The following is a 283,211-nucleotide window of genomic DNA, read 5'->3' as shown; positions in this document are numbered from 1 at the left end:
TTCCATCCACGTAACTAAAGCGTGTCCTGAAGAGGGAAGAAGAAGAAGAAATCTAGAACTCAAAAACACAACAAAAGAATAAGAACCAAAATGGGAGCATCGCTCAACCCAATTGATATTCCATCAATTATATAAGTTTATCAAAATCCCCTCTAAAAATAGTTTTTAACCCTTTAGTTAAAAGACAACAAGAGAAAATTCATTCAAGCTCCTCCACAAGCTAACTTAGGGACTTACATATTATTAATTGCTTTAGAACTCACAAAATTTGACCAGCTTGGGAGCCCACAGACACAGTCCACTAAAACTGCCATAACTTTCTAACCACTTCTCCAATTTTCAAACACAAATACTTGTTGGAAACATCTCAAAAAGATACACAAATTCCTCATTTATCACTTTCCAAATTCTACCATTTAGAAGCCCAAAATTCAGGTTCAAAATAGGCAGCAACATTATAGCGGGAAGGGTTTCTGGTGTGAGTTAGGGTTTTGAAAAGGACATTTTCTCCTTTTATTTTCCAACGATCTTTCAGAGAGATTCTAGAGAGTTTGGAGCCTCCCTAAGTCCATTAATTGTGTATTACAATGTGGGACCCCTTAAACGACATACTGTCTTTTCCCCAGTTAGGCATTAAAGAGAGTTTCGTACCTCTATGATATTTTGTGTATTGATTTTGGACAATTTCATGGCCATTCGAATGTGTAATTGATGCCATGGATTGAGTCCGAGTCCCGAAGAAATTGCATTTTAGAGGTAAATAATATTGTATCACTTTATGTTTTATTATTCATTTGATCATTATTCCTTGATACTCCCATGAATGTATGGCCATAGATTGAAATCTGATTCATGTGAAACATGCGCTTGGCCTATCATGTGCCTTGAATTGAGTTAGTATATCTTGGATATTGTCTTTACTGTGATTCCACAATTCTTTGGGTTACTTTGTATCATTTATATGACATTGGACCCTTGTTTGATCACGAACTCTCGTTTGTGAAAACTTTCATATCTGAATATTGCCAATTTCATTGTGAACATATCTATCATGTTATCCATTGTGTATTGCGGGCCTTTTAAATGGAGGGTTAGAGTTTTATGTGAACCCTGCCAATGGGGTCTAATATATTGTCCTCGTCCACAAGAAATTGTGAAGTTATTGACCCCCAACTAATAATGCAGTGTGTCTATGTGAACCTCAGAGTTCTGTAGGACTCTGTGGCCTGATGTGAATGTGAACCAAGCCTATGACCTCCTAATGATATTTGACATGTGACTTGTGTCCAATTCCTATCAGATTGTAACAATGTGAACTTTGGTATTTGACACGTGACTTGTGTCTGATCCTTTAAATCCTATCAAATTGTTTTTTTTTTTGAAATGGCATATATTATAAAAGAATCAGAAGGGACACCAGAAAGGGAAATCCCAAAGTTACAGAACACAAAAATAAAAACTAATTACACAATGAATAGGACATCAAATAGGAAATTGATCAGACCAATTCATCAAGTTGCATACCACCCCTCTTCTAGCCAACGCATCCGCCTTCTCATTAGCAAACCTTCTAACATGGATCAACTCAATATCTAATTCCGCCAATATATCTTCCATTTCGTCAAAAAGATCCAAAAACCTCCAAGGCGGAGCCACCCCACCCCTCAGCCACCGGATAACATTAAACGAGTCCCCTTCAACAATTACACTCTTCAGACGGTCCCTACTCACATTTTTTATGCCATTGAAAGCTGCTTGGACTTCCGCCTCCGTAGCGTCAGTCACACCTAAAGGGCCCCAAAAAGCCCAAAGAACCTTGCCGGCATCATCACGACATAAACCTCCCACCCCGGCTGGACCAGGATTCCCAAAGCAAGCACCATCAAAGTTTATTTTTAACACTCTTTGAGGCCGTGGTTCCCATTTATGCACAACTTTATTAGCCCACTCACTACTCAAACAGACCACACCCCATCCTTCGCAAAAATCAAAAGAGGAGACAAACTGGAAAGATGGATGGCATCTCGTCCAATTTATAACCAATGCAATTATTTGCATATAAAGATAATGAGGAACATTGGACATTCCCTCAAAAACCCGTGCATTTCTCTCCTTCCAAACCACCCACCAAGTGGCAAGCAAGCATACTTCCCACAAAATTTTCCCTTTCTTCTTCCAAGGCACGAAGCTCCATTGTTGCAACAACAACTCAATAGATCTATGAAAAATCCAGCTAATCCCAAATCTCAGAAATATGCGACCCCATATAGACCGGGTGAACGAAAAATACATAAATAGATGATTTGTAGATTCCCCATCAGCAAGACATAGGGGGCAATGATTAACAAGTCACATACCACGGTTTCTCAGAAAGTTAATGGTTTGTATCCTGTCACGACATGCAGCCCAACCAAAGATACTTACACGCGACGGACAATGAAATTTCCACACCTTTGCCGAAAAAGAGGGAGTCGGGCAGGGCATCAGGCTCGTATAGAAAGATCTGACAGAAAAAAACCCAGAAGAATCTGTAGTCCATATTCTCTTATCCAACACATTTCTTTTAATGTAGCCATTATCCAAAAGCCTTCTAAGTCTAGCCACAGAATCTAACTCCCAAGCAAAGAACATTCTTCTATAAGCAGGGCACAATTCCCAAACACCATCCCTACTAACCATACACTCACTCACCATAGCTTCTTTCTTCACTGCAACCCAAAAAATTTCCAAGAACAACAACCTGAGCGGGCTATCACCAAACCATAAATCACTCCAAAACTTAACTCTATCCCCTCCATAAACCCTAAATCTAATCTTCAGGTTGAACATGGAGGACATTTTAAAAATATATCTCCACACCGTTAGACCCTTTTTCTTAAAATTATCAAAAGACTCCCACCCTCCGAGTTGACAACCATACTTACTATACATAACCCTAACCCACAAATGAGATCTTTCTTCGCCAAATCTCCATAACCACTTTCCTAACAAAGAGTGGTTAAACTCCCGAAATCTTCTAATACCCAAACCACCCATCATGATGGGCACACAAACATCCTTCCAACTCACCAGAGAGATTCCTTTTTTGTCCTCATTACCTCCCCACAAAAATCTACGTTGGATCATTTCAATCCTCAACGGGACACTGACAGGACACTTGAAAAGAGACATAAAATATACAGGAATAGTTGCTAAGACTGCCTTGATTAAAACCAATCTTCCACCTCTAGATACTAAATTTCTCTTCCAAGTATCCAACCTACGCCCAATCCTTTCTAAAATCAGCTCCCATAATACCTTATTTGGTCTTCCAACCCCCAAGGGCAGACCCAAATACGAGGCCAAGAGATTATCCATCTCGCAACCCAATAACCTCACCAACTCCAAAGCCTCATCCAAGGGGACATTCCGCGCAAACATTCTAGACTTATGGAAATTAGATCTTTGTTCCGTTATCATTTCATAACATCTCAAAGCGGACTTCAAATTTAACACTTGGGATCTCTCCGGAACGCAGAACAAGAACGTATCATCCGCGAACTGGAGGTGAGAGACCTCCACACAATCTCTCCCAATATTGAAGCCTTTAAACAACCCTACATCGCATCCTTTAGCTAACAATCTACTCAGAGTTTCCGCCACGAAGACAAACAAGAAGGGAGATAAAGGATCCCCCTGTCGAAGCCCACGGGAAGACTTAAAAAAGCCTTTAGGAGACCCATTTAACAACGCTGAAAACCACGCCGAGGACACACAGGACATAATCCATTTGCACCATCTACTCCCAAAACCCATTTTAGCAAACAGGAAATCTAAACAGTCTCACTCCACTCTATCGTAAGCATTTTCCATATCCAGTTTGCAAAGAATTCCTCTCAACTTGAGCCTACGATAATAATCAAAGGCCTCATTGGCAATAAGGGAGCAATCCAATATTTGTCTCTTCGCTACAAAAGCACTTTTGTAATCAGAGATAACCACCGGTAGTACTTTCTTCAAGCGCTCCGCTAGAACCTTAGCCAAAAGTTTATATAAACTACCCACCAGACTAATAGGACGGAAATCCGCAATTTTTGTTGCCCCCGCTACTTTAGGTATAAGAGTGATGAAGGTAGCCCCCGTGCCCTTGTCCAGCTCCATACCATTAAAAAACTCTATGAAAAATCTAATATGTCCTTTCTCACATATTCCCAACATGATTGGAAAAAGGCAAGACAAAAACCGTCCGGCCCGAGAGCTCTATCTTTGCTCAGAGCAAAAACCCCTCTCTCAATCTCCTCTTCAAAAAGTTTTTCCAACTCCGCACACAGAGATAGATCCAAACTGCTAAAGTCAAGATGCTCCGGAGTTGGTCTGGGACCCCCATCCGACGTATATAAAGAATTGTAAAATTGCAAAACAACTTTGGAAATCTCATCTTTACCCATTACTGCCACTCCCATATCTACTAAAGATTCGATCCTATTTCTCCTCCTCTTTCCACTGGCCACGGCATGAAAGTATGCCATATTTTTATCCCCCTTCTTTATCCACCTATCTCTGGATTTTTGTCTCCATGAAATTTCCTCATGTAACAACATCCCTTTGTGCTCTTCTTTTATCCTACCAAGCTCCTCCCTCAAATCAAAAGACTCTAGCCCATTTTCCTCGAGGTCCTTAATTTCCCCGATTCTACTTTCCAACCACACTTTCCGGATTAGATCAATACTCATTTGCTCCTTCACCCACTCCCTTAATTTGTCCTTCACAAATCTTAGCTTCCTACCGATTCTAACATCAGATGGACCCTCAGATTCATAGGATGCCCACCAGCTACCTAGCTTTTCTACCATGCTAGGGACCAATAACCATGCAATCTCGAATCTGAAAGGAGGGGGACCCCAAGATTCCATTCTCGGGTCCAAAATGATAGGGCAGTGATCTGAGTCTAAATGAACAATGGATCTTTGAAAAACCTCAGGGACTAACTTCAACCATCCATGACAAAAGAGAAATCGATCAATCCTACTTTGAGACTCACCCCGACACCACGTAAACCGAGATCCAGCCAATGGAAAATCCTATCAGATTGTGACCATGTGAACTTTGATATTTGACAAATGACTTGTGTCTTATCCTTTGAATCATATTAGATTGTGACCATGTGAACTATGATATTTGACATGTCTTATGTCTGATCCTTTGAATCCTATCAGATTGTGACCATGTTAGCTTTGATATTGGACATGTGACTCGTGTTTGACTCTTTTGAATCCTATCGGATTATGACCAGGTGCACTTTGAGATTCATGCGACTCGTGTTGGACTCTTTTGAATTCCTATCAGATGGTGACTATGTGACACTTTGATCATTTGAGTTGTGTCAAGTGCTTAATCCCTTTTTTCGTTGTACCTTTGTGTGAGTTCCCTCAAGATAGAGAGAATGCAGTTTGAACATGTGACTGTGTACTGAACCTTGTGACATCGATTCTTATTATCCCTTGCCTAGATTCGTTCTATTAGCCTGTTTTACTCATAACTATAGTGATGATTTATTACTTTACTAGGCATTTGCTCACCTGTGGTTTATACTTTTCAGATATTAAGACTTGACTCTTGCAAAGATTTAGAGCAGGGGCATAGTCTCGATTTATTTGGGGAAAAGCACTTGATGCACTCTTTCTTTTTCTGGCTCTCTTTATCTATCTCTTTTTTAATCTGTTTTTATCTTTCAAGTTCTTAATCTCTTATTTTGTTCTTTGATTTAATTGAATCTTTTTAAAGAGAACAAAAGTTTTTAAAAACCCAATTCACCCCCCTCTTGGGTTGTCACTATGGCCAACAATTGGTATCAGAGATTTGGTCTCTTTTATTGGGTAAACCACTTCTAAGAGTAAAATGGCAACCACTTCTAGCTTTGTCGAGGGCTATTCTACTGCTAGACCTCCATTTTTTAATGGGCCTAACTATAGACATTTGAAGGATGGAATGAGAATCTATCTTCAATCGTTGGATATTGAAATTTGGGAGATTATTAAAAATGGGTACATGACACAGAGTGGCGGCGGAAGGGTCTACGATTTCTTCGGATTGGGTCTCAAATGCGTAGGATTGGTAGATTTGACAAAGAGCGGCGGCGGAAGGGTTTACAAGTTCTTCGGATTGGATCTCAAATGCACAGAATTTCTATGGAAAAGTGGACTGATTTTTGCAAAAATTTAGGGATGGTTTTCAAATTACATCTGGAATTTTGTTTTTCAAAATCTACAAAGGGAAAACGAGATCTATGCACAAAAAATAAAGAGTCAAACAGAAATTCGTATGATCTAAGAACAATAAAGAAGGATAATGCACAGAAAATTAGATAAACTTCCCAAGATGGGAAAAGGAAATTACATAATCTATCTGATCTTGCACTCAACAAGATTTTCACACGGTGAAAGTGTCAGATCTTGCACTTGACAAGATGAACCAACTATCCGAAACGGAAATGCATAGCAATCAATGACAGTGTAAATCTCTAATGGATGAAACCTCCGTCTCCTTTCTTGGAACACCTTCAAGCTCCCTACAAACTCCAAAATCTCAAAAAATTACATTTCAAAACTGCCTAATATCTACCCCAGCCCCCCTATTTATAGGCATTTCAGTCCCTTTATATGACCCACACATTAGTGATCCACATACTTACACTTTTGACTCACACACTTACACTTGTAGATACACAGTTACACACATCCACCACTACCAAACCACATTGTAGCTTCCATGCTCAAGCCAAATCATAGGTTCTTCATCTCTAAGCGATGTCTTGCCTCGTCTTCAAGTGTAAACCGATTAGATGGAGTTCGTGCCCAACATCAAATTCCCCTGTTAGAAAAGTGCTTGTCCTCAAGCTCGGACCTTCCTCTACAAAAATGAGTGAATTCAATTGTCATATTTTCCTCTTCACGGATCTTATTTCTGTATTTGTTATCCCAACACCCTCTCTTTACCAACAAGTTGTTTCAAGGACAGAGCAGCACCACAACACCAAGAAGAGTGTCTTGATATAAAATCCCACTCCTATGTTGGGCCCTAGAGCAACCTCTGACTAGTTCCTTGAGCCTCCAATTCAAAGCAGCATTAAATGGTTCCATTGTTGCAGGATGTATTTATTGGAAGGGCACCCCAAAAGATTGCCCAAAACCAAGCCAGTTACCTGTGTCTCTGCTGATTTTTGTTTTGTTTTTGAATTCCTTCACCTAAGTATCCTTGGCATATCTAATCTCCAATACTTCACATCTTTTGTGAGAACTTCGGCAGCCAGGACACGTCCATTTGATGGTTGAGTAGCCATGGTGTTTTGGGCTTGTTTGTGGCAATAGTCAAGATCTTCCCACTTTTACAATGCCAAAGTCTATGACAGAAACAATCATTATTTTCTATTTTCTGCAAAAACTGCAGAGTTGAGAAGAGAATGCATTCAAATTCCTCTAGGTGACCCTTCTCCCTCTCATCAGTCTGAGCACACCCTTAGGAGTAGAGCCTATGACATTACACCATGATTCTCAAACAATTCATCAATTTGTTCCTGCCTCTATTTCATCTTTGCACTAAAGTTTCATACACTCATATGACACTACACAGATGAAGCAATAATTTTTTTGTGTGGAACTCAGCATTCTACTAGGTACTTCTCCTTCCTCTGCTTCTTTGACAGAGTGGAGAACCCAAATCATAAACTTTACCAAATTCTTTGTACATTTCGCTGACAGTAAACATGTGTAAGGCGTTGATACCACAAGATACACCATACTGGAGAAGCACCAGGAAAAGGAATACCATACGGTTATGTAATAAAAGAACGATGACATCTTGGGGTTCTCATCCAACTCCATCCACCGTTTGGACCAATGGTGCATCAAGCGGGTAGCGCCGTCTTGTGCTGCACACATACAATCCTTTGTTACTATAATGCATGCGGATTGTTGCCACAGAATTGCTTCAAAATTATCTGCTTGAACTTGGTGTTGAGAGAATTGATCTCCAGAATTTGAATAAGAACTTCCAAGCATAGAGATTATTTGTGGTGCTTGCTAAAGCACGCCGCTCATTAGTTTGCTAGGTCCTTGTACACTGATATTCCGAGAGGCATTGTTACCAGTTAATATTATGAACGGAGCTGCGAATAGGTTCAATCTAGGTCACTGTATGTTGGCAAGAATGACAGGGGTATCATTGTCCTCTCCCTGTTGTATTGACAGTTTCACTTAGGTACTGACCTTTCGACCAAACTTCCAAGTTTTAATATGATTTTTACATCCCATTAGCAACAGAAACTAGATTGAACAAGCATCTTACAGTCCAAGCTTCCACAGTTCAAATTACCACCTTAAGGTTCTGCGAATGTTGTGAAAGATAGAACTGATGATGCACGATCTTCCCAATACTATGAAGATCAAGTTATCAATTTCCAAGACTCATATACTAGGCCCTGTTCGGTTGAGATTATGAAAACCGATTGTGAGACCCAAACCTTTTATTAGGCTCAAAATTACATTGAAATTTGAGTCCAATAATAGGTTTAGGGCTAACAATCGGTTGTCATAATCTGAAATGAACAGGGCCTAATGAGATGTGTTTTAAGTGATCTTAGCCTTATAGGAGATATTGATCTGATGGTAGAGTGTGGAATAACTTGCGAAGGGAACCATCAAGGAATGAGCATTTAAGATTTACAGAAAGGTAGCAAACAGGCACATGCTAAACTTTTACAACAGATGGGCACTGATCCAATGGGGGTGATTTGTGATGTCTGCTCTCAGTGGTAATAGCATGGTTTTAAATTTCGGTTTCGGATTCCATTTCGGCCTTAACCGAAACCAAAATTTCAGCCGAAATCTGGTAATAATAAAAAAAAATTATTTAATTATTTACCAAATTTCGGCCAAAATTTCAGAATATTTCTATATTTTAAAAAAAAATCAATTTCTTGAAATTTCGTCCGAAATTTGGTAAAACCCGGTATTTCAAATTTCGCCAAATTTCGGTTTCAGTCTCAACTAAAATTCGAAATTTCGTATTTCGGACGAAATTTAAAACCAAAGGTAATAGTGGGATGCTTAGTCAACATGCATTATTGACTGGTCATTAAGAGCAACATAGGCTCTCTCGATGGGCATGTTATCACAAACAGAAATGACACAGGGACTGTAGGGGAGTTTCACTTGCTCAGAATTCAGATTCCAGCATATCTCTGTGGACCCCGATCCGAGAAAGGCGGGGGACGAGCCCCCAGAAAATCTCTAGATCATCCACGTGAATGAGAGCTCCACCAAGGAACTCTCAAAAGAGTGTCCCTCACAGCATGAGTGGCGATGTAAAGTGAGATACCTCTCGATTCGGGGACTAGCCCGGATTCGAGGCGTACCTTTAAACAAAGAAAGAGTCGACATCCAAGGAAGTAGGCCCTGGATCCCATGTTGTGCTCTGTCGCAATAGATAACCAGAGATACAAAAGGTCCGTACCTGATGACGAATGGGGAAGGGGTTAGGCGCCCCCAATTCGCCCAAGTGCAAGCACCTGGTCTCTTATGCCATTTATTATTAACTTTGAAGAGTTTTGGGCGAAAATCATGCGAAATGGGAACAAATATCCCCGAGATAACGTCTAGCTAAAAATGCATGTCTCGGAAATGAATAATAAGCACACACAAAAGAAATGAAAGACATGGCACCTAAGAATAACTAGGTTATGAGTGTCATGCCTAATTGGTGTCTAAGTTCTGATGGGCAAACACATGCATGCTAAAGCTGAAGTCATAGGGTATGTACATGAAAGTAAGAAAACACACAACACAACACGACTTCACACACGACTCGACGCGACAAACCCTAGACTCTAATGCGATACTTGACTCGGACCAAAATGGCCATCCATCCTGGCTGCACTACGTATCCCGGCCTCGAGAAGAATCAGAGTCAACGTAGTTCGGCGGCCTATGCTAAACTACAATGCCTAACCCTCTAGGACTGCTATCCTAGACTCGATCAACTAGACTTGACTAGTTTTTAAAGCTTCTTGCGTCATTACTTAAGTTCAAGTGAATGGTAATTTTTAAGACTCCCTATATGCCCTAGCTAATTCAAGTGGACCCTACACCCTATGTGTGACTAGGCTGTGCGTCCTAAGGAAAACCATGGGCTATCTAAGCGCATTCTAGTCTAGCCATCGGCTCGACCAAGTGTCTAACCGACCACGACTCGAGGCCTCCTAACTCTGAGGACACTCACACGACAAGACTCAGCATATCAACACAATCAGGACAGACTCCTAATTCTAAGACACCCCAAACGCCTAGGACAGACTCCTAACTCTATGAGAAGATCTTTTGAAAATGGCTTGCAAGGTTATTTTGAAGAATTTTTGTAGTTTTGGAAGGTTTGAAAGGTTTTGAAGCTTATAGAAGTTTTTGAAGTTGTGACTGAACTCAGGATGCCAGCTGCAAGCCTGAACTACCTACGTACCCCTCAGCTAGGGATCAAGCCATCCGTAGTTTGGACTAGATTTTCCTAACTACTCCTAATGACTCGAGATTTTTGAGATTTTTTGGTTTCTCAGATGTTTTTAATATTTTTGACTTAAGAGGATAGAATCCTATCATCATAAGGGTAGGATAGACTCCAGATATCCCGTAAAGGTTGGACAGCATCCTATACTTAGCGGGGGAAATGAACAGAATCACGACTCTGCAAGGGTTGGACAGCATCCTATACCTTGCAGGAGCGGATAAAAATCACATGACTTGATGAGAGGTTCGACAGAATCCTAACCCCTATGATGATAGGACAGACTCCTGAAAGACTGAAGCACTGACTCCTATGACACTATAGAGGTAGGACAGAATCCTAAACTCTATGAAAGGCAGGACAGACTCCCAACTCTCTACGACAGCAGGACGGACTCCTAACTCTATGAGGGTAGGACAGACTCCTAAATTCTAAAAGGGTAGGACAGACTCCTAAACTCTATAAGGGTAGGACAGACTCCTAAACCCTAGGATGGTAGGACAGACTCCTAAACTCTTTATGACAGACTCTAAAGAGGAAGAAATCCCTTAACCTGCGAAAACTTTAAGGCAAGAAGGGAAGGGGTTGGCTCAAGATATATTCCGTCATAGCCTTGACCCGACGAGGAATGTTCTCAAAAGCCGATGAAGAGACCCAACACTGATGTTAGCCTAAAACTAAAATGAAGGTCCAGAATATATAAAGAAGTGCGAGAACACAAAATCGAAACATGATCATTGACATAAAATCTGCAGGGAGACTGAAAAGAAGAGACGATATGGTTACATAGATCCATCATCAACGAAAATAGACCAAATGAAATCCAAATCAATTATACTGACATTCATGGACTGACCTTAAGACTTTAAAAGTTCATAAAACGAAATAACATCCGATTAGGCTGAATAGAGAACATCCTCAACCATATCTAGCTAGCTACTCGAAAATATAAAAAAATCATCTAGAGTTTATATTGCAATTTCTTAACATAATGAGGTAATTAGACCTGCTGCTTTAAGAACCAATTAGGATTGTAACCATTGGATGAAATAAAACTCCGGGCAGAGCAAATTAAATGAGAGATGAGTATAGGATTTGATACCTGCTCGAATGAAATCGATAAAGCTCAGTTTCTTCTTCTTCTTCTCCCTTCTGACCCTTTTGATTACACCCGGCGAGAGTGAAAGAAACAACACCCGGCAAGGCGAATTTCTCGGAGATAAATGGCTGCAACGGATGCTCGATTTTGATCTACAGACAATGCAAAAGGATGGTCGGAGTTTGCAGAGCTCAGAGATGGAGGATGAAGCTGGTGCTGGTTGAGGTTTTTTTTTTGAAATGGGTTGTGTTGGTAGCGGCAAGAAATGGGAAGGCTAACGGTGGTAGTAATGGCCGATGGGGAGTTGGATTCTTAGTTAGGGTTGAACGTGTGGTGAAAATGGGGAAAACGAAATTAAATGGGTTTTGATAGAGGATGGTTGAGATGGAGAGGAGGGGAATAAATGGGTGAATAGAGGTGGAGAAATGGGGTTTTGTTGGAGGGTTTGGGGGTAATAATGGAGAAAATGGTGGAAAGGGTATGGCCGGCGGCGAGGTGGTGGAGGTTGGAGATGTGGTTGGCCGGAAGTTGGAGGCGACGATGAGGAGATGGTCGGTAGATTTTTGAAAATGGGTTTGGGGAAATGGCAGAGGATGGCCGGTGAAGGAGGTGGGTGGAAGAGAGGGATGAGAATGGGGATTGTGGCTGATGTTGAAATGGGGAAAATGGGTTTAATGGGGGGTACGGTGGCTGTGATGGTGGGGATAAAAAAAATGAAATGGGTTTTGTGAAGATGGTGGTGTGGATGGGGGAGGAGATGGTGGTTTTGATGTGGGTTTTGCAGAAAACAAGGGATAGGTTCGGATTCCGGTGGGATTTGCCGGAGGATGTGAAGAAGAGGGTGGTTGGTGGTTGGTGGCGGTGGAGAGATGGAGATGAAGGTGGAGGATGGTAGATGGAGGTGGGATAGGCTTGCCGGATTCCGATAAGCTTGCCAGAGAAGATGGAGATGAGGGAGGAGATGGTAGATGGAGGTGGGATAGGCTTGCCGGATTCCTGCAAGCTTGCCAGAGAAGATGGAGATGGGGTAGGCTTTCTCTCTTCTCTACTTCTCTCTCTCTGTTTTATTTTCTCCAACGAAAATGAGACCTCCCTCTTCTCCTCTTTGTCTTTCGCTCTTTTATAACTAGGGTTAGGGACCTAGTTCTAATATTAACCCTCCATCTCCTTTGATAGCCTAGATCACTTCTCCTTGTGCTAAAATCTGGAACCCTAAACATGTGCTTTCCATCATGGCCCTACACTTGTCTCCATTTTGATCTTAGGGTCCTTGCTCATTGCTTATAGAGGAAGCAATACAAGTCTTCCAAGAATGCCCTTTTGGAGACGGGGATTTTACTCTTTTACCCATATCCTAATTGTTGGCCATTTGATGGGAAATGATAAAGTCACCCCCCCCATTCATTCCTTGGACAACCCATTTTATAGAAAAGCAACATATTTACCACCCCGCTCTTATCTGGACAGCCCCATCTAGTGCAATTTATGACTAGTCTGCTCTTTACAAGGCCGCGGCTCGGGTAGGAAATGGGGGCGGAATAAATTCCCTTCTTCTTTGATTTGCCTATGGTAAACTAGTACTAGCACACCCATGCCTTGCTAATTCGCCTCTCTTTTCGCATTTCTTTACATTATGCTCGACTTAAGCCCAAGACATGGGCTGGGATGCGACTTGGGTCGATTTATGAAGCTCGGGTTGAGATTTTCAACTTAAAATCGGGCTAGGTTGGGATCGATTCCATTCATTTTCCGCGAAACCTTGGCCTGACCAGATCTAATCTATAGACTTAAGCGCAAAATATCAACACCAACAATTCAGGGTTCAAATAAAGGGGTGCCAATATCAGAGGTGGAGGTTAGTTCGGGAATTTTACCAATCCTGGGGACATGAAAGTGGGGATCAGGGCTTCAAATTAAAGGGGGTTTCTCGGGTTACGAACATCGATCAAAGGGCTAGGCAACAATAGTATTTTTCATATTCTTCGGGTTTATTTCGCACTTCGAGACCTTATTCAACCTCGGAATTTTATTCGAATACGCGGGTTTAGGGCCTTGTCAAAATGGGGTGTCTACATATGCCCCTCTTTGGCAGAGGGCGCTCGTCGCACGAATGCCAAAGCCGAACAGACAACACATTTTGACTGGCCCAAGGTTTCAAACAGAAGGGATGTAAGAGGATAACAAGGTTGACTGACATGACAGATTCTCATCGGATCAATCAAGAAAGACATGATAAGATGAATTGACGAGACGGATTCTCGTGAAGAAAACTGAGATGCTGAAATATTGAGACAGACTCTCAACGGATGGTTAGACAAAATCTCAATGAAATGATGAGACAGACTCTCAAGGGAATAATGAGACAGACTCTCAATATGGTAAGTGAGATAGACTCTCAACAAGAGGACGAGACAGACTCTCAATGGGATAGTGAGACAGACTCTCAACTGAATAGCCAGACGACCTCTAATTAAGCTACTCAGAGATTTGGAGGATTACAGAGCGGAATGACTAGACAATCACCATGATCATTCCCAAATCAGGATCTGAGAAGATGGCTTCTTAACAGATCGATAAAGCGGAATGACTAGACAATCATCATGATCATTCCCAAATCAGGATCTGAGAAGACGGCTTCTTAACAGATCGATAAAGCAGAATGACTAGACAATCATCATGATCATTCCCAAATCAGGATCTGAGAAGACGGCTTCTTAACAAGTCAACAAAGCGGAATGATTAGACGATCATCATGATCATTCCCAATCCAGGATCTGAGAAGACAGATTCTTAACAGATCAACAAAGCGGAATGATTAGACAATCATCATGATCATTCTCAAATCAGGATCTGAGAAGACGGCTTCTTAACAGGTCAACAAAGCGAAATGATTAGACCATCATCATGATCAAACCACTTTAGGATCTGAGAAGACGACCTCTTGACAGATCAACAAAGCAGAATGATTAGACAATTATCATGATCAAACCACTCTAGGATCTGAGAAGACGGCCTCTTGACAGATCAACAAAGCGGGATGATTAGACAATTATCATGATCATTCCCAAATTAGGATCTGAGAAGATGGCATCTTGACAGATCAACAAAGCGGAATGATTAGACAATCATCATGATCAAACCACTTTAGGATCTGAGAAGACGACCTCTTGACAGATCAACAAAGCAGAATGATTAGACAATTATCATGATCAAACCACTCTAGGATCTGAGAAGACGGCCTCTTGACAGATCAACAAAGCGGAATGATTAGACAATCATCATGATCAAACCACTCTAGGATCTGAGAAGACGGCCTCTAAACAGATGAATACAGTAGAATGATTAGACAATTATCATGATCATTCCCAAATTAGGATCTGAGAAGACGGCATCTTGACAGATCAATAAAGCAGAATGATTAGATAATCATCATGATCATTTCCAAATTAGGATCTGAGAAGATGGCATCTTAACAGATCAACACAGCGGAATGATTAGACAATTATCATGATCATTTCCAAATTAGGATCTGAGAAGACGGCATCTTGACAGATCAACAAAGCGGAATGATTAGACAATCATCATGATCATTCCCAAATTAGGATCTGAGAAGGCGGCATCTTGACAGATCAACACAGCGGAATGATTAGACAATTATCATGATCATTCCCAAATTAGGATCTGAGAAGACGGCATCTTGACAGATCAACAAAGCGGAATGATTAGACAATCATCATGATCATTCCCAAATTAGGATCTGAGAATACGGCATCTTGACAGATCAACCACGCAGAATGATTAGACAATTATCATGATCATTTCCAAATTAGGATCTGAGAAGACGGCATCTTGACAGATCAATAAAGCGGAATGATTAGACAATCATCATGATCATTTCCAAATTAGGATCTGAGAATACGGCATCTTGACAGATCAACCACGCAGAATGATTAGACAATTATCATGATCATTCCCAAATTAGGATCTGAGAAGACGGCATCTTGACAGATCAACCACGCAGAATGATTAGACAATTATCAGGATCATTCCCAATTTAGGATCTGAGAAGACGGCATCCTGACAGATCAACAAAGCGAAATGATTAGACAATCATCATGATCAAACCACTTCCAGGATCTGAGAAAATGGCCTCTTAACAGATCAACAAAGCGGAATGATTAGACAATTACCATGATCATTCCCAAATTAGGATCTGAGAAGACGGCATCTTGACAAATCAACCATGTAGAATGATTAGACAATTATCAAGATCATTCCCAATTTGAAAATTTGATTTGAAAAACGTGTTCAAGTTTCTCAAATCCTGATTTGTTAAGACTGCTATCTCAACTATCATTGCATGCTAGGTATCTTTTATAGCCCGACTTTCATCAGGACATAGAAGTTGCCCCTAGTATAATTTCGCATCCAATACAGGAGTCTTAACAAAACTCGAAGAGATTCAAGTTTTCTTTCATGAAATTTGGGTTACAATGATTTTTTGAAAGTTTTTTCTTTTTTCTTTTCAACAGCCTTGAAATATTATTTTTTTTAAGTTTTTCTTTTTCTTTTCAACAGCTTTGAAAGATTTTTTTCTTTGAAAGTTTTTCTTTTTCTTTTCAACAGCTTTGAAAGATTTGCTTTTTTCATTTGGCTTTTTGGATTTGAAGCTCAGATCGACCAAGGACGGCCTCCTGGTGTTCTAGGCATAATACTTTTTAAGTTGATCAAGGTTTTGCTAGTTTTTTTTACCATACCATAAATTGCAATGATAAGACAGTTGCTCATCACACAACCACTCAAGTTTGTGAGACAGTCTCTCACCAAGCACACACTAAAATTGTGAGACAGTCTCTCACTAAACTAATCAAGAACACGAAACTCAAGAAGGAATAATTTTGATTCAAGAAACCGAGATTTTGATCGATTCCATTACAGGATTGATTGTCTCTTGCAAAGAACTTTAGGAGTGCGCGATCTCTATTGAGAACCAGACACTAGCAACTTGCTGAGGTTTTGAGTATTGACTATTTTTTCTAAGAGAACTGAATTCTGCTGGAGATTGAAGGCTGTGGGAGCAAATTCTAGATTCCGCTGAGGAAACTGATTTTCTTGGAGAATTGACTCTTCTGAAGAGTGGACTCAACTGAGGAGTTTAGAGGTTTGGCTTGAGATGTGCTCGTACCCCTCTTATCTTAACTTGCTGGAGACATTATTACTGATTGTCTTTGTGTGCTTATCATCTTTTATGACGCAAGTCATAAAAGATGCCCCTAGTATATTGTGTTTCCATGACAAGAGTTTTAAGGAGGTGGAACAATGATGGTTGAAGAAAAGATGCTTCGTTTCATGAAGGCTTGAGGTTGCACAGTTTTTTTTTGTATGGAGAGAGTATGACAATCACCATGATGGCTGAATCTGAGAATCCCTTATTTCGCTTTGCTCACTTTTGGAGGCTTAAGGTCTCTGGTAGGTTTGAACAAGATGTCTCTCGCCCCTTCTGATACCTAAACCAGGATTTACTCTGAATTTTTTTCGCATTTTAGAGGACATACTCCCATTCTTCCAGCACCCGACAGTTTGGACTTTGCAAGAAAAGGGAACACGAATATGGAGGAACAGATTTCCAAGGATTCAATCAAAGAAGATTCTTATCGTTCAAAGGACTCGACTCGCTTTCGACTCACTCTTGGATCTGATGTGTTATTTTTCAAGAGTATGGCTTAGCCACTCTTAGAGTATTTCGAAGACCGTGTCAAGAGGCACTACTCTCCTCTTTCAGTGTTTATGTCATGGTTATTATCCCTTTCGGATTGCTCGGTTTCAATGCCCCTAGTTTAGAGGAATGTTAAAGTAAGCTTGCTGGCATTACTTGGACTCCGAGATTTTACTCTGGTTGAAGACTGTTTCTCCATCTCAATGATTCATTTTTTGTTGGAAGTCATTGCCATTGACCAGATTGCCTTTTCAGGTTTTCAATCTTACGAACCGCTTGCCCTAACTTTTGCCTGGTTCGCCCTTTCGGGTTTTCAATCCAGCGGGCTTGATACCCTAATTTTTGCCTAAGCCGACTTTTCAGTTGTCAACTTAGCTGGTGAATGACCCTAAATTTTGCCTAGACCGCCCTCTCGGGTTTTCAGCCTAGCGGATCTTCAGACTCCATCGTTTTTTCTTCTTGACTTTGAACCTCTGCTTGTTCAACAGAAGGACTTTCTAGGCGGGCTTGGGTTCAAAAGGGTTGGATATTTCTTTTGAATTTCAAAGTTTCAACCGAACCTGGATTGGTCAGGTTGCCTAAGTACTCCAAAAATGGAGGATCAGGTCTGCGTAGTTCGCTGGGGTTTGGAACAGAATGATTTGGCTTTTAAGCTCAAAGGTTGAAAGGGAATAATTTGACTTTTATTCCAAAGGTTGACCGAACCTGAATTGATCAGATTGCCTACGTACCCTGTAGAAAGGGATCAGGTCAGACGTAGTTCGGAAGCTTGACATCTTTTATGACGCAAGTCATAAAAGATGCCCCTGGTTTGTAGGTGTTTGAAAAGAATGTTTGATTTTGTTGAGGTTTGAAGGTGTTTGTAAAAGAATTTCAAACTTGGGATTTTTTGCGTTTAAGGCTCAGGCATCCAAGGATGGCCTTCTGATGTTTTGGCATACAAGCTTCTTGAATGGCTAAGGTTCAATGGCTTTGAACTTTTTCTCTTTCTCTTTTTTTTTTTTGAGAAGTCTGGCGGCATTTCCTGGCAAGATTTCATCTGCACTGTGCAAGCTAGACTGATTGAATTCCCACTTTTTCTTTGGGATCTCGCACTGATATTCGGGATTCTACGACTCTGGGTCTTCTCTGAATGCTGAAGATGATTTTGAAATTTTCAATCTATTTATCGACTATTCTTCCTGCGATTCTGACGTTCTTGAGGAGTTGACGTGGGGCATGCTCCCTTCTCCTTTCTTCTCTGGATTCTATCTTTTTTTCTTTGTTCATTCTTCTTCTTTTTCACTTGAAATGCGGGAATGCCCCTACTCTTTGATTACTTTAACTTAAAATTCCATCGGAATGTATAGCCCAAGTATTCTTTTTGGGGTTCATGTTCTATGCTTATGACTTTGTTGTCCGAAAGTCTTCTCTTAATTTTTCATTAACTTCATTTGATGTCTGGTATTCTTCATTTGAAATTTTACTTTTTCGACCTGATGTCTGAAGCTGAGGGTGACTTACGTTGAACAGTGCCAAGGCACGCTTCCGGTTTATCCTCATAGGACCAAGCAACCCTTCTTTGAACCCTCTAAATAGGTTTATCGATTTTTTGCGCTCTTCGGGAGATAAAATTTTGCCAATCCTTATTTCCCGAGTTTCGGATTTCGATACCACTATCCACGGTATCGATTTCATCTTCAAGTGGCTTTGCTCGACACTCTTCCTCTCGTTTGATCATCTTTCAAATCTCGAGGAGAATTTCATCGGCATCCTCGTCCAAGGACGGTGTCTTAATTTGTTTATTAACATTAGATCCAAGAGTGAACATATACAAGAATATTGACGACACTGGAATCAAATGTTCATTGCATTGAATGTTTGAAGTACATACAATGATTTTTGACGCCCCACGATAAGCTCTCCATCAAATTTAACAAAAGATTGGACATTGGCTCACAATGAGGGAGACCAATAAACACAACATACTTAGAATTGATATTGACATGGTTAGACTTACCAACTTTGACAGGAGAGTTGGTATACACACTTCAAAACAAATTTCAAAGATGAGACACTTCATCGGAGGCAACGGATTAGCGCTGAAAGTTCAAGGGCAACGTGCCTTCCTTAATGATGATAATGATTGGAGAGATCGACCCTGGAGTTAGAATCTCAGAAGGGGCAATCCTATAATGTCTTATCAACTTGGGTCAAACTGATCCATTGGCATTGGTGGGATTTTCTCTTGCATGGTGATATCTCCTGAATTTCAAGCTCTGACATCTTTCATTTTCCCTATGCAATCAATCTACTTCCTAGCCCCAGGGTGGTACAGGTAAAGGTGGTAAGATATATGAAGGGTTGAATGGGTGAAATGGTTCCCATGGTGGGAGTAGGAGGTGCAACACGGTTAGGTGTAGGGTTCTTGGAAGCACTTGAGTTCAAGAATAATGAGGGGATCCCTGTCTATCAGGTCATGGATATCATCATCATCATCTCTCTCATTTCTATCAAGACGAGACTTTCAGTATACTCAGCCATCTGGGCAATGTGAGAGGAAAAAGGTACAGCAGACTGGCTAGACCAAGCGAGTTTAGAAATGGAAGCTCTTTTGGAGTTGATGGCAGACGAGTGACTAAGACTCCTGTCATGGACACCATAAACACTAGGCTCAATGAGAATTAATCACATGGTAATGTAATGTGCAAGTTGAAACAAAAGGTAGACAAACACATTCATCCCTTGGATAAAATCCGACAGTATAACAACTGTACATGAAGATGTGGTACGGTAAGTACATGGTTTGTCAACAAGCATAAAAGGATGATGACCACACTCAAGGTATTTGGAGAAAATTCGGTAGCATAACGGCTATACTAGGAGATGTGGTGAGGTAAGCACATGGTTTGTCAACGAACCCAAAAGGATAATGATTACGCTCAAGGGTTCTGGAAAAAATCGGCAGCATGACGGCTATACGAGGAAGGTCTCAGCAACTAAACATGAAGAGTATGTCGTCATAGTCAAGATAAAGCAGGGCTCTCGGCAAGAACACACACTCCGGTAATGATAATGGCAAGATAGACTCATAATCGACATGCGGAGTACATCTGGTCAGGATCAGTCAAAGGATCAAGCTCATGGAAGATAGATCATGGCTAAAAGAGCCAAGCATCTGATGATAATCCACATAATGGATAGAGAGGAATAATTGATTAGATTATGAAGGAAAACTTAACTAGGAAGTAAACCCTAATCTAATAACATATAAGTATATATATATATACCCATATATACATATATCCTAACCAGGGGCACCAGCCCTAACCTGATCTAGCGAAGCCAAGAAAGTCTCGACTCAAGCTTGTTTGTGAGTGTACTAGACAGCGCGGTGGGTAATCACGGCGTGACCTTACCCTTCTACACTACATGGGTAGGCTGACTTCTATCCTAGGCTCAAATATGCTGGTCGTACATGTTCGTCATATATGAGTACATAGATATAGTGTCCTAGCAAGGGTTCCCTAATTTTGGTTCTAAAGGGACAACTAATATATACATACTTAATATAATGAAATGGAAGTAGGGCACAGGCATATCTACAGGGTACTATGCATATGACCATACTCTTGATGTATAATGCCAGCACACCCAGCATTATACAGAGTATGTTCATCGCCCATCGGCTGCTGTAGAATACCAGCACATCCAGTGTCTATGGCTGCAGCTCCGGCGCATAACTTGGAAATAGATACAACGGTTCACTCAATGTCATAATTTCCCATCTAGTACGCGTCATATCTATTCCCTGAGGCCAATAATGAAAATAATAAAAGAAATAAAGAATACGACAATGTATGATGTGCAGTGTGTGAATCCCTCGTTTTATTTACGCACCTACTTGGTGCCCCTGGATTTCTAACGATAAATTTCCCATTTTACTTGGTTTTGACTCAAATTTCTTCAAAATTAATTAAAATGGCATTTTTACAGAGTTAGGCAATGTTTCAAAAAATCCCCAGCAGAGTCGTCAGCCTGTGGACCCCGATCCGAGAGAGGCGGGGGGACGAGCCCCCAGAAAATCTCTAGATCATCCACGTGAATGAGAGCTCCACCAAGGAACTCTCGAAAGAGTGCCCCTCACAGCATGAGTGGCGATGTAAAATGAGATACCTCTCGATTTGGGGACTAGCCTGGATTTGAGGCGTACCTTTAAACAAAGAAAGAGTCGTCATCCAAGGAAGTAGGCCTGGATCCCATGTTGTGCTCTGTCGCAACAGATAACCAGAGATACAAAAGGTCTGTGCCTGATGACGAATGGGGAAGGGGTTAGACGCCCCCAATTCGCCCAAGTGCAAGCACCTGGTCTCTTATGCCATTTATTATTAACTTTGAAAAGTTTTGGGCAAAAATCATGTGAAATGGGAACGAATATCCCCGAGATAACGTCTAGTTAATCATGCATGTCTCGGAGATGAATAAGAAGCACACACAAAAGAAATGAAAGACATGGCACCTAAGAATAGCTAGGTTATGAGTGTCATGCCTAATTGGTGTCTAAGTTCTGATGACACATGCATGCTAAAGCTGAAGGCATAGGGTATGTACATGAAAGTAAGAAAACACAGCAAAACACACAACACAACACGACTCGACGCGACAAACCCTAGACTCTAATGCGATACTTGACTCGGACCAAAATGGCCATCCATCCTGGCTGCACTACGTATCCCGGCCTCAGGAAGAATCAGAGTCAACGTAGTTCGGCGGCCTATGCTAAACTACAATGCCTAACCCTCTAGGACTGATATCCTAGACTCGATCAACTAGACCTCACTAGTTTTTAAAGCTTCTTGCTCCATTACTTAAGTTCAAGTGAATGGTAATTTTTAAGACTCCCTATATGCCCTAACTAATGCAAGTGGACCCTACACCCTATGTGTGACTAGGCAGTGCGTCCTAAGGAAAACCATGGGCTATCTAAGCGCATTCTAGTCTAACCATCGGCTCGACTAAGTGTCTAACCGACCACGACTCGAGGCCTCCTAAGTCTGAGGACACTCACACGACAAGACTCAGCATATCAACACAATCAGGACAGACTCCTAATTCTAAGACACCCCAAACGCCTAGGACAGACTCCTAACTCTATGGGAAGATCTTTTGAAAATGGCTTGCAAGGTTATTTTGAAGAATTTTTGTAGTTTTGGAAGGTTTGAAAGGTTTTGAAGCTTATAGAAGTTTTTGAAGTTGTGACTGAACTCAGGATGCCAGCTGCAAGCCTGAGCTGCCTACGTACCCCTCAATTAGGGATCAAGCCATCCGTAGTTCGGACTAGATTTTCCTAACTACTCCTAATGACTCGAGATTTTTGAGATTTTTTGGTTTTTCAGATGTTTTTAATGTTTTTGACTTAAGAGGATAGAATCCTATCATCATAAGGGTAGGATAGACTCCAGATATCCCGCAAAGGTTGGACAGCATCCTATACTTTGCGGGGAAAATGAATAGAATCACAACTCTGCAAGGGTTGGACAGCATCCTATACCTTGCAGGAGCGGATAAAAATTACATGACTTGATGAGAGGTTCGACAGAATCCTAACCCCTATGATGATAGGACAAACTCCTGAAAGACTGAAAGACTGACTCCTATGACACTATAGAGGTAGGACAGAATCCTAAACTCTATGAAAGGTAGGACAGACTCCTAACTCTATATGACGGTAGGACAGACTCCCAACGCTCTACGACAGCAGGACGGACTCCTAACTCTATGAGGGTAGGACAGACTCCTAAATTCTAAAAGGGTAGGACAGACTCCTAAACTCTACAAGGGTAGGACAGACTCCTAAACCCTAGGATGGTAGGACAGACTCCTAAACTCTCTATGACAGACTCTAAAGAGGAAGAAATCCCTTAACCTGCGAAAACTCTAAGGCAGGAAGGGAAGGGGTTGGCTCAAGATATATTCCGTCATAGCCTTGACCCGACGATAAATGTTCTCAAAAGCCGATGAAGAGACCCAACACTGATGTTAGCCTAAAACTCAAATGAAGGTCCTGAATATATAAAGAAGTGCCAGAACACAAAATCGAAACATGATCATTGACATAAAATCTGCAGGGAGACTGAAAAGAAGAGATGATATGGTTACATAGATCCATCATCAATGAAAATAGACCAAATGAAATCCAAATCAATTATACTGACATTCATGGACTGACCTTAAGACTTTAAAAGTTCATAAAACGAAATAACATTCGATTAGGCTGAATAGAGAACATCCTCAACCATATCTAGCTAGCTACTCGGAAATTTAAAAAAATCATCTAGAGTTTATATTGCAATTTCTTAACATAATGAGGTAATTAGACCTACTGCTATAAGAACCAATTAGGATTGTAACCATTGGATGAAATAAAACTCCGGGCAGAGCAAGTTAAATGAGAGATGACTATAGGATTTGATATCTGCTCGAATGAAATCGATAAAGCTCAGTTTCTTCTCCTTCTTCTCCCTTCTGACCCTTTTGATTACGCCCGGCAAGAGTGAAAGAAACAACACCCGGCAAGGCGAATTTCCCGGAGATAAATGGCTGCAGCGGTTGCTCGATTTTGATCCACGGACAATGCAAAAGGATGGTCGGAGTTTGCAGAGCTCAGAGATGGAGGATGAAGCTGGTGCTAGTTGTGGTTTTTTTGTTTGAAATGGGTTGTGTTGGTAGCGGCAAGAAATGGGAAGGCTAACGGTGGTAGTAATGGCCGATGGGGAGTCGGATTCTTAGTTAGGGTTGAACGTGTGGTGAAAATGGGGAAAAACGAAATGAAATGGGTTTTGATAGAGGATGGTTGAGATGGAGAGAAGGGGAATAAATGGGTGAATAGAGGTGGAGAAATGGGATTTTGATGGAGGGTTCGGGGGTAATAATGGAGAAAATGGTGGAAAGGGTATGGCCGGCGACGAGGTGGTGGAGGTTGGAGATGTGGTTGGCCGGAAGTTGGAGGCGACGATGAGGAGATGGTCGGTAGATTTTTGAAAATGGGTTTGGGGAAATGGCAGAGGATGGCAGGTGAAGGAGGAGGGTGGAAGAGAGGGATGAGAATGGGGATTGTGGCTGATGTTGAAATGAGGAAAATGGGTTTAATGGGGGGTACGGTGGCTGTGATGGTGGGGATAAAAAGGCCGCGGCTCGGGTAGGAAATGGGGGCGGAATAAATTCCCTTCTTCTTTGATTTGCCTACGGTAAACTAGTACTGGCACACCCATGCCTTGCTAATTCGCCTCTCTTTTCGCGTTTCTTTACATTATGCTCGACTTAAGCCCAAGACATGGGCTGGGATGCGACTTGGGTCGATTTATGAAGCTTGGGTTGAGATTTTCAACTTGAAATCGGGCTAGGTTGGGATCGATTCCATTCATTTTCCGCGAAACCTTGGCCTGACCAGATCCAATCTATAGAGTTAAGTGCAAAATATCAACTCCAACAATTCAGGGTTCAAATAAAGGGGTGCCAATATTATAGGTGGAGGTTACTTCGGGAATTTTACCAATCCCAGGGACATGAAAGTGGAGATCAGGGCTTCAAATTAAAGGGGGTTTCTCGGGTTACGAACATCGATCAAAGGGCTAGGCAACAATAGTATTTTTCATATTCTTCGGGTTTATTTCGCACTTCGAGACCTTATTCAACCTCGGGATTTTGTTCGAATACGCGGGTTTAGAGCCTTGTCAAAATGGGGTGTCTACAATCTCAAACAAAGAGATTTAAGCTAGCTGAACCTACTACTTTGGTCAATCTCTTAATTCAAATTGGGGGTTACTGTTCGTTCTCAAGAGTGCTAAAATTTGGCACAGGAAATGTCATTTTTTTTTTCCAAGTACTAATTTCCTTCTTTAAGGGAAATACCAAAGTATTCAGAGAGATTATCCTTTACTGTAAGGAAAATGATATGAGGTCAACTGACTTCATGTTATCTCTGCCATGCATGAGAAGGCTCTTTACTGTGGGCATCATGACTGTAGGGACAGAATTCTAGAATTCAATTAAAATTTTCCATGGTGCCTTGTCACACAACCTTGTACTCAGTAATTCATGCATCTTCAGCTATTGTCACAACCAAAGTTTGAAATAGCAATGCTACAACAGCAACATAAAGGAGCTAAAAGAACAGAACCTTAACTTAGAAGATGCACATGTTCGGTTCCATGTGAACTTTTACCATAACATAACCATTCTCAGCTGAGGACATTCACTCTTAATAGCTCTCAAAGGTGTTGTCGATGATAAATTCGCTAAGAAAAAGATACCGTTGAAATGAACCAGCTTCTAGCATTTGTCATTAATGTTAGGCATAAAAAGAAAGCAGAAATTTGCTTCAATTGGCAGAAGTTTATTTCTTTCAACTGAGCATAACGAATTATTTGGTTTAATTCAACAATCTCCAGATGCAATATTGGAAAATTTATGCTTCCCGAAACCGCTAAACTTCAGACTCTCCCAAATACCTTTTATCAAATATTACACATGCATTCTTGTAAGTAGATAGACAGAAAATGGCAAAGGTGTATTTCCGTCAATACATTTGAATTGGACTGTTCACTTGCAAACCGAGAGCACCAAGTCTATTCCTCTTGTAGCTCAACTCCAATGAATGAATGAGATTATTGTTGTGCTTTAAAACTTTAATGTCATAAAATTCAAATCCAAGAGGCTCTTAGGAACCAATAGCTAATAGAGTAGGGAATCCAATGGGCAGTTACTAAAGGTTTTCCCATTAGAACATGTGTAACTATAGAGCCAATCGGTCCCACATAATTACCAAGACACAATCTAGTTGTACTGATTCTGAGATGTGCATTGTAGTTTCCAATAGTGTGAAGGTGGATGATAACCATTTGGATAGTGGAGGACATGAGAATCAGGGAGCCTAGCATGGGCAGTTACCAAAAAGTTCACTCCAAGAGAACATAAGGTAATAAGGAACGATTACCCAAGTAAAGCTATATAAGGAGGTGTCTGTCTCAAAAAAGAGCTCCCAGAATCAAATCCAAACATGTTTTAGCTTTTTATATTTACTATTCAATATTGTACTTTTACTATTCATAGCTGCAGCTTTTCTCTAGATTAAAGAAGCAATGATTCGTCTTCCTAGGTGAGTCTTTCTCTTTATCGACTGACCCTCACATTGGCATTTCGTTTGTATCATTTTGTCATTTAGCTTGAATCGGACAGTCTGCTGGCCCTCATTTGCGTTCTGCGCGCATCGACCAATCGCGAGTCGTTCATGTTTTGCGAATGTCAACATGACATTCACATTGTGCATGTGTCGACGTCCCTACTTTTAGCATCGTGTTTGTACATAAAAAGTCCTTTCCATCTGTGTAAAGGCAGAGGAGCTCGAGGAATAAGTATTCTTCCCCTCTTCTCAATCGCCTGAAATCCAATCTCCTCAGCGCCCCCCCCCCCGGCGCAGCACACACACATGGCTGCACCGACCGACCGTGCCGGAGCAGCTTTTAGACCGAACACCATAAAAGTCACAAATTTCAGCAACCTTTGCACCATGGGTAGATCCTCTATTCGCAGGCTCTTTTTTGTAGATTCTTTAACAATTTGAGCTTTAACTCTTGTACGGTGATGCATGATTAGAGACTTGATTAAGAACCTTGCAATCCACAAGGCAATTTGATCAAACAAAGATCGAAAATCTTGAGGAAAAAAGCTTTGAAACCTCCTTTGCTTGAATGAATCTCCAAGAGGAGCCTTCTATCAAGAAGATTTTCCCTCCGAATGAGCTCTAGATCTAGATCTAAGAGCCAAAATTCAAATTCCAAATTCCAAATTTCAATTTCAAAGCTTACAACTCTAAAGTTCTCAAAATGAAAAATGAGAGAGAAGTTGTTTTTATAGCCAATTACAATGTAAAATGACCTATATGCCCTTACTTATGGTAAATGACCAAAAACCAAGAATAAGTGGTCAAAATAACCAAACTACCCCTAATAAGCAAAAGGACATAAAAGGACATGGAAAAGAGTAAATAGGACTAAGCTACCCTACCGAAGACAAAATTAAACATAGCCTAAGGATCCAACATAGCCGGTGTAGAGATTCCCAAGGGATGCTCCTACATCACTATGTTTCCATGCTCCTTTGAGTTACCCTGTATGACTCTGGCATCGAACTCTCCATTAGACTATGAAATTCCATCTGTGACAACTTTAGTATGTGACTCTTGCCGATTACACTGTGTACATACCTTTTATGACATCGACTGTGTATTGTGGACACTTCATGTGGTGGCTTAGACTTTTATTGTTAATTCCGCCAATGGTGTTTAATGCGTTGGCCTTGTCGGCAACAAATTGTGAAGCCGCTGATGTGAACCTTAGAGTCCTGCTGTGACTCCGTGGTCAGATGTGAATGTGAATTAAGCCTATGTCCCCCTAGTGTATTATCGATATGTGACTTCTGTGTGACTCCTTTGAAATTTGTTAGATTGTGATTATGTGAAATTATGAATGTCTGTCCAGTGTTCAGAAGTTAACCCTTTTGTATTGCACTCTGCGTGTGTGAATTCCATTAAAATAGAGGTTACCTTCAGAACTTATGTGTCTGTGTATCATATCTTGTGCCATTAGCTCTTATCTTTCATTGTTTACTCTTCATTTATCTAGCCAGCTTAGACATTGCTATAGTGATACTTTATTACTTAACTGAACGTTCGCTCGCCCATGGTTATATTTTCAGATCCTGAATTAATTCTTGCGAAGGCATTCAGCAGGAGAGAAGACTTTTATTGTTTGGAGGAGTAGATTTATTTTGATTTTTATTGTCTCCATATTGGTATAAAGATAATATATTTATGCCTGCCTTCATTCTTATTAATGATGAATTGAATGTGATATCGAATGCCTTGTATGCCCTTGAGGTTAGCCTTACAGGCGTGTGGCACTGTCACGTGCGGGGGGCCGTGGTCTCGGTTTGGAGCGTGATAGTACGATTGGTGCTATCTTACCGTTACTCTAAAAATCCAATGGATCTATGTGATGGACCCCATCTCGAGTTCCTGCCATTTCACGTGGCGGGACCCGCTTCTTCGACCAATACCATAACAAAAGATAAGCTTCCTTGTAGCTCTAACTTCAATAATCTTATTGGCCTTCTCCAACTTGGGAAATTTAACAGAAACTCGACACAATTATCTTCATCTATTCAATAACTGATTCTATGTCTCTGTCTTCTCCCACAAGAGTACATTATTGAACAATTAAATAACATAAACAAAGATAGTGTGTAACGGATAGATCTGATATTAAGGCATATTGTCTTGGACTTCAATGAAGGGACCCAATTCCAGCAAGAAATCCCTCAAAGATGCAGTAGGCATCTTAACGATTTTCCTTCGATCAGCAGCTGAAACGCTTGGTTTATCTCAGAGAAAGGCAGCTCGTGGGTTATAAACTCATCTAAATGCATCCCCTGCAACAAAGTAAAGTACAAATAATAATATTAGTACTCTGTAATAAAACCAAATGAATTTAATTACTCAAAGCCATTATAATGGAGAATCAAGTTAGAGCTACTTAGGAGTCAGGACTAACCTCATTCAAGCATTTATCTACAAAATGTGGCAACTGGGTCTTCCCTTTGAAGTCTCCAAAAGTGCATCCCACTAGTCTTCTTCCATCAAAAAACTCCATTGGATGGAAAGGCATCATTTGAGGGGAGGAGTGAATTCCTAAAATTACGGTCAGACCCCATCCCTGTTGCATAGAATGTGAAACAACCAATTACTCGAAAAGCTTAAGCGACCAGAGTTGGAGTTATTTAATCATTAATACTTCCAACACTCCCCCTCACGTGTGGCCGCTCTTTTTTGGGTACACGTGGATTTTTAATATTAAGGAATTGTTGGGTTTTGAACATAGACAAACCGCGAGGCAATAGCTCTGATACATGGGGTGACAATTTCCATGACATTAAACTGTTAGAGTTGGTGTCATTTAATCATACATACTTCCAATAGAAAAGTTTGTAACATTTTAAGAAACCTTCCACAAAAGTCTTAATGAGGAAGACACCTTGGTAGGCACCAGGACTGGGACAACCACTCTTTGAGTGTCACGTGTAGTAAGCTGTCTAATCTCATTTTGACAGCAGTTAGGAAGAAATGTTTTGATACAAGACGCTATGTTTATTGTCTTTTATATTTAAAGAGCTGTAAAAGGATTTTTACTGTCCCCAAAAAGCACTTACCAGACAGTAAATGCAAAAAGACAAGAAACATGAGCGTCTTGTATCAAAACATGTTTGTGCTGAAATCATTTCCCTTTATTAATTGTTGTCCTAATTTTGTTCTTAAAATTTTTATTTTATTGATTTGAAATAATAATTTCTCTAGATTTTTTCTTAATATGAAATTTAAAACAATAAATAAATAAATAATAGATTGTGGTGCACCTACAGACATAAATAAGCAATATGCTTATAGCACAACTAACTTGGGCCAACCAACCATTTGTTTTATTACCTTTTTAATTAAAAATCAAGGGACAGATCATCCTAAAGGAGTGAAAGGCCAACCAAAATGGATATAACTCACGAACTCTATTTATGTAGAGCCTATGATGTTGATGGTTCGAGGTAGGGTACCCAAAGGGCTAGGACCACTACCATTTCAATTTTACAACCCTAGATTGTTTGTACACTAGGGAAAAATTAATGGCGGAATAATACATACTGGAGGCTGTCTCTATCAATTTTCCATTGTGGGAAATTGTGTTAAGGACCATAAGGTTATCTCAAACAACTCTCTTAATCTTAATTACAATCTTAAATACCCTAGCCCTTATCTCCCCCAGAGAAGCATATGAGTCTTAATGGTAAACTAAACTGCCCCAGAGTGTAGGAACCTAAAATATCTTTTATAGAGGGCTACCAAGGGTTTCCTTGACAAGGACATCTTCCTTGGAAGTTTTCTTCTATTTATTGTATGTTAACATCTGAGGCCGAACCATTACAGCTTGCTTGGTCCCACTTTTGAATACGACCTGAACCGTCCATTTTATAAGCCATTGAGATTTGGATCACCAATAGCCCAAAAATACATAACTAATAATGTTTTTTTTTTTTTGGTAGAATGTTAGAGTGGGTGATTGGCTAGGTAATTTTTCATCAAATGAGATACATACCAAGGCCTGTCAAATAGACGGTTCAGATTATTCAAAAATAGACCCACTAAGCCGTAGTGGGTGCACCACATTATATTACACAGGTTGCCCCCTACTGAATCATTCCTCATAGATTTAGGATGCGTTTGGAATGCTGGATTTAGAGGCTGGAATAAGATATGATTCCAATTCCACCTAATTTCATTGATTGGTTCAAAAAATAGAACAAAATCAAGGGGATGGAATTGACAACGGGGCAGAATTAGTGGGGGAAATGTCAGAATCTGTTTCCCGCCCCAAGAGGTGGTATTCTGATTCTGCCTAGGTCGGAATGGATTATTTATTAGTATATTTTAATTAAAATTTTATTCTTATTTTTCCATTTAAAGGGGAATCAAAATATCATTTCAAATTCGATTCCTGATTCCAACAATCCAAATGCAGCCAGTATAGAAAAAACTTGAGAAATGATAAATACACCCCTTTTCATCACATGGGACACCCAACTGCAGTGTACGTGGCAATCAAGTACATCAGCCCCTCTGCAGTCATTGATACACTAATGCTGGGTGTCCCTAGTGATGAAAATGGACGCATTTATCATTTCCCAAAAACTTGCGCAGTGATAAATCAACCTTCTCCCTCTCTCTCTCTCTCTCTCTCTCTCTCTCTCTCTCTCTACTATATGGGGGTTGATTTAAGATATATGGGCGTCGATTTATCACTGCCTGGAAAACTTATGTAGAAGACTTTTGACAGTCTTTTAATATTTCTGTCATTAGTTACCACTAACTACACGATTAGTATAGCAAAATGTATTCAATACATACGTCATGAGTAGACAAGAAAGCCTCGCGAAGCACATCCCTGTTCCCTACGCATTCAAAACTATAGTCAACTCCCCCTCTTGTCATCTCCCTTATTTCCTGAAAATGACAATCACAGTAAAATAGATTATAAATTTTCTAAATCTCTTATTATATAGGTAATGTTGATTAATTAACTTAAGCAATTAAAGAAATACTATTGCAATACCTCATGTAGGGGTTTTTGGCACTCCTTGGGGTTAATGAAATCGGTCACTCCCATAAGTTTTGCTGTGTATGGAAATAGAAAATGATAGTCAGAGAAGAGCCCATAAATTTAGGATAACCTCAACCATGTCTTTTGTCTTATATGAATTACATTGCTTTTACTTTTATTAGGGCTATTATGTCATCCCCCAACTTGGAATTGCCTTTATTGAATCATATAGAAAAGTCTTCTATTTTGCACCTTTGATGAATTTCTCAGGATTGATATCAACCCCAATAATTCGAGAAGCTCCTCTTAGTCGTGCACCTTCGGCAACCTATTTGATAAAAATAATATACACGTCAAAAGAAAAAGAAATGAAAGTAAATTACAAAAACTTTTCACCCCCTTTTCGTCATTAGCCCACACCCCTTCTAACTTAAATAGAGTAGTCCTAAATACACTGGAAGGGGTGTGGCCCGAGCACGAAAAGGGGGTGAAAATATCATTTCTCAAACTTAAAAGGGTTCCAAACTTACTGATAGTCCCACTGCACCCAAACCAAAGATTGCCAAACTGGACCCAGATTGCACATTTGCCGTGTTCCATGCAGCTCCCACTCCTTGACCCAAAAAAAAAAAAAAAAAAAAAAAAACTATTATCTTTTATAAATTACAAGAGGAATTCTAAACTCAGGAGCACCCTTGCAAAAACTTAGGGGTGCAACTCGGGTTGATTTTTCGGAACTCGGGTTGAGCTTTAACCTTGAAATCGGGTCGGGTTTAGGTTGATTCTTATTCATAATATTTTAGCAAAAGCTCAACCCAACCCGACCCAAGTTCCACGCCTATGCAAAATTAGGCTGAAAGGGCGCGCTCATTGGCTACACGTCACCATCTTATATTTATAAGAGTATTAAATGCTTGGTGACTTGTAGCCAATGAGGGAACCCTTTCACCCCATTTTGGCAAGGCCGTCCTTGAGTTTAACATACCTCAAATTGCAATTACCCATCTTATATAATATTAACATGGCATAAATGAGATTAATTACCTGTTGAAATCCCACAACTTAGCAAGCTCATCTTCTTTAATGGAGCCTCTGGTTTGATCTTAACAACACAGGCCGAATCAAGGACCGTGAACTCGCTGAAGGTGGAAGTGTTGAGGAAATGGTAGATGGGTTTTCCATCGGAGGTGGAAAACCTCACTTTTCCATCGCTCCTCATGACGCTCTTGAACGGATCTACGCGGAACTTGTCACAAAGGTTTGTTTTGTGTGACTTACAATTGTTACATTCAAGGCATTCTCCATTAAAGATCGGAATCACATGATCTCCTTCTTTCATATCCACCACTCCTTCTCCTACGCTCTCTACAATCCTATAAAACAAAATTCAAATATGATATGCAAAGGTTTTTTAAAGAGTTGTGTTGAAGTATAAATGATTAAATAACACCAACTCTAAGAGCTTAAGCTTCTGGAGTAATCGGTTGTTTCACATGGTATCAGAGCGAGGTCCTAAGTTCAAAACCCAACAACTCCTTAATATTAAAAATCTAATTAGTATACCCAAAAGAAGGGCCACCCTTACCCTGCAGCTTCATGGCCTAGAATTCTAGGGTACGCTCGGTGGGCTTCGACCTTTATTCGAAACAGAAAGGTTTAAAGAATCAGAAATGGAAAATACGTAAATTTTTATTCAAGAGGTATGCTTTTTTTTTCTTGGTTTTATTTGGTGGGGTGAATTTCTTACCTCGCCAATCCAAGCGGATAGATCGGTGTGGCAGATGGAAGTGTAAACGATCTTAATTCGAACTTCCATTTTTTGGGGAGGATGGACCTGCACCACTTCTATCACGAGAGGCTGTTTAGGACCCCATACCACAGCAGCTTGACAAGAGAAAAGGAATATTTCAGTAAAAAGAAGAGAAGGGCAAGGAGATTAAAGTGTGAAAATTGAGACATTCAAACAAAAACAAATGAGAACAATTGAAGGATTTACCTTTGCAAGTTATGATTTTGCCTGTTGTATCACTCCCATGGAAGCCATTTTCAGATCCCATCTCTCTCTCTCTCTCTCTCTCTCTCTCTCTCTCTCTCTCTCTCTCTCTCTCTCAGGTGGTTTGAGCAACACCCATTATAGGCTGGTGCATTTATATGATTTCAGCTGGTCTCTGTATATGAACAAAGGACAACTAATGATGTGGGCCCACACATCACATTGTTTGAATAGTATGGTCTATGATGTTCAAGATAAAGAAGCCGACTACACGGTCAATCAATTTTGGGGGGCTTCCTTTCTGATTAAAAGCATACTTTCCAGTTTCCACTGTTTTGACTTCAGCTTTGATTCCTGACTGCCATTTAGCTCCTTGGAAATTCCTACACGTTACGGGTAAGGTCATTGTTGCTACAAACAATGACAATGGGACCCACTTTTGTCTGAATCTGATTGGTGGTTCCCATAGGTTTACCACGAGAAGGGTGCGTCAAGGATTTTTCCTGAATTTTCCTGAATTAAAGATTGTTTGTCATTTTTCCCCCAATCCATAAATATTTTGTTGGGGAAAGGGATGTGAAGAGTGTAGACTATTATTCTAAGAAGTACAAAAAAATAAAAAAAAGGGTTCTCATGTTCTATAAGCCAAAAAGTTAGCATCTTATTAAATAATTTCCAACGTAGGGACCAACGCATAAGGCATTTCGCAAGCAACTGTTGCATGAGAGAGCACCCACCTCACATGAATTGGATGAATAAGACAAAATCTGTTGAAAAGTGAGCATAGGTGGCTGTTCTCTCATGCAGCAGCCAGCCAGCCCGAGAAATGCCTTCTGTGATGGTCCCAATTTCCAATGTTTAATAACAAAAACACGAGATCTCTTCTCCAAACTTCCTTTCTAATTATTGCTCTGTTTGGTTACTTATTTTTGACAAAAATATGGGGAAATGATCTTCTCCTAATTTGCTTGTTTGGTCGCCATTTAATTTTGGGGCCTTTGACCACCAGGGTTGTCGGGAGCCGGTCGGGTGATGTGGTGCCCTCTAAATTCGCTCTCCAAATTTTACCAAAAGGTAGAAATTTGAGGAGAAAATCTTGGGGAGATAGAGTTGAGAAGACATCTGGGAGATCTCCCACAAATCTTAAGCAACCAAACAACCTTCCCTACATCCTTTCCTACTCGTAAATTCAAGATCCCAAGGGCAATTAAATGATGCTTAACAAGTGCCCTTAGGGCACTCGTTAGCAAAACCCTTTAAAAATTAGGGTTTTGCAAGCGTGCCCTAGGAGCACCTGTTAAGGTGCATTGGAGAAGAGATTTTCCAATCAATTTACACATACTTCTATACTTTTCACCTGTTTTAAGATTTTTTTTTATAAAAATATGTGTAAAATCTCTTTCCCAATGCACCTTAACGGGTGCAAAACCCTAAAAATTATTCTCAGAAAATATTAACCTAATAGGTAATTGTTAAGATTTGTCATATCAGACCGTTGGATTATCTTGGTGTAGATTAGGCAAGTGGGTTGAATGAGATTGGCAAGTGGGTTAAATGGGAAAGGTAGCTAGATTAGGTAGCTAAATTAAATTAGCAATTAGGCCAATCTTAGTAGGTAGGATTTTTATATTTATCTCTTACCTTGGTTATGTTTATCTCTTTCTATGTTTAACCCTTCGAGTGTTCTATATAATAACTCATTGGGCTCTTTGTAAAATAATCAAAGTTTGGTGAAATTCCTAGAAAATTAACAGCAATGGATAATTTTTAGTGGCTCATTGAATAATGTTTTACTATGGTGTGTTTAGGCTATTCGGTAAAACCAATTTAGTAGCCCTTTTACAATAGAAAAACCCTTTTAGCTATTCTGAATTTTAAGTTTTTCATTTATAATCGTCAAATCATTCAATAAGAGACTCTTCGCTTCATAAAAAAGAGCTTCATATTGGTTTTGGGAACAGAGTAAACGCTCTAATTTGACTGAGGAAAACACTTCCAAAACGGAACCTCGTCCATAAAATAAAGTCGAGAGTGAAAATCAAAATAAAGTCTAAAGTGAAAATGACGAAGACTTGGTTACTTTCCCAGTGCATTTGGTGTTTCATGGGGATTCGAGCTATCTTTCTTGTCTTTTTATACACGCTACGGAACCGAATTTTATTTTGCTAGCAGTGTTCTTTTACTAATTGAGCACTAATCATAAAAGGGAAATGATATCAACAACTATGTTTTGATCATTGTACTGACCCGTCATGTCTTTTATTATGGGTTTTTGCTAACGAGTGCCCTAACGATTTGTGGAGGCAAAAATGAATGTGTAAAAACCTTCACAAATTTGTCCATTTTTGCCTCCACAGTTTGAAGGGTTGGGATGATCCTATGGAGCTGATTTTTGGCGGACACCCTATCTATGTGAGGGCCAATCAAATGAATGGTTTGGATCACCAAAACAATGTGGGCCCATTGTATTTTAAGCCGGCGGTGTAGCTAAGTTAGCTACACCGGCGGTGTAGCTTCACTTTCCTCATATGTGCACTCGTTAAGGAGCATTTAAAGCACCTATTTTCATGTACCCACGCTTTTATCCTCAAAACACATTTATTATTAGAGAACAGTTTCCCACAATTTCATTTACCCAGGGAAACATTAAATTTGTTGTTTATATGCTGGAAATACAATTTCAACATAAGAGGTATGTGCATTGGGGGAGGGTCTAGTTTTTACAAAAATACCCCCATTACGAGAAAATAACAAGAATACCCATATCTCACAAAAGATAATAGCCAAAGTACCTTAACCCATTTTCCATGAGATTGAAATATTTTATTATTTTATATGAGATAAGTTTATTTTTGTCATTTTTATGAGATAGTGTATTTTGTTCATAGAATCGATGATCCTAACCTTCCAATCTATGCATTTTTTTTATATTGTGGTGTCCATTTTAAACTTCCTCAAATCAAAGGGTTAAGATCATTCTATGGAGAAGATTTTATGGGTCCACACTATCTACATCAGGGCCCAACAAAATGAATGGTTGGATCACCAAAAAAATGCGGCCACCAGTATTTTTTCGGGTTGCATGTACATGCAGAGCCGTCCACCATATAAATTCTCTTGCATTAGATAGGGTCTTTTTTATTATTTTCTATGAGATATAAGTATATTGATATTTTTTTATGAGTGAGTGGTACTTTGATCATTTTCTATGAGACAGGGTTTTTTTATTTTCCATGATATATGAGTATTTTTTTATATTCGAAGAGATAGGTGTATTTAACACTTTCTACGAGATATAAGTATTTTTTTCACTTTTCATGAGATATAAGTATGGGTATTTTCGTTGTCTTTTATGAGATAGGGGTATTCTTGTTATTTTGTCATGGTGGGGGTATTTTTGTAAAAACCAAACCCTCGCCCACTGAAGCCTCTTTTGTTGAAGTTGTAATTGTCAAATAAAGTGTCGATTACAATCGTTGCTCCAGTAGTAAATGTGTTTGAGGATATAAACGTGGGGGTGCATGAAAATAGGTGCATTGAAAATGTAAATCTACAAATTGTTTGAGATAAAAAGACTCAAAAGCCATGTAAATTTATTGTAAATTTTCATTTCCAATACATCATTTATTGTAAATTTACATTTTCAATGCACCATAACGAGTGCCTCCGTTAACAAAACCCCTTATTTAAAGACCAGACAAGGGTCATTAAAGGTTATTACAGTTACCAAAAAATCTCTTACAAACCAGTCAAAAAGAAAAGGACAAGTTGCATTCGTGTAATTAGTAAAACATGGTTGTGCTGCTGATATCACTTTCCTAATAAAATATCCCAGGAAAAAAAAAAGAGTTAAAGAAAGTCCTTCGCGTAAATTGCTTTGAATGGGTAAATCAATCATTTGTCCTTGGGGATCCGACATTAATCCTCTCATATATGCCCTCATCAGTTGGGTCCATCTCAAGGTACTAGACTTGACTAAGTCTATTTAGCGAAGCCTCCTAGGCAATTTCTCTAAGAGTCGTAACAGGTTTTGTCCCATTTTTTACCAGATTTTTTACAGTCTCTAATGGCTTTTTTGAGATGTACAGTATGTCAACCAACTTGCTCTAGACCCTACGCACATAGACATTTTACATCCTAACTGAGGATAAGATATTTTTCATCTCCTCTAGATATTCTTTACTAAGACTTGGTTCCATTCTAAGATTATGATATTTTTTATAGGAAAATGATAGGCAATTTCTGTAAGAGTCGTAACAGGTTTTGTCCCATTTTTTACCAGATTTTTTACAGTCTCTAATGGCTTTTTTGAGATGTACAGTATGTCAACCAACTTGCTCTAGACCCTACTGTTAGACCGAAAATTGGTAACAGGTACGGCAGTAACGTAAGGGCTGAGCTGGATGACCAGAAGAAACGAAGTGAAGGAGTTGAGTTCGGCGGGATTGAAATGAAGTGGCTGTGTTCTGCACATAAGCAAACGAGGTAAGAAGACCAACCCGGGTGTTACTCCGGACAGGCCCTTCGACACTCAAGTCAGTATATGAGCAGGAGTGCAGAGCTAGTTTTAGACTTTTTTGGAGGAGAGGAAGGTTACTACCCCATGATTTGAACTTTGAACCCCCTTTTATAGAGGGAAACTCGATGACGTGGGATGACCCACGCCAGGACAGGTGCAGGCCTGCTATAGGTTTGAGTTCACCTACTCCAGGACAGGTGTCGGCCTGTGATAGGCTTGAGTTCACCTACTCCAGGACAGGTGTCGGCCCGTGATAGGCTTGAGTTCACCTACTCCAGGACAGGTGTCGGCCCGTGATAGGCTTGAGTTCACCTACTCCGGGACAGGTGTCGGCCTGCTACAGGCTGCTGTTTTTACACCCCATCAGTTGCCCCCCAGCTCTCCAAGTTATTGTAGTGACTTGGGGAAGTGTGGTGAGTTACATTCCTGAATGGGCGGAATCTGTCCGGAAATTTGCTGGCCTGGAAATGAGTCCGGAAATTTGCTGGAAATGAGTCTGGAAATTTGTCAGTCCGGCCTGGGAATCAGTCCGGAAATTTGTCAGTCCGGCATGTGAGTCAGTCCGGCCCGATTTTTGTCGTGTAGCGAGACGCGTCATATCCAATCCGGCTTGGGCCGGACTGATTTTTGTCGTGTAGCAAGACGCGTCATATCCAGTCCGGCTTGGAAAATCAGTGCGGCCAAGCCCTCAGTGCGGCCTGGAAAATTAGTTCGGCCTGAAAAAGCAGTGCAGCCAAGCCGTCAGTTCGACCTGAATTTTGTCCTGTAGCGCTTTGCGCTATATCCAGTTCGGCTTGAGATGAACTGAATATACGCAATCTGCTAAAAGACGAAATTAAATTTTGTCCTGTAGCGCTTTGTGCTATATCCAGTTCGGCTTGAGATGAACTGAATTTTGTCCTGTAGCGCTTTGCGCTATATCCAGTTCGGCTTGAGATGAACTGAATTTTGTCCTGTAGCGCTTTGTGCTATATCCAGTTTGGCTTGAGATGAACTGAATTTTGTCCTGTAGCGCTTTGCGCTATATCCAGTTCGGCTTCAGATGAACTGAATATAGCGCAATCTGCTAAAAGACGAAATTGAATTTTGACCTGTAGCGAATCACACCGAGTCCTAGTCGGCTTTAGATGACCAGAGTTTTGATGAACTTGGGTTTTCGCAAGTGTTTGGTTTTCTGCCCGGGCTCGTTCCTAACTAGGAGTGCGCTCCCGGTCTTAGTGGAGACGAGCTGTGGCAAACCAAGCACCGAGTACCCAAGTTTTAGCGAACTGGGCTTCCAAATAATGAGTACCCGAGTTTTAGTGAACTGGGTTTCCAGAGTACCCGAGTTTTAGTGAACTGGACTTCCAAGCGGCGTTGGTTTTTGCATCCAGGTTGGTTCCGGACCAGGAGTGGCTCCTGATCTTTGCGGAGACGAGCCGTGGCGAACTAAGCAGCGAGTACCCGAGTTTTAGCGAACTGGGTTTCCAAATAATGAGTACCCGAGTTTTAGTAAACTGGGTTTCCAAGCGGCATTGGTTTTTGCATCCGGGCTGGTTCCGGACCAGGAGTGGGCTCCCGATCTTTGCGGAGACGAGCCGTGGCGAACCAAGCAGCGAGTACCCGAGTTTTAGCGAACTGGGTTTCCATATAATGAGTACCCAAGTTTTAGCGAACTGGGTTTCCAGATAATAAGTACCCGAGTTTTAGCGAACTGGGTTTCCAAATAATGAGTACCCGGGTTTTAGTGAATTGGGCTTCCAAGCGGCGTTGGTTTTTGCATCCAGGCTGGTTCCGGACCAGGACTGGCTCCCGATCTTTGCGGAGACGAGCCGTGGCGAACCAAGCAGCGAGTACCCGAGTTTTAGCGAACTGGGTTTCCAAATAATGAATACCCGAGTTTTAATGAACTGGGTTTCCAAGCGGCGTTGGTTTTTGCATCCGGGCTGGTTCCGAACCAGGAGTGGGCTCCCGATCTTTGCGGAGACGAGCCGTGGCGAACCAAGCAGCGAGTACCCGAGTTTTAGCGAACTGGGTTTCCATATAATGAGTACTCAAGTTTTAGCGAACTGGGTTTCCAGATAATAAGTACCCGAGTTTTAGCGAACTGGGTTTCCAGGTGGCTTTGGTTTCTGCTGTCCGGGCTGTTTCCGGACCAGGAGTGGGCTCCCTATCTTTGCGGAGAAGAGCCGTGGCGAACCAAGCAGCGAGTACCCGAGTTTTAGCGAACTGGGTTTCCAAATAATGAGTACCCGAGTTTTAGTGAACTGGGTTTCCAGAGTACCCGAGTTTTAGCGAACTGGGTTTCCGAGTTGCACGAAGAGATTTACAAAAGAGCTTTTGTCATTCACATTCAGCAGATATTTACAAAGTCGCTTTCACGCCGGGTGGTCTACTACTGATAGTATTTTCTGAGGTCTTCGGCGGGTTCAGTCGCCTGTGCTTCGTCTCTCAGATCAAGTAGTTCAATCGGAAAGGATTCCGATGCATCTTTGCCTTTTGAGTGCCATGGCATAGCACTCCCTGGACTGCGGTTGATCTTCTCTGACCTCACCCACGCCGTTTGGCGTTATGAGCTTCATTTTCTGGTGATACGCTGAGGCGACTGCGCGGATTAAGTTCTGCCCAGGTCGTCCCAAGATAGCGTTATAGACTGAAGTGGCCCTCACTACTTGAAAGTTGATCATCGCGGAGGCTTGATAGGGCGGCTCTCCGACGAGGACTGGGAGTTCAATCTGTCCTTCCATTCACGACTTCCCCCGAGAAACCGAACAGATCGGAGTTTGCCGGCCTCAAACGGTCGTCTCCTATCATCATTTTTTGGAAAGCATGATAGTACATGATATCTGCCGAACTCCCGCTGTCGACGAGGATCTTCTTCACTTCCCAGTTCGCAACTAGCATGGTTATGACCAGGGTGTCGTCGTGAGGCAGTATCAGGTTGTCGAGATCCGCATCTGAGAAAGAGATCTCATTCTCTGTCTTCATCTTCTTGCTGCATGTGTGCACGGTGTTGACTCAGCGTGCGTACGCTTTTCGAGCAGCAGACGATGTGACCCCAGCGGCTGGTCCGCCCATAATTGTGCCAATGACTCCCCTTGGCTGGGATCGGTGTGCCTCTGGTTGCGGACTAGATGGCAGAGGGGATTGTCCCCGAGCAGGGGGCGGCTGCGACCGTCGAGGGCTCCAGCCCTGGGGACTCTTCTCTCTGCGCTCTTTTGAGTGGCCGTCACCTCGGAGATATTTTTTCAAATAACCTCGGCCAATCAACAGCTCGATTTCTTCTTTGAGCTGCCAGCACTCGTCTGTGTCACGACCGTGGTCCCTGTGGAACCGACAGTACTTCGACTTGTCTCTCTTATTTTCCTTGGAGATCATTCTGGTTGGCCATCTTACGAATTCTTCTCCCTCGATTGCGGCCAGTATGCTTTTCCGGGAGGTGTTGAGAGGGGTGAAATTCTCTTCCCTCCTTTGCGGGGACTTTTCTTTCCTGGGGGCCCTGTCATCACTACGCTGACTGGTAGGGTTTTTATCCTCAGAGGTTCTCCTCCGATTTGAGTCCAGGGCCGCCAGTGTCTCTTCAACTGCTATGTACTCCTCAGCCCCGGCCATCAGATCCGCCAATGAGTGCGGATTTTGGCGAGCCACTAAGCGGCGAAAATCGTTAGATCTAGCACCCGCGAGGAGCGCGTTCATGGCGGCGGAAGGATCCAGATTCGGCACTTGAAGTGCCTCCCTGTTGAAGCGGCTAACGAACGCCTTCAGAGGTTCATTATCCTCCTGCCGCAAGGCCATCAGGGATGCTGTTGTTTTCCTTGGCCTACGGCTGCTCATGAAGTGGCGGACCAGATCTTTCCCGAAGTCATCGAAGTTGCTGATGGAGTTCGGTTTGATCCTTGAGTACTAGTCCCGTGCCGCACCAATCAGTGTGGTCGGGAAGGCTCTGCAGAGGAAACCATCGGAAGCGTTGTGGAGGAGCATCATCGTTCTGAACGTCTCCAGATGGTCCACAGGGTCAGAGGTCCCGTCATATTGCGGGATAGTTGGCATTTTAAATCCTCGCGGCGCTGGGGCGCTCATGACATCGCTGGTAAAAGGTGTCCTGCTTGAGAACGCTCGCGAAGCAGGCCGGCTGTGATTTTTTGCCAGCTCTTCTATGCGGTGGTCCATTTCTTCCATCCTCCGTAGCATCGGATCAGCTCTACGGTCTGGTGACCTGTTTCTCTCCACTGATTGGCTCGCCGCGGAGCTGGACTGACTTTCCGGACTCCTACGATGAGGCCGGAGTTTTTCCTGCAGCGCGCGGTCCTCTTGGGCTCGATGCTTTCGTGCAGAGCGGGACCGCGATCTCCGGCGGTTGTGAGGTTCTGTGTGAGCGTGCCGAGCTCTGGAGTTATGGACTGGCCTTGAGGAGTGGTGAGTTTGGTCCTCACCGTGGCACGATGACTCTCCCCTGTGTATATTCGACCTTTCCTGGACAGGTCGTGGAGTCTCTGGAGGATGTTGGGGAGGTGCTTGGAGTAGCTGCTGATATTGACCGACCAGAGACGTCATCTGCTGGAAAAGAGCTTGAACTTGATCTGGAGTGGGCATAGGGTTGAGGTGTTCCGAACGAGCCGGGCTCTGTTCAGCTGTAGCAGAGGCTGCCACCATCAGTGAGGCGATTAGCTCACTCCAGGTCCTGCGAGGTAGCACAGTTTGGGTAGTCTGTGCGGTTGGTACTCAAGCACTCTTGCGCCCTGCCATTTTGTTTATGGGGGATCTGAACAGCTTTTAGTTCGGGGTCCCACGGATGGCGCCAATCTGTTAGACCGAAAATTGGTAACAGGTACGGCAGTGACGTAAGGGCTGAGCTGGATGACCAGAGGAAACGAAGTGAAGGAGTCGAGTTCGGCGGGATTGAAATGAAGTGGTTGTGTTCTGCACAGAAGCAAACGAGGTCAGAAGACAACCCGGGTGTTACTCCAGACAGGCCCTTCTACACTCAAGTCAGTATATGAGCAAGAGTGCAGAGCTAGTTTTAGAGTTTTTTGGAGGAGAGAAAGGTTATTACCCCTTGATTTGAACTTTGAACCCCCTTTTATAGAGGGAAACTCGATGACGTGGGATGACCCACGCCAGGACAGGTGCAGGCCTGCTATAGGTTTGAGTTCACCTACTCCAGGACAAGTGTCGGCCCGTGATAGGCTTGAGTTCACCTACTCCAGGACAGGTGTCGGCCCGTGATAGGCTTGAGTTCACCTACTCCAGGACAGGTGTCGGCCCGTGATAGGCTTGAGTTCACCTACTCCAGGACAGGTGTCGGCCTGCTACAAGCTGCTGTTTTTACACCCCATCACCTACGCACATAGACATTTTACATTCTAACTGAGGATAAGATATTTTTCATCTCCTCTAGATATTCTTTACTTAGACTTGGGTCCATCCTAAGATTATGATATTTTTTATAGGAAAATGATAGGCAATTTCTGTAAGAGTCGTAACAGGTTTTGTCCCATTTTTTACCAGATTTTTTACAGTCTCTAATGGCTTTTTTGAGATGTACAGTATGTCAAGCAACTTGGTCTAGACCGTACGCACATAGACATTTTACATCCTAACTGAGGATAAGATATTTTTCATCTCCTCTAGATATTCTTTACTTAGACTTGGTTCCATCCTAAGATTATGATATTTTTTATAGGAAAATGATAGGCAATTTCTCTAAGAGTCGTAACAGGTTTTGTCCCATTTTTTACCAGATTTTTTACAGTCTCTAATGGCTTTTTTGCGGGATTGCCTAGGTAATCTCTTTTTTTATCATTTAAATAAATGATTTGGCTAGCAATCACGGCATTATCTATACAATATTCATGTCAATAGCTAAAAATATTAAGGCATCTAATAGCTACAAAGAAATTTAAGGTATGTAATAGGTAAAAAAGATCTTTACACTGATAAGGTTTTGGGTGGAGATGGTGGGCGGAGATTGTGGGCCGCACACCATGAAAACATGGTATGAAATGATGGGCCTCATCCAAGCTATGCATAAGGGGGAAAAATATTCTACAATAGGAAAAATTCCAAAACTGAGGCCAATAATCTGTTAAGTGTCAAATCAAATTTCAAAATTTGTTGGGTATGGTACCAAGACTATTTGGGCCATTGGAGGATATTTTTACAAGATCATTGGTCTTAATTTCATATACATATTTTTCCTCTTTAAACCCCGGAATTCTTTTGCAAGAAAGTTAAAGGAAATTTGTCTTTATCCTCCTAACTCTACCGCACAAACCCTTCCCCTGTGCTCCTTAAAAGTTTGAAATTTGACTTTTGCTTTTTTTTGGCAAAAAAACAGGGTGGCAATCCTATCCAAAGCCCTGAGGCATTAAGGAGTGATTTTGTATTAGAAAAGACCAACTCAAGGGGGGCAGCACATGTGGCTCCGCCCCTGGCTCGGCCTCTCTACATATTTTATTTATGTAGGTATTAAAGATTTTGTGTTGATTGGTGACTAGATTTATATAGTAAAGATATTTGAAAGTTTAGATGGATAAGAAAGGGAAATGTTATCAGCACTACCATTTTTTAATTTCTATTATCGCACTCCTCACTTTATTAAAATGTAAGGTATGACCCACACCATAGGATGATCCAAACCATCCATTAGATGGGCCACAGTCTAAATAGGTTTTGTACCCCAAAACTCATTTTCATAGGCCGTTGATCCTAACTCTCTTATCTATAGAGGGTTAGGATCAACCCTCTAAGATTCAGTCCCTCTATAGATTGGAGGGTTAGGATCAGCCTATGGAAATGATTTTTGGGCACAACCTAGTTAGGCTGTGGCCCATCTAATGGTCGGTTTGAATCATCCTATAGTGCGGACCATACCTTACATTTTAATAAAATGAGGAGTACATGCAATCATCAAAATATGGTAGTACGTGCTGATAACATTTCCCATAAGAAATTGAGACTAGTTTAATTCTTGAGGCAAGGGTGGCGTAAGAAAGAGTGTATATGCAAATTTGTTCAAAGTTCCTTTTGGCAACCAATTTATTCTTGGAAAGAGAAGAGCTACCTCATACATATAGTTGAATTGGTCTTATTCATTTACTTCATATCATGTGACCCTTTTATTTTTTTACAGGTTCATCATGTGACCCTTTCCTAATAGAAAAGAGAGGTTGCAAAATTACTTGTACGACTTCCACATATGGTCATAGATGGTTACATATTCTAAAGAAAGGTGGAAAAGTAGCGTGGCTCCTAAGGATGTCATGGTCAGGCCTTACTTTATGTAAATGCAAATATCTTTAGATGTAAATATGGGGGATTTTCATTTATATAAGATTTTAAATAACCTCGGGTGCTGGACTGGTCAACCAACTCAGACCTCATTTATTGATGACCTGTCGTCTTAAATATTACCTGATATTCCCACTACTTATCCGAGTTCCTAGATCCATCGAACACCAACATAAATTAAGAACTGAAATTGTACAAAAGTGGACCCAGGCATATAAACGGAATCCATCTTAGCTTCTTATGTCCGGTTGATAGGCGTCAACTTAATTAGGACCTGCTTGGTTGCTCGGGGGTGGCTTGGAGTGTAGTGGAATAAGAAGTCAAAAGGGAGTAGACAGGCAAGGAAGACGTCTAGAATTTTCACTCGGAAAATAGTGGAAGAGTCGTAAGTAATGTTTGGTTGCGCAGAAATCCTCACGGAGAGAGCATGGGTACCATTATCAATATAGAGTCCGGTAGAGAGAAAAAGAGAATAAGACATTTTCTACTCTTTCTACTCAAAAAACACCATTTTAGTAAAATTTGGTTGGAAGATGAGAGGGAACATTAGTGCCACGTGGGCGCTAAGTAGGAAAAAATACAATGATGATGTCCCAAACATATCTAGGAGTTAAGTGGAGTTTCAATGAAATATTGGCAACCAAACATGAAATTGGCATTCATTAGCATTTAAAATTCTTTAACAAAACCATTTTAGACCTTTCAAATAAGGGGAATGCTAGATTCGCAGGCGCCCTTTCAAAAATGGGAGCAAAGAGAGCCCCCATTGATCAGATCCCATTTAAGACAGTTCTGAGCGTAATTTTATGTGCATATTAAATGGAATCAGACCAATGGAATCTGTGAGTCTAGCATTCCTCTTCAAATAATTAAATTCCAAGTCTTCTCTCTCGTATAGAACATTCTTAAACTTTTTCAAAAGTTCGATTTATATATGCATAACTTAAGTAAGTCCTAATTAAGCCACTCTAAGTAAGATCTCAAGAAACGCCGAATAGGTGTCGGCTAGTGAGGGATTGGATCGTGACCTAGACTCACTCGTTGGTTGCTGTAGGCACCTTGTACAGAAGCTACTTCGTGTAAATAATTTCTATAACAGCATCATATACGGTGAAGAAGAAAAAATGAAGTGGGGATAATGAGGAGAGACGAACAGCAGTAGAGTAGAGAAGAAGAGAGAGAGAGAAAGAGAGCGACAAAGAGTAGCGCACATACCATTTGCGCAAACCATAGCATTTAGTTTAGTGAGCGGAGATTTTGATTTTATACGGTGTAAGCCCATATAGTCTAATATTTTTCAAAAAAAATTGTACGGCATAAACCATAGGATGATCCAAACCGTCCATTTGATGGGCCAAAACATAAATAGGTTGTGCCCCAAAAATAATTTACATAGGATGATCCCAACCCTCCGATCTATAAAGGTTTCCATAATGTCCTATGGAAATGATTATTTGGTCAACAAAAATTTATGTTGTGGTCCATCATATGAATGGGTATCTTTCTATGGTGTAAGCATCTTCCTATGGTGTAAACCATATAGTACGGGTTTACACCATATAAAACCGAAGAGGAAGAGAGAGAAAAAGAATCGACTACCAAAGAAACGGCTATAGCTCTATATGCACGGAGTAAAATTAGTAGGCCCCACCCTATGAATGGGTTTGGGGGGAGAGGGTGGAGCTCATCCATCAGAACATGAGATGTAAAATGGTGGTTCCCACCTTATGAATGGCTTTGGGTGGAAATGGTGGGCCACAACTATTAGTGTAAAATGGTGGCCCATTGCACCCATCAAAACATAAAGTTTTAAACGGTGAGCCCTATGCATGCATGCATGCATGGGTTTGGGTGGAGATGATTGGGCCAATGCACCCATCAATACATGAAGTGTTAAAGGGTGAGCCCCATGCATGCATGGATTTGGGTGGAGATGATGGAGCCCACCCCATCAAAACGTGAGGTGTATACCGTGGGTCCCATCCAACTTCTGTTTAGCCTATTGTCCCGCACATTCACCACCCCCCCCCCCCCCCCCTCTTTTGTTTCTCATATAAAAAATTAGGGGCGTCAACGGATCCACTTCGGATCGGATCCACCTATGTCTCAGTCATGATCCATTCAAGTCCCTTATCAGTCTGGGAAAGTTCTTCGGATCCTCGATCATACTTCCCATGTCTCCAACTAGGCAAGGCTATCGTTGACAGAAATCAAATTATGGAAACAGTTTCTTTGCTGCAAGTTAGAAATTAAACGATGGAAACAGGGTGGCCATGAGGGACGACAAGTAAAAGACAGGGAAACCACGTCATTTCCCCTTCTTGTTTTGAAGGCAAAAGAGGATATGATCAAAGCATTCCACCTCTTTTCCACAGCAAATGGATCAACTGAACTGAACTGCTGAAGAAACTTACAAGTTGGAAAAAGGAAAGACAGTTTGTGACATGGCTAGAGCTCTCTATGCCCATTTTTATCTTTGTTTTGCTTCTCCTATTTCTGCATCTTCCTTACCACCTCTTCACCCCTTTCAATAACAATACATTCCACCTCTTTCCCTTACATTCCCCACTTTAATGTAACACAATTCAACGACGGACACCTGAAAGGGTTCAATCATATCTCTCTGACGTTGCTTATTTAGTGGAGATTCATACTATAAGCTGGTCTCATTTGCTCAGTTATTATTATTATGGATTTGCTAGGTACCCTCGCAGAAGGCATTACTGTTGCACGAGAGAGCAGCCACAAACATAGGCTTACTTTCAACAGATTTTGTCTTATTCATTTAATTCACCTGAGGTGGCTGTGCTCTCATGCAACAGCCGTGAAATGCCTTCGACGGTGATCCCTAGCAAATCCCTTATTATTATTATTAGTTTATCTTATTTTGAAATGATGCAAAATATATTAAGGCGGAGGATAAACCTCCAAGACTGAGGATGCCATACTTTTGTTATATTCCTTCTAGGTTTACGGGGGTAGGGGGCTTTCACCTCCCTGCCCGACCACTTCCGTCCACTTCTCCGGCCAAAGACCACGTCCTACATCCCCTCTGCCGCCCATCTCTTCAACCCATCTGCAATCTCTCTAAGAAGGAGAGGGATTTAGACCTGGTTTTGAGAGGGATTTTTCACTTTTCTGTTCTTTTGGAGAAGCAAAAGGCCTGCAAATAGCTTGAAAGGGGTTCATAGGGCAAAAGGCAAAAGGTAGGACATGAGGGTTTGTGAATGGGGTTTTGCAAAAGAGGAGGAAGGATCGTTGGGGTCTGTGAAGAAGATGCAAATCCACTTAGGGTTTCATACATAGCAGAAGAAGAAGAGAGACTTGAGGGATCTTCTCACTTGTTGGGGGTTTTCTGAAGGAGAAGAGACAAGTGGCAACCATTGCCATCGTCGCCCCTTTTCCGGGGACCACCATCATCCCTAGCGATGCCCTAATTCTCATCAATCCTTGGATTGCCGGAGAAGGAGAGTAAAATCGGTAAACTAATCGGGCGAAAGAATATCTCAGGAGAGGCTGCCTTCTATGGAAAAAGAGGTGACAGCCCCAAGGACCTGGCCGTCGGAGTCCGTCATTAGGCCTTTTTAGGCCGGATCTGGAAGGTCGTGGACGGCAATGGAGAGAAGCGACGCTATGGAGGCCGGATCTAGAGGTTGTGGAAGGTCCATGGGTTACCGGATCTAGAGGTCATGGAGGCCGTCGGGAGGCCATTGAGGCCAAACTTAATGGGGGTATGACGGGGCTTGGTGGTGGTGCGAGATGAAGTCCGCCGGAGATCGGGTGGTAAAGATGGATTATTGATCTAAAAATGGTGGAATGGGATGAAGAAAATGGGATGTAGTAGAGGTAGTTTAGGTCTTGAAGAAGATGGTGGTGGTGACTAACTTAAGAGGTGGAGATGGATGGCTTTTGTGGAAAAGATGTAGGATGGACTAGAGGTGATGACCATAGAGAAGGAGGTGGTGGCCAGCGGTTATAGTTTACCAGAGAAGACTACCGGCTCTCTCTTTTCCTCTCTCTGAAAATGTAGCCGAAGAAGATGTCCTGGCATACGTTAGAAGAAATGGCTAACGTGCACGGTTAGGAGCGCACAATAGCTCTTGGTTTTCGAGGCGGGGCTTTTGAAAATCAAAATCGCCAACTAGGACGAGGTGGAGAAGTTTGTGTGTCATGGCGGACACGTATTATGACTTGGTGGGGACCACAATTAAGGCACTTTTGTTGGATCTTATACAATTTAGGCTACTGGGTAATGTAATGGGGAATGGGGATGGATACATAAAATAGATATGTAAGCTAATCCTACTATATGTAGGGGGCGGTACTGTTGTAGACCGTTAGGGGACAACATGTCCCTTATTTGGCACTTTTTTGGAATAATAATAAAAAATAAAAATAAAAATAAAAAATAAAAAAACCTCCAAGACTGAGAAGGTCGGAAATACAAGAGGAAAGAGCTATAAAAGGATGATATACATAAAATGATCAAGGAAGAAGGTGATCAAAAATCTACAGACTCGCCCTGTTGCTCAGGCTCCATTTCTTTCTATGTAAAAATGGACGTAAAATTTGTTTTATGTTCATTTTTACAACAGAAAGCAAATTTTACGTTGAAAGAACAACATAGAACAAATTTTACCTCCATTTTTACGTCGAAAGAAACAAAGCCTCAGAAATTATTAATATTGATCAACACTAGGAATCACTTGCAGTGAGAAGGATAACAAGATCCACTTCAATTAGATGAAATTGTTAATTAGACAATTCGTTATATGAAATTGTTAATTAGATGAAATTTTTAATATTATATGAAATTGTTAATTTTCAAAAAAACAAAACAAGATCCACTTCAATTAGACAATTCGTTAACCAAGGGTACTTTTATCATGAGTGCACAATAAAACAATTCCACCAAAGATTGTATCAGTCACTGTATGTAATTTAGACTCGAGTCATTGAAAAATCCAAACATTTTTTTTACCATCTCCAACAGTTCATTATAATATCACTGATAGATAAACATTATAGCCTCAAATTTCCAACCACCTCTACATGCTAAAAAAATCCATCACCCCCTAGATATGAAGATTCGCTAAAGATCAAGGAAACCTAGATGAAATAGATAGACCAGAAGGGTACCTTAAATATCTTTGTATATGTATATGTAGTAGTAACATTAGCCGCCTCATAGGACCTGCAAGATTCAATGCATGGATGGGCGAGGAGCACGGGGTCGAACCGGTGTCTTTGATGGACTTACCCTGAATACATTTTAGTGAAAAGGAACAGAAGGCAATTTAAAAATAAGCTCCTACATAGGCAAAGGAACCCATTATCTAGAAAGGTGGGAATGCCATCATATACAAACCTTATTGGCAAGGAACCAAGTACCGAGCCACTACAGTTAAGAGCAGTAATTGCACTGTCAGCCTGCGAGAGGAAAATCCACATCACAAAGTGTTTCAATGCATTTTAGATATCAGGATGGTCACAATTCACACATTGAATTAAAAAAAAAGAGTAGCGGATTAATCAATTTGGTTTGTAGACAGATCCTTCACTCATTTTGATCGGGTCAAAATGAGCATCTAAAGATTAGCAAAGCCTTGAAGGCAAAAGGAAAACTTTGATGGCCCACAGGGCATGCAAAGTCATTAGCATTCAATAAAATCCTTCAATGGGCAACGATGTGAACATGAACCCCGCCTTTTTGCATCTAGGAAGTGCATAGGAGTACCAATGATGGGTGACAATAATTAAGGCAAAAAAAACAAAGCTCGAAAAGTAGTACTCAAGCATGTCTTCAAGTGGGCCCATGGGGTCCGCCACCACCATATTGAAGCCAAGCAATGAAGGATAAAAGTAGTATTTTGACAAATTTGACCACGGTCAAAATTTCAAAAAGGAGTGTTTCCTCTGTGGTTTTTCGTAGCTCAAAAGGGGGCCCACGGGATTTAGTCGAATGGGTTGGTTGTTATGTTTTTGGTTTTGTTTAATGGTTAAGACTTAAAGAGTCCATGTTGAGAATGAAACCCAAAAGGATAGTTTACTATTTGATTAGCCTAGGTCTAGAGAGTCCAAGTCCACCTAGGATAGTTATTTATTTTAATTAGAATAACTTCTATTCATTTCTCCATTTAGGATTGTTGTCTTTTTTTATGACATATGATATCCCCACACCAATTTTTAGGGTGGGACTATTCCCTACGGATGCGCGCAATCACCTGTAAACCACGTGCATCGGACAAGCCCGGGGGGATTCGAACTCTCATCCCTGGGGAGCATACCCATGACTTTAAGCCAAAGAGCCACACCCGTGCGGGTTAATTTAGGATTGTTGCTATTAGGAACTTTGTTTTAATTAGGACTGTTAGTTGGACTGTTTTAGTTGGGTTAGGAGTCTTTTTAAGTCATAAAGTAGTAGAATCTTTTCAACCCAAATAGCTTGAGTCACTTAAGTCTATGAGTGTTTTTAAATATGCCCCACACATATATTACAAAAAATTTAAGTAGGGACCAATTCTTTAGCCATTAGAGAGTATTTTAGTCCCCAAGTGTTAGTTTTTGTTTAGGGTTTCAGAACTTTTAAGATTATTTTCTGTTCTAATATATGTAACCTCAAGGCACTTCTCTTTTATGCTATGAATGAATAAAAATACAGTTTCTTTGATCTCTTTGGAAACCGCAGATGTGATCCATGCTCTCCAAGGTACGCTTCATTGATCTCCTTCGGTTTGATGCCCTAGGATAGGAACCCCTTGGTGTGATGCTTTGGGTCTTGTTGGTGTGATTCCAACACAATTATCTTGACTTCCTACGTGATACCCTAGGAGACCTTGGAGTTCCTCCAAACCTGTTCTTACTTTTTCTCTTGCTTTTCCTCTTCTCTACTTCCTTACCCTTCCATCATTTTCTCTCTTCTAAACCTCCACATCTAGATAATTTTCTCTCTCATAAACCTCCACATCTAGACCTTAATCTCATCGACCAACCTTAACTCTCCACCATTTACCATTACAACCCTATATCTCTCCATCGACCAACATCCCAACCCTAAACCTTAACATTTTACCCAAAACCATTAAAACACGACAGTCTGAACATATCTTTCCTCTAGCCAATCAATTACGCCCAGAACCAGTTACAATCTTGAATACTAACCTGTAACGTATAAAATCATATTGATCAGTCCCTATAATTGTCTGTTACAGACCCTGTACACCCTGTAATTGCTTTAAGAACCTGCAACAGTCCCTTAAAATCAGTCATGAACCTTCACCCGTCAATTGTAACACACAACCCAGAACTTTACCCTTTAACCTTTAGATCTCTATAAGATCCAGATTTTAACCTACCTTTCAATCAATCCAGATCCATAGGTCTTTAAACCTGCCCCAACAGGCCACCTTTACCCATTACTTAACCTATCCATAATTCCTGCATAACCTATTTCCTCCGTCCATTACCTTATTCCTCATCCCAGTCGAAAAAACTGAACCTAATAACGGATAGATATGCCCCTTGTTTGACTGTCTTACATCGACTAATCACAACCATCTACTGTTTTGAGATATTTCTAGACCTTGCTCCATTTTTAATTTAGAAACTTGCACCCACCACAACATAAATAAAGTAACTTGCTCAATAAGAAATCTCACTTTACTAATACAGCACCTACTAAAACTCCAAACTAGAGTACTTCGAAAATCTAGAAAAGACAGATGTAGTAATGTGGACTCTGTCAGTGAGCTTTGAGAGATCTGGTGAAAGTGTTAAGCTCAACAATTATATAAATAAAAAGGGGGTAAAAGTAAAATACCTTGGCAAAAAGAAAACTGGTTGCACATTATGTCTAAGTTAAAAATTATTGGTTCAAAAAATTATGTCCAAGTTAAAAATAAGTATCCTAAATTCAGGGAAAAATAGGAACAAAGAAAGCAAATTAGAAATGCTTTAGTAAAGGTGAAATCATGACTAAACTTGAGAAAGAAATTCTTAAATTTAGGAAAAAAAAAATTTAAAAAGAAACTTCTGTGAGGGAAAGGAAATGAGTTGCCCTCATTTCAAAAAACAAGTTGTGTAACTCCTTATGAAAGTGAAAGTTGTGAACATAGTACCAAAATAAGGGATGTGGTGGCCGTTGCCAACAATCCAAAGATAAAAATTCTTTAAGTAGGAAGGAGATCCTTAAGGGAAGGGAGCATCAGATCTTTTGGAGAAACAGAAACATTAGGGAAAAGAAGAGAAGAAGACAGAACGAGAGAAGAGTGAGAAAGATCTTAACTAATTGCTTTCCTTTTGCTTTTGCAGATTTCCACCGAGAAGAAACTAAATCCTTTAATCATTCAAAAAAAAAAAAAACAGAAATTGAATCCTTTTGAGTTTCTCCTAGGAGACTCAAGAGGAAAGTTTCCCTCACAAAGAAAAATATGATTTCTAAGATGAAGATTTATCTCATCGTGAAGAAGACCTCTTCCTTTCGGGAGGCCTGTGAAAGAGTCTTCCTTAGAAGATCCCATAAAGAATTAACATCTTTGACTCAAGGGAGTTTCTCTTCTAGAAGGGCCCCTTACACAAACATAGTCAAAATATTTTCCGATTCAGGGGAGTTTCCCTTCTGGGATGACTCCTTCCAAAAAAAGAGTCAAAGTTGTCAAAATCTATACTCCGTACAGAAGATTTATCTCCCCTGGGAGATACACAAGATGATTCAAGGGAGTTTGTCTTACGAGAGGACCCCTCAGAAAAACAGAGTAAAATCTTTTCTGACTCAAGGGAGTCCCTTTTCCGGAAGGACCCCTTACAAAACAAGAGTCAAACTGTCAATCTATACTCAAAGAAGATTTCTCTCCTTCAGGAGATCCACAAGAAGACTCAGAGAGTTCCTCTTACAGGAGGACCCCTGACATAAATAGAGTCAAAATGTCAAAATCTATACTCCAAGAAGAAGATTTCTCTCTTCGGGTGATCCACAAGATGTCTCATGGGAGTTCGTCTTCGAGGAGGACCCCTTACAAACAAAAGGTCAAAAATCTTTTCCCCGACTCCAGGGAGTTCCTCTTCCGGGAGGACCCCCTTATAACAGAAGACTAGAAACTGTCAAAATCTATCCTCCATGAAGAAAAATTCTCTCCTCTGAGAGATCCAGAAGATGACTCCGGGAGTTCCTCTTCCGAGAGGACCCCTTTAAAAGGGAATAATTGAAATCTTTATTTCGATAGAGACCATCTTTATGAATAATCAAAGGTTTTTTCTTTATTCGATAAATGTAATTTTCGGCCATTAGGGCCGAAAGTATACGTCCCCTCCAATTTAATAAAAACCTCTTCAAAAGAGGAAAATTTTATCTCAATGTGTAATTTCCATTACATGCATGTGAAATTTGTCGTGAAGAAGAATGAATTGGAGTCAGTAAACCTACTTTGGGCCTCCTTTTTCTCTTCCTAATGTTGTAAATTTTGAGAGAAGCATAGTTTAGTCATCAAAAGACCCTACATCGTTGTCCAAAGGCGCCATAAATGTTCCCTTATTAGCATAGTAGTGTTGTGGACCGCCAAAGGATGCCAAGATAATGTAGGATGCTCCACATGCTCTGCATTATCTTGTGATGGATAAAAATATGGTTACTTGATTGTTCCTTTTTACACATTATAGCTACTCTAAAGTTTCCTTAATTTTGTCTCATGATTTACATCTTTTCCAACACCGCCGTGGTGACGTTCAACAAAACGCTTGTTTTTCTTCTTCATTTTGTTTTGTGTTCTCATGATCCGATCTTTCCTAACACCGACTTGGTGTCATTCGACAAAATGGTTTGACTATAGGAGGAGTTGGAATCTTCCATACACGGGCAACTGGGGAATCACGAAACGTCTTGTCAAATATACTTCCCTACCTAAGAGTAACCGCTCAAGTAAGTGAAAGATCTAACTCTACACTAATGTTTCTATTCTACTACCTTATAGCACCCCCGCCCAACCCAACGTGACAACATGGGGCTCTATAGGGCCAATCCTCTAACAAAGGAATCTAAGGAAGACTTAACCATAAACTACCAATTAACTTCCAAGCCCAAGTTTTACTATTCTCAGAAGCAATAGAAATGTAGGAATCATATAACATTGGCAATAACTATAACAGACTCAAACTTGTTGCCCTTGAGATCTCCCCTAAGAAACCAATTGCAAACATTATGTTAAGGCACTTTCCATCTTCATTCCCCTTCTCACAAAATTCCCTTTGAAGCTTCTCAATGTTACCAGCCACCAAACTTAGAATCTTAAACATTAACATAAATTACATTGGAGGATTTCAAGAGAAGATTGATAGGAGTTATTTCTATCTACCTACAAACGATAAGTAGCTCCACAACTCTTTCAAAGACCAAGTTTGCTTCCCACCCTCCCAATAATTGAGTCCGAAAGCAAATTTTATGGGACTACCAACTATAGTAGCAAAACAAGATAGAAAACAGTTAAATGGACAACTTTAGATCCCAATAACTATGTTAAATACAATACTCAATCGATTAGAGTGTCACTAGAGAAGTATGGTGCCAGGTTTGGTCGTTGGAACTCTATTGACTACTTCAAGGCTAAGGGTATCACTAGAGGATAAGTACAGTGCCAGTTTTGGTGGTTAGAATACCATAGACTATTTCAGAGCTAAGGGTGCCATTAGAGAAGTATGGTTCCAATTTTGGTGGTTAGAACACTATTGATTATTTCAGGGTTATGAGTGCAACAATTTGAAGAGACATCAGGAATCCCTTGACCCTGTTTCAAAGGGTAACCATGTTCAGAGTAGATAGGGGGATCGAATTTAGTTCTGGGGTAACTCTTAATGCGAAGAGTTGCCTCTCAAAGACGTTTTCACAGAAATATTCATTGAAGATTCAGATTGACGGATTAGTTTTGAAGATTCCTTACGAAGGATTGAGGGCAAAGTGGCTTTGAAGGTTCAATTTCGGAGACAATTCTTTGACAGGGAGATTAAGAGTGATTGTGTTCATGACCAAGTCGGATTCTATTTTATCAAACGGGGAGTACATACAAAAGGATCAATATTTGGGGGTCTAACGGGAAGTTCTCTGTTCATTCTCTCTACCACTGTCAGGTGCCACACCTCCTTCGCCGGCCAAAAGAATTTGGAAGCTGCCCGCTCCTAATCTGATGTGTGCTTTAAGTTGGACAGTTGCCTGACTAATATCTTAATCATTGGCCATCTGCGGAGTCAAAATCAAATCATCGTGAACCATTGTGCCTCATGTCTTGCAGCAGAGGAATAATCGAACCATATATTAATTCATTGTAGTGTTGGAATTAGCAGACCACATATTTATTCAGTGTAGCATCTCCAGAGATGTTCGGACGTTCGTTCTTTAACTTGTTTAGGACTTGCTAGGTTTTTCCAGCTCATATTGCGGATTTGGTTGAAGGTTGAGTCGTTGCCCCATGGTCCTAGAGGCGGATCATGTGGAGTTGCACCCTTTTGGCTTTGTTGTGGATTCTTTGGTAAGAGAGGAATAATCGAGTATTCAAAGGTAATTCCAAGCACATCTACTCCATTCAACAGCATATTTTTTCTTCCATCATGCATTGGGCGGCCGTCTTTTTTTACTAATGTTTCAAGGGTATTATGGAATCTTTCATCTGTAGGTCATGGGCAAAAGTTTGTGCCGATAGGATTTTCACAGACAAGCCGCCTCTTAAGTGGTCTCCTCCCACTGGGTTTGTTAAGCTTAATTTCGTAAGGTCCAATTAGTTAAATTCGATAGGCATATTCTGGCCCGATTGGTGAGAAGGATGATAATAAAGAAGAGGTGCGGACTTTGCTGGCCAGCATTCGGCTTATTCACTACATTAAGATCAATCGTCTTGTTGTAGGAGATCAATTAATGTAAGCGTCTGACGGGAAGTTCTCTGTTCACTCTCTCTATCAGTGCCAGATCCCACGTTTCTTCTTCCCCAGCTAAAAGAATTTGGAAGATTCCAGCTCATCCAATCTGTGCGTTCAGTTGGACGGCTTGCCTGAATAAGATTTTAAACGTTGACCATCTGTGGAGTCGAAATCAGATCATCATGAATCATTGTGCCTTATGTCTAACAATGGAGGAATCAGCAGACCATATTGTAGGTTTGCCAGAGATGTTTGGTCGTTTGTAACTTGTTTGGGACTTGCTAGGTTTTTCCGGCTCATATTGTGGATTTGGTTTGTTGAGAAAATCCATTGGGCAATCCAATCCGATCATACACAAATAAACATAAACGTAAAAAGATAAACACAAGCCACAGCAATCCAATCCGATCATACACAAATAAACATAAACGTAAAAAGATAAACACAAGCCACAAGATGAACACAGGGATTTTACATGGTTAGGCAAAGATGCCTAAATCCACGAGCGAGAACACGATCTTCCACTATGAGAAAAAACAATATACAAGGATTACAATGGATTAACACAAACCCGCAACCCTTTCCTTGCTTCTCAAGCAAGACCATACCCAAGAGAACTCCGAGAAGAAAACCACTTCTCTCTCCCTTGCCTCCTCTTAGCAGCTGTCACACAAAGAGCCTAAGAAAACCATCTCTTGCCTTTTTATACCTTAGGTTTGACTAATACCTAAAAAAAACCTGTTTCTATTTTTGCTTCCCACCACAAGGAAATCGAAACGTGGGAAACAAGGCAACTTTCCCAACATGGTTGAAGGTAGAGTCTTTGTCCCTTGATCATGGAGGGATCGAATCATGTGGAGTGTGGCCCTTTGGCTTCATTGTGGATTCTTTGGTAAGAGAGGAATAACCCGGTATTCAATGGCAATTTCAAGCCCATCTACTCCATTCAACAGCTTATTTTTTTCTTACATTGTACATTGGGTGGTCGTTCTCTCTGAGTTCAAGGGTATTACAGAATCTTCTATCCGTAGGTTACGGGCGAAAGTTTGGGCGAGTGGGATTGTCATAGACAAGTCGCCTCTTAGGTGCTCTCCTCCCACTAGGTTTGTTAAGCTGAATTTCGTAAGGTCCAATTAGTGAAAATCGATAGGCATATTCTGGCCCGATTGGTGAGAAGGATGAAAATAAAGCAGAGGTGGGGGCTTTGTTAGCCGCCATTCGGCTTATTGACCACATTGAGATCGATCATCTAGTTGTAGAAGGAGACTTGATTAATGCGACGTCTGACGGGAAGTTCTCTATTCATTCTCTCTACCAGTGCCGAATGCCACGCTTCTCCTTCCCCAGCTAAAAGAATTTTGAAGATTCCCGCACCTCATCTGATTTGTGGTTTCACCATAATAACATCTTAAGCGCGGCCCATTTGTGGAGTTGAAATCAGATCATCATGAACCATTGTACCTTGTGTCTTACAACAGACAACAGACTATATTGTTGTTCACTATAGGTTTGCTAGAGATGTTTGGTCGTTCGTTCCTAACTTGTTTGGGCTTGCTGGTTTCTCCAGCTCATTTTGTGGATTCGTTGAAGGTTGAGTCTTTGTCCCTTTGTCTTGGAGGGATCGAACCATGTGGAGTTTGGCCGTTTTGGCTTCATTGTGGATTCTTTGGTAAGAGGGGAATAACCGAGTATTCAACAGCAATTTCAATCCAATGTGGAGTTTGGCTCTTTTGGCTACATTGTGGATTCTTTGGTCAGAGAGGAATAACCGAGTATTCAGCAGCAATTTCAATCCGATCTACTCCATTCAACAGCTTATTTTTGTTTTTCCATTGAGCATTGGAAGGTCGATCTCTTTGAGTTCAAGGGTATTACAGAAACTTCTATCTGTAGCTTGCAGGCGAAAGTTTGTGTGGGTGGGATTGTCACAGACAAGACGCATCTTAGGTGGTCTCCTCCCACTGGGTTTGTTAAGCAGAATTTCATAAGGTCTAGTTAGTGAAAATCAATACACCTAATCCAGCCTGATTGGTGACAAGGATGCTAATAAAGCAGAGGAGTAGGCTTTACTAGCCTGCATTAGGATTAATGACCACCTTGAGATCAATTATGTGGTTGTGGAAGGATACTCGATTCATGTGATTCGGCGGATGGATGCAGGGGCGAGCTACCTGTGGAGTTTTGCTGAGGTGATCGAGGAGATTATGGACAACATTGAGGGGCACTCTGCATTGTTTCGACGCATTTGGCATTCTACAAACAGCGGGGCTGATCGTTTGGCCCACCTAGAGACGGATAGGCTAAGGTTCGAGACCTTTATTTTTTGCTTCTTGATGTTTTTGCTGTTATTTTAATTTTTTGGTTTGGTTTGCCTTTGATAATCTCAATCTTCGTACCTTGCCCTTTGCTTTTTAATAAATTCATTGTCATTTAAAAAGAAGTAACTAACTTTATGTTTTTTTAGGATGAAGACTTTATTATTTATTATTGTAATTCTTGTGAATTTTTTATTTATGAATAAGATTTTTTTCTAAAAAAGGCTTCGATGATATGTCCATACGAAAAGAAGAAATAAATTAGAGCAAGAAAAGCTAAATGCTCTAGTCTATATTATGTGCAACGTGAAGCTGCGAGAAAGTATGAAGAGGCAGTAGAACAGTGATATGATCATGGTGAGTAATAATGATTCTGACAATGAGTGGAACTCTAAAAAGACCCTCTTCATCATGTTGCCATAGCTGGCTGAATGAATGTGACATGGTGTTTAATGTCACTGCTATTCAGTCCATTCACATTGGTTCAGTTGATTTGCCACTTCGACCACCATCACGATATGTTGGTATTAGTTATGGATTTGCCTTTTAGCTTAAGAGGAGAAAGAATACACCTCAAAGTGAGTACACCTTCTAGTTTTATAGGTACACCTTCTAGTTTTATAGAATATATACTATAGTTAAGCATTTAGCTTTTAAGTTCTACTTTTAATTTATAATAAGTATTTTGCAATTAAAGGAGGTAAGAGTAAAGGTAAGAGTGTAGCGCACCGCATCATATTGAGGAAGAGGAATATGATGTTGGGAGAAATGATAAGGGTGGATATGATGAGAACGTCCATTGCACAAAAGAAGAGGATGTAGAGGATGTGATTAAGGACGAAACCTAGATTATTGACTAGTTATTGTGACGAAAAAATGTAATGTAAACTTGTTAAGCTCTCAACTTTATATTATTTGCTAGGTAAGTTGGTGAGTATTTGCAAATTCATGGAGATTGAGCCCTTAACTGATTGTCGGCATGGGGACAGGGCTTCCCCTAAATAAAACAGTTCTTACCGTCGACTTCCGGTCCACATACCTCCTCCACTATAAAACACTGGCCCGGTTACCTTGATGCAGGGATTCCTAGCATCTTTCCTTCTTGTTCATGATGGTGAGCCAGCCTAGAGGCAATCTAAGGGCTGAGAAGAAATTTACTTTGAAAATAACCAAGGTCATTTGTCTAATGAACCATTAGTTAGCACATGCACATCTAGGCTAAATTGTATTTCGTTTAGTTTAGTGGTCTCATTTCACTTAAATTTCATTTGTAAAGGGAGCTATATATAGCTTTCCCAACAATTAGATTTTAGTTTTTCATTAGTTTTAAATTGAATTTGGGAGAAGGATTTTGCAAGGAAAGTTATTTTTGGCTGGAAAGAAATTCCTAACTGTTGAAACCCTCCAAAATGAAGAGAGGTTTTGAGCTTAATTTTTAACCCAAAAGTGATGCAGGGGCTCGCAGGAGAGTGGTAGAAGAAAGAAGACACACAAGCCTTGACCAATTAGAGAATTTGTGGAGACAACCTAGGCTCAGACATTACCAATATGGCCTTAATTCCACATCACTATGTCTATATGACTGTCGGTTATTGAAGTAACTCCTTAAAAAGAATATGTGACTAAATCGAGTCTCCACTGAAACTGGAATATGGAATTAAGCCAACTGAAATCCTCTCGGACTTTAGCAGTGTTAACTTACCAACTTCTCCTAAAGCTTAAGCTGTTGGAGAAAGGTGTTACTTTTCTTTTATAATTTAACACTCTCCCACACGTGTGGCCTACTTGGCAAACACGTGGCACATGTGGTCCCACTTTGGGGCATGTGGATTTTTGCTATCCGGGAGGTTTGAACTCGAGACCTTTGGCTCTGATACCATGTTAACTTACCAACTTCTCCAAAAGCTTAAGCTGTTGGAGAAAGGTGTTATTTTTCTTTTATACTTTAACAAGCTGGTTTAGAGTCTCGGACATCCATCAAAATAGACAGCCACCGATTGGAAGCAAAATGATCTCAATGGGCAATGTTCGGTCTTATAAATGCAACAATTCGATTACTTTGATTTTGCTAGTAATTTGAAAAAACAAGGGACGGTTAATCATGCAACCAATGAGCTTGGTCACATTAATTGGCAACCTCATAAAACACAGGTTTGAGATCCTGCTAGACTATAAAATCCAATACCACTAACCACTTTTTTTTTTTCTTTCTAATCAGTGTAATATTGAAGCTGTCCTTGAATTTATGACTCCTCTTGAACTTCAAGGCTTTCGTCAGGTCTGAGCTTGATTGAAAAGCATTCGATTAACAAGGAAGAGAAGATGAATATGAAGGAGAAAGAGAGCTTCAAATCCAAGCTCAAAGAACTTTCCCTCCAAGATGAAAGTTGCTAAATCCCCACGGTTAATCATGCAACCAATGAGCTTGGTCACATTAATTGGAAACCTCATAAAACTCAGGTTTGAGATCCCTGCTAGACTATAAAATCCAATCCAACACCACTAACCACATTTTTTTTTCTTTCTAATCAATGTAATATTGAAGCTGTCCTTGAATTTACGACTCCTCTTGAATTTTGTTGGATATCTATGTGCGTTTCTATGTATGTATGCCATAAGGGCATAGTAGTCTTTTCCTCTTTCCCATCTTATATATACTTGAGTGAAGGGGAGAGACCCTAACTCATTCCATGCTCTCATTTTGGTTCTTCTCCAACATGGTATCAGAGCCTTAGGGTTTTTGTGCCCTAGGGACCAAATTGGAGATTCTTCTCCTTCTTCTTCTTCTTCTTCTCCACTCTCTCCACCCAACCCCATGACCTAAACCCATTTCCGACTCTTCTCCTTCTTCCCTCGTCTCCTCTTCTTCTCCTCTTCTTCTTCTTCTTCTTCTTCTTCTTCTCGCCCCCCTGCACCCGCACCCCACTGCTGCCCCTTCTTCTTCCTCTAGCCCCCCTGCCCCCCCCCCCCCCCCCCCCCCCCGGTTGCCCACCCTCTCTATTTCTTCTTCTTCTTCCTCCTCCACTCCCCCCCCAACACACACCTGCTGTCCCTCTTTCTCCACTCCCTCCTTTCTCTATTTCCCTCTTCTTCTCCCTCCTAAAACCCCAAAATCTTCACTCCTAATTTCCCCTTCTTCTTAAAGCCCTAAATCATCTACCTCATAAAACCCTAAATCCCTCACTCACTCCCTATTTAATGGCCTAAATCTCCTCTTTCTATTATTCCTCTTCTTCGCGGCTTCGATTTCCTCTCGGCATTGGCCCGAATCGTTCTCTCTATGCTCCTTCATGTGCATTGTCTCTCTATGCCTCTCCTCATTCTCTTGTGTCGTCAGAGCCGCGCTCGTCTAATGGGGTCGCCCTAGTGACTTCTCTTTGTCTCTTCTATTTCATCTCCTTTCGGGCCCTCATGAGTTTTTTTTTCTCTTCCGATGGATCCATCGAATACTCATTTCATCTCTTCCGATGGATGCATTGTCTCTCATTGTCTCATTTTGGTTCTTCTCCAAACAAACTTCAAGGCTTTCGTCACGTCTGAGCTTTTGATTGAAAAGCATTCGATTAACAAGGAAGAGAAGATGATTATGAAGGAGAAAGAAAGCTTCAAATCCAAGCTTAAAGAACATTCCCTCCAAGATGAAAGTTGCTAAATCCAATCTAGCTACAAATTCAAATTCTCATTCAAATTTCAAAATCAAGATCTAAGTACAAATGGAGGGAAATGGGCTATTTATAGAGCCCTTATATGGGAAAAGACTCAAATACCCCTACTTACTCAAAATGACAAAAGAAGACATGAAAGATAGCAACAATGACTAAGCTATCCCTATTTGGTGACAAATGACTAAAAAGCATGAAAATATCACAAAATTACCAAACTACCATTACAAGTTTTTCACCTAATCTCAAAGGCAAAAAAGTTACTCAACACATGCTCATGGCAGACAAGCATGGAACGCCATAAATGGCAGCCAGCAAAAGCATATTATATCACATTGCAAAGAAAAACCTATAAGCATCAGTAGTTTTGTCACAAATCATATGGTAAGCATCATGCAATAGTTTAAATGAATATTGTCCAAAAAAATTCACGAGTACTAACTTTTACATATAAAATTTCTGACTTAAAAACTTTAAACGATCTCATAAACATCTATCTCTAGCTTCCATTGAGGCTTCACTTTGTACACAACTAGCAATTTCCATGACAAAAACGTAAACAGGTAGAAAAACTTCTGCATGAATAAAAAAAACTTCTACATATATAAACAAAAAAACAAGAAATGCATAAAATAACATAAAAGGTAGTAAAACTTCTGTATGAATAAAAAATATATACATGAATAAACAAAACCAAGAAATACTTACATTCACAAACTCAACAAAAGCAATGCGAGTGGAATGTTGATAGTCTCCAAGCAATCTCAAGCGATAAACCTACAACATAGAAGAGGGGCCTCATCAGTCTTTCCTTTCTGAAGGCAACATAAACAGATCATGAGAAACCAAATTTGAAGTTCAGTAAAATAGCAGCCACCAACCTCTCCACATATTGTTTCAAAGAAGAGTTTAACATCTGTTTGAGAAATCTACACCAAATGAACAAATAAATTAGAAACAAGTTAGGCATCCACTTCCAAGACCAATTCAAAGCATAACATAAAATTCTAAATCTACCTTTTTGTCAATATTTGTACAATAAATAGTTCTCGCGCACATCTCACGTTCATCTTCAGACTATAGACAACAATGACACTTAGCCACAAACTTTTAAGAAATAAACCATGGAATATCAGGACTGAGGTGTAGATTAGTGAGTTATATTACATCGAAATGAATTAAATAACATTTTGTACAAAGAGATTTGCAATCATCAATCAGGAGAAATCCTCACCCTTGGCAAAAATGTTGGGTTAACCGGTGCAATAGCTGTTTTTGAGGGAAGCACTCTAACTGGGTAGAATCCAAGCATTGTTCCTGCTAGGCTCAATGCGGCCCTTGCACCTTCTGTAGTTGCACAATCTCATGAATACACATTAAAAAGGTTTCAAGATTTATTTATTTAAAAAAAAAAAAAGAGGATTCATCAAAATGCAAATCAAAAGCTCGCATAAGTAGTGGAAATTACCCTCATCAGTAAACTCTATAAAAGCAAAGCGAAGAACAGAATTCGGATCACCGCATACACGACAGTCAACAACCTTTAGCCCAGAAAACCAGAATTTATCAGAACACAAGGTTTCAAAGACAAACTTAAAACAGCATAGACGAGCGAAAAGAAATATGAATTGCCTGTCCACAATGGATGAAGAGGGCCGCCAGCTGCTCTTCAGTTACCTAAGCATCCAAAGATAAAATATGCTGAATGTAAGGATTTCTAGTCTTAAGCAAAAGTAACAGTTTAACCAACAACCCAGAGAAAGATGCATAGTAACTGAAGAAAGGCATAAAAACTAATCAACAATATGCAGCAACTCGAATAGAAGAATCACAATATCCTAATCAATATTTGAGGATGATGTGAACGTGGCGAAATCCTCAGTAGTTATCTGATTCTATTTATCACTAATCTTATTATTAGCTATTATTTAACTAGGAGATGGATATTGGTTAGGACTATTAGCATATGGCTAGGACTCTTATATATTATGTAGTTAGGAAGTAGATTTAGATATGACTCTTATTCATTAGGAAAGTGGCGTAGGAGATCCATCTCTTACGATTAAATAAGATTGTGATTTACTATTTTGGAAAGCAAGAAAAACCATCGGTTTCTCTCCTTATTCTTCTATTTTTCTTGAGTTTAAACCCTAGATGTGGGATTATTTGAGCCTCTCTTCCAGGCATTGTATTATTTGGTATTTGAGCCAACGACCTATGGCTTGCGTATCATTAATAATAGCATACGGAACCCGACTTAAACAGATCGAAGCGGAATCGCAACTTCATTCTACTATGATTTCTAAAATGCAAAAGACCGCCTCTCATTACTCAGAAGAGCTACCATTCAAAAGACAAAATTACTCGAAAGAGCTCATGAAGTTGGATGAATCTCCTGAGACTCCAAAGGATGTTGTTGCTCGAGTAGAGGGTTCGACTACAACCCAATTTACAAATATTCTATGATGCTTGGAAACGACAATCATTCGGAGCGTACCTACCGCTTCGGAAACTGGAGGCAATATTGTCGATCAGTGAGGTCTTTTCTCACAAATCTCAACTCCTCGGAAGGGTTGGGTTTACCATTGTGACAATCTCCTTCTTCTTTTGTGTGTGTGTGTGTGTGTGTGTGTGTGTGTGTGGGGGGGGGGGGGGGGGGGGGGGGGTGGGGGGGGTTGTTATATGGGTCGCTAATGGAATTGATACGGAGCAAAGGGTGTCCCTAGCTTCAATTCACATAGAAGGAAAAGTTGTACAAGGGTTCTAATGGTTTGAGGCTTTGAGAACACCCACGAAATCATTACTTGAATGAGACAGACCGGGACGGTTGAAGCGTATCGGAATGTTTTGAAATTTTATCCAGTAAAATTCAAGGTAAAATTGAAGGTCTGCCTGATCAATTTTTGTAAGTGTGTTAGGGGATATTATAAGGCATCGAATCAATGGGACAATTGTAGCGTATAGGGAACAGTTTAAAATTTTATCCAGTTAAACTGAGGGTCGTCCTGATCAATTTTTTGTAAATGCGTTCTTTGCGAGACTCAAAAATGAGATTCGACCGGATGTACAACTACTCAACCCTACAACTCTGGATCAGAGTCATCAGACCATCGAGTTTGTCATGTTACAAGAGGAACTAATTGATACTATTATCTGTCGCCTCGACCCCCTCCTAAACATGCTCTGTTGCCATCACCGCCAGTCCAAAAACCTCAATTCATTGGTAACAACCGCGACGAGCAATTTGTAAAGAGACACCGCTGTAAGCGACGACAATTGTTCCTCTTGCACGGTTGTGATGAGGATGAGATTGAAGCATCATTAGAGGATATTGATCCTTCCTCTGAAGAAGCTCCCCCGAGGGATTTATAGATATGTGTGCATGCACTCACTCGTTCACCGTCATTTCGAGCTATGTGTATTAGGTGATTTGTTAAAAAAATGTTGATTATGATCCTCGTGGATTTCGAAAGTACACATAACTTCCTAGACACAGGTGGTTAAATGGGTTGGTTGTGTCTTGAAGAAAATAAATCCCTTACCAATGGTTCTTGCAGATCGTACGTGACTTCTCCTTCATAATTTTCAGTGGATAATGCGTGGAAATAATTTGCGTGCTGAGGTGTGCATTTATTACCATTAGGCGGATGTGACATGGTTCTTAGGATTTAGTGTTTGTCAACGTTGGGCTCAGTAACGTGGGATTTTGCAAATTTGCGTATGTTCATTCATGACAGCTAGAAATTTGTTTTACAGGGTTTCACACCAAGATATCATCAAGTTGCATGGAATGGTTTGGTTTAACTGAATGCTCGCGCCAGTGTACCCTTTCACTCCTTGAAATTAACTTAAATTAAAGGAGCAGCACGCAAAGAGTACGAAGCGAGCGATGCAAACAAACATTCTACATTCCTATAGTGGCTTATCGTAGCTAACAGATGATCTTCACCAAATTTGGTGAGCATGTAGACAGATTTATAAGCAATTATACTAACTAACTACGCGGAAACGGGCCAGAAGGGGATAAATATAGGCCAAAGAATATTGGCCCTACACCGATAAGCTATTTGTGACGGACCATCTCAATCAAGTTCCTTTGGGGTTGTGCTCAAAAACGATCATCCAATCCCTCATTACTAATGCGTATTTTGTGCATGCCTTTTTTCTTTTCACTTTTTTTCTTTCACTTGGCTGATATTCACAAGACAATCTTCTGAGCTCACAAGGGCCATTACAAGTTCTTGGTCATGCCTTTTGGGCTGACTATTACCCCTCTACATTCCAATACTTGATGAATGAGGTATTTTGCCCCAACTTGAGAAAGTTTATATTAGTTTCTTTTTATAGCATCTTGGCGTATAGTCATGGTTGGGACGAGAATTTACAATATTTGCATAGTACTATGGAGCAATTACATCACAGCCTACCTACATGTAAAAATATCAAAGTGTTTGATTGGCCACCGCGAAGTGGAAAATTTAGGACATATCATCTCACATCAGGGGGTAGCTGCAAATCCCACCAAGATCGACATAATGACTTCATGGCCCAAACCCAAATCCTTGAAATGGGTTTCTGGGGTACAGTGCAATTAGCACCCCTCTGACAAATATGTTGAAACAGGATGCCTTCCATTGGACCATAGAATTTGAGGTTGCTTCTGACCAATTAAAGTGTGATAGGGTGACGAATCCAGTATTAGGCTTCTCGAACTTCTCAAAGTTGTCCATTCTGAAGTACTCGAGAGAGAGGGATGCCCAATTGCGTTTGGAAGCAAGAAGTTGTCACCCAAACACCAAGGGCTTTCTACTTACGAACATGAGTTATTGGCGGTCGTTTTCTCAGTTAATAAATACCATCCCTATTTGTTAGGCAGACATTTACACAAACATTTACACATCCGCACAATCATAGTCTCACGTTTTTGCTTAAACGAGTCACCACGTCGACACAACAAAAATGGTTGACCAAACTTATGGGGTAATGTGGTTCTAACAAGAAAGCGGCAGCTACTTTGTCATGACGAGAAGAGGAGATTCAAGGGATGTTGTGTGCAAATCCCGCAATAGTGCCCAATGGGTGAATGATGTTAGACAATCTTGGGCCGATGATCACGGTCTCAAGAGGACAATTTCGGACTTATAGCACAATCTCACAAGTCACCCGTCTTATACATGAAACCAGGACTGTCTTCTACATAAGGGGCAACTATTGGCGAGTCAATCTAAGGACGTACGAAGAAAATATTAATAGAACTTCATGGCAGCCTGGTTGATGGTCATTCGGGGGTCCACAATACCACAAAGCACATCAGGCATTCACTCTATTGGAAAGGTATCTGGAATGATGCCTGAAGGTTTGAGGCCAAGAATGATGTTCTAAAAAGAAATAAATTGGGAGAATGTCACATCCACCAGCTTATTACAGCCGTTACCTATTCTAGAGTGAGTGTGGATAGAAATTTCAATGGATTTTATCGAAGGCCTTTTGGAGCCATTAGGGAAGTAAGCTATACTTGTAGTAGTAGATCACCTCGGTAAGTACGGTCATTTCCAGGCTCTTTCTCATCCCTACACTGCTTGCAATGTCACTCAAGTATTTATGGATAACATTTTTCATCTGCATGGGATGCCATAGACAATTGTGAGTGATCATGATTCAGTTTTCACAAGCACCTTTTGAAAGGAATTCTTCAAGTTGCAGGTTACTAAGCTATGCCTCAGTTCTACATATCACCATCAGACGGACGGCCAAACCAAGGTCATGAAGCGCACTTTAGAAACTTAGCTGTGTTGCATGACAAGTGATCGACTGCAACAATGGATCCAATGGTTACCGCTTTGCAGAATGATGGTACAGCGTCAAATTTCACTCGACTACTAACGTTACTCCTTACGAGTCAATATGGGGCCAACCCCCTCGTAGATGTGTTTCTTATGTCTCGGGTGATGCAGTGACCGTCGCCGTTGACACATCACTTTGTGATCGTGATGCCCTCATATGCCTACTGCAGCACAATCTGCAATCAGCTCAAAAATCGTGTGAAGAAATTAGCAGATGCACATAGAACGCATAGAACTGAACGCGAATTTGAAGTTGGCGACTGGCTGTACTTATGTCTTCAACCATTTCTCCAAACAACAGTCACAATACGACAAAATATGAAGCTGGTTAATCGCTGGTATGGCCCTTTCAAGGTCTTGCAACGAATTGGTAAGCTGACTTACAGGTTGGAGATGGTGAAAGGATCGCGCATTCATACGGCCTTTCACGTCTCTCTTGAAAAGAAGTCAGGGAGTCATAATGTGGCTCAAGTTGATCTTCTACATGCGAACGTTGTAGGTAGGGTATGGTGAGAGCCATTTGCTATCTTAGATCGGAAGATGGTCGAGCGGGGAAATCGAGCAACGACTCAAGTCCTTGTCCAGTGGTCGAACACTTATCCAGAAGATTCCACATGGGAATACCAGCATGACATGTAGCAACAATTTCTGATTTTAGACCACGAGGATAAGGTCATTTTTAAGAAGGGAAATGATGAAAATGTGGCAGCATCCTCTGTAGTTATATGATTCTATTTACCAGTTATCTTATTATTAGCTATTAGTTAGTTAGGAGATGCAAATTAGCCTATGATTTGGCCGACACTTTGAATTTATTGCCGACACACGTGTCGTGTCGGAGACACGACACTCTTGTCCGCATATGTCAAAACTCCTTTAGACAAATTTAAATGTACTGCTAGAAGTGTCAGTAACTTTACATGTATGCATGTGTATGAGTGTGTTGCTATTTATATATTTTTAGGGGTTGCCATGTTAGATACACTGTATCCGTGTCAAAACTCGGCACACGAATTTGTATCCACAAATCATGATTATATGTACTTCCTATTTTAGCCGTGTCCCCGTTTCTAAATTTTAGGAGTTTGCTGTGTCCGACACTCCGTGTTCGTGTCGACATGCGACACCCGTGTCCGTGTCCACAAATCATAGATATTAGCTAGGACTCTTAGCATATGGCTATGACTTATCTATGATGTAGTTAGGAAATAGATTTAGCTACAACTCTTACTCAATAGGAAAGTGGCGTAGGAGATTGTAATTTTCTATTTTGGAAGGCAATGAAATACAATCTCTTCCCCTCCTTAAGGGGCTATCCCTATGGACGTGGGATTATTTGAGTCTCTCTTTCAAACACCGTATTAGAAGAATAGAGATAAAATCGAACAAAAGAACGCATTGACCATCAAATACTTAAATACACCATGCTATAGTTTCATTTCTGCTACAATAAACTCACTTTAATCAAAATTTAATCAGATAAACCTATAAAACCAAAAACAGAACACAAATGTTAGGACAAAATAAATTAAATATCAAGACCTGATGATCGATGTCAGAAACATAAACAGTCCTCCGAATGATCTCCTCTCGCTGTGCATTACTCGTTCGGCTGTTCATTCTCCGCTTTCCTTGAATATAGTTATTCTTTTTCTGAACACAAAGGCCATAGATGCAAACCAAAACACCAATAACAAAATAAGAGCAAAACCCATTTGTAAGAAAAATAAAAAAACACAAGCAAAATACAATCCTCATACCCTTCTATTGCTGAATCCATTGCCGTTGCCGTTGCCACTGATATTATGCATCAGAAAACCATTCGAATAGAACCCACCTCCAAATCCATGATTAGCTAAAGACGGCGGAACAAACTCTTCCGCCATAGGATTCAACTTCGAAAGTAATTCCTCCAAATCCCTCATATCCTGTTTAAATCCCTCACCTACATTTCCATTCCTCTCCAAATCAATCCCATTCAACAGCCTATACCCACTCGGACCATGCTGGGTCAAAATCGGACCCTGCATCCCATTGTTCGGACCCTGATCAAGCTCATGTTGAATCAGTAAATTGCGATGTTGTTGCAATTGTTGGACCTTCATGTGGAAGGTCTCCTCTTCGGACCGTCCGATTGGGTTATGTTGGATATTATGATCCAAAATCCGAACCCGATTCTGTTTCTGTTGATCCATTTCATGAGATTCAGAACTCACCCCCTCAAAATTCCCACTATTCACCCCCAAATCCAAACCAGCCTTCTCTAATACAGCCATGATCCAATTATTTCTTCTTCTTTTTTTCCTTTCTGTAATCAAAAAAAAAAAAATTTGATATAATAATATTCCTCACTTTTTTATTTTTTTTCCCCTTTTCACTCCAAATCAATCAAGAAAATCCTACCAAAAGAAGAAGAAAAAATAGAAAAACTGAAATTTCATCTGTAATGAAACATACCTGTTTGCTAAATCATCTCCATTCTATAGCAGAAAAAACCCTAGATATATCCGAGACGATAACAATGAAAAAAAAAAAGGGGGCGGCGAGGGAGAAAAGGGGGTTGTTTTTTTAATTACTAAATTTTATTTCTGCAGAGGAAGGAGTTCTTCGGATCGCCCGTTATATGTCCTCAGCCTTTTTTAGACCTATTCATCCAAAGTCATCTCCACCCATGTAATGAAATGCATGCATACGTGGCAAACATTGATTGGGTTTCATGTATGGGATGGGTCCGACATGGTGGTATTCCATTTTAAGGGCGATTCTTATTTTCCGCGTGTAAGAAAAAGGCCTGAGGTATTGACACGTGTACGAGTCTTATTTGGAACTCTCAACTTTCTAATGTTGTCTCTATCCATGGCAAAGATAAAGTGTGGAAGATTTTCTCGAGTAGGGTATCATTTTTCAAAATTTTATGGAGTGTCTTTAACAAAATGAGGGTATGACATAATTTGATTTGGGTCTTTCTTTTTTTTTGTTGTGGAGATAATGCTACCGCTATTTTAGGAAAATATACCGTGGGTGTGATCTCGACCGTTGATCTGGTTAACACTCACATGGACTGCCCCAGGGCCCCCAATTTCAGGGATTCTGTAATCTCAGTATGATTTTGTTCTATCTAGTGTGATTTTGTACATTGAATGTTGATTGTTTCACTTCCCTCGTTCTTCAAGTTCTATTTATCCATGTATTGAAAGATAATGATCGAACGGCTAGGATTGTCGGATGCTTGTTAGATTGGAGATCTAAGGTTGCAGATGTGCTTGTGTTGGTGTGTGCTTTGTAGGGCTTGGAATTCAATCACTTTTTTTTTCTAATAAAAGGTAGTGAGAGGAGTTATAGATGCAAGGGCGCTCTCTCGTAGAGAGATGAGAGAGCGCCCTTGATTGGATCCATGTCATTTTCTGTAACCTTCTAAGATCAGTTGAGAAAGTAAATCCGGTTGCACTTAATGACGCGGAACCAATCAAGACCCTTTTTCCGGCTCTTTATGCAAAAGCGCTCTTGCATCTATCATTTCTCCTCATATAAATACCGAATTTTTAAGATCTGATGTCATTTTTGTTTTGGATAAGACTGATGATAAAAATAAAAGAAGAAGAGAGCTGATATATTCGCCCCTCTTCATTACTAGTGACACCTGATTTCCATCTTGAGGACTTTTAATCAGGGTTACAACTCGGGTCGGGTTTTACCCGACCTGACCCGAAAACAACCCGGGTTGGGTTTAGAAATCATGGGTCGGGTTGGGTAGGGTTTGAGGTTGAAAAAACCGACTCAATCTTGGGTCGGGTAGGGTTTAAAGAAACAAAACTCAAAACCCAACCCGACTTTTATAGGTGGACTAACTTTCTTAAATGTCTCTTGAGTACATAGCAAATTATTATCTAATATATTGATATAATTGTTTTCAATCGGCTGATCATGTTGATGATGTGAAAAAAAATAGTTTCTTTCTTAAATTTATGCACTTAATGTTATAAATCTAGAGATTTTTAGCTTGAAAATTTGTCGCTTTCTACAATCTTTGAAATTAGTCATTATCATACGCTAAATAATAAAAACCCGACCCGACCTCAACCAACCCGAGAAACTATCTTGCGTAGGATCGGGTTTATGAATCCAGCGTTTTTTTCAAAGAAAACTAAACCCGACCCGAGATAATTTCTCGGGTAGGGTAGGGTTATAGAAAACCTAACCCGCCCGCCCTGAGTTGCAAAATTACAAGAGTCTCCTCTCTCTCTCTCTCTCTCTCTCTCTCTCTCTCTCTCTCTCTCTCTCTCTCTCTCTCTCTCTCTCTCTCTCTCTCTCATTTTTTCTCGCTTCCTTATATCTCGGCCCAAAATTTATCTCCATTGTAAGCAGAGGTCGTTCTCTCTCCCTGTCTCTCGGATTTTGACGATCTCTGGCAATCGCATTCTTGTTAGATTTTTAGGCATTGCCGGATTTCCAACCCTCTCTTTCGTCTTTCTTATAGCAGCATTGTCACGCCCCCAGCCTGGGAACCCTCGAAGCACATGATACGCGTTGCACGCTCGCTGGGTGAATCTGGCAAGCGTGCAAGGCCTCTGAATATATAAAAATCTAGACAAATATGGTAGAAACATAATATCCACAAATAGCTAAAAGACGAGAAAATAAAAGAAACTTTTTTTATTATTTATATACAAGCCTCTCAACGTTCCTTTATCTAAATAAAAAGAAAACAAAAATAGGTACATCGCCGCACTCACTTTGGTATGGCTACTCTCTCGAACTCAACCTCGATATGCAGGCCTCGGAACGCATCGATCGAAAATGGGGAATGCCTTAGAGTCTGAAATGTGCAACATCGAGCACGTTAGCACAAGACTAGTAAGCAATACCTTAATCTAGCAATGTATCACTAATTGCCACTGATCAAAATATTATATAATATCATATAACATTTGCATGTTCAAGTCAAGGCATAACTAAGTATAACAAATTTATCTGACAAGAAATATATCAAGTCATGCTCAAGTTCAGATTCTGATTCAAATTCGAGTCTAGATTCAGATTAACAAAGAATATGATGTCCATATACACCACTGGCGTCTGGCGGGTCCATGTTCAGATACACCATTGGCCGGTCCATGATATATTGTCCATTTACACCATTGTCGGGTCCATATCTAGATACACCACTGGCGGATCCATAATGCAAGTACAGATTCTCACTAACGTAGGAAGGATTATGATTAATGCGCCCCTTTTCATCACTTGGGACACCTGGCAGCGGTGTATAAATGACTGCAGAGTGGCCGATGTACTTCACGTCATAAGGATTCAATGGATTTGATTGCCACGTACACTGCAGTTGGGTGTCCCTTATGATGAAAAGGGGTTCATTTATCATTTTTTCTATCATAAAATGTTTATGCAAACTGTATAATAAGCGTAAGTAGGAATAACCAAACAGACAGAAATCAATCGAATCATAGGAATGGATCAGAGGAATGGGCGGACAGACAGAAATCAATAAAACCATAACATATATAATGATGCAACCCAAATCCTATAGGCTGATTTGTTTCTATTTTCTTGCATATCATTTAGGCTAGATTTATTTCCATTTTCTTTCATGCCAATTAGGATAGATTTATTTCTATTTCCATGCATTACCAAATAAGAAATTTGTCCATTCCATGCATAGCTAAATAAGGTCATTTAGGATTGAGTTTACTTTTTATATTTAAGTTGCCTTTAATACGAATGTGGCCAATTTTAGATGTTTCTTTTTGCTTGTATGAGATTCCATATTTAGAATTCCTCCTAATCAATAGAAGGAGGTGGATGTGACATGTAATGGGACTTTGATTATTGGATGAAATTTGCCTTTAGGCTTTTGAGAACTTTTAGTTGCTTGGATTAGCACCTGCGGAGTATTTTCTAGTTTCGCTATGAGAAACTCGACTTCGAAGAGATCAAAGTAAATCACATCCCCTTCGACAGCGATCGAAGTATCTTATTCCCTACGACGGTGTTCGAAGGGCCCCTTTTTCATATATTTTATCAATCTTGCATCCGCTGCTGCGCCACGGAGAGCGTCTAGATTTTTTGACTGCATTATATATATATATATATATATATATATATATATATATATATATATATATGAGAAAACGGTTCCTACACATATGTGTAGAGAGTTCTCTACACACTAGCTTAAAATACAGTGGGGGCCCACATTGTTTGGGTGATCCAAGCCATCCATTTTAAAGGCCCTCACATAGATAGGATGTCTACAAAAAATCAGATCCATAGGATCATCCCAACCCTACGATTTGTGGGGGTAAAATGGATGTCTTTAAACCTTCACAAATTAGTCCATTTTTTGCCTCCGCAGTTCGAATGGTTAGGATGATCCTATGGATCTGATTTTTTATGGACACCCTATCTATGTGAGGGCTTAAAAATGAATGGTTTGGATCACCCAAATAATGTGGCCCCCACTGTATTTTAAGCTAGTGTGTAGATAACTTATCTACACATATGTGTAGGAACCGTTTTCTCTCTCTCTCTCTCTCTCTCTATATATATATATATATATATATATATATATATATGAGCAATGATAGATACAGGGGATCCCTTGCATAAAGAGCCGCATAAGGGCTCTTCATTGGATCCACGTCATTTTCAGTTACATTTTAGAATAGGTTGAAAAAGTAAAATCAACTACATTTGATGATCCGGATCCAATCAACAGCCCTTTTTGGCTCTTTATGCAAGGGCTCCCTTGTATCTATCATTCCTCTATATATATTATATGTACATATATACCTAAGCATGTACACCTAAACATACATATACACATTACAAACTCTTCCTAATCACATCATCATGTCTCTTACTTGCTTAGTTTGCATAACAAGTAATGCATAATGACAGATACTAAATCACTTACCATGAAATCACTTTATCCTTGCCTTCTCTCTCTCTCTCTCTCTCTCTCTCTCTTCTTGAAACCCTAAAATATTAGAGTTTTCCAAATCAATGCCTTTCTCAGGTCCTAAACATAAACTACAAGTTATATAAGGTGGTGAAACCATGATTCAAAACCTATAAAACACAAGTGTAAATTACACATACACTGGGTGGCGGTATACCGGCCTTGCCGGCTTACCGGCCCCACAACTGCACCAGATAAATTTCAGAGGGGTCGCGGTATACTGATAACGGCGGTATACCGCCCTGAAGCAGAAATCCATATTACTGGGATTTTGCACCATCTAAAACACAAATCAAATTCATGAATTATCAAAACTTGTAAACATAAAACTTATAGATTATAAACCAAATAACATTTGTTTAGTTGACAACTCCTGTCAAATCTCATCGGAGATGGCAAAAAAAAGTTCAAAGTTCAAAAAGCACAAAATCTGCCATTTTCTTTAAAATTGAAATCTTGCAACAATCATAATTCTAAAAACATCAAAGTTGTTAGTTAAAATATTTCCAACAACTTTCTTGCTGACACCTCTGGCCAAATATTGTCGGAGGTGGCTGGAAAACATGAAAACACCATTTATTGTCTTTAAAACTCCTATAACTTTCTCAAATAAAAACCAAATAAAAAAAAACTTTATATGTAATTACACTAACTCAACAATATCTACAACTTTGTAGTTGATAAAAGTTGCTAAAAATGAGTGGAAATCACACGGGAATAAAAAGACAAGAAAGATAAGATTAAACTTACAAATTTTCAAAAATTTCTTGCCCTTTTTCACTTGTCTGCAATCAAACTTTGCTCTTAAGCACTTCCAAATCACAAATCAGATAGCATGTATTTTCTCTTGATTTTTTTCCCAATTTTCTCTTGATTTTATAATAATTAAAATGAATTAAAATTGATTTTCTTAGATTTCCAAGTGTTACTCTCCTCTTAAGATTCTCTAATATTTTTAAATGGAAATGTTATCAGCACTACTGTATTTTGATGAGGGCACTACTCACTTTATTCAAAGTATGGTATGGCCCGTGCCATAGGATGATCTAGCCACATCCTAAATAGGTTGTGCCACAAAAATCATTTCCGTAGTTTGATCCTAACCCTATGATCTGTAGAGGGTTAGGATCAACTCTCTCTCTCTCTCTCTCTCTCTCTGGGTACTTTACATGAAGACTACTGTGATGCTACTAAGTGATTAAACCAACCATGACATCCAAACACGCTATGGGTTCAACGCTGCTCTACTAGAAGACTACTACCTTATTATTCCTTGCCTCAACCAGTTTCATTTTCTTCAGTGGTTCCTTTACCCAAAGGGCATCCCTACTCCCTAGTAGGTGCCGTCAAATTTCCTGAAGGTCCTGTCCGCCGGCCATGCTGATATCTTATACCCAGAATGCCCTTGACTATTAGCCTTGGCCTTCTATCTGACCTTCAGAGGGTTAGGATCAACCCTATATATTCAGTCCCTCTATAGATTGGAGGTTTAGGATCAACCTATGGAACTGATTTTTTGGGCACAACTTATTTAGGCCGTGGCCCATCTAATAGATGGTTTGGATCATCCTATGGTGGGGCCACACCATACTTCTTATTTAAAGTGAGGAGTGCGATCATCAAAATAGAATAGTGCCAATAACATTTCCCTTTTAAAAAATAGAATAATGTTATGCTAACCGATTTTGGGCCGAACAAGTAGCTTCTAAGTTCTATCTAGATTAGAAATCTTTCCCTTGATTTTTGGCGTTTTCTCCAATAAAATGACAAAACTACCCCTCCCATGCCATGTGGCATATAGAGATTTGTTATGGGATTTATACTCTCGGTCCCACTCTCGGTCTCAGTAGCTCAACTCTTTTAAATATTAGGGTTAGCATCTCAAAACCAAATTAATTAGTGTTTATCCGAGGTAGTCTATATATTCTCGTATGATTTCCTCTTTCTAACGCGTGATTTTATATAGAAAGAGAGAGGGAAAGTTGAAAAGGAGGAGAAAAGATAGCAGTTGAAATAAATCGAAATTCTCCTTCTCCAATTCTGCCTTATTCGATTAAAACTCGTCTTTGTCACCTAAAATCTAGGGTTTATTTTCTTTATCTCGAACGTTTTGGAGATTCTGAAAGAGTTTTAAATAGTTTTTCTGGATTGAGAATGAGGATTTCAGATTCAGGTTTCTTCAATGAGGATAGTTGTCTGCCATGCACTCCCGAGGAAGAAAGACGTGTAATTACGGAATTATCGGACGCTGCTAATTCTGATTTGAAGGAAGGGAATTTATATTATCTTCTTTCTATTAGGTATTATTGATTACCTCACTTTGCTTAGTTAGTTTTGATTATTCTTTTACATATGATGTTTTATTTTTTTCTGTTTTACACTTTATTTGGAGTTTTGGATTTTTTCTTTTTTTATTGTTGTGGAAGACTCTTGTTAACTTAGCAATGTAGAAAGAAATTTAAAACTAGTTTTGTCTGGCTGACTTAATAATGCAGAGAGAAATTCAAAACAAGGGTTTTTTTTATGTGATTTATAACCTTAGTTTGGGTTTAGTTCTTGCTGCCCTAATCTATTGATTTATTATGGGTCATATTTGAGTCTGCTGATGATAGACCTGTTCGTTTAAGATTATGACACCCGATTGTGAGTGCCAAACTGATTATTGGACTCAAAATTACGTTTAAATTCGAGTCCAATAATCGGTTTGGCAGTCACAATTGGTTGTCATAATCTTAAACGAACTGGGCCTTAGTTGGATATTATCCATCCATCCTTCATTTTCCCTTTTGCAGTTGGGGGTTTTGTTCTAGCACTAGTAAGAACCCCGTGCATTATTAGGTAATTAGAGAGGTCTTTATGTATAGAGAGAAGTTCGTAGACCAGGCTTTGTTTTTTATTACTTTTTAATTTAGGTAAAAAGGAGACCAGAGAAAAAAAAAAAACTATTTTTTTGAATGGTTCAACTCAACTCAACTCAACAAAGCCTTTGACCCAAACTAGTTGGGGTCGGCTAAATGAATCCTTTAGAAAAATTTCATGAAGAAGGTGAAAGGAATCTACCCGGCTCTAATCATGGCTCTAGTTGGGTTCTTCTATGTGGATCATTTTCTTCCATTCTATCATATCCAAGGTCATGTTCTCTATTATCTTACTAGCTATGAAGTCTTTCCTCAATGTTTCTACCCAAGTTGTTTTCGGTCTGCCCTTCCCTCTTTTTAATCCCTCAATTTGGCACGAGTCGCCTCTTCTCACCGGAGCATCCAAAGGCCTACCTTGGATATGTCCAAACCATCTTAACCATTCAAAATATATTTTTTTGAATGGTTATAGAAAAAATAACTATTTTTGGCCTTGAACATGAATAAATCCAAAATATTTTCTAGGAGCCACTCAAAACAACAAAATGATTTATTAGGATGGAAAGTATTTTTGATTGCAGAGTTTACAACCAAGGCCTTGGAAATCAGTAGGAGTTAATATAACATAGCATGCACAAACAAAAATAGCATAACAATTTCCACAAAATATAGATATAATGCTATTTATTCAGAATAACTAAAGTGCCTACTTATGAAGCAGCACTATGAATTCTATGAAATCAACAGGTTCGTTAAGTAAACAAAGCAGTCAGGTCACCTCATCCCAAAAAATACCCTCATTGGCGAGGATTTCATCAACCACCATTGTAACCTTATTTTAGAATGCACACGAATTCGAAAATGATGTCAAAAGGAGTCATCCTAATCTCCAAGTTAATGTGCCATCTATGGTTATCCTTAGCATATTCTACGAGTGACCAGTTGGGCATGCAAATTCATATTGGACTTCGATGGGAACTTCTCTTCGGGCAATGACACATTGAGGGATAAACATTGATATATGAACCCTCGCCTTTCATGTCACAGTCATTGAAGTTCTTTGTGTTATGAGGGTTTTAAATAGGGATCTCATAAGTATTATGAAAATTTTAAGTGGAGAATCTTGTAGTCATTAGAGGGTATTTTAATCCAAGTGTGTTAGTTTTTTGTTTAGTGTTTTAGAACTTTCTAGTTCTCTGTTTTTTTTCTCATATATTGTAAGCCTGAAGGAACTATTCTTTAATGATCATGATGCTATGCTATGATGGAATGAATAAAGATGTGAAGTTTTATTCTCTTGTGTGGATGCGATGTCTACTACTTGCCAATTGTGCGATTCCTTAGTCTTCCCTAAGGTGTGATGCCTTAAGATTGCTAGTAGGATTCTAGCATATTCTTCTTCTTCTCTGCTGAGATGCCAAGTAAAACTCCTTGGGGGATACTCCGAGATAAGTGTCTTATTTTTTCAGTATTTTAAATCTAGATTTCTCCTATTTTATCTCTTCTTTTTTTGGTTTCTCATACAAAAACAATATGTCGGGGAACCAAAAACATTCATTCCTCTTTCCTAAAACGTCAAAACCATTATATTTTTTTTAGGACATAGGGTATCCCCACGCCATTTTAGGGCGGGACTAATCCCTATGGATGCACACAAGCTTTACCTATCCCATCTCAACCTAAACCCTGCGTCCCTTAATATTGCCCCAACCCCTTGCATGTAGCTTCCCTGCGTACATCTGCAGCTTCCCCACATATGGCTGCGGCATTCCAGTATATGTCTGCACCTTCCCGGCATTCGTTTGTAACCCTTCCAAACCAACCCTAAACCTAGTAGAAATATTTTTCCACAAAACCCTAATTTTTGTCACAAATTATAGGATTGAAAACCCTAATTTTTTTGCTTCCTTTTCACCCTTATTCCCAAACATATTTCCCCATGTTGCTAAATCATCTAGATTTTTCAGTTTCTTTAAAACTCAAATGTTTTCAAGAACTTGCACTAAACTCCTCAATCTGTGATTAAAATATGCAGACATACTACCGTCTTTTGATTTGTCTTCATTTTGGTATCAAATTATTATTCCTTGGTGATTCGTCCTGCATCATATTTGGTATCAGAGCTCGGGTTGGAAACATGTCGTCCAGGTGAAGTGCCAATCGAATAGTTGAGTTATTGGAAGGCTTAAACGCCAAATTTGAAGGGTTTTTGTCCCACTCGGCTTGTGTGCACGGTACTCATCAAGATTTCCATGCACCTCTTCTAGCCCTGGAGACTCCACATGTTGCAGAGTCAGGTGTTCGTGCCGAAACAATTATTGTCGATACCTTTTATCAACTGTCCGAAATTAGAGCAACAGACGAAAGCTACTACATCATACAAAGTTGGTTTTGACGATGCTACTTGTTATAGCAACGGAATTATTGTTGATCCCTTTAAATCCGCCTAACGAAAGTCATGCAATTCTTGTACTAGTACTAAATTATACGCCTCAAAATTCTTCCACTTTATCATACTGAAGCTTCTCGTTTTTTAATTGAAAATTCTAATGTTTTTTTCTTTTCCAAATGGATCTCAATATTGCCCCCAAAATTCAAGGCCCATTCGTCTAGTAGCTCCTCAATTGATATCCGAATAACGCAATGAATAATAACACAAAGAATTCCCTTTCAATGTAATTGTAAAATGCAACCAATCCTAAGCAAAGGAATAATGGATAAGTTGATGGTCCCTGTTTCCTTTGTGGATGCATCGATTTAGGGTTCGTCACCTCTGATGATTAAGATGGTCCATCCTGGGGCACATACCAGGTCCTGTGGTCCAATAAAAAATCAATGACTTTAGGGTGAAATGAGATAGGACAAAACCTAAAAATGGATGTACACTACTTATAAAACCCTATCAATGACTTGAAAAAGAGTTGAATGAGAACACACTATTGGGACACCATTTCCAAATCCTAAATTCTGCCCTGGCACACGAAAATAAATACCCTCCAATAGCAATAACAAGCTTTCTAAGGTCTCAATCTTAGACTATTTTAAGTGACACCTAAAGGTAGGTTTTTGAACAGTCTTATTTATTAGTCCATACTTGATAAGCTTTTGGTTTTAGGCTATACTCATCTCTCTCATTAATTAGATTCTGCCCTACATTTTTTAGTGAACTATAATCATGACTTGAGAAAATAAATTAATAACCTGACCATATATTTCAATTTTCTTCTCAATTTGGTAGTAGCTACTTGGTACTAGTCCTAAACCTTCTTGCACTTTATTGGCAATGCTACTGTCTTTCCTGGTGCAAGTTTGATAGTGTATTTATTATTTTATTTCTTTTATTTTTATTAAAGAAAATGTATTATTAAATCCTTGGATTGGTGTTATAACTATTATTAACAGCCTTATAGGACTGGACATCCCTCCATATGGTTGTAAACTAGGTCATCGCTGTTGTTTGGCAGGTGGTGGAAGGAGTGGGAGGAGTATACATGGAAGGACGAGAACAACTGTCCAATTGAACAGTGTAGTACTAGTTCTCAGAACTCGAATGGGGCCCTTTATATGATCCCTCAGAGACCTGGACAGATTGATAATTCTGATTTAGTGTTGAATGGAATGGATTGTGAAGGTGATGAATTGGATATTCGAGGAATGCTAAAGGAAGGATATGATTATGTTTTGGTTCCTCAAGAAGCATGGAAGAATCTCCTTGACTGGTAGTTTATTATTATTTTTTTTGAAGATTCCTTGAATGATAGCTTCATTTTTCATTCTTGCAAAGCATTTGTTTAAGGGCCACTTTCCAAATTTCTGTGATTTTATAACCTGGGTTTTCTTTTTCTCATTAACAATGACAGTTCAGTTTACTTATTTGGAAATTCCAGTTTTATTTTCTTCTAAATGCCAGCAACTTGTGATATTTAATTTTGTATAAATATCATAATGCCGTCAAGGGCAACTCTTGCTAGCTTCACTTCCAAATGTTGTACTTTTGGCAATATATCCACACTTATTATTATGGACAAAATCAATTCGATTTATTTACTTTTGAATGCGACGACCGAATTTGATATATTTGCTTTTATACTTTTGAATGCTATGAACAAAATTTGATAGATTTTCTTTGCCCAATTCTCAGTGATTAATATATATATATATATATATATATATATATATATATATATATATATATATATATATGTATGGTACTAATTATAATCAATTCGATTTGTATACTTTTGAATTATATGAACAAAATTTGATAAATTCATTCTGTCCCATTCCCAGTGATTAATTAAAATATAAATGGGAAATTCTGACATCATGACTGTGTGCCAAGCTTTGATAGCTGGTATGTTACATACTAATTTCACCCTGTTATATCTGTATCCATGATTGAAATACTTCGGGTGTGTTTGGCAACGTTTCAAATAAACCTTTTTGGTGTTTTTCTTTCTTTTGGAATCAGAAAATCACCTTTGGCATGTAAAATCTGACGAATTAAGATTCATTTTTTTTGTTTTTTGTTTTACTTCTGAAATGGTTAAAATGGAACATAAAAAAGTCGTTTCTAAGAGGAAACAAGTCGTTTTCTCGAGAGCATCCATATCTCTAAATACGACTTCATCCCTATCCCCATCTCTTTCTTCTCCAGAAAGCTGCCATTTCCGACGGCTGACTCTTGACCATAAACCCCCGACCCCGCAGACTGTAACTGGCCAGGCAAACTCTCGTATTTCTCCTCCCTCCCTCCCTGCAACTAGAAGTAGAACCCTAGAGATTTAATAGTTTCGGTTTTCCCACGGCTCTGTGTCCATCACAACCTCTGTGACAAAACACGTAATCATGGCGTCCCGAAACCCTTATTCTTCCCTGAGGGAGCTCAATTTCTTGGAATAAACGAGGTTTTTCATTTTTTCTTGTTCTTCTCGTCCTTCTCTGCTCCGTTAAAGATTCCTTATGCGACTCTGTGAGTTCTTCTGATTCCTTTGCTGTGTTGGAATAGATACAAGAAAATCATGAGAAATAATAGCCACAGATAACATTGGCCCTATGTTAGTGTCTGAGCTATAGGTTTGAGGCAACTTGTTTCTGCACTGGGGCTCATTCTGGAATCGAGGCATTAATGCCAACCTGGCCTGCTTCAATCTCATTCTGTAATTTCTTCCATACAGCACAAGACTTGCACCACTTTCAATGCCACTCTGGATTAATCTGCAAATGTGGTCCTTTGCCTGTTTGCTAATAACTGGACTGAGATCTTCAGCAGGCTCAATTCTTGCATTTTCTTTTTAGTGTTTTGTCCCTCCTTTGGTCCAACACTTTTGCAAGAAAATGGAATGTTTCAGTGAGTAACAGAGCAATGGTGACACCATTTTCATTGATTTTAAGTACTTCTACCTTTTTATCTTTGGATAGATTAGGCAAAAGAGAGAAGCAATTACTTTTACCCTTTTATCTTTGGACAAGCAACAGAGAAATGGTCATACCATTTTCATTAATTTTACTTTCACTCTTTTATCTTTGGATAGATTAGGCAGCAGAGAGAAGCAATAGCTCTTGCTTTTTAGTAAGTAACGGAGCATTGGTCATACCATTTTGTTTTAAGTTGGGTTCTACAGTAGGATAAGTCAATACTATAGTTTCATATATATGGACATTTTTTATCTAGAGTATACAAGTAACTGTTAAACTAATAATTATCAATGAAAGCATATTGTGGAAATAGATGAGAAGAGACATTTTTGGGAGATGATATTTTCACCCCCACTGCATTACGTGCACACCCCCCTTATAACCTGATTTGACGTGAAAAGTGGGCAACTTGATGTCATATCACGTTATAAGGGGTGTGTGCAAGTACTGCAGGGGGGTGAAAATATTATCCCCCATGTGTCTAAAGATATATCATTGCAAACAATCGAAACCATTCAAAAAAAAATAAAAAAAAATCGAAGTAGAACAATGATCTGAGCAAAATCTAGAACCTTTGCAGCCCAATCACAAACAAATAATCCAAAGCTGTGCTCAAGAAATTAGAAAATGGAATCAAGAAATAAACAAACAATCAGTTACCAAACATGATTCTAATTCCTTAGACTCAACTCAACTCAACTCAACTCAACTCAACTAAGCCTTTGTCCCAAACTAGTTGGGGTCGGCTAATGAATCCTTTAGAAAATTTTCATGAAGAAGGTGAAAGGATCTACCCGGCTCAAATTGACTAAGTCTAATCCTGACACTAGTTGGGTTCGTCTACATGGATCATTATCTTCCATTCTATCCTATCCAAGGTCATGTTCTCTGTTATGTTCGTAGCCCTCAAGTCTTTCCTCACTGTTTCTACCCAAGTTGTTTTCGGTTTGCCCCTACCTCTTTTTACTCCATCAACTTGGCACGATTCACTTCTTCTCACTGGAGCATCCTAAGGCCTACGTTGGATATGCCCAAACCATCTTAAGCGGCGCTCTCTCATCTTCTTCTCAATTGGTGCCGCCCCCACTTACGGATGTCTTCATTTTTAATTCGATCTAACCATGTGTGGCCGCACATCCATCTAAGCATTCGCATCTCCGCTACACTCATCTTATGCACATGCTGTTTCTTGGTGGCCCAACATTCTGAGCCGTACATCATGGCTGGAATTCCTTAGAATCAGAAACAGAATAAAAAATGGAACCAAGAAATATAATGAAACTTGAGAAACAGAATCAGAATTGTTGCCGAACGCACCCTTCTATTTAACTCACATTTCACGGAAGTGTTTGTGATCAATGTGTAATTTTCTTGTCCATGTTTTGACATGCATAGAATTACATCCTTGAGTGTTATATAGTCCTGATTTCTTTTAATACCCTTTCTTTGCGTCATTTATGATTTATGCATCCTCAGATCCTCTTATGCATTCATTTGCGAGGTCCTAGGAATTACCATACTTGGCAAGGGTCAATTAATTATTCAATGATTTATTCCTCAGTTTTGTAACATTTTATCCTTACCGATGATGGTATTATTGTAGTTTCTCACAAAGTGATGCGAGTTAGCAAGAAATCCAACAAAAGCAGAAAACTTGCTAGAGACTCGAGCAATCACACAGATGATCCAATAGATCTTCATTAACAATGATTATGGAGGGATATAATTGTTAAAATGAAAAATCGATAGATATGGTATGGTTTATATGTTATTAATAGTGGTTAAGTAATAGTAATTAGTTGTAATTCTTACAAAAAAAAAAAAAAAACAAATAGATATACATGGGGTATATGTCATTGATGGTATTTTAGTAATTAGTTATTTTCTGCCTTCATGGGTTCGAGTCACGGAAACAACCTCTCTGCAAAGCAGGGGTAAGGCTGCGGACATCTAGCCCTCCCTAGACCCCTCAATGGCGGGAGCCTCGTGCACTGGGCCGCCCTTTTATATAAGTCATTGTATTAGGGCTTTGTCTTCTATCTAAGTACAATCAATCTTTGTAGGTTGCTTGTCTCACGTCATCCACTTGTCTTCTCTATCCCTCAATCTACATTAGATTCAAGCAGTTTTAACATGGTATTAGAGGTCAGGTGATCGATAACCAAAGGAGATCTCCATTTGATCCTGATGTAAAGTAGCATCCATGGTTTTAAATTTCGGTTTTGGTTTAGGTTTCAGTCGCCACGGAAACAGAAATGGAAATCTTTTAAAATCATGAAAATGTATGGAAATATGTGCAAATGAGAGAATCTGATGATAAAACTTCATGAAATGCTAGTATAAACAAAAATACACGCTTATAAACCATCATAGAAGCAAGACAACCATCCATAATGGTTTAATAACATCGAACACCTATTGTCACACATTGTTAAACGTCTGATAATTCAGTACATACCATATTCCACAAGTAATTCATATAAATATTTATACATAATACACACATCACATTTCACATTCAATTCATATAAATATAATTATGTAACACTTACTGATATAGTATACCACTAATGCACTTACGATTTTGCTTTCAGTATCGTTTCAATGGGGATGGAAATGATAACATTTCATTCGTTTGGTGTCGGTTTTGATAGAAATTTAAAACCATGCTAGCATTAAACAATAAAAAAAATACAGTAAACAATCGATCCAAGAAGAAGATCAAGTAGAAGAGGAGGCGAAATAAGGTAAAACCTAATTGTCTTAATTTAAAAGAAAACATTAGTAAAGAAAAATCCCCTTTTCTGTCTCTCTCTTTCTCTCTCTCTCTTATATATATAAAATCATAGGTTTATTGTCCTCTCCATGTCAATTTTCGTCCCAATTAATAGACTAAAATTACTAAACTTTCCCCATAAGTTATTTAAGATAAATGACAAATCTGTCCTTCTTTGCAGTAATTAACAACACACTCTTCTTCTAGATACTAAAACCATAGAAAAAATGATCTGTTTCACACCAAATTTGAACTATAGGTAGTTGACTTGATGATAATCGTCCACACCATGTTTCAACTCATATGCTCTAATGTGGGGCTCATAGTACTTATCTGAAGTTAGGCTGGATTTTAGGACTCCATACGCAAATCATCCCTTGTTTCATGTTGCCTTGATTTTATTCTTCTTATTTGATTTCTTTGCACATGATATTATATTTTCAATATTTCCTCCTCATTGGGTTGTTCTTGTCCTTGAGTTCAAGACTTCAAATACCCCCAACTTCTTTGGTGCTATTTCATGTAACTCTTCCATCGAAACCCATGCCTCTACTATATTTGTGTCAGCCCATGCCACCACCATTTAAAAACTCCCCAATTCAACTTCATTTAAACATGGTGAGTTCTCGTGTCTGAGTTTTGACATACCAAGTTTATAAAAAACTCCTTTGACTCAGTCCAAGTTAATGAAAAGTTGATCACATCAACCATGCATTTGTCAAGGATACCTCTAGTAATTTCTTGGCCTATGATGTCTTAAAAGGGAAATGGGTCTTTTACATTAAAGGTGTTGTCTATGCCCAAGTGCCAAGGTAGCTCGATCTTACGAGTATTTTCATTGATTCGCCTAAGCACCTCACATGGTCTCATATGATGATCCACCAACTTAGGGGTGGGTGATTTTTAACCTTCACCATAAGAATGCCGCTCTCTTCAAATACTTGTAGATGACGATGAATATTCACTTTGGCCTTATATGTTGAGTCCATGTTTTCAATCTTTTCACAGATTTAAAAAAAAATAAAAAAATACGGACTTCCTTTTGGGAAAAAAATATCATGAAAAAAGAAATTTGGAAAAAATTTCTGTGAAAATTGAATTTACCAAACTCTAAGAAATTGGAAAAAATTCCAGGGAAAATGAATATGCCAAACTCTAAGAAATTTATTTTCAATGGAAAAATTCTGAAAAGCTTTTCCCCTTTCCAAAGAGCCCCTTAGTGTATTAACATTTAGTAGATAAGTAGATCTGTCCTTTCTTTTTGTTTTCCCTCCTTTCATATTTTTGTTGTTCCTTTTTAGCTAAATTGCTTATTTGCTTCTTTCTGATTTATCACTTTTGTAGTTTAAGTAGATATTGTGCTCTGACTTGGGTACTTAAGTAGTTAATTACATGTTTTAATTATAATTTCTCTGGCATTTGCTTATTTATTGCTTGTCTCCCTCTTTAAAACATCTACACAGGTATAAGGGAGGACCATCATTACCTAGAAAGCTGATTTCCCAGGGTTTTCATCACAAGGGTTTTAGTGTAGAAGTTTACCCCCTATGTCTTCAACTAATTGATGCTAAAGACAATACCCAGTCAATTATCCGTATCAGTAAAAGGGTACTTTCTATCTTCTTTTGTGCATTTCAACCATTGCCTAGTTAGACGTAAGAAATTGGCGAGGAAACATGGTATCCTGGACCTTAGAACCGAGCGGGGATTTCTTGTGCAAACTTTTTCTACTATGTAAATTTGCATTAAAAGTTAAGAATATATTGGTTAACTTCGTGGCTTTGCAATGCTAATAGAGTGTCTACGCATTATTTCACAATGTAGTGTTCCCATAGCAGTGATTTTCCTTTGGTTCAATTGTTTTGTTTATTGCTCTTTCCTTTTTATTTTGAACTTGCGACTTTACATTTCTTTGTTATTTAGTGTAAATAGGAGCCCAAAGTTCCTCAATAAAGATGTGTCTGCATATGCTCTTGAGTTGATGACCATTATAAAATATAACTCAATGTGACAAGCTGCAATGAGGAATTTGGTTTTAAATACAGTTTATTTAGTACAAAATTCCCACCTATCTACATTTACTTCAGGATATGTTTTTTCTTTGTTGGTCCATTTACTCTCGAGTGTCTACATTTTTCTTCAATTTTGTCTAGCGGTGCCATTTAAGATTTTGTTTTTTCATATTGTAGTTTTCTCACTCAAAAGCTTACAAAAGTCAATTGAATCAATCAACTACTTCAAAGCTTGAGCCTCGAGCCTCAAAGCCTCACACCTTCAAATCAAAGTCTTTTGAGTTTCTAGACATTTCTTCTCACCAAAAAGGTTCAGAAACTCTAGGTTCCCATGTCTTATTGTTCTACCAGTCTTCTACTTAGCGTGCTTCTCTCGCTTCAGAATATTGTAATCTCCATATGCTTCTTGTTGTAGACTGCCTTATTTTTTGCCTGTTGCTGCCTTTCTTGCTCTTGCACTACTCATGCTTCCTGCTGCTTTTGTTAATCATAAGAAAACTATTGGCAATATTTTCTAAACATCATGATTTTTGTGATATTTGGTAAAATGAAAAAGAACCCAAATTGCTAAAAAATACAGTTTGGGGCTTTAATAATTAATGCTCCATAATTTTACAATCTTTTATATCTTATTGCTTAGACCAGGAACCAACATTGTTCCTTTGTTGGTAATTTATACTCTTATTTCTAATACTTAATACGAAAATCCAATGATATAACATATAAGAGAGTACGATACCTTCTTAGGATACAAAAATCCAATGATATAACATATAAGAGAGTACGGTACTTTCTTAGGAAACATTGTATAGAGTACATACAAGTGAACAATAATGTTGCATAGGAAATGTTCTTTAGTCTCTTCATGGGAAATCGTTGTTGTGGTCGCAACCATAGTTATCAAACTCTTACGAATCGTATGAGTCAACTCCCTAGTCGAGTCAAGTCGTAGGGAGGCGTCACATGGGTGACTCGCAGATTGTCAAACTCTTACGAGTTGTATGAGTCAACTCTCGAGTCGAGTCACTGGCTTTCGAGGTGAGTCGCATGGGTGACTCGCATCTGTTGAAGACTCGTCCGAGTTGTCTGGTGACTCAAACGACTCGCTGGGAGTTGACTCAAAAAAATAAGACTCTTACGAGTCGACTCGAGTTGGTGGGCCTGGGCTTTCTTGTTTTGATGGTTGAAAACCTGGAAGTTGAAACCTAGGAGTTAAATATTTTTGATCATGCAAGTTACAAGCATATAGTTATTTATGTTTTTGGCTTAGTGCTTTATCTATGTGCTATTGGGTTATATTTTTTACATGCTTCATCTTTTGATATGTAATTATATTTTTTTTTCAACTAAATTTCTTTTCTTGTTAAAAACTCTTACCAGTCACGAGTTGAGTTGAGTCACGAGTCATAAAATTAAGAAATCGAGTCACGAGTTGACAACTACGGTCGCGATAACCATGGACTCTACCGTGGCAGTGGCAGTGACACTAGACTCTTGTCTTGCCTAGCTTGCCAGATAGACATGTATAAAACTTGGTGCCCCGGAAAGGTGGGTAGGGCAAGGACAAAGAGTTGGAAGAGGGAAGTGCCAAGTGGCTTGGGGGATGGGGGGATGGACAATAATTATCTGATGAGTAATAATCTCTAATACCTTGTATAAAATGCAGCCACCAGCAATATTAATTATTAGAGCCCTGACTGCACTTTTTAAATTGTTTTAATTTTTGGCATTCACTTAGTTTTTCAATTAGAAAATAAAAGGCAGTAATATCTCCTCCACCTCCCCCAACCCCAACCACATTTGTGATGCTTATGGTTTTGCTTTAAATTCATAATGTACTAATAATTTTAGGGCATTTCCAGCCCTATGCACTCTTTCCTTTCCCTCTATTTCTCCTTCTACACTTTGAATTCGTTATAGTTTTGTCCACTTTGTGTTTTAATCCATTTTTCTTTTTTCCCTCTTCTCTTCATCTACAATGAACTCTTTCTCTCCACTTCCCACTATTTTCTATGTTCTCCTAACTTGTACTATCAAAATTTCCCATGAAAATTTTATATTTTGGAAAGGTAAAATCCTCTCTATTTTATGTGCCGAAGGGATCCTTGATCGACTCGAGGGTGTACCTATACCACCAGATGAACTGATAAATATAGAAAAGGCAGACAAGAACATTGAGGGAGAATCCTGTGATATTTGATTTGAGAGAACTAGCACATCTTGTTGCTAACGTAATCCCGAATGTGGTTCTTGGTATCCCAAGAATCAGCTTATCATCACATGGATTAAATCGACCCTTCTCCTCTGGTTCTGACTCAAGTACTTGATGTAACTTCAACTTGAGACTTGTGGAGAGCTTTACATGATTTCTACTTGGAACAGTCAAAATCCGGCGTTATGCTGTTGCAAATTCAACTTCTGGTGTACACTTGGTTCACTTACATGATGCATCCACATTAAATGATGCTTGAGCTAGTTAATACTTCCTATTCACCCCATTGATCACAAAATATACAAAAATATAGTTCCTCTTTAGTTCCCGATCTTGTTATTTTGCCAACCTCCATGCAAAGTTCAGCTAAATTGCACCTCAAGAAGTAGAAAACACTCCAAAAATAAAAAATGGGAGGTAAAAACAGTTTGAATGGAGGTAGTTGGTTCAAGTCAAATTTGTGGTTCCTCTTTGTGGCAACTACAAGGTTGTGGGTACTAGACCTCTATGTGGAAAGGAGAAAAACCTACAAAATTAGGGATTTCTACAAAACGTTCAAAGGTGTGCTCAATCGCAACCAACACCACCAATAGCTTTGTTTCAATGATAGAAATCTACTGAAAGTGGCAGCTCTTAATTCCTTTAAACGGTTGGAAGGAAAGGAAGAAAACAAAAACTTGAGAAAAACTTTGAAAGGGGTAAATTTTTTCAAAATCACCTTCCCACCCACTTGACTTAAACATTAAAAGAGATTTAAGTTAAAAAACAAAGAAAAAACATAAAAAATTCATTTTTCAGACTTTTCTTACCTTAAGTTACTGTCATCCCAAAAGGTATAAGCCTTTTAGTATCATACACAAGGTTTTATCCTTTCAGGTTTCAGTTTTGGGATGTATTTCGGCCGTGATGAAAATAGAAACCTGTTGGTTTTGGATGAAATTTTTTGTGTAAATCCTACAAAATCACGAAGACGTATTAAAAAAAAACATATTCAAATGATGGGCATTTAATATGAAACTTAAATTTCATGAACTGCAGCACACATCAAAAGTAAAAACTCATCTTCTAAGCAAAAAACCACCCATAATGGTTTAAAAACATCGAATTTCCAAAGCCCCGGAGAAGAAATATGGGTGCGGGATTGGTTCTGCTTATCTTGTGCTTACTGTAACTTTAAATGGCGGAGTTGTTGTCGATGATGTAAGCAGAAAAAACGGGATCACCTATCTGGAGTTACCCCATCTCCAAAGGAGGGTTCGTGGAAAGCAAGAAACAAGGCGAAATCAATCAGAAGGCCTAGAGACTGGGGTTGCTCATCTTGCGACTATCTTAATTTCAGATCGCGGGGCAGATGTCGAAGGTGCCATTTGGATAGAAAGAAAGGCACTTCAACCCTTGACGCCAAACACACCACTTCGGAAGCCCCCTTGGTAAGTAAGGAAGATGACTGCTAGCCAGACTCTGGGACGATCTCCTCATCGGTCGAGGGTGGCTCTCCGCTCTTATCTATTTTGGGTAAGGAGGTGGAAATAAGGTTCGATACCCTAAAAGCCTGCTTGATAGTAAGGAGGAAAGAGACTTCCGGGACCCTTAATGATCTTTGGCTGTGGGCTAAAGGAGTTTGGGATACCCCCTCCCTTCCTTGTCCGCGTATTCGATCAAAGGACGAAGTTTTGTTTATGTTTGATTCAGAAGAGGAGGCTGTAGAGACCCTGGCTAAAGGTATCGAGGTATGGGGTAGTCAACTGCACTCTTTATCCACTTGGAGCTGTGAATATGTTCAAGGCACGAAAGCTTTCTGGGTTAACTTCTATGGCATCCCTCTTCACGTCTGGGCCACCTCAACGGTTGAAGCCCTAGGAAATATATTTGGCCGAGTTCTGGAGGTAAAAATGGAAGAGAGCCATAACCAATGCATGAGCTTTGTGTCTGCTAAAATTCTTACTCCATGGTGGAAGTTACCCCCTTCCCTTATCCAAATTCAGATGTCGAGCCAGTATTTCACAGTCAGAATTGAAGTCTAGAAATCACAGCTGGGCTCCGATTCTGCTCCTTCTGAGCAAGGCCATTGTTCGGGGCTACCACCGTCCCCGGGGAAGGAAATTCCAATTTTGGAAAGGCAGCCATCGGCTATGGTGATGGGGCCTTCCCTGCAATCTTTGGATAATCAGGGAAGGAGAGTAGTTGATCCCCTCGGGGTCCGCTCCTTTGAATTCAAATTTCAAATTTCACTACTCAGCTGTAGTGTCAGGAAATATGCAGGAAGAATTTCATCCCCTCGTTCTGGTCCCTCCTGTGACTGATGGAGATGCCTTGGGATCATCAAACACTCAACTTGTACAAGATCGCCCTTCACCCACTGTACCGGATCCCACTAAGGAAGGTTTCAGGTTGAAGGGTCCTAATCATTCACCCAGGCGTGCTAGGAGTGCTAGCTTTGCACGCCTGTTGACTCGGAAGGACAGGCTTGCGAAATCAAGGAAAGGTTTGGGAGTTTCTAAATCTGGGATTTTTGGGCTATCTTCTTCTAGGATATCTTTTGGGTCAGAGGCCAGACCTAGAAAGCTGAAATCTAGCTTTGTATGGAAGCAAAGATCTAAAGCGGAAGGGCCCGACCATCATAGGGGGTACCCCCGAGGAAAACTATCTATGAAATTTATAGATGCTTCCAATAAAGTTCCTTTCGAAGGGCTGAAGAATAAAAAGAAAAATAATGCTGCGACCCTTGTGAATTTTGGATAGGTTTTTCAACTCCTGAAGGTATGTGTTGCTTGTGGATGAAGACTATTTGGGATCCCCCCAGCCCCTGGATGACGGTGCTTGGGATCGGGGAAGGCTTCGAGGAAGATACATCTACTATTTACTGACCCTGCCATTGGCAATGTCGAGATGTTTTTTTATGAAGGAATGATCATTTTTATTTAAAGAAAGGAAGGACAAGGATTCCCATTTTGGGATAAGCATTTAAGGCAATTTTAAATTTTAAATTCAAGTATTCATCTCTTGAAAGTTTTCTACATCATGGGAAGTCGAAAAGGCTTCCTCCAGTTGGGATGGATGTTCATGAGTAATTCAGCACATTAATGCCCATTTATGGCAGGAAGAGTTTCTTGTACGCCAAAAAGATTGTGCGTATGGACACTTGGCCCTTGGTCAGAGGTCCCTTGGTGGCGGTGATATACAAAAGAAGGAATTTTCGTCTCTTTGATTTCCTTGTAATCAGTAAGAGTAGAGGAAAAGAAAACACTCGAGAAAACCAGATGGAAAACTTGAACGATACCTCCTTATTCCGGTCCTCTTCCTCGAGCACTATGATGGCGGGTCGGAAGAGGAAGCGTACTATGGAGTTAATTGAGATAGAGGAAACATTGAGCAGGGTAAAGGCGATGGTTTACAATGAAGAGTTGGCTTCTAAATCAGTGCCAACGCCGAGAGAAGTCATTAGAGACTTCTTGAAGAGACAGTGGAAGCTCTTCAAAGAGGCGGCCAATAGGAGGCCGGAAATATTTTTTAGTGTAATTGGGTCGCATAATGTTAAAGAAACCCACTCACCGATGCATAAGCACCCCTTCTTTACCAAGGTCTTAGAGGATGAAAAGACCTTGAGGCGTTCATGATGGGAAGAAGATAGGGAGCAGGGAATTAAGAAACTGGAGGCTATGATTAAATAGAAAAGAGCAGCTGAAATAATTGACCCAAATGTTGAGGAAGCCCCTGCTATTAATCTCAACGAGGAAGTTTTTGCATTTGAGATGGAAAGACTTTTGTCGGATTTACAAAAATGCTCATCTTAAGGAGAGCATCATGAAGTTCGATAGTAGGATGTACAGGCTTAGGTAAGTACTCATCAGGATGCTGGAAGGTTTGTCTTTAGAAGCCTTGGATTGGAGGTATTTTTTTTTTTTTTTTTGGATGATGATAGGTTTAGAATGAGCTTACCCTCATGGAGGAATGTTGCTGAAGTGGCCTGAGGAGTTTTTTGGATTAGGGCAGATTGGTGATCCACTGGATCCCAAAAATTGTAAATCACAAAGGGACTCCTGGTCCCTAACTTCTGTAATTCCCTTATCAGTTATAATATATATGTCATTTTTCAAAAAAAAAAAAACAAACATCGAACACCTGGTGACATGCGTTTGTCGTATATGTATGATAATTCAACATATGCCACATTTCACAAGTAAGGGCGGCCCAGTGCACGAGGCTCCCGCCATTGCTCGGTCTGGGGAGGTCTAGATGTACGCAGCCTTACCCCTTGCTTTGCAGAGAGCCCTGCTTTCCCGTGACTCGAACCCCTGACCACCAGGTCACAATGGACCAACCTTGCCACATTTCACAAGTAGTTCATTAAAATATTTATACATAATACATACATCACATTTCACTTGCAATTCAAATAATTATAATTTTGCAATGCATATTGGTGTAGTATACCACCAATACACTCATGACTTTTGTTTCAGTATGTGTTTTGGTTTCACTATGCATTTCAGTAGGGATAAAAGGGAAAATATTTCGTTCATTTCGTGTGGTTTTCACTCATCCAAGAATGCAACTTAAGGTGTTTTGAGTGCGCCTCGCCTCGACTCCTCAAACGCCTCTAAAAACACTGATCAAGGGTATGCTGTTCATTTTTGCCAAACTATATATATATATATATATATATATATATATATATATATATATATATATATATATGGAGAGAGAGAGAGAGAGAAGGGTTCCTGCAAACGTGTGCAGGTAAGTTACCTGCACACGTGGAATCAAAACCATTCATTTGGAAGGCCCTTCCATGGATAGGGTGTGGCACAAAAATCAGCCCCATTGGATCATCCTAACCCAATCAAAGGTCGGGGGGAAAATGGACAGACACTGTGTGTCCATGTTTCTGCCCATTTTTCCCCTCCACAAATGGCAGGGTTAGGAAGATCCAATGGGGCTGATTTTTGGGCCACACCCTATCCATGGAAGGGCTTTCCAAGTGAATGCTTTGGACCTCAAAAAAATGTAAGCCCCCACCCTTTTTTCTGCACTCATGTGCAGGTAAGGTTATCTGCATACGTGTGCAGGAACCCTTTCCTCACACACACACACACACACACACACACTAGTAATAAACCCTGTGCGATGCACAGGACAACGAAGAAAAAAGTCAATGATTAATTAAAAGATGTATTAAAACTATTGAGAATAGAGAAATTAAATAATTGATAACATTGCATATTGATTAAGATATTATGAAGTAGAGAAATAAACAAATATTTGACGAACCATTTTTGTTTTAGCATGTTAGTTTTGATAAACTAAAGAGAAAATGGCATGAAGCACAATTAAGTGCGTTGAGCAATAATTTTTGGTTAACCTGGTCTGAAATCATTAGCACCAAAAATTATGAATGCACATTGTGCTCATGACCAAACAAAGAGTACAGATAAAATGACTATTTTTAAAGTTGTATGTTCGATGGGAATGGTTTATTTTGAGTCAGTCGTCACAAAATAAAATTAACATTAAACCAAACAGATCAATGCTAAGAACTATAAATTTAAAAAGGAAAAGAATTATTAGAATTGTAACTCCTTTTCAAGAATCACCAAAAACTAATAGATCATGTAATTCGAAACAAAATGGTGCACGTCAAGCTCCATAATAGAGGCATGAGATGAAGATTATATGAAGAACAACATCATAAATAATGTAGTTTGGAATGTAATTCCAACAAGCTGATTGATTCAGTAACAGAAAACTATTTAAAATAAAGAATAATATAAAAAAGATAGATATGCATGTATTAGAATACCCAAATCAATACAATACATGTAGATTGTTTTTCTTTATATACACATTCATTAGAACAACTGATGTGCTTCTGATGTTTCTCTTTCTCTATTGTCTTTCTTGTCTCTTCGACTCGTTCCACTTTTCTAAGTCTTTCAACTATTTTTTGCTTTGAACTCAAATCAGCTCTCAAAATCCAAAACAAATAGTATCTTCTGAGCAAATAAAATTTGGGATTTAGACTTTGTATTCTTGTACTCTAGAATACCCAGTAAACATCGGGCAACATAAACAACCTTCCCACATATGAATCAAAAGTGCTATGTACGAACTCATGAGACCGGAACCCTGATTTTATGATATAGGAATAAATCTGGTGGCCTTCTTTCAGTGCTTGAAAATAGCCTTTCAACTATCTTTTCTTTGGTCTCTTGATCGTTTCTCAAAATCCAGAAACAAATAGTGTCTTCTGAGCAAATAAAAGTTGGGGTGTAGCCTTTGCATTCTTGTATTCTAGAATACCCGGCAAACATCGAATTGCAGGTGATAACATCCCTATTGAGCATTTCGTTGAACACACCCAATGGGCTATACAAACAGCCTTCCCACATATGAATCAAATGTGCTATGGACAAACTCATGAGTCTGGAACCCGGATTTTAAGATATGGGCATGAATCCGGTGGCCTTCTTTCAATGATTGAAATCTGTAACAGGACTTCAAATCAAGGGTAAGTATATATGTAGGGGTCGACCGAATCCTCTAGTATTTGCTTGAAAACTAAGATGGGTTCCAAGGGCCATTTCATCTAACACCCGACAGTCAACATCAACCGCCTTTCTGCAACTGGTATGAAAAGAATAGAATGGCAAACCCCGAGTAAAACAAGAAAATGTTGAGATGGGAAATCAACATTGCATTCTTTATTTGGTTGACTGCTTGGCAGGAAATGAGTTGATTCAAACCAAGGTTGCCAGAGCGGGAATCGAAAGCGGGAATCGAAGGCTCCCAGGGAAGAATCCTGCTCAAGGTTGCCAGAGCGGGAATCGAAAGCGGGAATCGAAGGCTCCCATGGAAGAATCCTGCTTCCTTGATTCAAACGATACAAACATAGAGAAGAGATGCAAATATCAATGGTGCTGGACTCGGGAACAGAAAATGCTATTATATGGCTTCAAAAGGAACATGCTCATCCCAAAGAAACACTCAGCAAGATTTTATTAGCGCAGAATAGTTAGGAATTTGATGTTGCTTTGGGACTGTAATTTCAATCCATCTTTCAAACACATCAATAACATAAAAAAAACACCCACCATTAGAAATCAAGGGAACAACCTCCACTAACCACCCACGAAAAACCTAAACTAACAATTATAAGAAATAATACTTACAGAACAATCAACAAACAAAAACAGCAATCCAGAAGAAGCTATATCTAAAACACTGTTGGAACAAAATTTAACCAACTAACAAAAGAGCAACTTGACAATCTTTCATCCCCTATAACACCGGGATAACTAACACTTGCCTAAGTCATGACCCATCTGAATAACATTTTCACACACCACTGCAACCAGTCAACCGGATTAGGTTAAAAATCCTATTCCAATGAAAAAAAGACTGCACTTATGACCTATGACCTCCTTTAGACAAAAGGTAACCTTAAAAACTTCACATCTAAGGCACATAAAATTATCGTGGTGTTTATAGTATTTGAGAAATATTCAAAATTGAAGGGCTAGGAATTTTCAGTTCGTCAAACGGTTGGTGAGGAAAGGGATTTGTTGCTTCTTTTCATGTTGGACAAAAGCACGGGAAGAAAAAGTAGAGGAAAATAACAGGAGATTGCATAACACATCCAACCTCCAAAAGACGAACATTACAATCCCAATCCACCTAAAAGCTGGAAATTATTCTAAACTCTATAAATGGCTATAATCCAATTAATCAACCCTAAAAATACAACTCCCGAAGGAAATCAAATCCCTAAATAACGGAAATGGAAAAGGATGAAGCATGCAGATATAGCTGAAATGAAAGCAGTAGCATAAGGCATTTGTCGCTGAGAAGAAGAAAGGACCTAACCCACTCTCCTGAGTCTGTAATCAAATACCGACATAAAAAATTAATGTACTTACCCAAAAAAAGAGAGAGAACAAAAATCTAAAAATTATGGGATACGAAGTTTTCAAGATCAAAATTCTACAACTCAAGATCCAAAAATCAAGACATACATCGAAAAATTGAAGCAAGAAGAAAAAGAAATAGAAGAACTCCCTTGAATTTAATGGCTCTCTGCGAAGGAACTTTCGAAGGCAGGAGGAGAGGGTTGCAGAGGAAGGAGGGTAGTGTTGAAAAACTCTGAATCAAAACATTTCACAGTGGTACATTAGAATGTATACTTCTTTTGGGCATTTCATCTAACAATAGCCACACGTTCTCCAACAGTCCAAATTTCATATGGTTTCAAGAAGCAAATAATATACTTGTTGGATTAAAAGTCATACGGTTTCAAGAAAGCATGGACATTTATCCAAGAGGAACAGAAAGACTCAAAGACAACCAGAAACATAATGATTCAACAACCCATGAAATCACAACCCAATATTCAAAATCAGACCATTCTACAATTAAACGTAGAATCCAATAAAACCCATGTATTTTTTTCTGAACGGAGAGAACAATATTTCCCATCTCCCATTCAGCAAAGAAAAAAGTGTAGCTTTAGCTTCCCCCCCTATCTCCCTTTACTTGTGTAATACCCTTGAATGGAAACCCTCAGACCCTCACTTGTCTCCATCACTATCTTCACATTTCCACTATATTTCATGGACCAGAGGAGTACAGATTTCCACATTTCATGTCCTCTACTTTCATATAGCCATAAAATATGTGTGTGTGTGTGTGTGTGTGTGTGTGTGTGAGAGAGAGAGAGAGAGAGAGAGAGAGAGAGAGAGAGAGAGAGAGAGAGAGAGAGAGAGAGAGAGCATAAGTGAAAATCCTTGATTCACCTTCCATATAAATCTAAAATGTAACTGACAAAAAATGGAAAGAAACCAAAAGGAATTTACCAATTTTTTAGCTCCTCTCCAAGAAATGCTCGAAACTCTCCTGCAATTTCTAGTGATTTGCATGCCAACCTGACCTCTGCATGACAGATGCAATTGTATAACAAAATTCTGAAATAAAACCAAGTTGAAGCCGAAAAAATCCAAAATTTTTTAGAGAAAAAATTACAAATACATGGAAAGTAAAGATGGATTGCTGAAATAAAACCAATGCAAAAATCCAAAAGTTCCGAGAGAAAAAAATACAACTACATGGAAAAAAAAAGAAGGTAACAGATCACGAAACCCTAAATCTGGGAACCACAAATCAAATTGCTTCAAATAAGAAACTGAAACCCTAACAGAACCGATCTACAATCTACATTACAAGTTGTCTTTTTACTTACCCAAGAAAAACAGAAACCCTAACTTTGAAACGAAATCGAATGTAAAAGGCAGACAATGATAGAAGCAGGGGAAGGGTTGGGTGGTCTTCTTAGACTGTCGTGGTGGACTTTTAGGGCTCTCTGGGCATTGAAGAGAGAAGAAGAGTTAAGAGAGTTACTTTTAGAGAGAGAAAGAGGGCGGTTCCGTAGAGAGGGGGGTACGATTGAAATTATGTAGTCTAAAAGGGTGTATTTGATGACGTGCTTTTTTTGACATGGGTAAAGTTAATGTGTTAAATTCACATAATTTACAAAGAAATGAAAAAAATCATTCATTTTCTCTTCTGCTATATATAAAGCAACTAAAGTTGACGTGTTAAATTCACATAATTTACAAAGAAATGAAAAAAAAATCATTCCTTTTCTCTTCTGCTATATATATATATATATATATATATATATAGAGAGAGAGAGAGAGAGAGAGAGAGAGGAAAGGGTTCCTGCACACGAGTGCAGAAACAGGGTGGGGGCCCACATTTTTTGGGGGTCCAAAGCATTCACTTAGAAGGCCCTTCCCCCTTCCATGGATAGGGTGTGGCCCAAAAAGGGTTCCTGCACACTCGTGTGCAGGTAACTTACATGCACATGTTTGCAGGAACCCTTTTCTCATATATATAACTTGTAACTTGTTTTTCACCATTAAAAAAAAAAAACTTGAAACTTGTTTTTCTTGATAATGACTAGTTTTGACTCCCATTTGTGTCTCCATTATCATCTATTTCTTTGAGTTCATTACATTCAATATAGTTTTTACTATAGTAGCCGGAAAATCTTTGGGTGTGTGGGAAACTCGTTTCCCCTAAAACACATTTCGGAAACGTTTATGAAACGTGATAAAAAAAATTGGGGAAACATTTCTGAAACTCATGGGAAACATATGGAATGCACATGAGAAACATATGGGAAACTTATGTGAAACATGTGTGAAACATGTGTGAAACATGTGAGAGGCATATGAGAAATGCGCGGAAAAATTATGCAAAACATGTGTGAAACACGTGAGAGGCGTATGGGAAATGCGCGGAAAACTTATGTGAAACATGTGTGAAACACATGAGTGACATATGGGAAATGAGTGGAAAACTTATGTGAAACATGGGTGAAACTGACGAAAATTGTTTTGCAAAATACATACTAAAAAATTGTGGAATAGGTATTAAAAAGGAAATCAATAGCATATAATGTAATGAAAATACATATAAGTAGAAAAATATGCTAAAAATAAAATAAATAAAGATCATACATAAATCATCTATGTATGCCTCTAACTTAAACAAAAATTATGGAAAAAATTCTAAATGTATTTATTTATGTTTAAAATCCCGTAGAAACTTGCAATTAACAAAATTTAAATCTACAAAAACATATATTTCATGTTTCCCTTGTGTTTCCTCGTTTCTCATTTACCCTCCATTTTTCCTCCATGTCGCCCGTTTCCGTTTCACGTTCCACTTCTTGAATTTGTTTCACAACCTGGTAAATATATTTTTTTTACACATCGCTTAAGTGATAGTGGGTACCATTTGTGTTTCCATACTACGTTTAAACCATTGTTTTTCAATGCTTGTAAGGCGAGGCATTTTTTCTCTTATGCAAGAGGGAAAATAAAAAATAAAAAATAAAAAATTAAGAAAATACCTAAAAAACTGAAAAAATATATGCTTCTTTTCTAACTTGATATTATCATCCAACCATCAGTACACTAACAGAATAAAGCATCACTATGAAGTCCATTATCCAACTATCATTACTAACTTACCAACAAAATAATACATAGTAGGGAGCTTACCAACAAGTTTACATTAAATTCCCAATATTCCACATACAAAAACACAAATAATCAAATTCATTGTCACAATTTGCCACAGCTCTCTTTGTAGATATCCCTGCAAAATCTTTCTTGTCGCCAATATCTTACACCTTAAGAGACCAAAAGTACTCCAATAAACCCAAATATTTGTGAAAAATGCCTTTTGAATGGAGGTAGAGAGGAAAGAACCCATTACATTAGGAATTTCTACTCACTATTTGCAGTAGTCCTCAATCACAAACATATCCACCACAAATAGCTTCACTTTGATGATAGAAATCCACAGAAAGCGACAAATTTTAATTTTGTTTAACAGTTCCAGAGAAAATCACGAAAACAATATCTAGGAAATCCCTTGAATCTCAAAATTCTCTAAAATCATCGAATCTATGATTTTTTATCACTCCTGTGAACTAAACATAAATATTAGAAAGAATTTAAGGGGAAAAAAAAAGGTAGTTCCAGGTCGTAAAAGTGATGCACTGTTGATATCCACCTGTGAGGCTTATGCCTTTCATTGGAGGCGTACACCTTGAGTGAAAGGCAGATGCCTTGGTGCATGATTTTACGTTTTTCCCTCTTTCCTGTGCGTCTTTACAGTGTTACGTTTTTCCCTGTGTGCCTTGCAACGTTTTTGGTGTGCCTCGACTTGAGGCGCGCCTGAAGACTTATTTATTGGACGTCTTTGAAATTACTGGTTTAAATATATAATATGGGGACTAGTTTTTTTTTTTTTCAATTTCTTCTTTTTAGTCTATAAGTCAGTTCAGGCTGAACTAAATCACTTCCGTGCATTTCCAATTGTGTGAACCAACTTAGCTACTTGGACAGACACCTCTTGTTTAATTGAGCACTCTGTCGATGCATATTTTTTGCCGTGTAACATAAGAACTTGGCAACTTGGACACTAACACACAAATTTAGTTGCAGAAGTACAATAATCCTCACTAGAGGGGTGCTCCTTGCCTCTCAGTGACATGGGCTTATAAATGTGTTGAAAATAAATAAAAAATCATTTTTTCTCACAAGTGGGTAATAGAAATACATTTTTCTATGTATAGCTTTTGTAGGATTGTCTCCAAAACATTGACCAACCTTCCAAAAAATTTGGGGTCCTTGCATAAAGTTTCTACCAGTATGCATGTTACCTAGTCACAACCATGGTTTTAAATTTCGGCCGAAATCCGAAATTTCTTGCCGAAATTTCAGATTTTGGCTGGGACCGAAACCGAAATTTATACCGAAGAAGACGAAACCGAAACCGCTGAAACCGAAACCGAAATTTCAACCCTCGTCCAATTGAAGTATCCAAGCAGCATAGGAAGGAGCATCATGGATGCCACTGGAGGTTTGTTACTCCATAAGAAATTGTTGATATATTGTGTCCTGATCTAAATGTGTCCTGCAACTAAATCTAAATGTATTGATGAGTGTTGCATCAGGAGTTATTGACCTATCTGTGCATGCCCATTTCTGAAAAGAAATATTGAACCGGCTTGATGCTATGCACTTGACGAGAGGTTTCATTATGCAGTTATGTGACAATTAATTCAAGTCTGAGATTAAATCTCTGAACCCGATTAGTCAAGACTTGTTTATTTATATTTAAGTATACTCTTTGGAAACTTTCGTTTTTATTTCTCGAGTTTCGTAATGTTTTCTCCATAGATTTTTTTAGTTAAACTGGGGAAGAACTCATTTGAATGGACACATTTCCCAATGTTCCATTAGAATTTACTGTGCTTACTCTCTATTTTTAACTGTACACATGTTCTGGTTTATGCTGAGCAAGATTGAGAACTTTTTTATTCACATTCAACTCACTAGTCTCTACTTGGCTCAAGTAAAAGCTGAGACACCGTCTTGATTCCTGGCCAAACCTTGGTCGTGAGTTACAAGTTGGCTGAGATTTGGTTTATCTTCTTTTTCCCCTTTTTTATTTTATTTTGTGACCGTTAGTTGATTCTACGTACTCGCTCAATAAGCCTACTTTCAAAATCAAATTGGTAAACAAAATTGTGTACTGCCCTACTAGGGCAAGATAGTGCTCGAATAAATTTGCTAACTGGACTTCAAAGAGAGCTTCAATCCTTTGATTTTTGGCTGACACTCCAAGATGGTATAAGACTTCTTTATATATGTTATTTCATAATAGATGTCACAATTTTGGGCCCCGTGTTTCTTTTATTTGTTTAAATGAGAATTTTGGCATGTTTCAGGTGACATTAAGATGTTAGCTTTTACATGAATTTTCTCTAAATGCCCAAATGACTCAAACATAAGGAAGGATGTTATTGTAAATGATGCAAGTCCTATAAAATAGTGATGCTTATATTACTAAACCTAATTTACCTTTCAGGCTTCTGTACGCGAGCTTTATGATAAAGTGTGCAAGCTTTTCAATCTAGAGGAGGAGGTATGTCCTATGATTTTTAGGCCATTATATTCTTCCTTCAGGGCATTGCTCCATATGATAAGTTTCATTTGTTTATTTATTGACAGGTTCATATTTGGGACTATGTCAATAAGAGGAAACATAAGTTATTGGATAATTTTGACCAGACACTAGAGGATGCTAATTTGATGAATGATCAGCATGTGAGTATTCTGCATAATATGTCTTCCCTCTAGTTTGTGGCTATTAAAAATGACTTTGCTTATAGAATTGATAAAAGTGAGTTGTCCATGTGAGTGATTTTCACTTATCTACAAAATTTGGAGAAGTACTATTCTTCCGTGTCATTTGTAGGCCATGATGCATGTGTTTTCACTATTTTTTTGGCCTTATATGTGTTTCAAAGAAGAGTGATTTATTCCTAGACCGACTTCTGAACATTAAAAACAAGGGAAAATTACATTTACACCCCCTCTAGTTTCTGACACATCCACTTCTACCCCTATAGTTTAAAACAAGGTTCCAAAGCGGGAATCGAAAGCGGGAATCGAAATGGGAATCGAAGGCTCCCAGGGAAGAATCCTGCTAAAGGTTCCCAGAGCGGGAATCGAAAGCGGGAATCGAAGGCTCCCAGGGAAGAATCCTACTTTCTTGGTTTAAAACGTGACAACTACACCCCCTGTAGTTTCAATTTGTGTAAGGTAGGCCCCCTCAGTTGACGGTTCGTCCACAGATTGAAGGGTTAAGATGATCCGATGGAGCTGATTTTTTAGGCACACCCTATCTATGTCAGGGCCCATCAAATGAACGCTTTGGATCATCCAAACAATGTGGGCCCACTGTTTTTTTGGTAGTGTTTGGATTCGGGTATGGGCCCACATTGTTTGGATGATCCAAAGCGTTCATTTGATGGGTCCTGACATAGATAGGGTGTGCCTAAAAAATCAGCTCCATCGGATCATCCTAACCCTTCAATCTGTGGACGAACCGTCAACTGAGGGGGCCTACCTTATACAAATTGAAACTACAGGGGGGTTTAGTTGTCACGTTTTAAACTATAGGGGTAGAAGTGGATGTGTCAGAAACTAGAGGGGGTGTAAATGTAATTTTCCCTAAAAAAAAATACATTTTTCAGCTTTGGCAATGCCTTGTTGGTGGTGTTAAAGTGCATTTGGGTTATCTCGTTGGACAGTTTTTGGCAGATTTTTTTCTTTGTGTACGTTGTGTTATAGAACTCGTATGTGGTTGAAAACTCAGCCATGTCAATTTCGAGAGTGCTATGCTCGACTTAGCTATGTAAACCATGGACTCGGCGGATTCAAGCTAGTCACTAAAGCTAAAAAAAAGAAGATAAATTTCCCCCTTTTGTTAAGCATGTCCTGTCACAAATATTGACGAGTAGCGAGAAATACATGAGATTTTGATTAAATGATAAACATGAATTTATCACGAGAAATTGAATTCTCACAAGAAATTGAATTTCTCACGAATTTCTCACAATTTTATCGCGATAAATTATTGGAGGCTTGGTTTTAAAAAAAATATCTTGATCTTCTCAGTCACTCAAAAATCTCCCAAACATCCTAAAATCTTCAACCTAACCCTAATTTCTGGTTAAAAAGTTTATATATTTTATATTTTAAATAATTTTATTGTTACCGTTTTTTTCCCAATGTAAACCTGAAAAAAAAAAAAAAAAAAACTATCCCCAGATTTTCCCTTGCTGAGAAATTCCTGAGAACGATATTTGTGACATAGAGCATGACCACCTATTTTAGTCATAGTAACATTAAAAGGGGGCATCCATAGTAAATAGAAATGACGAATTTCCTTTAGATTATAGTTTATTTTAAAGTTTACAGCCTTAAGGGCTTATGGGCCATAAAAAATGGAAATAAGAAAAGAAAAGGGTTTTATGGAGTTAGATTTACAAGTTGCCACTTTGGAGATGAAAGAGAGGAGGTTTTCTTAAAAAGGGGGGCAGTGAAAGGGGGGAAGGAAATCCTAGCTGCTGAGATCGAAGGAAGTATGTGGCAATCGCTGCCAAAAAACTGGGTGTCAATTGCTGCCATATCGATGGCTCTGAGTATGCAAATGGTGATGAGTATGGAGAGCTCTGGATTATGAAGGTGAGAGTTGAGAAAACATTGGGGAAAAGCGAAATTTGAGTGAGGAATATGTTTGTGAAGAGCTGCAGGAATCTAGGCATATGAAGGTAAGCATGCTGTATTTGATTTGAAAAATCTATCAAATATCTAGTTTTTGGTTTTCAAATGGGGGAAAATTTGTGCTACTGAGCTGATAACTGCTAATATTCTCTTTCAGAAGTCGAGAATATAATAGTATTTGGATTCATGCTAATTCAGCCGAACTCGGATGGACTTCAAACAGGGTTGACATAGCTGAGTTCTGAGGCAAGCCGATGAGTTTTAAAACATTGGATGTGTATTCTAGTTATGCTTTATTTTTCCAATTGAAAATTTAATGTATTTGCAAATCACAATCATACCTCATAAGAAATGACACATAGGAAATGAGTGATAATTTATAGTAGATGACTAGACACATCCTACATCACTCCCCCTTAGTTGGCTAGGTGCAAGGTTTTAAATTTCGGTTTCAGCCACCACCGTTGGTCGAAATCATGTAAAAATATGATTATGATTTCCTTTTATTTTTTTTAATTTCGACCGAAATGTCTAAAATTTCGGTAGAAAATTTGTAAAAAAGTTCAAGAATGAGGACATTTCGGCGAAATCTTGTAAAGAAACGACTTCATGTGAATTTCGTTTCGGTTTGTGCTAAAATTGAAACGATTCTGCTGAAACGAAACGTTTCGGCCTAAATTTAAATCCATGGCTAGGTGGAAGTCAATCATGTCAAGCTTGTCCTATCTGTTGAACTCCCAAGCAAGGTTTTAAATTTCGGTTTCAGTAGAAATTTCGGCCGAAATCATGTAAAATTAGGTTAAAATTTTCGGTATTTTTAAAATTTTCATGGAAATGTTTAAAATTTCAGTGGAAATCTTAAACATTTCGGTAGAAATTTTGTCAATAAGGGTGAAAAACAAAATTTCCTAATTTCAATGGAATCCTGTAATAATCAGATTCATGGTGAATTTCGTTTTGGCCCAAAATATTTTGGCTGAAATTTCGGATTTCGGCCTAAATTTAAAACTATGCTCCCAAGGGCCTTTGTGAACAGGTCTGCTTGCTGATCTTCATACTTTACATATGTGATATAGTTCTCCTTCTCAACCACCTCTCCCTCCTCTTCGCTATGCCCTCAGAAACTGATAAGCTAACTCTAAGTTTTGTCATTATGAAAAACATCTGTAGAATATATCTAAATTATAACCTGTTCTTAGTGCAAACTTCTTGGGAGTTGAACATTAGCTCTTAGCTTAGCAAGAGTATCGTGAGCCAAATGAGCTTTCACTATCCATTAGCCGTGGCTGTATGATCTAAATGATTAAAACACGAAATAATCTCTGAATTTTTAAAAAGATTGCAATATTTTCATTTATATCATTTAATCTGAAAAAATATCATGAAGATATCGCGATAATTTTACGATATTTTTGTTATATATATATTTTTATAACTTTATCTATTTATATATATTTTAATATTTTATTTTTCTAGTTTTCCCACATGGAAACTTGAGAGTAACAAAAGAAATTTAATTCTCCAGTGGTATACACTTCCTGAGAAATTTCCGAGGCAAATATTTGTGACTGTTAATATGGCTTTCTCTGAGTCTCTGACTGTTTTGTACTTTCAAATCACCAAATTCCACGCAAAGACTGTGCAATATCTTGAAGGTGACCACCAATTAGATCGATAACCTACCCTGCATGTATTATCTGACAAATAGGGTACGCTCCTGAGTGACAGAGGAGCAGGAGTATATCAAGCTATGTCCTCCCCCTAGAGTGAAATTGTTTGCCTACTGGTTTTATTTAAAGATAAAGTAACATGGTAGAGTATCAGGCAATGTCTGCTCCCTGCAGTGAAATCGTTCACCTACTGGTCTTCTTTAAAGATATGGATGTTCATTATTCATCATCTACGCTCTTATACTCAGATAAGATAAGTCCTGATTTACAGATATTAGCATTTATATGACTTATGTCAACTCTAGTTTCTCACGGCTGCATGAAACTCGCACATTAGGGTTTTCATTTTTCTTTTGAAGAAAAGCTTAGGATTGGATAGATTTCCATAGCAAATACTTTTTTTTAAGGGATTTCCATAGCAAATCCTCTGAAATGTAACATGCTGATATCTTTGCTAAGGTGGCAACTTGTACAAGGCATCTGTTCATTGGCAAACTGATGGTTATTGACTTGTCTTATGAGAGGGACTGTGAAGAATCAAATGTCATTATATATATATATATATATATATATATATATATATATATATATATATATATATATATATATATATAGAGAGAGAGAGAGAGAGAGAGAGAGAGAGAGAGAGAGAGAGAGGAAAGTGTTCCTAAGCTATAGCTTAGATAAGCTTATCTAAGCTATAGCTCAAAAACACATGTGGCCCCACATTTTTTGGGGGATTCAAAGCATTCATTTGGAAGGCCCTTCCATGGATAGGGTGTGTACCAAAAATCAGCCCTATAGGATCATCCTAACCCTGCCATCTGTTGAGGGAAAAATGGGCAGAAACATGGACACACATTGTTTGTCCATTTTCCACTCCACCTTTGATTGGGTTAGGATGATCCTATAGGGCTGATTTTTGGTACACACCCTATCCATGGAAGGGCATTCCAAATGAATGCTTTGGATCCCTCAAAAAATGTGGGGCCACATGTGTTTTCGAGCTATAGCTTAGGAACACTTTCCTCATATATATATATAGTTCATAATTTTTATTGAAATGTCAATCTAGTTCAGAATTCCTTCTGCAAGATATTCTATAATCACGTATCTCCTGAGGGTAGAATGTCCAATGAAAGTTCCTTAGGCATGTTGGATAGAAGGAAACAGAGCCCTAATTGAGGGAGATTATACCTCGTTTCTCCAACTCAAACAGAGCCCTAATTGAGGGAGATTATACCTCGTTTCTCCAACTCAAACTATGTTCTACGATTATAGAAGCCCTCTGCGAATGTCTAGTTTTCATGAGTTATTTATCAGTACTAATACATGCAGGATACAAATGGTTTTTGCCCTTGCCCATATCTCTGAAGAGTTTATAACTCGTTCTGAGTTGGATACTCAGTTGTCCGTTTGGTTCCTTAACATTTTCTATTTGTGCAGATACTATTAGAGCTACAACATGATGGGTTTCGCCCCTCTTGTTTTGGCATGGACTCAACAGGAAATGAACTGGCGTTGGTACCAATAAATCTGTCAAGGTCATCCTTAACAATTGCCGAAGGCCCTACCCTATCAAATGGTTCTTCATCTTGGTATGGCCCTGATTTGTTTCTCGGAAATATTTTAAGTTCAGAACTAATGGATACAGAGGATGGATATGAGCTTTTGAGCACGAACCCAAGAGATGGCGGAGGATTGAAAGGATTGCAGAACCTAGGAAATACTTGCTTCATGAACAGTGCCCTTCAATGTTTAGTCCATACATCCCCTCTGGCTGAGTATTTTTTGCAGGATTACAGCAAGGAGATCAACGAGCAAAATCCTTTGGGTTTGAAAGTACGAGACTCTTATCATTGACATTTCTTCTTATTTTATTTTGCTCATTTTGTAGCAATATTTGTCATTATTCCTCATTTGATTGTTTCATTTTGATTATAGGGATTTATCGTAAGCACTTATCTTAAAAGTCTCCAATATTTGTTGTACTTCTGCAGGGTGAGCTTGCAATAGCATTTGGAGAGCTATTGAGGAAATTATGGTCTCCTGGGAGGACACCAATTGCCCCACGTGCATTCAAGGCAAAACTTGCTCGGTTTGCTCCTCAGTTTAGTGGGTACAACCAGCATGATTCTCAGGTTAGTATTATCATCCATAATGTTAAGTTTCAAACGCACTAATAATTATAATATAAAAATAATTGTTGTAAAATGTCAACTAATTGTTTTTTGGTACGAACTGGTCATTGTTAAAGATTATTTTTGTGTCATATTACTTCCCTAGTGTTTAATCGAAATAATTGAGGGTTAGGACACCAATTGCCCCACATGCATTCAAGGCAAAATTTGCTCGGTTTGCTCCTCAGTTTAGTGGGTACAACCAGCATGATTCTCAGGTTAGTATTATCATCCATAATGTTAAGTTTCAGACGCTCTAGTAAATATAAATATAAAAATAGTTGTTGTAAAATGTCAACCAATTGTTTTTTGTTACGAACTGGTCATTGTTAAAGATTATTTTTGTGTCATATTACTTCCCTAGTGTTTAATCGAAATAATTGAGGGTTCTCTTGACCTGTATCGATAATTTATCCTTTTTTTCTATGCTAAAATTTCTTCTTTATAGGAACTTCTAGCTTTCTTACTGGATGGGCTGCACGAAGATCTGAATCGTGTCAAAGACAAGCCCTATATTGAAGCAAAAGATGCAGGTGATTGCCCTGACAAGGTAGCTGCAGATGAGTGTTGGGCAAATCACAAGGCTAGAAATGATTCCATAATTGTAGATGTCTGCCAAGTGAGTGGTCTCTATATTTTCCTTCGTGTGCTACCTTTCAATTTATGTCGAATTGAATTTGTTTTGAATTTATGTTGTGTTTTGGCTGATCTTCAGAACAGAAAGTTGTATAATAATTAGTCCATAGCTGATTGTGATGTAATTATAAATTTATAATGTAGCCGTCAATTGTTTCTGTGAAATCTTATTTTCTGCATTAATTTATCTAAAGGTGACATCTATATACGTTCGATTATCTTATTTGATAGTGAGTTCCCTCTACAGAATCTAATTTCCTAGATGCTTATACGAATCTTTTTCTACATGTGCGTGCTTGATAAAACTGTGAGAAAATAGTTGATTTTCATCAAAATATTTGAGATAAGGAGAAAGAACTATCTCAAATTATGTAGCAGTACTTTATTTTATCCAAACATACACTTTGATCTTGTAGAAGTACCCAGCTATCATGGACTAAATCCCAATCTGTGTTATCAATTATTAGACATTTGTACTTACAATAACAGTGATTTGTCTCCATTTCAAAAAATAACAGTGATTTGTCTGATGCTCAGTACTTTGTCATTTAATATGTATTACCAATTTGAGCAAGACACACCTAGGTAGGTCTAAAGCAATTTATATTTTGGATTTGAGAGTTCGAATAAGCATATGAAGGCTCTAGAATTATTAGATATTGAGCCAAGCCTTAAGAAAGTTAAAATTGCTTTGAACTTGGAAAGCATCAATTTGGTTCTGCCTAAGTTTTCGTAACACCTCAATGAAGTTGCAATAACTTTTCCAGAGTTCTCTAGAGTCCCCTTGACCAAGTTCTAACTAAAACTGTGCCTGAGTTTTGATTGTGTCTTTTCTAATAGTCAGTTTTTTTGAGCAGTAAATCAAACTTCGATACATTGACCAATACATGGAGGCAATTCCATGAGGGATATTTTGATTACGGCAACATTTAGGGGATATTTGTGTTTCACTTGAGTTAACGTACAATTTACTATAATGTCATTAATTTTCTACATATCATAACTGATTTGTTTGGATTTAGCCCTCAAGATAGGAATGAAATGTGATTGAAAAAGTGATGTAGGCCTGGGAAGAGAAGAGAAGAGAAGATAAGAGAAGAGAAGAGAATGAGAAGAAAAGAAGGAGCAGAAGAGCAGAGGAAGAATACGAGGAGAAAAGAGGAAGAAGAAGGAAGTCTGGGGAGAAATCAATCAATCTTTAATCATCCAAAAACTAGTAATTTCTAATACATGAGGGCCTTATATAGGCAATTAAAATAAAATTCCATGGTAAATAAATTCCCTAACTCTAAATAACATGAAAAATAAAAGACCTAAAACTAAAACATGGAAATAAAAATCCTAGAAACTAATAACATGGAAATAAATATCTAAAAGTTCTAATGGGCAAATATGCCACTTATTGGGCCTACAATCCGTATCATTCGCCCCTCTCTTGAAAAGAACTTCCCCTCGAGTTCTAGTCTACCTGGATCAAATATATGGACGATCGACTCGAGTAATAGCAGTAGCAACCCATCGAAGTCTCTCATGTATAATGCTAATGATACCCGTGAAAGAGATATGAAATGCTGGTGGAGCGATATCCATGCAGGCCATAAAAATGCAAACCTCTCTTCAGGCTCGGTGAAATCAGCAATAAAGTTATCCGCTGTGACCGTATCTCGCCCAGTGCTGTCATATGGTATGCTGAAATCCTCTATCTGAAAACCACGTCAGACTCAACACTGCCACTATGCGTCTGTCCTGTGGAAGAGATATCATCAGTGGAATGCTCCAACTCTCCATGCTCTGGCAATGCCTCATCAGTCACTTGACTTTCTAGCTCTATATCTGCCATCTTAGACTCTGTATGTGCCATTTCAGACTCTGTTTCTGTTTCTTTTTATTTTGGCTTATGATTTATGGGAGGGGTGGAAGGTGGTGTGCTCTAGTATTGAGGCATGGGCTACCATCGTTCAAGATTGGGAGGCCCCTCCGACCAGACTTCTCAAGCTAAACTTTGACGGCTCTAGTTTGGGAAACTCGGGCCCGTTGGGTATTGGAGGAGTCTTGGGGGATTCTTTGGGTGAGGTTATTTGGGCTTTTTCCGGCCCTATCGGAACGACATATGCTAATGAGGCAGAAGTTAGAGCCGTTCACCAAGGTATAAATTTCCTAAATAAAGAATCAATGGACTCGACGATTGTGGAAGGAGATTCCATGGATGTCATTTGAGGGCAGTTCCCTTATGGAGATTTGCCCAATTTTTTGATGAATTCCAAGATCGGATAGGTGAACCCTCAATCATTTTCTATTACATAAGCGACTGGCTAACTATGTGGCAGATAGTCTAGCTCGTGGTGGTGTGATAAGGCCAGGTTGGAGATGTTTGACTTCCTCCCCCCGTGATTGTATTTTGTTTTGGGAAATTATATCAACACTCCAATGTTATAATAACATGCACGAAGTATGTTGTCGTTTAGTATTTAAAAAGCTTGAAAGAGCTTTTTGAGAGCTGTAATATGCCTTCGACAACCTTTAAATACTAAGTGATAAGATGCTTTGCATCTTTTTAAAATGTTGGAGTGGTGATATCATTTCCCTTTAGTTTTTCATCCTTGTTTATTTGGTTCTTGTACTTAGGGGGTTGATTTTCTCGGTCTTGCCCGTTTTCTTTGTATGAAATTGCAACAATTAAATAAAAAAAAACTCAGGCCAGTTTCTATAATGGCTTCTGTTAAAGTATAAAAGATAAATAACGCCTTTCTCCAACAACTTAAGCTTTTGGAGAAGTTGGTAAGTTAACATGGTATCAGAGCAAAGGTCTCGAGTTCAAACCTCCCGGATAGCAAAAATCCACATGTGATGGTTGGCCCAAAGTGGGACCACATGTGCCACGTGTTTGCCAAGTGGGCCACACGTGCGGGGGAGTTTTAAAGTATAAAAGATAAATAACGCCTTTCTCCAACAACTTGAGCTTTTGGAGAAGTTGGTAAGTTAACAGTTTCATCCACAATATCATCTGTCGGACCACTAGCATCATCTGTTTCTGGCTCGTCAATAGTGCCCCCGAATTCTTCTTAGCGGTTGGGTTGTCAATTTCATCTCATCCAACTCAAGCACTACCCTTTCAATTTTGCATGAACTTCGGCTTCTTATGCACGTCGAGCGGCTTCTTCACATCGAGTGGGTTTTTCTAGTTGAGGGGCTTCTTCACGCATCAATCTTTGTTCATACCGATATTGCATAAGTACTCATAAAATCATCGCAGACCTCCTCCCATCGATGGAGTGGAGGCTCGCCTACATGATGATGCTCCGTCACGATGCGTATCTAGAATGACTGGGCTTGTCATCTCACAGTTTCTCTGGCTCGGTAGATGGTCGCTCGATGATCATAGCTATAGTACTCATGATATGCCTCCAGAGCATCAATCCACAGTAGACATATGTCCTCATAATAGCTATAGGGAGTGTAGCCTTGAAAATATCGATCGTCGTACGCATCAAAACATGGAACAACTGGTGGAGCCATTGTGATTAGTGTCGAAAAATGAAATCAACCGTCTGCTCTGTCTGTAGGAATACAATGTCTTTCCTGGATTTCATATCGGACTTCGGATGGCCTGGATCGACGGTTGGACCAAAACGGACGAACAATGGAAGCTGCTCAAAGTAGCCTTCGTGCTCATTGCTGGCTGTTGAGAGTGGGGTGGATAAACTCTTCAAGTTGTCACGAATAACTCTCGTGCTGATGTCGCGGCCAAATTTTGAGTAGAAATAGCCCGGGTGAGGAGAGAGAAAATGAGATGAGGTAGAGAGAAAGTAGAGAGGGATGACAGACAGCGTGGAGAAAGAGAAGTGAGAAAAATAATTTTTTTTTCTTTTTTTCCATTTTTTCCTTTTTTCCCTTTTCCTTTTTTCCTTTTGCCTTTTCTTTTCTTTTTGTCTTCTTTCTTTTCCTTTCTCTAGTTACGTTCTCTATTATGTAACAGATTCATGTAACAGATACTTTATTAAATTATGGGTGCCCAAAGGGGAAAGGGGGTCGAAATCTATTAATTAAGCCAAATAAAGGGGTGCCCAACGAAAAGGGGGAGTCAGATAAGAGAAAAATTACTTTTGTTTTAATCTTCGTAACCTTGTGCGTCACGAAAGAAATTTCGCCTTAGAGAGGGAAAGGTTATCTTCTTTCGTGCCCCAAATCTAAAGATGGTGATGAGAAAGGGTGGTTAGGTGCCTAAAATCTAAAGATGGTGGTGAGATTAGAGAAAGGGTGGTCTTGGGTGCCTAAAATCTGAAGATGGTGGTGAGATTAGAGAAAGGGTGGTGGGATGCCTAAAGTCTAAAGATGATGGTGAGAAAGGATGGCGGAGCACGAGATGAGGGAAGCCGTGAGGTTTTGGGTTGCGACGTTGGATACAAATGCGTGCTTGGATCCTTAGCTTTGATACCAAACTCATGTAGGCCCGGGAAGAGACAAAGGAAAGAGGAGAAAAGAAGAAAAAGAATGAGAAGAAGAGAAGAAGGAAAAGAAGAGAAGAGGAAGAATAGGAGGAGAAGAGAGGAAGAAGGATGTTTGGGGAGAAATCAATCAATCTTTAATCCAAAAACTAGTAATCTCTAATACATGAGGGCCTTATATAGGCAATTAAAATAAAATTCCATAGAAATAAATAAATTCCCTAACTCTAAATAACATGGAAAATAAAAGCTCTAAAACTAAAACATGGAAATAAAAATCCTAGAAACTAAATAACATGGAAATAAATATTTAAAAGTCCTAATGGGCAAATATGCCACTTATTGGGCCTACAATCCGCATCAGCTGGTTTTGTTATTGATCGTAGGTCTATGCACATTGTAGGCAATTTGGTTACATGAAAAGGCAAGTAGCAAGCAGTTGTTATCAGGTCAAGTCAAGTTTTGAGGCCGAGTATATAGAAATAGCACATGCTACTTGTGACTTGTGAGCTCATTTTGACAAAAATGCTTCTTACAGATATGGAGTGAGAGTGAATATGCCTGTGAAATAGTTATGTGACCATCAATCAGAGATTCATATCACTATCAATCAAGACTTTCATAAAAAGGTCAAACACATGGTATTACCTTGTAACTTGGCCCATACCTGGCCCGGCCTGTTGATACACCTTGTCTCGTGACTGGAATGATTCTGAATTTTCCCAAAAACTGACTTTTTAATTTCTGATTCCATGAGTTTCTGATTCCAGATGTTCTTTATACAGCAGTCTTATGTGCATGTGCATATATTTCTTTAGATTTTTTTTACTTTATCGGAGATCAGAATAATATCTTTACTGCTCGGTTTTTAACCATGCAAAATTTCTGAGTTTTCTCAGGGTCAATATAAGTCAACGTTGGTCTGCCCAGTTTGCAGCAAAGTATCAGTAACATTTGATCCCTTCATGTACTTGTCATTGCCATTGCCTTCAACAGTTAAACGTACAATGACGGTTACTGTTTTCTATGGTGATGGAAGTGCACTTCCCATGCCTTTTACTGTTACTGTACTCAAACATGGTTACTGTAAAGATCTTAGTCAGGCCTTGAGTGTTGCTTGTTGCTTGGAGGCTCATGAAACTTTATTGCTTGCGGAGGTAAAAACGTTTGCAACCTGGATCTTTTTTCTGTAATTGTTTAATGGATGATGTGTTCTAATCATGGTTTTAAATTTCGGCCGAAAAACTGAAATTTCGAATTTCGGTTGGGATCGACACTGAAACCACCTAATCCGAAGTTACGGCCGAATTTGCAGAAATTTCGGGAAAATGTAATTTTTAAATTTTTTTCTTCCAAAATTTTGGTAATTTCCGCTTAAATTTCGATATTTCGGCTGAAATTTCAGTTTCGGCTAGGTCTGAAATTGAAACCGAAATTTTAAACCTGGGTTCTAATTTCATGGTTGCTGAAGCTGTGTTGCATGTTGCTGGGTGGTTGTCACTTGTAGGTTTATCATCATCGGATATACAGATACCTGGAAAATCCTTCTGAATCACTGTTTGAGATAAAGGATGATGAACAAATTGTAGCATATAGACTTCCTGTAAATCACGGGAAATTACCTAGACTGGAGATAATGCATCAGAAAATGGAAAGGTAGGATATTCTCTTATATCTGCTACTAGATAGTTGCTTTAGTGGTTTTCAAAGTCACTTGCGATCTCAAAAATTCAATTGTTTTATCTCATAGCTTATGCATGTTACACTCCCATCCAGTGTCTAAATACTCCAAGTGAACCATTAGTTGACTAGATTTTGGCCTTACCGAGTTAATTAAAAATGCCTTCTACCCTGCCGAGTTGATAAAAAACTTGCTGTATCAATCATTGACTTGCCCGAGTCAAACCGGTTTTTCCTCGAGCGAGTTCTTGTCATTATGAATTTTTAAGCACTGCGCATATCTACCATGGGTGGCATGGTCATGTTGTTAGAGTTTTCACATGAGAGCGAAATTTCGTTTTTTCTTTTTTGTTTTACTTTTTAAATTTTTATCGTAGAGTATATTTTATTTTCTTACTGGTCTACTGTGTTATTTCACTTGATCTGAAATGTATTAGGGTCATAACCTTCCTTTCATGCCCTGAAATCTTGATTCCGAAATTCTTTCTGGAGTGGAATGGGTAATTGAGTTACTATTTAGAACTCTTAGATAACCTTAACTCACTGGTTGTTACTTTAAAAGTTAAAATCACATTGAATTTTCTGAGATCCTGATACTTTGATATGAACAAAATTTGATGTTATGAATAATGGTTTTAGATAACCTTAACTCATTAACCGTTACTTTAAAAGTTAAATTCCCGTGGAATTTATCTGAGAACGTGATACTTTGATATGAACAAAATTTGATGTTATGAATATTGGTTTAACTGATTATTTCATATTTAACTATGAACTCTGCAACAGGACCTCTTGTTCGCAGTTGCACCTTTGTTGCATTAGGTTAGGTTTTTGATCAAATGCATATTTAATTACACATCCAGCACAGATCTAGTTTTGAGTCATGCCTTGATTAAGACAAAAAAAGGAGACCAGTTTTCGTTTGCGCACTGAAAACTCAATTCTAGTGAATGCATGCATGCTTGTATGTATGTATATATGTAGGTATATCCAATTCATGTTTCGGTGCCTGTCTACCCTTGAGACCTGTGCAAATCCAACCTTTATTTCTTTGTGCAGACATTGTTCCAAATTCTAAAGCTATGTGTAAACTTCTTTCACATGCAATCATGCTGTCCTCACGTTAGACTCCTGGGCCCTTCTAGGAGGCATGGTTTTAAATTTCCACTGAAACCAACTGTTACACCCCAGACCTGGGATCCAGACCGGAACGCAACAGCGCCGCACACCTGCAAGGCGAACCCTACAAGCATGCAAGGCATTCAATATCAATAATTGCACACAATATCATAGCAGTTTGTATTGAAACAATAACTAACATAACTATGCGCTATTTTCTATTCTGACAATCTGTTTAGCCATTACAATTAGTTAAAATATACATAATGAATGATTCTCACTGCCCGTAGTCTGAATAAACGGACTCGTCTCCAAAATTAGGCTTAGGGACGCTCTCCCATGTCCCAAGTTGGCATAGCATTCAATATCTGAAATTTGTAAACCACGGGTGAGCTAACACTCATGTAAGGAATAAAGCACGACTACGGTTAAGCAGGCCAAGGGAGGTAAGTATGTGAGTGGCAGCAAAACGGATATATCAAAGTTCAATATCGTTCACCGTTTTGAAATGAGATATTATATCCAAGAGGGATTATTCCCAAGAAGTTAAGTGCCGGAATTCGAAGGTTCTATTACACAAGCCTGATGAGTCGGTGATGAGAAGGATTCAAAGAGAGTCACATGTTTCAGAATTTCCAATGGTTCTTAAGCACAATACTCAATTCGATAAGTCCGGATGTTTCAATAATTCTTTCGATTCACTATTCAGAGCTCAACATTTACGTTCAAAGGCTGATCCAAGATGGATAAATACTAAGGTTTAGAGTTTTCCGTACAAAGTCGATGTATCAGAGTTAGAAGTTCAGAAATTCGATAATTCTTATCACGATACATTATTTAATGAATCAGAGGGTTGAAGACTTGGTTCAAAATTCTATAAAGCCACAGAGTCCTGCAGAATTCGGAGGTTCAGATAGACACGCTGCATTATTACTCAAAGCCTGTGGTCGGTGGCTCTAGTACTGGGTCCAGAATTGGCCAATGTTATAGTTCAGAAATGTTCGATCTTGCCAATGAATTATGCATTCCCCATTGGCGGGGTCCAGAATTGGCCAATAGTTCAGAATGTTCGGTCTGCTAATGAATTACGCATTCCTCACTGGCGGGGTCCAAAAAGTCTCCCAAAAGATTTCAATCACAAGGTAGTTCAATATTCAATGAGTGTACAAAATTTGATACAAAAGCAAAGATCCTAAATTGAAAAAGTTCATGTATTCTGTACAAGTAACTAAAAAAGCCATTGTGCTAGGGGGCGAAAAAAAGGGCGATAAAAAAAGCTCCCTACCTATGGCGTCGGCCTAGGGAGGGAGGCGGTTTCTCCCTCTCGTCTTCCTCTCTCTCTCTCTCTCTCTCTCTCTCTCGTCTCGGTTCTCTTTTTACCGTCTCTCCCATAGTTGGCAAAAGATAGCCGCGGAGGCTGAATCGGGAACTGTGGAGGCCAGATCTAGAAAATGGCTTTTCCGTGGAGGCAGCATCTGGGGCCGTGGAGGCTAGATTGGGAGTCGTGAAGGCCGGATCTGAAGCCATGGAGGCCGTGAATCTGGATCTGGATTTGGAGCCGGGGAAAACGGTGAAGGTTGCCGGTGGCCGTGAAAGGCTGTGGGGTGCTAGACCTGGAGCCGTGGAAGGCCACCTATAGGTGGTGTGAGGCCGTAGAGGTCGTGGATTATCGGATCCGGGGTCATGGAAAGTCGGGGGCCATATATAGGGCGGAATGGCCGGAGCTGGGCTCGAGAAGGCCGGATTTAATGGTGAAAGGGCCGGATCTAGTTAAGGTTGATGGAGAAAATGGATGGGGGAGTTGTTGGAGGCTGGGGAAGGGGCCGATGTAAGGAAAATGGTGTTCGGATTCAGGAGAAAAGGAGGAGGTTGGATATGGAGGTGAGGGAGGTTGTGGATAGCGGCAATGAACCTTGTAGGGTTAAGGTTTGAAGGAGGAGGAAGAGGAGGGGAGTTTTAGGGTTGTTAGGGTTAGGGTTGATTGGGGAAAGACGTGGGGTAGTATAGTCTTTAGGGTTACGGTTTAGGGTTAGGGCTAGGAGTATACTTTTGGATGTGATGATTTTTGGGTTAGTGGAAGTAGGTGTTGGAGAAGATGGTGGAAGAATTTGATATATTTTTAATGGGGAGCCGTTGGTGTTTGGTGGTGGTTCGAGGTGGAGGCCGCTGGAGATCGGATGATGATGTTGGGTGGTTGGCTATTGTGCACGGTTAGGGGCGCACAATAGCTCTGGGCTTTCGAGTGGGATTTTTGAAAATCGTATTTGCCAGCGGATTGTAGTGGAGAATCCGGTGTGACGTGGCAGGTCATGATCTTGACTTGGGGGTCGCACAAATTTGGCACTTTTTGCTGGATTCGATTAAATTGAGGCTATTGGGTAATGTAAGGGGTAATGGGTTTTTCTTTTGGGCCAAGGAGAATGCTCCTGAGCAATTCATACTATGTAAATCTAGTGGGACTACAGGTCCCGATTGTAATTTTGCTGGTATGAATATATTTGTCAATTTTTTTTTAAAAATTGATACAAAACTAATTGTTCAAAGCAAGGTATATACCCTTACTATACGGAACAATAATAATCTGGTCACAAGGCCAAAAGGAGTTCAGAGTTTGATAGCAAAATAGACATGAATCACAATACTTGGATAGGATATTCGATAATCAGTACAGAAATGGAAAATTAAGCCAAACGATACGTTCAAATTCTGAGAGTCTCTATAACCGCATTTGTAAGTATAAATCCAAAGAATGTAGAATCATAAGAAATTACATATTCCAAGGGTAGGCACAAAGGAAAGCTATACTCAAAGGACAGACAAGTTCGGATAAGTAATATGTCGAAGTTCCAAAGGACTATTTCTATAGTTCAATGATGGTACGAGTCTAGCTCAAATTGAGAGAAACCAAGTAGTGCAATATTACTTACCTCGGACCCCCAATACTTTTTGAACTCTGAATCTTCGATAACCTATTGTCCAATAGTCATTCAACAATCATATAACTATCTAATATCGGTATACGTAACATCAAAGAGGCACATAACACTCTTTGGTGTACAACCGGGAAAAGAACGGTAGGTCAAACAAGGGTTGCTCTTAGTATTTTGAAGTTAACATCATTATAAGGTTTTCAAACATTTTTGAAATCATTTTTAACAAAAAGTAAGCATTCTCGGCATGTCCGTAGAGTATAAGAGCATCGAAGACGGACGAGAAACGAAAAAGTTATGATTTTTCAAAGTTTTGGCTGCCGGGGGAAAATCTGCCGCGCCGGACGTCCGGGATCTTTGCTGGACGTCGTTCTGAAAATCAGATCCACCCCGGGGCCGGATGCCGGACGTCCGCCCCCGCCCGAACCCTTTTTCCGAAACACGATTTTTCACAGTTTTGGCTCTAACTTAATCGTTTTACATCGGAATTGGGCGTGGTTGGGCTCGTTAGAAAGCTTTGAAAGAGGAGGATCCAAAGAGGCCGAAAACCTCGTCGGAATCCCGTCGGACAGAGATTGGAAGATAAAAAAAAGTTTTGGTCAAAATCACAACTATTCACTTCTAATGGTCAAAACATGATGAACTAGGGTTCGAAGGAGATCCAAAGACAAGTTCAAACCAAAGAAACTCTAGATCTAACAAAGGGATTCTCCCTAACACAATATAAAGAGCCAAAATCGCATCTCTCCATCCGACATTATTAGATTTTTATGGTTTTCAAAGATCTAAATCACTAGGACATGATTCATACCTTGGTTCACGATCTATGGCTTGACATCCGCTTCTCCTCTCTCTTTCTCAAGCACTCCACGTCCAAGGGCTGGAGAAAACGTTTTAGGGTTTGTTTAGCCTCTACGAATCTCATAAAAGGGTATTTATAGGCTTTCTTAAAAATCCTTAATCTACTAGTCTTCCTCAAAGACAAAAACGCTGCATGGAGGGGTATTTTCGGGTGTTTACACCAACACAAAGTGACCGAAATGTTTCCAGTTCCCTCCCCACCGAAACTGAAACTGGAACTGGAACCATACCGAAACAAAAATCATAAGTGTATTTGTGGTATATTATATTAGTATATGTTACATATTTATGTTTATATGAATTGCGTGTGAAATGTAATAAATGTATTATGTATGCATATTTATATGAATTACATGTGAAATGTGGTATGTACTAAATTATCGTCTCCCGGTGGAAATATTTTCTTGAGTGATATATGTAGCCGCCTAGCCTTGCATCTGTATGCGGTTTTGCAGAAGTAACATGTAGGATCGTGGCACTTACCAAATATCCCAAAAGCAATTGCTGAGAGTGAAGGTTTTCAAACTACCTGGAAGCCATTCCTGCTTCCGCCAGGATTCGAACCTAGGACCACGCGTCCAACCTCCGATCTGGGTCCTAGTGTTCTCGCTTTACTTACTGTTGTGCCCCATAAGAAATTGCTGATGGGAAAGGCACTACCATTGCTGGCACAAGGCCTAGGACCATGCGGCCGTACTCCGATCTATCTGGTCCAGTAACCCACGTACGATTTTCCACTAAGCACGATTTTTCACCTCTGTTCCACCCGTTTGTGTGTCTTTCTAAATCAAGAATGAGTGAAAAATCAATAAATTACTTCTTTTCCAATGATTAGAAGCATAATGAGTGAAAAAATCAATGAATTGCTTAACTATGACACTCATAATTAATTGCAATATTGGTTGACAGAGACTTGTTGCTTTGTGATAGTGTCCTAGGATGATGCATTTCTTTGGGGTTGGAGAGAATTTCTTGCAGTGTTGTAAGCATTTTTTATAAATTATACCAAAGGATTGTAATGCTAAATCATCGTGTGCTTGGAAAAATAATTTTTTGGAAATTGGTATTACAATTAAGAAATTATGAGGGTTCACATTGAGATCCCTCTTTTAATAAAATTTTCTCATATCCAAAAAAATCCCATTGCCTCCCTCTGTTTCAATTTTGCTGATTCTTTATGCATTGTTATGTTGTTTGTAGATATATAGTGTTCAGTGCTTAAACTGATATTGATCCCTTAGTAATAATTTATCTGGTTGCTTTTTTTCAAACACTCCACGTGCTTCAGATTCACATCAGGTATGTATATCAATGGATTCGGGGAGCTTCTGGGAACACCATTGGTGACTTGTTTAGCGGAGGGAGTTCAAACTGTTTCTGATATTAAAGCTCTCGTAAGTGCCATGCTCGCACCATTTTCACAGAAAAAAGCATTAGTTTCTTCAGAATCTGATGAGGAAAATGGCTGTGACCTGGGAGTTGATGTTGACGGGGTGATGGATAATTGCGATCCAAGTCCTAGTCCTTCAAACCCCTCCATATCAAACACAGAACTAGAACAATTACCTAATGGGGAGTCATCTATTCAACTTTGGTGGACAAACCACAATGGTTCGAGCAAAATACCACTGGAAAGTCTTTCTCTCATCAGGCCAGGTCCAATCATAAGGGTTTTGGTGGATTGGTCTAACAGAGAACGTGAATTATACGACGCCGGGTTCTTTGGGAATGTACCAGAGGTTTTTAAATCGGGATTTACTGTACATAAAACACGGCAAGAAGCGATCTCCTTATTTTCATGTTTGGAAGCATTCTTGAAGGAGGAACCTCTAGGACCTGATGATATGTGGTTAGTGAACCTTCTTACCCTAAACCCTGAACTGTGGGATTATTCTCAATGCGCAATTCATCTCTCTTATATGTTGCTTTGATAATGCAGGTACTGTCCTAGCTGTAAGGAGCCTAGGCAAGCCACAAAAAAACTAGACTTGTGGAGGTTGCCGGATATTTTAGTTTTTCACTTGAAGCGATTTTATTATAGCCGATTTTGGAAAATCAAGCTGGACACTTTTGTGAACTTCCCACTTTATAATCTTGATTTGGGGAATTATGTAAAGCATCAGAGTCAAGCTCATCAATCTCAAGTCTACGAACTCTATGCGGTGAGCAACCATTATGGTGGATTGGGTGACGGTCACTACTCCGCCTATGCAAAGGTAAGTAATAAGCCATTTTTCATAACCAAGTTCTCCCAAATGAACTTAGGTGGTTAGGTTCCTCAAAGTTGACATCTTTGGCATGAACTGTTGGCAGCAAACTGATTGTTCAATCTTATTAATGCCCTGTTTGTTTTGGATTCTGAGAACCTATTGTGTGTCCAAAACTGGTTATTGGACTTTCCCACTCTTTGCTCTGCCTACCCTTCTCTCAAGGGGGCCATTTAGATGCATGGGATTTTATAATCCAATATTGTAGAATCCTGGATTTTACAAGCTAAAACCTGAAATCCAGGATTAGCTAAAACCTGAATTTTAGAAGCAAAACTTAGATTTTTACAATCCTGAATATGTACAGTACAGGTTTTAGCTTATAAAATCAGAATTTTACAATGCAGGATTATAAAATCCATGTATCCAAACGGTTAAGCTAATATTCCACGAAAAAAAAATTCATGGTTGCCAAATTTTGACTCTAATAATCAGTTTTGGGCTCTCAATCGGTTATCAAAATCCAAAACAAACAGGGCCTTACCTATTCTTTTGGAAACTGAGCATTTTCCTTTTTCTTTTGAATGGTAAACTGATCATTTTCTTTTGTGGGTGAAATTAACTGGGTTTCTGTATTGACATTTCAGTTAATAGAAGAGAGCAGATGGTACCATTTTGATGATAGTCATGTTTCTCCGGTCGATGAGGATGCGATTAAAACCTCGGCAGCTTATGTGCTCTTCTATCGGAGAGTTAAAGTTGAGTCAGGGATGGAAGTGTCGGAATCGGAATCCGAATCCGAATCATCGTCTGATGATTCTCCAAGTTAAAGGATTGGAGTATATACTTTTATATATGGTGCTGTTTTTTGATACAATGGCAGGATTGCCTTTTTTGCAGTGCTATAGAGAGGTTCAAAGAGTGTGCTACTTTCGCTGTTGGGGTGCGGCAAAATGGAGGAGTAAATAGGGGAGCTAATTGAGATTTTTTTGGAAAAAAAAAGTTAAAATTAGTAGTCAGTCTTGTTTTGTTTATTTCTTTTGTATACCGACAACAATTATTAACCATTTTTTTGTTCTTTATTTCATTTATTCTTTTTGCTGCTGGACAAACTTTTATTCGGGGGTGGCGTTACTCGTTAGGGAAATGATATCACCACTACCGTATTTTGATGATCGCACTCCTCACATTATTAAAAATTACGGTACGGCCTGCACCATAGGATGATCCAAACCGTCCATTAGATGGGCCACAGCCTAAGTAGGTTGTGCCCCGAAAATCATTTCCATAGCTTATCATCTTCTTGATGGAAGTTTACAAGATCATCGTGTACAGTGAGTTTATAGCTTCATCTTCTTTGAAAATCTGTTCTAAAACTTTGATTCTTGCGTACAACGAGTTTATAGCTTCCATCTTCTTTGAAAATCTGTTCTAAAACTTTGATTCTTGCGATAGTGAATTATTGAAGTTGAAGATAACCACAATTAACAATGAGACTATCAATATTTTCTTCATCCTCTTTAACTGATTCATCAGTGTTTTGATTAAAAATTCACCCAGAGAAATTTTCTATCAGATATTCATTTTGCCTCGCAGACTCTTTCTGTTTTGTGTTTTTAAAAAAGGTAAATGAAAACTAGGCGTATCCCTAATTTCATTGTCCTTGAGGTTTCTTCCAAGTATAACTACTCATACCACATTCCCATCCCATCTTCTATTTATATAGTCACAAACCCTCACCCCTCTACCGGTCGTTATGAGAAACAAGCCTGGGAAAGCATGGCATAACGAGGACTCACCTAGCCAAAAATCTACCCAATATGGCATGACAGGACTTTGTTGCTGGACCCCAGAACCAGATTGCCCACCGATGGATTTCGTCAAGGCTCCAATCAATCTTTTTCAGGACCCCGATCAAGCAAGATTTTAATAAACCCAATATCCCTGAAACTTCTTTACCAGACTCTTTTTTTTTTGGGTGAAAAGGTAACTGATTTTATTCAAATGAAAAGCAAGTAGAGGGAACAAGAGAATCTGGGTCATTGACGATCCCAACACACAGAGATCCTTCAGAATTGCAATCATTCTTTGGCTCTATTTCAAGACCAACATGATATCTACCATGAAAAAATGGGCTCCATTTGAACTTTTAGCTCTGGATCCAAATTCATGGATGCATTATATTACTTGGTCTATGATGTATTATTGCATTTGCAACCATAATTTGTGGTGTAATCCTTTTGAGTTTTTTGTAATACAATTTCATACATACTTGGCCTTTTTTTTTTTTATAGATTAAATTTGATAGACTTATTGTCACCAACTAAATGAATTTATTTCATATTATTTTGTGTAAAGTTGTTGATTCAATATTGTCTTCTTTCATCAATGTGGTTAAGATGTTCCAGGTGTATGGGCAATGACACAATTTAGGAGGAAATAATATGATTATGGTTACATAAAAATTGAATTAGCTTGGGTGATGCTATCTTGTTTGGATTGCAGGAATTTACTCGAAAAGTTGGGAAAGGAAAAAAAATAAAATTTCTAAAATGTTCTTCATTTTTTACACAAAATTAAAACTTGAATCAACCTATGCAGGAAAAACAATGGACAGTAGCTGGCTTAGGGAAGGGAAGACCCACAAAACAAACCAGATACAGCGAAACCCGCTCGAGTGCTCAGATTATTACTGCTTAGCCCACTCTACAACAGTCCCAAAACCAATATTTTACACCACTGATCCATATCTGTTCCTTTCGCAAGGTTATCCACTTGGAAACTGGTACATGGTGTGTTGGATAATGTTGGTCCTCCACATACAGAAAACAGTGATACAAAAGGTACTGAATTGCAACTGAGTTCATTATTAGTTCATACACAGTGAAGAGTAAACAGAGCTTATGTTAGCTGTATAGGGCATAGGTGAGTCCATTTATGAGGGCCAGTTTATTAAAGTGCTAAGAGAAGCGAACCACCGATCAAGCCTTCAGGGAGTGGCCACATTTTCCTTGGCAAGGGGAGCAATCTCCTCGCCTTCGATTCCAGGCTCACTGCCAGCAACTTCCAAGCTCAACAGAACCTGCTCCCACTGTTTCGCCGGTCCCTGCCACATAAACATTTAAGTATTTAACATGATACAGTTCTTCTGAAAGTTTATTTTTTTTTATTTTTTTTTGAAAGTTTATTTTATTGGACTAATGTTTATCTTAATAATGAGCCGACCCAGTTTTGTAGGGGTTTTACTTGGGTTTTGGGTGCCATATCATCAAAAACCTCTGTTTGGTTGCCATTAGAGGAATGAAATCCCCAGAGACTACAGAGATGTTTCCTAGCTGTCTGGTGACGCATCATCCTTGTCACCTCCTCCCAACAAAATTTAAGCAAAAAACCAAAAAACAGGTGGTTTTTTACTTGAATTTCTTGGGAATGATGCTCTCTCTCTCTCTTTCTTCTCTCTCTATATTGGTAATGACACCCCCCTACACTACTCTGCAAGGTTGACAAGCAAACACTACTTACCACTATTCTACGGTGTAAGTTCTAGGTAAATCCAAGGCTTTGTCTCCTCCCTACGGATTGCTTACACCACTACTCTATAAGTTAAATACCAGCAAAATAAACATAACTTAATCGATATTCCACTCACCTTCCAGGAAAGATCTTGAGCCATGCATTTTTTAATCATCTCTGTAAAAGCAGATGTACCATAAACACCAAGAGCTCTTTTCACAGTTGTGGCAACTGCAGTAACATCGGCGGGATCGACAGCTTCGCACTGAAAGAACAAAACATGGATTTGTGATTACTGGCTGTGGAGAAAATAAGTGGATGATAATTCATAACTAGAGATGTTGTCACTTACATCTACATTAAAGGGTTCTCCAGTCAGAAATCCTGTGACACCTTCTTTGATAGTGTCCACTAATCCACCAGTTGAGGCAGCAATTGCAATCTGCAGCATAACAGCCAGCCTATGTCAAAAATTTCATTTACCGCGATAATATCACGATATTTATATGATATTTTTAATTTTTAATTTTTTCTTAATTTATGTATTTTTATCTATGTTCAAATAATTTTATTTTTTTCCTGATATAAACCTGAAAAAATGAAAAAAAAATATATCCCGAGATTTTCCCTTGCCAAGAATGATAATACGATATTCGTGACATATCAGCCAGCTACAGACTACAGTGATCATCTGGAAATCGGGGAGTAAAACCTTACGTCTTTCCACCAAGACAGGCCTAATCTCTAAATCGTAGGAATTACACTTTTTAATTGAATAACTTTCATTTAAAGCCAAGGAAGTTTGGAAAATTGATTGGGATGGTAGGTCCGGAGTTTGCAAACCTAATACTATATCTAAATATGCAAATTTGAAAGCCAATATGTTTAATTCATGAAGAGATTCTGTGAGAAAGATTTGATGGTTCACTTGACTCCATCAAGGCATAAATTAGAGAGAGGATGCATACCGTTCCATACCGCATAGCATGTAACTGAATAAGGCCGCATGGTTCAAATCTACTTGGGACCAGCATAAAATCAGCTCCTGCTGTTATCATATGGGCCAAGGCAACATTGAATTTTGCCACTCCTCTTGCCTTATCTGGATATTTTATCTCTAACTGTTCCAGTTGCTTTTCCATGTACTTTTTGCCGGTGCCCTGCAATGAAGCCAAAAATGGGTGATAACACCAGAAAAAAAACACTGAGGTCCTGTTTTGATTGCATGGATTTCTTGGAAAAGTTTGGGAAGGAAAATATTTCTAAAATTCCCTACTTTTTTAAAGCATGCAAAAAGATAAGTTTCAGCCAATTCTATTCAATTTTCACTTTGAGGGAGCTTCAATTTATGATAATATCACTCTAAATTAGTTATAATCGCATTATTTCCCTCCAAATCATGGAAAGAAGAAATTTTTTTTCTCACAATCCAAACAGGGCCGAAGTGTGGGCAAAAGAAATAGCTGAGAATTCTTTAGGTCTCAGTTTCATACTTACAAGAACAACTATTTGAACATTTTCTTCAGCAATTTCAGGAACAGCCGCTGCTAGAATATCTGAACCTTTCTGCTCTTCAAGTCTCCCAATGAAACCTATGAGAGGGATATTTCGATCAACGGGCAACCCAACTTCTGCTTGCAATGCTTCCTTTAGAAGAGGCTTTGCATCTGATACCTGATAATGCCATTCTATGATTATTAGTGTTTGCAATTACAAGTCCATAAACAGTTAAACTATAGAGTAAAAAACATCTTTGGAAAAAGTACCCACAGTTGTATCATCGTATTTGACGCTGATATATTTGTCTGTTAAAGGGTTCCACTCTTGAACATCCATCCCGTTCACAATTCCCATAATGCCCTTATTGCGAATGATGGTATCCAATTCCACACCTCTTTCAACCCCTGAAACAAGTTCTTGAGCATAATATGGACTCACAGTTAAGACTCTGTCTGATTCTAGTATTGCAGCCTTCATCCAGTTGATTTTTCTTCCTTTCATAGGCTTCAGATACCTGCAAGACAAAAAGTTACATTTTTTTTTACTAAAGGAATATATTATGAAATACATACCAAGGAGAGCCCTCTGAATAAACATCAGATCAATTTCTCAAGTCAGAAAACCGGAGAACCCATACCCATCAACAAAATCGAAGGAGCTTTTAAATTGGTCTGGGAGATTGAGAAGTGAAAAATCAGAAAAGGCAAATCTACCCTGGTAGGCGATGTTGTGCATGCAGAATACAACCTGTGATCATGATTAAATTCAATATCAGCCCAACAAGCTTTAAGTTTCGAAGTGGAATAGTCGAAGCTTGAAAACACACTATGAAATCATGTTACCTTGGCATTCTTGTAAATTCCTTGAGGTTTGTACATACTCTTTAAGTAACATGGGATCAGAGCAGTATGCCAATCATTAGCAATGAACACCACATCTTCCCCTGTGATTGTAAAGCACAAACACCACTGAGACATGATGCAACTTCTTAATATATGATAGTAACCAGCTGCAAAAAATGAGGGGCCATACCATATGGTCCGGAAAAATATTTACTGTTGTTGAGATTCAGAACCCTCGGGGCTTCCAGAGCTGCCTGAATGACATTAAGAACATACGATACAATATCAATAAAATGAACAGTGTAGTTTAACCGCCGGTGGGGGGGGGGGGGGGGGGGGGTGATTTGGTAGCGTCCTTCGCATAAGGCATTTCACGGATGGGCTGTTGCACGTGAGAGCAGCCACATCATGAATGAAGACAAAATTTAGTGAAAAGTGAGCGGGTGTGGGTGGTACCATTGACCAAATTATCTTTGGGACTGATTGCCAAAGCCAAAAGAAATTAACTAGCAGTACGTAATGATTCAATGAAAAATCCTCATAATGCCTAGTTTTCCAGATAGTTCTGAAAGGTGTCTATTTAGCAATTTCTGGAAGCCAAATGTTACATGGAATTACTTGGAACCCCAGGAGATTGTGTCAACTTTCAAGAGAAGTATGATACTGAGTTCCTTCATCTTCATTAAACTAGGAATACATGTTCTGAATGATCCAAAACAAATCATGCCTTTTATTTCATAGTTTTACATGTAACTTACTGGTTATTTAAAAGCACTGACAGGTCAACTGCTGGTTCTAATGAAATTCCATTGTGTGAATTATTGAAATTGGAAATCATGCCTTTTATTTCATAGTTTTACATGTAACTTCCTGGTTATTTAAAAGCACTGACAGGTCAATTGCTGGTTCTAAAGAAGTTGCCTTGTGTGAGTTATTGAAAATTCGAAATCACAGAGATAGTATGAGTAGCTGAACACTCACCTGGCATAACAAGCTGAACCGTAGTTGGTTGTCTTGGTAATCTTTTCCAACAACAGGACCATAGATCTTTCCTCCAGTTTTCCCCCACACCTTAAAAGTTGATTAATCAAGCGTCAAAGTATGTTCAAAATGTCTTTTACAGTTCAAGTGAGGTACACTATATAGTAACTCTGAAGAAATGCTTTGGGCTGAAGACTGACCTTCTCGAGGAATATTGGGTGATCAACAAAAACACGATCGACACCCCTTTTATAGCAGTGGAAGAAGCGCACAGTTTCAACACCGTCCCCAACTTTTAACTGTATTAAGAGTTGATTTCTTAGCAGCAAATTTCAAGCACAACTCACTATTATGGAATGGATACAGTAACAGTCTAGAAAAGGAAAATATCTGGAAATATTTTATGATCATTAGGAAGTACCTCAACAGCAACACCGGTATCCCATGAGTCTTTATACTGATCGTAGCGAGGAGTCACTGTCATGACACGGTGTCCATTGGCCTAAAGCAGAATCAAACCACAGAGCAGAGCTGAAATTTAACTTGGAAAACATAATAGACCATGCCCTTGACAAATATTAAACTGATTAAAACAAAAAGTTCCTGTGAATAAAAAAATGTTAAAAAGTTTAGAATGAGTGAATAACTGTGCCAGTGTTAATTTTTAGGTCAGAAAAAATGCACTAAAAAGTTATATGATTACCGCCATGGCTGATGGAAGTCCTCCAAGAACATCACCAAGTCCCCCAGTTTTGCTCCATGGGGCTACCTCTGCTCCAACAAAAATGAGGTTCATACCACTTCCACATACGATGACTCCCCATGGCCTACCACTCGTATGTGTAACTCCCTTCCTTCTAGGTTGCCGGGAAGTCGCTTTTGTGTTGGTTTGCATGCTTATCAAGTCCACTTGATTCAGAGATCTTAACCCATGATAAGGCACGGCTTGATTCCTCAGGGAAGTTCTTTTGCAAGCTCCACTCCATGCAAATAGTTTTGGCTCTGAATTGCATGTTCCTCCAGAGTTAAAATGAGAGCTTCTTGATATGAACTGTGAAGCACTCAGTGTTGCCATCTGAGTATGGGTGTTCTGGAATAAAAGAAAAGGCCACCAATAAATTATTCCATCAGATACCATTCAAAACTTCACCTACTTCAGTTGATTCCTATAGAGACACAAAAAATAAAGACAATAACACCTTTCACTTGGATTTGAATAACATAAATATCTAATTAATTCCATTTTTAGACAATTCATCCAATAAATGACCTTTTAAGTTTCATAACCCACAACCATAATAAAGTACCTATCAAACATGATAAAATCCTTGATTTTCCTAATTCCAAACTCAAGGCATAATTTCAACAATGCCACATTGTCCTCAAATGAAGAGCTCAATATCCAAGTTGAAGAGAAAAAAAACTACTGGATCCACAGCAGAAATAATGCATCACCTCTAAACATCAATTTAGCAATTAGATTATTACAAATTTTGTTGACTGTGCATGGTCACAGAAACTTCAAGATGGATCAAAGTGAGACAACCATATTATCTCAAGCAAATGTTAATTTTTTGTCGAACTGGCACTCTATTAGAGTGTTACCTACCAGTCATATAGAAGAAACTCTAATAAGTTATATTTGATGATCCTGTCCTAGTGGCATGGGACACATGCAAATTTCTATGATGCAGATTACATGTGTCGATGAATAAAAAGAAGCATTAGCAGTAGTGGACATAACAATGTAGTTAATACATGAATTCTATTCATGTATGTATAGCTATGATACCAAGATTCTTGTACAGGCCCAGAGTGCCAGTCTTGCACAAATACAGGTATGGAATACCTTGTACATGCCCAGAGTGCCAGTCTTGCACGAATACAGGTATGGAATACGACAGTAACAAGACATGGGTATGGGCTGTGCCGTTTCCAGCTTTTTACAAAATCATTTGCTCCAAGATGTTGATATATTTATTTAATAAAGAAAATACAAAGCAAGAAATAGATAAATTCCTTGTATATTGTATTGTTGGATTTTTATTTGAACTCCTAACAATTTCTTCAGAATTCTTAACACATTTTTAATTAATTTGAGCTTGACTGAAATGGGAGTATCGAGGCGATAAAAGCCATTTAACTGATGAAATGAATAAGAAACTCATAGATTAAAGAAACAAAAGTATGAAACTAAATTTCAGCTAAATTTGAAACTCCACATAAATTCAGAAACAATATATTTATGAAAACTATAAACTACTATACATCTCTATGAGAGCAGCGGTAGAGGGGGTGCTTCCATACCCCTGGAAGTGCAAATGAAACTGCCAACAATTAGCAAAGGCAGGAGTGGGAAGGGCGGAATTGCCTTTCAAGCAGATGTTGCCCAATGATGTAAATTTGTAATTTTTCTCTTTGCTTTTCTTAATAAAGTCATCTTTAAACAAAAAAGTCTTTAAACAAAAAAGCTATGCCTACCTTTTTCCATTTCTAAATTATATCTAGTTAAGTTATTAAACATTTTTATTAATGTCTTAATGACTTGTCTCATAGTATAGATTATAGAACCCCTGTATCCATATCAAGGCTTGGGGTTTGGAAAATGTTGAGTCGCTTATTATATCCATGTCTGTGTCCATGTCCGTATTGAGCATTAGAGAAGCTTAGCTACAACTTCACATGAGATATAGCCTGACCATGCTTAATGGTTTTGATAAACTTGATAAAAAAAGCGTCAGTTGACTTATTATAATTGATGATTAACTGCAAGGTGGTTCCAGTGATCAAGTCTTCCATACATTCAACAACCATGAGATCACTGCTGCAAGCGAAACTAATTAAAAAAAAATGTGGGACAATACGAAGTATAGAGAATGTAGGCTTGACTATTAGGCGTGAGACGTATATATTTTAAACTAAAAAGTGGGTCATTCTGTTGCTTGGCTTGAAAGCAAATGCAAGTAAAAGCTCATAGGCAAAAAGCTGTGCAGATATCTCTTGGTTTTTAAACAAGAAAAAATTCTGTACAGCTTTGCTGGGTTGTAAAGTAATCTTTTGGTCTATTAGCCAAAGGTCAGTTCACCATCTAGATAGTGTTTTATGGTTCAAAGGCTCATTTATTAGTAATTAAGCAGTGGCAATTTGAAGCAGGCAACGGCTTCAAAGCCCCTGTTAGTCAGGCAAGCTAGGCGCTTACGTTTTTCAGCTGGCTTCAAAGCCCAAGCACCCACTATTGCAAAAGTATTAGTAAACTCACTATTGGACGAAGTGCTGAAAAAATCTGAAGAAATGCAACAGGAATTGCACAAAGCAAATTGAACATTACATTTGTGATTAAGTACTGTTCACAAATTTATGTAGAAAGATTCTGATTTTTTTTTGAAATTTAATAAATTGGGTAGATCCACCAAATAGAAAGATTCTGAAGTCTTGCACTTTATAATATTATAATAGAATGATCAGGAAAATATGATTCTCTCATACTAGATTCCTAGTAAGAATGTCTAGTCTCTTAATTAAGATATGTATCATTGATCATATAGTGACTAAAACCTTCAAATGAATTTCAACATAATTCACCTTCAATGAGCACCCAAACACTAGACAGTGGAACAAACAAACTTCCTTTAAAATTTGTTAGCTAAGGTAAGAGAATAAGAACCGGGATGGATCGTTTTAAATTTCCACCAAAACCGACATGAAACAACTGAAATGTTTCTATTTTCATTCCACTGAAATACATACTGTAACTAAAACGCATATCGAAACCAAAACCATACATGTAGTAATAATATACTATACCAGTAAATGTCACATAATTATATTTAAATGAATTTTATGCGAAATGCGGTACATACTGAATTATTACACATATGTGACAACCTATGTCACCCGGTGTTAGTTGTTGTTAAACTATTATGGGGTATTTATGCTTATTCTAGCATTTCGTGAAGTTCTATCTTAAATATCCATTATTTGCATTTGTTTCCATACATTTTCGTGATCTTATAGGATTTTCATCAAAATTTCCATTGAAAAGTAAAATTTCCCCATTTCCGCCATGATCGAAACACATACCAAAACCGAAACTTAAAATCGTATAAGGATGACTCTCGGGGAAGAAGACACAAAACCGAGATGAGTAAATGGGCAATCTTCAATCAACCACATACTCACATGGGTTAACTAATTCAAATGAACGATATAAATCTATTACAGTAATAAAAAGTAATTCAGTAGTTTCAATTAGTCCATAGAATGTTTAGAGTACACTCTGACAATTAAAAATCTTGGAAAAATGTTCACATATCCAAAAAAGAGTAAGAAACTAGACCCAGGAAATCCATCTTTGAATACACATCGACATGATATCACACTTTAAGCTGTTGTGAACTCTACCTAAAACTAAAGAACCTAAACAAGTAGAATTACATTATAATCATGCTATTCTGACAATTAGAAATGCCTCTCTGCATGATCTAGATAATATAGAACTAAAATGATTTTCTGCCTGATCTAGATAATATAGAACTTTAGAGAGAGAGATTACACAAAAGAAGATCTCGATAGGAATGAAATGAAGATCTATAGGAATAAAAAATCAAAATTCTTTCACAAGAACCAAAAATTTAGAATCAAAACAACAGGAACTCATGAATTTGAAACCATATATCAACTAAAATCCAGTAGAGAAAAGTTGAAGTTTCAGAAAATTGCTTACCGAATTCAGGAAAAAGTTAGGGTTAGGGTTTTGGGGGAAATGAAGGGAGAGCTCCGATCGGTTGTAGAAGGAAAACAGAGAGTGGAACTGATTGACTGAAGTAGAGGAGAGGCCAATTTATTAATATCAGAAGGACACGTGGCGTTTTATTAGTGGTTGAAAATGATGGCTGTAAACGAGCACCTCTAGATTAATTAACGGTGTTAGTTTCACGAGGTGGGCCCTGGGGCATAAATTGGAATATGCGGAAGATATCGGCACGGCAGGATTTGACACGTCAGCAGACGATTTTTTAATGAATCGGACGGGCACTAAACGACGGAGAATGCGCGTTTACGATCCGAGATTCGCCACGTGGGCAGCTGTGGGTCCTTTGATGTGAATGTCACGTGGGCGAGAACAGGAAGTTTATTTTGCATGTGATAAAGAGAAGTGATATTTCCACCCCTTCTGTTTGTCTTTCACTTTATTTTCAGAAAAAGACACACAAAAGGGGGAAAGGAGTTAAAAATGAAGGGTTTTTTTTAAGAAAAGACAAACAAGTGATGGGGAAAAATAAAATGATGGGACAGAGGGGTGAAAATATCATTTCCCCATTATAAAACTGAAAGGACGAAGACATAATAATGCTCGTGGGCTCCCGTCAGAATGATGGAAAGGGCGACCTTGCGTTTAGATTCTCAAGATTTATCTTCCTGGCCCATGCCAATGTGCCATGCATGGTGCAAAATGGTGGGCCCCATCCAAGAAAATACGAGGTGTAAAATTGTGGGCCCCCTATGCATGGGCTTGGGTGGAGGCCCCACCCCCATCAAAACACGAGTAAAGCGGTTCATGAGGTGCAAAATAGTGGCCCCGCAGATGGGATGCATGAGAAAATAATATTCTGTGGAAAATAAAATCCAAAGTTCGGTAGGTTTCAAATTTCCCTTGAAACAGGGAGACATTTTCAAACCCGGACAATAATTTTGATGGAAAATAAGATTACAAAGTGTAATAAAAATTATTTTCAATGGAAAAAACTTTCTAATAAAGATCTTTCGTGGAAACAAATTTCCAACAATTTTCCATAGAAACAAAAAAGATTTGCAAATTTCCTTGAAACGGTGAGCGCTGATCTTGATCCAGCATGGGAGATCATATCTAATGTTATGAAAATTTACCACTGTAGAAGGGGTATTTCGATCATTTTGTTGGAGGTGAAATTCGGCCCCAATAATTACTGTGATTTGTTTTCGAGTATGGGCACGTGCAATGATTTCAAGCCTTCATAGTAGATCTTAAATCAAAGGGATTTGCTAGGGACCATCGCAGAAGGAATTTTGCAGGCTGGCTGTTGCATGAGTGAGCAGCCACATAGGCTTACTTTCCAAAAGATTTTCCCATTCATTTAATTCATCTGAGGTGGAAATGTATGGGAAAATCTATTGGAAAGTAAGACTATGTGGCTGCTCTCTCATGCAACAGCCGGTCCACGAAATGCCTTCTGCAATGGTCCTTAGCAAATCCCTAGATCAAAATAAGATAAAAACAATGGGAAATGATATATTCACCCTCTTTTCATATTTGGGACAGCTCCTCCTATGTATTTATAACTATTCTTTTACACTAGAGCGGATTGTCCCAAGTAAGAAAAAGGTGCAAATATATATCATTTCCCAAAACATACGGAGTAACAGCACCTCCTATGTATTTATGACTATTCTTTTACACTAGAGCGGGTTGTCCCAAGTAAGAAAAAGGTGCAAATATATATCATTTCTCAAAACATACGGAGTAACAGCACGTATTCCAGAAATCAGGAATTAGAATTTAGAATTGGAGCGCACGTGCGCAAAAACACTTTCCTCTTAGTTATTATATAACAACATTTGTTCGCCCGCCTTTTGCAAATTCCTGGCTTCATCCCTGAGAGGAGGAATAGGAATAAGACACCGAAGAAAAGAAAAGGAAAAGTGACACTGGTTCGGTCCTTTTTCTGTATGGTGAAACTGATACGTCAATAAGCTGAAAATCGATCCTAAATGGTAATTTCAGAATAATATTATTAGCTCTACCATAGTTTGATAATTACACTAACTTAGTTTGTCTTTTATTATTTAACCCATCTGTCAAAGGTTAGTAGTGATTACAATTCCTAAAAGGCTCCTATAATCCAGTTAAAAAAGAAAAGACAGGGTGACTCAGCACAATTATTAAAACATGGTAGTGCCAGTATCACTAAATAATATAAACTTGCTGAGTTGTCATGCTGAATTGGCATAAGTTGTTTCCCCCTCTCGCTCTGGCCCCACCATGTTTCACTTTATATACCACGTGCCAATCCTCTCACGTGGGGGAATTTACCATCTCCCACAAAAAATTCTTCCCGTCAAGAAACACAGAGCACCTCGCTTCATTAAAGGTGCCAACCAACTTCCACGGCGGTTTCTTCCACACCTTCCCCTTCTGTTTTCTCCGCCCTTCCTCTCCCTATTTATTCTCTCCCTCCCTCTCTCTCTTCCTCCTTCAAATCAACCCCCCAAATCCTCCCAATCCAGCCCCAGAAAAAATGTCTGCTTTCTCCGCATCAAGATCCTCCACGCTCCACCTTTCACCAACACACGATCTCCCCCCCCAAAATTCTCTCAGCCCCACCACCTTCCTCGGCTCCACCAAAAAATTCCACATTTCCCCCAAAAACTTACCCACTTCGCCCCCGCCCAACTCTTCCCCAATCGTCGCCGTTTCCGAGGTCATCAAGGAAAATAAGCTCAATTCCAAGTTCTCCTCCCCTAGCCTGGTAATCATAAAAGAAACCCTTATTTTTCGATTTTCTATCTCAGGAAACCCTAATTTTTCAATTTCTATCTTTGGAAACCCTAATTTTCAATTTTCTATCTCAGAAAACCCTAATTTTTCAGTTTTATATCTCAGAGAACCTTATTTTTTTTTTCCATTTTCTAACTCGGAAAACCCTAATTTTTCAATTTTCTACATCAGACAACCCTAGTTTTTCTATTTTGTATCTCATTAAACCCAATTTTTCAATATTTCCTTGTTCTATCTCAGACAACCCTAATCTATCAATTCTCCATCCCAGAAAACCCTAATTTATCAATTTTCTATATCAGACAACCCTAGTTTTTCAATATTGTATCTCATTAAACCCAATTTTTAAATATTTCCTTGTTCTATCTCAGACCCTAATTTATCAATTCTCCATCCCAGAAATCCCTAATTTATCAATTATCCATCCCAGAAAGCCCTAATCTTTCAATTCTCCGTCCAAGAAAACCCTAATCTTTCAATTTTTTCAACTCAGAAAACCCTAATTTCTCAATTTTCCATCTCAGATCTGAAAACCACCCTTAATTTATCTTTGCGGCTAATAACAAAAGAAGAAGGATTAGACCTATACGAAGACACGATCCTAGGCCGATCATTCGAAGACATGCGCGCACAAATGTATTACAGAGGAGTTTTTTTTGGATTCGTTCATCTTTACAACGGCCAAGAAGCAGTTTCAACTGGTTTTTATAAAGCTCTTAAAAAAAGAAGATTGTGTCTGTATTACTTACCGTGACCACGTTCACGCCCTAAGCAAGGGTGTCCCGGCTCGTGCAGTAATGAGCGGGCTTTTTGGCAAGACCACAGGATGCTGCCGCGGCCAGGGCGGCTCAATGCACATGTTCTCCAAGGAGCACAATGTTCTTGGGGGTTTCGCCTATATAGGAGAAGGAATTCCAGTGGCTACTGGGGCCGCTTTTACTTCGAAGTATCGGAGGGAGGTAATGTGAAACAACCAATTAGTCCTAAAGCTTAAGTTGTTAGAGATGGCGTTATTTAATCTTTGAGTAATAACTAATACTAGACTGAGGGGGCGGCGCCCTTTCTCCAGATTTTTGCAAGGGCGCCGTCCCCCTCAGTCTAGCATTCCTCTTAATCTTTTATACTTTAACACTCCCCCTCATGCATGGCCCCTCTTTTTAGGGTTGACCGGCACATGTGGCCCCTCTTTTAGGTTGGCCATTACATGTACATTAAATATCAAGTAGTTTTGAACCTAGGGCTTGCTCTGATACCATGCGAAACAACCATTTACTCTAAAAGCTTAAGCTGTTTTATAGATGGCGTTATTTAATCTTTTATAATTTAACAGGTACCGAAAGAAGGGGATTGTGATCATGTGACTTTGGCATTTTTTGGGGACGGGACATGCAATTTTTTGAGTGTTTGAACATGGCGGTGCTGTGGAAATTGCCCATTGTGTTTGTGGTGGAGAATAATTTGTGGGCAATTGGGATGTCACATTGGAGGGCGACGTCGGATCCGGAGATGGAGATTTGGAAGAAGGGGCCGGTTGGAATGCCGGGGGTACATGTGGATGGAATGGATGTTTTGAAGGTGAGGGAGGTGGCAAAGGAGGCGATTGGAAGGGCGAGGAGAGGGGAAAGGCCGAGTTTGAGTGAATGTGAGACTTATAGGTTTAGAGGACATTCGTTGGCTGATCCCGATGAACTTCATGATCCTGGTGAGAATTTGCTATTGAGAGTGCTCTTTTTAGATTCGATTATAATTGCAAAGGAGGCGATTGGAAGGGCGAGGAGAGGGGAAAGGCCGAGTTTGAGTGAATGTGAGACTTATAGGTTTAGAGGACATTCGTTGGCTGATCCCGATGAACTTCATGATCCTGGTGAGAATTTGCTATTGAGAGTGCTCTTTTTAGATTCGATTATAATTGCATTTTCAGTTTTTGTTATGATTTATGCTTTTTCTTCTAATTGGACTGTCATTGAATGGAATGCGTGTTTGTGGGTTTCACTACTTATGGGTGTAGTTGTGAGTGTGAATCTGATCTGTTCTTTATCTTCTTTATCTGTGGGTCGTGATGAAAAAACTATGCCTGTTATTTTCTTTTCTTAATTTTTTGCTGCATTTTTCTTGGATTGGAAATTCGTGTTTGGATATTAAATTCGTGTAGGTTGGTTTGTAGTCTGGACCCAAGCAGTTGGTTGGTTAAAATTAGGTTCATTAAGCCTGAGGGCCCAACTTATTTTTTTATTTAGCATAAGATATCTCTTTGCTGATCCAAAATGTCTTTTGGTGCTGCTGCTACTGCTGCTTCATGATGATGATGATGATGATGATGATGATGATGATGATGATGATGTTTTTCTTATGTTTTGATTCTGATTATGTTTTTCCCGTCATCAGAGCCTCCTCCATTTGTTAACTATCGTCTTTTTCAGTCTTTCCCCATGACTGATTGGGGCAATGGAACACTATTAACACTTCTGAAAAACTTTCTTCCTCATGAAAGATAGTAGCTTGAGGCTTTAGTATTTGTACTCGTTGCCTTCATTCTTTCTAAAGTTCTTTGGAGTTCTTTGTCAGTTCCTCTGCCAATATCAAACCATACTTCTACCTTCCTCGTAGAACTCAGCATGTGACTGACCAGTTTTGATGTCTTTTGATACTGCAATTTGTGAACTCGACACTAAGTCTCAAAACCTTACAATGTATTATTTGGATATTATTTCCTTATAAGTGTAACCAAGCTGTATCAATCATCTCCCAGCCTTGGTGATTCGACACAAGTATTTTAAGGTTTTCTTTTCCTTTTCCTATTCCCCTTCAAAAAGTTTCTGTGAGAAGATTTTAAGCTTTTATTTTAGACTTATGCTAGGGGGATGCACAACTACACAACCTTGGGGCGACCAATGATTTTTCGCAACATGTCTCGGTTGCTCAGCTTTAATGAGCAAAGGACATGTGCTTAGTATTATCATTTCCTTTATGAACTAGGTCTTATAATAAACACTCGGATCACACAGAAACATCTACAAAGTCCTCAACCAGGCGATGAGAAATGAGAGTAAACACATAGAAAATAAAACAGGCTTTGAAACTACATATATTAACTCCATCCTAACATCAGTAATCAGCACGGTTAATAATGCTTTCATGTAGAACAGAACAATAAAGTGCAGAGACTGTCATGACTACTTCCTTCAAACTATACGCGTTGAAATAATCATTCCAAATCAATGAAAGAAAATTTCTCAGGAAAATGCTCTGAAATATTGACATCAATTCACTAATTCAATTTTGAACTTATTTTCCTTAATCTAAATCCTAGTACTACATGAGCTAAAACAGACCAAAATTTTCTGGCATACAGATTACTCAATTCAATTATCATGTATTAACCCAATGGCTGGAAATGGTTCAAGTTAGAAAATAATACTAAATACTAAACTATAGTAGTGTTAGATATAATACTAGATAATAATACCCGACTAAGGAGCATCCTCCTCTTCCAAATCATCCTCCTCTTCCAAATCTTCCAAATTTTCCTCCAAATCATCCTCTTCAGGAACATAATCTGGATCATTTTGTGCATCTAACTTCTTCCAAGAAGTATGCACCAACTTAGGCCTATATAAACCACTTATAAACAGTCTAAACCACTGATAGGCCTATATAAACCACTGTTTACCTTATATAAAGCAGTTGTAAAAACTTAAACCACTGATAAACCTATCTAAACCACTTATAAACAGTATAAAATACTTCTTACCCTGTATAAACCATGTATAAGTACTCTAAACCTATGAAGCACGGGTGCTTCAAAATGGCCCGCGTACCCGTATCGGGTGCGTACCCGACACGGGTGCGCTCGGGTGCGTTCCGGGTGCGTGTCGGGTGCGCACCCGATTCAAAAACCCTTTTTTTTTTAAATTTTGACGGTCGGGTGCGTGTCGGGTGCGCTTGGGGTGCGCACCCCAACGCACCCGACACGTTTTTAAGTGTTTTAAAACAAAAAAAAAAAGAAAAAAAGAGGAGGGCTGCCAATAACATTTTTTTGTGGGGGGGTTTAAATTATGAAAGCCCTTTTTCCATTTTGGTGAATGGTGATGTTATGGTTATTTGATTGCTTTCCTATTTTTAAAATTTTTTTTTAATAAAAAATATTATTATATTCAACGCACCCGAACGCACCCGCACCCAAGTTTTTTGGAAAATCACGTACCCACGTACCCGTGTCGTGTCGCACCCGCACCCCGCACCCGCACCCGTGCTTCATAGCTCTAAACCACTGATAAGCCTACATAAACCACTTATAAACAGTCTAAACCACTGATAGGCTTATATAAACCACTGTTTACCCTATATAAACCAGTTGTAAACACTCTAAACCACTGATAAGCCTATATAAACCACTTATAAACTACTTCTTACCCTGTATAAATCATTTATAAACACTTTAAACCATTGTTAATCCTTATAAACCAATTATAAACACTCTAAACCACTGGTAACCCTTAATAAACCACTACTTACGATTATAAACCACTACGGAGGAATCTTACCCAAATAACCTATATAAACCACTTATAAACACCCACTTGAGTACTGGTTTATGGTAGTGAAATACTGATTTAACTTAAGAAATTAGTGGATTACAGTAAAATAACAATGATTATAAAGTGTTTAAAGTAATTTAAATAAGATTAAATAGTGATTGAAGGCTTTCTGCAATGGAAGACAGTAGTTTAACATGAAAAACTTTCATTCAAGTTTATAAACATGCCTTATAATGGAAAGAGAAGGGAGAGGGGTAAAAATACACACATTTCCATTCAATGGAAGCTTTCTGCAATGGAATGGTGGTTTCTAGTGAAGATTTTTAAGATTTCCAAATCTAATAACGTTTTTTTCCAATATTTGTTGAAAATGGAGGCGTTGTGCAATGCAATGAAGGGTTAGGAAGGCTTTCACATCTAAAAATGAGGTTTTTAGCATTAGAATGGAGCTTTTGGCATCTAACAATGGAGGTTTTTGAGTTTCAAAAATGGAGGTTTTTGAATTTTTCATACGTACGTTTTTTTGGTAGGTGGGAGGAAGAAGAAGAAGAGGGAAAAAGGTGGGTTTTGGGATTTGTTTTCTCCTAAATGTAATCATTTCAAATAGGTGATGAGAGAGAGAGAGAGAGAGAGTCAAGGGCATTTTAGTCATTTGCACTCTTGATTGGTGATTTAGAAAACAGCCCTCTTGAAATGTCATAGTCAAAAGAAACCCCTTCTATTTGTCATTTTCCCTTAAATAAATAAGATTTCAAAATCTAATGCCTGTGTGGCTGCTTTCTCTTGCAAGCCCAAAGTTAATAAGGTGGCTGCCCTGTAACATTAAAAAAAACATTAAAAATTTAATATTGTATGCACTTTCGTCTTTTCTAGGCACAACTTTTTCTTGTATGACATTGACACAACAATTATGACTGTAGACTATTGACTAAGATTACTCACCTTATTTTTTTAAATTGTAGACAGCACTGACAGAGACAATGACAGTTGACAACTGGACAATGACTAAGACACTTTACTATTCAGCTTATTTTATTCTATACAACTTATTTTACTTCTTGAACTTGACAATCATGACTAAGACTATTCACTATTTAGCTTATTTTATTATATACAGCTATACAATACTTTTACTTCTGGACAATTGAATTAACCAGGTATTAAGATATAGCATCTTCACGACAAAGTTCAATTCTTCACTGACAAATATCAATTTTACTGGTACAGACTACAGGAGTCATTGAATATTTTAATTTCAAAGAAGCCACTGAGTATCAGTAGACAGTGTACACTATACAAATACAAAAAAATAACAAAGCTGTGTATTTTTCATCTTCCTCCAGTTTCTACTTTCGTGACTTGAGTGTGAGAAAGGGCTAACTTGTGTACAAACCAGGGCAAACTGGGTTTGATTTAGTTGTAGTAAACTTTGTTTTTAAGTAATAAATATTTTTTTTAGTTCATTTAAGTGTTTCTTATATTTTTCTAACAATTTAGATTTTTTTCTTATTTTTAACTATTTTTTTAAAAAAATTTCCCTCATCGGAGTGGAACGAAATGTAGAACGAAACGGACGAAACACTGAAATGTTCCGTTCCAGTAGCCAAAACGAAACGGCGACCGGAACAGGGGGATGGAATTTGTAACTTTAGTTTCTCCTACCAAATAAATTATGAAAACAATATCACATTATTTTTTATATCTCTTTTCCTTATTCTTATTCATTGGTTATCTCTTCTTTATACTGTTGTAATGATTTTAGAATGGATTAAAATCTTGCAACTTTTGGATAGAGGAGAAATTAATCTCAAAAGATTACAACCTATAGGTCAACAACTTTGTGACTTCCCATAGAACTTCAAGTTCTACTTCTCAAGTATGTAAACTTGCATATCTAGGAATATGTACTCAATACCATTCCTTTCTAACTTCTTCTTGTATTTGGGTACTTGAAATTACCCTTCTTATAATTTCTTCCTTTGAGATCACTTAAGAAAAGATTTACTTCTAGATCTTATAAAGATATACAAGATGAGTTTAGAGGCTAGTAAAATTTATACACTAACTAGGATTTCTGTTAATATTCTATTCATTAGTTTTGCTTCATTACTTCATCTAAGTACATATAAGTCAAAACTTATTTCACATATTTCCTTTATACTTTCATAGAATCAAGAAATAAGTAATTTCCTTATATTATACATAAGATACTCGATCTTAGTTTCATTTGATTTTCTAAAAGTTTTAACTTTCTCAAAACTCATCTTTATAATATAGAAAAGATGCACATACCCAAACTTAGGTAACTTATCATGATTTTTCACATACTAAAGACTATCATATACATACAACCATGTATAGATGTAAATATTCATTTTGAATATGGTTTATACTTTAGAAAGTATAAAAACATGCATTTTCTAACGATAACAATGTTTCTTTATTTGATATCACATTTGAAGTTTTCAAATGATATCAAGATTAAACATGCAACATATCATTCTTAATCATGACATTAAGATATTCATACTAACAAGTATGTGAGTTATACAACTACTTGTTTGACATCAACATAATATAACCAATTATTCTCAAATTATCCTTGAAAATATAACTTGTTTTATTTAAAAACAAGTTTATTCTACTTATCACAAGTGCTACTAACGATTATAATATCTTTAGTTTCAAACAAGCAACTTAAATCGGAATGATCAAGGAATTTTCCTAGAATAAATCTATTTCAAATATTCCTTATCTTTTGTCTTTATTAGTGACGATTGCCCATTGAACAGAATGCTTACATTCTCAATTTGACCACTAAGTCAAAATAGGCAATTGTCTTTTATAGTCACTACTTGTCACACCCAAGTCAATACAAAAAACATTTTCATCTTCGAAGGTATAATCTCAAATTTCATGGCTTCCAAGTTCCTTTGTCATCTTGTGCATCTAACTTCTTCCAAGAAGTATGCGCCAACTTAGGCCAACTTTAGCCATAAGGAAAACCTAGCCATACTTGTTCTTATTAAGAACATTTTCATGTTTGTTTCTTTTTCGATTTCCAACCAAGGAATAAAAGGTTATAAAATTAACTATGTCATACATGGATATCATTCACTTTTCTCAATTATGTCCTAAAGAACATGTCAAATGGAAAGTGAACATTCTCATATGCCTTACATATATCTTCTCATAAATTTTCCTCTGAACAAGAATCTTAATCTAAATAAGAAAATAATATTTATGCCCTTTCTTACTTCTTCACGAAATGACCGTGTATATGATGGTAAGTGCTTATACTCTACTTTCTCTAATTATTGACATTTAAGTCAATTTTCTTAAGAGATTCAACCATCTTAGAGGTAAGCGTATTAAACTCTACTTTTCTCTAAATATTGACATAAAGTCAATTTTTCAAGAGAATTAAACCTCCTTGAAACATTGACTTTTGCGATGGTAATTCCAATATGGTGGATTTCTTTCTTGTAAGGGAAATAAGAAGACATCACAAAGCATAATTCTTTATGCTTAATTTGATCAAATTAAATATAATTTATAATCTGAAAAGCGTACCTTATGTAATCAAGTCCAACTAAAGTGATTCATACCATTGTATCAAATTCATCATCTTATCTTCTTGAAACATGCCTTGAAGATCTCCATGAAGAGCAATATTGTCTTAAGATTGTTGGTGGGATCTGTGGCTGACGAAGATTTAAAATCAAAAGTTGTGATGCTTCAAGGGGCGTAATGGCTTTCCTTAAGACAATATTCGCCCCCACCAGTAGTGTGCAACAGGTATCTGCGAATTGCCTCCAAGATACAATGAAGCCTTGTAGGACGATCCTACAAGTGTTTGATGACGCTTTGCACAAGCGGAATCAAACCCAAAACACCATTTTAGAATTACAAGCCTTAGAGAAATTCACTAAAACTGTTTCTGCAGAAAAATAGTATCTAGTGCACTGTTTTGTATAAAACTCAATATTTTAAAAATCAAGAGAGTAAACAAAAAAAGTAGGGGATTTCATTACAGAAAAGTCCAGCAATCACTAACTTTTAAAAAGACAGATTTTCTGCTCTTTTTGTAGGGCCACAGATGTCTTTTCAATGTGAAAAGCATCCCTTCAAAGTACCTCTTCAAAGTACCCTTTAGATTGGTTTGAATAATAGCCATTTGATCGAACCTCTTTGCGATTTAAAAGTTTTGGATCATTCACAAGGTGTCCCTTGTGTTTGAAAATCATCCATGACTGTTGGGAAGCAAAAGACATGAAGAAAGGTTAAAAAATGGAAGTGAAAAGCCATGCCTATTTCTCCCAACGGATAGATATTCGAAAAACCGCAGTCGACTGGGCTTCCGTGGTTACCCGCCGGCATGCTTTTGTTCCTTTTATTCTTTCTGATCCAAAGAACCGCGGTCGACCGGCCATACCTTTCTGAAAATCGTTCAAGTTTCCAGTAACCAATCTTTCTGATCCAAAGAACCGCGGTCGGCCGGCCATATCTTTTTGGAAATCGTTCAAGTTTCCAGTAACCAATCCGCGGTAGCCCGGGGTACCGGGATACCCCGGTCGACCGACCCTCTCTGAAAATCTGTCTTAATTCTCTTTTTATTTTGAAAATTTCCAACACTGCTCAGGTCTAGGGGTATAACTTTCAAGGTTTACAATCTACATGCTTTCAAATGATCAGGTGCCTTAGCATTGATCGTGGTTTTTCTGAAGTTTTTTTTTTTTTTCCATGAATGAGCTTCCTATTTAAGGAAGTTTTTTTTTGGCTGTTTTTCTTCTTTCTTTTAGTTTATTTATATATTTTTTGGGCGCCATTCATTCCCCTTGCAGTCTATTTATTTTTTAACAGATGAACTGTTCATATCGGGCATCCTAAAGGCTTGGTGGCCTTGATTACCACGCTCAGAAAGTGTTGCCATTTCTCAAGGTTATGTGCTTTAGTTGAAACCCAATTGTAAAACTTCATTTTTCTTGAGAATGGAGGTTTATGTGTATTAGTGTATCTGCTCTGTCCTCTTACATCCATCTCCTATTTTCTCTAGCTTGCCTATGTTATGGGATGGCTTTCCTACAGACTTCAGTTTGAACGGCCTTTACATTTACTATGGCTGGGAAGAGTAATAAGAGTAACCCTCTCGATTATGATGCATTTAAGCCCTTTTTATCTAACAGGCGTGTATAGTTTGATTGTTGATCTGATCACAACTATGATCAAATATCAACTTGCACATGTTTATATCGATTTGTCGTCAACTCGTTCCTCATTCACACACTGGGTGGTACCCTGTTGAGCTTAGATGGAAATGTGTATGTGGATATGCAATTCTCACTTGCATGAGTAATTTGAAATTTAACTCTAGTCTTGTTCTATTCCCCTGCTACCACATCATGGCCTCTCTCTCGTGCAACAGCCCGCCCACGAAATGCCTTCTGCGATGGTCCCTAGCAAATCCCTAAATCAAAATAAGATAAAAACAAAGGGAAGTGATATATTCATCCTCTTTTCATACTTGGGACAGCCCCCCCCCCCCCCCCCCCCCCCTCACACTAGAGGGGGCTGTCCCAAGTAAGAAAAAGGGGCAAATATATCATTTCCCAGAACAAATGACCTAAGTGCATAGTTAACAAAACTCCGTTTTAAACGGAAAAAGCGTGTTTTATTGGTGTGCCGTTTAAAACTCCGTTAAAAACTTTTACAACGATTAAAGCTCCATTTTTTTTGAGGCAAACGCTTTAATTAAAATGCCTTTTAAACACATTTTTTTTGTCAACTTCCCAATTTTACCGCCAACAAAATTCTAAATTCATTTTCTTGTGTTTTTGTTTTTTTGACCAAGTTATTTTGAACGAGTACCGTATTAAACTTGAATTTTTGCCGTCCCGTTTTTTTTTTTGCCACATCACGTTTTGCCATCTATACCTAAGAGCACGTTTGGATTGCAGAAATCAGGAATTAGAACTTAGAGTTGGAATCCTAGTCCAGTAATCCATTTCCTGTGATTCTATCATTTGGATAGTGAAATGGTATTTCCTGAGCGGATTCTATCATTTGGATTGTCTTATTCGTTAATTCATCTGAGGTGGCTGTTCTCTGATTCATATCCCATCTCTCTCTCTCTCTCTCTCTCTCTCTCTCTCTCTCTCTCTCTCTCCCCACACGTCTGTCTCTCTCCCAAGCCCAGGAGCGTCTTGCCAAAAATTCGAGCTTACAACGCCTAACTTAGAAGGTCTTTCTGGGTTTTATTCCAGGTAGTGTAGAAACACAAATCCTGTAATACTGTAATAGCTCCTTCAAGCTATGCCATACAACACAAAACTAAATAAGCATCTCATCTTAGCCATCTACAGAAACAAGTGTTTAAAGCATTCTCTGAACAACAATGTAAACACAACACAATAAGCTACCCAATTCTTAATGTCGAGAGGTAAGTTCCAAAAATTTGCTGAAAATGTATCCTGATATCAAGAAGCTCTCGATATGAACGATTTGACTTATGAGAGCATAAGCAAATCAAGATCGTATTTACAGAAGATGCAATTATTTATTGACTTCTCATAAATTCCATTGCAAATCAAGATCTACTTATAAAAATCCAACAACATTAAAATTGTGCGCCATAATAATGGTACTATTTCATATAATTTTTTTCCGAGAGACAAAATATAAATAGATTGGAAGAAATTAGAAGAAATTAGAACCCCATTGTTTAACTTGAAACATTGCCAAACACACCCTGAGCTTTCTACAGTTACCAATCCGATTGTGTGATTTTAGGTTTTCTTAGGAAAATAGAAAGTAAAAAGGCCGATGTTTTTTAGTAGCTGAAACACGGCATGCACTCGTAATCGGAGAAAAAGAGAACGGAAACAAATCCTATCTCTTTTCCCATTCCAGCGGGCCATGGCATGTAATCAGGCAGCCATTTCCCGCCTAGCTTGGACTCTGGATTTGGGCGAGATGTGTGGGAATGATGGAAAATAGAGTTGGCGATTTAGATGCTTTTATGGGTATTTTGGTCATTTAAAAAAGACTTACTATGTGTAACCGGGTACTTTTTTTAACCGGTGAAAAGGTTTCAAATCGGGGTGTCCGCACAATTAAAAGGGGCGTAAATATCAGCTCCCCCAAACTATCATAATTATCTCTCTAAGTTGCCATTCCATTTAATAACTCTTACCAAGGTTTTAGTCAATCAGTTGGAGAGAGCTACAAAAAAATCTCAAAAAATGCTATGAAAAAAGCGCTAATTACAGAGAGAGAGAGAGAGAGAGAGAGAGTTGCAAAAAAAAAAAAATACAAACTACGGAACAAATTTCAAGAAAAATGCTAACTGGGAAAAAAATCTCAAAAAAGCACTAACATCATAAACAAATTCAAATTTGGCTCCGCCTCTACCGAAAAGAAGAGATGCATCAATCTACCAAAACAAAAAGAGAAGCAATGGCCATGGCATCCATGGTAGGAGCACCAACATCAACACCATTATCTACATCTTCCAATCTTCTATTTTTCTCATCTCCCTTTGCAGTGCAAGCAAATATAGAGTAGCATCAATGCATCATCAACATAATTCATAAAACCCTCCTCCTTCCCTCTTATTGCTTCTTCACCAATCACTGAGATCTAGTTGTTGAAAGGAACCCTGTCACGCCCCAAACCCCACCCTGGGCGTAGGACGTGGCAACGCCGTACACCTGCAAGACAAGTCACACAAATGTGCAAGGCTACAAAGCAATAACAGAAATAACCTGGCATTTCATAACAAAAAATATTAAAGTTCAATTGATGCGGACCCATCAAAGTCAAATCAAATCTCATCTCTCCCCAGAGTCAAAGCAAAATAAAATAGTAAAGTCTTTACATCTTATTCAAAGTACTCACTTCCTAATAAACTGAAAAAGCTAAACTAAACTCTGAGCCAAAGTCCAAATCCAAAGCTAAGCGTCATGTTCCTCGTTAACCTCACGAGGGTCAAGACTTGAAAATATCATATAACCACAGTCAGCTGAAAAGCTCAGTACATAATAAAGCACTACTCTAAGTATAGTCTACGCATGCTAAGGTTCAATATGGTTCAGATAACAGAAGCAAAGCCGAATACTGAGGTCTCAACTGAATCAACAGGCACAAAGCAGATACAAGTGCATGTCAAATAAGGTTCTTAATCAAAAGTGCAGCAAGGCAATTCAATGACTGAGTTATGTTCAAAGTCAAAAGGTTTTCAGAATTCAAATACACTTTAAAGTCATCGGCATGTTCCAAAAGACATGTTATTGCTTATACACCGACAGTTTACGGTGTTGGAACTAGTTCCTCAAGTTCAGATACAAGTCGACAGGGCCAACGTTTTATCCCACTGACGGGCCAGAAGTTCCAGTGTACTACCCCACGGCGGGTCTGGAGTTGCCAATTGTTTTACCCCCATATGGCAAGGTCTATAAATAATCCAAGCCTCCACAGAAGTGTTCAAGGTTCATATTCAAATAGTTCTAAGTATTCAAAATTCAAACTGATTGTTTCAATAGTTCGGAGTTCAGAACATATATTCATAACAATTATTTCTAAGGTTCAGAATAGTAGTGGTAAAACACTAGATAGGCCAAACAGAAATTGGCATTCTAGACCAAGGCTAATTCAGAAGTTCAAAGGTATTAATACAGGTTTCCAAAGTTAAGAACAGTGATTCAGAGTGAAGAGGGTTTACAAATACCCAAAATAGTACGTTATTACGTACCTCAATGACGAAAACTTTTCTTTTTTCTTAATCACTTAGTTACCTGCAATTAAGGATATGGATATTCTCCATGAGTTTCATTATTAATTTCTCTCCTATCGAACATATATGTCCTCATACTGACATAAGGCACCCTTTAGTGTCCATTCGGAAACGAATCGGTAAACCACTCTAGGGTTCTTTTAGTATTTTTGAAATTTTCATTATTTAAGAGTCTCCAAAACTTTTTGAATCTATTTTTAACAGAAAGTACTCATTTCCGGCATATTCGTAGTGTACAAGAGCGTTGAAAACAGATAAGAAACGAATAAGTTATGAATTTTCGAAGTTTGAACTGCTAGGGGAAAACTATCTCGCCGGACGTCCGGGAATCTCTCGGTTTACCCAACTAGGTACAGACGAACGTCTGCCATTTTTGCTGAACGTCCGCCCCATGTGCGGGCCCAGTTTTTCCCCAAAACGTGATTTTTCATTGTTTTTAACACTAAAATGACAATAACTCATTCGCTTGACATCCGATTCGCCCGTGGTTTGATTCGTTGGACTCGTATCGACGAGAGGAATCCATCTAATCAAATTTCATGCTAAAAAATTCTTAGATCTAATTATAAAAAATTAATCAAATCTTTTTAGGGATCGATTTGAACCCTAACCATATTTCTAAAATCAAAGTTCTCTTAGGGATCCATGAATTCATCCCTTAGATAAATCATATACCAAAATCTAATCGATTTAAACTTTATCAAAATCTATCAATCTTGTTTTTAGTTTGTATCAAATGAAGAATACTCAAAGTTCTTACCTGGATTCACGGTCGAAGGCTCTGAATTGCGATCTCCTTGCTCTTCTCCTTCTCTTCCTTTGATTTCTTTCTCTAAGGCTGAACAAAATGTTTAGGGTTTGTTTAGCCACAAAACTATATATTTATAGGCTTTCTTAGGAAGCCCTAATCAGAGTCAAACACGAATAGACAAAAACGCTCCTCTTTAAAAGAGGGGGACGAAAATTTGAAGGGGGGTATTTTTGGGTATTTACAAACCCAAACCCAAAAATAGAATTAGTTGCAAAACCACGCTCATCTAACTATCCGGGATTTGGTTGTTGAAAAATTTTCAGCATTTTGAGTATTATGGCCGGTGGAAATGGTGAAACTTGTCAATTTACGATGGAAACTGTTTAGGGCGGAAAATTTGATCCTAAATCTGAACGATTATAACTCAGTCAATTCAACTTCATCTTTACTGGAATTTGTACCCATTTGAAGATTTCAAAGTCTACTTTCTAACAAAATGATCCTCACTGAAAAATTTCTAGTATTTTGAGAGTTATAGCGGAAATGGTGAAACTTACTATTTACAACGAAAAGTTCTAGTAGACTTTTGGCCTATCTTTGAATGACCAGAACTTAATTAGTAAATTTAGGTCCGAATTTAGTAAAAATTTTGTGCATTCGAAGCTCTCGAAGTCTGCTATCATAAAAAGCTAGATTATAGTAGAAATTGTGCTTTTTTAAGCCACTACACTTTCATCGTTTTTATGAGGTAAATAGTTAATTTAGAGCAATAAAAAACCCAATTTACAATCCGGAGCTTATATAAGGGAAGTATCATCATCTTTTTCTCGTTCTTATCTATTCTTGTTATTCTTCATCTTTTGTACACTATTTTTTTAGGCATTTCAATTTTTCTTCTTACTATATTCTTGTCGCTGAGATTGGTCCTAAGTATTTTAATCCTTTATAGAGAACTCTAAAATGATATGAATATTCATCCATTGCTTTAGAGAAAAAGAGGATGAAGAAAACTGAAAGAAAATAAGCAGAACGGAGAAAAATAAGATGAGTAAGAGGTAGAAGATGGAGAATAAGGGCATGTTCTTTAACCCTTCTCCCGAGCACATCTGCACTGTTTTTGTCTTGAGAATGAAAAACCAAAAAAATGTTAAGAATGATCCCAACCGTTTCTTGTCTCCCTCAAAATGGTGGTCGTGGCACTATTTTTTTAAAACAAATTAAGTTGGGTCACTTGACATGATTTTGTTTTCTTTTTTTTTTAATCTAGAGAAAGATAAATTAGAAGTGTTGATGAACACAACAAATGGAAGAAGAAGAAGAAGAATAAGAGGAATGAGACACTCCAGAGAAGAAAAGGAAAAGTGTGTGTGTGTGTGTGAGAGAGAGAGAGAGAGAGAGAGAGAGAGAGAGAGATGACAACTCTTGTCTAATTAACTTCTTTGTACACTCAGGGCGTGTTCGACAACCATTCTTTTACCGGGATTGTAAGATACCGAAAATATCCCTTACTGAAATTTCGTTCCCTCTATTAAGAAAGGGTGCTTTTGTCCGTTAAGAATTTGGCTTTGATTAGGGCTTCTTAAGAAAGCCTATAAATATACTGTTTCATGACTAAACAAGCCCTAAACGCTTTGTTCAGCCCTAGAGAAAGAAATCCGAGGGAGAAGAAGAAGGCCAAGGAGATCGCAATTTCGGAGTCGAAGCCGTGAATCAAGGTGAGATCTATGTTATACATAAAACTTGGCATGTTAAGAACCCTAAAACTATGATTTAATGAGACTTGTTATTATGATTTAGATGGTTTTGTGTAAAAAATTGTATAAGAATTTAGGGATGAATTTATAGATCCCTAATAAACTAAGAATTGAGTTTTAGAACTCTAAGAATCTAGGTTTGGGTTATACCTTAAAAGCTTAGATTAATTATGATAAATAAATCTGAGACTTTTGGAGTGTGAAATTGATTTAGATAGATTGCTCTCGTCGATACGAATCCAATGGATCCAACCTCGAGTGAATCGGAGTTAAAATGAGAAAGTTATGGTCTTTTGATGTTTTCGGGACGAATCTGGAATTCTGCTGGAAAAACCCAGTCCGTGATCTTAGGACTTCTGAAGCATAGCTTAGGACTTCCGAAACATATCTTAGGACTTCCGAAGGGACGTCCGAACGCTAGAATTTCGTGAAACTTCGAAAATTCATAACTTCTTCATTTCTCGTCCGTTATCGGCGCTCTTGTACTCTACGGACATGCTTGAAACGAGTGCTTTCTGTTAAAAATAGTTTCAAAAAGTTTAGGAGACTCTATAATGATAAAAAATTCAAAATACTAAAAGAACCCTAAGACGATGTAGCCATTCTTTTCCGAAGGGACACCAAAGGGTGTCTTGTGTCAGTAGGAGGATATATGTGCCTGATAGGAATGGAATTAATAATGAAACTCATGGAGAATATACATACTATTGATTGCAGGTGACTAAAGTGATTAAGAAAATAAGAAGTTTTCGTCATTAAGGTACGTAATAACGTACTACTTTGGGTATTTTATAAACCCTATACACTTTGAATTGATATTGACTTTGGAACCTTTTGATAGATATCTTTGAACCTCTGAAATAGCCTTAGGTCTAGCATACCTATTTCTACTTCGCCTATTTAGTGTGACACTGTTACTATTCTGAACCTTTGAAATAACTGTTGTGGATATTTGTTCTGAACTTTGAACCTTTGAAACTATCAATTCTGAACTTTGAACCTTTGAAACTATCAGTTCTGAACTTTGAATCTTTGGAACTGTTTGAATATGAATCCCTGAACCTATTTCTGGACAAACTTTGAACCTTTGAAACTATCAGTTCTGAACTTTGAATCTTTGGAACTATTTGAATATGAATCCCTGAACCTATTTCTGGACACTTATTTAGAGGCTTGGGTATTTCTTAAACCCTGCCATATGGGGGTAGTACAATTGGCAAATTCTGAAACCCACCGTGGGAGTAGTACACTGGAACTTTTGGCCCGTTAGTGGGATAAAACGATGGCCTTGTCGACTTGTATTTGAACTTTGAGGAACTAATTCCAACACCGTGGACTGTCGGTGTAAGCAATAACATGTCTTCTTGACCGTGCCAATGACTCTGAAGTGTATTTGAATTCTGAACATCTTTTAGGCTTTGACCATAACTTTGATATTGCATTGCTCTAATGCACCTGTAACTCAGAAATTTATTTGACATGCACTTATAATTATTGTTGTGCCTATTGTTCAGTTGAGACCTCACTATTCAGCTTTGATTATGTTATCTGACCCATATTGAGCATTGGCATGCTTAGACTGTACTTAGAGTAGCGCTTTATTATGTACTGAGCTTTTCAGCTGACTGTGGTTATATAACATTTTCAGGTCTTGACCCTCGTGAGGTTAACGAGGAACAGGATGCTTAGCATTTGAACTGGACTTTGGCTTGAAGATTAGTTTAGTTATTTTCAATTCATTAGGAAATGAGTACTTTGAATAAGATGTAACGACTTTATTATTTTACTTTTGATTCAGGGGAGAGTTGAGATTTGATTTGACCTTGTTGGGCCTGCAGTATTTGAGACTTTGATATATATTTTAATTATGGAATGCCAGGTCTATGTTCTGTTATTGCTTTGTAGCCTTGTACATTTGTGTGACTCGTCTTGCAGGTGTACGACGCTGCCACGTCCTACGCCCAGGGTGGGGTTTGGGTCGTGACAGGGATTGTCCTTTTTTAAGTGGTGAAGAATGAGAAGAGCGAAAATATCTCATAGAATCTTGTTCGGCTAATCGGCCCGTTGAGCCCGTTTCAGAAATTTTACATTCTCTTACGACGAAAAACTCAAATTCTTCAAAGCGACTAATAATCATTTATGAAGATTCTCATCAATCTGTTTTTCCCGCTTTTCTTGGGAAAGAATGGGATGGCGGGTGTGTTCTGCAAGGCTTCTCATTTTTAGCTGAGAGAAACGGATTGATGAGATCTCGGAAGCAACTCCGGATTGATGAGATCTCTTAGGGTGAAAAAGGCGCAAAAGTGAAATTTTTTAGAAATGCACTTGTGGTGGGTAGGTGAGCCGAACAAGATTATTGTGATTTCTATTTTCTCTAATTCTTAGGAATACAAAATAGGCGTAAATAGATTTTATAAGATTTTATAAAGGTTGTCGAACGCGCATGCTAAAAAATCTGATTGCTTTGGAGATTGTACAAAAGAGTGGTTCAGTCTTTTTTCTGTACAGTGAAACTGACAGGTCAATAAGTTGAAAATCGACCCTAAATGTCATTTCAGAATCTTTAAGAATTTAAATGGTAAATTTCTCATTAATTAATTTCAAATACTACATTGAAAAATAGGTTATTGTATTTTAATCTATCATGTTTTGATATTACACTCACTCGGCCTGTCTTTTATTATTTAACCCATCTGTCAAAGGTTATTAATTATTACAATCATGGTTTAAAATTTCGGTTTCGGCCCTCACCGAAACTGAAATTTCGGCTGAAATCCATTAATTAAAAAAAGTCCTGTTTTATTCATTCCGAAATTTTGGCAGAAAAATTTCGGTAATTTCATCCGAAATTCGGCAATAAAAAAAGTCTTGTTTTATTCATTTCGAAATTTCTATAATTTCGGCTGAAATCTGATAATTAAAAAAGGCTTGTTTTATTCATTCCGAAATTTCGGAATAATATTATTTTTTATATAAAAAAACCAATTTACCTAATTTTGAACCGAAATTTGAAATTTCGCAAAATTTGGGGTTTGGCCTAATTTCGACTGAAATTTCATATTTCGGACGAAATTTAAAACCATGAATACAATTCCTAAAAAGCTCCTATAATCCAATTAAAAAAATAAAAGACAAGGTTACTTAGTACAATTATTAAAGATGAATGCTAGATTCACAAGCGCCTTTGGACAATAGGGAGCAAAGGGTGGCCCTATTGGTCAAATTCCCCTAGAGACATTTTCTTGTTTTAGGTTTACGTGCCATCTTAAATGGGATTTGGCCAATGAGGGAGCCCTTTGCCTTCTTTTTTCCAAGGGCGCCCATGAGTCTAGACTCCCTCGTCATTTAAAACATCGTATGTCAATATCATTAAAATAATATGAACTTGTGAGTTTTAATATGATGAAAGGCCTTATAGTCCATTATTTTTCAAAAAGTAGCGTACGGCCCACACCATAGGATGACCCAAACCGTCCATTAGATGGGACACAGCCTAAATAGGTTGTGCCCCAAAAATCATTTCCATAGCTTGATCCCAACCCTCCGATCTATACAAGGACCTTACAATAGAGGGTTGATCCTAACCCTCTATAGAAGTTAGAATCAATTCTTATTCTTTGGAGTGCTTCCAGAATTAGAATTACGAGGAATCACTTTTTTATTTTATTGTTTGGAGTAGAATAATGTTGTCTCGTGTGAACGACAACCATTATTTTTCATAATCCTTTCTTATGCATGGGATGCCCATTCGGGATGCGATCAAGACCATGCAACACGCCTCTTTAGGTATTTGCTAGGCAATTTCGTAGAAAGCCATTTGTGGCCAACTTTTGCACGAGAGAACAGCCACCTCAGATGAATTAAATGAATAAGACAAAATATGCTAAAAAGTACGCCTGTGTGGCTGTTTTCTCATACAAAGGCCAGCTGTGAAATGGCTTCCCGTGAAACTCCCTAGCAAATCCCAAATAAATATTGATAAAGACTAATAAATGTAGGGCGCCACTGATGTGGTAATAGATGCTTTGATAATGTGCTAACTCATCTTTTATTATTTAACCCGCTGTCAAACAAACAGAAATTGAATTAGAACTATGGTTTCTCTACAAACTATCTAATTTTCCTTCTGGACGGAGGATTCTATAATGATCCCTTCATGTTCAAAAACAGATTTTATCTTCCATGACTGGCATGATGCATATGGTTTGACTAAGCTATTTCCTTATAAATTTAATGTTAGTTTGATTATGTCAGTAATTAGATTATCGAGATTACTCTAGGTTAAGAGATTTTCAATAATACAATCAATCCAAAATGGCTTGATTTGCAAATTTACAGAATGGTCTAAATCTTATATATTATTTGGATAATTTTATGAGATGATGATTTTCATGATCTCTCTCAGTGGGTACAACACCTCGTGGTAGAAGTCATTGGAATTTATGTTTGTTTGCTTTGCAATAAATTTCTGATCTAGAATTTATAAGGGTTCCTTTCATGGTGTGTCTCACGTTTTCTCTAGATCTACTATAGCTTAACCCTTTCATTTCCTTCAAGACATCGTAGAACTGTGTTGTTATTCTGTCTTGGATGCGTGGTCCAACAATCTTATCTCTTGGATGGGAAGGAGTGTCCTTAAGGATCCTCTTAAGAATTTTTTACTTTTTGATATGTACAGATATTGGACGTTCCTAAGTGTCACTTTCCCCACCACAATTGTTTAGCTAGCATTGGTTCAGAAATAGGCATACAAACATTGTTCGGGGGAAGCATAGACGTATTCATTGAATTAATACCCTCGGGGTTTCTGCTTTGGGTTATGTACAGCATCACAGAATTGACCGCTTCTTTGTCAAAAATCTTCATCAGGGACTGGAGGATATCGTCATTATCAACATCAACCAAAGTGGTTATGTACGGATCAACAATGTATCGACATTTTATCAATAGTAACACCCAAGGTTTAAAATTTTGGTTTCGGTACCGGTTTCGGACCCTGAAATTTCAAAATTTCGATCGAAATCCAAAATCAAAACTAATATTTTATTCAATATTAAATTTCGGCCGAAATTACCGAAATTTCGGTGAAATATTAAATTAATTTAAAAAAAAACAGTTTTTTTGGGTCAAATTTCGGAAAAAGGAAATTTCGGCCGAAATAAATGACCATTTTGGTTTTTGGTGGTTTCGGTGTTGGTCTCCACCGAAATCCGTCGAAATTTAAAACCATGGTAACACCTCCCTACCTATACTCCCCATTGTTTTGTGGATAAGATCTTCAAAATCTAGCAAACTAATCCGACGACTCACCGAAATCAATGACTTCCTCCCTCCGACATATTCCCAAGAAACTTCATCATTCAAATAACCATCATAGTGTAAAAGAAACTCAGGCATTTACGAATACCTGCAACGACACAAAATGAACACAATTTCAATCATGTGTAAAGATAAAAAATTCAATAAGGTTGCTAGTTATAAAGAGGGGTTATAAGGGACAAATATGGCTTACCTATTGCATACATTAACAATTTCAAGAAGGATCCCTTATGTCAAGTCTAGAACAAATTATAAAGACTATACATTACAAATATCACAATTGCAAGCAGATTGGCAGCTCTAACCAAGGGGTTATGAAATACACAAAGGTGTTATCTATTGGATACAAGGTCTATCTGTTATATATCATTGAGATAGCAACTATGAATTGTGTACAGGGTAGTTTTCAAACACGTATGTAAAAACATTACAATTTCAAGTCAAATTTGAACATGTGAGCAAGGGTTATTATGTACAGATATGGATTATGTATTGGATACTAGGCCTATCTTTTATTTATGAATTACAGAGGGTTATCCAATTCTATACAGAAGTTTTCAATTTATATTGAGGTTGTTCAACTCTATACTGATGTTTATTCTATACTGAGGTTATCCAATTCTATACAGAGGTTATCCAATTTATACTGAGGTTATCAATTTAGAAACAAGGGTTATCCAATTCTTTACAGAGTTTTTCAATTTATACTGAGGTTATCCAACTCTATACTGATGTTTATTCTATACTTTGGTTATCTATACTGAGGTTATCCAATTATATACAGAGGTTATCCAATTTATACTGAGGTTATCAATTTAGAAACAAGGGTTATTCAATTCTTTACAGAGGTTTTCAATTTATACTGAGGTTATCCAACTCTATACTGATGTTTATTCTATACGTATGTTATCTATACTGAGGTTATCTAATTCTATAAGAGGTTATCCAATTTATATTGAGGTTATCAATTTAGAAACAAGGGTTATCCAATTCTGTACTGAGGTTATCAATTTTATACTGAGGTTATCCAACTCTATACCGAGGTTATCCAATTCTATATAGAGGTTATCCAATTTATACTGAGGTTATCAATTTAGAAACAAGGGTTATCCAATTCTTTAATGAGGTTATCAATTTTAGACTGAGGTATCCAACTCTATACTGATGTTTATTTTATACTTAGGTTATTTATACTGAGGTTATTCAATTCTATACAGGGGTTATCCAATTTATACTGAGGTTATCAATTTAGAAACAAGGGTTATCCAATTCTTTACTGAGGTTATCAATTTATACCATACCAACTTCTTCAGAACACACCAACAAAATGAAACTAAAAAATCCAAATATCAGTTATTAGTTTTAAAATAGGTTTCAGATCATAAGAAAAACAACGTTTCCAAATATAAATGAGGGTTATCTAATATTTACAGGGGGTATCAAATCTAAACGACGGATTATCAATGTAACCCACCATCTTCCCCTGAAAGTAAGCCGGAAAAACCAGTATAGATAACGATTATCCAATATTTACATTAAAAAAAAAAACTGAAAAAAAAACTTCCACTTACCTATTTAGGTTTTTTTCTGTTTTCTTGTAAAAATGGGTTGGAGTGAAGAAGAAGATGAAAACATGGTGATTGTACGGTTGATGTTTTCTTCATTTTTCTTGTAAAAATGGGTAAGAGTGAAGAAGAAGAAAACATGGTGATTATACAGAAGAAAGAAGAAAGGAGAAAGAAGAAAACCTTAACTGTAAAAATGGTTTGGAGTAAAGAAGAAAAAAGAAAGAAGAAAGAAGAAAACCTCAGCTGTAAAAATTGTTTGGAGTGAAAAAAAAGATGAAAACATGGTTTACTTGCATGGGAAGTAAGTAAAAAGCTTTTGATTTGACAAGGGGCATTTGGGTCCATTTTTCAGGCGGGAAATGGGCGTAACACCAAATGGACATGTTGAAATTGGGTGACTTCAATCGGACATTTCCCTACTTTTCCGATGTCACTTGAAAAATTTTCCTTATTGTTTTAAGTTTCCGTGCCATCTTAAATGGGATTTGACCAATGAGGGAGCCCTTTGCCCTCTTTTTTCCAAGGTCGCCCATGAGTCTAGACTCCCTCGTCATTTAAAACATCGTATGTCAATATCATTAAAATAATATGAACTGGCGAATTTTAATATGATGAAAGGCTTTATAGTCCATTATTTTTCAAAAAGTAGCGTACGGCCCACACCATAGGATGATCCAAACCGTCCATTAGATGGGACACAACCTAAATAGGTAAATAGGCTGTGCTCCAAAAATCATTTCCATATATGGCTTGATCCTAACCCTCCGATCTATACAGGGACCACACAATAGATGGTTGATCCTAACCCTCTATACAAGTTAGAATCAATTCTTATTCTCTTGAGTGCTTCCATAATTAGAATTACGTTTTTTAAGACATGTATAGGAATCACTTTTTTATTTTATTTTTGGAATAGAATCATGTTGTCTCGTGTGAACGACAACCATTATTTTTCACATTCCTTTTCTCAGCTCATGCATGGGACGTCCATTCGGGATGCGATCAAGACCATGCAACACGCCTCTTGAGGTATTTGCTAGGCAATTCCGCAGAAAGCCATTTCGTGGCCAACTTTTGCACGAGAGAACAGCCACCTCCGATAAATTAAATGAATAAGACAAAATCTGCTAAAAAGTACGCCTGTGTGGCTGTTTTCTCATGCAAAGGCCAGCTGCGAAATGGCTTTACCTGAAACTAACTAGCAAATCCCAAATAAATATTGATAAAGAGTGATAAATATTGTAGGCCACTGATGTGGCAATAGATGCTTTGATAATGTGCTAGCTCGTCTTTTATTATTTAACCCGCTGACAAACAAACAGAAATTGAATTAGAACTATGGTTTCTAAGTATCTAATTTTCCTTCTGGACGGAGGATTCTATAATGATCCCTTCATGTTCAAAAACAGAGTTTATCTTCCATGACTGGCCTGATGCATATAGTTAGATTAAGCTATTTCCTTAAAAATTTAATGTTAGTTTGATTACGTCAATAACTAGATTATCGAGATTACTCTAGGTTAAGAGATTTTCAATAATACAATCAATTCAAAATGGCTTGATTGAATATTTACAGAATGGTCTAAATCTTACATTTATTATTTGGATAATCTTATGAGATTATGATCTTCACGATCTCTCTCAGTGGGTACATCACCTCGCGTGGTAGAAATCATTGGCAGTTGTGTTTGTTTGGTTTGCAATAAATTGCTGATCTAGAATTTATAAGGGTCCCTTTCTTGGCGTGTCTCACGCTTTCTCTAGACTATAGCTAAACCCTTTCATACTGCTGGTAAAGTTATCTTTAACACAATTGGTTTGCCTATATTTCCTTCGGCACATCGTAGAACACAATTGGTTTGCCTATATTTCCTTCGGCACATCGTAGAACCGTGTTGTTATTCTGTCATGCATCATTCTTGCATGGGTCACTTTCCCCACCGTTAACAGATTGGCTCTTTCTCTATTTGTCATTAATTTGCACTATACAGTTGCCATGTTATTTTCACCCTCATGTAGTACCCATTCGCCCCACTTTTAATGTGATTTAACGCAAAAAAAAGCGTTAAAGTTGCCCACTGTTCACGTTATAAGGGGGGCGAATGCGTACTGAAAGGGTGGCGGGGGTGAAAATATCATCTCCCTAACACTATCGTTTTCCTAGATTTCCTTTGCAACTTTGTACATTTTGGATATAAAACCAACTTATTTAAACCATTACAATTTTAAACGCCTTATAAATTTGCAAAACCTTATAAATTTATAAAACCTTATAAATTTAAATTTCCAACTTATATCAACCATTATAAATTTAAATTTCCATATTGCTGTTATTAAATCATTTTTAAATCTAAAATTTCTCTATAGCAATTAAATATCTTATAACTGATAGATGTAAAATTTCTAAATGCTTTATATGAAAACTACATTCTAGGAATCTATATATATATTAATACAAACTAAATTTATTGTGGTGGTTTTGATGACCTGCATTGTAGGAATCCATTTATTAGTAGAAGATGTCTAGAAAATTTCGGGTGAAAGCCATTTCCTAGGAGAGAACAGCCACCTTGTACCAGATTTTGTATTATTCATTTCCATCTTATTTAAAATTTATTGTGGTGGTTGTGAGCACTTATACTAAAGAGATGCAAGTGTGGACAGGGTTGTAGAAATTTAGCACTCCTTCCCTCTATATAAGGAGCAAGGGTGCAAGGGTTGAGGCATCCGCATTTGCATTTGAGTCAGTTTTAATTCAGAGTGTTCTTCTTTGTCTGTGATAGTGTTTTCAATGGCATCTCCTTCAGGCATGACACTCTCTCTCTCTCTCTCTCTCTCTCTCTCTCTCTCTCTCTCTCTCTCTCTCACAAAATATGTGCATGTAATGAGGTGAAAGTCAGTTTTAATTCAGATTATTCTCTCCCATCAGAGTATCCTCTCCCATCTTGTTGAAACAACCAATTACTACAATAGCTTAAGCTGTTGGAGATGGCGTTATTTAATCTTTTATGGTTTGACACTCCCCCTCATGTGTGGCCCCTCTTTTTAGGGTCGGCCTACACACGGCACAAGTGGCTCCTCTTTTGGGTTGGCCATGGCATGTCGATTTTTAATATCATGGAGTTTTGAACCAAGAACATGTTACTCTATACCATGTTGAAACAACCAATTACACCAAAAGCTTAAGCTGTTGGAAATGGTGTTATTTAATCTTTTATAGTTCAACACATCTGCTGGTAATGGTAGTTTTACTATTTTGCACTATTCAACTAGAAAATCCCTATACATATATGTATATATATTACTGTTTAATGCATGTTGATATTATACATTTAATTTGTTGTGGTGATTGATACAACATACATGCCAAGTATGGACAGGTAAAGAAATTTAGAGCGAGGGTGCTAAGGGTTAAGGTAGCATTTTCATTTGAGTCAATTTTAATTCAGAACTAATTGCAGACCTGTGCGATGCACGGGCACGGGAATGGAAAAAAAAAAAGAAAAAGAAAAAAATCAAATGTAGATATTATACATTTAATTTGTTGTGGTGATGGATACAACATACATGCCAAGTATGGACAGGTAAAGATATTTAGAGCGAGGGTTCTAAGGGTTAAGGTAGCATTTTCATTTGAATCAATTTTAATTTAGAACACTTCATTTGAGTCAGTTTTAATTCAGAATGTTCTCTTTCTCTCTTTGTGCGAGTGTTCTCAATGGCATCTTCAACTCCATGTACATATATAGGGTTTCACTAGTGACTTTCTCAGAAAGATATTCTCCAGCTGGCTGTTGCGCGAGAGAGCAGCCACCTCAGATGAATAAGACAAAATCTGCTAGAAACTAAACCTTTGTCGCTGCTTCCTCATGCAACAGCTAGCTGCGAAATGCCTTTCTACGAAAGTCCCTAGCAAATAAGTCCCATACAAATAAAGAGCGGTGATATTTTCAATACCCCCGCGGCAGTACACATTCACCCCCCTTTTAACATGACTTGTCGTCAAAAAGTGTTAAAGTTGCCCACTGTTCACGTTATAAGGGGGGCGAATGCGTACTGACAGAGGGGGTGAAAATATCATCCCCCTAAATAAATATATATAATACACTAATCATGTTTCTTTCCGCTGTGATTCGTCTATTTTCTGAGATTTTTTTTTCTTTGAAAAATTGTTTCCACTACAAATTCTTGTTTGTAACCATTAATATGACTTTCTCCCTCTCAACTCAACTCAACAAAGCCTTCGTCCCAAACTAGTTGACTTTTCGGCCTCTAAAAATTTGAATTTTTCTCAATTAATTTGCCACTATTATTGTGGGTTTGCCACACCAAATAAAATCAAAATTTCCAATTCTTTGATTTTCGCGCTCCATTTTTCTCTCGCACGAAATCCCATCCGAATATGATTTTCGTTCCCTAAATATGAACCTATCTTAAATATGAAACAATTTATATTTTCATTATTCTCTTTCCCTAAAATCTCTCTCTACTCTCCTTAAAAGGCTAAAAGCTCTCTATTTACTATCTATTCAATAGAATTTTTCCCTATTAATCTGCTTCAGGTTTTGTAGCTCACCTACTAATTTGATTGTGTCAATGTGGTCCAGTAAAATTACCCAAAATCCAAGTGACTTATTTAAGATTTTGCTTAAATCTCTCTCTCTCTCTCTCTCTCTCTCTCTCACACACACACACACACACACACACACACACACACACACACCCCACACTGCCACCCAGCAGCCCTTTCTCAACACTACTAAAACCGTCATATTCTCCCTTTGCCGTCAATTAAACAGGGTACACCATCAAAACACACACACACACACATATACATATACATATGAGAAAACGGTTCCTACACATATGTGTAGAGAGTTCTCTACACACTAGCTTAAAATACAGTGGGGGCCCACATTGTTTGGGTGATCCAAGCCATCCATTTTAAAGGCCCTCACATAGATAGGGTGTCTACAAAAAATCAGATCCATAGGATCATCCCAACCCTACGATTTGTGGAGGTAAAATGGATGTCTTTAAACCTTCACAAATTAGTCCATTTTTTGCCTCCACAGTTTGAATGGTTAGGATGATCCTATGGATCTGATTTTTTGTGGACACCCTATCTATGTGAGGGCCTTAAAAATTAATGGTTTGGATCACCCAAATAACGTGGCGCCTACTGTATTTTAAGCTAGTGTGTAGATAACTATAACGTGGCCCCTACTGTATTTTAAGCTAGTGTGTAGATAACTTATCTGCCTTCTTCTATGGTCCCTTGCAAATCCTATATATATGATTATTATGATTATGATACTGATGAAAATGATGATGATAATTTTGCAGCCCCTGCTCTCAGTTTCGTCTACGGAAATGATAGGAGCAACCCAATACCTCCTCAAGACACGGTCAGACATTGCCAAATGAACAACATCACCAAATTGTGGCTTTCAAAGGCAGACCTTGGTAACCGTGATATTTTGGATGCGCTCCGCAATACCAACATTAAAGTCATCATTCCAGTTGACAACAGTCATCTTAATGTATTCGCCAAAAACCCTCAAGAAGCAGCTTTGTGGGTTGGCAATTTCATATTGAGGTATTGGCCTCACGTCGAATTCCAGTATATCTGTGTTGGTCAGGACGTGTTATTACTTGATGAATCTGAAAGCTTGCACCAGGCAATGATCAACATAAATGATGCAATCCAACAAGATCCAAGAACTAAGGGAAAAATCAAGGTGTCCACAACCATTGGAATACATGATCTGGAAAACTATGATGTTACCAATCCGCCCTCTCAATGTATCTTCAGGAATAGCGTCGGGGTCATCCTAGCACCCATCATTGACTTCCTTATCTCCAATAAAGCCCCACTCTTCGTTAATGTTTACCCGTTACCATATCGTTTCCATAGCCATCATAACCTGGATCTCGCTCATTACCTCTTCACTGCCACAACCCCTCTGGTAACCGATGGAAACTATATATACAAATATGTGTTTGATTCTATGGTGGATGCATTCGATTCAGCCATTTATGCTCTGAAAAAACGCCATGTGAATCTTATCGTGGCGGCAACTGGATGGCCTCATAATGGAGAATTCGAAGCAACGATTGAAAATGCCCAAACTTACAACGATAACCTAATTCAGCATGTGATGAATGGAACTCCAAAGTTGCCGGGGCGTCTTGAGACCTATATTCTTGGTATGTACGATGAGGACGGTATGACTATGAATCAATGGAGCCGTTACTATGGAGTATTCCATGAGAATGGGAGCGCATACTACAACTTCCCCTACGCTACCTGATTAATTTGCAGCTTGGCAAAGAGAGATGGGTACTACTACTACTAGTATTAAAATAAGGGAGCTGATTATCTTCTTGCTCTGTCTTTGTGTATCTACGAATGTAATAATAAAGAGCCGAGGCTGTTATGCGGATGAGCCTCGCATCAATAAATAAATCTTATGTGTGCAGTGTGCTATGTTTATATGACCGATGCATGTAGATGAGGCAATGATATATGTGATGATTGTGGTTCCTTTTGTTTCCAACTTCCAAATGAACAATGCATTCCTCGTGGTGTGAAGTTTTAGAGAAAGTACTAGGAATAACTTGCCTAAATCGTATGTTCACTATATGTTTACATCGACTATTGATTTGTTATTATAATGGGATCGAGTTATTATCCAAAGAAAGTATCTATTTATTTTTAATATGAAATATGAGCAGGGACCTAGGAGATCTTAATTATATGGATCCATGAGATGGTTGAAGAGACTTCTCTCTCTCTCTCTCTCTCTCTCTCTCTCTCTCTCTCACAGGGGCGATGGCACTTGACAGGGAAGGGGGACAATTGCCCCCCTTAATTTTTTGGGAAAAAAAACCCTTATTTTTTAATATTTTTTTTATACTAACTCCCTTTTTGTAAAAATATGCCCCCCTTTCCAATCATCCCTAAGAAAGAAAATAAGTTTAAAATTTTAATTTTACCATTTTTATATCCCATTTCTCCAAACGGTCCTGTATGCCAACCTGATAGAAGGGAAGTAATAGATGGCGGGCAAACCCAAGAAATTCCAAAGGTTCCAATTGCTCTTTTCCATAGATGATAAGCAAAGAGGCAATGCAACATTAAATGGTCCAGAGTTTCTTCATCTTGGTGGCATAGGACACACATGCTCGCCATACTGAACTGTCTTTTCTTTAGGCGGTCGCATGTATTAATCTTGCGATGCATCAAGGTCCATCCATAGGCCACCACTCTTGGTGGCGCTAGTGATTTCCAAACCCGCCTCATTAGAGAAATAGAGCTGTCGTTCAACAGATTAAAGAAAGACTTAGCAGTGAAAACCCCATCAGAAGCTGGAATCCAGATTCTTTCATCCTCATTATGTTGCGAACAATATGTCACTTCGATCAATAAGTCAGAGCAATCTCTCGAACTCATGAGTTTCCTCTTCCTTAAGATTCTGACGCAAACGAATATCCGAGAATCCTCTCCCCCCTTGACCTTCTCTGACCACGTAATCTGCAACTGTAGCTTCTGGCAATTCTGAAAAGGCTCGGGAATTCCAAGCATAATTTTGATTGGCCACACCAAAGATCAAGCCAAAATCTAACCTTAGAGCCATGTCCAACTTTGTAACAAATTGCTTGGTCAAAATCATCTTTAACGGAGCAGATAGATTTCCACGCACCTGAGCCCTTTCCTCCCACGGGCTTCTTAGAACTCCAATCCCCCCAGTTGGTGCCGTATTTTAGTCCAATAACCCGATGCCACAGAGCAGATTTCTCCTTGCCATATCTCCACAGCCATTTGCCAATTAAGGATTTGTTTCGCAATCTAATCTTGCTGATACCCAGGCCTCCATTCGCCTTAGGTTGTGTAACTTTATCCCAGCTTACTAAGTGCCTTACCTTCTTTAGGGACCCTTCTCCATCCCGCAAGAAGTTCCTTTGCAATCTTTCAATAGTCAAAGCTACCTTGATTGGAATTTTGTACAAGGACATGAAATATACTAGCAGGTTAGATAGGGCCCCTTTAATCAGTGTAATTCTTTCCCCGAAAGAAATAAACCTCTTCCTCCATATTGCAAGCTTCCTCTCAATTCGTTCATACCATCGTAGTTGAATCTGCACTTTTCATTGCTGTGAATGTTGGTGTTAAATAGGTTTCTATGCCTATGCGAGCATAGAAAAAGCCCACACCATAGGATGATCCCAACCGTCCATTTGATGGGCCACAATATAAATAGGTTTCGCCTCAGAAATCATTTCAACAGGATGATCCCAACCGTCCTTCTTTAGATAGGAGGGTTAGAAAAAGCCTATGGAAATGATTTATGGGCACAAGCTATTTACATTTTGGCCCATACAATGGGCGGTTTGGATCATCCGATGGTGTGGCCTGTGCAGTCCATTTTGAAAAATAGGGGTTGATTTCATCATAGATGGGAGTGAATTTATCTCTGTCTAAAAAATTAGCCAACTTCCAGTGCGGTTTCTTCCACACCATTCCTCTCTGTTTTCTCCGCCCTCCCTCTACCTATTTATTCCCTCTCCCCTCTCCCTCCTTCCTCCTTGAAATCACACCCCCCAAATCCTCCCAATCCAGCCCCCTAAAAAATGTCTTCTTTTTCCGCCATCAAGATCCTTCACCCTCCACCTTTCACCACCACACGATCTCCCCCCTAAAATTCCCTCACTCCCACCCCCTTCCTCAGCTCCACCAAAAAATTCCGCATTTTCCCCAAAATCTTACCCTCATCCTCCCCCCATTCTTCCCCCACTGCTGCTGTCTCTGATCTGGTCAAGGAAAATAAGCTCAAATCCAATTTCTCCTCCTCCAACCTGGTAATCATTAAAAAAAAAAACCCTAATATTTCAATTTTGTATCTCAGAAAACCCTAATTTCTCAATTTTGTATCTCAGAATACCCTAATTTCTCAATTTTGCATCTCAGAAAGCCCTGTTTTTCAATTTTACATCTCAGAAAAGCCTAATTTATCAATTTTGTATCTCAGAAAGCCCTAATTTATCAATTTTGTATCTTAGAAAGCCCTAATTTTTCAATTTTGTAATTCAGAATACCCTAATTTTTCAATTTTGTATCTCTGAATACCCTAATTTTTTAATTTTGTATCTCAGGATGCCCTGATTTCTCAGTTCTGTATCTCAGGAATTCCTCAATTTTCCATCTCAGAAAACCCTAAGTTTCCAACTTTGAATCTCAGGATTCCCTAATTTTCCAACTTTCCATCTTAGAAACCCCTATTTTTTCAAATTTCCATCTCAGAAAACCCTAATTTTTCAATTACCCATCTCAGAACACAAATTCTATAATATTCTATCTCGGAACTGAAAACCAACCTTAACCCTAACCCTAACTTTCATTGATTTCTCTTCGCAGCTTATAACGAAAGAAGAAGGATTAGATCTATACGAAGACATGATCCTAGGCCGATCATTCGAAGACATGTACGCCCAAATGTATTACAGAGGAAAAATGTTTGGATTTGTTCATCTCTACAACGGCCAAGAAGCAGTTTCAACTGGTTTTATAAAGCTCTTAAAAAAGGAAGATTCAGTCTGTAGTACATACCGTGATCACTTTCACGCCTTAAGCAAGGGCGTCTCAGCTCGCGCAGTAATGGCAAAACCACAGGATGCTGCCGCGGCCAGGGCGGCTCAATGCACATGTTCTCCAAAGAGCACAATGTACTTGGAGGGTTCGCCTTTATAGGAGAAGGAATTCCTGTTGCCACTGGCGTGGCTCTTACTTCTAGGTATAGGAGGGAGGTACTGTGAAACAACCAATTAGTCCAAAAGCTTAAGCTGTTAGAGATGGCGTTATTTAATCTTTGAGGAATGCTAGACTGAGGGGGTGAAAGGGCACCCCCATGGGTTGAATGTAACCAAAGGGCACCCCCACACTAAATGTACTTTGGTTACATTCGACCAATGGGGCGCCCTTTCAGATTTTTGCAAGGGCGTCCCTAGTATTCCGCTTAATCTTTTATACTTTAATACTCTCCCTCATGTGTGGCGCCCTCGTTTTTAGGGTTGACCTACATGTGGCACATGTGGCCCCTCTTTTGGGTTACATGTGGATTTTTAGTATCAAAGAGTTTGAACTCATGACCTTTTGCTCTGATACAATGTGAAGTAACCAATTACTCCAAAAGCTTAAGCTGTTGGAGAAGGCATTATACTTAATCTTTTTTATTTTAGCACACCCCCTCACGTGTGGCCCCTCTGGCCCCTCTTTTTAGGGTTGGCCTACACATGGCACATGTCATCCCTCTTTTAGGTTGGCCATTACATGTGCAATTTTAATATAAAGGAGTTTTGAACCAAGGGCAATTGCTCCGATACCATGTGAAACAACCGATTACTCCAAAAGGTTAATGTGTTAGAGATTGCGTTATTTAATCTTTTATACTTTAACAGGTACTTAAAGAAGAGGATTGTGATCATGTGACTTTGGCGATTTTTGGAGATGGGACGTGTAATAATGGGCAGTTTTTTGGATGTTTGAATATGGCGGCGCTTTGGAAATTGCCAATTGTGTTTGTGGTGGAGAATAATTTGTGGGCGATTTGAGGGCGACATCGAATCCGGAGATTTGGAAGAAGGGGCCGGCTTTTGGAATGCCGGGGGTACATGTGGATGGAATGGATGTTTTGAAGGAGGTGGCAAAAGAGGCGATTGGAAGGGCGAGGAGAGGGGAAGGGGGCCGAGTTTGATTGAATGTGAGACTTACAGGTTTAGAGGGCATTCATTGGCTGATCCCGATGAACTTCGCGATCCTGGTGAGAATTTGAATTTGAGCTTACTTTTTTCTAATTCGATTAGTGTTGCGTTTTCGGTTTTCGTTATGATATATGCTTGTTATGCTAGTTGGACTGCGATTGAATGGAATGCATGTTTGTGGGGTTCTCTATTTATGGGTGTGGTTGTAGGGGGGTGGATCTGATCCGTTCTTTATATGTTGGTGGTGATAAAAAAATATTTTGGTTATATTCTTTTCTTAATTTTTTGCTGTATTGTTCTTGGATTGGAAATTCGTGCTTGGATAATAAATTTGTGCAGGTTGGTTTGTAGTCCAGAGCCGAGCAGTTGGTTGGTGAAAATTAGGTTAGTGAAGTCTGGTGCCCAAGTTATTTTTTGTCAAATTAGGGAAATTTGTTGGTTTAACGTGAGATATTTCTATGCTGATCCAAAATATGCCTTATGTGTTTTGGTGCCGTTGTTGTTGTTTCTGATGATTATGATGATGACGATGATGCTTCTATTTGATCCTTACTATGTTTTCCCGTCATCTGAGCTTCCTCTATTTGTTAAATATCTAATTTTTCAGTCTTTCCAATCTCTAATTGGGGCAACGAAACACTATTAACAATTCAGAAAAACTTTCTTCCTCATTGAAGATAGGAGCTTGAGGTTTTAGTATTTGTACTTGTTGCGTTCATTCTTTCTAAAGTTTTTTGCAGTTCTTTGTCAGTTCCTCTGCCAATATGAAACCATACTTCTACCTTTCTCGTAGAACTCAGCTTCTGACTCTGACCAGTTTTGATGTCTTTTGATACTACAATTTGTGGATTTGGCTCTACTTAAGTCTCGAAACCTTAAAATGTACTATTTAGATATCATTTCCTTAATATGCGTAGCCAAATTGCGTCAATCATATCCCAAGCCAGGTGATTCGACACAAGTAATGTAAGAGTCTGTTTGCATCTACGTGGGAGGTGGATGCTTTTCTATTTTCTTCTCTTTCATTGATATTTTGAATTTATATCCTAGTTATTTACCTGATTCTTCGTCAAATTTTAAGATTCTATCTAAATTTAAGCTTCCATTTATACGTCTCTCTCTAGCTTGTTTTTTTGAATGGCCATTCTCTCTAGCTTAGTATTCTCATTTCCTTTATGAGGATGAATATAAAAAGAAAAAAGAAGCATGTATGACTTGGGATTCTCATTTCATTTATGTTGAGGAACATAAAAAGAATGAAGAAAATTTGTGCTCAAAAGGTTATTTATATATGAAAGACCACGCACCTAAGCAATAGCGCCAAAAAAAAAGAGCCAAAAGAGGATACCGGTTAGCCGTATCCAACACATATCCACACCATTATCTTTATCGTATCATCTTCGAGCTGGGTATTCCACCCATTTTGAAGGATCCTGGTTCTATAGCCTTAGATTTTGTGATACATGTTATGGTTCTACAATAAAAATCAACTCACTCCCTTACTAACTTGACACAATTCTTCGGCTGGCATTGTTGCTCAGAAAACATTATCATACAATACTGAATCTTTTTTTTTGAATGGTACAATACTGCATCTATTATTGATGATTTCCCCTCACATGTTCTTTGTTTTGGCAGCTGAGAAGTCTCATTATGCTGCTAGAGATCCCATCGTGGCCCTAAAGAAATACATTATCGTGACCAATCTAGCCAATGAATCTGAGTTGAAGGCTATCGAGAAGAAAATTGATGAGATAATTGAAGATGCTGTGGAGTTTGCAGAAGCGAGCCCTCATCCACAACGCAGCCAGCTTCTAGAGAATGTGTTTGCTGATCCAAAAGGTTTTGGAATTGGCCCTGATGGGAGGTACAGATGTGAGGGTCCTGGATTTACGTTAGGCCCTGCTCAGGTCTAGGCGTATCACTTTCATGGTTTACAATCTACATGCTTTCAAATGATCAGGTGCCTTAGCATTGATAGTGGTTTTTCTGAAGTTTCATTTTTTTCCATGAATGAGCATCCTATTTAAACAAGTTTTTTTTTTGCTGTTTTTCTTATTTCTTTTAGTTTATTTATATATTTTTTGTGCGCCATTCATTCCCCTTGCAGTCTATTTATTTTTTAACAGATGAGTTGTTCATATCGGGCATCCTAAAGGCTTGGTGGCCTTGATTAGCACGCTCACAAAGTGTTTCCATTTCTCAGGGTTATGTGCTTTAGTTGAAACCAATTGTAAAACTCCATATTTCTTGAGAAAATGGAGGTTTATGTGTATTAGGGTATCTTCTCTGCCATCTTACATCCATCTCCTATTTTCTCTGGCTTATGGAATGGTTTTCGTACAAGATTTCAATTTGAATGGCCTTTACATTTACTATGTTTGGGAAGAGTAATAAGAGTAACCCTCCCGATTATAATGCATTTAAGCCTTTTTTATCTAAGAGGCGTGTATAGTTTGATTGTTGATCTGATCACAAGTATGATCAAATATCAACTTGCACATTTTTATATCGATTTGTCGTCAACTTTTTCCTCATTCACACACTGGGTGGTACCCTGTTGAGCTTGGATGGAAATGTGTACGAGGATATGCAAATCTCACTTGGATGAGTAATTTGAAATTTAACTCTAGTCTTGGTCTATTCCCCTGCTACCACATTATGGTCGCGAGGAGCTTTTCAGAGTGAGGCTCCCATCTCTGATTGCTTTTTGTTTTCTATGGAGATTGTTTCATGTTTTCTATGGAGAACCCGTGCTCCTCATTTTAAACCTCCACATATTGGAGAGTTAGGATCATCCTGTAGAGAAGATTTTTGGGGAGCCACCTATCTATGTCAGACCCCCTAACAAATGGATGGTTTACACGGCACTGTCCTTTTTCTGCTGCATTTGCGTGCATGACCTTTCACCATATAAAAACTCTGGGACATGGATTTGTCTTAGGTTATTTCTCTTCAATTCCCAATATTCAAATCCCCATTGGAAACTAATGGCACAATGGCCTGGAGCCACAAAGCATCTTGTTTCTACCACCTCATACACGTGGAATGTCTACACTGATTAGAATCATTTCTCAATAGAAAATACCAGTAGGTTTAGCTAGAGCCATAGAGATTTGAACATTTTGTCTACATTCTGCACGTCACACTAATGTTTCCTAGTTCATCGGTTTGCTTTGTTTGGGTTCGGGTTCGGGTTCAAGATTCACAACTTCATGCGAACCCAATTCGTAACAAGTGGGCTTCTTTGACTCAATTATGTTGGCTAGGTTGGTATTTTTGGAAGGGAGGGAGAGCAAGGGTTTATCTATAGATATGGAAAAAGTGCATGATCATGTGAATTTATTTAGGAAAAGATAGAATTTGGTGAAAGATGGAGGTGGATTAAATCATTGCTAATGTTCTCAATCTTAGTGAATGGGGCTCTGGCTGGTTTCCGTGGGAGTTCGAGAGGCATTCCACAAGTTAATCTCCTTTCTCCTTATCATTTTATTTTAATAGCGGGAGTTCCAAGTCTTATAGTATTTCGAAGGGAAGAAAGGAGTCTTATTAAAGGTTTGAAACTGGGTAGAAATGCACAGCCTATATCCCACCTTCGTTCACAAATGACGTTCTTATCTTCATTGATCACATATTTACTAGGTCTGCTTAAAATCTATTAGGGCCCGTTTGGATACCTCATGCATTTGTATTTTGATTTGAATACAAACTACATCAATCATCTTCATGATCATGTTTAAAGAGAGAGAAAGAGAAGGAGGGAGCGAGGGATGTCTCGTTGCTGCCGGAGCAACGTCGAAACTGAAATTTCGGCTGAAATCCGTTAATAAAAAGAAGTCATGTTTTATTCATTCCGAAATTTCGGCCGAAAATTTTTGGTAATTTCAGCCAAAATCCAGTAATTAAAAAAGTCTTGTTTTATTCATTTCGAAATTTCGGCTGAAATCTGATAATTAAAGAAAGTCTTGTTTTATTCATTCCGAAATTTCGGAATAATATTATTTTTTATATAAAAAAACCAATTTACCTAATTTTGAACCGAAATTTCAGAATTTTTTGCCGAAATTACTGAAATTTCAGCTGAAATTTGGAATTTTGCAAAATTTGGGATTTGGCCTAATTTCGACCGAAATTTTATATTTTGGACGAAATTTAAAACCATGATTACAATTCCTAAAAAGCTCCAATAATCCAATTAAAAAAAATAAAAGACAAGGTGTCTTAGCACAATTATTAAAGAGGAATGCTAGATTCACAAGCGACCTTGGACAATAGGGAGCAAAGGGCAGCCCTATTGGTGAAATTCCCCTAGAGACATTTTATTATTTTAAGTTTTCGTGCCATCTTAAATGGGATTTGACCGATGAGGGAGCCCTTTGCCTTCTTTTTTCCAAGGGCGCCCATGAGTCTAGACTCCCTCGTCATTTAAAACATCGTATGTCAATATCATTAAAATAATATGAACTTGTGAGTTTTAATATGATGAAAGGCCTTATAGTCCATTAATTTTCAAAAAGCAGCGTACGGCCCACACCATAGGATGACCCAAACCGTCCATTAGATGGGACACAACCTAAATAGGTTGTGCCCCAAAAATCATTTCCATAGCTTGATCCCAACCGTCCGATCTATGCAAGGACCTCACAATAGAGGGTTGATCCTAACCCTCTATAGAAGTTAGAATCAATTCTTATTCTTTGGAGTGCTTCCAGAATTAGAATTACGAGGAATCACTTTTTTATTTTATTGTTTGGAATAGAATATGTTGTCTCGTGTGAACGACAACCATTATTTTTCATAATCCTTTCTTATGCATGGGATGCCCATTCGGGATGCGATCAAGACCATACAACACGCCTCTTTAGGTATTTGCTAGGCAATTTCGTAGAAAGCCATTTGTGGCCAACTTTTGCACGAGAGAACAGCCACCTCAGATGAATTAAATGAATAAGACAAAATCTGCTGAAAAGTACGCCTGTGTGGCTGTTTTCTCATGCAAAGGCCAGCTGCGAAATGGCTTTACCTGAAACTAACTAGCAAATCCCAAATAATTAATATTGATAAAGAGTGATAAATATTGTAGGCCACTGATGTGGCAATAGATGCTTTGATAATGTGGTAGCTCGTCTTTTATTATTTAACCCGCTGACAAACAAACAGAAATTGAATTAGAACTATGGTTTCTCTACAAACTATCTAATTTTCCTTCTGGACGGAGGATTCTATAATGATCCCTTCATGTTCAAAAACAGATTTTATCTTCCATGACTGGAATGATGCATATGGTTTGACTAAGCTATTTCCTTATAAATTTAATGTTAGTTTGATTATGTCAATAACTAGATTATTGAGATTACTCTAGGTTAAGAGATTTTCAATAATACAATCAATCCAAAATGGCTTGATTGAATATTTACAGAATGGTCTAAATCTTATATATTATTTGGATAATCTTATAAGATGATGATTTTCATGATCTCTCTCTCAGTGCATGGTACAACACCTCGTGGTAGAAGTCACTGGAATTTATGTTTGTTTGTTTGTTTGCAATAAATTTCTGAACTAGAATTTATAAGGGTTCCTTTCTTGGCGTGTCTCACGTTTTGTCTAGATCGACTATAGCTTAACCCTTTCATTTCCTTCGAGACACCGTAGAACCGTGTTGTTATTCTGTCTTGGATGAGTGGTCCAACAATCTTATCTCTTGGATGGAAAGGAGTGTCCTTAAGGATCCTCTTAAGAAATTTTTACTTTTTGATATGTACAGATAATGGACGTTCCTTAGTGTCACATTCCCCACCATAATTGTTTAGTTAGCATTGGTTCGACATGGGTCACTTTCCCCTTCGTAACAGATTGGCTCTTTCTCTATTTGTAAATGAAGGTGGAATCTAGTATCATTTTTACATTGTTAAATGAAGGTGGAATCTCTCTCTCTCTCTCTCTCTCTCTCTCTCTCTCTCTCTCTCTCTCTCTCTCTCTCTCTCTCTCTCTCGTGCGCGTGCTCTATAACAGAATAAAAATGTAAAAATGAATGAAACTAGTATTTGGTTTAAATGCTTGAAATCCTGCTTCTGGAGGTCATGATATGTGGTACCCGGCCCCAGTTTTACTAAAGATAGAATTCTGTATGGGATGAGAGAGAAATCTCATTGTTAGAGGGAGAGAGAGAATTCTGTTTGGTTGCCACTCCACGGGGCACACCCATTGGAGATGCTAAAAACATGTCTATTGAGGGAGAGGGAGAATCCACATATATATAGCCCACAGACTTTGTCTCCCTTTCCGATGTGGGATCTCACAATGCACCTCCTTGGGGCCAGCATCCTCGTTATCAAATTGTACTGTGGGAAACTTGGCTTTGATATCATAATGTCATCTCCTGATCCCCACTGTGTAAATACTGTCCAGTTTTGGGTCTTCTACCCATTGCTCTTAGAAGCGTTATTGTGTCTGACCGTCTCGGCGGGGCTCGCCCCTTGGAGATGCTAAAAGCGCATCTACACAAGGGGAGTTAGAATCCACATATATAGCCCACAAACTTTCTCTCCTTTTCCGATGTGGGATCTCGCAAAATTCATATGACATTTACCTCTCTTATATGAAAGATTGACCGATTGTGTTGTTTTGTAGTAGGGACAAAATGAGGTGTCTATAGGCATTAACCTGCATATCTTTCCAGAGATAGGAAAAGATAATTAGATAATGGAACCAAGTAATGTCCTTCCGATATAGAAAAAAGTCTCTTGAATCTCGTTCATCACTTAATATCAAGGTAGGATAATTTTTAGGAGTTTTTGCAAAAGAAGTCTTCAACTATGCTTTATTTGCCAAAAGGTTGCAAATAGAGTCGCTAGGTTTGAGTGACTTTTGTAAATCAGGTTAAGCCATCGGTTTGTGATCAAAATACGCACGGCAGAATTTTTCCAACTCCCTGAAAAAGACGAAAATGTCCTGATACGTGGAAAGGCAAAAATTAACTATGTAAAAAGATGGAAATATCCATGGCACAGATCTTATATGATTGGTGGCCATGTAAACCCTTATTTTTTAAAATGTACAGTACGGCCCACTCCATATGATGATCCAATTGGTCCATCTGTTGGGCCACCAGGTAATTAGGTTGTGCGCAAAAAATCAAAATGATCCTATAAAAGCTTACATAATGTGCGGTCCCTCTATAGATCGGAGGGTTAGGATCATCACATTAAAATGATTTTTTGGCCACAACTTAATTACGTTGTGGCCCAACAATTGGACGGATTAGTGGGCAGTACAGTACTTTTTGAAAAATACGGGTTCACACTGCCACCCATCATATAAAATCTCTCCATGACAATCAATAATAAGTTTTCAATCCAGGGTGTGGGAATATCATTTCTATATATACCAGCTTTTTATGCATGGGTGTAAAAAGTTGTGCCCACTCCCTCAAAACGTGACATGTAAAATTGTGGACACACCATGCACACGGGCTTGGTGGAAATTGTGGGACCTACGCACCCGATGCATGGGTTTGAATTGAGCTGGTGGGACCCATCCTATCAAAACATATCATGGCCATCACGAGTATTTTGGTCCTTCACAAGGTAATTTTCATGTGAAAGACCCGTCAATATACGAGGCAAAATGGCAGGCCCCACCCTATGCATGGGTTTGAATTGAGCTAGTGGGACCCCTCCTATCAAAAGACATCACTGACGTAATTTTCACATATAAGGACATTTTGGTCTTTTGTGAGTAAAAAAAATCTGCCATGGGTATTTTGGTCACAAATTGATGGAATGACCTGCTTTGCAAAATTCACGCAAACCTTGTGACTCTATTCGCAAATTATGAAACTAGAAGACTCTTTTGGCAAACAAATTATGACTCTATTCTATATATACCAGCTCTTTTGCAAAAACTCCATAAATAGTATCTTCAATCATTTCAATAAACAATAAAAGCAAACTTTTACCCCAGATATTATAATGTATCCCATTATTTATCTCGTGTTGAGAAAATCCACCGGGCAAATCCGATCCAATCGTGCACACGTAAAGTGAAAATCTGAAATAAACACAAGCAACAAGATAGACACCGAGATTTTATGTGGCTTGGCCAAGCCCAGGGACGGAGGCATGAATTTGCTTCACGGGGAGCAAAGAATGGCGTTATAGCATGTTGGAGCCCACCATTTTAGACTTCAAATTTTATTGGTGGGCCCACCATCTCCCCCTATCCCATGCATAAGGTGGAGCCCAAAATTTAAAACCTCATATTTTGATATAATAGGGCCCAATATTTACACCTCATGTTATGATGGACAGAGCATGCTAATTTACACGCATGCATAGCATAGCCCAAGAAAAAAAGGATCTCTTTCTGCTATGAAAATCCAAATAATTCTCCAAATTTTATATGTTGGCCACACATGTAGTCCAATATGTCTCAAAAAGTACTAAGTCCACTTCATAGGATGATCCAAACCATTCATTTGTTGGGCCATAACGTAAATGGGCTGCAACGCATAAATAATCTCCATAAGATGATCCTATGAAGCAATCACATTGTAGATCGGAGCTTTAGTATCATCCTATGGAGAAGATTCAAGGAGTGCAGCCTATTACATTGTGGCCTAACAAATAAACTATTTGAATCATCCTATTAAGTGGGCCACAGTGCCACACAATAGTTTTTTGAAAAACATTGGACTTCACTTGCAGACAACATATAAAATTTCATTAATTACCTATCTCAGTTATGAGTTTTGTGTTGGGATGTATGGTCCACCATTTAACAAAAAGGATTGTACAGCCCACTTCATGGAATGATCCAAAACCATTCATTTGTTGGGCTCAACCATAGATAGGTTGTGCCCCAAAACTCATTTCCATATGATGATCCTTACCCTCTTATCTGTAGAGGTTGTCCCTTTTAGATCGGAGGGTTAGGATCATCCTATGAAAATGATTTATGGGGCACAAACTATTTACATTGTGGCCAAACAAATGAACGATTTGGATCATCCCATGAAATTGGGTACAATCCTTTTTGAAAATAACATACCGTCACACACAATATAAAATCTCAATTATTTCCGCTTTTGGCCCTCAAATTTCTAAGATATTTTGTTGTTGAGAGAGAGAGAGAGAGAGAGAGAGAGAGAGAATGCTATAATATAGGTGCTAACGAAAAAAATGCTTAATAAAACTCACTTCACGGATAAGAATCCTGGGATTTACCAAAAAAGGCTTTTAAAAAATTCCCAAACTTCAGGGGGGGCCATTGACTCCGTCCCTGGCCAAGCCTATTTCCACGGAGCGTATGTCTTCATTTGAATGACATACAGCTATGAAATATATGTAGCGTTTTTATCATATAGAGAGTATCTCCTACTAAATATATTTATAATGAGGAATGATAGACGCATGGGTGCCCTTCCATAAAGAGCTTAAAAAGGGGTCCATGATTGGATCCATGTTATTTTCGGTAACCTTTTAAAATCGATTAAGAAAGTAAATTCTATTGCACTTAATGACATGGATCTAATCAAGGGCCCTTTTCTGGCTTTTTATGGGCGGGCGCCCTTCCGTCTATCATTCTTCTTAAAGAAATTAAGAGATATTTACTTGAGGATAAAATAATCGATATTCAACTCTAATGCTCCTCATGGTCATGGGGCATTTCTAATTGGTACCTTCCTCCATGGAAGCATCTGCTGTTGCCGCACTGCACCGTAATCCTTACAATAATTTATTGCAACTCTGAGATTATTTCTAACAGGATTATTAGAATTCACAAATTGTGAGATGAATGGTGTGTATAGGGATGGTTTTCAGACTATGGGATATGAAGATACGGAAAATTTGAGTTAATTTTATCTCATTTTAATCTTAACATTTGAGAAATGATTTAGGGAGACACGATTGCCTCCATAATATTACGAAAGCCTCTACGAGCTTGTTTATAAGCTGCCAATGCCATGATAAACTTTTACACAAATTATTTGGATAAATCTTAGATGATGAGGCCTTTTCAGATTACAACTCTCTCTCTCTCTCTCTCTCTCTCTCTCTCTCTCTCTCTCACACACACACACACAATCAAGAAGTTATAGGGAAGTTATAGGGGTCCCTTTCTTTGCATGTCTCACGTTTTCCCTAGATTATAGCTCAACACTTTCAGACTGCCATGAAAGCTATTTTTAACATTTTGCACCATTCAATTGCCATCTACAATTAACACTATCGTTTTTCCTAGATTTCCTTTGCCACTTTGTACATTTTGGATATAAAATTAACTATTACAAATTTATAAAACCTTATAAATTTACAAAACCTTATAAATTTAAATTTCCAAGTTATTTAAACCATTATAAATTTAAATTTCCATATTGCTGTTATTAAATCATTTTTAAATCTAAAATTTCTTTATAGCGATTAAATAACTGATAGATGCAAAATTTCTAAATGCTGTACACGAAAATATACATATACATACTAAATGTATAAAATATATTTATACATACTAAATTTAATTTGCACTATATGATTGCCATGTTATTTTCACCCTCATGTAGTACCCATTCGCCCCACTTTTAATGTGATTTGACGCAAAAAAGCTTTAAAGTTGCCCACTGTTCACGTTATAAGGGGGGCGAATGCGTACTGAAAGGGGGGCGGGGGTGAAAATATCTCTCTCTCTCTCTCTCTCTCTCTCTCTCTCTCTCTATCTATCTCTCCTGCCTTTGTTTTAAAAGGAAGAAGAGGATCTCATATATTTTAGAGTCTGAGTGTTAATTTTGAGAAGAGAAGGTAGAGGTCTAGTTTTAGGGTTTGAAAAATTCATTCGCGGAGTAAGAAGGAGAAGAAAGATAAAGTGCTGCAATAAAATGTTCGAATTTACCAGATAAACGGACACGGATAATATCCGAATTCGAACAACATCCATCGGAGTCGAATTTGGTGATAGATATTAGATATCCATTGAATTCGAATCCAAATCCGAATCCGGATAGTTTATACTGTAATCGAATTCGGATATAGCCATATCCGATTCGAATTCTATCCGTTACCCTTACAAATGACATACCTATATATATATATCTGTGTGTGTAGATATGTATACGTATGTATGTATATGAGGAATTGCTGAGGACCATATGCTTAGACTGTACTTAGAGTAGCGCTTTATTATGTACTGAGCTTTTCAGCTGACTGTGGTTATATAACATTTTCAGGTCTTGACCCTTGTGAGGTTAACGAGGAACAGGATGCTTAGCATTTGAACTGGACTTTGGCTTGAAGATTAGTTTAGTTATTTTCAATTCATTAGGAAATGAGTACTTTGAATAAGATGTAACGACTTTATTATTTTACTTTTGATTCAGGGGAGAGTTGAGATTTGATTTGACCTTGTTGGGCCTGCAGTAATTGAGACTTTGATATATATTTTAATTATGGAATGCCAGGTTTATGTTCTGTTATTGCTTTGTAGCCTTGTACATTTGTGTGACTCGTCTTGCAGGTGTACGACGCTGCCACGTCCTACGCCCAGGGTGGGGTTTGGGTCGTGACAGGGATTCTCCTTTTTTAAGTGGTGAAGAATGAGAAGAGCGAAAATATCTCATAGAATCTTGTTCGGCTACTCGGCCCGTTGAGCCCGTTTCAGAAATTTTACATTCTCTTACGACGAAAAACTCAAATTCTTCAAAGCGACTAATAATCATTTATGAAGATTCTCATCAATCTGTTTTTCCCGCTTTTCTTGGGAAAGAATGGGATGGCGGGTGTGTTCTGCAAGGCTTCTCATTTTTAGCTGAGAGAAACGGATTGATGAGATCTCGGAAGCAACTCCGGATTGATGAGATCTCTTAGGGTGAAAAAGGCGCAAAAGTGAAATTTTTTAGAAATGCACTTGTGGTGGGTAGGTGAGCCGAACAAGATTATTGTGATTTCTATTTTCTCTAATTCTTAGGAATACAAAATAGGCGTAAATAGATTTTATAATGGTTGTCGAACGCGCATGCTAAAAAATCTGATTGCTTTGGAGATTGTACAAAAGAGTGGTTCAGTCTTTTTTCTGTACAGTGAAACTGACAGGTCAATAAGTTGAAAATCGACCCTAAATGTCATTTCAGAATCTTTAAGAATTTAAATGGTAAATTTCTCATTAATTAATTTCAAATACTACATTGAAAAATAGGTTATTGTATTTTAATCTATCATGTTTTGATATTACACTCACTCGGCCTGTCTTTTATTATTTAACCCATCTGTCAAAGGTTATTAATTATTACAATCATGGTTTAAAATTTCGGTTTCGGCCCTCACCGAAACTGAAATTTCGGCTGAAATCCATTAATTAAAAAAAGTCCTGTTTTATTCATTCCGAAATTTTGGCAGAAAAATTTCGGTAATTTCATCCGAAATTCGGCAATAAAAAAAGTCTTGTTTTATTCATTTCGAAATTTCTATAATTTCGGCTGAAATCTGATAATTAAAAAAGGCTTGTTTTATTCATTCCGAAATTTCGGAATAATATTATTTTTTATATAAAAAAACCAATTTACCTAATTTTGAACCGAAATTTGAAATTTCGCAAAATTTGGGGTTTGGCCTAATTTCGACTGAAATTTCATATTTCGGACGAAATTTAAAACCATGAATACAATTCCTAAAAAGCTCCTATAATCCAATTAAAAAAATAAAAGACAAGGTTACTTAGTACAATTATTAAAGATGAATGCTAGATTCACAAGCGCCTTTGGACAATAGGGAGCAAAGGGTGGCCCTATTGGTCAAATTCCCCTAGAGACATTTTCTTGTTTTAGGTTTACGTGCCATCTTAAATGGGATTTGGCCAATGAGGGAGCCCTTTGCCTTCTTTTTTCCAAGGGCGCCCATGAGTCTAGACTCCCTCGTCATTTAAAACATCGTATGTCAATATCATTAAAATAATATGAACTTGTGAGTTTTAATATGATGAAAGGCCTTATAGTCCATTATTTTTCAAAAAGTAGCGTACGGCCCACACCATAGGATGACCCAAACCGTCCATTAGATGGGACACAGCCTAAATAGGTTGTGCCCCAAAAATCATTTCCATAGCTTGATCCCAACCCTCCGATCTATACAAGGACCTCACAATAGAGGGTTGATCCTAACCCTCTATAGAAGTTAGAATCAATTCTTATTCTTTGGAGTGCTTCCAGAATTAGAATTACGAGGAATCACTTTTTTATTTTATTGTTTGGAGTAGAATAATGTTGTCTCGTGTGAACGACAACCATTATTTTTCATAATCCTTTCTTATGCATGGGATGCCCATTCGGGATGCGATCAAGACCATGCAACACGCCTCTTTAGGTATTTGCTAGGCAATTTCGTAGAAAGCCATTTGTGGCCAACTTTTGCACGAGAGAACAGCCACCTCAGATGAATTAAATGAATAAGACAAAATATGCTAAAAAGTACGCCTGTGTGGCTGTTTTCTCATACAAAGGCCAGCTGTGAAATGGCTTCCCGTGAAACTCCCTAGCAAATCCCAAATAAATATTGATAAAGACTAATAAATGTAGGGCGCCACTGATGTGGTAATAGATGCTTTGATAATGTGCTAACTCATCTTTTATTATTTAACCCGCTGTCAAACAAACAGAAATTGAATTAGAACTATGGTTTCTCTACAAACTATCTAATTTTCCTTCTGGACGGAGGATTCTATAATGATCCCTTCATGTTCAAAAACAGATTTTATCTTCCATGACTGGCATGATGCATATGGTTTGACTAAGCTATTTCCTTATAAATTTAATGTTAGTTTGATTATGTCAGTAATTAGATTATCGAGATTACTCTAGGTTAAGAGATTTTCAATAATACAATCAATCCAAAATGGCTTGATTTGCAAATTTACAGAATGGTCTAAATCTTATATATTATTTGGATAATTTTATGAGATGATGATTTTCATGATCTCTCTCAGTGGGTACAACACCTCGTGGTAGAAGTCATTGGAATTTATGTTTGTTTGCTTTGCAATAAATTTCTGATCTAGAATTTATAAGGGTTCCTTTCATGGTGTGTCTCACGTTTTCTCTAGATCTACTATAGCTTAACCCTTTCATTTCCTTCAAGACATCGTAGAACCGTGTTGTTATTCTGTCTTGGATGCGTGGTCCAACAATCTTATCTCTTGGATGGGAAGGAGTGTCCTTAAGGATCCTCTTAAGAATTTTTTACTTTTTGATATGTACAGATATTGGACGTTCCTAAGTGTCACTTTCCCCACCACAATTGTTTAGCTAGCATTGGTTCAGAAATAGGCATACAAACATTGTTCGGGGGAAGCATAGACGTATTCATTGAATTAATACCCTCGGGGTTTCTGCTTTGGGTTATGTACAGCATCACAGAATTGACCGCTTCTTTGTCAAAAATCTTCATCAGAGACTGGAGGATATCGCCATTATCAACATCAACCAAAGTGGTTATGTACGGATCAACAATGTATCGACATTTTATCAATAGTAACACCCAAGGTTTAAAATTTTGGTTTCGGTACCGGTTTCGGACCCTGAAATTTCAAAATTTCGATCGAAATCCAAAATCAAAACTAATATTTTATTCAATATTAAATTTCGGCCGAAATTACCGAAATTTCGGTGAAATATTAAATTAATTTAAAAAAAACAATTTTTTTGGGTCAAATTTCGGAAAAAGGAAATTTCGGCCGAAATAAATGACCGTTTTGGTTTTTGGTGGTTTCGGTGTTGGTCTCCACCGAAATCCGTCGAAATTTAAAACCATGGTAACACCTCCCTACCTATACTCCCCATTGTTTTGTGGATAAGATCTTCAAAATCTAGCAAACTAATCCGACGACTCACCGAAATCAATGACTTCCTCCCTCCGACATATTCCCAAGAAACTTCATCATTCAAATAACCATCATAGTGTAAAAGAAACTCAGGCATTTACGAATACCTGCAACGACACAAAATGAACACAATTTCAATCATGTGTAAAGATAAAAAATTCAATAAGGTTGCTAGTTATAAAGAGGGGTTATAAGGGACAAATATGGCTTACCTATTGCATACATTAACAATTTCAAGAAGGATCCCTTATGTCAAGTCTAGAACAAATTATAAAGACTATACATTACAAATATCACAATTGCAAGCAGATTGGCAGCTCTAACCAAGGGGTTATGAAATACACAAAGGTGTTATCTATTGGATACAAGGTCTATCTGTTATATATCATTGAGATAGCAACTATGAATTGTGTACAGGGTAGTTTTCAAACACGTATGTAAAAACATTACAATTTCAAGTCAAATTTGAACATGTGAGCAAGGGTTATTATGTACAGATATGGATTATGTATTGGATACTAGGCCTATCTTTTATTTATGAATTACAGAGGGTTATCCAATTCTATACAGAAGTTTTCAATTTATATTGAGGTTGTTCAACTCTATACTGATGTTTATTCTATACTGAGGTTATCCAATTCTATACAGAGGTTATCCAATTTATACTGAGGTTATCAATTTAGAAACAAGGGTTATCCAATTCTTTACAGAGTTTTTCAATTTATACTGAGGTTATCCAACTCTATACTGATGTTTATTCTATACTTTGGTTATCTATACTGAGGTTATCCAATTATATACAGAGGTTATCCAATTTATACTGAGGTTATCAATTTAGAAACAAGGGTTATTCAATTCTTTACAGAGGTTTTCAATTTATACTGAGGTTATCCAACTCTATACTGATGTTTATTCTATACGTATGTTATCTATACTGAGGTTATCTAATTCTATAAGAGGTTATCCAATTTATATTGAGGTTATCAATTTAGAAACAAGGGTTATCCAATTCTGTACTGAGGTTATCAATTTTATACTGAGGTTATCCAACTCTATACCGAGGTTATCCAATTCTATATAGAGGTTATCCAATTTATATTGAGGTTATCAATTTAGAAACAAGGGTTATCCAATTCTTTAATGAGGTTATCAATTTTAGACTGAGGTATCCAACTCTATACTGATGTTTATTTTATACTTAGGTTATTTATACTGAGGTTATTCAATTCTATACAGGGGTTATCCAATTTATACTGAGGTTATCAATTTAGAAACAAGGGTTATCCAATTCTTTACTGAGGTTATCAATTTATACCATACCAACTTCTTCAGAACACACCAACAAAATGAAACTAAAAAATCCAAATATCAGTTATTAGTTTTAAAATAGGTTTCAGATCATAAGAAAAACAACGTTTCCAAATATAAATGAGGGTTATCTAATATTTACAGGGGGTATCAAATCTAAACGACGGATTATCAATGTAACCCACCATCTTCCCCTGAAAGTAAGCCGGAAAAACCAGTATAGATAACGATTATCCAATATTTACATTAAAAAAAAAAACTGAAAAAAAAACTTCCACTTACCTATTTAGGTTTTTTTCTGTTTTCTTGTAAAAATGGGTTGGAGTGAAGAAGAAGATGAAAACATGGTGATTGTACGGTTGATGTTTTCTTCATTTTTCTTGTAAAAATGGGTAAGAGTGAAGAAGAAGAAAACATGGTGATTATACAGAAGAAAGAAGAAAGGAGAAAGAAGAAAACCTTAACTGTAAAAATGGTTTGGAGTAAAGAAGAAAAAAGAAAGAAGAAAGAAGAAAACCTCAGCTGTAAAAATTGTTTGGAGTGAAAAAAAAGATGAAAACATGGTTTACTTGCATGGGAAGTAAGTAAAAAGCTTTTGATTTGACAAGGGGCATTTGGGTCCATTTTTCAGGCGGGAAATGGGCGTAACACCAAATGGACATGTTGAAATTGGGTGACTTCAATTGGACATTTCCCTACTTTTCCGATGTCACTTGAAAAATTTTCCTTATTGTTTTAAGTTTCCGTGCCATCTTAAATGGGATTTGACCAATGAGGGAGCCCTTTGCCCTCTTTTTTCCAAGGTCGCCCATGAGTCTAGACTCCCTCGTCATTTAAAACATCGTATGTCAATATCATTAAAATAATATGAACTGGCGAATTTTAATATGATGAAAGGCTTTATAGTCCATTATTTTTCAAAAAGTAGCGTACGGCCCACACCATAGGATGATCCAAACCGTCCATTAGATGGGACACAACCTAAATAGGTAAATAGGCTGTGCTCCAAAAATCATTTCCATATATGGCTTGATCCTAACCCTCCGATCTATACAGGGACCGCACAATAGATGGTTGATCCTAACCCTCTATACAAGTTAGAATCAATTCTTATTCTCTTGAGTGCTTCCATAATTAGAATTACGTTTTTTAAGACATGTATAGGAATCACTTTTTTATTTTATTTTTGGAATAGAATCATGTTGTCTCGTGTGAACGACAACCATTATTTTTCACATTCCTTTTCTCAGCTCATGCATGGGACGTCCATTCGGGATGCGATCAAGACCATGCAACACGCCTCTTGAGGTATTTGCTAGGCAATTCCGCAGAAAGCCATTTCGTGGCCAACTTTTGCACGAGAGAACAGCCACCTCCGATAAATTAAATGAATAAGACAAAATCTGCTAAAAAGTACGCCTGTGTGGCTGTTTTCTCATGCAAAGGCCAGCTGCGAAATGGCTTTACCTGAAACTAACTAGCAAATCCCAAATAAATATTGATAAAGAGTGATAAATATTGTAGGCCACTGATGTGGCAATAGATGCTTTGATAATGTGCTAGCTCGTCTTTTATTATTTAACCCGCTGACAAACAAACATAAATTGAATTAGAACTATGGTTTCTAAGTATCTAATTTTCCTTCTGGACGGAGGATTCTATAATGATCCCTTCATGTTCAAAAACAGAGTTTATCTTCCATGACTGGCCTGATGCTGATGCATATAGTTAGATTAAGCTATTTCCTTAAAAATTTAATGTTAGTTTGATTACGTCAATAACTAGATTATCGAGATTACTCTAGGTTAAGAGATTTTCAATAATACAATCAATTCAAAATGGCTTGATTGAATATTTACAGAATGGTCTAAATCTTACATTTATTATTTGGATAATCTTATGAGATTATGATCTTCACGATCTCTCTCAGTGGGTACATCACCTCGCGTGGTAGAAATCATTGGCAGTTGTGTTTGTTTGGTTTGCAATAAATTGCTGATCTAGAATTTATAAGGGTCCCTTTCTTGGCGTGTCTCACGCTTTCTCTAGACTATAGCTAAACCCTTTCATACTGCTGGTAAAGTTATCTTTAACACAATTGGTTTGCCTATATTTCCTTCGGCACATCGTAGAACACAATTGGTTTGCCTATATTTCCTTCGGCACATCGTAGAACCGTGTTGTTATTCTGTCATGCATCATTCTTGCATGGGTCACTTTCCCCACCGTTAACAGATTGGCTCTTTCTCTATTTGTCATTAATTTGCACTATACAGTTGCCATGTTATTTTCACCCTCATGTAGTACCCATTCGCCCCACTTTTAATGTGATTTAACGCAAAAAAAAGCGTTAAAGTTGCCCACTGTTCACGTTATAAGGGGGGCGAATGCGTACTGAAAGGGTGGCGGGGGTGAAAATATCATCTCCCTAACACTATCGTTTTCCTAGATTTCCTTTGCAACTTTGTACATTTTGGATATAAAACCAACTTATTTAAACCATTACAATTTTAAACGCCTTATAAATTTGCAAAACCTTATAAATTTATAAAACCTTATAAATTTAAATTTCCAACTTATATCAACCATTATAAATTTAAATTTCCATATTGCTGTTATTAAATCATTTTTAAATCTAAAATTTCTCTATAGCAATTAAATATCTTATAACTGATAGATGTAAAATTTCTAAATGCTTTATATGAAAACTACATTCTAGGAATCTATATATATATTAATACAAACTAAATTTATTGTGGTGGTTTTGATGACCTGCATTGTAGGAATCCATTTATTAGTAGAAGATGTCTAGAAAATTTCGGGTGAAAGCCATTTCCTAGGAGAGAACAGCCACCTTGTACCAGATTTTGTATTATTCATTTCCATCTTATTTAAAATTTATTGTGGTGGTTGTGAGCACTTATACTAAAGAGATGCAAGTGTGGACAGGGTTGTAGAAATTTAGCACTCCTTCCCTCTATATAAGGAGCAAGGGTGCAAGGGTTGAGGCATCCGCATTTGCATTTGAGTCAGTTTTAATTCAGAGTGTTCTTCTTTGTCTGTGATAGTGTTTTCAATGGCATCTCCTTCAGGCATGACACACTCTCTCTCTCTCTCTCTCTCTCTCTCTCTCTCTCTCTCTCTCACAAAATATGTGCATGTAATGAGGTGAAAGTCAGTTTTAATTCAGATTATTCTCTCCCATCAGAGTATCCTCTCCCATCTTGTTGAAACAACCAATTACTACAATAGCTTAAGCTGTTGGAGATGGCGTTATTTAATCTTTTATGGTTTGACACTCCCCCTCATGTGTGGCCCCTCTTTTTAGGGTCGGCCTACACACGGCACAAGTGGCTCCTCTTTTGGGTTGGCCATGGCATGTCGATTTTTAATATCATGGAGTTTTGAACCAAGAACATGTTACTCTATACCATGTTGAAACAACCAATTACACCAAAAGCTTAAGCTGTTGGAAATGGTGTTATTTAATCTTTTATAGTTCAACACATCTGCTGGTAATGGTAGTTTTACTATTTTGCACTATTCAACTAGAAAATCCCTATACATATATGTATATATATTACTGTTTAATGCATGTTGATATTATACATTTAATTTGTTGTGGTGATTGATACAACATACATGCCAAGTATGGACAGGTAAAGAAATTTAGAGCGAGGGTGCTAAGGGTTAAGGTAGCATTTTCATTTGAGTCAATTTTAATTCAGAACTAATTGCAGACCTGTGCGATGCACGGGCACGGGAATGGAAAAAAAAAAAGAAAAAGAAAAAAATCAAATGTAGATATTATACATTTAATTTGTTGTGGTGATGGATACAACATACATGCCAAGTATGGACAGGTAAAGATATTTAGAGCGAGGGTTCTAAGGGTTAAGGTAGCATTTTCATTTGAATCAATTTTAATTTAGAACACTTCATTTGAGTCAGTTTTAATTCAGAATGTTCTCTTTCTCTCTTTGTGCGAGTGTTCTCAATGGCATCTTCAACTCCATGTACATATATAGGGTTTCACTAGTGACTTTCTCAGAAAGATATTCTTCAGCTGGCTGTTGCGCGAGAGAGCAGCCACCTCAGATGAATAAGACAAAATCTGCTAGAAACTAAACCTTTGTCGCTGCTTCCTCATGCAACAGCTAGCTGCGAAATGCCTTTCTACGAAAGTCCCTAGCAAATAAGTCCCATACAAATAAAGAGCGGTGATATTTTCAATACCCCCGCGGCAGTACACATTCACCCCCCTTTTAACATGACTTGTCGTCAAAAAGTGTTAAAGTTGCCCACTGTTCACGTTATAAGGGGGGCGAATGCGTACTGACAGAGGGGGTGAAAATATCATCCCCCTAAATAAATATATATAATACACTAATCATGTTTCTTTCCGCTGTGATTCGTCTATTTTCTGAGATTTTTTTTTCTTTGAAAAATTGTTTCCACTACAAATTCTTGTTTGTAACCATTAATATGACTTTCTCCCTTTCAACTCAACTCAACAAAGCCTTCGTCCCAAACTAGTTGACTTTTCGGCCTCTAAAAATTTGAATTTTTCTCAATTAATTTGCCACTATTATTGTGGGTTTGCCACACCAAATAAAATCAAAATTTCCAATTCTTTGATTTTCGCGCTCCATTTTTCTCTCGCACGAAATCCCATCCGAATATGATTTTCGTTCCCTAAATATGAACCTATCTTAAATATGAAACAATTTATATTTTCATTATTCTCTTTCCCTAAAATCTCTCTCTACTCTCCTTAAAAGGCTAAAAGCTCTCTATTTACTATCTATTCAATAGAATTTTTCCCTATTAATCTGCTTCAGGTTTTGTAGCTCACCTACTAATTTGATTGTGTCAATGTGGTCCAGTAAAATTACCCAAAATCCAAGTGACTTATTTAAGATTTTGCTTAAATCTCTCTCTCTCTCTCTCTCTCTCTCTCTCTCTCTCTCTCTCTCTCTCTCTCACACACACACACACACACACACACACACACACACACACACCCCACACTGCCACCCAGCAGCCCTTTCTCAACACTACTAAAACCGTCATATTCTCCCTTTGCCGTCAATTAAACAGGGTACACCATCAAAACACACACACACACACACATATACATATACATATGAGAAAACGGTTCCTACACATATGTGTAGAGAGTTCTCTACACACTAGCTTAAAATACAGTGGGGGCCCACATTGTTTGGGTGATCCAAGCCATCCATTTTAAAGGCCCTCACATAGATAGGGTGTCTACAAAAAATCAGATCCATAGGATCATCCCAACCCTACGATTTGTGGAGGTAAAATGGATGTCTTTAAACCTTCACAAATTAGTCCATTTTTTGCCTCCACAGTTTGAATGGTTAGGATGATCCTATGGATCTGATTTTTTGTGGACACCCTATCTATGTGAGGGCCTTAAAAATTAATGGTTTGGATCACCCAAATAACGTGGCGCCTACTGTATTTTAAGCTAGTGTGTAGATAACTATAACGTGGCCCCTACTGTATTTTAAGCTAGTGTGTAGATAACTTATCTGCCTTCTTCTATGGTCCCTTGCAAATCCTATATATATGATTATTATGATTATGATACTGATGAAAATGATGATGATAATTTTGCAGCCCCTGCTCTCAGTTTCGTCTACGGAAATGATAGGAGCAACCCAATACCTCCTCAAGACACGGTCAGACATTGCCAAATGAACAACATCACCAAATTGTGGCTTTCAAAGGCAGACCTTGGTAACCGTGATATTTTGGATGCGCTCCGCAATACCAACATTAAAGTCATCATTCCAGTTGACAACAGTCATCTTAATGTATTCGCCAAAAACCCTCAAGAAGCAGCTTTGTGGGTTGGCAATTTCATATTGAGGTATTGGCCTCACGTCGAATTCCAGTATATCTGTGTTGGTCAGGACGTGTTATTACTTGATGAATCTGAAAGCTTGCACCAGGCAATGATCAACATAAATGATGCAATCCAACAAGATCCAAGAACTAAGGGAAAAATCAAGGTGTCCACAACCATTGGAATACATGATCTGGAAAACTATGATGTTACCAATCCGCCCTCTCAATGTATCTTCAGGAATAGCGTCGGGGTCATCCTAGCACCCATCATTGACTTCCTTATCTCCAATGAAGCCCCACTCTTCGTTAATGTTTACCCGTTACCATATCGTTTCCATAGCCATCATAACCTGGATCTCGCTCATTACCTCTTCACTGCCACAACCCCTCTGGTAACCGATGGAAACTATATATACAAATATGTGTTTGATTCTATGGTGGATGCATTCGATTCAGCCATTTATGCTCTGAAAAAACGCCATGTGAATCTTATCGTGGCGGCAACTGGATGGCCTCATAATGGAGAATTCGAAGCAACGATTGAAAATGCCCAAACTTACAACGATAACCTAATTCAACATGTGATGAATGGAACTCCAAAGTTGCCGGGGCGTCTTGAGACCTATATTCTTGGTATGTACGATGAGGACGGTATGACTATGAATCAATGGAGCCGTTACTATGGAGTATTCCATGAGAATGGGAGCGCATACTACAACTTCCCCTACGCTACCTGATTAATTTGCAGCTTGGCAAAGAGAGATGGGTACTACTACTACTAGTATTAAAATAAGGGAGCTGATTATCTTCTTGCTCTGTCTTTGTGTATCTACGAATGTAATAATAAAGAGCCGAGGCTGTTATGCGGATGAGCCTCGCATCAATAAATAAATCTTATGTGTGCAGTGTGCTATGTTTATATGACCGATGCATGTAGATGAGGCAATGATATATGTGATGATTGTGGTTCCTTTTGTTTCCAACTTCCAAATGAACAATGCATTCCTCGTGGTGTGAAGTTTTAGAGAAAGTACTAGGAATAACTTGCCTAAATCGTATGTTCACTATATGTTTACATCGACTATTGATTTGTTATTATAATGGGATCGAGTTATTATCCAAAGAAAGTATCTATTTATTTTTAATATGAAATATGAGCAGGGACCTAGGAGATCTTAATTATATGGATCCATGAGATGGTTGAAGAGACTTCTCTCTCTCTCTCTCTCTCTCTCTCTCTCTCTCTCTCTCTCTCTCTCTCTCTCTCTCTCTCTCTCTCTCTCTCTCTCTCTCTCTCTCTCTCTCTCAGGGGCGATGGCACTTGACAGGGAAGGGGGACAATTGCCCCCCTTAATTTTTTGGGAAAAAAAACCCTTATTTTTTAATATTTTTTTTATACTAACTCCCTTTTTGTAAAAATATGCCCCCCTTTCCAATCATCCCTAAGAAAGAAAATAAGTTTAAAATTTTAATTTTACCATTTTTATATCCCATTTCTCCAAACGGTCCTGTATGCCAACCTGATAGAAGGGAAGTAATAGATTGCGGGCAAACCCAAGAAATTCCAAAGGTTCCAATTGCTCTTTTCCATAGATGATAAGCAAAGAGGCAATGCAACATTAAATGGTCCAGAGTTTCTTCATCTTGGTGGCATAGGACACACATGCTCGCCATACTGAAGTGTCTTTTCTTTAGGCGGTCGCATGTATTAATCTTGCGATGCATCAAGGTCCATCCATAGGCCACCACTCTTGGTGGCGCTAGTGATTTCCAAACCCGCCTCATTAGAGAAATAGAGCTGTCGTTCAACAGATTAAAGAAAGACTTAGCAGTGAAAACCCCATCAGAAGCTGGAATCCAGATTCTTTCATCCTCATTATGTTGCGAACAATATGTCACTTCGATCAATAAGTCAGAGCAATCTCTCGAACTCATGAGTTTCCTCTTCCTTAAGATTCTGACGCAAACGAATATCCGAGAATCCTCTCCCCCTTGACCTTCTCTGACCACGTAATCTGCAACTGTAGCTTCTGGCAATTCTGAAAAGGCTCGGGAATTCCAAGCATAATTTTGATTGGCCACACCAAAGATCAAGCCAAAATCTAACCTTAGAGCCATGTCCAACTTTGTAACAAATTGCTTGGTCAAAATCATCTTTAACGGAGCAGATAGATTTCCACGCACCTGAGCCCTTTCCTCCCACGGGCTTCTTAGAACTCCAATCCCCCCAGTTGGTGCCGTATTTTAGTCCAATAACCCGATGCCACAGAGCAGATTTCTCCTTGCCATATCTCCACAGCCATTTGCCAATTAAGGATTTGTTTCGCAATCTAATCTTGCTGATACCCAGGCCTCCATTCGCCTTAGGTTGTGTAACTTTATCCCAGCTTACTAAGTGCCTTACCTTCTTTAGGGACCCTTCTCCATCCCGCAAGAAGTTCCTTTGCAATCTTTCAATAGTCAAAGCTACCTTGATTGGAATTTTGTACAAGGACATGAAATATACTAGCAGGTTAGATAGGGCCCCTTTAATCAGTGTAATTCTTTCCCCGAAAGAAATAAACCTCTTCCTCCATATTGCAAGCTTCCTCTCAATTCGTTCATACCATCGTAGTTGAATCTGCACTTTTCATTGCTGTGAATGTTGGTGTTAAATAGGTTTCTATGCCTATGCGAGCATAGAAAAAGCCCACACCATAGGATGATCCTAACCGTCCATTTGATGGGCCACAATATAAATAGGTTTCGCCTCAGAAATCATTTCAACAGGATGATCCCAACCGTCCTTCTTTAGATAGGAGGGTTAGAAAAAGCCTATGGAAATGATTTATGGGCACAAGCTATTTACATTTTGGCCCATACAATGGACGGTTTGGATCATCCGATGGTGTGGCCTGTGCAGTCCATTTTGAAAAATAGGGGTTGATTTCATCATAGATGGGAGTGAATTTATCTCTGTCTAAAAAATTAGCCAACTTCCAGTGCGGTTTCTTCCACACCATTCCTCTCTGTTTTCTCCGCCCTCCCTCTACCTATTTGTTCCCTCTCCCCTCTCCCTCCTTCCTCCTTGAAATCACACCCCCCAAATCCTCCCAATCCAGCCCCCTAAAAAATGTCTTCTTTTTCCGCCATCAAGATCCTTCACCCTCCACCTTTCACCACCACACGATCTCCCCCCTAAAATTCCCTCACTCCCACCCCCTTCCTCAGCTCCACCAAAAAATTCAGCATTTTCCCCAAAATCTTACCCTCATCCTCCCCCCATTCTTCCCCCACTGCTGCTGTCTCTGATCTGGTCAAGGAAAATAAGCTCAAATCCAATTTCTCCTCCTCCAACCTGGTAATCATTAAAAAAAAAAACCCTAATATTTCAATTTTGTATCTCAGAAAACCCTAATTTCTCAATTTTGTATCTCAGAATACCCTAATTTCTCAATTTTGCATCTCAGAAAGCCCTGTTTTTCAATTTTACATCTCAGAAAAGCCTAATTTATCAATTTTGTATCTCAGAAAGCCCTAATTTATCAATTTTGTATCTTAGAAAGCCCTAATTTTTCAATTTTGTAATTCAGAATACCCTAATTTTTCAATTTTGTATCTCTGAATACCCTAATTTTTTAATTTTGTATCTCAGGATGCCCTGATTTCTCAGTTCTGTATCTCAGGAATTCCTCAATTTTCCATCTCAGAAAACCCTAATTTTCCAACTTTCCATCTTAGAAACCCCTATTTTTTCAAATTTCCATCTCAGAAAACCCTAATTTTTCAATTACCCATCTCAGAACACAAATTCTACAATATTCTATCTCGGAACTGAAAACCAACCTTAACCCTAACCCTAACTTTCATTGATTTCTCTTCGCAGCTTATAACGAAAGAAGAAGGATTAGATCTATACGAAGACATGATCCTAGGCCGATCATTCGAAGACATGTACGCCCAAATGTATTACAGAGGAAAAATGTTTGGATTTGTTCATCTCTACAACGGCCAAGAAGCAGTTTCAACTGGTTTTATAAAGCTCTTAAAAAAGGAAGATTCAGTCTGTAGTACATACCGTGATCACTTTCACGCCTTAAGCAAGGGCGTCTCAGCTCGCGCAGTAATGGCAAAACCACAGGATGCTGCCGCGGCCAGGGCGGCTCAATGCACATGTTCTCCAAAGAGCACAATGTACTTGGAGGGTTCGCCTTTATAGGAGAAGGAATTCCTGTTGCCACTGGCGCGGCTTTTACTTCTAGGTATAGGAGGGAGGTACTGTGAAACAACCAATTAGTCCAAAAGCTTAAGCTGTTAGAGATGGCGTTATTTAATCTTTGAGGAATGCTAGACTGAGGGGGTGAAAGGGCACCCCCATGGGTTGAATGTAACCAAAGGGCACCCCCACACTAAATGTACTTTGGTTACATTCGACCAATGGGGCGCCCTTTCAGATTTTTGCAAGGGTGTCCCTAGTATTCCGCTTAATCTTTTATACTTTAATACTCTCCCTCATGTGTGGCGCCCTCGTTTTTAGGGTTGACCTACATGTGGCACATGTGGCCCCTCTTTTGGGTTACATGTGGATTTTTAGTATCAAAGAGTTTGAACTCATGACCTTTTGCTCTGATACAATGTGAAGTAACCAATTACTCCAAAAGCTTAAGCTGTTGGAGAAGGCATTATACTTAATCTTTTTTATTTTAGCACACCCCCTCACGTGTGGCCCCTCTGGCCCCTCTTTTTAGGGTTGGCCTACACATGGCACATGTCATCCCTCTTTTAGGTTGGCCATTACATGTGCAATTTTAATATAAAGGAGTTTTGAACCAAGGGCAATTGCTCCGATACCATGTGAAACAACCGATTACTCCAAAAGGTTAATGTGTTAGAGATTGCGTTATTTAATCTTTTATACTTTAACAGGTACTTAAAGAAGAGGATTGTGATCATGTGACTTTGGCGATTTTTGGAGATGGGACGTGTAATAATGGGCAGTTTTTTGGATGTTTGAATATGGCGGCGCTTTGGAAATTGCCAATTGTGTTTGTGGTGGAGAATAATTTGTGGGCGATTTGAGGGCGACATCGAATCCGGAGATTTGGAAGAAGGGGCCGGCTTTTGGAATGCCGGGGGTACATGTGGATGGAATGGATGTTTTGAAGGAGGTGGCAAAAGAGGCGATTGGAAGGGCGAGGAGAGGGGAAGGGGGCCGAGTTTGATTGAATGTGAGACTTACAGGTTTAGAGGGCATTCATTGGCTGATCCCGATGAACTTCGCGATCCTGGTGAGAATTTGAATTTGAGCTTACTTTTTTCTAATTCGATTAGTGTTGCGTTTTCGGTTTTCGTTATGATATATGCTTGTTATGCTAGTTGGACTGCGATTGAATGGAATGCATGTTTGTGGGGTTCTCTATTTATGGGTGTGGTTGTAGGGGGGTGGATCTGATCCGTTCTTTATATGTTGGTGGTGATAAAAAAATATTTTGGTTATATTCTTTTCTTAATTTTTTGCTGTATTGTTCTTGGATTGGAAATTCGTGCTTGGATAATAAATTTGTGCAGGTTGGTTTGTAGTCCAGAGCCGAGCAGTTGGTTGGTGAAAATTAGGTTAGTGAAGTCTGGTGCCCAAGTTATTTTTTGTCAAATTAGGGAAATTTGTTGGTTTAACGTGAGATATTTCTATGCTGATCCAAAATATGCCTTATGTGTTTTGGTGCCGTTGTTGTTGTTTCTGATGATTATGATGATGACGATGATGCTTCTATTTGATCCTTACTATGTTTTCCCGTCATCTGAGCTTCCTCTATTTGTTAAATATCTAATTTTTCAGTCTTTCCAATCTCTAATTGGGGCAACGAAACACTATTAACAATTCAGAAAAACTTTCTTCCTCATTGAAGATAGGAGCTTGAGGTTTTAGTATTTGTACTTGTTGCGTTCATTCTTTCCAAAGTTTTTTGCAGTTCTTTGTCAGTTCCTCTGCCAATATGAAACCATACTTCTACCTTTCTCGTAGAACTCAGCTTCTGACTCTGACCAGTTTTGATGTCTTTTGATACTACAATTTGTGGATTTGGCTCTACTTAAGTCTCGAAACCTTAAAATGTACTATTTAGATATCATTTCCTTAATATGCGTAGCCAAATTGCGTCAATCATATCCCAAGCCAGGTGATTCGACACAAGTAATGTAAGAGTCTGTTTGCATCTACGTGGGAGGTGGATGCTTTTCTATTTTCTTCTCTTTCATTGATATTTTGAATTTATATCCTAGTTATTTACCTGATTCTTCGTCAAATTTTAAGATTCTATCTAAATTTAAGCTTCCATTTATACGTCTCTCTCTAGCTTGTTTTTTTGAATGGCCATTCTCTCTAGCTTAGTATTCTCATTTCCTTTATGAGGATGAATATAAAAAGAAAAAAGAAGCATGTATGACTTGGGATTCTCATTTCATTTATGTTGAGGAACATAAAAAGAATGAAGAAAATTTGTGCTCAAAAGGTTATTTATATATGAAAGACCACGCACCTAAGCAATAGCGCCAAAAAAAAAGAGCCAAAAGAGGATACCGGTTAGCCGTATCCAACACATATCCACACCATTATCTTTATCGTATCATCTTCGAGCTGGGTATTCCACCCATTTTGAAGGATCCTGGTTCTATAGCCTTAGATTTTGTGATACATGTTATGGTTCTACAATAAAAATCAACTCACTCCCTTACTAACTTGACACAATTCTTCGGCTGGCATTGTTGCTCAGAAAACATTATCATACAATACTGAATCTTTTTTTTTGAATGGTACAATACTGCATCTATTATTGATGATTTCCCCTCACATGTTCTTTGTTTTGGCAGCTGAGAAGTCTCATTATGCTGCTAGAGATCCCATCGTGGCCCTAAAGAAATACATTATCGTGACCAATCTAGCCAATGAATCTGAGTTGAAGGCTATCGAGAAGAAAATTGATGAGATAATTGAAGATGCTGTGGAGTTTGCAGAAGCGAGCCCTCATCCACAACGCAGCCAGCTTCTAGAGAATGTGTTTGCTGATCCAAAAGGTTTTGGAATTGGCCCTGATGGGAGGTACAGATATGAGGGTCCTGGATTTACGTTAGGCCCTGCTCAGGTCTAGGCGTATCACTTTCATGGTTTACAATCTACATGCTTTCAAATGATCAGGTGCCTTAGCATTGATAGTGGTTTTTCTGAAGTTTCATTTTTTTCCATGAATGAGCATCCTATTTAAACAAGTTTTTTTTTTGCTGTTTTTCTTATTTCTTTTAGTTTATTTATATATTTTTTGTGCGCCATTCATTCCCCTTGCAGTCTATTTATTTTTTAACAGATGAGTTGTTCATATCGGGCATCCTAAAGGCTTGGTGGCCTTGATTAGCACGCTCACAAAGTGTTTCCATTTCTCAGGGTTATGTGCTTTAGTTGAAACCAATTGTAAAACTCCATATTTCTTGAGAAAATGGAGGTTTATGTGTATTAGGGTATCTTCTCTGCCATCTTACATCCATCTCCTATTTTCTCTGGCTTATGGAATGGTTTTCGTACAAGATTTCAATTTGAATGGCCTTTACATTTACTATGTTTGGGAAGAGTAATAAGAGTAACCCTCCCGATTATAATGCATTTAAGCCTTTTTTATCTAAGAGGCGTGTATAGTTTGATTGTTGATCTGATCACAAGTATGATCAAATATCAACTTGCACATTTTTATATCGATTTGTCGTCAACTTTTTCCTCATTCACACACTGGGTGGTACCCTGTTGAGCTTGGATGGAAATGTGTACGAGGATATGCAAATCTCACTTGGATGAGTAATTTGAAATTTAACTCTAGTCTTGGTCTATTCCCCTGCTACCACATTATGGTCGCGAGGAGCTTTTCAGAGTGAGGCTCCCATCTCTGATTGCTTTTTGTTTTCTATGGAGATTGTTTCATGTTTTCTATGGAGAACCCGTGCTCCTCATTTTAAACCTCCACATATTGGAGAGTTAGGATCATCCTGTAGAGAAGATTTTTGGGGAGCCACCTATCTATGTCAGACCCCCTAACAAATGGATGGTTTACACGGCACTGTCCTTTTTCTGCTGCATTTGCGTGCATGACCTTTCACCATATAAAAACTCTGGGACATGTATTTGTCTTAGGTTATTTCTCTTCAATTCCCAATATTCAAATCCCCATTGGAAACTAATGGCACAATGGCCTGGAGCCACAAAGCATCTTGTTTCTACCACCTCATACACGTGGAATGTCTACACTGATTAGAATCATTTCTCAATAGAAAATACCAGTAGGTTTAGCTAGAGCCATAGAGATTTGAACATTTTGTCTACATTCTGCACGTCACACTAATGTTTCCTAGTTCATCGGTTTGCTTTGTTTGGGTTCGGGTTCGGGTTCAAGATTCACAACTTCATGCGAACCCAATTCGTAACAAGTGGGCTTCTTTGACTCAATTCTGTTGGCTAGGTTGGTATTTTTGGAAGGGAGGGAGAGCAAGGGTTTATCTATAGATATGGAAAAAGCGCATGATCATGTGAATTTATTTAGGAAAAGATAGAATTTGGTGAAAGATGGAGGTGGATTAAATCATTGCTAATGTTCTCAATCTTAGTGAATGGGGCTCTGGCTGGTTTCCGTGGGAGTTCGAGAGGCATTCCACAAGTTAATCTCCTTTCTCCTTATCATTTTATTTTAATAGCGGGAGTTCCAAGTCTTATAGTATTTCGAAGGGAAGAAAGGAGTCTTATTAAAGGTTTGAAACTGGGTAGAAATGCACAGCCTATATCCCACCTTCGTTCACAAATGACGTTCTTATCTTCATTGATCACATATTTACTAGGTCTGCTTAAAATCTACTAGGGCCCGTTTGGATACCTCATGCATTTGTATTTTGATTTGAATACAAACTACATCAATCATCTTCATGATCATGTTTAAAGAGAGAGAAAGAGAAGAGGGAGCGAGGGATGTCTCGTTGCTGCCGGAGCAACGTCGAAACTGAAATTTCGGCTGAAATCCGTTAATAAAAAGAAGTCATGTTTTATTCATTCCGAAATTTCGGCCGAAATTTTTTGGTAATTTCAGCCAAAATCCAGTAATTAAAAAAGTCTTGTTTTATTCATTTCGAAATTTCGGCTGAAATCTGATAATTAAAGAAAGTCTTGTTTTATTCATTCCGAAATTTCGGAATAATATTATTTTTTATATAAAAAAACCAATTTACCTAATTTTGAACCGAAATTTCAGAATTTTTTGCCGAAATTACTGAAATTTCAGCTGAAATTTGGAATTTTGCAAAATTTGGGATTTGGCCTAATTTCGACCGAAATTTTATATTTTGGACGAAATTTAAAACCATGATTACAATTCCTATAAAGCTCCAATAATCCAATTAAAAAAAATAAAAGACAAGGTGTCTTAGCACAATTATTAAAGAGGAATGCTAGATTCACAAGCGACCTTGGACAATAGGGAGCAAAGGGCAGCCCTATTGGTGAAATTCCCCTAGAGACATTTTATTATTTTAAGTTTTCGTGCCATCTTAAATGGGATTTGACCGATGAGGGAGCCCTTTGCCTTCTTTTTTCCAAGGGCGCCCATGAGTCTAGACTCCCTCGTCATTTAAAACATCGTATGTCAATATCATTAAAATAATATGAACTTGTGAGTTTTAATATGATGAAAGGCCTTATAGTCCATTAATTTTCAAAAAGCAGCGTACGGCCCACACCATAGGATGACCCAAACCGTCCATTAGATGGGACACAACCTAAATAGGTTGTGCCCCAAAAATCATTTCCATAGCTTGATCCCAACCGTCCGATCTATGCAAGGACCTCACAATAGAGGGTTGATCCTAACCCTCTATAGAAGTTAGAATCAATTCTTATTCTTTGGAGTGCTTCCAGAATTAGAATTACGAGGAATCACTTTTTTATTTTATTGTTTGGAATAGAATATGTTGTCTCGTGTGAACGACAACCATTATTTTTCATAATCCTTTCTTATGCATGGGATGCCCATTCGGGATGCGATCAAGACCATACAACACGCCTCTTTAGGTATTTGCTAGGCAATTTCGTAGAAAGCCATTTGTGGCCAACTTTTGCACGAGAGAACAGCCACCTCAGATGAATTAAATGAATAAGACAAAATCTGCTGAAAAGTACGCCTGTGTGGCTGTTTTCTCATGCAAAGGCCAGCTGCGAAATGGCTTTACCTGAAACTAACTAGCAAATCCCAAATAATTAATATTGATAAAGAGTGATAAATATTGTAGGCCACTGATGTGGCAATAGATGCTTTGATAATGTGGTAGCTCGTCTTTTATTATTTAACCCGCTGACAAACAAACAGAAATTGAATTAGAACTATGGTTTCTCTACAAACTATCTAATTTTCCTTCTGGACGGAGGATTCTATAATGATCCCTTCATGTTCAAAAACAGATTTTATCTTCCATGACTGGAATGATGCATATGGTTTGACTAAGCTATTTCCTTATAAATTTAATGTTAGTTTGATTATGTCAATAACTAGATTATTGAGATTACTCTAGGTTAAGAGATTTTCAATAATACAATCAATCCAAAATGGCTTGATTGAATATTTACAGAATGGTCTAAATCTTATATATTATTTGGATAATCTTATAAGATGATGATTTTCATGATCTCTCTCTCAGTGCATGGTACAACACCTCGTGGTAGAAGTCACTGGAATTTATGTTTGTTTGTTTGTTTGCAATAAATTTCTGAACTAGAATTTATAAGGGTTCCTTTCTTGGCGTGTCTCACGTTTTGTCTAGATCGACTATAGCTTAACCCTTTCATTTCCTTCGAGACACCGTAGAACCGTGTTGTTATTCTGTCTTGGATGAGTGGTCCAACAATCTTATCTCTTGGATGGAAAGGAGTGTCCTTAAGGATCCTCTTAAGAAATTTTTACTTTTTGATATGTACAGATAATGGACGTTCCTTAGTGTCACATTCCCCACCATAATTGTTTAGTTAGCATTGGTTCGACATGGGTCACTTTCCCCTTCGTAACAGATTGGCTCTTTCTCTATTTGTAAATGAAGGTGGAATCTAGTATCATTTTTACATTGTTAAATGAAGGTGGAATCTCTCTCTCTCTCTCTCTCTCTCTCTCTCTCTCTCTCTCTCTCTCTCTCTCTCTCTCTCTCTCTCTCGTGCGCGTGCTCTATAACAGAATAAAAATGTAAAAATGAATGAAACTAGTATTTGGTTTAAATGCTTGAAATCCTGCTTCTGGAGGTCATGATATGTGGTACCCGGCCCCAGTTTTACTAAAGATAGAATTCTGTATGGGATGAGAGAGAAATCTCATTGTTAGAGGGAGAGAGAGAATTCTGTTTGGTTGCCACTCCACGGGGCACACCCATTGGAGATGCTAAAAACATGTCTATTGAGGGAGAGGGAGAATCCACATATATATAGCCACTACAAGAAAAAAGACATTCAGCGACGTTCTTTTAGCGACGTTCACAAAAAACGCCACTAATATTATATATATACCGATGTTTGTAAAACTACCGACGGTGAAGGATTGTTCCCGCGGGGAGTAACTTATCCCGCCCAAAACATGCGTAGTATTTCTTTACCGACGTTTAAGGAACGTCAATAAAAGTAATTATTTACCGATGTTTTATATGTTAAACGTCGGTAATTAATTGGATACATGCTTTCCTTTTTTTATGACGTTCACGACCGTCTCTGATTATTAGAATTACCGGCTTTTTTTCCCAAACGTCGGTGACGTGATAAAAGATAAACTCGCGCCCTAGCTTTTCCCACCCCGCTCTTTCTAAAACGTTCTCTCCCTTGTCTCGGCAAGAAATCCTCTAGAAAAACCAATTTTCGCCCTTCTAAATCGAAACCCTTTCGTGCAAAAAAAAGCCTAATCTCCGTGGAGAAAAAACCATAATCTCCATCCTCTCCAAATCATCTTCATAGAATATATGGTCCTAACCCTTGATCTGAAACGGGTAGGGCATATCATATAGCAGCCACAAACAATAAGAGGAAAATTGACAATCATCTCAAAGTAGCTCTCCAGCTCTATCCAATCGCCTGTTAGGGTAAGTACGTTCTCTACATTTTTTTTTTTCAACCTCTCCCTGTTTTTGGGCTTTTTTCATAGATCATTTACTTTCTGCTTATTGGGTTTCTGTGCATTTGTTTTCCCTATTCTTCTTTTTGAAACCCACATCGGCAATCATCTGAAAGGTGCGCTTCGGTTTATCCATTTTGTTAGCACATAACCCATGTAAATTTTTTTTTCATTGATTTTTATTTCCCAGTTTCTGGTATTTGTAGACTCCGGAGAGTTTGCGTTGAAGCCCTAAGAATTTGTATAAAGGATTTACTCCTTTTATCTTCCCATTTTTTCATATTTTATATTTATTTATGATTTGAGTTTGTGTGATAGCAGGAAGTGCATCTGGAGGTTCTTGATTTCTTCCTATTTTATATTTCTCCTTGCCCTAGGGCTTTGCTTTTGTTTGATTTTTTTCCATCTAGGCTTTTATTTATTATTGTTATTGTTCTGTTGTTATTACATGCCTTGGAGTTCCAACAGTGAGTATTTTTTTTAATTCCCCAAATTGTTGTCCAGATCTTGTGAAAGATCCATACTCAATCTGCCCTATTTTGTGTCCCATCAGGTGTTTTTTTCTTTGGTTAAGAAAGCTTTCAAATAGACCTGAAATTCATGCCATTCAATTGCCATGGAAGCTGTCAATGAAGACCACTTTTATTCAAGTTGTAAACACCCTATTTACCCACCTAAACACCCGTTGAGTGTGTGCTCTTTGCCATGTTTCATCAGCCAATCAAATACTCTAATTAGTGAGCCCATGATTAAATAGTTGCTAGTCACATTTTGAATTTGTATTAATGTTTCACCCTCACCCTCATCTCCACCTGGAGACACCAATTTATCATGAATTTTTCATGGTAGCCAGGCATGTTGTAGGACCTATTTTGACTAAATGGATCATATATTTTAGTTGCTCTGTATATTTAGTTATGTGATACAAGTGGAAATATGGTTGATTAGCCTTGCGTGCTCGTGCGGGTTAGCCATGGATGCAGAGCGCTGTGGCAGACCCCAAGAGTGGGCATATGACTGCAGAAGTTTATGTTAATGCATAAGTGGTCGGTTTACTTATTGACTATTGTGTATTTATTTTTGGGTGGTCGGGGGTGGGGGGGGGGGGGGGGGAGGGAGCTTGTAGAATGATGACCAATAGTTAGAGTTGATCACTGACAAAGGCATTCTAAATGCCAAGAGAGGACATATGACTAGAAGTTTATGTTGATGCTGATTGGGTAGGTTTATGTTTTGTCTATGGATTGATGCGTAACTTGTATGCAGATGATAACAGAAAGGAGATGGAAGATGAACCAGCAGACGCTCCCTTGAGTGTACGGTTTTTCCAAAATGCACGGAAAAAAAATCAAGAAGGCTCAAGGCCTCTTTTGCACAATCCTGAAAATTCCAATTCGTTAATAAAAAAAAGTTCGCTTTAGTACACAAAAATGGTCCGTCAGCTCGGTCTTGTAACTTACCATGGGTCCTTTGGAAATCTCTCCTTCCTCATGTTGATCCACACAAGGTCTCCGTTAAATTCCACGTGCCTCCTATATTTGTCGGCCAATTCTTTGTATTTTTTATTTCTCTCTTCTAACTTCTTTCGAACCTGCTCATGCGATTATTTTGATATATTCAGCAATATCACTAGAATCTCCATTGAAACGATCTGAGATAGGGAAAGGAACCAAATCCAATGTGCTGTTTGGATTCAGACCATATACTACTTCAAATGGACTCATACCGATTGATCGATTCTTTGACTTATCGTAGGCGAACTCAGCTCAAGCCAAAACATCACTCAAATTTCTCTGATTTTCACCTACTAATGATCTCAACAAATTTTCCAATGATCTGCTGACAACTTTAGTTTGCCCATCTGTTTGTGGATGATGGAAGCTGCTAAATTGAAACTTAGTGCCCATCTTTTCCAAGGAGTACACCAAAATGACCAATAAATATTGAATCTCGATCAGAAGTAATTGTCTTGGGAATACCGTGTAACTTCATAATCTTGCGAAAACATAGTTCGGCTACATGACTAGCATCCATAGTCTTGCTAAAAGCCACAAAATGAGCCATTTTAGAAAAATGATCAACAATCACAAGAATAGAATCATTACCATACTTGTCCTCGGAAGTCATAACACAAAATTTATGGGATCATCCTCCCATGGAGGATCGGGGTTCAGGTAAAGGCGTGGAATGAACTTGTTTTGCACAGATTGAAATATGAGTACTCCTGTGTAGATTTCTAGCTCTGTAATGCATTTAGGGTTATTGTTTCCTCTATGAATCTTTTTTTAGGATTTTTTTCCTTATTCTTGTTCTGTAAAGATTGCTAATTATTTCTTTGCATCATCTTCAATGCATGCAAAAGTTGTTGGAATAAGAGAGATTTTCTGGAGTTGTGCTGCAATTTTGTGGTTTTTCTACCTATGCAATTACTTATTTCAAGAGATCGGCAATGTCCTCATGAAATCTCATCTCTAAATCGGGACATCTGTTAGAATAAGATTCAGATGGTATTTTCAACAAGAATCTGTTAGTAATTGCAGAGGCTCATTTCATCAAGGATCTATAATTGCAGAGGCTCATTCTCAGAATTCTGGCTTCATTTCAGCTAGGATCTGTAAGTGCATGGCTGCCACTTGGAAGTAAATTGTGATCCTACAGCTGAGTTTCATTTCAATTAACAAGTAGTTGAGTTCTCTCTGTCAACTATTGAACTTGTGTTTGAACTAGTCTATTGGTTCATGATCGAACACCTGTTTGAACATTTGATGGCCACTATGTGTTTGATTGAATGCCTGTGTGAGAATATGTTGGGCCACTCCTATAGAAGAATTCCGAGATGCTAGAATAAACACATCTCTACACATTCTATAAAGTAGAGAGCGGCTGAACCATTTTCTATAGAGATGAAGGGCTCCAAAGAAAGGTTGAAACGGGATTGAATAATGGGATTCAAGGGGTTTATAGAAGATGGGTAATAAATGGGAAGTAACTGGGTAACATATGAGGAGTGTCCAAATGGATTCATATGCAATTTCATCTTTATTTTATTTATTTGTTTTGAGCTACAGAAGTTTTACAAATAATCAATAACTATTTTTTCAATTCCTTTATTTCTTCGATTTTACAGCATTTTCCCAAATTTCTCTGCATTTTATTTTCTTCGCAGCAATTATCTCTACTTTGGTCGATTTACCATCAACAAAATTAACTACAAAGCCGATTTGTCAAAACGACTAAACTGATGTGACCACTGATCAGGCTGATGCGTCAGGGAATGATCTGCATCAAACTCCTCTTCTTGAGTAGAACTCCACCTCAAGTTCACATCAGTTTCACCCTGGGAATAACACCTTCAGGATAAAAACAAAAAGACAACCCCGTTCCAGATTTGTGGCTATCATTCCTTGGAATTCAACCTTCCTTGGTCATTGTAAGGTTAGAAATGCATCTGTCATGAATCTCTTTCAGGACATCATTTTGAACAACACTTGGTTCTTGAGACATAGTCATTAATTTGCAATGCTATTGCAATATAAGATTCTAGATAGCAAGTCAGTCAAAACTCTTTTAACGCTCCTAAGTTATGATCACATCATTCGAGTACTCTGATAAGTTATGATCACATCATTCGAGTACTCTGATATTCTTCATTTGAGGACAGATTAAAAATAATGATGGGAATGCTGTAAGTCGAGGTGACATGTTCATTCGTCTTCACCGCAAGAAAGACGGGACTTATGATGCTGTAGAGCAAAATATTATAGTACGTTTCATAACATTGATGCTTGTTTAAAAAATGTTATAGAACCGTGTAAAAGATTTTATTCTATCACATATTGTTTTTTTCAGGATCAGATAAAAGAGATTGAGTCTCAGCATCCCGATATCAGCCCCGCAGTTGCCCCAAATGACAGCCTCGGCCTTATACTTGGTGTGGAGAGACGTGGTAGGGTACGCATGATGGGTGCCGGGGTTACCCCTACTTCCGTATTTGGCTCTACGCGCAACATTGGGATGTCGCAGGAGAGGGCTGCATCACTTCAAAGGGCGAACGAAGAACTTACAAATGAGGTGGGATGTTTGAGAGAGAAGCAGGCCCAAATGGAACAAACAATGCAACAAAATCAGGCCCATTTGGAACGCCAATTGGCGGCACTCGTAGCACAGTTCCAAGGCGTCCAAAATAGCAATGTACGACATTAATTTTTTATTCAATACATAGTTCTTTTAGTTCACTATTACCTTAATATGTATCTATCTTGTTGTATGCTAGCCACTCGACAATCATACTCAGTCACGATCGCATGCAACCTCCTCAAGCATCCATAGATATATCCATGGCGATCGGGTATAACTGTTATTTAATTTTAGCTTAAATGATATATTGGTTTGTGACTTTCCCGCTTAATTGTATTTTTTTTTTTATGATCATTTGGATTTTTCTAAGGTTACCTTAATGAGCACTCAAAATGATGGGATTGAAGTGGCTCGTGGTATTCGGTTGAGTGTCGATCCAACACATGAAGTTGACGGGGTGCCATTAGGCCGTAATTTCACTATGGTTCAGATCACGGTTGCATTGGAGCCGAAAGAGCCTCTGATTAGAAAAACTGATCTCTACACTGAGATTGGAGACGCTGTAGGTGGAATAATCGCTTGGCCATCGAACTGGGTAAGTTATTTTATTACGACGACATGTTTATTATAGCTTGATGCTAAATTTATTCACAAGTAGTATATTTATTTGTTATTGTAGGTGGCGTAATCGCTTAGCCATCGAACTGCGCTTTTTTGTTTATGTATAGATGAGGTCATACTTTCTTGGATTAGTGCTTGTGTTTATTAAAGGAGTATTAGTATTCGTGTTCCCTCTTCATTTAAGGTAAAATACACTCTATCCTTTTCTTATATTATGAAGAACACACATGATGTTTCTATATGTTGGAAAATTGAAGTTTAGATTTCAAATTGTTTGCTGGATTTTTTCTAAAACAGAAACTAATGCTTCATTGATTTATTATAGCTTCTTTCAGAGATTTTAATCCATCTCTAAGCATTTCTTCCATGTCTTTATTTAAATGGAATTCTTAATGAGAAATTTAGTACTTGAGTTTGTGTTTCTTCATTTTTTGTATGTTGGGGGTGGTGGCAGAGGTGGGGAATTATAGGACTATGTGTGTTGGGGGAAGTAGGGAGTAGTAGTATGTGTGTGTAGGGGGGGGGGGGGGGGGGGGGGGGTGTTAGGGACAATCATATCCAAGTTGACCAACTGGGGGGTTAGGCACACTTGGATTGACCGAATAGAACACATTCCCTTCTTTTATTCATCAATGAAATTTCTGGTGTGCCCAGATTCGTAGATAAATTCCAGGTAAAAAAAATGAAGACTGCACAGCTAGTTGAGACTCTAAAATGTTGAACTGTCCATTGGACAAGCAACTAGAGCAAACCTCACCAAAACATTGCAAGTACAGTGGATAACTGGATACCATTTCCACTTGCTTCATCCTCACTCTTTTTTTTTTATAGAGCAAGGCATTTAATAAAATAAATGGCATAAGAATTTTGCATTTTCTGGAACTTGAAGCCGACCCCAACTAGTTTGGGACAAAGGCATGGTTTTAGAGTGTTGGAACTTGAAGCTCCCTGGGGATCGGTGATCGAGGAGACATATGGCGTTCTTCGCTGTTATAAAGCAGTATCGGGGCGAAGGATTAACTTTGCTAAGTCCGTGATATGGGTATACATTTCAGTGAAGTGTAAGGGTATTGGCTTGCAAGTGTGCTTTGCTTAAGGAGGGCTCAATCCCGAATTTGTATTTAGAGCTTTCATTGTGCTCATTGATCGACCTACCAAAAGAGTGTGGGATCTTGTCATTGAAAGGGTGGAGAGGAGGCTCTCTCCTTAGAAGAAAAGTTTTTTTCTGTAGGTGGATGGATCACTTTGATCAAATTCATGTTGCAACTTTGCATCAATTGCTGTTATTAGTAGGTTGCACCAACTTCAGCATTTCTTTTTGTTGAATTACAAAGAGTGGAAGTAGAAAGAACCACCTGGTTGGATGGAGGTTTGTCAACCCAAGAAGGTGGCCTTGGGAATAGAACCTTGTGTGTCATGATCAATGCGCTCATTTGTAAATAGCTCTGGAGGTTTGGATCATAAAGAACTCATCTTTGGAGATCGGTGATCGAGGAGACATATGGTGCTAGCTTTGGTGGTTGGTATTCAATTGATGAGCTCAGAATTTCATGATGTTACAGTGTGGAAGGAGACATGAGCGTAAAATGGTCCGGATTGTGCATTTTCATAGGCAATTTTTCAACCAAGAGATCTGTTACGTGCCTAATTGACCGTAACTCAAACAAACAAAACTACAGATAGAAAGAGAAGGGAAGAGAGGTTGATTCGAGGCAACCGGACCTCCAAGAGATCTGTTACGTGCCTAATTCACCCGTACCTTATTTTTTCTATGGGCATGTTTATGTAAAATTTATGTGTAGTGCATAGTGGAATAATGTGAAAAAACAGTGTATCCTATCAGACTGTTGCTAGGGCTGGTTTGTTATTGTGATGGGCACCCCAACTCTTTCACTTGATTTACTAAGTGTTTACCTGTCCTTATGGCAGACAATTTAAGCCAATGACTGTTTATGGCTCTATGTTAGTTGTTTGGGTTTGAGGGTTTTTCTATATACAGGTAACATGATTATATAATCTTCAAACCCAAGGGGAACATATTCCCATGTATATTAGCTGTGCAACTTTGATATCATCAAACAGTGAAGCATAATAAAAGGGAGTTTTTACATGATGCCCGACCGTCAAGTAGCGTCAAAAAGCTACCGCCCTTGATATTTGATCCAACAGCAGCCCACTTTTTAAGAGGCTGCTGTTGGATCAAATATCAAGGGTGGTACTTTTGAGGTACCACCTTGACGCTACTTGACTGTTTATGTGCAGTTGAAATCAACTCATTTACAGCTTTATAACTCTAGTATTGGATCATTTATAAAGTCTTATCTCTCTTCTATAATTGTTGTTTGAACGTCACTGCCATCAGCACAACCATCCTTTGATATCTTCACTAACACATCTTGTCTTTTAGTATTTAAAGAGCTGTCAAAAGGTTATTACAGTTCCCAACAAGCTCTCACAAGCCAAATAAAAAAGAAAAGACAGGTTGGGTCTGTTGGGGTTCCACGTGAAAGCAAAGATCCCACATCGGATGTATAATGAGATGGTTTCCTATTTATGTATGAACATGAATGCTTTCCCTATATATTTTTCTGTTATCTAATATCATGATTTTTGGTACACAGGAGCGAGACGAACTTGTGGAAATATATGGGGGCATAGGATGTGATATTTATCCGACTGACAAATGTATCCGATTTTTGGTGACTTTTAGCAGCGGTTATGACCGCTGCCATAGACCCTTTTTGTTGTAGTGAAGGAAATGGTTTGTTTGATGACTTTGGATGCCGTTTTTAATGTTGTTTGGATGCCAATATATATGTACATGTTACTTTCTAATGGGTAAATGTTTTGGTTAATTTTACATGGAAATGATTTGTTTGATGACTTTGGATGCCTTATTTTTCTCTTGTTTATATGCCAACAGATTCATGTTATTTTCTAATGGGTATAGGATTTATACAGGTTCTAAGTCCCCCAATTTGCTGCTCTGTTTGCGGAAAAAAAAAAAAAAAAAACTATTCACCGGCGGTCATAAAACCGTCGGTAAATCTAAAAATAAACGCCTCTATAATGTTCACCGACGGTTATAACCGCCGGTGTATGTCATAAATACCGACAGTACTAATGAGCGTCGGTATAAAGAAACGAGAAAAGTACATCCAAGTGTCATTTACCATCATGTGGCGACGCTCATACCCGCCGGTGTAAGGTACATACACCGACGGTTCCTTCAACCGTCGGTGCATTTTTTTCCGATGGCAATTTTCCTGTCACTTTACCGACGTTTCTAAGCGTCGGTATAAAGTTCTACAGCGACGGTTATTACGGACCGTCGGTAAATGTTCTGTCACTTTACCGACGTTTTGAAACGTCGGTATAAAGATATACACCGACGGTTATTACGGACCGTCGGTAATGTTTCGGTATCTTTACCGACGTTTCTAAGTGTCGGTATAACGATATACACCGACGGTTATTACGGACCGTCGGTAATATGGTTTAGTCACGGTGAAATTACCGACGCTACCGCAAACCGTCGGTGTTACGTAAAGCGACGTTTTTATGGGTTTTTACCGACGGTCGCGAACGTCGCTGAATCCCCTTTTTCTTGTAGTGAGCCCACAGACTTTGTCTCCCTTTCCGATGTGGGATCTCACAATGCACCTCCTTGGGGCCAGCATCCTCGTTATCAAATTGTACTGTGGGAAACTTGGCTTTGATATCATAATGTCATCTCCTGATCCCCACTGTGTAAATACTGTCCAGTTTTGGGTCTTCTACCCATTGCTCTTAGAAGCGTTATTGTGTCTGACCGTCTCGGCGGGGCTCGCCCCTTGGAGATGCTAAAAGCGCATCTACACAAGGGGAGTTAGAATCCACATATATAGCCCACAAACTTTCTCTCCTTTTCCGATGTGGGATCTCGCAAAATTCATATGACATTTACCTCTCTTATATGAAAGATTGACCGATTGTGTTGTTTTGTAGTAGGGACAAAATGAGGTGTCTATAGGCATTAACCTGCATATCTTTCCAGAGATAGGAAAAGATAATTAGATAATGGAACCAAGTAATGTCCTTCCGATATAGAAAAAAGTCTCTTGAATCTCGTTCATCACTTAATATCAAGGTAGGATAATTTTTAGGAGTTTTTGCAAAAGAAGTCTTCAACTATGCTTTATTTGCCAAAAGGTTGCAAATAGAGTCGCTAGGTTTGAGTGACTTTTGTAAATCAGGTTAAGCCATCGGTTTGTGATCAAAATACGCACGGCAGAATTTTTCCAACTCCCTGAAAAAGACGAAAATGTCCTGATACGTGGAAAGGCAAAAATTAACTATGTAAAAAGATGGAAATATCCATGGCACAGATCTTATATGATTGGTGGCCATGTAAACCCTTATTTTTTAAAATGTACAGTACGGCCCACTCCATATGATGATCCAATTGGTCCATCTGTTGGGCCACCAGGTAATTAGGTTGTGCGCAAAAAATCAAAATGATCCTATAAAAGCTTACATAATGTGCGGTCCCTCTATAGATCGGAGGGTTAGGATCATCACATTAAAATGATTTTTTGGCCACAACTTAATTACGTTGTGGCCCAACAATTGGACGGATTAGTGGGCAGTACAGTACTTTTTGAAAAATACGGGTTCACACTGCCACCCATCATATAAAATCTCTCCATGACAATCAATAATAAGTTTTCAATCCAGGGTGTGGGAATATCATTTCTATATATACCAGCTTTTTATGCATGGGTGTAAAAAGTTGTGCCCACTCCCTCAAAACGTGACATGTAAAATTGTGGACACACCATGCACACGGGCTTGGTGGAAATTGTGGGACCTACGCACCCGATGCATGGGTTTGAATTGAGCTGGTGGGACCCATCCTATCAAAACATATCATGGCCATCACGAGTATTTTGGTCCTTCACAAGGTAATTTTCATGTGAAAGACCCGTCAATATACGAGGCAAAATGGCAGGCCCCACCCTATGCATGGGTTTGAATTGAGCTAGTGGGACCCCTCCTATCAAAAGACATCACTGACGTAATTTTCACATATAAGGACATTTTGGTCTTTTGTGAGTAAAAAAAATCTGCCATGGGTATTTTGGTCACAAATTGATGGAATGACCTGCTTTGCAAAATTCACGCAAACCTTGTGACTCTATTCGCAAATTATGAAACTAGAAGACTCTTTTGGCAAACAAATTATGACTCTATTCTATATATACCAGCTCTTTTGCAAAAACTCCATAAATAGTATCTTCAATCATTTCAATAAACAATAAAAGCAAACTTTTACCCCAGATATTATAATGTATCCCATTATTTATCTCGTGTTGAGAAAATCCACCGGGCAAATCCGATCCAATCGTGCACACGTAAAGTGAAAATCTGAAATAAACACAAGCAACAAGATAGACACCGAGATTTTATGTGGCTTGGCCAAGCCCAGGGACGGAGGCATGAATTTGCTTCACGGGGAGCAAAGAATGGCGTTATAGCATGTTGGAGCCCACCATTTTAGACTTCAAATTTTATTGGTGGGCCCACCATCTCCCCCTATCCCATGCATAAGGTGGAGCCCAAAATTTAAAACCTCATATTTTGATATAATAGGGCCCAATATTTACACCTCATGTTATGATGGACAGAGCATGCTAATTTACACGCATGCATAGCATAGCCCAAGAAAAAAAGGATCTCTTTCTGCTATGAAAATCCAAATAATTCTCCAAATTTTATATGTTGGCCACACATGTAGTCCAATATGTCTCAAAAAGTACTAAGTCCACTTCATAGGATGATCCAAACCATTCATTTGTTGGGCCATAACGTAAATGGGCTGCAACGCATAAATAATCTCCATAAGATGATCCTATGAAGCAATCACATTGTAGATCGGAGCTTTAGTATCATCCTATGGAGAAGATTCAAGGAGTGCAGCCTATTACATTGTGGCCTAACAAATAAACTATTTGAATCATCCTATTAAGTGGGCCACAGTGCCACACAATAGTTTTTTGAAAAACATTGGACTTCACTTGCAGACAACATATAAAATTTCATTAATTACCTATCTCAGTTATGAGTTTTGTGTTGGGATGTATGGTCCACCATTTAACAAAAAGGATTGTACAGCCCACTTCATGGAATGATCCAAAACCGTTCATTTGTTGGGCTCAACCATAGATAGGTTGTGCCCCAAAACTCATTTCCATATGATGATCCTTACCCTCTTATCTGTAGAGGTTGTCCCTTTTAGATCGGAGGGTTAGGATCATCCTATGAAAATGATTTATGGGGCACAAACTATTTACATTGTGGCCAAACAAATGAACGATTTGGATCATCCCATGAAATTGGGTACAATCCTTTTTGAAAATAACATACCGTCACACACAATATAAAATCTCAATTATTTCCGCTTTTGGCCCTCAAATTTCTAAGATATTTTGTTGTTGAGAGAGAGAGAGAGAGAGAGAGAGAGAATGCTATAATATAGGTGCTAACGAAAAAAATGCTTAATAAAACTCACTTCACGGATAAGAATCCTGGGATTTACCAAAAAAGGCTTTTAAAAAATTCCCAAACTTCAGGGGGGGCCATTGACTCCGTCCCTGGCCAAGCCTATTTCCACGGAGCGTATGTCTTCATTTGAATGACATACAGCTATGAAATATATGTAGCGTTTTTATCATATAGAGAGTATCTCCTACTAAATATATTTATAATGAGGAATGATAGACGCACGGGTGCCCTTCCATAAAGAGCTTAAAAAGGGGCCCATGATTGGATCCATGTTATTTTCGGTAACCTTTTAAAATCGATTAAGAAAGTAAATTCTATTGCACTTAATGACATGGATCTAATCAAGGGCCCTTTTCTGGCTTTTTATGGGCGGGCGCCCTTCCGTCTATCATTCTTCTTAAAGAAATTAAGAGATATTTACTTGAGGATAAAATAATCGATATTCAACTCTAATGCTCCTCATGGTCATGGGGCATTTCTAATTGGTACCTTCCTCCATGGAAGCATCTGCTGTTGCCGCACTGCACCGTAATCCTTACAATAATTTATTGCAACTCTGAGATTATTTCTAACAGGATTATTAGAATTCACAAATTGTGAGATGAATGGTGTGTATAGGGATGGTTTTCAGACTATGGGATATGAAGATACGGAAAATTTGAGTTAATTTTATCTCATTTTAATCTTAACATTTGAGAAATGATTTAGGGAGACACGATTGCCTCCATAATATTACGAAAGCCTCTACGAGCTTGTTTATAAGCTGCCAATGCCATGATAAACTTTTACACAAATTATTTGGATACATCTTAGATGATGAGGCCTTTTCAGATTACAACTCTCTCTCTCTCTCTCTCTCTCTCTCTCTCTCTCTCTCTCTCTCTCACACACACACACACACACACAATCAAGAAGTTATAGGGAAGTTATAGGGGTCCCTTTCTTTGCATGTCTCACGTTTTCCCTAGATTATAGCTCAACACTTTCAGACTGCCATGAAAGCTATTTTTAACATTTTGCACCATTCAATTGCCATCTACAATTAACACTATCGTTTTTCCTAGATTTCCTTTGCCACTTTGTACATTTTGGATATAAAATTAACTATTACAAATTTATAAAACCTTATAAATTTACAAAACCTTATAAATTTAAATTTCCAAGTTATTTAAACCATTATAAATTTAAATTTCCATATTGCTGTTATTAAATCATTTTTAAATCTAAAATTTCTTTATAGCGATTAAATAACTGATAGATGCAAAATTTCTAAATGCTGTACACGAAAATATACATATACATACTAAATGTATAAAATATATTTATACATACTAAATTTAATTTGCACTATATGATTGCCATGTTATTTTCACCCTCATGTAGTACCCATTCGCCCCACTTTTAATGTGATTTGACGCAAAAAAGCTTTAAAGTTGCCCACTGTTCACGTTATAAGGGGGGCGAATGCGTACTGAAAGGGGGGCGGGGGTGAAAATATATCTCTCTCTCTCTCTCTCTCTCTCTCTCTCTCTCTATCTATCTCTCCTGCCTTTGTTTTAAAAGGAAGAAGAGGATCTCATATATTTTAGAGTCTGAGTGTTAATTTTGAGAAGAGAAGGTAGAGGTCTAGTTTTAGGGTTTGAAAAATTCATTCGCGGAGTAAGAAGGAGAAGAAAGATAAAGTGCTGCAATAAAATGTTCGAATTTACCAGATAAACGGACACGGATAATATCCGAATTCGAACAACATCCATCGGAGTCGAATTTGGTGATAGATATTAGATATCCATTGAATTCGAATCCAAATCCGAATCCGGATAGTTTATACTGTAATCGAATTCGGATATAGCCATATCCGATTCGAATTCTATCCGTTACCCTTACAAATGACATACCTATATATATATATATCTGTGTGTGTAGATATGTATACGTATGTATGTATATGAGGAATTGCTGAGGACCATATGCTTAGACTGTACTTAGAGTAGCGCTTTATTATGTACTGAGCTTTTCAGCTGACTGTGGTTATATAACATTTTCAGGTCTTGACCCTTGTGAGGATAACGAGGAACAGGATGCTTAGCATTTGAACTGGACTTTGGCTTGAAGATTAGTTTAGTTATTTTCAATTCATTAGGAAATGAGTACTTTGAATAAGATGTAACGACTTTATTATTTTACTTTTGATTCAGGGGAGAGTTGAGATTTGATTTGACCTTGTTGGGCCTGCAGTAATTGAGACTTTGATATATATTTTAATTATGGAATGCCAGGTTTATGTTCTGTTATTGCTTTGTAGCCTTGTACATTTGTGTGACTCGTCTTGCAGGTGTACGACGCTGCCACGTCCTACGCCCAGGGTGGGGTTTGGGTCGTGACAGGGATTCTCCTTTTTTAAGTGGTGAAGAATGAGAAGAGCGAAAATATCTCATAGAATCTTGTTCGGCTACTCGGCCCGTTGAGCCCGTTTCAGAAATTTTACATTCTCTTACGACGAAAAACTCAAATTCTTCAAAGCGACTAATAATCATTTATGAAGATTCTCATCAATCTGTTTTTCCCGCTTTTCTTGGGAAAGAATGGGATGGCGGGTGTGTTCTGCAAGGCTTCTCATTTTTAGCTGAGAGAAACGGATTGATGAGATCTCGGAAGCAACTCCGGATTGATGAGATCTCTTAGGGTGAAAAAGGCGCAAAAGTGAAATTTTTTAGAAATGCACTTGTGGTGGGTAGGTGAGCCGAACAAGATTATTGTGATTTCTATTTTCTCTAATTCTTAGGAATACAAAATAGGCGTAAATAGATTTTATAATGGTTGTCGAACGCGCATGCTAAAAAATCTGATTGCTTTGGAGATTGTACAAAAGAGTGGTTCAGTCTTTTTTCTGTACAGTGAAAGTGACAGGTCAATAAGTTGAAAATCGACCCTAAATGTCATTTCAGAATCTTTAAGAATTTAAATGGTAAATTTCTCATTAATTAATTTCAAATACTACATTGAAAAATAGGTTATTGTATTTTAATCTATCATGTTTTGATATTACACTCACTCGGCCTGTCTTTTATTATTTAACCCATCTGTCAAAGGTTATTAATTATTACAATCATGGTTTAAAATTTCGGTTTCGGCCCTCACCGAAACTGAAATTTCGGCTGAAATCCATTAATTAAAAAAAGTCCTGTTTTATTCATTCCGAAATTTTGGCAGAAAAATTTCGGTAATTTCATCCGAAATTCGGCAATAAAAAAAGTCTTGTTTTATTCATTTCAAAATTTCTATAATTTCGGCTGAAATCTGATAATTAAAAAAGGCTTGTTTTATTCATTCCGAAATTTCGGAATAATATTATTTTTTATATAAAAAAACCAATTTACCTAATTTTGAACCGAAATTTGAAATTTCGCAAAATTTGGGGTTTGGCCTAATTTCGACTGAAATTTCATATTTCGGACGAAATTTAAAACCATGAATACAATTCCTAAAAAGCTCCTATAATCCAATTAAAAAAATAAAAGACAAGGTTACTTAGTACAATTATTAAAGATGAATGCTAGATTCACAAGCGCCTTTGGACAATAGGGAGCAAAGGGTGGCCCTATTGGTCAAATTCCCCTAGAGACATTTTCTTGTTTTAGGTTTACGTGCCATCTTAAATGGGATTTGGCCAATGAGGGAGCCCTTTGCCTTCTTTTTTCCAAGGGCGCCCATGAGTCTAGACTCCCTCGTCATTTAAAACATCGTATGTCAATATCATTAAAATAATATGAACTTGTGAGATTTAATATGATGAAAGGCCTTATAGTCCATTATTTTTCAAAAAGTAGCGTACGGCCCACACCATAGGATGACCCAAACCGTCCATTAGATGGGACACAGCCTAAATAGGTTGTGCCCCAAAAATCATTTCCATAGCTTGATCCCAACCCTCCGATCTATACAAGGACCTCACAATAGAGGGTTGATCCTAACCCTCTATAGAAGTTAGAATCAATTCTTATTCTTTGGAGTGCTTCCAGAATTAGAATTACGAGGAATCACTTTTTTATTTTATTGTTTGGAGTAGAATAATGTTGTCTCGTGTGAACGACAACCATTATTTTTCATAATCCTTTCTTATGCATGGGATGCCCATTCGGGATGCGATCAAGACCATGCAACACGCCTCTTTAGGTATTTGCTAGGCAATTTCGTAGAAAGCCATTTGTGGCCAACTTTTGCACGAGAGAACAGCCACCTCAGATGAATTAAATGAATAAGACAAAATATGCTAAAAAGTACGCCTGTGTGGCTGTTTTCTCATACAAAGGCCAGCTGTGAAATGGCTTCCCGTGAAACTCCCTAGCAAATCCCAAATAAATATTGATAAAGACTAATAAATGTAGGGCGCCACTGATGTGGTAATAGATGCTTTGATAATGTGCTAACTCATCTTTTATTATTTAACCCGCTGTCAAACAAACAGAAATTGAATTAGAACTATGGTTTCTCTACAAACTATCTAATTTTCCTTCTGGACGGAGGATTCTATAATGATCCCTTCATGTTCAAAAACAGATTTTATCTTCCATGACTGGCATGATGCATATGGTTTGACTAAGCTATTTCCTTATAAATTTAATGTTAGTTTGATTATGTCAGTAATTAGATTATCGAGATTACTCTAGGTTAAGAGATTTTCAATAATACAATCAATCCAAAATGGCTTGATTTGCAAATTTACAGAATGGTCTAAATCTTATATATTATTTGGATAATTTTATGAGATGATGATTTTCATGATCTCTCTCAGTGGGTACAACACCTCGTGGTAGAAGTCATTGGAATTTATGTTTGTTTGCTTTGCAATAAATTTCTGATCTAGAATTTATAAGGGTTCCTTTCATGGTGTGTCTCACGTTTTCTCTAGATCTACTATAGCTTAACCCTTTCATTTCCTTCAAGACATCGTAGAACCGTGTTGTTATTCTGTCTTGGATGCGTGGTCCAACAATCTTATCTCTTGGATGGGAAGGAGTGTCCTTAAGGATCCTCTTAAGAATTTTTTACTTTTTGATATGTACAGATATTGGACGTTCCTAAGTGTCACTTTCCCCACCACAATTGTTTAGCTAGCATTGGTTCAGAAATAGGCATACAAACATTGTTCGGGGGAAGCATAGACGTATTCATTGAATTAATACCCTCGGGGTTTCTGCTTTGGGTTATGTACAGCATCACAGAATTGACCGCTTCTTTGTCAAAAATCTTCATCAGAGACTGGAGGATATCGTCATTATCAACATCAACCAAAGTGGTTATGTACGGATCAACAATGTATCGACATTTTATCAATAGTAACACCCAAGGTTTAAAATTTTGGTTTCGGTACCGGTTTCGGACCCTGAAATTTCAAAATTTCGATCGAAATCCAAAATCAAAACTAATATTTTATTCAATATTAAATTTCGGCCGAAATTACCGAAATTTCGGTGAAATATTAAATTAATTTAAAAAAAACAATTTTTTTGGGTCAAATTTCGGAAAAAGGAAATTTCGGCCGAAATAAATGACCGTTTTGGTTTTTGGTGGTTTCGGTGTTGGTCTCCACCGAAATCCGTCGAAATTTAAAACCATGGTAACACCTCCCTACCTATACTCCCCATTGTTTTGTGGATAAGATCTTCAAAATCTAGCAAACTAATCCGACGACTCACCGAAATCAATGACTTCCTCCCTCCGACATATTCCCAAGAAACTTCATCATTCAAATAACCATCATAGTGTAAAAGAAACTCAGGCATTTACGAATACCTGCAACGACACAAAATGAACACAATTTCAATCATGTGTAAAGATAAAAAATTCAATAAGGTTGCTAGTTATAAAGAGGGGTTATAAGGGACAAATATGGCTTACCTATTGCATACATTAACAATTTCAAGAAGGATCCCTTATGTCAAGTCTAGAACAAATTATAAAGACTATACATTACAAATATCACAATTGCAAGCAGATTGGCAGCTCTAACCAAGGGGTTATGAAATACACAAAGGTGTTATCTATTGGATACAAGGTCTATCTGTTATATATCATTGAGATAGCAACTATGAATTGTGTACAGGGTAGTTTTCAAACACGTATGTAAAAACATTACAATTTCAAGTCAAATTTGAACATGTGAGCAAGGGTTATTATGTACAGATATGGATTATGTATTGGATACTAGGCCTATCTTTTATTTATGAATTACAGAGGGTTATCCAATTCTATACAGAAGTTTTCAATTTATATTGAGGTTGTTCAACTCTATACTGATGTTTATTCTATACTGAGGTTATCCAATTCTATACAGAGGTTATCCAATTTATACTGAGGTTATCAATTTAGAAACAAGGGTTATCCAATTCTTTACAGAGTTTTTCAATTTATACTGAGGTTATCCAACTCTATACTGATGTTTATTCTATACTTTGGTTATCTATACTGAGGTTATCCAATTATATACAGAGGTTATCCAATTTATACTGAGGTTATCAATTTAGAAACAAGGGTTATTCAATTCTTTACAGAGGTTTTCAATTTATACTGAGGTTATCCAACTCTATACTGATGTTTATTCTATACGTATGTTATCTATACTGAGGTTATCTAATTCTATAAGAGGTTATCCAATTTATATTGAGGTTATCAATTTAGAAACAAGGGTTATCCAATTCTGTACTAAGGTTATCAATTTTATACTGAGGTTATCCAACTCTATACCGAGGTTATCCAATTCTATATAGAGGTTATCCAATTTATACTGAGGTTATCAATTTAGAAACAAGGGTTATCCAATTCTTTAATGAGGTTATCAATTTTAGACTGAGGTATCCAACTCTATACTGATGTTTATTTTATACTTAGGTTATTTATACTGAGGTTATTCAATTCTATACAGGGGTTATCCAATTTATACTGAGGTTATCAATTTAGAAACAAGGGTTATCCAATTCTTTACTGAGGTTATCAATTTATACCATACCAACTTCTTCAGAACACACCAACAAAATGAAACTAAAAAATCCAAATATCAGTTATTAGTTTTAAAATAGGTTTCAGATCATAAGAAAAACAACGTTTCCAAATATAAATGAGGGTTATCTAATATTTACAGGGGGTATCAAATCTAAACGACGGATTATCAATGTAACCCACCATCTTCCCCTGAAAGTAAGCCGGAAAAACCAGTATAGATAACGATTATCCAATATTTACATTAAAAAAAAAAACTGAAAAAAAAACTTCCACTTACCTATTTAGGTTTTTTTCTGTTTTCTTGTAAAAATGGGTTGGAGTGAAGAAGAAGATGAAAACATGGTGATTGTACGGTTGATGTTTTCTTCATTTTTCTTGTAAAAATGGGTAAGAGTGAAGAAGAAGAAAACATGGTGATTATACAGAAGAAAGAAGAAAGGAGAAAGAAGAAAACCTTAACTGTAAAAATGGTTTGGAGTAAAGAAGAAAAAAGAAAGAAGAAAGAAGAAAACCTCAGCTGTAAAAATTGTTTGGAGTGAAAAAAAAGATGAAAACATGGTTTACTTGCATGGGAAGTAAGTAAAAAGCTTTTGATTTGACAAGGGGCATTTGGGTCCATTTTTCAGGCGGGAAATGGGCGTAACACCAAATGGACATGTTGAAATTGGGTGACTTCAATTGGACATTTCCCTACTTTTCCGATGTCACTTGAAAAATTTTCCTTATTGTTTTAAGTTTCCGTGCCATCTTAAATGGGATTTGACCAATGAGGGAGCCCTTTGCCCTCTTTTTTCCAAGGTCGCCCATGAGTCTAGACTCCCTCGTCATTTAAAACATCGTATGTCAATATCATTAAAATAATATGAACTGGCGAATTTTAATATGATGAAAGGCTTTATAGTCCATTATTTTTCAAAAAGTAGCGTACGGCCCACACCATAGGATGATCCAAACCGTCCATTAGATGGGACACAACCTAAATAGGTAAATAGGCTGTGCTCCAAAAATCATTTCCATATATGGCTTGATCCTAACCCTCCGATCTATACAGGGACCGCACAATAGATGGTTGATCCTAACCCTCTATACAAGTTAGAATCAATTCTTATTCTCTTGAGTGCTTCCATAATTAGAATTACGTTTTTTAAGACATGTATAGGAATCACTTTTTTATTTTATTTTTGGAATAGAATCATGTTGTCTCGTGTGAACGACAACCATTATTTTTCACATTCCTTTTCTCAGCTCATGCATGGGACGTCCATTCGGGATGCGATCAAGACCATGCAACACGCCTCTTGAGGTATTTGCTAGGCAATTCCGCAGAAAGCCATTTCGTGGCCAACTTTTGCACGAGAGAACAGCCACCTCCGATAAATTAAATGAATAAGACAAAATCTGCTAAAAAGTACGCCTGTGTGGCTGTTTTCTCATGCAAAGGCCAGCTGCGAAATGGCTTTACCTGAAACTAACTAGCAAATCCCAAATAAATATTGATAAAGAGTGATAAATATTGTAGGCCACTGATGTGGCAATAGATGCTTTGATAATGTGCTAGCTCGTCTTTTATTATTTAACCCGCTGACAAACAAACATAAATTGAATTAGAACTATGGTTTCTAAGTATCTAATTTTCCTTCTGGACGGAGGATTCTATAATGATCCCTTCATGTTCAAAAACAGAGTTTATCTTCCATGACTGGCCTGATGCTGATGCATATAGTTAGATTAAGCTATTTCCTTAAAAATTTAATGTTAGTTTGATTACGTCAATAACTAGATTATCGAGATTACTCTAGGTTAAGAGATTTTCAATAATACAATCAATTCAAAATGGCTTGATTGAATATTTACAGAATGGTCTAAATCTTACATTTATTATTTGGATAATCTTATGAGATTATGATCTTCACGATCTCTCTCAGTGGGTACATCACCTCGCGTGGTAGAAATCATTGGCAGTTGTGTTTGTTTGGTTTGCAATAAATTGCTGATCTAGAATTTATAAGGGTCCCTTTCTTGGCGTGTCTCACGCTTTCTCTAGACTATAGCTAAACCCTTTCATACTGCTGGTAAAGTTATCTTTAACACAATTGGTTTGCCTATATTTCCTTCGGCACATCGTAGAACACAATTGGTTTGCCTATATTTCCTTCGGCACATCGTAGAACCGTGTTGTTATTCTGTCATGCATCATTCTTGCATGGGTCACTTTCCCCACCGTTAACAGATTGGCTCTTTCTCTATTTGTCATTAATTTGCACTATACAGTTGCCATGTTATTTTCACCCTCATGTAGTACCCATTCGCCCCACTTTTAATGTGATTTAACGCAAAAAAAAGCGTTAAAGTTGCCCACTGTTCACGTTATAAGGGGGGCGAATGCGTACTGAAAGGGTGGCGGGGGTGAAAATATCATCTCCCTAACACTATCGTTTTCCTAGATTTCCTTTGCAACTTTGTACATTTTGGATATAAAACCAACTTATTTAAACCATTACAATTTTAAACGCCTTATAAATTTGCAAAACCTTATAAATTTATAAAACCTTATAAATTTAAATTTCCAACTTATATCAACCATTATAAATTTAAATTTCCATATTGCTGTTACTAAATCATTTTTAAATCTAAAATTTCTCTATAGCAATTAAATATCTTATAACTGATAGATGTAAAATTTCTAAATGCTTTATATGAAAACTACATTCTAGGAATCTATATATATATTAATACAAACTAAATTTATTGTGGTGGTTTTGATGACCTGCATTGTAGGAATCCATTTATTAGTAGAAGATGTCTAGAAAATTTCGGGTGAAAGCCATTTCCTAGGAGAGAACAGCCACCTTGTACCAGATTTTGTATTATTCATTTCCATCTTATTTAAAATTTATTGTGGTGGTTGTGAGCACTTATACTAAAGAGATGCAAGTGTGGACAGGGTTGTAGAAATTTAGCACTCCTTCCCTCTATATAAGGAGCAAGGGTGCAAGGGTTGAGGCATCCGCATTTGCATTTGAGTCAGTTTTAATTCAGAGTGTTCTTCTTTGTCTGTGATAGTGTTTTCAATGGCATCTCCTTCAGGCATGACACTCTCTCTCTCTCTCTCTCTCTCTCTCTCTCTCACAAAATATGTGCATGTAATGAGGTGAAAGTCAGTTTTAATTCAGATTATTCTCTCCCATCAGAGTATCCTCTCCCATCTTGTTGAAACAACCAATTACTACAATAGCTTAAGCTGTTGGAGATGGCGTTATTTAATCTTTTATGGTTTGACACTCCCCCTCATGTGTGGCCCCTCTTTTTAGGGTCGGCCTACACACGGCACAAGTGGCTCCTCTTTTGGGTTGGCCATGGCATGTCGATTTTTAATATCATGGAGTTTTGAACCAAGAACATGTTACTCTATACCATGTTGAAACAACCAATTACACCAAAAGCTTAAGCTGTTGGAAATGGTGTTATTTAATCTTTTATAGTTCAACACATCTGCTGGTAATGGTAGTTTTACTATTTTGCACTATTCAACTAGAAAATCCCTATACATATATGTATATATATTACTGTTTAATGCATGTTGATATTATACATTTAATTTGTTGTGGTGATTGATACAACATACATGCCAAGTATGGACAGGTAAAGAAATTTAGAGCGAGGGTGCTAAGGGTTAAGGTAGCATTTTCATTTGAGTCAATTTTAATTCAGAACTAATTGCAGACCTGTGCGATGCACGGGCACGGGAATGGAAAAAAAAAAAGAAAAAGAAAAAAATCAAATGTAGATATTATACATTTAATTTGTTGTGGTGATGGATACAACATACATGCCAAGTATGGACAGGTAAAGATATTTAGAGCGAGGGTTCTAAGGGTTAAGGTAGCATTTTCATTTGAATCAATTTTAATTTAGAACACTTCATTTGAGTCAGTTTTAATTCAGAATGTTCTCTTTCTCTCTTTGTGCGAGTGTTCTCAATGGCATCTTCAACTCCATGTACATATATAGGGTTTCACTAGTGACTTTCTCAGAAAGATATTCTTCAGCTGGCTGTTGCGCGAGAGAGCAGCCACCTCAGATGAATAAGACAAAATCTGCTAGAAACTAAACCTTTGTCGCTGCTTCCTCATGCAACAGCTAGCTGCGAAATGCCTTTCTACGAAAGTCCCTAGCAAATAAGTCCCATACAAATAAAGAGCGGTGATATTTTCAATACCCCCGCGGCAGTACACATTCACCCCCCTTTTAACATGACTTGTCGTCAAAAAGTGTTAAAGTTGCCCACTGTTCACGTTATAAGGGGGGCGAATGCGTACTGACAGAGGGGGTGAAAATATCATCCCCCTAAATAAATATATATAATACACTAATCATGTTTCTTTCCGCTGTGATTCGTCTATTTTCTGAGATTTTTTTTTCTTTGAAAAATTGTTTCCACTACAAATTCTTGTTTGTAACCATTAATATGACTTTCTCCCTCTCAACTCAACTCAACAAAGCCTTCGTCCCAAACTAGTTGACTTTTCGGCCTCTAAAAATTTGAATTTTTCTCAATTAATTTGCCACTATTATTGTGGGTTTGCCACACCAAATAAAATCAAAATTTCCAATTCTTTGATTTTCGCGCTCCATTTTTCTCTCGCACGAAATCCCATCCGAATATGATTTTCGTTCCCTAAATATGAACCTATCTTAAATATGAAACAATTTATATTTTCATTATTCTCTTTCCCTAAAATCTCTCTCTACTCTCCTTAAAAGGCTAAAAGCTCTCTATTTACTATCTATTCAATAGAATTTTTCCCTATTAATCTGCTTCAGGTTTTGTAGCTCACCTACTAATTTGATTGTGTCAATGTGGTCCAGTAAAATTACCCAAAATCCAAGTGACTTATTTAAGATTTTGCTTAAATCTCTCTCTCTCTCTCTCTCTCTCTCTCTCTCTCTCTCTCTCTCTCACACACACACACACACACACACACACACACACACACACACACCCCACACTGCCACCCAGCAGCCCTTTCTCAACACTACTAAAACCGTCATATTCTCCCTTTGCCGTCAATTAAACAGGGTACACCATCAAAACACACACACACACACACATATACATATACATATGAGAAAACGGTTCCTACACATATGTGTAGAGAGTTCTCTACACACTAGCTTAAAATACAGTGGGGGCCCACATTGTTTGGGTGATCCAAGCCATCCATTTTAAAGGCCCTCACATAGATAGGGTGTCTACAAAAAATCAGATCCATAGGATCATCCCAACCCTACGATTTGTGGAGGTAAAATGGATGTCTTTAAACCTTCACAAATTAGTCCATTTTTTGCCTCCACAGTTTGAATGGTTAGGATGATCCTATGGATCTGATTTTTTGTGGACACCCTATCTATGTGAGGGCCTTAAAAATTAATGGTTTGGATCACCCAAATAACGTGGCGCCTACTGTATTTTAAGCTAGTGTGTAGATAACTATAACGTGGCCCCTACTGTATTTTAAGCTAGTGTGTAGATAACTTATCTGCCTTCTTCTATGGTCCCTTGCAAATCCTATATATATGATTATTATGATTATGATACTGATGAAAATGATGATGATAATTTTGCAGCCCCTGCTCTCAGTTTCGTCTACGGAAATGATAGGAGCAACCCAATACCTCCTCAAGACACGGTCAGACATTGCCAAATGAACAACATCACCAAATTGTGGCTTTCAAAGGCAGACCTTGGTAACCGTGATATTTTGGATGCGCTCCGCAATACCAACATTAAAGTCATCATTCCAGTTGACAACAGTCATCTTAATGTATTCGCCAAAAACCCTCAAGAAGCAGCTTTGTGGGTTGGCAATTTCATATTGAGGTATTGGCCTCACGTCGAATTCCAGTATATCTGTGTTGGTCAGGACGTGTTATTACTTGATGAATCTGAAAGCTTGCACCAGGCAATGATCAACATAAATGATGCAATCCAACAAGATCCAAGAACTAAGGGAAAAATCAAGGTGTCCACAACCATTGGAATACATGATCTGGAAAACTATGATGTTACCAATCCGCCCTCTCAATGTATCTTCAGGAATAGCGTCGGGGTCATCCTAGCACCCATCATTGACTTCCTTATCTCCAATAAAGCCCCACTCTTCGTTAATGTTTACCCGTTACCATATCGTTTCCATAGCCATCATAACCTGGATCTCGCTCATTACCTCTTCACTGCCACAACCCCTCTGGTAACCGATGGAAACTATATATACAAATATGTGTTTGATTCTATGGTGGATGCATTCGATTCAGCCATTTATGCTCTGAAAAAACGCCATGTGAATCTTATCGTGGCGGCAACTGGATGGCCTCATAATGGAGAATTCGAAGCAACGATTGAAAATGCCCAAACTTACAACGATAACCTAATTCAGCATGTGATGAATGGAACTCCAAAGTTGCCGGGGCGTCTTGAGACCTATATTCTTGGTATGTACGATGAGGACGGTATGACTATGAATCAATGGAGCCGTTACTATGGAGTATTCCATGAGAATGGGAGCGCATACTACAACTTCCCCTACGCTACCTGATTAATTTGCAGCTTGGCAAAGAGAGATGGGTACTACTACTACTAGTATTAAAATAAGGGAGCTGATTATCTTCTTGCTCTGTCTTTGTGTATCTACGAATGTAATAATAAAGAGCCGAGGCTGTTATGCGGATGAGCCTCGCATCAATAAATAAATCTTATGTGTGCAGTGTGCTATGTTTATATGACCGATGCATGTAGATGAGGCAATGATATATGTGATGATTGTGGTTCCTTTTGTTTCCAACTTCCAAATGAACAATGCATTCCTCGTGGTGTGAAGTTTTAGAGAAAGTACTAGGAATAACTTGCCTAAATCGTATGTTCACTATATGTTTACATCGACTATTGATTTGTTATTATAATGGGATCGAGTTATTATCCAAAGAAAGTATCTATTTATTTTTAATATGAAATATGAGCAGGGACCTAGGAGATCTTAATTATATGGATCCATGAGATGGTTGAAGATCTCTCTCTCTCTCTCTCTCTCTCTCACAGGGGCGATGGCACTTGACAGGGAAGGGGGACAATTGCCCCCCTTAATTTTTTGGGAAAAAAAACCCTTATTTTTTAATATTTTTTTTATACTAACTCCCTTTTTGTAAAAATATGCCCCCCTTTCCAATCATCCCTAAGAAAGAAAATAAGTTTAAAATTTTAATTTTACCATTTTTATATCCCATTTCTCCAAACGGTCCTGTATGCCAACCTGATAGAAGGGAAGTAATAGATTGCGGGCAAACCCAAGAAATTCCAAAGGTTCCAATTGCTCTTTTCCATAGATGATAAGCAAAGAGGCAATGCAACATTAAATGGTCCAGAGTTTCTTCATCTTGGTGGCATAGGACACACATGCTCGCCATACTGAACTGTCTTTTCTTTAGGCGGTCGCATGTATTAATCTTGCGATGCATCAAGGTCCATCCATAGGCCACCACTCTTGGTGGCGCTAGTGATTTCCAAACCCGCCTCATTAGAGAAATAGAGCTGTCGTTCAACAGATTAAAGAAAGACTTAGCAGTGAAAACCCCATCAGAAGCTGGAATCCAGATTCTTTCATCCTCATTATGTTGCGAACAATATGTCACTTCGATCAATAAGTCAGAGCAATCTCTCGAACTCATGAGTTTCCTCTTCCTTAAGATTCTGACGCAAACGAATATCCGAGAATCCTCTCCCCCCTTGACCTTCTCTGACCACGTAATCTGCAACTGTAGCTTCTGGCAATTCTGAAAAGGCTCGGGAATTCCAAGCATAATTTTGATTGGCCACACCAAAGATCAAGCCAAAATCTAACCTTAGAGCCATGTCCAACTTTGTAACAAATTGCTTGGTCAAAATCATCTTTAACGGAGCAGATAGATTTCCACGCACCTGAGCCCTTTCCTCCCACGGGCTTCTTAGAACTCCAATCCCCCCAGTTGGTGCCGTATTTTAGTCCAATAACCCGATGCCACAGAGCAGATTTCTCCTTGCCATATCTCCACAGCCATTTGCCAATTAAGGATTTGTTTCGCAATCTAATCTTGCTGATACCCAGGCCTCCATTCGCCTTAGGTTGTGTAACTTTATCCCAGCTTACTAAGTGCCTTACCTTCTTTAGGGACCCTTCTCCATCCCGCAAGAAGTTCCTTTGCAATCTTTCAATAGTCAAAGCTACCTTGATTGGAATTTTGTACAAGGACATGAAATATACTAGCAGGTTAGATAGGGCCCCTTTAATCAGTGTAATTCTTTCCCCGAAAGAAATAAACCTCTTCCTCCATATTGCAAGCTTCCTCTCAATTCGTTCATACCATCGTAGTTGAATCTGCACTTTTCATTGCTGTGAATGTTGGTGTTAAATAGGTTTCTATGCCTATGCGAGCATAGAAAAAGCCCACACCATAGGATGATCCCAACCGTCCATTTGATGGGCCACAATATAAATAGGTTTCGCCTCAGAAATCATTTCAACAGGATGATCCCAACCGTCCTTCTTTAGATAGGAGGGTTAGAAAAAGCCTATGGAAATGATTTATGGGCACAAGCTATTTACATTTTGGCCCATACAATGGGCGGTTTGGATCATCCGATGGTGTGGCCTGTGCAGTCCATTTTGAAAAATAGGGGTTGATTTCATCATAGATGGGAGTGAATTTATCTCTGTCTAAAAAATTAGCCAACTTCCAGTGCGGTTTCTTCCACACCATTCCTCTCTGTTTTCTCCGCCCTCCCTCTACCTATTTATTCCCTCTCCCCTCTCCCTCCTTCCTCCTTGAAATCACACCCCCCAAATCCTCCCAATCCAGCCCCCTAAAAAATGTCTTCTTTTTCCGCCATCAAGATCCTTCACCCTCCACCTTTCACCACCACACGATCTCCCCCCCTAAAATTCCCTCACTCCCACCCCCTTCCTCAGCTCCACCAAAAAATTCCGCATTTTCCCCAAAATCTTACCCTCATCCTCCCCCCATTCTTCCCCCACTGCTGCTGTCTCTGATCTGGTCAAGGAAAATAAGCTCAAATCCAATTTCTCCTCCTCCAACCTGGTAATCATTAAAAAAAAAAACCCTAATATTTCAATTTTGTATCTCAGAAAACCCTAATTTCTCAATTTTGTATCTCAGAATACCCTAATTTCTCAATTTTGCATCTCAGAAAGCCCTGTTTTTCAATTTTACATCTCAGAAAAGCCTAATTTATCAATTTTGTATCTCAGAAAGCCCTAATTTATCAATTTTGTATCTTAGAAAGCCCTAATTTTTCAATTTTGTAATTCAGAATACCCTAATTTTTCAATTTTGTATCTCTGAATACCCTAATTTTTTAATTTTGTATCTCAGGATGCCCTGATTTCTCAGTTCTGTATCTCAGGAATTCCTCAATTTTCCATCTCAGAAAACCCTAAGTTTCCAACTTTGAATCTCAGGATTCCCTAATTTTCCAACTTTCCATCTTAGAAACCCCTATTTTTTCAAATTTCCATCTCAGAAAACCCTAATTTTTCAATTACCCATCTCAGAACACAAATTCTACAATATTCTATCTCGGAACTGAAAACCAACCTTAACCCTAACCCTAACTTTCATTGATTTCTCTTCGCAGCTTATAACGAAAGAAGAAGGATTAGATCTATACGAAGACATGATCCTAGGCCGATCATTCGAAGACATGTACGCCCAAATGTATTTGTGGACCCCGATCCTGAGGATTGGACGAGTGCGGCGAGGGACGCGAGGTCCCCACAGCAATCCTCTAAGATCTCCACAATGTGAAGGAGAGCCCTGCCAAGGAACTCTCGAAACAGATGCCACCCTCACAGCATAGCACGAGTGGCGATACAAAACGAATGAGATATGTCTTGATCCGAAACCGGGGTTCGAAACCGAGACATACCTATAATAACTCAGAGTCGCCATCCATGGATAGGCCATGGAACCCTAAAATCAAATCCTCTGTGCAATGGATAACCAGAAATATATATGGGTTCGTGCCTGGTTACGAATGGGGAAGGTCTGAGAGCACCCCCAATTCGCCCGAGTGCAAGCACTTGGTCTCTTATGCCATTTTCATTAACTCCAAAGAAGTTTGGGTAAAAATCATATGAAATGGGAACAATCCTCAGGAATCGTCTACCTAAGCATGCATTTCCTGAGAATGAAGAAATAAACACATAAAATGAAAATGTGTCACCTAAGCAAAGCTAGGTTATGGGTGACATGCCTAACTCTAATGCAAGACTGGACTCGGACCAGAATGGCCATCCATCCTAGCTGCACTACGTATCCCGGCCTCGGGAAGAATCGGAGCCCACGTAGTTCGATGTCCTATTCTAAACTATGATGCCTAAGACATCTACCCTCTATCCTAGACTCGATCTAAAAGACCGAACCAGTTATTAAAGCTTCTTATATGATTATTAAAATTCCAGTGAATGGTGGATTTTAGGACACCCTATATGCCCTAACTAAATGCAGATTGATTAGCCTTAAGCTAATGCAGGTGGTTCCTACAATCCTATGTGTAACTAGGCCGTGCAACCTAATGAAAACCACGGGATGACTATATGCCTAGTCTAGCCATCGGTTCGACTAAATGTCTAACCGATCGACTCGAGGCCTCCTAACTCTAGGGACACTCACACGACAGGACATACCATATCAATACAAATCAAGACAAACTCCTAACTCTAGAACACAACCTAAACAGCTAGGACACACTCCTAACTCTAAAGGAAGATCTTTTCGAAAATGGTTTGAATATTTTTGTAACTTTGAAAGATTTAAAATTTTTATTTTTAAAGGTTTGGCTGGACTTGGGATGTGGATCCCAAGCTGCACTACGTACCTCGTGGAAGAGGATCAAGCCAACGTAGTTCGAAACGAACTCTCTACCTATCAAACACTTACGGCAAATCAACTATGCTCTAATAATACTATTATAAGAGCAAATGAGTCAAAGACTCTCTAATGACAGTAACTGGAGAATAAATGAGTCAAAGACTCTAATAAAAGCGACTAAAGGATAAACGAGTCAAAGACTCTCTAATAAGAGCAACTGATAACACTGAAATGAGATAACGAAGTCAAAGACTCTCTAATAATACTGCAAATAAAACAGATGAGTCAAAGACTCTCTAAAAACGGAAACACGAGTCAAAGACTCCAATGACACCAACTAAAAGATAAATGAGTCAAAGACTCTCTAAAGGAAAAGAAATACGAGTCAAAGACTCCACTAACATTAACTAAAGGATTAATGAGTAAAGACTCTCTAAAAGAGATGAAAAACACGAGTCAAAGACTCCACTAACACCAACTAAAGGATATATGAGTCAAAGACTCTCTAAAGGAAAAGAAATACGAGTCAAAGACTCCACTAACACCAACTAAAGGATAAATGAGTCAAAGACTCTCTAAAAGAGATGAAAATACGAGTCAAAGACTCCACTAACACCAACTAAAGGATATATGAGTCAAAGACTCTCTAAAGGAAAAGAAATACGAGTCAAAGATTCCACTAACACCAACTAAAGGAATAAATGAGTCAAAGACTCTCTAAAAGAGATGAAAACACGAGTCAAATCAGATAATATAAGATTGAAAATCTGTGATCAAGATGAAATGAGATAGCATAAGATTGCTTTCAACGGATGGATCATGAATGACTAATCCTATGAGATCTTTGGAAATGAATGGGATTTACATCCTAACCCCAAAGGAAAAGTTTTTTAATCTTCGCACATTTTATCAGTGTTACCTGAAGGCATCAACCCTAACCATAATCTAGCGGAGTGGAGAGAGGATCTCGACTCATGACTTTGTTTGTGTACCTAGGACCGATCGTAGCCATTGGAAGATGGACTACGGCCTAATCTAGACACAAATGGGTAGGATATCCTAAACTAGGCTCACACACGTGATGCACATGTGTTCGTATACTACATGCATGTGTGGGTTAATCTAGGGGTAAGGCCAAGAGTTCCCTTAGCGCGAATCCATGTTCGATATACTGTACCAGTGTCCGGCGTATCAGTACGTGAACAAGAGATCCATTTACGTACCATAAAGGTACTAGGCTAAGGGTGGAATGCTTCTCTAGCACAGAGGCACCAGGTGATGAAATCCCAGTCAACCATGCTAGATAACACTCCGGGTTCCTAAAATAGGACGTGTGTGCATGTGAGATGCAGGGGTTTAGATGCAAGTGATGTAAGTGTGTGCAATAAGTTCGCGCAATCTATGATGCCTTCAGGTTTTGTTAGATTAAGTTTGAGTAAATGTGATGAGAAAATAAAACATACAAACTAATCACAGCATCAGGATTTTACAAAGGAAATCAGTGATTCCTAAGGTTTCTATTTTGATAATTTAATGATTGAATATGTGATGGAATATTATGATCTGGAAATTTTTAAAACAATTTGATTTTAATTCAATTTACTCAAGGATTTTAAAAGGTTTCAATTCAGATTGTAGATTTACACATCAACATATAACAAATCTTTTCAGAACAAGATGAAATTTTTACAGTAACTTCTCCTTAATTATATAAGATTATAATAAAAATTTCATAGATTTTAAATGTGGTTTGCTATTAGTTTTTCAATGTTGAAAGTTTCTGTCCAGATTGTGAATTAACACAGTAACGTATAGCAAATCAATTCAAAACAATATGAAATTTCTATAGTATGTTTATTACAATAAGAAAGGATTACTGTAAAAGTTTCATAAATTGTAAAAATGATGTACTATTAATTTACGATTTTACAAATATCCATCCAGATTATGAATTAACAAAGAAACACATAGTAAATCAAATCCAAATCAGTTTAAACTTTATGAAAACATGTAATTCCAGTAGTAATTATCAAACAAATATTTTCAGAAGTTTTCATTGCAATTTACTATTTTTATCAGATTTAATACAGCATGCATGATTTTACGTAAAAAATCATAAACAAATATCCAACAGAAACCAAAAATCTTGAAAAATTCACGGGAGATTAGATTAGATTTAATTTGCATCTCATCCAAATTTCACTTTTGAAAACATTATAGAGTTTTTGAAAATTGGTTTTTTCCAAAAATACCCCTAGAGTTAAATGAATTTTTAAACCCTTTAAATCAAATCAAGAATTCATAAAGAAATTCGTACTAATTCAAAATCTTACAATTATGTTATGTTTAAATTTTCATTGATTTTGGATCTATGTTGACATCTTCTTAAATTCAATCTTTAGAATTTTACCCCTTTGAGGGTAAAGTTCAAAAGGTCAAATTACGGTCAAAACGAAGTCAAAATTCTTCGAAATTCTAGATTTCTACACTTCTTAATGTTCAAAACACTCAGAGATTGAAAAAAACATATTTTGAATAACAATAAGAAAAAATAAAAATAAATCACAAATTCAATCCTAGCATGCTTCTAGTTTAAGATATATGAAAGAGGGTTTTGGAATACCAACCTTGCTAGCTCTCCTTGTCTCTAGGGTAAGTAATCATCGGATATACGCTTTGTCTTACCCTTTCAATTAGCAAAGAAAACCCCCAAAAAAAATGTTGCCGCCGATCCGTTCCGCCGTCTTCACTTTCTCTTAGAGGGAAGGATTGGGAGGTGATTGGGAGAGATAATGGAAGAAGAATATAGGGAAAGGGATTGGAGGGAGTGATTGGAAGAGATAATGGAAGAGAAAAAGATAATGGAAGATAAATCTCTCATTTTCTCCTCCTTTTTTATGGATGGGAAGGAAGATATATATAGGGAGAGAAAGAGAGAGAGAGAGATGTGTTGGTGGAGAGCTCATCATGTTGTCCCTCTTAGTGGAGAATCCATCATCATTCTTCTTAGTGGAGGGCCCATCATGTTTCTTAGTGGAGAATCCATCATCATTCTTCTTAGTGGAGGGCCCATCATGTTTCTTAGTGGAGAATCCATCATCATTCTTCTTAGTGGAGGGCCCATCATGTTTCTTAGTGGAGAATCCATCATCATTCTTCTTAGTGGAGGGCCCATCATGTTTCTTAGTGGAGAATCCATCATCATTCTTCTTAGTGGAGGGCCCATCATGTTTCTTAGTAGAGAATCCATCATTATTGTTCTTAGTGGAGGGCCCATCATGTTTCTTTAGTGGAGAATCCATCATTATTGTTCTTCATAAGAGGCCTCACAAGAGGCCCTACTGAGGCCCCACAATGTGGGCCCCACAACGCGGGCCCCACAACGTGGGCCCCACAATGTGGGCCCTCGGTTGATTCGAATTTTAAACAAATGTTCAATGCGGGCCCACCAAACGGGTCCAAATTCTCCCTCGCTTGGATTCTTATGAATAATCTCTCTCAACCTCTCACGGAAAAATGCGAAACATGGCGAAAATGATCGGATGGGGTTTCTCCCAAGCATAGCGAAGTTGGGTCCGGTCAAAATGGGGTGTCTACAGATGCCCCTCTTTGGCAGAGCGTGTGTAACACGCGAATGGAAAAGCTGAACAGACGACACATTTTGACTGACCCGAAAGCAAAGCAAATTTTTGGGTTTTCAGTTTTAAAACGATATTCACAAAGATAAAACTCTACCAACAATAGGGAGATAGCCTCTCACCGACTCTTAACTCGGCAACTAAGACATCTCAAAGAGATAGTCTCTCCCTAATACTCATGACTCAACTATCTAAACTGGATAACAAAAACGAACGAACAATTATAAAAACACAAACACACATACATTGTTTTTATTAGGCTAAACCAAAGTAGACATAACCTCTGCTCAAAGAGCAGAAACCAAACAGACAAACCAATTACTTCAGTCGCTCAAAGAGTTTTCATTTTTCATTTTTTTTTTTTTAAATTTTTTAGAAACCTGCAAAATAGGCCAAAGACCAATGTATTGAAACTTGTCCAAAACAAGTTCAAAACCAAACACTCAAAGAGTTTTTTTTTTTTATATCAGGCTAAGTCAAAGTACACATAACAATTGCTCAAAGAGCACAAACCAAACAAACAAACCAATCACTTCAATTACTCAAAGAGCTTTCATTTTTTTTTTTCTTAGAAACCACGTTGCAATTTGTCTAAGACAAGCACAAACTCAAACACTTAAAGAGTTTTTCCTTTTTAGAAACCTGCAAAAATAGGCCAAAGACCAATGTATTGAAACTCGTCCAAAACAAGTTCAAAACCAAACACTCAAAGAGTTTTTCCTTTTTAGAAACCTGCAAAAATAGGCCAAAGACCAATGTATTGAAACTCGTCCAAAACAAGTTCAAAACCAAACACTCAAAGAGTTTTTCCTTTTTAGAAACCTGCAAAAATAGGCCAAAGACCAATGTATTGAAACTCGTCCAAAACAAGTTCAAAACCAAACACTCAAAGAGTTTTTTTTCTTTTTAGAAACCTACAAAAATAGGCCAAAGACCAATGTATTGAAACTCGTCCAAAACAAGTTCAAAACCAAACACTCAAAGAGTTTTTTTTTTTTTTTTTTTTTTAAATCATGCCGATCAGTCAAAGACTCGACCAATTATTAGGGTAATCGAATATTCAAGCTAAACTCAAACTTCTAATACCCGAGGCGAGACTAAGTCTCAAGCCCAGCGATAGTTATACAGATCATTGCTGAAAATAAATCTGTGTAACTATCCGAGTAACTCTGACTCCTCTCTTTCAAGGTAGCGAATCACTCCGGATCATGCGGTTCTGCTAAACAGTTCCACGTAAATCCAAATTCGTAGGTCCTGCTAAACAGTCCCCTACAAACCTCTTCGCAGATACACATGACTCCTAACTCGTTAAGAAGCTGCACATTGCGGAACGATGATTAGGTAAGTCACTACTTGACATTACACTACTAATCATCGGGGTACTAAATACCCGGGAGAAGGAAGAAAAGACCAATCCGTGTAACACAGGATCGGAAATATTTTCCTTATTAAAACATTTCAAAAAGACCAAACCGTGTAACACAGGTTCGATAATTTCCATCTCTATTAAAATCTTTCAAAAGGACCAAACCGTGTAACACAGGTTCGGTAATTTCTATCTCTGTTAAAAACTTTCAAAACGACCAAACTGTGTAACACAGGTTCGGTAATTTCAAACTCTGTTAAAATCTTTTAAAAAGACCAAACCGCGTAACGCAAGTTCGGTAATTTCAAACTCTGTTAAAATCTTTCAAAAGGAATGAAGAATTTACCATCTTTGATCAATTTCACTAATGGGCCAGTCATCTCTTACCAAGAATAACTAGGAGCGCATGATCTTTGCTGAAAGCAAAACTCAAATAGATTGATGAGATTTTCAGGTGCTGACTCTCTTTAACAGGTGAGAAGCATTCTGATGAGGTTTGAAGGATGCAGGAGTAGATTTTATACTCCGCTGGGAATTAAAGTTTCTGAAACTGACTCCAAAAGAAACAATTGGATCAAGGAATTCAACTCAAAGAGTATGTTCAAGCTTCTCTGGTTTCTATTTGCTAAGAATAGATATCCCAGTTATCATTGTGTAATATCTTTTATGACGCAAGTCATAAAAGATGCCCCTAGTATGATGTGCTTCCATGACAAAGTCTTAAGAAGGCAGAACCAAGGTAAGTAGAAAAAATTTGAGTTTGCATGGGTTCTTTCTTTGGTATAGTGGTAAAACCAACTCTACAAAGGCTGAACGTAAGAATTCTTCATTTTGCTCAGTGTTTGAGGCTTTGATGTTTCAGGCAGGTCAGAATAAAAAATCTCTTGCCCTTCTTTGATTCTTAAACCAGGATCTACTTTGAATTTTCTTTTCACTTTGGAAGGTATACACCCATTCTCTCCAGTGCCAAACACTTTTGATTCTAAAAGAAAACAATGATAAACAAGGAACAGACTCCTGAAGACTCTTTCAAAGAAGACTTACAATATTCAAATGATTTGACTAAATTTTGATTCACTCTTAAATCAAATGTATCATTTTTTAATGGTAAGGTCAGCCACTCTCAGAGTAGTCTAAAAAACTATGTCAAGATGGCCTAATTTCCTCCATCGGGATCTCCGTCATGGTTATTACCCCTTTCGGATTGCTCGGTCTTAATGCCCCTAGTTTAAAAAGGTGTCAAAATAAGTCTCGCTGACACTACTCGGATTCCAGGATTCTGCCCTGTGCAGAGGTGGCTTCTCCGTCTCCCTGATTTCTCTCTTCAAAAGAAGTCATAACTTTTGCTTTCCAAGCTTTCAGTCTGAAAGACCACTTATCTCAACTTTTGCTTGTACTCAAACTTGGGAATTCTACGTAACTGAGGAACTCCTTCTGCTTCTATTCAACTCAACTGTTCATGGGAAGTCTTTGCCCTTGACTGGATTACCTCTTCAAGTTTTCAATCCAGCAGACCACTACCCTGACTTTTTGCATAAGCTAACTCTTTTGGCTGTTAACTTAGCAAATGTATATCTCTAGGCCGCCCTTTCGGGTTTTCAACCTAGTGGGTCTTCAGACTCTCATTCTTTTCTTTCTGTTTTTCTTTTCATTCGCCTCGAACCTTTGCTTGTTTCACCAGAAGGACTTTCTAGGTGGGCTTGGGTTCGAAAGGGTTGAATACCTAAGGTTCTAAAGATTTGAACCGAATCTGGTCTAGCCAGACTACCTACATACCCCAAAGATGGAGGATCAGATCCGCGTAGTTCGCTTTGGGATTTTTCAAAGAATGGTTTAGCATTTAGCTTCAAAATTTTCAAAGGGGATTTTATCCCAAGGTTTGACCGAACTTGAATTAATCAAGTTGCCTACGTACCCCTGAAGAGGTGGGGATAAGGTCCGACGTAGTTCGGGTGCATAAATGCCCCGGGTTTATAATGTGTTTGAAAAGAAGTTGTTTTAATTTTGCTTTTGGCCCAAAGGGTTTACAAATGGATTTTAAAACATTAGGATTTTGGCTATAAAAGCTCAAACGATCAAGGATGGCCTCCTGATGTATTTGATGTACAAGCCCTTTTGTTTAAGGTTCAAAGCCTTTGAATTTTTTTTTTTTTTTGAGGAGTCTGGTGGTTTTCTGGCAAAACTTCAACCACTGTGCTCCACTCCCGTCTCAAAGATCTTGAATTTATGCTCAAGATTCCACAACTCTGTCTGAAAATCTTCTCTCAATATCTCATCAGCTCCACAGGATGCCTGACGCTTATCTCTTTAAAATTTTATTCCTCAACTGGATGTCTAAAGCAGATGAAGTCTTGCTTTGATCAACGACAGGGCATTCCCCTGGTTTATCCTTATAGGATCAAGCAAAACTACCTCAAACCCCTCTAAACAGGTTTATCAATTCTTTGCGCTCCTTAGGAGATAAAGTTTTTCCAATCCATCCATCCCGAGTTTCGGATTTCGATACCACTATCAATGGCTTTGATTTCTTCTTTAAGTGGCTATGCTCGACGCTCTTCCTCTCGTTCGACCATCTTTCAGATCTCGAGGTGAATTTCGTCTGCATTCTCATCCGAGAAGGGGGTCTTTAGTTGTTTAAACATTAGATCTAAGAGTGAATCATAGAGTATCAAAGATACGAAATCAACAATTTTATTGAATTGAAGACTGTAAGTACATTGATGATTTTTGACACACCTCAATGGGCTCTTCAACAGTTCTGATAGAAAACAGAATACTGACTCTGTATAAGAAAGATTGACAGACATGACTTCATTTTTTTTTTTTTAACATCTACGTAACTGAACTTTTTCAACTTAGAGAGAAGAAAGTTGATGTACACTCAATGAAAGACAAATCTAAAGATACAGGACACTTCTTCAAAGGTAGTGAACTGACACTGAAAGCTTATAGGTGATACACCTTTCCTCATGATAATGATAACTATAAAGTTCAATCCCGGAGTAGAAATCACAGAAAAGGCAACTCCACAAGGTCTAGGTTAAATGGGGCAACAAAAGGCTTATGTTGACAATGTGGGTAAAACAATAGACTGCCTGGATCAAGTATGATTAGAAATAGTCAGTCTTTAGAAAAAATGGTCTTTCGCTAAACATAGACTCTTGACTTGGAAGCACACACACTAGATCAATAGTCATGGGATAAAGATTCTGAACAAACAGAGAAAAGAGTAATCTTGAAATACACCAAAGGGTATTTTATTCTAAAAATCAAAGAAATACTGTCTATGAAGGTCAAAGCGAAATAGACAGTGATATTATGACCTACATCAACAGGGTTTCAATGAATTCTCAATCCACACCTTGAAGTCTCATTTGAGTATAACTGCTCTTCTTTTTGGGAATGAAAGAGTCAGGAACGATAAACATCCATAATCAAAATAAATTTCGATCTCAGCAATGATCATGCACTCAAAGAATACAGGTAAGATCAAACTTTTCCATTAATGATTTCGATATGATCCAAGGGTAAAAGATATATGATAGGTAAACATGGATCAAAAAATCAATGGCTCAGATAATAGACCATGGCCATAAGAATGACAAAAGTAGGGTCAAAGACCAGATCTAAAATCTGAATGATGGATATCAACAACTGTACGATCAATATGAGATGAAATGATAGACCATGGTCATAAGGACAGCAAACGAGCTATCGGCCAGATCTCAAGACAAAACGGGTAAGGATCTAATCCTACTGAATGATGTATACATGAGAATCAAAACAAGGCTGACTGACTCCAAAGGATAGCAATCATGCTCAACATGTGTTGCGAAAAATTCGGCAGCACAACGGCTATACGAGGAGGTCAAGGTCCAGACTAAGTAAACTGACTCTAAAGAGTAGCCGTCATGCTCAAAATGTTCTGGATAAAATCCGGCCGCATAACGACTATACAAGGGATCACTCTAGCTCAATCGAAAGGTATGAATAACGGTTACAAGAGAAGGGTGATCAACAGATGGACTAACCAAAGGTGAGAATATACAACAATGGGTCAAACCCTATAATCAACAGATCAAGGGCTAAACCCGGCCAAGGTAATGACGGTCAAAATCCACTGACTAGATCTAGATCTAAATTCGGAATGGATATAACCGACTGAAAGGAATAAGGAATCTCTGACTAAGAGGAGAACCATAATATACATAATCAGTATATATAAGTAAATACACATACACACAAATCCTAACCAGGGGCACCAGCCCTAATTCTAATCTAGCGGAGTCGAGAAAATCTCGACTCAAGACAGACTAATGAGTGTACTAGGACCGTACTGTAGTCATGTAAAATGAACTACCCTAGTCTACAAATGGGGCAAAGCTCCTAACTCTAGGCTTCACATGTGTAAGCAACACATGTTCGACCCTATATGAATGCAATATACACACGGGTACTCCCTAGTTGGGCTTCACTAGGTCAGTAAGTATATATATAAAACAAAGTAGGGCTCCGGACTCAATCTAATGGGTGCTATGCATATGAAACATACTTAATATGTAGCGCTGGCGCATAGCTTGGAAATAGATTCAACAGTACCATCAGGATGTAATAACATCCCAGTCAGGCACGCATTGAATCTATCCCATGGAGCCAATAATGAAAAACAATGAAAAACAATAAAAGAAATAAAAAAATATGACAATGCATGATGTGCAGTGTGTGAATCCTTTGTTTTAATTACGCACCTACCTGGTGCCCCTGGATTCTAACGATAGAGTTCCCATTTAAAATGATTTTAGCTCAAATTTCTCCAAAGTTAATAAAAATGGCATTTTTAAAGAGTTAGGCAATGTTTCAAGAACTCCCCAGCAGAGTCGCCAGCCTGTGGACCCCGATCCTGAGGATTGGACGAGTGCGGCGAGGGACGCGAGGTCCCCACAGCAATCCTCTAAGATCTCCACAATGTGAAGGAGAGCCCTGCCAAGGAACTCTCGAAACAGATGCCACCCTCACAGCATAGCACGAGTGGCGATACAAAACGAATGAGATATGTCTTGATCCGAAACCGGGGTTCGAAACCGAGACATACCTATAATAACTCAGAGTCGCCATCCATGGATAGGCCATGGAACCCTAAAATCAAATCCTCTGTGCAATGGATAACCAGAAATATATATGGGTTCGTGCCTGGTTACGAATGGGGAAGGTCTGAGAGCACCCCCAATTCGCCCGAGTGCAAGCACTTGGTCTCTTATGCCATTTTCATTAACTCCAAAGAAGTTTGGGTAAAAATCATATGAAATGGGAACAATCCTCAGGAATCGTCTACCTAAGCATGCATTTCCTGAGAATGAAGAAATAAACACATAAAATGAAAATGTGTCACCTAAGCAAAGCTAGGTTATGGGTGACATGCCTAACTCTAATGCAAGACTGGACTCGGACCAGAATGGCCATCCATCCTAGCTGCACTACGTATCCCGGCCTCGGGAAGAATCGGAGCCCACGTAGTTCGATGTCCTATTCTAAACTATGATGCCTAAGACATCTACCCTCTATCCTAGACTCGATCTAAAAGACCGAACCAGTTATTAAAGCTTCTTATATGATTATTAAAATTCCAGTGAATGGTGGATTTTAGGACACCCTATATGCCCTAACTAAATGCAGATTGATTAGCCTTAAGCTAATGCAGGTGGTTCCTACAATCCTATGTGTAACTAGGCCGTGCAACCTAATGAAAACCACGGGATGACTATATGCCTAGTCTAGCCATCGGTTCGACTAAATGTCTAACCGATCGACTCGAGGCCTCCTAACTCTAGGGACACTCACACGACAGGACATACCATATCAATACAAATCAAGACAAACTCCTAACTCTAGAACACAACCTAAACAGCTAGGACACACTCCTAACTCTAAAGGAAGATCTTTTCGAAAATGGTTTGAATATTTTTGTAACTTTGAAAGATTTAAAATTTTTATTTTTAAAGGTTTGGCTGGACTTGGGATGTGGATCCCAAGCTGCACTACGTACCTCGTGGAAGAGGATCAAGCCAACGTAGTTCGAAACGAACTCTCTACCTATCAAACACTTACGGCAAATCAACTATGCTCTAATAATACTATTATAAGAGCAAATGAGTCAAAGACTCTCTAATGACAGTAACTGGAGAATAAATGAGTCAAAGACTCTAATAAAAGCGACTAAAGGATAAACGAGTCAAAGACTCTCTAATAAGAGCAACTGATAACACTGAAATGAGATAACGAAGTCAAAGACTCTCTAATAATACTGCAAATAAAACAGATGAGTCAAAGACTCTCTAAAAACGGAAACACGAGTCAAAGACTCCAATGACACCAACTAAAAGATAAATGAGTCAAAGACTCTCTAAAGGAAAAGAAATACGAGTCAAAGACTCCACTAACATTAACTAAAGGATTAATGAGTAAAGACTCTCTAAAAGAGATGAAAAACACGAGTCAAAGACTCCACTAACACCAACTAAAGGATATATGAGTCAAAGACTCTCTAAAGGAAAAGAAATACGAGTCAAAGACTCCACTAACACCAACTAAAGGATAAATGAGTCAAAGACTCTCTAAAAGAGATGAAAATACGAGTCAAAGACTCCACTAACACCAACTAAAGGATATATGAGTCAAAGACTCTCTAAAGGAAAAGAAATACGAGTCAAAGATTCCACTAACACCAACTAAAGGAATAAATGAGTCAAAGACTCTCTAAAAGAGATGAAAACACGAGTCAAATCAGATAATATAAGATTGAAAATCTGTGATCAAGATGAAATGAGATAGCATAAGATTGCTTTCAACGGATGGATCATGAATGACTAATCCTATGAGATCTTTGGAAATGAATGGGATTTACATCCTAACCCCAAAGGAAAAGTTTTTTAATCTTCGCACATTTTATCAGTGTTACCTGAAGGCATCAACCCTAACCATAATCTAGCGGAGTGGAGAGAGGATCTCGACTCATGACTTTGTTTGTGTACCTAGGACCGATCGTAGCCATTGGAAGATGGACTACGGCCTAATCTAGACACAAATGGGTAGGATATCCTAAACTAGGCTCACACACGTGATGCACATGTGTTCGTATACTACATGCATGTGTGGGTTAATCTAGGGGTAAGGCCAAGAGTTCCCTTAGCGCGAATCCATGTTCGATATACTGTACCAGTGTCCGGCGTATCAGTACGTGAACAAGAGATCCATTTACGTACCATAAAGGTACTAGGCTAAGGGTGGAATGCTTCTCTAGCACAGAGGCACCAGGTGATGAAATCCCAGTCAACCATGCTAGATAACACTCCGGGTTCCTAAAATAGGACGTGTGTGCATGTGAGATGCAGGGGTTTAGATGCAAGTGATGTAAGTGTGTGCAATAAGTTCGCGCAATCTATGATGCCTTCAGGTTTTGTTAGATTAAGTTTGAGTAAATGTGATGAGAAAATAAAACATACAAACTAATCACAGCATCAGGATTTTACAAAGGAAATCAGTGATTCCTAAGGTTTCTATTTTGATAATTTAATGATTGAATATGTGATGGAATATTATGATCTGGAAATTTTTAAAACAATTTGATTTTAATTCAATTTACTCAAGGATTTTAAAAGGTTTCAATTCAGATTGTAGATTTACACATCAACATATAACAAATCTTTTCAGAACAAGATGAAATTTTTACAGTAACTTCTCCTTAATTATATAAGATTATAATAAAAATTTCATAGATTTTAAATGTGGTTTGCTATTAGTTTTTCAATGTTGAAAGTTTCTGTCCAGATTGTGAATTAACACAGTAACGTATAGCAAATCAATTCAAAACAATATGAAATTTCTATAGTATGTTTATTACAATAAGAAAGGATTACTGTAAAAGTTTCATAAATTGTAAAAATGATGTACTATTAATTTACGATTTTACAAATATCCATCCAGATTATGAATTAACAAAGAAACACATAGTAAATCAAATCCAAATCAGTTTAAACTTTATGAAAACATGTAATTCCAGTAGTAATTATCAAACAAATATTTTCAGAAGTTTTCATTGCAATTTACTATTTTTATCAGATTTAATACAGCATGCATGATTTTACGTAAAAAATCATAAACAAATATCCAACAGAAACCAAAAATCTTGAAAAATTCACGGGAGATTAGATTAGATTTAATTTGCATCTCATCCAAATTTCACTTTTGAAAACATTATAGAGTTTTTGAAAATTGGTTTTTTCCAAAAATACCCCTAGAGTTAAATGAATTTTTAAACCCTTTAAATCAAATCAAGAATTCATAAAGAAATTCGTACTAATTCAAAATCTTACAATTATGTTATGTTTAAATTTTCATTGATTTTGGATCTATGTTGACATCTTCTTAAATTCAATCTTTAGAATTTTACCCCTTTGAGGGTAAAGTTCAAAAGGTCAAATTACGGTCAAAACGAAGTCAAAATTCTTCGAAATTCTAGATTTCTACACTTCTTAATGTTCAAAACACTCAGAGATTGAAAAAAACATATTTTGAATAACAATAAGAAAAAATAAAAATAAATCACAAATTCAATCCTAGCATGCTTCTAGTTTAAGATATATGAAAGAGGGTTTTGGAATACCAACCTTGCTAGCTCTCCTTGTCTCTAGGGTAAGTAATCATCGGATATACGCTTTGTCTTACCCTTTCAATTAGCAAAGAAAACCCCCAAAAAAAATGTTGCCGCCGATCCGTTCCGCCGTCTTCACTTTCTCTTAGAGGGAAGGATTGGGAGGTGATTGGGAGAGATAATGGAAGAAGAATATAGGGAAAGGGATTGGAGGGAGTGATTGGAAGAGATAATGGAAGAGAAAAAGATAATGGAAGATAAATCTCTCATTTTCTCCTCCTTTTTTATGGATGGGAAGGAAGATATATATAGGGAGAGAAAGAGAGAGAGAGAGATGTGTTGGTGGAGAGCTCATCATGTTGTCCCTCTTAGTGGAGAATCCATCATCATTCTTCTTAGTGGAGGGCCCATCATGTTTCTTAGTGGAGAATCCATCATCATTCTTCTTAGTGGAGGGCCCATCATGTTTCTTAGTGGAGAATCCATCATCATTCTTCTTAGTGGAGGGCCCATCATGTTTCTTAGTGGAGAATCCATCATCATTCTTCTTAGTGGAGGGCCCATCATGTTTCTTAGTAGAGAATCCATCATTATTGTTCTTAGTGGAGGGCCCATCATGTTTCTTTAGTGGAGAATCCATCATTATTGTTCTTCATAAGAGGCCTCACAAGAGGCCCTACTGAGGCCCCACAATGTGGGCCCCACAACGCGGGCCCCACAACGTGGGCCCCACAATGTGGGCCCTCGGTTGATTCGAATTTTAAACAAATGTTCAATGCGGGCCCACCAAACGGGTCCAAATTCTCCCTCGCTTGGATTCTTATGAATAATCTCTCTCAACCTCTCACGGAAAAATGCGAAACATGGCGAAAATGATCGGATGGGGTTTCTCCCAAGCATAGCGAAGTTGGGTCCGGTCAAAATGGGGTGTCTACAGTATTACAGAGGAAAAATGTTTGGATTTGTTCATCTCTACAACGGCCAAGAAGCAGTTTCAACTGGTTTTATAAAGCTCTTAAAAAAGGAAGATTCAGTCTGTAGTACATACCGTGATCACTTTCACGCCTTAAGCAAGGGCGTCTCAGCTCGCGCAGTAATGGCAAAACCACAGGATGCTGCCGCGGCCAGGGCGGCTCAATGCACATGTTCTCCAAAGAGCACAATGTACTTGGAGGGTTCGCCTTTATAGGAGAAGGAATTCATGTTGCCACTGGCGTGGCTCTTACTTCTAGGTATAGGAGGGAGGTACTGTGAAACAACCAATTAGTCCAAAAGCTTAAGCTGTTAGAGATGGCGTTATTTAATCTTTGAGGAATGCTAGACTGAGGGGGTGAAAGGGCACCCCCATGGGTTGAATGTAACCAAAGGGCACCCCCACACTAAATGTACTTTGGTTACATTCGACCAATGGGGCGCCCTTTCAGATTTTTGCAAGGGCGTCCCTAGTATTCCGCTTAATCTTTTATACTTTAATACTCTCCCTCATGTGTGGCGCCCTCGTTTTTAGGGTTGACCTACATGTGGCACATGTGGCCCCTCTTTTGGGTTACATGTGGATTTTTAGTATCAAAGAGTTTGAACTCATGACCTTTTGCTCTGATACAATGTGAAGTAACCAATTACTCCAAAAGCTTAAGCTGTTGGAGAAGGCATTATACTTAATCTTTTTTATTTTAGCACACCCCCTCACGTGTGGCCCCTCTGGCCCCTCTTTTTAGGGTTGGCCTACACATGGCACATGTCATCCCTCTTTTAGGTTGGCCATTACATGTGCAATTTTAATATAAAGGAGTTTTGAACCAAAGGCAATTGCTCCGATACCATGTGAAACAACCGATTACTCCAAAAGGTTAATGTGTTAGAGATTGCGTTATTTAATCTTTTATACTTTAACAGGTACTTAAAGAAGAGGATTGTGATCATGTGACTTTGGCGATTTTTGGAGATGGGACGTGTAATAATGGGCAGTTTTTTGGATGTTTGAATATGGCGGCGCTTTGGAAATTGCCAATTGTGTTTGTGGTGGAGAATAATTTGTGGGCGATTTGAGGGCGACATCGAATCCGGAGATTTGGAAGAAGGGGCCGGCTTTTGGAATGCCGGGGGTACATGTGGATGGAATGGATGTTTTGAAGGAGGTGGCAAAAGAGGCGATTGGAAGGGCGAGGAGAGGGGAAGGGGGCCGAGTTTGATTGAATGTGAGACTTACAGGTTTAGAGGGCATTCATTGGCTGATCCCGATGAACTTCGCGATCCTGGTGAGAATTTGAATTTGAGCTTACTTTTTTCTAATTCGATTAGTGTTGCGTTTTCGGTTTTCGTTATGATATATGCTTGTTATGCTAGTTGGACTGCGATTGAATGGAATGCATGTTTGTGGGGTTCTCTATTTATGGGTGTGGTTGTAGGGGGGTGGATCTGATCCGTTCTTTATATGTTGGTGGTGATAAAAAAATATTTTGGTTATATTCTTTTCTTAATTTTTTGCTGTATTGTTCTTGGATTGGAAATTCGTGCTTGGATAATAAATTTGTGCAGGTTGGTTTGTAGTCCAGAGCCGAGCAGTTGGTTGGTGAAAATTAGGTTAGTGAAGTCTGGTGCCCAAGTTATTTTTTGTCAAATTAGGGAAATTTGTTGGTTTAACGTGAGATATTTCTATGCTGATCCAAAATATGCCTTATGTGTTTTGGTGCCGTTGTTGTTGTTTCTGATGATTATGATGATGACGATGATGCTTCTATTTGATCCTTACTATGTTTTCCCGTCATCTGAGCTTCCTCTATTTGTTAAATATCTAATTTTTCAGTCTTTCCAATCTCTAATTGGGGCAACGAAACACTATTAACAATTCAGAAAAACTTTCTTCCTCATTGAAGATAGGAGCTTGAGGTTTTAGTATTTGTACTTGTTGCGTTCATTCTTTCTAAAGTTTTTTGCAGTTCTTTGTCAGTTCCTCTGCCAATATGAAACCATACTTCTACCTTTCTCGTAGAACTCAGCTTCTGACTCTGACCAGTTTTGATGTCTTTTGATACTACAATTTGTGGATTTGGCTCTACTTAAGTCTCGAAACCTTAAAATGTACTATTTAGATATCATTTCCTTAATATGCGTAGCCAAATTGCGTCAATCATATCCCAAGCCAGGTGATTCGACACAAGTAATGTAAGAGTCTGTTTGCATCTACGTGGGAGGTGGATGCTTTTCTATTTTCTTCTCTTTCATTGATATTTTGAATTTATATCCTAGTTATTTACCTGATTCTTCGTCAAATTTTAAGATTCTATCTAAATTTAAGCTTCCATTTATACGTCTCTCTCTAGCTTGTTTTTTTGAATGGCCATTCTCTCTAGCTTAGTATTCTCATTTCCTTTATGAGGATGAATATAAAAAGAAAAAAGAAGCATGTATGACTTGGGATTCTCATTTCATTTATGTTGAGGAACATAAAAAGAATGAAGAAAATTTGTGCTCAAAAGGTTATTTATATATGAAAGACCACGCACCTAAGCAATAGCGCCAAAAAAAAAGAGCCAAAAGAGGATACCGGTTAGCCGTATCCAACACATATCCACACCATTATCTTTATCGTATCATCTTCGAGCTGGGTATTCCACCCATTTTGAAGGATCCTGGTTCTATAGCCTTAGATTTTGTGATACATGTTATGGTTCTACAATAAAAATCAACTCACTCCCTTACTAACTTGACACAATTCTTCGGCTGGCATTGTTGCTCAGAAAACATTATCATACAATACTGAATCTTTTTTTTTGAATGGTACAATACTGCATCTATTATTGATGATTTCCCCTCACATGTTCTTTGTTTTGGCAGCTGAGAAGTCTCATTATGCTGCTAGAGATCCCATCGTGGCCCTAAAGAAATACATTATCGTGACCAATCTAGCCAATGAATCTGAGTTGAAGGCTATCGAGAAGAAAATTGATGAGATAATTGAAGATGCTGTGGAGTTTGCAGAAGCGAGCCCTCATCCACAACGCAGCCAGCTTCTAGAGAATGTGTTTGCTGATCCAAAAGGTTTTGGAATTGGCCCTGATGGGAGGTACAGATGTGAGGGTCCTGGATTTACGTTAGGCCCTGCTCAGGTCTAGGCGTATCACTTTCATGGTTTACAATCTACATGCTTTCATATGATCAGGTGCCTTAGCATTGATAGTGGTTTTTCTGAAGTTTCATTTTTTTCCATGAATGAGCATCCTATTTAAACAAGTTTTTTTTTTGCTGTTTTTCTTATTTCTTTTAGTTTATTTATATATTTTTTGTGCGCCATTCATTCCCCTTGCAGTCTATTTATTTTTTAACAGATGAGTTGTTCATATCGGGCATCCTAAAGGCTTGGTGGCCTTGATTAGCACGCTCACAAAGTGTTTCCATTTCTCAGGGTTATGTGCTTTAGTTGAAACCAATTGTAAAACTCCATATTTCTTGAGAAAATGGAGGTTTATGTGTATTAGGGTATCTTCTCTGCCATCTTACATCCATCTCCTATTTTCTCTGGCTTATGGAATGGTTTTCGTACAAGATTTCAATTTGAATGGCCTTTACATTTACTATGTTTGGGAAGAGTAATAAGAGTAACCCTCCCGATTATAATGCATTTAAGCCTTTTTTATCTAAGAGGCGTGTATAGTTTGATTGTTGATCTGATCACAAGTATGATCAAATATCAACTTGCACATTTTTATATCGATTTGTCGTCAACTTTTTCCTCATTCACACACTGGGTGGTACCCTGTTGAGCTTGGATGGAAATGTGTACGAGGATATGCAAATCTCACTTGGATGAGTAATTTGAAATTTAACTCTAGTCTTGGTCTATTCCCCTGCTACCACATTATGGTCGCGAGGAGCTTTTCAGAGTGAGGCTCCCATCTCTGATTGCTTTTTGTTTTCTATGGAGATTGTTTCATGTTTTCTATGGAGAACCCGTGCTCCTCATTTTAAACCTCCACATATTGGAGAGTTAGGATCATCCTGTAGAGAAGATTTTTGGGGAGCCACCTATCTATGTCAGACCCCCTAACAAATGGATGGTTTACACGGCACTGTCCTTTTTCTGCTGCATTTGCGTGCATGACCTTTCACCATATAAAAACTCTGGGACATGGATTTGTCTTAGGTTATTTCTCTTCAATTCCCAATATTCAAATCCCCATTGGAAACTAATGGCACAATGGCCTGGAGCCACAAAGCATCTTGTTTCTACCACCTCATACACGTGGAATGTCTACACTGATTAGAATCATTTCTCAATAGAAAATACCAGTAGGTTTAGCTAGAGCCATAGAGATTTGAACATTTTGTCTACATTCTGCACGTCACACTAATGTTTCCTAGTTCATCGGTTTGCTTTGTTTGGGTTCGGGTTCGGGTTCAAGATTCACAACTTCATGCGAACCCAATTCGTAACAAGTGGGCTTCTTTGACTCAATTCTGTTGGCTAGGTTGGTATTTTTGGAAGGGAGGGAGAGCAAGGGTTTATCTATAGATATGGAAAAAGCGCATGATCATGTGAATTTATTTAGGAAAAGATAGAATTTGGTGAAAGATGGAGGTGGATTAAATCATTGCTAATGTTCTCAATCTTAGTGAATGGGGCTCTGGCTGGTTTCCGTGGGAGTTCGAGAGGCATTCCACAAGTTAATCTCCTTTCTCCTTATCATTTTATTTTAATAGCGGGAGTTCCAAGTCTTATAGTATTTCGAAGGGAAGAAAGGAGTCTTATTAAAGGTTTGAAACTGGGTAGAAATGCACAGCCTATATCCCACCTTCGTTCACAAATGACGTTCTTATCTTCATTGATCACATATTTACTAGGTCTGCTTAAAATCTATTAGGGCCCGTTTGGATACCTCATGCATTTGTATTTTGATTTGAATACAAACTACATCAATCATCTTCATGATCATGTTTAAAGAGAGAGAAAGAGAAGGAGGGAGCGAGGGATGTCTCGTTGCTGCCGGAGCAACGTCGAAACTGAAATTTCGGCTGAAATCCGTTAATAAAAAGAAGTCATGTTTTATTCATTCCGAAATTTCGGCCGAAAATTTTTGGTAATTTCAGCCAAAATCCAGTAATTAAAAAAGTCTTGTTTTATTCATTTCGAAATTTCGGCTGAAATCTGATAATTAAAGAAAGTCTTGTTTTATTCATTCCGAAATTTCGGAATAATATTATTTTTTATATAAAAAAACCAATTTACCTAATTTTGAACCGAAATTTCAGAATTTTTTGCCGAAATTACTGAAATTTCAGCTGAAATTTGGAATTTTGCAAAATTTGGGATTTGGCCTAATTTCGACCGAAATTTTATATTTTGGACGAAATTTAAAACCATGATTACAATTCCTAAAAAGCTCCAATAATCCAATTAAAAAAAATAAAAGACAAGGTGTCTTAGCACAATTATTAAAGAGGAATACTAGATTCACAAGCGACCTTGGACAATAGGGAGCAAAGGGCAGCCCTATTGGTGAAATTCCCCTAGAGACATTTTATTATTTTAAGTTTTCGTGCCATCTTAAATGGGATTTGACCGATGAGGGAGCCCTTTGCCTTCTTTTTTCCAAGGGCGCCCATGAGTCTAGACTCCCTCGTCATTTAAAACATCGTATGTCAATATCATTAAAATAATATGAACTTGTGAGTTTTAATATGATGAAAGGCCTTATAGTCCATTAATTTTCAAAAAGCAGCGTACGGCCCACACCATAGGATGACCCAAACCGTCCATTAGATGGGACACAACCTAAATAGGTTGTGCCCCAAAAATCATTTCCATAGCTTGATCCCAACCGTCCGATCTATGCAAGGACCTCACAATAGAGGGTTGATCCTAACCCTCTATAGAAGTTAGAATCAATTCTTATTCTTTGGAGTGCTTCCAGAATTAGAATTACGAGGAATCACTTTTTTATTTTATTGTTTGGAATAGAATATGTTGTCTCGTGTGAACGACAACCATTATTTTTCATAATCCTTTCTTATGCATGGGATGCCCATTCGGGATGCGATCAAGACCATACAACACGCCTCTTTAGGTATTTGCTAGGCAATTTCGTAGAAAGCCATTTGTGGCCAACTTTTGCACGAGAGAACAGCCACCTCAGATGAATTAAATGAATAAGACAAAATCTGCTGAAAAGTACGCCTGTGTGGCTGTTTTCTCATGCAAAGGCCAGCTGCGAAATGGCTTTACCTGAAACTAACTAGCAAATCCCAAATAATTAATATTGATAAAGAGTGATAAATATTGTAGGCCACTGATGTGGCAATAGATGCTTTGATAATGTGGTAGCTCGTCTTTTATTATTTAACCCGCTGACAAACAAACAGAAATTGAATTAGAACTATGGTTTCTCTACAAACTATCTAATTTTCCTTCTGGACGGAGGATTCTATAATGATCCCTTCATGTTCAAAAACAGATTTTATCTTCCATGACTGGAATGATGCATATGGTTTGACTAAGCTATTTCCTTATAAATTTAATGTTAGTTTGATTATGTCAATAACTAGATTATTGAGATTACTCTAGGTTAAGAGATTTTCAATAATACAATCAATCCAAAATGGCTTGATTGAATATTTACAGAATGGTCTAAATCTTATATATTATTTGGATAATCTTATAAGATGATGATTTTCATGATCTCTCTCTCAGTGCATGGTACAACACCTCGTGGTAGAAGTCACTGGAATTTATGTTTGTTTGTTTGTTTGCAATAAATTTCTGAACTAGAATTTATAAGGGTTCCTTTCTTGGCGTGTCTCACGTTTTGTCTAGATCGACTATAGCTTAACCCTTTCATTTCCTTCGAGACACCGTAGAACCGTGTTGTTATTCTGTCTTGGATGAGTGGTCCAACAATCTTATCTCTTGGATGGAAAGGAGTGTCCTTAAGGATCCTCTTAAGAAATTTTTACTTTTTGATATGTACAGATAATGGACGTTCCTAAGTGTCACATTCCCCACCATAATTGTTTAGTTAGCATTGGTTCGACATGGGTCACTTTCCCCTTCGTAACAGATTGGCTCTTTCTCTATTTGTAAATGAAGGTGGAATCTAGTATCATTTTTACATTGTTAAATGAAGGTGGAATCTCTCTCTCTCTCTCTCTCTCTCTCTCTCTCTCTCTCTCTCTCTCTCTCTCTCTCTCTCTCTCTCTCTCTCTCTCTCGTGCGCGTGCTCTATAACAGAATAAAAATGTAAAAATGAATGAAACTAGTATTTGGTTTAAATGCTTGAAATCCTGCTTCTGGAGGTCATGATATGTGGTACCCGGCCCCAGTTTTACTAAAGATAGAATTCTGTATGGGATGAGAGAGAAATCTCATTGTTAGAGGGAGAGAGAGAATTCTGTTTGGTTGCCACTCCACGGGGCACACCCATTGGAGATGCTAAAAACATGTCTATTGAGGGAGAGGGAGAATCCACATATATATAGCCCACAGACTTTGTCTCCCTTTCCGATGTGGGATCTCACAATGCACCTCCTTGGGGCCAGCATCCTCGTTATCAAATTGTACTGTGGGAAACTTGGCTTTGATATCATAATGTCATGTCCTGATCCCCACTGTGTAAATACTGTCCAGTTTTGGGTCTTCTACCCATTGCTCTTAGAAGCGTTATTGTGTCTGACCGTCTCGGCGGGGCTCGCCCCTTGGAGATGCTAAAAGCGCATCTACACAAGGGGAGTTAGAATCCACATATATAGCCCACAAACTTTCTCTCCTTTTCCGATGTGGGATCTCGCAAAATTCATATGACATTTACCTCTCTTATATGAAAGATTGACCGATTGTGTTGTTTTGTAGTAGGGACAAAATGAGGTGTCTATAGGCATTAACCTGCATATCTTTCCAGAGATAGGAAAAGATAATTAGATAATGGAACCAAGTAATGTCCTTCCGATATAGAAAAAAGTCTCTTGAATCTCGTTCATCACTTAATATCAAGGTAGGATAATTTTTAGGAGTTTTTGCAAAAGAAGTCTTCAACTATGCTTTATTTGCCAAAAGGTTGCAAATAGAGTCGCTAGGTTTGAGTGACTTTTGTAAATCAGGTTAAGCCATCGGTTTGTGATCAAAATACGCACGGCAGAATTTTTCCAACTCCCTGAAAAAGACGAAAATGTCCTGATACGTGGAAAGGCAAAAATTAACTATGTAAAAAGATGGAAATATCCATGGCACAGATCTTATATGATTGGTGGCCATGTAAACCCTTATTTTTTAAAATGTACAGTACGGCCCACTCCATATGATGATCCAATTGGTCCATCTGTTGGGCCACCAGGTAATTAGGTTGTGCGCAAAAAATCAAAATGATCCTATAAAAGCTTACATAATGTGCGGTCCCTCTATAGATCGGAGGGTTAGGATCATCACATTAAAATGATTTTTTGGCCACAACTTAATTACGTTGTGGCCCAACAATTGGACGGATTAGTGGGCAGTACAGTACTTTTTGAAAAATACGGGTTCACACTGCCACCCATCATATAAAATCTCTCCATGACAATCAATAATAAGTTTTCAATCCAGGGTGTGGGAATATCATTTCTATATATACCAGCTTTTTATGCATGGGTGTAAAAAGTTGTGCCCACTCCCTCAAAACGTGACATGTAAAATTGTGGACACACCATGCACACGGGCTTGGTGGAAATTGTGGGACCTACGCACCCGATGCATGGGTTTGAATTGAGCTGGTGGGACCCATCCTATCAAAACATATCATGGCCATCACGAGTATTTTGGTCCTTCACAAGGTAATTTTCATGTGAAAGACCCGTCAATATACGAGGCAAAATGGCAGGCCCCACCCTATGCATGGGTTTGAATTGAGCTAGTGGGACCCCTCCTATCAAAAGACATCACTGACGTAATTTTCACATATAAGGACATTTTGGTCTTTTGTGAGTAAAAAAAATCTGCCATGGGTATTTTGGTCACAAATTGATGGAATGACCTGCTTTGCAAAATTCACGCAAACCTTGTGACTCTATTCGCAAATTATGAAACTAGAAGACTCTTTTGGCAAACAAATTATGACTCTATTCTATATATACCAGCTCTTTTGCAAAAACTCCATAAATAGTATCTTCAATCATTTCAATAAACAATAAAAGCAAACTTTTACCCCAGATATTATAATGTATCCCATTATTTATCTCGTGTTGAGAAAATCCACCGGGCAAATCCGATCCAATCGTGCACACGTAAAGTGAAAATCTGAAATAAACACAAGCAACAAGATAGACACCGAGATTTTATGTGGCTTGGCCAAGCCCAGGGACGGAGGCATGAATTTGCTTCACGGGGAGCAAAGAATGGCGTTATAGCATGTTGGAGCCCACCATTTTAGACTTCAAATTTTATTGGTGGGCCCACCATCTCCCCCTATCCCATGCATAAGGTGGAGCCCAAAATTTAAAACCTCATATTTTGATATAATAGGGCCCAATATTTACACCTCATGTTATGATGGACAGAGCATGCTAATTTACACGCATGCATAGCATAGCCCAAGAAAAAAAGGATCTCTTTCTGCTATGAAAATCCAAATAATTCTCCAAATTTTATATGTTGGCCACACATGTAGTCCAATATGTCTCAAAAAGTACTAAGTCCACTTCATAGGATGATCCAAACCATTCATTTGTTGGGCCATAACGTAAATGGGCTGCAACGCATAAATAATCTCCATAAGATGATCCTATGAAGCAATCACATTGTAGATCGGAGCTTTAGTATCATCCTATGGAGAAGATTCAAGGAGTGCAGCCTATTACATTGTGGCCTAACAAATAAACTATTTGAATCATCCTATTAAGTGGGCCACAGTGCCACACAATAGTTTTTTGAAAAACATTGGACTTCACTTGCAGACAACATATAAAATTTCATTAATTACCTATCTCAGTTATGAGTTTTGTGTTGGGATGTATGGTCCACCATTTAACAAAAAGGATTGTACAGCCCACTTCATGGAATGATCCAAAACCGTTCATTTGTTGGGCTCAACCATAGATAGGTTGTGCCCCAAAACTCATTTCCATATGATGATCCTTACCCTCTTATCTGTAGAGGTTGTCCCTTTTAGATCGGAGGGTTAGGATCATCCTATGAAAATGATTTATGGGGCACAAACTATTTACATTGTGGCCAAACAAATGAAGGATTTGGATCATCCCATGAAATTGGGTACAATCCTTTTTGAAAATAACATACCGTCACACACAATATAAAATCTCAATTATTTCCGCTTTTGGCCCTCAAATTTCTAAGATATTTTGTTGTTGAGAGAGAGAGAGAGAGAGAGAGAGAGAGAGAGAGAATGCTATAATATAGGTGCTAACGAAAAAAATGCTTAATAAAACTCACTTCACGGATAAGAATCCTGGGATTTACCAAAAAAGGCTTTTAAAAAATTCCCAAACTTCAGGGGGGGCCATTGACTCCGTCCCTGGCCAAGCCTATTTCCACGGAGCGTATGTCTTCATTTGAATGACATACAGCTATGAAATATATGTAGCGTTTTTATCATATAGAGAGTATCTCCTACTAAATATATTTATAATGAGGAATGATAGACGCACGGGTGCCCTTCCATAAAGAGCTTAAAAAGGGGCCCATGATTGGATCCATGTTATTTTCGGTAACCTTTTAAAATCGATTAAGAAAGTAAATTCTATTGCACTTAATGACATGGATCTAATCAAGGGCCCTTTTCTGGCTTTTTATGGGCGGGCGCCCTTCCGTCTATCATTCTTCTTAAAGAAATTAAGAGATATTTACTTGAGGATAAAATAATCGATATTCAACTCTAATGCTCCTCATGGTCATGGGGCATTTCTAATTGGTACCTTCCTCCATGGAAGCATCTGCTGTTGCCGCACTGCACCGTAATCCTTACAATAATTTATTGCAACTCTGAGATTATTTCTAACAGGATTATTAGAATTCACAAATTGTGAGATGAATGGTGTGTATAGGGATGGTTTTCAGACTATGGGATATGAAGATACGGAAAATTTGAGTTAATTTTATCTCATTTTAATCTTAACATTTGAGAAATGATTTAGGGAGACACGATTGCCTCCATAATATTACGAAAGCCTCTACGAGCTTGTTTATAAGCTGCCAATGCCATGATAAACTTTTACACAAATTATTTGGATAAATCTTAGATGATGAGGCCTTTTCAGATTACAACTCTCTCTCTCTCTCTCTCTCTCTCTCTCACACACACACACACAATCAAGAAGTTATAGGGAAGTTATAGGGGTCCCTTTCTTTGCATGTCTCACGTTTTCCCTAGATTATAGCTCAACACTTTCAGACTGCCATGAAAGCTATTTTTAACATTTTGCACCATTCAATTGCCATCTACAATTAACACTATCGTTTTTCCTAGATTTCCTTTGCCACTTTGTACATTTTGGATATAAAATTAACTATTACAAATTTATAAAACCTTATAAATTTACAAAACCTTATAAATTTAAATTTCCAAGTTATTTAAACCATTATAAATTTAAATTTCCATATTGCTGTTATTAAATCATTTTTAAATCTAAAATTTCTTTATAGCGATTAAATAACTGATAGATGCAAAATTTCTAAATGCTGTACACGAAAATATACATATACATACTAAATGTATAAAATATATTTATACATACTAAATTTAATTTGCACTATATGATTGCCATGTTATTTTCACCCTCATGTAGTACCCATTCGCCCCACTTTTAATGTGATTTGACGCAAAAAAGCTTTAAAGTTGCCCACTGTTCACGTTATAAGGGGGGCGAATGCGTACTGAAAGGGGGGCGGGGGTGAAAATATCTCTCTCTCTCTCTCTCTCTCTCTCTCTCTCTCTCTATCTATCTCTCCTGCCTTTGTTTTAAAAGGAAGAAGAGGATCTCATATATTTTAGAGTCTGAGTGTTAATTTTGAGAAGAGAAGGTAGAGGTCTAGTTTTAGGGTTTGAAAAATTCATTCGCGGAGTAAGAAGGAGAAGAAAGATAAAGTGCTGCAATAAAATGTTCGAATTTACCAGATAAACGGACACGGATAATATCCGAATTCGAACAACATCCATCGGAGTCGAATTTGGTGATAGATATTAGATATCCATTGAATTCGAATCCAAATCCGAATCCGGATAGTTTATACTGTAATCGAATTCGGATATAGCCATATCCGATTCGAATTCTATCCGTTACCCTTACAAATGACATACCTATATATATATATATATATCTGTGTGTGTAGATATGTATACGTATGTATGTATATGAGGAATTGCTGAGGACCATATGCTTAGACTGTACTTAGAGTAGCGCTTTATTATGTACTGAGCTTTTCAGCTGACTGTGGTTATATAACATTTTCAGGTCTTGACCCTTGTGAGGTTAACGAGGAACAGGATGCTTAGCATTTGAACTGGACTTTGGCTTGAAGATTAGTTTAGTTATTTTCAATTCATTAGGAAATGAGTACTTTGAATAAGATGTAACGACTTTATTATTTTACTTTTGATTCAGGGGAGAGTTGAGATTTGATTTGACCTTGTTGGGCCTGCAGTAATTGAGACTTTGATATATATTTTAATTATGGAATGCCAGGTTTATGTTCTGTTATTGCTTTGTAGCCTTGTACATTTGTGTGACTCGTCTTGCAGGTGTACGACGCTGCCACGTCCTACGCCCAGGGTGGGGTTTGGGTCGTGACAGGGATTCTCCTTTTTTAAGTGGTGAAGAATGAGAAGAGCGAAAATATCTCATAGAATCTTGTTCGGCTACTCGGCCCGTTGAGCCCGTTTCAGAAATTTTACATTCTCTTACGACGAAAAACTCAAATTCTTCAAAGCGACTAATAATCATTTATGAAGATTCTCATCAATCTGTTTTTCCCGCTTTTCTTGGGAAAGAATGGGATGGCGGGTGTGTTCTGCAAGGCTTCTCATTTTTAGCTGAGAGAAACGGATTGATGAGATCTCGGAAGCAACTCCGGATTGATGAGATCTCTTAGGGTGAAAAAGGCGCAAAAGTGAAATTTTTTAGAAATGCACTTGTGGTGGGTAGGTGAGCCGAACAAGATTATTGTGATTTCTATTTTCTCTAATTCTTAGGAATACAAAATAGGCGTAAATAGATTTTATAATGGTTGTCGAACGCGCATGCTAAAAAATCTGATTGCTTTGGAGATTGTACAAAAGAGTGGTTCAGTCTTTTTTCTGTACAGTGAAACTGACAGGTCAATAAGTTGAAAATCGACCCTAAATGTCATTTCAGAATCTTTAAGAATTTAAATGGTAAATTTCTCATTAATTAATTTCAAATACTACATTGAAAAATAGGTTATTGTATTTTAATCTATCATGTTTTGATATTACACTCACTCGGCCTGTCTTTTATTATTTAACCCATCTGTCAAAGGTTATTAATTATTACAATCATGGTTTAAAATTTCGGTTTCGGCCCTCACCGAAACTGAAATTTCGGCTGAAATCCATTAATTAAAAAAAGTCCTGTTTTATTCATTCCGAAATTTTGGCAGAAAAATTTCGGTAATTTCATCCGAAATTCGGCAATAAAAAAAGTCTTGTTTTATTCATTTCGAAATTTCTATAATTTCGGCTGAAATCTGATAATTAAAAAAGGCTTGTTTTATTCATTCCGAAATTTCGGAATAATATTATTTTTTATATAAAAAAACCAATTTACCTAATTTTGAACCGAAATTTGAAATTTCGCAAAATTTGGGGTTTGGCCTAATTTCGACTGAAATTTCATATTTCGGATGAAATTTAAAACCATGAATACAATTCCTAAAAAGCTCCTATAATCCAATTAAAAAAATAAAAGACAAGGTTACTTAGTACAATTATTAAAGATGAATGCTAGATTCACAAGCGCCTTTGGACAATAGGGAGCAAAGGGTGGCCCTATTGGTCAAATTCCCCTAGAGACATTTTCTTGTTTTAGGTTTACGTGCCATCTTAAATGGGATTTGGCCAATGAGGGAGCCCTTTGCCTTCTTTTTTCCAAGGGCGCCCATGAGTCTAGACTCCCTCGTCATTTAAAACATCGTATGTCAATATCATTAAAATAATATGAACTTGTGAGTTTTAATATGATGAAAGGCCTTATAGTCCATTATTTTTCAAAAAGTAGCGTACAGCCCACACCATAGGATGACCCAAACCGTCCATTAGATGGGACACAGCCTAAATAGGTTGTGCCCCAAAAATCATTTCCATAGCTTGATCCCAACCCTCCGATCTATACAAGGACCTCACAATAGAGGGTTGATCCTAACCCTCTATAGAAGTTAGAATCAATTCTTATTCTTTGGAGTGCTTCCAGAATTAGAATTACGAGGAATCACTTTTTTATTTTATTGTTTGGAGTAGAATAATGTTGTCTCGTGTGAACGACAACCATTATTTTTCATAATCCTTTCTTATGCATGGGATGCCCATTCGGGATGCGATCAAGACCATGCAACACGCCTCTTTAGGTATTTGCTAGGCAATTTCGTAGAAAGCCATTTGTGGCCAACTTTTGCACGAGAGAACAGCCACCTCAGATGAATTAAATGAATAAGACAAAATATGCTAAAAAGTACGCCTGTGTGGCTGTTTTCTCATACAAAGGCCAGCTGTGAAATGGCTTCCCGTGAAACTCCCTAGCAAATCCCAAATAAATATTGATAAAGACTAATAAATGTAGGGCGCCACTGATGTGGTAATAGATGCTTTGATAATGTGCTAACTCATCTTTTATTATTTAACCCGCTGTCAAACAAACAGAAATTGAATTAGAACTATGGTTTCTCTACAAACTATCTAATTTTCCTTCTGGACGGAGGATTCTATAATGATCCCTTCATGTTCAAAAACAGATTTTATCTTCCATGACTGGCATGATGCATATGGTTTGACTAAGCTATTTCCTTATAAATTTAATGTTAGTTTGATTATGTCAGTAATTAGATTATCGAGATTACTCTAGGTTAAGAGATTTTCAATAATACAATCAATCCAAAATGGCTTGATTTGCAAATTTACAGAATGGTCTAAATCTTATATATTATTTGGATAATTTTATGAGATGATGATTTTCATGATCTCTCTCAGTGGGTACAACACCTCGTGGTAGAAGTCATTGGAATTTATGTTTGTTTGCTTTGCAATAAATTTCTGATCTAGAATTTATAAGGGTTCCTTTCATGGTGTGTCTCACGTTTTCTCTAGATCTACTATAGCTTAACCCTTTCATTTCCTTCAAGACATCGTAGAACCGTGTTGTTATTCTGTCTTGGATGCGTGGTCCAACAATCTTATCTCTTGGATGGGAAGGAGTGTCCTTAAGGATCCTCTTAAGAATTTTTTACTTTTTGATATGTACAGATATTGGACGTTCCTAAGTGTCACTTTCCCCACCACAATTGTTTAGCTAGCATTGGTTCAGAAATAGGCATACAAACATTGTTCGGGGGAAGCATAGACGTATTCATTGAATTAATACCCTCGGGGTTTCTGCTTTGGGTTATGTACAGCATCACAGAATTGACCGCTTCTTTGTCAAAAATCTTCATCAGAGACTGGAGGATATCGTCATTATCAACATCAACCAAAGTGGTTATGTACGGATCAACAATGTATCGACATTTTATCAATAGTAACACCCAAGGTTTAAAATTTTGGTTTCGGTACCGGTTTCGGACCCTGAAATTTCAAAATTTCGATCGAAATCCAAAATCAAAACTAATATTTTATTCAATATTAAATTTCGGCCGAAATTACCGAAATTTCGGTGAAATATTAAATTAATTTAAAAAAAACAATTTTTTTGGGTCAAATTTCGGAAAAAGGAAATTTCGGCCGAAATAAATGACCGTTTTGGTTTTTGGTGGTTTCGGTGTTGGTCTCCACCGAAATCCGTCGAAATTTAAAACCATGGTAACACCTCCCTACCTATACTCCCCATTGTTTTGTGGATAAGATCTTCAAAATCTAGCAAACTAATCCGACGACTCACCGAAATCAATGACTTCCTCCCTCCGACATATTCCCAAGAAACTTCATCATTCAAATAACCATCATAGTGTAAAAGAAACTCAGGCATTTACGAATACCTGCAACGACACAAAATGAACACAATTTCAATCATGTGTAAAGATAAAAAATTCAATAAGGTTGCTAGTTATAAAGAGGGGTTATAAGGGACAAATATGGCTTACCTATTGCATACATTAACAATTTCAAGAAGGATCCCTTATGTCAAGTCTAGAACAAATTATAAAGACTATACATTACAAATATCACAATTGCAAGCAGATTGGCAGCTCTAACCAAGGGGTTATGAAATACACAAAGGTGTTATCTATTGGATACAAGGTCTATCTGTTATATATCATTGAGATAGCAACTATGAATTGTGTACAGGGTAGTTTTCAAACACGTATGTAAAAACATTACAATTTCAAGTCAAATTTGAACATGTGAGCAAGGGTTATTATGTACAGATATGGATTATGTATTGGATACTAGGCCTATCTTTTATTTATGAATTACAGAGGGTTATCCAATTCTATACAGAAGTTTTCAATTTATATTGAGGTTGTTCAACTCTATACTGATGTTTATTCTATACTGAGGTTATCCAATTCTATACAGAGGTTATCCAATTTATACTGAGGTTATCAATTTAGAAACAAGGGTTATCCAATTCTTTACAGAGTTTTTCAATTTATACTGAGGTTATCCAACTCTATACTGATGTTTATTCTATACTTTGGTTATCTATACTGAGGTTATCCAATTATATACAGAGGTTATCCAATTTATACTGAGGTTATCAATTTAGAAACAAGGGTTATTCAATTCTTTACAGAGGTTTTCAATTTATACTGAGGTTATCCAACTCTATACTGATGTTTATTCTATACGTATGTTATCTATACTGAGGTTATCTAATTCTATAAGAGGTTATCCAATTTATATTGAGGTTATCAATTTAGAAACAAGGGTTATCCAATTCTGTACTAAGGTTATCAATTTTATACTGAGGTTATCCAACTCTATACCGAGGTTATCCAATTCTATATAGAGGTTATCCAATTTATACTGAGGTTATCAATTTAGAAACAAGGGTTATCCAATTCTTTAATGAGGTTATCAATTTTAGACTGAGGTATCCAACTCTATACTGATGTTTATTTTATACTTAGGTTATTTATACTGAGGTTATTCAATTCTATACAGGGGTTATCCAATTTATACTGAGGTTATCAATTTAGAAACAAGGGTTATCCAATTCTTTACTGAGGTTATCAATTTATACCATACCAACTTCTTCAGAACACACCAACAAAATGAAACTAAAAAATCCAAATATCAGTTATTAATTTTAAAATAGGTTTCAGATCATAAGAAAAACAACGTTTCCAAATATAAATGAGGGTTATCTAATATTTACAGGGGGTATCAAATCTAAACGACGGATTATCAATGTAACCCACCATCTTCCCCTGAAAGTAAGCCGGAAAAACCAGTATAGATAACGATTATCCAATATTTACATTAAAAAAAAAAACTGAAAAAAAAACTTCCACTTACCTATTTAGGTTTTTTTCTGTTTTCTTGTAAAAATGGGTTGGAGTGAAGAAGAAGATGAAAACATGGTGATTGTACGGTTGATGTTTTCTTCATTTTTCTTGTAAAAATGGGTAAGAGTGAAGAAGAAGAAAACATGGTGATTATACAGAAGAAAGAAGAAAGGAGAAAGAAGAAAACCTTAACTGTAAAAATGGTTTGGAGTAAAGAAGAAAAAAGAAAGAAGAAAGAAGAAAACCTCAGCTGTAAAAATTGTTTGGAGTGAAAAAAAAGATGAAAACATGGTTTACTTGCATGGGAAGTAAGTAAAAAGCTTTTGATTTGACAAGGGGCATTTGGGTCCATTTTTCAGGCGGGAAATGGGCGTAACACCAAATGGACATGTTGAAATTGGGTGACTTCAATTGGACATTTCCCTACTTTTCCGATGTCACTTGAAAAATTTTCCTTATTGTTTTAAGTTTCCGTGCCATCTTAAATGGGATTTGACCAATGAGGGAGCCCTTTGCCCTCTTTTTTCCAAGGTCGCCCATGAGTCTAGACTCCCTCGTCATTTAAAACATCGTATGTCAATATCATTAAAATAATATGAACTGGCGAATTTTAATATGATGAAAGGCTTTATAGTCCATTATTTTTCAAAAAGTAGCGTACGGCCCACACCATAGGATGATCCAAACCGTCCATTAGATGGGACACAACCTAAATAGGTAAATAGGCTGTGCTCCAAAATCCATTTCCATATATGGCTTGATCCTAACCCTCCGATCTATACAGGGACCGCACAATAGATGGTTGATCCTAACCCTCTATACAAGTTAGAATCAATTCTTATTCTCTTGAGTGCTTCCATAATTAGAATTACGTTTTTTAAGACATGTATAGGAATCACTTTTTTATTTTATTTTTGGAATAGAATCATGTTGTCTCGTGTGAACGACAACCATTATTTTTCACATTCCTTTTCTCAGCTCATGCATGGGACGTCCATTCGGGATGCGATCAAGACCATGCAACACGCCTCTTGAGGTATTTGCTAGGCAATTCCGCAGAAAGCCATTTCGTGGCCAACTTTTGCACGAGAGAACAGCCAAAAGTACGCCTGTGTGGCTGTTTTCTCATGCAAAGGCCAGCTGCGAAATGGCTTTACCTGAAACTAACTAGCAAATCCCAAATAAATATTGATAAAGAGTGATAAATATTGTAGGCCACTGATGTGGCAATAGATGCTTTGATAATGTGCTAGCTCGTCTTTTATTATTTAACCCGCTGACAAACAAACATAAATTGAATTAGAACTATGGTTTCTAAGTATCTAATTTTCCTTCTGGACGGAGGATTCTATAATGATCCCTTCATGTTCAAAAACAGAGTTTATCTTCCATGACTGGCCTGATGCATATAGTTAGATTAAGCTATTTCCTTATAAATTTAATGTTAGTTTGATTACGTCAATAACTAGATTATCGAGATTACTCTAGGTTAAGAGATTTTCAATAATACAATCAATTCAAAATGGCTTGATTGAATATTTACAGAATGGTCTAAATCTTACATTTATTATTTGGATAATCTTATGAGATTATGATCTTCACGATCTCTCTCAGTGGGTACATCACCTCGCGTGGTAGAAATCATTGGCAGTTGTGTTTGTTTGGTTTGCAATAAATTGCTGATCTAGAATTTATAAGGGTCCCTTTCTTGGCGTGTCTCACGCTTTCTCTAGACTATAGCTAAACCCTTTCATACTGCTGGTAAAGTTATCTTTAACACAATTGGTTTGCCTATATTTCCTTCGGCACATCGTAGAACACAATTGGTTTGCCTATATTTCCTTCGGCACATCGTAGAACCGTGTTGTTATTCTGTCATGCATCATTCTTGCATGGGTCACTTTCCCCACCGTTAACAGATTGGCTCTTTCTCTATTTGTCATTAATTTGCACTATACAGTTGCCATGTTATTTTCACCCTCATGTAGTACCCATTCGCCCCACTTTTAATGTGATTTAACGCAAAAAAAAGCGTTAAAGTTGCCCACTGTTCACGTTATAAGGGGGGCGAATGCGTACTGAAAGGGTGGCGGGGGTGAAAATATCATCTCCCTAACACTATCGTTTTCCTAGATTTCCTTTGCAACTTTGTACATTTTGGATATAAAACCAACTTATTTAAACCATTACAATTTTAAACGCCTTATAAATTTGCAAAACCTTATAAATTTATAAAACCTTATAAATTTAAATTTCCAACTTATATCAACCATTATAAATTTAAATTTCCATATTGCTGTTATTAAATCATTTTTAAATCTAAAATTTCTCTATAGCAATTAAATATCTTATAACTGATAGATGTAAAATTTCTAAATGCTTTATATGAAAACTACATTCTAGGAATCTATATATATATTAATACAAACTAAATTTATTGTGGTGGTTTTGATGACCTGCATTGTAGGAATCCATTTATTAGTAGAAGATGTCTAGAAAATTTCGGGTGAAAGCCATTTCCTAGGAGAGAACAGCCACCTTGTACCAGATTTTGTATTATTCATTTCCATCTTATTTAAAATTTATTGTGGTGGTTGTGAGCACTTATACTAAAGAGATGCAAGTGTGGACAGGGTTGTAGAAATTTAGCACTCCTTCCCTCTATATAAGGAGCAAGGGTGCAAGGGTTGAGGCATCCGCATTTGCATTTGAGTCAGTTTTAATTCAGAGTGTTCTTCTTTGTCTGTGATAGTGTTTTCAATGGCATCTCCTTCAGGCATGACACTCTCTCTCTCTCTCTCTCTCTCTCTCTCTCTCTCTCTCTCTCTCTCTCACAAAATATGTGCATGTAATGAGGTGAAAGTCAGTTTTAATTCAGATTATTCTCTCCCATCAGAGTATCCTCTCCCATCTTGTTGAAACAACCAATTACTACAATAGCTTAAGCTGTTGGAGATGGCGTTATTTAATCTTTTATGGTTTGACACTCCCCCTCATGTGTGGCCCCTCTTTTTAGGGTCGGCCTACACACGGCACAAGTGGCTCCTCTTTTGGGTTGGCCATGGCATGTCGATTTTTAATATCATGGAGTTTTGAACCAAGAACATGTTACTCTATACCATGTTGAAACAACCAATTACACCAAAAGCTTAAGCTGTTGGAAATGGTGTTATTTAATCTTTTATAGTTCAACACATCTGCTGGTAATGGTAGTTTTACTATTTTGCACTATTCAACTAGAAAATCCCTATACATATATGTATATATATTACTGTTTAATGCATGTTGATATTATACATTTAATTTGTTGTGGTGATTGATACAACATACATGCCAAGTATGGACAGGTAAAGAAATTTAGAGCGAGGGTGCTAAGGGTTAAGGTAGCATTTTCATTTGAGTCAATTTTAATTCAGAACTAATTGCAGACCTGTGCGATGCACGGGCACGGGAATGGAAAAAAAAAAAGAAAAAGAAAAAAATCAAATGTAGATATTATACATTTAATTTGTTGTGGTGATGGATACAACATACATGCCAAGTATGGACAGGTAAAGATATTTAGAGCGAGGGTTCTAAGGGTTAAGGTAGCATTTTCATTTGAATCAATTTTAATTTAGAACACTTCATTTGAGTCAGTTTTAATTCAGAATGTTCTCTTTCTCTCTTTGTGCGAGTGTTCTCAATGGCATCTTCAACTCCATGTACATATATAGGGTTTCACTAGTGACTTTCTCAGAAAGATATTCTTCAGCTGGCTGTTGCGCGAGAGAGCAGCCACCTCAGATGAATAAGACAAAATCTGCTAGAAACTAAACCTTTGTCGCTGCTTCCTCATGCAACAGCTAGCTGCGAAATGCCTTTCTACGAAAGTCCCTAGCAAATAAGTCCCATACAAATAAAGAGCGGTGATATTTTCAATACCCCCGCGGCAGTACACATTCACCCCCCTTTTAACATGACTTGTCGTCAAAAAGTGTTAAAGTTGCCCACTGTTCACGTTATAAGGGGGGCGAATGCGTACTGACAGAGGGGGTGAAAATATCATCCCCCTAAATAAATATATATAATACACTAATCATGTTTCTTTCCGCTGTGATTCGTCTATTTTCTGAGATTTTTTTTTCTTTGAAAAATTGTTTCCACTACAAATTCTTGTTTGTAACCATTAATATGACTTTCTCCCTCTCAACTCAACTCAACAAAGCCTTCGTCCCAAACTAGTTGACTTTTCGGCCTCTAAAAATTTGAATTTTTCTCAATTAATTTGCCACTATTATTGTGGGTTTGCCACACCAAATAAAATCAAAATTTCCAATTCTTTGATTTTCGCGCTCCATTTTTCTCTCGCACGAAATCCCATCCGAATATGATTTTCGTTCCCTAAATATGAACCTATCTTAAATATGAAACAATTTATATTTTCATTATTCTCTTTCCCTAAAATCTCTCTCTACTCTCCTTAAAAGGCTAAAAGCTCTCTATTTACTATCTATTCAATAGAATTTTTCCCTATTAATCTGCTTCAGGTTTTGTAGCTCACCTACTAATTTGATTGTGTCAATGTGGTCCAGTAAAATTACCCAAAATCCAAGTGACTTATTTAAGATTTTGCTTAAATCTCTCTCTCTCTCTCTCTCTCTCTCTCTCTCTCTCTCTCTCTCTCTCTCTCTCTCTCTCTCTCTCTCTCTCACACACACACACACACACACACACACACACACACACCCCACACTGCCACCCAGCAGCCCTTTCTCAACACTACTAAAACCGTCATATTCTCCCTTTGCCGTCAATTAAACAGGGTACACCATCAAAACACACACACACACACACATATACATATACATATGAGAAAACGGTTCCTACACATATGTGTAGAGAGTTCTCTACACACTAGCTTAAAATACAGTGGGGGCCCACATTGTTTGGGTGATCCAAGCCATCCATTTTAAAGGCCCTCACATAGATAGGGTGTCTACAAAAAATCAGATCCATAGGATCATCCCAACCCTACGATTTGTGGAGGTAAAATGGATGTCTTTAAACCTTCACAAATTAGTCCATTTTTTGCCTCCACAGTTTGAATGGTTAGGATGATCCTATGGATCTGATTTTTTGTGGACACCCTATCTATGTGAGGGCCTTAAAAATTAATGGTTTGGATCACCCAAATAACGTGGCGCCTACTGTATTTTAAGCTAGTGTGTAGATAACTATAACGTGGCCCCTACTGTATTTTAAGCTAGTGTGTAGATAACTTATCTGCCTTCTTCTATGGTCCCTTGCAAATCCTATATATATGATTATTATGATTATGATACTGATGAAAATGATGATGATAATTTTGCAGCCCCTGCTCTCAGTTTCGTCTACGGAAATGATAGGAGCAACCCAATACCTCCTCAAGACACGGTCAGACATTGCCAAATGAACAACATCACCAAATTGTGGCTTTCAAAGGCAGACCTTGGTAACCGTGATATTTTGGATGCGCTCCGCAATACCAACATTAAAGTCATCATTCCAGTTGACAACAGTCATCTTAATGTATTCGCCAAAAACCCTCAAGAAGCAGCTTTGTGGGTTGGCAATTTCATATTGAGGTATTGGCCTCACGTCGAATTCCAGTATATCTGTGTTGGTCAGGACGTGTTATTACTTGATGAATCTGAAAGCTTGCACCAGGCAATGATCAACATAAATGATGCAATCCAACAAGATCCAAGAACTAAGGGAAAAATCAAGGTGTCCACAACCATTGGAATACATGATCTGGAAAACTATGATGTTACCAATCCGCCCTCTCAATGTATCTTCAGGAATAGCGTCGGGGTCATCCTAGCACCCATCATTGACTTCCTTATCTCCAATAAAGCCCCACTCTTCGTTAATGTTTACCCGTTACCATATCGTTTCCATAGCCATCATAACCTGGATCTCGCTCATTACCTCTTCACTGCCACAACCCCTCTGGTAACCGATGGAAACTATATATACAAATATGTGTTTGATTCTATGGTGGATGCATTCGATTCAGCCATTTATGCTCTGAAAAAACGCCATGTGAATCTTATCGTGGCGGCAACTGGATGGCCTCATAATGGAGAATTCGAAGCAACGATTGAAAATGCCCAAACTTACAACGATAACCTAATTCAGCATGTGATGAATGGAACTCCAAAGTTGCCGGGGCGTCTTGAGACCTATATTCTTGGTATGTACGATGAGGACGGTATGACTATGAATCAATGGAGCCGTTACTATGGAGTATTCCATGAGAATGGGAGCGCATACTACAACTTCCCCTACGCTACCTGATTAATTTGCAGCTTGGCAAAGAGAGATGGGTACTACTACTACTAGTATTAAAATAAGGGAGCTGATTATCTTCTTGCTCTGTCTTTGTGTATCTACGAATGTAATAATAAAGAGCCGAGGCTGTTATGCGGATGAGCCTCGCATCAATAAATAAATCTTATGTGTGCAGTGTGCTATGTTTATATGACCGATGCATGTAGATGAGGCAATGATATATGTGATGATTGTGGTTCCTTTTGTTTCCAACTTCCAAATGAACAATGCATTCCTCGTGGTGTGAAGTTTTAGAGAAAGTACTAGGAATAACTTGCCTAAATCGTATGTTCACTATATGTTTACATCGACTATTGATTTGTTATTATAATGGGATCGAGTTATTATCCAAAGAAAGTATCTATTTATTTTTAATATGAAATATGAGCAGGGACCTAGGAGATCTTAATTATATGGATCCATGAGATGGTTGAAGAGACTTCTCTCTCTCTCTCTCTCTCTCTCTCTCTCTCTCTCTCTCTCTCTCTCACAGGGGCGATGGCACTTGACAGGGAAGGGGGACAATTGCCCCCCTTAATTTTTTGGGAAAAAAAACCCTTATTTTTTAATATTTTTTTTATACTAACTCCCTTTTTGTAAAAATATGCCCCCCTTTCCAATCATCCCTAAGAAAGAAAATAAGTTTAAAATTTTAATTTTACCATTTTTATATCCCATTTCTCCAAACGGTCCTGTATGCCAACCTGATAGAAGGGAAGTAATAGATTGCGGGCAAACCCAAGAAATTCCAAAGGTTCCAATTGCTCTTTTCCATAGATGATAAGCAAAGAGGCAATGCAACATTAAATGGTCCAGAGTTTCTTCATCTTGGTGGCATAGGACACACATGCTCGCCATACTGAACTGTCTTTTCTTTAGGCGGTCGCATGTATTAATCTTGCGATGCATCAAGGTCCATCCATAGGCCACCACTCTTGGTGGCGCTAGTGATTTCCAAACCCGCCTCATTAGAGAAATAGAGCTGTCGTTCAACAGATTAAAGAAAGACTTAGCAGTGAAAACCCCATCAGAAGCTGGAATCCAGATTCTTTCATCCTCATTATGTTGCGAACAATATGTCACTTCGATCAATAAGTCAGAGCAATCTCTCGAACTCATGAGTTTCCTCTTCCTTAAGATTCTGACGCAAACGAATATCCGAGAATCCTCTCCCCCCTTGACCTTCTCTGACCACGTAATCTGCAACTGTAGCTTCTGGCAATTCTGAAAAGGCTCGGGAATTCCAAGCATAATTTTGATTGGCCACACCAAAGATCAAGCCAAAATCTAACCTTAGAGCCATGTCCAACTTTGTAACAAATTGCTTGGTCAAAATCATCTTTAACGGAGCAGATAGATTTCCACGCACCTGAGCCCTTTCCTCCCACGGGCTTCTTAGAACTCCAATCCCCCCAGTTGGTGCCGTATTTTAGTCCAATAACCCGATGCCACAGAGCAGATTTCTCCTTGCCATATCTCCACAGCCATTTGCCAATTAAGGATTTGTTTCGCAATCTAATCTTGCTGATACCCAGGCCTCCATTCGCCTTAGGTTGTGTAACTTTATCCCAGCTTACTAAGTGCCTTACCTTCTTTAGGGACCCTTCTCCATCCCGCAAGAAGTTCCTTTGCAATCTTTCAATAGTCAAAGCTACCTTGATTGGAATTTTGTACAAGGACATGAAATATACTAGCAGGTTAGATAGGGCCCCTTTAATCAGTGTAATTCTTTCCCCGAAAGAAATAAACCTCTTCCTCCATATTGCAAGCTTCCTCTCAATTCGTTCATACCATCGTAGTTGAATCTGCACTTTTCATTGCTGTGAATGTTGGTGTTAAATAGGTTTCTATGCCTATGCGAGCATAGAAAAAGCCCACACCATAGGATGATCCCAACCGTCCATTTGATGGGCCACAATATAAATAGGTTTCGCCTCAGAAATCATTTCAACAGGATGATCCCAACCGTCCTTCTTTAGATAGGAGGGTTAGAAAAAGCCTATGGAAATGATTTATGGGCACAAGCTATTTACATTTTGGCCCATACAATGGGCGGTTTGGATCATCCGATGGTGTGGCCTGTGCAGTCCATTTTGAAAAATAGGGGTTGATTTCATCATAGATGGGAGTGAATTTATCTCTGTCTAAAAAATTAGCCAACTTCCAGTGCGGTTTCTTCCACACCATTCCTCTCTGTTTTCTCCGCCCTCCCTCTACCTATTTATTCCCTCTCCCCTCTCCCTCCTTCCTCCTTGAAATCACACCCCCCAAATCCTCCCAATCCAGCCCCCTAAAAAATGTCTTCTTTTTCCGCCATCAAGATCCTTCACCCTCCACCTTTCACCACCACACGATCTCCCCCCTAAAATTCCCTCACTCCCACCCCCTTCCTCAGCTCCACCAAAAAATTCCGCATTTTCCCCAAAATCTTACCCTCATCCTCCCCCCATTCTTCCCCCACTGCTGCTGTCTCTGATCTGGTCAAGGAAAATAAGCTCAAATCCAATTTCTCCTCCTCCAACCTGGTAATCATTAAAAAAAAAAACCCTAATATTTCAATTTTGTATCTCAGAAAACCCTAATTTCTCAATTTTCTATCTCAGAATACCCTAATTTCTCAATTTTGCATCTCAGAAAGCCCTGTTTTTCAATTTTACATCTCAGAAAAGCCTAATTTATCAATTTTGTATCTCAGAAAGCCCTAATTTATCAATTTTGTATCTTAGAAAGCCCTAATTTTTCAATTTTGTAATTCAGAATACCCTAATTTTTCAATTTTGTATCTCTGAATACCCTAATTTTTTAATTTTGTATCTCAGGATGCCCTGATTTCTCAGTTCTGTATCTCAGGAATTCCTCAATTTTCCATCTCAGAAAACCCTAAGTTTCCAACTTTGAATCTCAGGATTCCCTAATTTTCCAACTTTCCATCTTAGAAACCCCTATTTTTTCAAATTTCCATCTCAGAAAACCCTAATTTTTCAATTACCCATCTCAGAACACAAATTCTACAATATTCTATCTCGGAACTGAAAACCAACCTTAACCCTAACCCTAACTTTCATTGATTTCTCTTCGCAGCTTATAACGAAAGAAGAAGGATTAGATCTATACGAAGACATGATCCTAGGCCGATCATTCGAAGACATGTACGCCCAAATGTATTACAGAGGAAAAATGTTTGGATTTGTTCATCTCTACAACGGCCAAGAAGCAGTTTCAACTGGTTTTATAAAGCTCTTAAAAAAGGAAGATTCAGTCTGTAGTACATACCGTGATCACTTTCACGCCTTAAGCAAGGGCGTCTCAGCTCGCGCAGTAATGGCAAAACCACAGGATGCTGCCGCGGCCAGGGCGGCTCAATGCACATGTTCTCCAAAGAGCACAATGTACTTGGAGGGTTCGCCTTTATAGGAGAAGGAATTCATGTTGCCACTGGCGTGGCTCTTACTTCTAGGTATAGGAGGGAGGTACTGTGAAACAACCAATTAGTCCAAAAGCTTAAGCTGTTAGAGATGGCGTTATTTAATCTTTGAGGAATGCTAGACTGAGGGGGTGAAAGGGCACCCCCATGGGTTGAATGTAACCAAAGGGCACCCCCACACTAAATGTACTTTGGTTACATTCGACCAATGGGGCGCCCTTTCAGATTTTTGCAAGGGCGTCCCTAGTATTCCGCTTAATCTTTTATACTTTAATACTCTCCCTCATGTGTGGCGCCCTCGTTTTTAGGGTTGACCTACATGTGGCACATGTGGCCCCTCTTTTGGGTTACATGTGGATTTTTAGTATCAAAGAGTTTGAACTCATGACCTTTTGCTCTGATACAATGTGAAGTAACCAATTACTCCAAAAGCTTAAGCTGTTGGAGAAGGCATTATACTTAATCTTTTTTATTTTAGCACACCCCCTCACGTGTGGCCCCTCTGGCCCCTCTTTTTAGGGTTGGCCTACACATGGCACATGTCATCCCTCTTTTAGGTTGGCCATTACATGTGCAATTTTAATATAAAGGAGTTTTGAACCAAGGGCAATTGCTCCGATACCATGTGAAACAACCGATTACTCCAAAAGGTTAATGTGTTAGAGATTGCGTTATTTAATCTTTTATACTTTAACAGGTACTTAAAGAAGAGGATTGTGATCATGTGACTTTGGCGATTTTTGGAGATGGGACGTGTAATAATGGGCAGTTTTCTGGATGTTTGAATATGGCGGCGCTTTGGAAATTGCCAATTGTGTTTGTGGTGGAGAATAATTTGTGGGCGATTTGAGGGCGACATCGAATCCGGAGATTTGGAAGAAGGGGCCGGCTTTTGGAATGCCGGGGGTACATGTGGATGGAATGGATGTTTTGAAGGAGGTGGCAAAAGAGGCGATTGGAAGGGCGAGGAGAGGGGAAGGGGGCCGAGTTTGATTGAATGTGAGACTTACAGGTTTAGAGGGCATTCATTGGCTGATCCCGATGAACTTCGCGATCCTGGTGAGAATTTGAATTTGAGCTTACTTTTTTCTAATTCGATTAGTGTTGCGTTTTCGGTTTTCGTTATGATATATGCTTGTTATGCTAGTTGGACTGCGATTGAATGGAATGCATGTTTGTGGGGTTCTCTATTTATGGGTGTGGTTGTAGGGGGGTGGATCTGATCCGTTCTTTATATGTTGGTGGTGATAAAAAAATATTTTGGTTATATTCTTTTCTTAATTTTTTGCTGTATTGTTCTTGGATTGGAAATTCGTGCTTGGATAATAAATTTGTGCAGGTTGGTTTGTAGTCCAGAGCCGAGCAGTTGGTTGGTGAAAATTAGGTTAGTGAAGTCTGGTGCCCAAGTTATTTTTTGTCAAATTAGGGAAATTTGTTGGTTTAACGTGAGATATTTCTATGCTGATCCAAAATATGCCTTATGTGTTTTGGTGCCGTTGTTGTTGTTTCTGATGATTATGATGATGACGATGATGCTTCTATTTGATCCTTACTATGTTTTCCCGTCATCTGAGCTTCCTCTATTTGTTAAATATCTAATTTTTCAGTCTTTCCAATCTCTAATTGGGGCAACGAAACACTATTAACAATTCAGAAAAACTTTCTTCCTCATTGAAGATAGGAGCTTGAGGTTTTAGTATTTGTACTTGTTGCGTTCATTCTTTCCAAAGTTTTTTGCAGTTCTTTGTCAGTTCCTCTGCCAATATGAAACCATACTTCTACCTTTCTCGTAGAACTCAGCTTCTGACTCTGACCAGTTTTGATGTCTTTTGATACTACAATTTGTGGATTTGGCTCTACTTAAGTCTCGAAACCTTAAAATGTACTATTTAGATATCATTTCCTTAATATGCGTAGCCAAATTGCGTCAATCATATCCCAAGCCAGGTGATTCGACACAAGTAATGTAAGAGTCTGTTTGCATCTACGTGGGAGGTGGATGCTTTTCTATTTTCTTCTCTTTCATTGATATTTTGAATTTATATCCTAGTTATTTACCTGATTCTTCGTCAAATTTTAAGATTCTATCTAAATTTAAGCTTCCATTTATACGTCTCTCTCTAGCTTGTTTTTTTGAATGGCCATTCTCTCTAGCTTAGTATTCTCATTTCCTTTATGAGGATGAATATAAAAAGAAAAAAGAAGCATGTATGACTTGGGATTCTCATTTCATTTATGTTGAGGAACATAAAAAGAATGAAGAAAATTTGTGCTCAAAAGGTTATTTATATATGAAAGACCACGCACCTAAGCAATAGCGCCAAAAAAAAAGAGCCAAAAGAGGATACCGGTTAGCCGTATCCAACACATATCCACACCATTATCTTTATCGTATCATCTTCGAGCTGGGTATTCCACCCATTTTGAAGGATCCTGGTTCTATAGCCTTAGATTTTGTGATACATGTTATGGTTCTACAATAAAAATCAACTCACTCCCTTACTAACTTGACACAATTCTTCGGCTGGCATTGTTGCTCAGAAAACATTATCATACAATACTGAATCTTTTTTTTTGAATGGTACAATACTGCATCTATTATTGATGATTTCCCCTCACATGTTCTTTGTTTTGGCAGCTGAGAAGTCTCATTATGCTGCTAGAGATCCCATCGTGGCCCTAAAGAAATACATTATCGTGACCAATCTAGCCAATGAATCTGAGTTGAAGGCTATCGAGAAGAAAATTGATGAGATAATTGAAGATGCTGTGGAGTTTGCAGAAGCGAGCCCTCATCCACAACGCAGCCAGCTTCTAGAGAATGTGTTTGCTGATCCAAAAGGTTTTGGAATTGGCCCTGATGGGAGGTACAGATATGAGGGTCCTGGATTTACGTTAGGCCCTGCTCAGGTCTAGGCGTATCACTTTCATGGTTTACAATCTACATGCTTTCAAATGATCAGGTGCCTTAGCATTGATAGTGGTTTTTCTGAAGTTTCATTTTTTTCCATGAATGAGCATCCTATTTAAACAAGTTTTTTTTTTGCTGTTTTTCTTATTTCTTTTAGTTTATTTATATATTTTTTGTGCGCCATTCATTCCCCTTGCAGTCTATTTATTTTTTAACAGATGAGTTGTTCATATCGGGCATCCTAAAGGCTTGGTGGCCTTGATTAGCACGCTCACAAAGTGTTTCCATTTCTCAGGGTTATGTGCTTTAGTTGAAACCAATTGTAAAACTCCATATTTCTTGAGAAAATGGAGGTTTATGTGTATTAGGGTATCTTCTCTGCCATCTTACATCCATCTCCTATTTTCTCTGGCTTATGGAATGGTTTTCGTACAAGATTTCAATTTGAATGGCCTTTACATTTACTATGTTTGGGAAGAGTAATAAGAGTAACCCTCCCGATTATAATGCATTTAAGCCTTTTTTATCTAAGAGGCGTGTATAGTTTGATTGTTGATCTGATCACAAGTATGATCAAATATCAACTTGCACATTTTTATATCGATTTGTCGTCAACTTTTTCCTCATTCACACACTGGGTGGTACCCTGTTGAGCTTGGATGGAAATGTGTACGAGGATATGCAAATCTCACTTGGATGAGTAATTTGAAATTTAACTCTAGTCTTGGTCTATTCCCCTGCTACCACATTATGGTCGCGAGGAGCTTTTCAGAGTGAGGCTCCCATCTCTGATTGCTTTTTGTTTTCTATGGAGATTGTTTCATGTTTTCTATGGAGAACCCGTGCTCCTCATTTTAAACCTCCACATATTGGAGAGTTAGGATCATCCTGTAGAGAAGATTTTTGGGGAGCCACCTATCTATGTCAGACCCCCTAACAAATGGATGGTTTACACGGCACTGTCCTTTTTCTGCTGCATTTGCGTGCATGACCTTTCACCATATAAAAACTCTGGGACATGGATTTGTCTTAGGTTATTTCTCTTCAATTCCCAATATTCAAATCCCCATTGGAAACTAATGGCACAATGGCCTGGAGCCACAAAGCATCTTGTTTCTACCACCTCATACACGTGGAATGTCTACACTGATTAGAATCATTTCTCAATAGAAAATACCAGTAGGTTTAGCTAGAGCCATAGAGATTTGAACATTTTGTCTACATTCTGCACGTCACACTAATGTTTCCTAGTTCATCGGTTTGCTTTGTTTGGGTTCGGGTTCGGGTTCAAGATTCACAACTTCATGCGAACCCAATTCGTAACAAGTGGGCTTCTTTGACTCAATTCTGTTGGCTAGGTTGGTATTTTTGGAAGGGAGGGAGAGCAAGGGTTTATCTATAGATATGGAAAAAGCGCATGATCATGTGAATTTATTTAGGAAAAGATAGAATTTGGTGAAAGATGGAGGTGGATTAAATCATTGCTAATGTTCTCAATCTTAGTGAATGGGGCTCTGGCTGGTTTCCGTGGGAGTTCGAGAGGCATTCCACAAGTTAATCTCCTTTCTCCTTATCATTTTATTTTAATAGCGGGAGTTCCAAGTCTTATAGTATTTCGAAGGGAAGAAAGGAGTCTTATTAAAGGTTTGAAACTGGGTAGAAATGCACAGCCTATATCCCACCTTCGTTCACAAATGACGTTCTTATCTTCATTGATCACATATTTACTAGGTCTGCTTAAAATCTATTAGGGCCCGTTTGGATACCTCATGCATTTGTATTTTGATTTGAATACAAACTACATCAATCATCTTCATGATCATGTTTAAAGAGAGAGAAAGAGAAGGAGGGAGCGAGGGATGTCTCGTTGCTGCCGGAGCAACGTCGAAACTGAAATTTCGGCTGAAATCCGTTAATAAAAAGAAGTCATGTTTTATTCATTCCGAAATTTCGGCCGAAAATTTTTGGTAATTTCAGCCAAAATCCAGTAATTAAAAAAGTCTTGTTTTATTCATTTCGAAATTTCGGCTGAAATCTGATAATTAAAGAAAGTCTTGTTTTATTCATTCCGAAATTTCGGAATAATATTATTTTTTATATAAAAAAACCAATTTACCTAATTTTGAACCGAAATTTCAGAATTTTTTGCCGAAATTACTGAAATTTCAGCTGAAATTTGGAATTTTGCAAAATTTGGGATTTGGCCTAATTTCGACCGAAATTTTATATTTTGGACGAAATTTAAAACCATGATTACAATTCCTAAAAAGCTCCAATAATCCAATTAAAAAAAATAAAAGACAAGGTGTCTTAGCACAATTATTAAAGAGGAATACTAGATTCACAAGCGACCTTGGACAATAGGG

At 38.2% G+C, this 283,211-nt stretch overlaps 10 protein-coding genes and 5 pseudogenes across 12 annotated transcripts; 11 read left to right on the top strand and 4 right to left on the bottom strand.

Moving 5' to 3' along the window:
* Nucleotides 1-4,154: 4,154 nt before the first annotated feature.
* On the bottom strand, nucleotides 4,155-4,832 carry LOC143892658 (uncharacterized). The gene has a single exon (XM_077397435.1). The coding sequence runs from the start codon at nucleotides 4,830-4,832 to the stop codon at nucleotides 4,155-4,157; it is 678 nt and encodes a 225-aa protein (XP_077253550.1).
* A 23,677-nt stretch (nucleotides 4,833-28,509) lies between these two features.
* Nucleotides 28,510-33,681, bottom strand: LOC143886096 (alcohol dehydrogenase-like 4). The gene is made up of 10 exons (XM_077390070.1): nucleotides 33,522-33,681; nucleotides 33,273-33,409; nucleotides 33,111-33,160; nucleotides 32,570-32,898; nucleotides 32,056-32,138; nucleotides 31,778-31,853; nucleotides 31,538-31,599; nucleotides 31,333-31,428; nucleotides 28,934-29,095; nucleotides 28,510-28,811 (listed from the first exon to the last, which is right to left on the bottom strand). Exons 1-10 carry the CDS (start codon nucleotides 33,580-33,582, stop codon nucleotides 28,701-28,703), a joined length of 1,167 nt encoding a protein of 388 aa, XP_077246185.1. The 5' UTR covers nucleotides 33,583-33,681; the 3' UTR covers nucleotides 28,510-28,700.
* A 16,490-nt stretch (nucleotides 33,682-50,171) lies between these two features.
* Nucleotides 50,172-71,660, bottom strand: LOC143876301 (polyadenylate-binding protein-interacting protein 12-like). The gene is made up of 11 exons (XM_077378048.1): nucleotides 71,482-71,660; nucleotides 70,785-71,332; nucleotides 70,567-70,677; nucleotides 64,814-64,858; nucleotides 64,650-64,722; nucleotides 64,416-64,528; nucleotides 64,199-64,258; nucleotides 64,063-64,110; nucleotides 63,890-63,958; nucleotides 50,675-50,736; nucleotides 50,172-50,567 (listed from the first exon to the last, which is right to left on the bottom strand). Exons 2-11 carry the CDS (start codon nucleotides 71,298-71,300, stop codon nucleotides 50,510-50,512), a joined length of 1,155 nt encoding a protein of 384 aa, XP_077234163.1. The 5' UTR covers nucleotides 71,301-71,332; nucleotides 71,482-71,660; the 3' UTR covers nucleotides 50,172-50,509.
* A 6,232-nt stretch (nucleotides 71,661-77,892) lies between these two features.
* Nucleotides 77,893-125,736, top strand: LOC143876295 (ubiquitin carboxyl-terminal hydrolase 9-like). The gene is made up of 13 exons (XM_077378036.1): nucleotides 77,893-78,297; nucleotides 82,320-82,574; nucleotides 88,513-88,657; nucleotides 104,714-104,770; nucleotides 104,857-104,952; nucleotides 110,034-110,429; nucleotides 110,588-110,728; nucleotides 111,216-111,386; nucleotides 116,748-117,005; nucleotides 117,356-117,504; nucleotides 123,727-124,287; nucleotides 124,378-124,654; nucleotides 125,293-125,736. The coding sequence occupies exons 1-13, from the start codon at nucleotides 78,152-78,154 to the stop codon at nucleotides 125,473-125,475; spliced, it is 2,835 nt and encodes a 944-aa protein (XP_077234151.1). The 5' UTR covers nucleotides 77,893-78,151; the 3' UTR covers nucleotides 125,476-125,736.
* A 1,567-nt stretch (nucleotides 125,737-127,303) lies between these two features.
* On the bottom strand, nucleotides 127,304-136,359 carry LOC143876286 (granule-bound starch synthase 1, chloroplastic/amyloplastic-like). The gene is made up of 14 exons (XM_077378026.1): nucleotides 136,205-136,359; nucleotides 132,185-132,571; nucleotides 131,903-131,983; nucleotides 131,682-131,780; nucleotides 131,482-131,571; nucleotides 130,691-130,754; nucleotides 130,501-130,601; nucleotides 130,296-130,405; nucleotides 129,929-130,172; nucleotides 129,656-129,832; nucleotides 129,127-129,318; nucleotides 128,511-128,600; nucleotides 128,295-128,423; nucleotides 127,304-127,751 (listed from the first exon to the last, which is right to left on the bottom strand). Exons 2-14 carry the CDS (start codon nucleotides 132,554-132,556, stop codon nucleotides 127,635-127,637), a joined length of 1,866 nt encoding a protein of 621 aa, XP_077234141.1. The 5' UTR covers nucleotides 132,557-132,571; nucleotides 136,205-136,359; the 3' UTR covers nucleotides 127,304-127,634.
* Nucleotides 136,360-139,424: 3,065 nt separating this feature from the next.
* On the top strand, nucleotides 139,425-140,764 carry LOC143892651 (pyruvate dehydrogenase E1 component subunit alpha-3, chloroplastic pseudogene; annotated as a pseudogene). The gene is made up of 2 exons (XR_013255565.1): nucleotides 139,425-139,974; nucleotides 140,346-140,764. The product of XR_013255565.1 is annotated as a pyruvate dehydrogenase E1 component subunit alpha-3, chloroplastic pseudogene (transcript).
* A 23,620-nt stretch (nucleotides 140,765-164,384) lies between these two features.
* On the top strand, nucleotides 164,385-168,331 carry LOC143876277 (putative glucan endo-1,3-beta-glucosidase BG1). Its single transcript, XM_077378015.1, has 2 exons — nucleotides 164,385-164,543; nucleotides 167,083-168,331. Exons 1-2 carry the CDS (start codon nucleotides 164,528-164,530, stop codon nucleotides 168,048-168,050), a joined length of 984 nt encoding a protein of 327 aa, XP_077234130.1. The 5' UTR covers nucleotides 164,385-164,527; the 3' UTR covers nucleotides 168,051-168,331.
* Nucleotides 168,332-170,370: 2,039 nt separating this feature from the next.
* Nucleotides 170,371-174,748, top strand: LOC143886087 (pyruvate dehydrogenase E1 component subunit alpha-3, chloroplastic-like; annotated as a pseudogene).
* Nucleotides 174,749-191,603: 16,855 nt separating this feature from the next.
* On the top strand, nucleotides 191,604-195,568 carry LOC143876266 (putative glucan endo-1,3-beta-glucosidase BG1). The gene is made up of 2 exons (XM_077378005.1): nucleotides 191,604-191,762; nucleotides 194,320-195,568. The coding sequence occupies exons 1-2, from the start codon at nucleotides 191,747-191,749 to the stop codon at nucleotides 195,285-195,287; spliced, it is 984 nt and encodes a 327-aa protein (XP_077234120.1). The 5' UTR covers nucleotides 191,604-191,746; the 3' UTR covers nucleotides 195,288-195,568.
* Nucleotides 195,569-197,662: 2,094 nt separating this feature from the next.
* On the top strand, nucleotides 197,663-202,009 carry LOC143886078 (pyruvate dehydrogenase E1 component subunit alpha-3, chloroplastic-like; annotated as a pseudogene).
* An 8,329-nt stretch (nucleotides 202,010-210,338) lies between these two features.
* On the top strand, nucleotides 210,339-214,274 carry LOC143886074 (uncharacterized). Of its 2 annotated transcripts, XR_013253678.1 has the most exons (6): nucleotides 210,339-210,456; nucleotides 210,543-210,884; nucleotides 210,967-211,041; nucleotides 211,141-211,365; nucleotides 211,450-211,575; nucleotides 214,013-214,148. XR_013253678.1 is itself a non-coding variant. In XM_077390054.1 (5 exons), the coding sequence occupies exons 1-5, from the start codon at nucleotides 210,394-210,396 to the stop codon at nucleotides 214,139-214,141; spliced, it is 834 nt and encodes a 277-aa protein (XP_077246169.1). In that variant the 5' UTR covers nucleotides 210,339-210,393; the 3' UTR covers nucleotides 214,142-214,274. The 2 variants fall into 2 exon arrangements, 1 of the variants encoding a protein (XP_077246169.1); XM_077390054.1 differs by lacking the exon at nucleotides 211,450-211,575 and having other exon boundaries at nucleotides 214,013-214,274.
* A 13,587-nt stretch (nucleotides 214,275-227,861) lies between these two features.
* On the top strand, nucleotides 227,862-231,810 carry LOC143876256 (putative glucan endo-1,3-beta-glucosidase BG1). The gene is made up of 2 exons (XM_077377996.1): nucleotides 227,862-228,020; nucleotides 230,562-231,810. Exons 1-2 carry the CDS (start codon nucleotides 228,005-228,007, stop codon nucleotides 231,527-231,529), a joined length of 984 nt encoding a protein of 327 aa, XP_077234111.1. The 5' UTR covers nucleotides 227,862-228,004; the 3' UTR covers nucleotides 231,530-231,810.
* A 2,023-nt stretch (nucleotides 231,811-233,833) lies between these two features.
* On the top strand, nucleotides 233,834-253,619 carry LOC143886066 (pyruvate dehydrogenase E1 component subunit alpha-3, chloroplastic-like; annotated as a pseudogene).
* A 17,154-nt stretch (nucleotides 253,620-270,773) lies between these two features.
* Nucleotides 270,774-274,758, top strand: LOC143876250 (putative glucan endo-1,3-beta-glucosidase BG1). Its single transcript, XM_077377985.1, has 2 exons — nucleotides 270,774-270,932; nucleotides 273,510-274,758. Exons 1-2 carry the CDS (start codon nucleotides 270,917-270,919, stop codon nucleotides 274,475-274,477), a joined length of 984 nt encoding a protein of 327 aa, XP_077234100.1. The 5' UTR covers nucleotides 270,774-270,916; the 3' UTR covers nucleotides 274,478-274,758.
* Nucleotides 274,759-276,807: 2,049 nt separating this feature from the next.
* LOC143886059 (pyruvate dehydrogenase E1 component subunit alpha-3, chloroplastic-like) lies at nucleotides 276,808-281,185 on the top strand (annotated as a pseudogene).
* The last annotated feature ends 2,026 nt before the right edge of the window (nucleotides 281,186-283,211 follow it).

This window comes from Tasmannia lanceolata, unplaced genomic scaffold, assembly GCF_043159265.1.
Source record: "Tasmannia lanceolata isolate RefF3 unplaced genomic scaffold, GAP_Taslan_0.1 ptg000002l, whole genome shotgun sequence".
NCBI classification, from domain to species: Eukaryota; Viridiplantae; Streptophyta; class Magnoliopsida; order Canellales; family Winteraceae; genus Tasmannia; species Tasmannia lanceolata.
The sequence above is the reverse complement of the archived record's forward strand: the minus strand, read 5'-3'. Positions and strand labels throughout refer to the sequence as shown.

Coding starts and splice junctions, on each gene's coding strand:
- LOC143892658 (XM_077397435.1), bottom strand. CDS start 4,832: ATGGTAGAAAAGCTAGGTAGCTGGTGGGCATCCTATGAATCTGAGGGT.
- LOC143886096 (XM_077390070.1), bottom strand. CDS start 33,582: ATGGGATCTGAAAATGGCTTCCATGGGAGTGATACAACAGGCAAAATC. Junction 29,096..31,332: donor CTTTCTTGTCTACTCATGAC/GTATGTATTGAA, acceptor TCTATGCAACAG/GGATGGGGTCTGACCGTAAT. Junction 28,812..28,933: donor TAGATAAATGCTTGAATGAG/GTTAGTCCTGAC, acceptor ACTTTGTTGCAG/GGGATGCATTTAGATGAGTT.
- LOC143876301 (XM_077378048.1), bottom strand. CDS start 71,300: ATGGCTGTATTAGAGAAGGCTGGTTTGGATTTGGGGGTGAATAGTGGG. Junction 64,529..64,649: donor TATAGAGTTTACTGATGAGG/GTAATTTCCACT, acceptor GTGCAACTACAG/AAGGTGCAAGGGCCGCATTG. Junction 64,111..64,198: donor GTACAAATATTGACAAAAAG/GTAGATTTAGAA, acceptor CATTTGGTGTAG/ATTTCTCAAACAGATGTTAA.
- LOC143876295 (XM_077378036.1), top strand. CDS start 78,152: ATGAGGATTTCAGATTCAGGTTTCTTCAATGAGGATAGTTGTCTGCCA. Junction 78,298..82,319: donor TATTATCTTCTTTCTATTAG/GTATTATTGATT, acceptor GTTGTTTGGCAG/GTGGTGGAAGGAGTGGGAGG. Junction 110,729..111,215: donor ACAACCAGCATGATTCTCAG/GTTAGTATTATC, acceptor TCTTCTTTATAG/GAACTTCTAGCTTTCTTACT.
- LOC143876286 (XM_077378026.1), bottom strand. CDS start 132,556: ATGGCAACACTGAGTGCTTCACAGTTCATATCAAGAAGCTCTCATTTT. Junction 131,984..132,184: donor GACTTCCATCAGCCATGGCG/GTAATCATATAA, acceptor ATTCTGCTTTAG/GCCAATGGACACCGTGTCAT. Junction 130,406..130,500: donor GAATTTACAAGAATGCCAAG/GTAACATGATTT, acceptor TCATGATCACAG/GTTGTATTCTGCATGCACAA.
- LOC143886074 (XM_077390054.1), top strand. CDS start 210,394: ATGTTCATTCGTCTTCACCGCAAGAAAGACGGGACTTATGATGCTGTA. Junction 210,457..210,542: donor CTGTAGAGCAAAATATTATA/GTACGTTTCATA, acceptor TGTTTTTTTCAG/GATCAGATAAAAGAGATTGA. Junction 211,366..214,012: donor TCGCTTGGCCATCGAACTGG/GTAAGTTATTTT, acceptor TTTGGTACACAG/GAGCGAGACGAACTTGTGGA.